General features: G+C 38.8%; 9 protein-coding genes and 3 long non-coding RNA genes across 33 annotated transcripts in view; 5 read left to right on the forward strand and 7 right to left on the reverse strand.

Annotated features, from left to right (window-relative positions):
• Nucleotides 1-2721: 2721 nt before the first annotated feature.
• Nucleotides 2722-36060, forward strand: LOC103479736 (transmembrane protein 200A). 3 transcript variants are annotated; one of them, XM_081598472.1, is made up of 3 exons: nt 2722-2871; nt 25297-25461; nt 33289-36060. In XM_081598472.1, exon 3 carries the CDS (start codon nt 33322-33324, stop codon nt 34846-34848), a length of 1527 nt encoding a protein of 508 aa, XP_081454598.1. In that variant the 5' UTR covers nt 2722-2871; nt 25297-25461; nt 33289-33321; the 3' UTR covers nt 34849-36060. The 3 variants fall into 3 exon arrangements, with proteins under 3 accessions (XP_081454598.1, XP_081454599.1, XP_008432568.2); XM_081598473.1 differs by lacking the exon at nt 25297-25461 and having other exon boundaries at nt 2739-2871; XM_008434346.3 differs by lacking the exons at nt 2722-2871; nt 25297-25461 and adding an exon at nt 26408-26525.
• On the reverse strand, nt 3616-26422 carry LOC108167096 (uncharacterized). The gene is made up of 3 exons (XR_001777492.2): nt 26336-26422; nt 15293-15646; nt 3616-7954 (listed from the first exon to the last, which is right to left on the reverse strand). It is a non-coding gene; the product is annotated as an uncharacterized LOC108167096 (long non-coding RNA).
• A 2933-nt stretch (nt 36061-38993) lies between the features above and the next one.
• epb41l3b (erythrocyte membrane protein band 4.1-like 3b) lies at nt 38994-106420 on the forward strand. 14 transcript variants are annotated; one of them, XM_081598677.1, is made up of 28 exons: nt 38994-39224; nt 63953-64095; nt 66456-66576; nt 66649-66733; nt 67012-67155; nt 71473-71577; nt 71809-71851; nt 71940-72015; nt 72241-72459; nt 73605-73692; nt 76080-76124; nt 76635-76787; nt 77481-77578; nt 78789-78964; nt 79916-80112; nt 80411-81001; nt 84604-84657; nt 86485-86520; nt 88261-88458; nt 90720-90767; nt 91083-91679; nt 92675-92707; nt 93023-93088; nt 95798-95881; nt 97369-97467; nt 97670-97750; nt 100490-100605; nt 105461-106420. In XM_081598677.1, the coding sequence occupies exons 3-27, from the start codon at nt 66500-66502 to the stop codon at nt 100598-100600; spliced, it is 3504 nt and encodes a 1167-aa protein (XP_081454803.1). In that variant the 5' UTR covers nt 38994-39224; nt 63953-64095; nt 66456-66499; the 3' UTR covers nt 100601-100605; nt 105461-106420. The 14 variants fall into 14 exon arrangements, with proteins under 14 accessions (XP_081454803.1, XP_081454801.1, XP_081454813.1 ...); XM_081598687.1 differs by lacking the exons at nt 38994-39224; nt 66456-66576; nt 66649-66733 and adding exons at nt 52617-52760; nt 86836-86901 and having other exon boundaries at nt 63922-64095; XM_081598675.1 differs by lacking the exons at nt 38994-39224; nt 66456-66576; nt 66649-66733 and adding an exon at nt 39249-39394 and having other exon boundaries at nt 63922-64095.
• A 2864-nt stretch (nt 106421-109284) lies between these two features.
• On the forward strand, nt 109285-115358 carry LOC103461054 (zinc finger and BTB domain-containing protein 14-like). Of its 2 annotated transcripts, none has more exons than XM_008403374.3 (2): nt 109285-109501; nt 111376-115358. In XM_008403374.3, the coding sequence occupies exons 1-2, from the start codon at nt 109300-109302 to the stop codon at nt 112572-112574; spliced, it is 1401 nt and encodes a 466-aa protein (XP_008401596.2). In that variant the 5' UTR covers nt 109285-109299; the 3' UTR covers nt 112575-115358. The 2 variants fall into 2 exon arrangements, with proteins under 2 accessions (XP_008401596.2, XP_008401595.1); XM_008403373.3 differs by having other exon boundaries at nt 109311-109422.
• A 39375-nt stretch (nt 115359-154733) lies between these two features.
• Nucleotides 154734-177030, forward strand: LOC103479734 (protein APCDD1). Its single transcript, XM_008434333.3, has 5 exons — nt 154734-155049; nt 163470-163641; nt 164568-165093; nt 174115-174436; nt 175470-177030. Exons 1-5 carry the CDS (start codon nt 155010-155012, stop codon nt 175919-175921), a joined length of 1512 nt encoding a protein of 503 aa, XP_008432555.1. The 5' UTR covers nt 154734-155009; the 3' UTR covers nt 175922-177030.
• Nucleotides 177031-185272: 8242 nt separating this feature from the next.
• LOC145548021 (uncharacterized) lies at nt 185273-187123 on the reverse strand. Its single transcript, XR_014084318.1, has 2 exons — nt 186380-187123; nt 185273-185648 (listed from the first exon to the last, which is right to left on the reverse strand). It is a non-coding gene; the product is annotated as an uncharacterized LOC145548021 (long non-coding RNA).
• A 1508-nt stretch (nt 187124-188631) lies between these two features.
• On the forward strand, nt 188632-191660 carry LOC145548020 (uncharacterized). The gene is made up of 3 exons (XR_014084317.1): nt 188632-189174; nt 189775-189912; nt 190706-191660. It is a non-coding gene; the product is annotated as an uncharacterized LOC145548020 (long non-coding RNA).
• A 3236-nt stretch (nt 191661-194896) lies between these two features.
• vapal (VAMP (vesicle-associated membrane protein)-associated protein A, like) lies at nt 194897-211550 on the reverse strand. Its single transcript, XM_008434329.3, has 6 exons — nt 211301-211550; nt 201050-201202; nt 200392-200495; nt 199535-199612; nt 197982-198149; nt 194897-195865 (listed from the first exon to the last, which is right to left on the reverse strand). The coding sequence occupies exons 1-6, from the start codon at nt 211356-211358 to the stop codon at nt 195701-195703; spliced, it is 726 nt and encodes a 241-aa protein (XP_008432551.1). The 5' UTR covers nt 211359-211550; the 3' UTR covers nt 194897-195700.
• Nucleotides 211551-215150: 3600 nt separating this feature from the next.
• On the reverse strand, nt 215151-227626 carry rab31 (RAB31, member RAS oncogene family). Its single transcript, XM_008434332.3, has 7 exons — nt 227416-227626; nt 225651-225730; nt 221573-221654; nt 219268-219339; nt 218871-218977; nt 218072-218181; nt 215151-216561 (listed from the first exon to the last, which is right to left on the reverse strand). The coding sequence occupies exons 1-7, from the start codon at nt 227449-227451 to the stop codon at nt 216464-216466; spliced, it is 585 nt and encodes a 194-aa protein (XP_008432554.1). The 5' UTR covers nt 227452-227626; the 3' UTR covers nt 215151-216463.
• Nucleotides 227627-228962: 1336 nt separating this feature from the next.
• On the reverse strand, nt 228963-243094 carry ralbp1 (ralA binding protein 1). 3 transcript variants are annotated; one of them, XM_008434327.2, is made up of 10 exons: nt 242994-243094; nt 240786-241104; nt 238096-238533; nt 236496-236845; nt 234702-234863; nt 233806-233937; nt 232850-232960; nt 232636-232757; nt 232442-232562; nt 228963-230838 (listed from the first exon to the last, which is right to left on the reverse strand). In XM_008434327.2, exons 2-10 carry the CDS (start codon nt 241033-241035, stop codon nt 230530-230532), a joined length of 1995 nt encoding a protein of 664 aa, XP_008432549.1. In that variant the 5' UTR covers nt 241036-241104; nt 242994-243094; the 3' UTR covers nt 228963-230529. The 3 variants fall into 3 exon arrangements, with proteins under 3 accessions (XP_008432549.1, XP_081454290.1, XP_008432550.1); XM_081598164.1 differs by having other exon boundaries at nt 240786-241088; nt 242994-243083; XM_008434328.3 differs by lacking the exon at nt 242994-243094 and adding an exon at nt 242894-242982.
• A 4839-nt stretch (nt 243095-247933) lies between these two features.
• Nucleotides 247934-262685, reverse strand: twsg1a (twisted gastrulation BMP signaling modulator 1a). Its single transcript, XM_008434326.3, has 5 exons — nt 262305-262685; nt 259931-260091; nt 252478-252577; nt 250210-250470; nt 247934-248407 (listed from the first exon to the last, which is right to left on the reverse strand). Exons 2-5 carry the CDS (start codon nt 260054-260056, stop codon nt 248226-248228), a joined length of 669 nt encoding a protein of 222 aa, XP_008432548.1. The 5' UTR covers nt 260057-260091; nt 262305-262685; the 3' UTR covers nt 247934-248225.
• An 829-nt stretch (nt 262686-263514) lies between these two features.
• ankrd12 (ankyrin repeat domain 12) overlaps nt 263515-288358 on the reverse strand; it is a 53000-nt gene continuing 28156 nt past the window's right edge. The window contains exons 2-14 of one of the 4 annotated variants that reach the window (XM_008434324.3): nt 283542-283655; nt 280563-280713; nt 277717-277788; nt 274648-274788; nt 273697-273900; nt 273384-273526; nt 272298-272445; nt 268186-271274; nt 266676-267710; nt 265970-266068; nt 265732-265875; nt 265564-265659; nt 263515-264549 (exon numbers count right to left, since the gene is read on the reverse strand). In XM_008434324.3, coding sequence (XP_008432546.2) covers nt 264364-264549; nt 265564-265659; nt 265732-265875; nt 265970-266068; nt 266676-267710; nt 268186-271274; nt 272298-272445; nt 273384-273526; nt 273697-273900; nt 274648-274788; nt 277717-277788; nt 280563-280713; nt 283542-283601 — 5568 coding nt within the window. In that variant the 5' untranslated portion in view covers nt 283602-283655 and the 3' untranslated portion in view covers nt 263515-264363. Of the gene's footprint in view, nt 264550-265563; nt 265876-265969; nt 266069-266675; nt 267711-268185; nt 271275-272297; nt 272446-273383; nt 273527-273696; nt 273901-274647; nt 274789-277716; nt 277789-280562; nt 280714-283541; nt 283656-288358 lie in introns of all 4 variants that reach the window. The other 3 variants (XM_081598534.1, XM_008434325.3, XM_081598535.1) reach the window with 3 other exon arrangements.

The raw sequence follows: 288358 nt of genomic DNA on the forward strand, positions 1-288358 counted from the left end.
GCTGGGCAGAGCCACGGGCAACAGAGATGCATCATGTTTCATTTCCAGAGATTTATTTCTGTGTCTCTGGTGTGGTTTGGGTCTCCATAGCGGATGTTCTCCGAGATTTTATACAAAATTGCACACAGCGGCATTAAACTGTGTTGATTCCCTGGAAAGTGAAGAAATACGATGACTGGACTTTTGTAGTCGCTCACATGTTGTTTGGTTCTTTACACCCAAAAGGCCCAACACCTTTTTAAAAAGGCTATCAAGTAAATGTGAATATTCATCATGATTTTCAGATGTTTGTTGGCCTGTCATTTAAATTGCAACTAGTTTGTGGATGTAAGATTGAGAAAGTAAAATGTACTAGTACACTAGTACAAGTCTAGTACACGGGAGGTACTAGACTTACAAGCCATTGTATGAATTATCATAATTTAAATTACTTTTTCTTAGATTTGAAAATTTTTATTTAAGCTTTTAGTCGTTCGTTATGTTGCTACCTTCATTATTCTATTTTTACCTCGTTTCTGTCTTCCTCTCATTTATAATGGCGGTTGGCAAGCAACGTTTTGGTGTGCATTACCGCCACCTGCTGGAATGGAGTATGAATCGGGGCGCTAAATATGAAATATATTACACAGATTTAGAAATTAAGCCAACAAAGGATGTGTATGTGGCACTATGAAAGTGAGTCATGAAACTAGCAGCCCCCCATTTTGTTTTTGGTGATGATCACTCACAGCCAGAAACTAGCGTTAGAATTTATTAGAGTTAACAATGTTTGGGTTTCGCCATCAGAGGGCGCTCAGCACCATATGCAACAGCGGGTGACGCTCTGGCGGGCTGAGGGAGTGGACCTTACCACAGGGGCCGCGTTTCATTGGCTAATGCCCCTTTTATGTCATAGCGCAGTTACCACGTGCGTAACCATCTCACAAACACAAGCTACAGTAGTAAACATATGCTAAAGTACATTGTGGACTAGCAGACCGGCAGAAAGTTTTTGCGTCAGGACTCAAAAAAGAATGGTTCTCCACTGTCAGTGGGGTATCTGTACAGGCGATGTCAGGTATCCTGATCGTGTTTGTGAAACTAAAATTCACAGATTTCCAAAATCTGAAACGGAATGCCTTGCTTGGATTAATGCTTGTGCACGACCACATTTGCAGCTCAACCGTCATAGGATCAATAAGAACAAAGTGTCTCCTGGTGTAAGTATTATTGCTTTGCTTTCTTTGTGTTTAGTGAATGAAAAAAAGAAAGTCAATAATAAACACATCCATTATGAAAACTTTTTAGCCAAGTACAGTATAATGGCAGTAGCGATACAACTTCTACACCTTGAAGCCTGTCTGTTAGAGTCTTACGTTAGCTGAACATATCAATATGTTGATTTGTTCAACATATTGATCTGTTGAACAGATCAATGTGTACCGTATCTGACATACATTAAAGATTTGATTTAACCTGAAAAGGCTTTTTACTAAACTGTAATCGTGTTAGCCACGCTAGCACCGAGTACCGTGTATAAGTCCTAGGCACATTCAAACCCTAAAAACCATGAATGCCCGACTCACCCAGCCTTGCAGGAACAATAGGCATCAGTGATCTTGTCCACAGCTATATTTATGCTGAGGGTCTGAGGATCTGCTGTTTTTCTCATCGATTGGTAGCATTTAGCTGTGACGCGCACAATGTTGGAGGCATCGCGTGGTTCAAACACCTTGATGTCGTCCAAAAAAGATGACATGAACTTGTTGGTTCCCCTGTCCATTGTTGTGGCTGATATTTTTTGAAAATCCGGCAGAAATGATAAACTAATCGACTCAGAAATACTCTGCTGAGAGTTAGTCGAAATGAAAGACGCCATGTTTACAGAAACTAAGCTCCGCAAGGCTTTGTCTGTGAGACATGCAGCCACGTGGGACTTTCGAGGGGCGTTTCTGGGCGGAGCTTGGTAAGGTCCATTGCCGAGAGGACAGTTTGTTGCTGCGGATGTTGGGAGCAGCAACTGTAACCGCTGTATTTTCTTTTCGCAGGTAAGCTGAGTATTAGAATGTATAGCTCATAACGCCAGTAGCCTCCGATGGGTACGGAATGACAGAACAAAGGTGCTTCAGTATAGCTGCATTACCGAGCTAGATGTAAAGTCGGAGTTAGCACCAGGCTAAAGTAGCGAGGCTAATGGCTCGCGCTTATGTGGGCTCGGTGGGTCGGCTTAATAGGGCCGCAAAATGTGTTATAAACTTATGTATTGTTTGAGTTCAGTGAGTTAATGAAAGTATGTTTGAGTAGTTGTATGGTGATGTCAGTAGGGAGTATGTGTATTTGTTGTAGCACCATATGCAACAGCGGGTGATGCTCTGGCGGGCTGAGGGAGTCCGCCGTTGCCAAGAGGACAGCAATGTTGCAGCGGATGTTGGAAGCAGCTACTGTAACTGCTGTATTTTCTTTTCGCAGTTTAAACTGAATGAATATGCTACACGAGGAGTGACCCGGCCCATCATTTCCTGCGGTGTAACATATATTCTCCAATAATTTTGTCTTCTGAAGAAACTACAACCAAAAAGAAAAGGTTTCAGAACTAGAAAGTTTATATCAAACTCTTACGCTCCAGTTACCTTTTCTCTACTGAATATTTGGAGCAGAATAATAAAACATGTTTCTGTGTTTTTGCTACTGTTTCCCAACTTCCTCCTCCCTCTCAGCTGCTTCTCATCAGTTCATCAACTCACCTGTTTTCCATCTAGTTAATTTTAAGCTGTCACTCTGTTTTTCATGCCTTTCGTTCTACTTTCTCTTATTTTTAAAATCTTTTTTATTGAACTTACAAGCTACAACTTGCGTCACAATCATTATGCCTTGCTGAGGGAAAGTTAAAAGGTAAGAATTTAATTATCTGTATTTATTTTATTCATCTCATCTTATACGTTTAACTTCCTCCACAATAATATAAAAGAGACAAAAAATAATTAAATCTGATTTAAAATTAGCTCAAGTTTACTGCCATGTCCTCGTTTATGTTTCCTGAAATTAAGTTACAATTACAATAGTGTTTGAATAATGTAATTTTTGTAAATTGTGCTACTTAAAGTAGTTGCCATCCAATAACTTTTTATGATGTAGTATTTTTAATATTTAAATGATATAAATAGAGTCCCGACCACTTTTTTAATCACATGACTCACAAAGTAGGAAACACTTTCAGACAGAAAACTTACACAAGAAGTAAGAAGTACAGAAAGTATCACCTTTATATATATTTTTTTCTGTGTTGTAGAACGATTTATTGATGTGGTGAAGCATAACATGTCCACTCTGTTACCTTTATTTATATTGAAAGCTGATACTTTTTGCAGTTTTAAAAAGTATTGGTAGTGAATGCATTAAAAATCTTTCTCAGAGATTCTCAAAGTGGTAGATACATTTTTATTATAGGACTGGAAATGTCAGACTTTATCTGAAAATGAGAAGGTCAGAAAAGTTTTTTTTCTAATTAAATTCTTGCTTACCGCCATTTATTGTTAATTCGTCTGCCATTTATAGTTTATCAGGCAATATTAATGTGTCACTTGTTGTCTAAACTCACTTTTTATGGCTATTTAGAGTAAGGAATGAAGGAACTGCTTCCTTGCAAAAAAAAAGATTTTATTGCATTATTTTTCCACAAGATGGCAGACTGGAGTAAGTCCAATTTTTGTTTTTTGTTTTCTTAAGAGATTCCATGAAGCAAAAATAAATTTGCGTGAGAACTTAAATTACACAAGCACAATAGTTTTATACAAAACCTGCATTTATCTTATCATCCTGCATGCATACAGAAGTCATGGAGTTGATCATTTTCAGTGCCTGTCGACGGATTTAGCATCACAAAGACTGGCTCTATGAAAAATGCATCACACTGTGACGGCTGATGAAAAATTAAGACTCATATTTGTTAATTTCACCTGCTGAAATGCTTGCAAACAAGCCGGTAACGCAGAGTTTGGTGCTATAGTCTCTTTATGACAAACACATGAGTGCAGATTTACAAACGGGTCAAAGATCAACTGAAGCAACTGGGCCACAACAGCCTGTTTCCATCTGCAGGGACCAGATTATTCCCTTCTCCTCACTCATATTTTCACCATTCACTCTGCCTGCCACGCTTTGCAGCTGCTGCTTGGATATTAAAAGATTTCACTTGTTCCTTTTAAACTTTCCATTCTGCAAGCTTTAAGTGGCTGCAACTGAACCGTCTGCAGCTGGAAATGTAAACTATCTCCGACAGGATCTGACTTGAGCCAAATCCTGGACACTTTGAAAACAATGTTCTAGTTTTTACAGTTCCTTGCTAAAGTTTTTTTATAACTTTAGGAGGCAAACTCACACAAGTGCATGGAGGGAGACATGGAGGGAGCTTGATGTCTTAAGTGTGGCAGGGATTTTTATTCAAGTACTTTTGCTCCAAAAACAGAATTTATTCTTGACCTTTACGATCTGTTTGTTCGTTGTTTGACAAACCCTGAGGCCTTCAAAAACAGCTGAATTTACACCGAGTTGGACTCTGACTTCTGAGAGCAGTATAAACTTTATTTTGGCATATCTGAATGCCGTTACCTAGCAACCCCAGCTGAATCCAACCTGTCACCTAGCAACCCAAGCGGAGTTCCAGCGCGTTTGGTCAGCTGTACAATGGCTGCTAGAAAAGACAGATATTTCATTGTTGACTTGCTATTTAGAAACCTCTTGCTGTTTGTGCAGGAGGCTCTTCTTTTGCTTTTCAAAGCTGTACAGTTGTATAATTGCGCATCTTTTTGCATGTGTGAGAGAAAACATTGAGTTGGGGGGAAGGGGCGTGGCCAGCAGCAGCTTATTTGGACTTAAAGTGACACGACGCCCTTAAGCAGCTCATTCTGAAAGGAGATTGAAAGGGGAAGAACTGAACAGACTAAAATCTCATCTAAAAATAATTTTGTGGATAAAAAATGTGATGTTTTGTGTAGCCCACTTATCCTAACGTGGTCAAGGACGCAAAATATGTCACCTTTTTAAATAGTTGTAATCCATAAAAGCTTGTTGTAAAGATCAAAAGAATATATTTTTGCTAATTTCTTGTTCTTGAATATTTTCTTGCCACTAAATCTGAGCCTAGAGGAAGCAACGGACCAATCAGCTGAAAATATAAAACTGCCTTTGATTCATGAATCCTCATGCACAGCAGGGGAGCTGAATCCTCTCTGCTCCTCTGACATTCCTCCTTACGATCCTGACAGCTTGATGTTCTGCCGACTTAGCACTCTGTTTCTGTTGGTGCTGCACTATTCACGGTAGGAAGTTGGGATTTGCAAATGAATGAGAAACAGCACATGCATATTTTAGTAAAACGAGACGGCATATTTTAAAAGTGCAAGTTTAGTGCTGTGCCACTGGTGGATATATTTAGCCTGGTTTTGTGGTTTGAAGGTGTTTTGCATCTTTATTTTTTTGTTCCACAAGGTAAAATTAAATAGTCAGACGTGGAAGAACAGGGGCGGTAAAAAATGCTGGTAAAAATATTTCTAGTCTGCATTTTCTGTATTTAAAGTAACCTTTTTACATTTTTTTATTTTTTTTTTACATATGTTCCAACTATCACCATGTTGTAACAGTATGATATGAGACAACCTGCGTGAAGATCGAGCTCCTTCACCTCCTGCTATTGCTATCTGGACAAAGGCATTCCTGGCCACAAACAGCCAATCAGAGCCAGCAGGCGGGCCTTAACGCTGTCAATTGTCTCATGAACATGCTGCTAAATGTGCAAATGGTGGAGAAATGACCCACTGTTGAAGGAAAACTGTTTATCTTCCATCATGGGTGGCATAAATGCTAACTAGCACTCACAGCAGAAAGCAAAGGGGGGAAAGTGAGCTTGATTGACAGCGCTATGACCCGCCTCCTGGCTCTGATTGGTTGTCTATAATTAGCACTGGAAGAAGGCAGAGGCGTTTTTATTGTTTTGTTTTACATATATTATCTCTCATACTGTCAGAACACAATGACAACAAATATGTTTTAAAAAGAAATTATAAACGTTACATACTGCGGCCTTAACATCTGTTTGTCCTTTGAAACCCCTACAGAGGATGTAGGTTCTGGCTTATAATTTGTCTGCATTCACCTCAGAAAGTACTTACACAAAGTGAGGATCTGAGCTGTCTGCCTCAAGTCAAAAAAAAAAATAAAGCAAACAAAAAAATCACTTTGAGATGTAAATCTGCCCAGAAGTCAAGTCTCCATCAAAGTCAGTCACATTTCTTTCAACTCACAGAAGTGGGGAAGCTGACGACCTTTGCATGATGAAATTGACGCCCCATTGCATTGCATACAAGTCTGTTGCCGTAGCAACCCACTGGAGCTTTTCCCTGCCAGTCAGTCCAGCAAGAGATGAGTGAACCTGCAGCAGGCCCCCCGCCCCCCGTCTGCGAGGGCCTGCACGTCTTCATCTGTTCCCATGGCAGCGTGATGGCGGTCCAGATAGATCCGGCATGGCAGGGAGTCAGTTCCTTTATCTTCCAACACGTCACATCGAGCCGAGCCGAGCCGAGCCGAGCCGAGCCGGCCCGCGATGCTCGCCGCAGCACGGAGAGCCGAGGAAGGTGCGTGTCAGGACTATATCTGAGACGGGCTCATCTGGAGGCTATTAGCTGCTGCAGCGACCTGCTGGATGTCAGGGAGGTTCAGGACTGGACTGTCCAGCTGACTCATTTCAGGATTCAAATGAGTCCATGTGTGGAGCCGGTCCGCACGGTCACTGGCAGGGTGAGCCAGTTCAAATGCTGCCAAGCATCTACAGCTCTGGGGGAAAAATGATCAGTTTCTCTGATTTAACTTTTTATAGGTTTATGTTTGAGTAAAATGAACATCGTTCTTTTTATTCTTTGAACTGCTGACAACATGTCTGATATTCAAAGCAAAAATGTAGTTTTTATTTGCAGAAAATGAGAAATGATCAAAATAAGAAGACGATGCTTTCAGACCTCAAATAATGCAAAGAAAACAACTTAGAAACAACAATACTAACGTTTTAACTCAGGAAGAGTTCAGACATCAGTATTTGGTGGAATAAATGGGAGGTTTACATTTCTTCCAGAACTGTATGTACTCTTTTAGCCAGGTGAAATAATATTGTAAAAAAAATATCTAGTGCAATGTTGAAACTTTCTCTTTACTCTTTACTGCTAAAATCCAAAAATCAGACCGACGCAAACAAAATCGCCAAAATAGTTAGAGCAGTCACTTTAAATGGGGTGAATATTTATGCACTTATTTCATGTTTTAAGCAAAAATTGTCATTTCATAGAAGTTAGTTTTTACTTTGACAATAAAAAGAATACAAAAACATTAATTTTCCATGATTAATTTTCTTAAAGCAATAAAAAGAGTAAATACTTTTTATAGCACACATCAGATTATTATTCTAAAAAAATAAAGATCATTATTCCTTGTCCTTTCATGTTATAATTTAACCAACATGATAAAATGTCAGATTAAGAGGTGTGAATGTTTTTGCAGTAAACAACTTTGTTTATTCTCCAGAAGCAATAATGGACGTCCATTAAACTCTTCTACAGGAGAAAAAGATTATACAAGTCCACTTAATTGATGGTTTATATCAACAATAGAATTTAAAGGAGAAAAACGCTTTTTTTTTTAATCTTCTGCTGTACAAACAGCACTTTGAGGCTTATTCTTGTAAGTAGAGGCAGGGAACGGCTTCAAGGTGCGTTGCATAACAGCTAACCTTGGGAAGGGGAGGTGTTGTGTTTCAAAACGCTCCGTTTTCATCTCCTCGTCCTGCTGAAAGTGCACACCCTGCAGAGCCTCACTGCTTTGATCAGCCTCACCGGCCGACTTTCTTCTTCTCCTGTCCTGAACTTGCAGCTCCCTCAGCGGCCCGTTTTGGATCCGGACTTTACGGCCTGAGGCTCTCGCTGCCCTTTAGCTAAAAGACAATCATGTTATTATTAAGTCTCTTCCAATATATTAATCATTTTCACAATGACGGCTTGATGATCTGATGAAATTTGTCAAAGTGACAGGTGATTTGAATTTCATAAAGTGGATATCATGATGAGCTGAAACCCTCTAGGAACAAAAGGACTCATTAAATGTTTCTAAAAATAACAGGAAGAGCTTTAATTTAATGTCTGCCCTTTAAAATCAGACATACCTACCTGTGGAACCTCCTCTAAATCAAATATCCTAAAAGGTTTTCTAACCACTGATTAAAATACACCAGTCGTCCATCATTTGATTTGACCTTTAAAATATTTCTTTTAGTTTGTCTAAACAAATAAGTGAGACACTTATCCTTGTATTTTGGACAGATAAAACAACTAGTACATGCAAAAATTCTCAGATTTCTTTTAAAGGTTTAGCAGCTTTTTCTTTGGACTTTTTGTCATATTTTGGTACAAACGTTCGACTGATCCTGCTTCATTTGCGCCCTCAAGAGTTCAGGCGTAAACTGTAAAAAGACATTCATTCATTATGCTCTACCATTAAATCAGACTAAACGTTTCCTGTTTGAGGTCATTTAGTATCAAACTTCTTTCAGTTTGTTAGATACCAGAAGGATAAAGACGAGAGTATTTTACTGGAAAGTTTTCATCGTAATTGTGTAGTATCTCTTTAAGACATTCTAGTATCTCTGATGACGTCACATGTATGCGCCTCTTTGTAGAGAGCGTGGGGACACGTGCTACAGTTGGATACCTGGACCGAGACGGACATGTAGCTCTCTAAAGTTTAGTAACGTTGCGGGTTGTCTTGAACTCTGCTTATTTCACGTATGAATGTATAGCAGCCGTCCAACCGGGCTTGTAAGGTTGGTGAAGAGCATTTTATTGAAGGACAACACTGGAACTCTCAGTGCCAGTGTGGTTGTGAGTTACTAACCGTCCAGTCGAGTCTACCGCCTCCTCTCCTCCCTTAAACACAACCCAAACCGTTACCCAAACTTTCTTCAAATTAAAAAAATTAAAACGTTTGAGTTGAGTCGAGTCCAACCTGTTTTTGAAACTCAAACACACGACTTCCTTGTGTGACGACATGGAGAAAATCTAATTAAGCTAATAAATTTAGTCTTGATTTGCGGTTGGTAAGAGTCCTCATCTAGGAAAACAAATCTTGTAGGATTAAAGTTTCAATATCGGCACGATATACGTTTATTCTAACTCTGCCAGCGGAAAAAGACATTTTAACTTAAAATATAGAAAACATGTTTTGCAGATTATTTCATTTGCAACTAGTGCTGCTCCTGTTTCTTGCTGAAAAGTTACTTGTAAGTTTTTTTCCCCTTATTTCAAGTGCGCTAAAATATTTCTACTTGAAACTAGACCAAAAATACTTGATCAGATTTTAGGTTTTTTGCAGAGTGGTAAGCATCAAGCAACTACAATTAATAGAAATGTAACAGATTTTAAGAATCTGTCTAGTTGAAATGATTAGGAGGAACTTTAATTTTGTTTTGAGGTATTTGTGTTGTTGATCTCTTCCAAAGGAAATAACCTTCCTGCCAGCTAAAGCATCAAATGTCCACCCACAGCTGACAACTCGATAACATCGAGCTCAGGAAAGAAAATGTCATAAAAGGGTCATTTATTTTATCCTGAGGGAATGACTCCAAATATCCTTCCATAGCCTCCGTCTGCGTTGAGGCCTGCAGAGCTGAAAAACCGACACATCCCAGGATCGATTGGATGGTTTGTTTCTGCAATCTATTCCTGGTGTTTCAGGTTTGGTGGAGGGTTGGCAAACATTTCCTTTAAGACGGATGTGTGAGGCTCATCTCATGAAACTCGCCTCTGCTCCAGAAAGTTTCACAGCTACATGCGAGTCTCATCTGTAGACTGATCCCACAAGAACAGGGTCTGAAGTTCAGGTCCCAAAATGTCAGCGCCGGGTTTATAATTTGATGTTATTCATATGAGCTGCCAGGTCCGTCAGACATTCGTTACTATTAGCCGTCCAGCTTGAATAAAGCCGCTTTCTGATTGACCGTCCCGCTTCATTTACTGACCCAGGGCCAGTTTCCATTCACACCTCTGTTCAGAACAGCCTTCACATCGGGTGTAATTGGGGACAGATTCTGCATAAATTTACACAGGAAATTAACAGGAAATGAGCAAAGCAGGTAAGCGAAGCTGGTCGACCTCCGAGAAAAACAAAACTAAAACGTGTTTATCGACAAAAACTGGAGCTGCTCCCTCAGCGCTGCGCTGCTGCTGCTGCTGCAAAAATCTGAAAACACAGAAAAATGCCTTCCTTGCACTTCTACAGTTTTGATATGGTCAGTGCAAACACTACAATAATCCAGATCTTTATAAAAGATATAAACTTTACTTCACATTTTGTTATATTACCACTGCTGTGTGTTTGTATTTTTCACCAACACAATGTTGTGACAAGGAAAATTACAAGTGACTGGATCTTTTTACAAATGCAAAACTGAAAAGTGTGGCGTGCATTTATTTTTAGCTTGCCCCAAGCCAGTACTGTGTAGAACAGCGCTCTCCTGTAATTACAGCTTCAAGTCTTTTGGGATAGCTTTGCACATCTAGCCTGATATTTTATGTGGTAAATTGAGACATTATAGGTAATTATAAACTTGTGAAGGAAGTCTGTAAGTGAAACGCATCACAGGACAGACTTCTCTACAGATGTTGCTCAACAAAAATCCTTTCCCTTGATCTTTTATTCTCCAGCTGGATTTATGCTAAGATTAAATTACACACAGGTAGATTTGACTTTGGGTTGATTTATTTTGAGTCTTTATGTAAAAAGCATGACAAATTTTTCTAAAACTTGACAACCATCCACTATCCCGTGTCGCTCTGTCCTGCAAAAATCCCACTAAATACATTCAAAGTTTGTGGTTTTAATGTGACAAAACATGGAAAAGGTCCAGATTGACTGTGTTTGGGCCAATATTCCTGCCTTGTTGCTGTGTTCCTCCCTTTTATTTCTCCTGTTCCTAAGCTGCACATAACCTTGTGAGTCACAGCGTGATCTGCTGCCGGCTCTCATAACATCAAGAGCCGTTCTGGCTGGACGACTCGTCCAACGCCACGAGATTTATCTGCCTTTAAAGAAACAAAAGCAGAAGGTTTGACAGAACTTTACAACGGTTTTGAGTGACTCATCTTTTATTTATAGGTGGAACGCATTTGGTATAAGAGGGGGAAAAAACTCTCAACAGCTCAAGCTTGAACAAATCTATATTTTTTGTAACTTTCTTGCTGAAGCAGCGTTTATGTAGAGATTTCTGAGGGCATTTCAGACTGTTCTTTGGATCCTGGCTGCCTTTTGTTCTCTTCTTTCTCAGGATCATCGTACACTGCTGAGGCAAAGATTTCTGCAAGGCCAATCCATGAATGCCTCTTTATTAAATCTACACTTTTTTAAAGGATGTTTTTGGGCTGAAAAGTGAAGCCTTTTTGGTTTACATTCTACATCAAGATGCTGCTGTTTAAAATCAAACTTTGATGGTATCTTTCTGAATTTGGGATTCTGTAAGTCTATAAAAACAGTAAAAATGCCCATTTCTGCTTTGTGGACAAATTGAGAGACCACTTAGAATGATCAGCTTGTCTGATTTTATTGTTTTATAGGTTTATGTTTGAGTAAAATAAACATTGTTCTTTTATTCTATGAACTGACATGTTTCTGAGTTTCAAAGCAAGAATTTAGTATTTATTTGCAGAAAATCGTAAAACGGATGCAATACTTTTAGAACTAATGCAAAGAAAACAAGTTAATATTAATGTAGAAACAACAATACTAATGTTTTAACTTAGGAAGTCGTACCAGACTAAAAGTGAAATAATGTGAGAATAAAGTCAATATTTTTAAAATAGTCATTCTGTGACTTTGTTCTCACATTATTTCATTTTTAGTCTGGTACGACTTTCTCATAATGTGACTGTTATTGTACAAATTTATTCTTTTTACTATTTTTGTAATTTTATGGCTTAATTTTATTATTTTTATTCATTTTTCCCCCTAATATGACCCTAACACTCCATCATAAATAAGATTTAGATACACGCTGAAGTGTTTTTACATTCTATGGAAGAACAACACTGACAAAATTCTTAAGTTTTTATTTGCCAAAAAAAAAACATTAATTCAAAATCTTATCATAAAATCCTGATTGAAAATGCTAAACAGCTAAATGTCAAATAATAATAAAAAAAAAACATTTTACCATGAGTAAAAATGTGATTGTTGCTGCAAAAACTCTCTGACCATAAAGTCAGACTTTAATCAACAACAATATGCAGCTTGTGATCATTTCTCACAGTGGTCTTATAAAACCGGGTTTTATTATCGGCCTGCAGACAGGATGATGTTCAGTAGATGTGATGTTTGCCATGTTGGAGCCGTTCTTCCATTTTATTTAATTGCTTTGTGCATCTTTGAGAACAAAGCTACCCTCTGACCATTCCCCCCTGATGGTGGATTTCACTCCTTCTCATAAACAGTTTGCTCTGAGTTCAAATTTTAAAGCTAATTTCTTATCAACATTTCCATTTTAACAAAGCTTCAAACCAGAGCAATGTAAATATTGTCCCATTTTCCAATAAATCATCACAAAGCTCTTGGAGTTGCTGTTTATTTTCTGACTTAAACCAAGCAGGAGTTACAGGGAGACGTCAGATAACGACAAACCAGATCACAAACAACCAAATGTGAGCTTTTAGGGATTCACATTCACTACTGTTGTCATGATGAATGGAGGTTCAAAGTATTATTTTCATCAAAACAAAGTTTTTTGATGAAAAAAGAAACCCAGAACACTAAAAAAATTAAATGAAACCAATAAAGAGGAAAGGCATATAAACAATCCCTCAGCATCATGCTACCACCACTTAGCTTTACAGTGTACAGAAAATTAAATGCAAATTTATTTTTATAATTTATTTAAAGTTGAATCATTCTGGTCAAATTGTGGTTCTGAAAATAATTTCAAATTAAAAAGTTAATATGAGATTCCTCCCCATGTCTGACTGCAACTGTATTTGAGTTAAACAAATACTTTATTTCTTTTCTTCACTAACTCTGGAAATTGCTTTTCCTTCCACAGTTTTGTTTTAGTCACCCAAGATGATTACTGAACCCTGGTAGTGGATTTCCCAATATCAAAATAACACTGATTAGACTCAGTCGTGCTCTCTGGCGTTATTTCCGCTCATGATCCATTTCCTTTATTATTCTCTCAATTTATGGCCGAAGCAGATCACTTGAATGTCATCCAAATGCTCCTGCATTAATATATTGTTGCTCATTTTGCTCTGCAGAGGAGAGGGAAATTTACTAACGTGAGCAGACAGTCGGACAGTCTGGATTATCAGATGCCCTTCCAGGAGAAAAGGTCAATTTCCCCAAATACACCTAATGACTCCAAGCCCTGCATAAGCTCAGTTCATTTGGGAAATGGTGATTAAGACATTAGCATATGAAGAGACGAATGACCTCAAAGATCCCTGCGGGATAAAAGGCGTCAAAAGTGGCTGTGGTATCGACCGAGAGATGAAATACTGATTGGAAACACATTTTTAACCTGACTTAAAAACTGAGATAAGTGATTAAGTTGGCCAAATATTGCTGTGTCTGATCCAGGCATTTCCATTCGGTGGGATGAACTGTTGAATTATCTGTGTCATGTAAAAATGACAGCATATTTGACTTTGCAAAGTCAAAATAAAGCAACAGATTCCCTTTATCTGTGCACTCGCATCCATCTTGTGCTTCTGTAGCTGTCAGTTCCTCTGGTGACTCACTGAAGCCTTTCAAAATGATTAAACGGCTTATTCTGGGATAAACAAAACAGTTCGGGGAGTTTTTTGGTCTCCCGTCGCACGATTTAGTCTCTAAAACCACCACTGGCGTTACTGTGGGTAAGCCATATGTGCCGTGCAACACGAGACGGAGACAGAATAAGCTAACTCTAAACCCCAAGTTTAAACTATTCATTTAATAAAACAAACATCACTGTTTGTTTTTAGGATTTAATCTGTGTTACTCTCATTAACTCTTAAATCAACTACAAAACTTTCCGCAATTTAAAACTTCAGCTAAAAAGAACTGTTTTTAAATGATCAAATGCATGTTTTAGTATTTTTTCCAGTCTTTTTATGGAATAATTGCACTGAGCCAGTACAACAGCTCGACCCTGAAGGATTGTCTTCACATATTTGTATCGGCATCATAGAGAAGAAAATTTATCGATTCGGTTCTGGAGAAAAAAAAAAATCTAGTTTGAATTTGTTTTAAAATGTAAAAATAGAAATGAAATCATAGTTATTTAAAAATTGCAACAAATTATGTGGTAAATATTTATCAAAAATTAAAGCTGTCTATTTAACTGCACTGAGCTGTTAGCTGCACTGAGTACAAAAATGGCTCTTTGTGTTGAGTTATCTATCACATAAAATTCAAATTAAATATACTGCTCAAAAAAAATAAAGGGAACACTTCAGTGTTCACTTAAATGTTAAAGTGTTCCCTTTATTTTTTTGAGCAGTGTATAATAACTAGAACCTATTGTGCAAAATTCCCAATTTGAAAGTTTTTGCTTCTAAAAACCATCCAGCCGTTTTTTTTGGCACCAAGTTATTTGTTTATTTTTTACTTTTTTGTCTGAAAAACAAGCCTTCCGGATGTAATGTCACAAATCGGCAAGCACTGCCTCTCACTTTGGAAGCTTAGCCTGTTACCTAGCAACCTCAGCTTGTTACCAAGCTGAGTTCCAGCACTTTTGGTCAGCTGGTTTTACCTCTGTATTTGCTGTACAATAGCTGCTGGGGGGGAGGGAACAAGTGTTTTGTTGTTGACTTATCCAGAAACCACTTGCTGGATTCTTATTGATTGTGCAGGAGGCTCTACTTCTGCTTTTCAACCATGGTTGTATAATTGCGCATCTGTTTGCAGCTATTTTCACGTAAACATTGAATCAGGGGACGTGGCCAGCAGCAGCTTATTTGCATTTAAAGTGACAAGAGGTCCTGAAACAGCTCGTTCTGAACGGAGCAGAATGAAATCTCATTATCTAAGAATTTAGGTTTTTTTGTTGTTGTTGTTGTTCTAAAAATGTAATGAACGTCTTTTGTGTAGCCCATAGCTCTGTCCTAAATTGTTCAAGGAAGCATAATCTTTAAAATGAATCCTCCAGATTAATCTGCTACTCTGCCAAACATCCGCAGGTTTCATTAATCCTGTCAGCTGATCTGAGCCATGATTGCACAACTGAAGGTCACATTTCTTCCACTTGACTTACCTGCTCAGGTAATGTGTGGCTGCTGCCATATCCATAGCAACCCTCACCCCCAACCCGGCTGATCCCTCCTCGGACGAGAGCATTAGCATGCATGAACAAAGTCCGGGGCTCGCCCCTGATTGGCCGTGCCGGCTCCTGGCAGGAGCTCGTGGCTGCAGAAGCCCCAGCTGGCCGCGCGCTGCCCTCCCGTCAAGCTCGCGCCTGCTGTATTCCACATGACTGGCCTTGTCCTCGAGCGCCCAGCTTACACGCTCCTGTGTAGAGACTGTCGGTGCCAGCGCGTCTCACTGCAGCACAGGGACCGATGGCTGCCTTTCTGTGACTGCCGCCGCAGCCAGCAGCCAGCAGCAGAACCTCAAAAAAAAAAAAAAAAAAAGTGATGAACCTGACATGATCTCTGCTTGTTCTCCTCATTGTTTCTTTCATTATTTCCCCTTTAAGCTGCAGAAAGCTACGTTTGGCAACCCGTCACCTGTCACATTTGCCCTCTCGTTTGATTCTCCGCCGCCTCTGTCCCAGCCCTCTGGCCCAGATAAAAAGAAACCTCTTCTAAGGTGTTTGGTGAGGCATTATAAAACAGTTGCCATGGATACCCAGTGTGAACAAGCTCCACATACAAGCAGCAGGATGGGAAATGACAGATGCAATATTTCACATTTCAGAAATTCCTCTTCCTCTCATCTGCACACAGGCTGCTGTGTTCAGATGGAGACCATGAAAACGGGTCAGCTGCGTTTCTGCTGTGGTTTCATTTAGGCAGCTGGGATTCTGGGTTGGGGGGCCATATTTGCTTTCTTGCTCCAAAGAGGTGGGCTGAAGGATGTTTTCCACCTCGTTGGGTTTTTGTTGTTTCCCCCCAGAAGAGATGACCTATATTATCTGGGATGGGAGATCAAAGAAGGCTTTCTCACTGATCCCATGAAGCTTGCATCTTACAAACCCCCCCTCCTGAATTAGTCCTGATTGCACAACAGCTCCTCTGCAAAATGTGGCCACGAGGCTGAAACAGGGCGAAAACAGTTTCCGCTGCAGCTGCTCGTCTTACAAGATTCATGATCCAGCAGTTCAGGAGCGCTGAGGCTTTTGATGTCTAGTGCTGTTGTTAATCTTTCCTTAAGGTCTTGTCCCAACCTGGTCTCTGGAGCGAAGCGAACAAGCCTTTGATGTGAACTTTCACCTTCTTTAGGACCGTAGATTTGGTTAAAGCAAACGCCATTGGTGGCTCTGTCGCAACTAATGGCTAAAAGTAGTTAAATAATTAATAAACAAGCATAAATTTAAATATTAATCAACTGTGTCAAATCTGACTCTGAAGTTATTATGGAAGTGAATGCATCAGATGATGAAATGGCAGCAACCTAACATGGTGAAAACTCAGAACACCTGGTTTGGACTGATGGCTGATTAACAGGTCAATTAAATTTGTTAAGCAGGGAAACGTCTTGATATGCAAACTAAATATTTAATTAGCAAGCTAAATAGCTTGCCAGATAAATATTTGGTTTGGAGCCAATTATTAAGTTTGCTAACTAAATGTTTAGTTTGGCCTTGAATACCAAGTTTGTAAGCTAAGTAAAAATGAAAATAGTTTTATTCTTCTATGACAGGTTAAATAATCTGTAGTACATTTTTAGCGGACAAAGAGAACCCATAAAATAATTTGTTTTATCAACATAACTCATTTATTTATACTCCAGTTTACTGAGTCTATTCCTGTACAGTGCAATCTACTTCCAGGGATGAGATCTGCTGCTTTTCTGTAAATTTACTCGCCTTCCAGATGAACAAAAGCAGATAGAAAACAACTTTGGCACAAAAACAGTTTGCAAACAAGAAGAATTGTTTTAAATTGCGTCTGTTGTCATTTTCTTGCCCTTCAACCAGCAAAGTTATTACAACTGGATTAAGTTCAATTAAAAAATTACTTGCATGTTACTTAAAAATAGCATTACTGAAGTAGAAGTTAAGAGAATAGTGCAATAAGGAAGTTTGCTGTTGTGTTTTCCAAAAATGCTAAGTAACTTGTTGCCTTTGTTGAATTTGCTGATTATTTTTATTTCACATCTTTTATATAATCATTAGTGAGCAAATATACTAAATCAGATTCAAAGCTCATTGCATTTTCACCTGAAATGTTAATCTCTCTTTATTTTAAATAAACACTTAATGGTAGGAAACATGCAGAGATGTAAATAAACCTTCTTTGTCAGTGATGGTGAATGCCCAATTCTGATAAGAGTACGAAACTGAACATTAATAATTTAAGTTGGGCTTAACATCCCTAAAAGATTAAACTCCTGCCTGCTGTTAAATTTGAAACATGCATTATGTAACATTTCAGTTTTAGACTTTTGTGTGGAAAAACATTACAATGTTGCATATTGTGAAATAACTCACAATTCAAGATTATTGAATTTAAAAAACAATGTTTAGACGACTTGTCTCTTACCAAATCGACTTTATGAACTTTAATTTCTGAGTTAAGACCAATACTTGTTGACTTAAATTGCATTTTTAAAGGCAGCAGGTGGACTTTCATTTTCAATTTAAAGCACCTTCAAATGTTTTACAGTGTGCTAACCTGTCCAGGACTTTTATTGAAAGCTTAACCTCCCTCCATCACCTTGCAGTTAAATTTCCACCAGATAAACATGTAATTTTATTTATTTATTTATAACAGACAAAAGTAAAAGCAAGAAAAAGAAAATAAAAGTTAAAACAAACTATCATGGCCAAGTGACATGTAATTTTATATTATCTGGTCGAAAAGGAGCAGGTAGAAGATCTTGTAATGTCTTTCCCTTTTCAAACTCATCAACTTATAATCAATTAAATGTCAAAACAACAGAAAGACACATTATTTCCACCTTACATGACATCATTAAAACACTTTTTATATCATCAGTAGCATTTATGGACTTTGAAACACTCATCTTATTAGAACATATTTCCCAAAAAGCTCCTTTTTAAACAGTTTTTCAAGCTGGTTCTTATTTGTACTTTTTTTGAACTCATCATTCAATCAACTCCATGCATCTACTCCACACACCGATGACTAAAAACCTCTAAGAATCCCTATGTATCTTTCTGTCTCCAAAGTGTTTTCCTACTGTTAAAAATGATTCAGAAGAGGAATAATTAAAAACCTTTTGACTCGTTTTCTTTCCTCTTCTGCCCGGATTCATTGAAGTCGTCATTGTATCAGCTGAGCCATTAAGACAAGACAACACGGTTTTCCACGTCCAAAGCATAACGACATTTATTAGACAAACAACTAATGAAACTGACGGAACTGAATAAAACCAGCAATATTTACCTCACACGACAGACACACACACACACACGACGAAACATTACGAGGAAACATCTCACCGCTATGGATGTTTCTTCAGAGACCGGGAACCTCATGGCGATCTGAAGCTAAGCTCCGTGCTAGCTAGTTTTATAGGTGGGGGCTGTTTTCCTTCGACGCTGTATTGAACTTATGGGAGTGTCCTTAGCGAGTTTCATTTTCCTTAAAATGAAGACAGATGTTTTTTATGACCATGTCTAGAATTGTATCAAGCGGTCAAACACATACACTAGCTGTGTTCTAACTTATAGAGAACTACAAGCTAGGTTATTTTAATTCAACTTAGTTTATAATGTTTCAATAGAAATATCCTAGATAAAAGATTACGCTAATCGAGCTATGGATATAATTTGAAGTGAATTTCCTTATTTGAAACACCATTAATTCTACCTAATTATTGAACATATGTTTAAGTTTTCACAACTAGCTTATTTTACATTTATTTCTTAACACTACCTAAAAGAAAAGTTTTGGATTTTCACCTACTTTACTCATGATTCCCCATTTGTGCTACAAGCCCATGATATGTGAGCCCAAGCTGGCCTCTATTCGTGTTTGTTTCCTCGCTCCCCCATTTATCAGCCATTTATTCTGGAGGGACTGGAACAAGGTCACTACGGGGGGCTGGCTACCTGCTGGGACCAGGTATTTACCCACCACTCTCCTCTCCCACCTCCCTGATCTTTTCTCCTCCATAACTCAACTCCAGACGCTCCTCTGTCTGCTGCAAGCCTTTGCGACGCTCCACAAGTTGTCAGAGACGCATGGCTGCTGAACTTAGCAGCGGATGGACCAGAAAAAGGCCCATATGTCTCCATGGCCTGTATCAGTCGCAGCTTCGTCACGCTTCTCATTAGCCTCCACCAGAACCAGCAGACGGACCCAAAGGCTCGTTCATCAAGAGTGCCGCCTCCCAGCAGAACCCGACCAGGCAGTAACTGTTGCTCTGGAAAGTTTTTACTGTGATTTATGTCGGTTGCGCCTTTGAGACGCAAAAGTGACACTGAAACAGTTTTCAGATTAATTTCAACAGATGTATACTTTTTGATTGTGTTTTTTTTTGTGTAGTTCAGTAAAAAAAGAACTTTAATATTTTAAAGTCAAAGACTAATTTTGTCCCACAACATCCACAAAATGTTTGTTCTCTTATAGAGCTGGACAATATATGTCACTATAGACACATGATCAATAATAATAGATAAATTGAATAGAATTTCCAACAATTTTATTCCCAAAAAAATTATTTTATCTAGATTAACTTATCCCAAAACTTATCTGGGAAAAAGTAGTGGGGAGGATAGAGTGCCAAAACAATTATACTCAAGTAAGAGTAAAAAGGTATTTGGTAAAAAGTATTTTCAAGTAACTGATCAAAACATCAATGATTTAATTTTAAAAAATTTCACAAACAGACCAAATATAAAGTTATGTGGGAATATGGTATTTTAAAGACCAAACATTCAAATAATTCATATAAATAACATGATTGCAAAAAACTCAAAAGAAAAATTTTCCAAATCAGTTTCTTTCAATAAAAAACTAAAGCAATTTTAACAAAAATGTCAGGTGTGTGTCTGTGTCTGGTGAAGTTTTGGTTTGTTTTTCATTCATGAATTAAACGCTGCAGTCTGTAGAAAATCCAGAAATGTTATTAAAGTAATAGAAATACTTCATAATAAAATTACTCAAGCAAAAATTAAGAAGTAGAAATACCCCTAAAAGTATTTTTTCCCCAAAAAATACTCAAGTAGATGTAACTGGCTACTACCCAACTGTGAATGTGGAAAACATCAGTGCTCACTGTAACTCTGTGTCCAGGTGTGTACCTCTCCTGGAGAAAATCCTGATTTCTTTTGTACTTAGAAACACTGCATGATGGCAGCTGGATCCATCAGGCAGTGATTGTGCATCTAAGCAGACAAAAGACAGATCCCCACTCCACTTTCAGCCTAATTGATGAGCCATCATCTCTGCCAGTGACTGAATCTTCATCTGTGACGCAATTGGAAGGGAGCCAGAGCTTTTCAACTGCGGAGCCCTCTGACTCCTGCACCAACTTAAGCAGTAATGATGACAACTTCTCCTGCAGGAAGTTGATCTCTCGCTGAGGCCCTGTCTCAAGTTCCCAATTAGCTCACACGAAGCCCCTGCAGCTTCTGAAAAAGCTTTGGCTGGACTAACATTGTTTCAAGGCGTCTTTTTGCCCACACAACCGAATTAGAGGACAAATTGAATGTCTTCCTCAGTAATAAAGGCGGCCGGGTTCCAGCTGGAGAATCACAGGAACTATTTTTGACACTGGCATGTATGTGAGCCTGACTCTGCTGAGATCTCCCGGATGTGGGAGCGACGATCTGTATTATTTCGATGAGAAAGCCGTTACTGGAGCGAGCGCATTATCCACAGCAGGCCGGACGGCAGAGCGGCGTCTTAAATAACCGTGACAGACATGATGTGATCACCGAGGACTAAATTGAATTACTGAGTCGCTGCTGCCGCCCGAATGGGAGTGTCCCTCCTGAAAGCAAAGATGAGCACTTCCAGAAGGCTGTGGCATAATCAAAGCACAGTTTTTCTTCTCTCTCTTCCCCCTCTTTCTCATATTACACTTTTTAATTCTTCCATTGCAGTGAACCTCCTCTAATTTATCTCTGCGCTCAAAATGAGTTTAATTATCTGGGGACGTCTTGATAAGATGTGATTAAGTACATGAGGGTAAAGTCGTAAGGCAAGTTAGAAGAAACCTTTTTAGTTTCTCCAAGAGTGTGGAATGTAGGGCACCCAAATTATATTCCTCCCAAAACTGTTCAATACCAATAACCTTAATATGCCCTGCCTTGGCATTAAGATTACAAAGTATTACCCAGTTTTTGGCTCAAAGCACCATCAATAAATGTCCTATTTATTTCAGAACATGGAGAACTTCCTCCCAATTCTCTCTTTTTGTCACTTGGATTGTGATTTTAATCTCAGATTTCTACAATGATGTATTAGATAGAAAAAAATTGTAGCCATTTGCCATTGTATGGCATACAATTTGCCATTGTAGATAGAAAAAAAGGGGAGTAAACATCGGTCAACAGTTCAGAAAGTTAGAGATTAATCTCAGAAATTTTCTAAAAAAAGAAAAAGAAAATTTCTGCTCTCCAACAGTTTGTGTGAAAAAACAGAAATTTTGAGGTTGATCTCAGTAGTTTTGTAGAAAAAAAGTCACTTGAGTTGAAAAGTTGAACATTTCAATCTCAAATGTTGTACTTTGTGGAAAAATTTGGAAATTTCTGAGTTTCAAAAGTAAAACATCAGCATTTTTTCTAGTAAATTTCTGAGATCAAGCTCAACATTTCTGTCTTTCTTAGTAAGTTTTCAGCTTTTCAAATTCAGAAATTTTCTAGAAAAAATTTGCTAATTTCTGAGATTAGTCAAATTTTTTTCTAGTAAATTTTCAACTTTTGGACCTCTGAAATCTCAGTTTTTGGCAGATATTTACTCCTGTTTTTTTCTATCCACAACAACCCTAAGGCACCGTTGCATACATCTTTTTGTCTCAGAACTCAAAATCTGTTTCAATTTATGCCAAAGTCCAAATAAATAACCAAACGTTATTTATATTTTTAGCATAGAAGAATAACAGCATGACTATTGAATTTGGTACATAATTACAACAGAAATACTGTGCAGTTAATAAAAATTTGAGTTCGCCAATCCAAAGGAATGTGTAACTGTGCAGGATCATTTTTAAAAAATTACAAAATTTGCATGTATATTTCTGCAATAAAAACAACAGATTACACCTAAAATGATCCACCAGTATCTGAGTATTTTCTCAGGCTCATTATATATCTTCTCACATACTTTATGTAAATAAAATCCACTGCCTTTCTTGCTTTGGATAGCCTAGAAGCACACGTTTCGGTGCATTTGTTTGAAGTAAACGGGGGTTTTAAGTCTTCGTCAGAAGCCCAGATTTGTGAGTGTCTCTGTGTCTTCCTAAACTGCACAAGCTTACTGAAAGCTGACCTTTATTGTTCTGGTTAACATCAGGGATTAAAGACGGCTCTTTAAAACCCCTCTGGATTATTTCCCGTCTCACTGTATGCTTTGAATCCCTGACTGTAGGGCGTGCAGGCTGGAGTTTTTCTCTTCTCCTTCCACTAATTTATGGCGTAAACAAAACACATTTCTGGGTCATAAAATTCTCTGTGAAGTCTCTGGAGCATCGGCTCTGAGCTTTGTTATGCACGCTTCCCCGGCCCAGTGCATGGCTGCTTTTTCTTCAGTTTCACTAAGTGAAACCCATCTGAACTCTGTCATATTTCATTCGGTGAGGCAGGACAGAGCATTCAAACAATTACGTCCATGTAACCTATGTGGGAAAGGTAAAGGAAGAAGAAGAAGCACTAAACATGAGTTGATGAATGGGGTGTGTTTAGATTTGCTCGGTTTCACTGGGTCCAATTTGGAGCCCAGAGCATGGCAATTTAATACCTGCACTGTCTCTATTTTATACATCCTTCGGAGGAAAGCATATGCAAATATTGCCCTCGCTTTGCAATTTATCAAAAATAATACCCAAGATGTTCTGCAGAAGCAGTAGACTGCACCATCTGCACTCTGAAGGATTTTTAGATGCACTTTATGTATTTATAGATTGTGTTCTCCATTCCAAAGCAATCTTTGCGTTATAGGAGGTTTACGGCTTGTTACTTTATTGTAGCTTGTCTTGAAAATATGTCTATTTTCTTTATTCCCTATTTGTTTTAGAAGTAGTACTTTTCTCTTGCTAAATGTGTCCATGTGTTAAAAAATCTTAACATAGACTCTGCAAATGTATTCAGTCCTGTTTTAAACTTGTAGCATTAAAGTTTTTTGCTATTTTAATTCTGCTGAGTTTGTTGAAGGTAAACTTAAAAAAAAAAATCAAGTCAAAGACTTCCAGTTTTCTTGTACTATTGGATACTGGAAACCCTTTCAATCCTCTGAACCAAAGTTTTATTATAGCTGATGATAGTCTAAATTTAAAACTGAATGTTTAATTTTTGTTAAAGTTTGAGAAATGATTGTAGATTTTGCATTCTCATGAAAGAAAAAATGATTTTCTTTTTGTCTTAAGTCATTTTAGCAATTTCGTTTAGTCTGAGCTTTAGTCATTTAAAAGGCTTTGGATGTAGAAATTGTAACACTGAATATATTTACTGACATCAAATAAATCTACCTCATTCAAAAAGATACAAGCCTGTTTTCTGTGATTGAACTAAAGATGTGGAAACTTGTCATTTTTTTATTCTTGATCAATAGAATTTGACTTAAATGCCGTCACAACCCAGATTTAGATCCCGGACGAGCCCCCAATTTATCATGACCCAGCCAATTGGTCATGGCAACACAACCCACTGAGACATATATTTAAAGACAATAAACTACTATTTATTTACTAAATTAAATTAAGAAATCTTTCTTTAATTGCCTCAGAATGTAAGCAGTTTTAAAAATCGAGTCCTGAGATTCTGGAAATGTAGACAGCTCATGATCAAGAGTGAGAATTCCAAAGTCACTAATAACTAGAGAAGTCTCTGTTGGTCCATTTTTTCGCAACAGGTCCAAAGTGAGTGCAGCCATCTGCCAGGATATGTTGGAGAACTTCTGGCTGACAGTCTTCATGGAAATGCTGATTTTATTTACCATCAGGTAAAGATGGAAATCAGGGACGCCAAAGCCAACAACGCTGATGAGATAAACAACATTTTTGAAGCAACTGTGGCTTCCTCAGCAGAGCCAGGTTGATCACCGTCAAGCTTCATCATGTCAATACTCAGTGCCTATACTGTACAGTACATAGAAACTGTGCATCCTTTTTTTTTACCACACTTTTTCCTTCCACTAAACTTTCTATTATATTGCTCAGACAGAGCATTGTGTGAACAACCAGTTTTCTTTTACTTGTGAAGTGATTTTTACTGAAAAGTGCTTTGGTCACCTTATTAGGTGACTTATAAGATTAATCAGTCAGTTTCCTCAGCTATGACCTCTCCTGATTCACTGTCCTTGTAGAAGGTATCTATGAATGTCTGCTAGATTCCTGTCTAGTCAGCAGTCTTTCTGATTGTGTATGCAATAACATTAAATCCAAAATTATTGACACAAAGTAGTGTTGGATTAATACTGGCATGGTAAAATCAATACTTTAGTTTCAGATTCCCTGTTTAAGTCCTTAGACACTTAAAACCTTTGTCCAAATTCTGTAGTTTGAACAAAATAATTCAAAGGAAAAACCACAAAAACATCTAAAAATCAGAGTTTTTATGATACAGCACCAAAAACCAGTATCAGTGATACAAGCCCTTTATTGGATCAATACCACAATATTTAATATTTTGACAGGTCTTATTCTAATTTTCTAAAAGACTAAATAGGTTTGCTATCAGCTGTGATCGTCAAAATTTAATGAGAGAAAAATGTAAATATTTTACTAATTCTTTCCGTTTTTAAAAGATTTTAATTGAAGTAGATGGAATTGTGGAGCAGAAATTATACACTTCCACCCGTCTCCAGTGGTCACATGGTGAATTAGGTCTTTCATTATCCCTGAAGCAGGTAGCATACAGTATGATAACACTTCTCATTTTTCACCTCCTCTAATAATCACCACCAATAGAAACGCGCCTGGCCCGCCCCTGTCGGCTCTATTGTGAATCCGCGTTGAGCTGTGAAAAGCCCCACTCTTCCTCCAGCCTTGGCACCGGAGCGCGGCGCACTACGACCGAACACAGCCGAACCAGGAGCGCGCCATGAAGACACGAGATTATCCACACTGTTTCTGGTAAGAAATGTTATTTCACCGATTTTAACACGTTTTTCTTTTTAAAACCACCATTTCTTCCTCACGCGGGTTTGCATCCAGATTGATCCCCCAGTGCGCCTGTTTAACACAAGAGTCAGGAGTCTTTTGATTGGCTTGACATGAGAGCTTGGTTTAGTTGGAGAATATTCTGGATAAATCAGACTTTTAATTACCAATGGGTTTGATTTCCCTTTACTTTTATTCCAGGGACTAAAATTGGAGCATTTTTTAATTTATTTTATTTTATTTTTTTGCATAGTTGATGGGTGTATTTCTGTTTCTCCGTGCGTCAGATGTGAGGCGCACATAGAAAATTTATTTTTAACAAATTGGAGAACAAAAGCAGGGGGGGGGGGATTCATCACCAGGAGCCGTATTGTGACCACACAGCGCCGAGGTTTGTGAGCGCATGGGTTTCGTCAGGCCGTGACAGAGGTGTACGGATGTTTGTCATTTATCTTCACCTTGCGAGCCCCCCTCCTACCGCCGTCCCCCTCCCCCAGCCAGCCCCGTGTCGGCTCTGGACATTTTCAGGGGGCCACCTCCAGCTTCCACGGCGGCTCGTGTTTTCTTCGCAGGATTTTCTCCCAACAGAAGGGAAACAGATGCGTCGTAATATCAACAGACGGTTACTCATGCAACATTGGGCAAAAAAAATGTAAGAAAGAGTGGGGCGGGGGGGTGGGGGGGGATATGCGCCCCCGCAGATCGGACAGACTGAGCGTTTTTATCTGCCTTCTCCGTCCTGCCAGACGAGCTGTTTGCCCTGGCAGCCAAACCGAACCGAGGAGCCATCAGCAGCTTCCTGTTCAGCACCGCAGACAGAGACATAATCCGACTTGTTCACACCCACCTCTGGTCCACGTTGTTCCGATGCCCTTCTCTCTCCAAGCGGAGACTGGGGTCCGCCCACGCCCCTGTCCGTGTTAGTGCAGCCTCACTTGCTCTCGTCCGGGAGGCATTTGAGTGCTTGTTGGTCGTGAAGCAAAGAGAAGGTCGCTGTAAACCTGCCGATGAGTGCCGGAGCGCTGTTTGCGTAGCAGGTGAGCAGAACTCGGTGTTCCACATCCTGGAGGAAATTACCTCAATCCTTTTTTTTTTTTTTTTTTTGAGAATATTTTAAAGCCTTTGTAGTGTATTTTAAAATTGGAGATGGCTGGGAGGGGGGCGGGGGGTAGCAACTGTAAAACTTTAGGTACAAAAGAGCGTGTCAACTTTTCTGTTCCAAATATGCGCATCGGGAGATCTTAACGTCACGAGTGGATCACTTAAGTGGATCAGTAATCCACATTTTAAAAATGTCGAAATATTTCTTCCCAGTGAGTATTTTTTAGTTATAATAGCTTTATTTCCTGAAAAGAGAGTCATTTCAACTTCTAACTCATTTATTGAAAGTCTATACATTTAGACTTCCAAACAAATTTAAACAAATGTTTTACCCTAAATTAGTCTGACCATTTCGATTCTCATCTCCCTTCAGTTCCCCCGTCTGGACTTTCTCCCATTGAAGTGGATTTCTACATGGTATTTCAAAACAGAAGGAGAAATTGTTAACAATCATGTCAATTTTTCTGCACAGTTTTAGAATAGTTTGCCTGTTTGGCAATGGCAGTGGAGGAAGCAAACAAAGCCCTTCAGTCCTTGTTGGACACACTTTCAAATATTGCATTAACATTAACAGCCATCTCATTGGGCTCTGTGTTGCATGTGGACATGTAGTATGTTGCAAAGTTGTAAATTGAATGGCTCATGGTGCGCTCAGAGTGTTCCTTGACAGTACCGCACATCGGCGATGTCAGACAGGACAAAAAAAATATTTTCTATGAAAAAAAGCAAACCGACTGTATCTGGTTGATGGCCGAAGCTACAAAGAAACAATTTTTTTTAAACCTGTTCAGCTTCATCAATGCTACTGAGTAAAACACAACTACAGATCTAATTTGAAATCAATGCTTAGACCACCTTTAGACCAGAAAGTTTTCCAAAAAAACATTATCGGCTTAAATTCTGGCTATGTGGACAAATATTTTTGACTCGTGTTTACATAAGATCTACGTATAGCTTCTACATTAAAATTAGATTTATTGCTTTCGGGATATTTAGGCTAAAATTGCAGAGAAATTCTGCTGCTGCTGTTGTAAGAGTGAATCATTTATGGTTGGAAATTGTGATTCATGCCAAACATCCAACATTTTTCTTTGGAAACAACCTGAACGTTGTCACTGTGGTTATCTGGAAAGAGTCTTGTTGTGAGTGACCAGCCTGTGCAGCACAAACATTTAGAGGATCATTAGATTAAAGTGGGTGTTGTTTCCATCCACCAGTACAGTTCAGATATGGAAACACTTTGTCTTATTTGCAATATTTTCTCAATTATCGTGATATGTTGCTATAAAAAAAACTAAAACTTTGCCTTTTAAAGAAAGTGATGGTATTACCACAATATCAAATAGTTTTGCTTTTGTGCTTTCTGGCATTTTTGCATAATTTACAGACTTTTTGTTGTCCTCTTGAATTTTTTTCTTGATTGTATGGGATTTACAGATAAACGAATAATGGCATAATATCAGCACCTCGTTTTAGGTTAACATTGAAACTTTAGAATTATTTTCCAGACTCTGGTATCCTCATCCCTGGGGGTCTTTCTGTTTCAGAATAAGCAGTTTGCAGGCTTTCTCACTTTTACTCACAGCATGCAACAAGTACCAAGTTATTTCAGGCTGTTTTCACACCTGATAGTCCAGTAGACTCTATTTGATTGGGAACCAAAATTGCAACATTTGTTACATTTTTAGCTGGTGCTGTTTGCGTTCACACTGTACTGTGTCAAACGAACCAAATTAAAAAACCTGTTCACCTGTAGTGACTTTGCACCACTTTCTTTTGAAGAAAGCAACAAAAAACATCAGAAGAAGACAGTTTTTCTCTTCACAAAATGTAAACAAAAACAGAGCAGCAAAAAAATATAAAAAATTAAAAAGAAATTGTCGCGTCAGATTTTAGAATTTGTAGATTTCTCTTTTGTCTTTGACCAAAGACCACGAGCCATTTCTCCCATTATCGATATATTCTTGTTTGTTTTGGTTGCATTTACCCAGAATGCCCTGTGTGTAGTCCGCTTGCTTCTTTTGGAGCGATCTCTGGTCCGCTTAAGGTTCACATATGCATTCAAACCGTACCAGAGTTCATTTCAACCAGATCGAGACCTAGATTTTTGCATTTTTGGTCTGCATCATAGTTCGATTGAGCATTCACACCTCCCTAAACAAACCAGACTTTCTAGACAAACTAGAGTTCAGTTAAAGTGGACTAAACCGTGCTGGTGTGAATGAACCTAGGAGTGCAAAACAGACAACAGTTGAGCTTTTCTATCAATTTCATTTTATCTTTTGGGTCCATTTGCATCTTCTTTTATCTTTCACTTGACAAATACTATGTTTAAATTACTGCTTTGAGAATGTTATTCTTTCAATAAATTACCTTTTTTCAGTCTGTGTACTAAATTAGTTGACAATTATTTTTATAGATACATCATAATAAATTCAATTAATTGTTTCAGCCCTACTCCAAATGTTTTTGTGTCAGAAAAGACTGTTTTAAATAATAATAAGTTATGTGTCAAACTTTTATTAATTTTATGTTTTCTGACTCTTAACACTTGATGAAAGTTTAGTTTTGAGTTGTTGCCCCTTAAAAATTTGTTTGAACAAAAGCTTTTTGAGAAAACAAATATTGGCACAATTATTTAAATCAAACTTCAACCAGCATGGCCAAAATGGGAATACTGGACTAAACTCAATTAATTATTCTTTAATGATCTCAACGTTTTCTATAAAATTCCCGTCTCCATCAATGCAACACGGCGAGCTTTCTGTCCAGCTTCGTCATTAATCATAAATATGAAAACAAAACCGTAAAATGAATACGTTACATAACTGGGCTGGTGCGTAAACAAGCGAGTAATGGTTTCTATTTTTCTTCGTGATGTACCGATCGTGAAGGGCGCTGTCATCTCGGAGTGCAGCTGTGCCGGTTGATGGATCTGAAAGCAGGAAGGAGAGGGTCAACGGGGGAGATTTGGTGGGAGAGAGGAGAGTCGGGAGTGAGGTGCAGAGAACATGCCTGCTGGCTTCCTGTCTGGACACATTACACTGTCACATCCTGATACCGCACTTCTTATTCCCTCCTGTCAGCCTAGGTGTTTATCATCATGCTTTTTCCTACATCTTTGTATTTTTAGACATACACTGTGGACTCGAATTGCACCTATACGTTTCCAGAGGGTCATTGTGAGGAAGCAGCATATTTTCTACTTGTTGCACAATTTCTGATGCAGGGCAGGATAAAACTGCACATCGCCCTTTACAGGGGGAAAAGAAGCTATTTTTGTCAATTTCACATCTATTTTTTTTTCTTCTGAAGCAAACCGCCGCACATTTTTGTTGTATTTTTTTATCTAGAGTAAGCAATGATGTTCTATTTTTTGCTCCTGAGATTTATTATGATTACAGATGATGAGGTGGTCATGGATAGATGATTAAGTTGATGTTTCCGTATTTCCGCTGCAGTTTTCTGTAGGTGGGACTGAGTCAGCAGCTATTTTTTATTGTTTCCAAATGTAACACACTTGATCTTCTGAGTACTTTACACACCTCCGTTTTAGAATAGTGTAGTTTTTTTATACAGTCAGTCTAAAAATTATCCTAAAGAGTTGGAGTTTTTGACTCCAAAACATCAGTTTTTAGAGGGTTGGAGATGCTAAAATGGTAAAATCTAGTGAATTTAAGTGTTTATTTTCACCAATAAAAGGAAAAAATATGTCTTTACTTACTTGAGGATGAACTATGTTTCAGATCTATCAGCAATCTTACTCAAAATGAGCCAAGAAGTGTTATTAAAATATGAGGTAACAATAATTTCTTTCATGACTAATCAGGAATTTTGTTGTGAGCAAAACTATGCAGTGACTTAATGTTTAATGAAATGGGTTTTGTGTTACCAGTCAACTGTTTTGCATTATTTACCTAATAGAAAAATGGTCAGTTGGGCCAATTTATTATTAATAGGTTGATAATTTTTTTTGCTAGTTATTTAGAACTACTACATAGTCCATCTAGTGTAATGCATGACGGGGCATTTTAATAATTATTGAAGAATTTCATGTTTTTATAATCAGCTCATTTTTAACTTTTCGATACTTCTTTAAAATTTGACTCACTTTAAAGGGTTCCTGTCAAAAACTTGTTCCTTACTTGTCACGCGCTGCATGTTTCTTACTTTGCAGAATAACTCAATAGCAGGGTGATGTGTACTAAGCTGACATGTGACAATGTTCACCATAATGGATGCTGACACTGCAGTGCTGGGATCTTAATCTACACGCCGTCCGTCTATCAAAACTGAATTTGCTACAAGCTTTAAGAACTGTTTGATGTTGAAAAGTAAGATTCCTGTCTACAAAATACAAAAGTAAGGTGATGCTGATTTTTATGTAGTGTTTTCATTATTCTTATTCTTTTTTTGTTAAAAAAAAAAAAAATGAAGCAGCAGCTGCTCTGTTACATAACTGCTAAACAACTGCTAGTAAAACAGAGTCCTTCACTGTTTTATTAATGTTGTGTTTTCAGGGTTTGAATGGGGCTCTGGGTCACTTTGCCCCATTGGCAACATATTCCCTCTTTACATGCTCACACATTGTCGTATTATCTCAACCTGCTTCTATTTCCTACCAGTAAAAGGACAATTTTGCCCCAAATACCTAATTGTTGCTCATTAGTTTACCTCTTGATGCAGAATTTTGATGGATTTCAGTGATTTGCAAAACTATTCATTCTGTTTGTACTTTGCGTTTCTTTGCAACCACAAGCTGAAACGTGTTTCATTAGGCTTTAATCTGGCTGGACCAACATAAAATTATGCATTATTTGTGAAAAGGAAGGAAATCGTACGTAATTTCATTTTACTATAGATTTTTACATATTCCTCTTGTATCACTACTTTGTGTAACTATCTTTTGCTGTAGTTACATCTACAGATCTGGTAAGGCATGTCGACACTGACTTGCAAACCTTGAGACTGAAAGTTTACTAATTTGTTGTTGAAAAAGCTCAAGCTTTGTCTAATTAGAAGAAAAGTATTGTTGTGATCTAAACAAGGCCTTCATACATCTAGTTGTATGTTTAAGGTTGACGTCCTGCTGAAAGGTGAACCTGTTCCTCAGTCTCAAATCTGGTTTTATTCCAGGTCTGTCCTGCATTTAGTTTGTCCCATCAACAAATCAATCCGTTTCTTTATCCCTTCTGAAGAAAAACATCCCAACATCATGATCATCCTAATTAGAAACATTGAAGTTTTAATGGCATCAAATTTTGCGAGACACAACAATAAAAATGCAGAGATTCCACAATTATTTTTCATGTGATCATGCAGCCATGTTTAATACATTCGAATAAATATCCCAATGAATCATTTGTCAAATTAAAAGTACCTTCTGAAGAAGCTGTAAGTGGAAAATCAGGCATCATTTAACCTTTATAATAAAGCTCTTAAAATAAATGGGCTTTTCATTAACATTCTAATTTACTGAATCGGTCTGTACATGGTGTTCTAAGGATTCTTTACTATAACCTATTTCCATTGATTGTGGTTCTGAGCCAGCTTTTTCTTATGAAATATGACAGATAATTTGTGATTGCATTTTAGAGCCAGCGTGGTATTTATGAAAAGAAAATGTCAAATGATGACATGCTGGAGTCGGGGAGTCACAGGGTTCTGTCTCTGTCTATGGGTTTGTCTGGCTCAGACTGGTTCTGTTAGACGTCGATTCCCCCGCGCTCTCACCGCATGCATACAGGAAAATGAAGCATGTTTGCTCTTTTTCTGTTGTAGCCATTAATAGATTTTCTACCTCATCCCCTAGGATGTTAATTAACAAAGCCACATAATTGGATTTCCAGGTTTATTTCCTTTTGTAAGCTTCATTTATAGTAAAATATAATGGTCTGAGTTTGAAACATCTTTATGTTCTGTTTGGTTTGAATTTGTGACTCCGCCAACCTTTTAGATTTCCATAGTTTCAGACAGGAAGTAATTTTGTTTGTGATTGTATATTTTTATGTTTTTGCTATAGCTGCAAGGCAAATTTCCTTACTTGGACTATAAAAAAGTTATACTTATACTCCTTTCTCCTATCAAAATGCAATAAATTACCTGAAATTTTCAGATCCCCCTCCCCAAGTAGCCGTCCTTATGGCTAATATCAAAAACTGGAAAACATGGATGGATGGATGGATGGATGGATGGAGCTCATCTGTCTTCTCCCAGTGCTCCAAGTACAAACTGCAAAAATACACGTCTTGGTCAAAAACAACCAATTAGAGCCAGGAGGAGGGTCTTAGTGCTGCCAATCATGCTCACAACCTTCTCTTGCTCTCTGTTAGGCTACTATGTCTTCCCAACAGTAGAACGTGTCATGAATGCTCAGGCTAGTTAGCATAGCCACCAATGGTGGCAAAGTTTTCTTGGAACCATATGTTAAGCAGCAAGTACATGAGGATGACTGACAGCACTTCCTCATGGCTCTGATTGGTTGTTTCTGACTGGGAGTGGTACATTTATGTTGGTCACAATAGTAGCTTGGGTATTAGATGGAGGATTATCTATCTTGTATTTTACTGTCATGACAAACGGGTCTCTAAATTTTTAGAGGCAAACAACTAAAAATGTTGAAATGTACCTTTTTTGGAGTCTATAAAATGATTTACTCTCTCAGATATTAGCTGACTGTTCTGTTTTGTGTCCTCATAGACTGAGTGACGAGGCTACTGTCCAGTCGCCACCATGATTGCCACCGGTGGGCTGCTGCGTATGAACAGGCGGCAGGATTCCCTCCGCTCCAAAAACCGAGCTGAAAATAAGCGGAAACGGAAATCCAAGAAGAAGAAGAAGAACGATGTGGTGGTGGTGAAAGGAAAGCTCAATCTCTGCTCGCCGGCTGGTTTGGTGGCTGCCGTTGGCGTTGTAATCCTCATGGTTGGGATCTCCATGGCCGTTCTGGGTTACTGGCCCAGTCAGAGTCAGCAGGAGTACCAGGAGCGCCGCAGAAATGGTGCCTTCCACAAGATGAGCTACTCCAGAACCACACCATCTAACTCAACACATGTCAAGCATTCCTCAAGGCAGACCAACGTGTCAAACCAGAGCCATTCCAACAGCAGCAACCCCGACCCCTCTCCTCACTGTGGCATCCTCTGTGACTTCCTGGATAATTACCTTTACTCAGACAACCTGAAAGTCTTCGGACCGCTGGTAATGGGAATCGGTATTTTCCTCTTCATCTGTGCCAATGCTGTCCTCCATGAAAACCGAGACAAGAAAACCAAAATCATTAACCTGAGAGATATCTACTCCACAGTAATTGATCTGCATAACATACGCTCGAAGGAGTACTCGCCTCTGAACGGTTTGGTGAACTACACTCAATCCAGAAGCGCCGAGGGTCCGTCTGCGTCATTCCCGGCGAGTGGGGCACTCACACGCAGCTCCTGGCCTTCCACCGGACTCCAGTTGAAGGGGGAGTTGGACACCAACGAGATGCTTAGACGCTCCTCACTAGCCAGCAGGCCGCGGAGTTTTTCCAGAGATGTGCAGAGCTTTACGGACACCGTCTACAGCATCTACAAAGACTACAGCAATAGTAGCGAGCAGGCCCCGCAGCCTCGGCAGTGGGAGACCACCTCTATCGTCACGTCCTCTGTGAATGCTTTCACGCTACCAGTGATCAAACTCAATAACTGTGAGGTGGAGGAGGCAGAGGGGCGCTCGGAGGAAGAGGTTATTATTGAGGCTGCAGCCGAGAACATTAAGGAGGAAGGACATAGCAGCAGTAGCAACAGTCATTGTGTTGAGATGGATGCAGCGGCGACTGACCCCCCACCTCTTCATCAGAGCCAGGAGGACATGAGCACAGAGACAGGTAATCAACAGGGGGCGCCGCATTCTCGGCCTCATCCACATTGGACCCAGCTGTTTCCTCCGCAGCCTGTTTCCACGGCAACGGGCTCAAATACGTCGCTGAACTCCTTGGCGGATCAGCCGAGGCTCGCCCGGCGCTGCAGCTTGTCTGTGTCTGGGGGACGTCAAAGTGACAGAGTGAGGCGTTTCAGCTGCCCTCGACTGGAGCGCTCAAACAGCAAGGGCTACATCAAACTGACTGACCTCGGGGGCGAGTCCTTCGACGCCTCCGACACGCACACATCTTCTTCGGCAGATCGGGCAGCAGAAATAGATGCAACACCTGCGAGAGAGGAAGGAGCTCAGGGAGGGGACGATTCAGTGACACCCAGCACTTCAGCGACAGAACCCTAGGTGTTTCTTTTTCAGCTTACGAGCCTCCCTAATGTCTCTATGGTGTTGTTGTTTGATTTGTACTTTCTTCTGCAGTCCGTAATGAATATGTGATGGCTACAGAGGAAATGGAAATGAAAAACAAATACTTAACTCCTAAGGACTATTGAAACATAGCCATGAACACTAGAGGGCAACACTCTTTATTAAAGGTGACCTATTATGCTTCCTTGAACAGGTAGGATAGGTCCATGGGCTAAGCTACATTTTTGCACAAAATCCTTCTTAGATAATAAGATTTTAGTCTGCTCAGTTCGGACTATTTTTATCTTCTTTCAGAATGAGCTGTTTTAGGGCTTCTTGTCACTTTAAATCCAAAATAGCCCGTCCCAAGCTCAACTTTACACTTGCGTGTGAAAATGGCTACAAACAGATACATAATTCTACAACCGTCTTTGAACATTATACAAACATCTTTTCTGGATGGTCAGTCGAGAACAAAACACTTGTCTTTTCAAGCACATGCAGATGTAAAACCAGCTGTCCAGGAGTTTCACTTGGGTTGCTAGGTAACGGGGCTGGGCTCTGCTGGGGTTGCTAGGTAACCACGCAGTGTCCGTTGATTCAGGAGCCTTTGGAAACAACAAATTTTTCAGTCAACAAAAAAACATTAACTTATTGCCAAAAAACAGATGAGTGTTTTTTTAGTGCTTGGGCTGTTTTCAGATTTAACTGAGACCCAAATGGAAGTATAAAAACATGCAATATGTGAATTTTGCATAATAGGTCCCCTTTAAAACTAAATCCCCTTCTCAATGTTCAAATTAAACTTTTCTATTTTTTCAATGTAGCAAGAGCAATATTACAGACTTTAAAGGAGTTTTAGTAGAGCTTTGTAAAAAATAATATGAAAGTGCGGGAAAAAAAGTGAAGAAAATTCTATTTGAAGAGTCATTTAGGGCCGACATCGTAGCTTGTAAGATTACCAAATCTGTCTCTGATAACTGCTGTCCAACATGTTGTATTGTAGCATCAACATGTGCCACAGAAAACTGAAATAGTCTAGATTTGTTTCTCTGCATTGTTCTGTGAATTACACGTGAATTGGTGAATTGAACTAATCTCAGGTAGACGTTTGGTTTAGCGTTGAGACCTTCATGACAAGGTCTTCCTTTTGTGCACACTTGTTTACATGAAACATACTTGGTTGAATAAATCTGACTGTAACACCTCTGTTGGGTCCTTGTATGATATTAGAGTGAATATAAGTTCTTTGGTCTACCGTGATTCATTTAAGGTTTAGCATGATTTTATGAAAGTGGGATCGTATGGAATAGATCATATTTCAACCATTTAAATCAGCTAAAAATGTTGCTACTAGTTTGGACAAATGCCAAAAAAATTTATTTTCACCCTGTCACATTTGTTTAAGACAGATCTCTCAGCTAGTGATGCTAACTCATATGCTAGCTGTAGAGAATAAGTATATTTTTGAACCTTTATAGTTTTGTAAAGTACAGCTATTACTTGTTTTGTAGTTCCTTGAACCGATGTTGCTATGCTAACTTATCGTGAGAGAATCACAAAGCTATAAAAAAGTGTCATATCTCATGTGTAGTAAACATAGCAACAAAAGTTAGCATCTTGCTATGCTAACGACACAGGTTTTCATATAACAGCTTGTTTTTGTGGTATTCACGACACATAATGCTACTCCAAATATGCTGGCATGCTAACTGTTCTGTAGGCTACATGCTAAAGTATGCTTTTGCTGAGTCCACTTGGAGTCCCTTTAAATTAGCAAATCTTTGTTTTTACAGATGAGTTACACCTCCTACCATTTATTTACCAAAAACGTACATAAAAACTTATATATATATATATATATAATTATAATATAGGCCTTGTTTTGTGATTGCTGTTACATAACTGGAACTTGTGGTTAATTGGCAACAGGCTTTTTAAAATGTAAACTTTGGAGCTGAATTATCAAGCACAATCCATATACAGTCTTCCTTCATGATGGTACTTTCTGTGTAGAAGAAGTAATAGTTTTTTGTTATCTTTAGCAGAAACAAACAGATCAGCAAACTGTCTGCTGATTCAAATGGTTGGTAACCAAACATAGTAAAAATGTCCTAATATATCAGTTAGCCACTGATGGCACTTAAGAGGAGGTCCTGCTCCGTTAATTGTTCAGCTGAATAATTTAAGTTGTTTACAAAGCATTAAATATTAACAAAAATCAGCATTTTTTTAAATTAAAATATGCAGGTTTTTCTTTTTGGTGTCAAATGTTCATAGTAACATCTTTTTGTTTTTGTGAAATGTATATATTTCTGTTTGGATCTTTTCTTCTTTTTTTTGGTGAGAAGACCAAGAAAAGATACCTAAGAACACTTTACAGCTACTGTAAGACAGTTAGCTGACAACAGCTTATGTCTATAAAAGGAGCATTCCCTCATTCCTGAGGGATTGAATCTTTTTACAAGTTGAGAAAGGGTTCATATGTTTTCTTTTATATCATTTGTGTTTTTTTGGTTTGAGTCAGATCTGTCGACCTCCACTCTGGAGGTTACACACTACTATAAAAACACTCAGAAGGGCAGAAAATCTCATTGGAAGCTGAGGACTTGGCTAAAACTGTTGCTAAATAGCTGCTATCATTGTGTTATAAACAAAGGTAGTGCTGGAGAGGTAAATCAAAGAATGACCTAAGAAGGACATCTGAGAGCCATTGTGATTTGAAGGTAGTGTTCTGAACTGCATCCAGAAATGCAAGCAAAATTGAAACAAGGGAACTAAAACATATTTTATTAGATCAAAAACCCTTTAAGATGGGGGCGTTAAATAAAATGAGCGGACATATTTTTTGGCTTCTAAAAAAAAGTGAAGATTGATCATGGATATGACTAATAAAATATCCCATAGAAACATCTATTAGAGCACAATTTGAGCAAATGATTCCACCATTCAGATTAAGAGTATTAGTTCTGAAATTTAACAAAAGTATCTAAGCTTTCTAAAAGTATCATCACCTTTCTTAAAAAAGATTGGCCTAAGTCATGCTTTGCCAAAAGTGTTTTTTTTTTTTTGTTAGTTTGTTTTGTTTTGGGTTTTTTTTTTGCTTATTTAATTTTTTTGAAAAAAAAGGTGATTTTTTTGTTGTTGCTAAAATCACATTTGCCAACTAAAAAAAGACTTAACCCATTAGTTTAAAAAGGTGATAATATTTTATCACATAACCACAAACTTTATTGTATTTTATTGGGATTTTTATGTGATACACCAACATAAAACCATACATAATTGTGAGAAGGTTAGAAAAATGCTAGATTGTTTCCCAGATTTTCCAACAAATAAATCTATATCGCAGGCAAAGGAGCATTAATCAGAAGAAATCTATAAACATCAATGTTTCCAGATTTTTACAGACGGAGCAAATGAGTGAAAATGGAACTTTTTAATACATGTGCAAGAAGTGCTCTGTAGGAAAACTGAAAAAATTGATAAAAATATTTATTTTATTTTATCTTTCCAGAAATACGATAAAACTGACAGGTTGGTATCCAACCTAGAAATATAAAACACATAGTCTGAAGATATCAAACATTAAATTACCTATAAAAGTAATTGATTTCCTTCTTTTTAAAATATTCTGTGTAAATATTGCATGAAAACATACAAAGAACTGCTAAACTATGATTTCTTATTGGCTTTAATTAAAAAAATTAAAGCCTTGTAAATGAACACATTTACAAGGCACCAGCTTTATGACTTCTTTCCAATTGTTTGGCAAAAATTGAGCTAATATTAAATGACAAAATATCCTTCAAATTAAAAAACGGTTTCTGTAATCAGGTTTAAATTTTACTCATTTTAAATGTACAGTTGAGCAACAATAAATTCTGCTAATCTATGTCTATGAAATAACTGTTACGGTGATGTAAGTAGAACAGAAATTGAGGCTAAGTGAGATAAATATTCACAGGAAACTTTCAAATATTTATCTTTAAGCTTATCTTAGTTTCCAAACTTAAAGTGTGGCTCCATCCTGATGCGGCCCCCTAGTGGTCATGTGCCATTCGGCTCCACATCAAGCACACTGCTGCCGGCCGCCAGCAGGGGGCACTGCGCGGAACATGACGTAAGAGTCCGTTGCTAACGTGGGTGTTTACAAGGTCCGGCGTTTCAAGCGGGAGGGGCGGGGTTAACTCGATCCTGCTTTGTGGGAGGTTTACCAAAACTGTGCGCTTACAGGTGTCCGGTCCTTTGCACCTCGACTCGGTCGAGCCCCACACCGGGATTCCCGTTCCCTCTGGTCGGTGACGCCGCTGTGTGACAGCTGCTTGTTTAGGATCAGGGGGATTTAGCTTCTTGTCCCTCTCAAGACTCAGGTAAAGTGTTGAGTTCCGAGTTTCCGTTTCGCATAAACGGTTAAGACAGCATTGTGGATCATAGTTATTAACATGTGGATTCGTGTTTGTCCTCCCGCTGCAAACCGCCGGGCTTTCCCCACGCACCGTGACGGGACTGCTGTTTTCCTGGTGGCACGGAATGTGAAACGGTGAGAGCAAGTGTTCATTCACAAATGTTTCACGCAAAACGTCACGCAATCCAGACATCAGTTAAAAACACGTTAACGTCTCTTGTCAGTCAACACTGAGCATGTGTGAGGTAACCGTCACTTTTTATTTATAAAAAGTGATCACTTCTTATTTAGCATTTAATGACTCTAGATATTTTTTAGTAGTTAAAACTACACTTGTTTTGGCAGCAGCACATCTGAATCTGAAGAAGATAGTTTAATTGCTAATTAAAAGTATGAAATGTGCTGACTGTGATAAAAAAACCAAGCAAATCCCTGGACTATTAAAGTCCATGACACGTTGCAGTCTCCTTAAAAGTGCTGATTGTCACGTCCATTCGCCTTTATCAGCTGCTTTCTTCTCTAAGGAGGTTTCTTAACTCTCTTCTTTTTATAACTGCTGAGAAAGCACTTAACCTTGGCTTCATTGATACACTCACACACTGTCACCTGATTTAAATAAAAATCTGTGCTGGGCACATGCAGCCAGTTCGGAAATGGGAAGTTGTCACAGCGTGGGTTTCCTTTTTGAAGTTGACTAAGAATAGAAATGTAAATGGATCAGAGAAGGGAAGGTTCTTCATTTTGAAGGCCAGACCTTTTTAGAAAATCAGTCTAACTCGCTTTGGGTGTGCTCGATCGCAGTGTGACCATTTCTTTTCTGTTATTCTTACAAACAAATTCGAATGATTACAAAACGCAGTTTTCAAATAATAATCTCAGTTATTAACCAACAACAACTGTCCCTATGTGAGAAAGTAGGACCTGTCTGGCAACAGGAAGTAGACTTAAAGGCCAATTTCATGCCCCAGTCACACTGGAAAAGTTTAGGAAGCAATTTTAATGGCTTTGGGACCCCAATGACTTTAAATAGTCTGTTTATGTTCAAAAAATGCCCCTTCGGGATGGTATTAAACACTTCTCGAAGAAGAGTGGGTGAAAATTACTTCACTGTTTTGTAGAAAACTCTTTACCAGTTAAGCCTAAGAAGAAGGTCAGTTGATAGTTTTTTTTCTCTCCAAAACTAATAAAATCGTCATTCTAAAACGTATTTAATTTGTCATTTCTATTTAAAATTTGAAACATTAGTGTGACAAAACCAGAAGAAAAGTGGGCAAATTTGTCTTCTAGCACTGTACTCTGGAAAGTATCTTTACTATCCTCTTTCAAAGAGTCTGAAGTTTCAGGCCGATTGTTTGTTTCTCAGTCAAAAACAGTTTCACCAGGTCAACGAGGTTGAATCACGATAGAGAATGTGGAGAATCGAGGAGATAAAACTGGGCCAAAGTCCGTGAGACTTGAAATGTTCCCTGGTTGGCGACAGCATGTGCAGTCTTACCTCTTTGCACAGACCAATGGTAGCTGCTAACGGTTAGCATTTGTAGTCTATCAGGAAATTGGCCATGTAAAGTCAGCTCCTTGTATGCTAGGTTACAGATAGACTTATGCAAAGACTTTACTCTGCCAGCTTCCAAAGTTCAATAAATGTACCAATGAGTCCACATGTGAGCAGGACAGACATTTGTCCTGAGGATTCACATAAATAATAAACGTAATCTCTTCTGCTTGCCTGTGCTCGCTGCATTGATATGAGTTAAAAAAATTCATAGCTGGAGATAACTGTCTGACTTCTTGGCTGTATCATAAACAAGACGCATGTTTGCTCCATCCAGCTAATCAGGAGAATGTCTTGTCCTCAGTTCATGTCTCACTTGATTAGTTTCGAGATGTTTTGTACAACCTTGAACTGCTAACTATAGATTGTGAATTACTGTGCAGAGTTAATGTGCAAAATGTTTCTCATGGAGATTCCCTGTGAGGGAGAGGAATGTTTGCTGGGTTAGATGGTGGAAAGGATGCCATTTCTTTGTTTTTTACAGTTTGCATCAAGGCTTGGCACATATTTAGGTCTAGACTTTGACTGGGCCATTCAAACCCATAAATGTCTAGATCTAAACCATTCTATTGGTCCTCTGGTTGGATATTGTATGTTATTAAAGCATACTATTGTATAATATGGTAAAAATGTCTTGTTTTGGGTGAAATCATCTGACATTTGATATGGTACTTTTTAAAAATAATATTAAGGAATTACTGACTTAAAACAAGCTCCTATATCTTGCTGAAAAGTTTTCTGTAAGTTAGTTTTTGTCTTATTTCAAGAGCACTCAGACGTTTTCAGTAGGAACTAAACCAAAAACACTTGGTAAGATTTTCTGTTTTTGTAGTGCATCAGTCTATATCGATGATTATTGTTTAGGTTTTTGTTTTAAATACCTGAAATTCTGCCAAAGTAGTGACATGACCTTTCCTCTTTTATTCACAATTTCCTCTTGAGCTGTTGTACTTCACTCCATGCCGTTGGTTTTTATTTTTAATCAGCTTTGTGGCAAAACCTTAAACTGCTGCTGCTGTATCAGTTACTCAGCAGGTTGTTGCTAGGTAACCAAAGAGTGAGGGAGTGAGTTGCTAGGTAACCAAAGAAAGAGTAAGTTAGTTGATGCCATCTGAGTTGCTTAGCTGCCTGTGAGGCTGAGCAGCTAAAGCCTTTCCTCTGCCTACATCCCCCAGAATGCTGTGCGGTTCTGGATCAGAGTTCAGTGAAATGACTGAATAAGCTATTATCTACTGACATTGATCATGTGTCTATTGCATTATATATTCTTATTGATTTATTGCCTAGCTCTACATGTCGGTTTTCCTCTACATTTCTACGAAGCACTGTTGCTTTTCTGACTATGTTTTGGTTAATTTAATAAGAGCTAACGTCATAAAATGAGGTTTTAGATTTATCTCTGCCGCGATATAAACAAGCAGATGTAGCAAAGTTAAGACAAAGATGCTTAAACTATTTTTGGACTATGAAACCCCAAAGTTTCAGTTTAATTTTTAGAAAGCAAAGCCAGACTCATCCCTCATTGTTCTAGCAGGAAAACGATTGGATTGACCCTTTTAAAGACGTTTACGATGGAGTATTAGGACCACGCCAATAATATAGAAATAATAAAACTACGAGAATAAAGTCATAAAATTACGAGAATAAAGTTGTACAAGAAGGAAGTTGTAGTATTAGAAGAATAGACATAATATTCTGACTTTATTCTCCTGATATTTTGAATTTATTCTTGTAATATTGACTTTATCCTTGAACAAATTTATTCTTGTATTTTTATTTTTTGATTGCTTTTCTTAAGATGGCCCTAATACTTCATTGTAGATTGGTGCTCTCTGAAAACAAAAAGGTACAAAATGTTGTCTTTTCTGCATATAGACAGAGTTAAACTTCTAGTAATGCTGCTCTGCACATTAAAACAGAAAAGGTGCCATTTTGTAAGGTTATTCCTTGGCAGTGAATATGTCATTCTTGCTTTTTTAACGTGAAAGATGTTGCGGGTGACCATGTTTCTGGTCCTGGTTTTTCCAAGCTGGGCCAATGCAACACAGGAAGGCTGTAATTATGGTTGAGCAGCCGGGAATTCCCAAATTCAGACTGAAAGTGGAATGAAGCATACATCTATAGGACCAGCCAGGTAATAAAAAACATCACAGTTTGATGTTTGTAGGTCTGCTGGAGATCATCTTTTAACTCCTTTAATATTTTGCTAAACCTGCATTTCGATTGGATGTTTTACTTTGGGTAAGACGATTTGCACTTCATGCATGTCCAGTTATTTAATTTTCCATTTATTTATTAAATTATCTTTTAAAAATCTCCTCAGAACTTGGAGCAGAGATGGGGAAGAGAGAGAAAAGTTTCTGCTGTAAACAAAACATTTGTTATCAAGCTCCGCTGCAAAACCAAACTGGACCCAAACTAAGCTGGTATACTGGACGACAGCCGCGCACCTTCCTTCCTTCCTTCCTTCCTTCCTTCCTTCCTTCCTTCCTTCCTTCCTTCCTTCCTTCCTTCCTTCCTTCCTTCCTTCCTTCCTTCCTTCCTTCCTTCCTTCCTTCCTTCCTTCCTTCCTTCCTTCCTTCCTTCCTTCCTTCCTTCCTTCCTTCCTTCCTTCCTTCCTTCCTTCCTTCCTTCCTTCCTTCCTTCCTTCCTTCCTTCCTTCCTTCCTTCCTTCCTTCCTTCCTTCCTTCCTTCCTTCCTTCCTTCCTTCCTTCCTTCCTTCCTAACATTCATTCATTTAATTTCTTCCTTCCTTCCTAACATTCATTCATTTAATTTCTTCCTTCCTTTCCCCTTACCTTTTTACTTCTTTCTTTGTCTTTCCTTCCTGTCTTTATTTTTTCATTCCTTCCTGGTATCCCACATGTTTTATTTCTCTCCTTTCTCGTCTCCTTGCTTCCTCCGATGTTTAAAAAAGGTGTTTCCTTTTTAAAAAAGGAAAAGGAATGTTTCCTTTTTAAAAAAGGAAAAGAAGAGTTTTTAATTTCATTGCGAGAAAGATTCATTCATTTGTTTCTTAATATCTGCCTTGGAAATTGATGTAATTGCGGCACCTTCAGGTTAGTTCCTGATCAATGGACCAGATATTTTCCAGGAAAAGAGGCTCGTATTGCTGCTGCTGCTCGTTAGGGGTGTGACTTACAGGACTGATTCACTAAATGCTGGCTGCAGAAAGCAAAGCATGCCAAATATGATCCAATTAGATTGAATGAAATGCATGTAGATACATACTGACCTTTTTAAATCCTGTTTAAGTATCGTTATGTTGAGAGAAATTCTCCTTTCTGGCATCTGGAATGTCAAAGTCTCGTCTTTAATTCCTTAAATGTGGAATCTTTTCATTTATTTTTGGATAAATAAGGAAAGAAGTGGCTACATGTCTCCTCTGACCTTTAATTCAGTTTCATTCATTTAAAAACAGAGAATGGAAAAGTCTGAGATTTGAGATATATTGTATAAATAGTTGATCCTTCCTTTCCTCCTTCTCCCTCTCTCCTTTCTTGTCTTATTCTTCCCTCCATCCCTCCGCTTCATTTTGTTTCTTGTCTTTCCTTTTACTCTGTTTTTCTTTCCTTTTTCTTGTCAGTCTGTCCTTATTTCCCTCTTTCTGTATTTCTTCTCTTTATATCCTTTGTTTCCTTTTTTCTTCCCTTGCATCCTTTCTTCTCTTCCTCAGGTCCTTTCTTCCATCCTTCATCCTTTCTTTACTTATTTTTTCATCTTTATATTCCAACTCTCTTCTTTCTGTCCTTTCTTCTATTCTTCCTTCCCTCATTTCATTCCTTCTTTTCCTCCCTCCTTTTTTCTGTCATTCATTTCTTTCCTTCCCTCATTTTTCCCTTCCTTCAGTGTCTTCCTTTCCTCTGTCCTTTGTTTCTTTCTTGTTTCCTTCCTTCATTTCTTTCTTCATTCTTTCTGTACTTCTTTTCCTACTTTTCTTTTTTCTTCATTCCTTCCTTTTTTCTCATTCCTTCTTCCCATCTTTTTCCTTCCTTTCTTTTCTTCTTTTTCTTTTTTGCTTCTTTCCCTCTGTCATTTCCTTCTTTCTTCCATCATTTCCTTTCTAACTTTCTTCTTTTCTTCCTGCCTCCTTCCTTCCTTTCTCCTTCTTTTCTTCCATTCTTCATTTTTGCCCTTTCTTCTTTCCTTCATTTCTTTCCTACCTTCTTTCCTTCCTCCATTCCTTTCCTTCTTTCCTTTTGTCTTCCTTTTCTTTCTGTTTTTCCTTCCTTCCTAACATTCATTCATTCAATTTCTTTCTTTCCTTCCTAACATTCATTCATTCAATTTCTTTCCTTCCTAACATTCATTCATTCAATTTCTTTCCTTCCTAACATTCATTCATTCAATTTCTTTCCTTCCTTCCTTCCTTCCTTCCTTCCTTCCTTCCTTCCTTCCTTCCTTCCTTCCTTCCTTCCTTCCTTCCTTCCTTCCTTCCTTCCTTCCTTCCTTCCTTCCTTCCTTCCTTCCTTCCTTCCTTCCTTCCTTCCTTCCTTCCTTCCTTCCTTCCTTCCTTCCTTCCTTTCCCCTTACATTTTTTTTCTTTCTTTGTCTTTCCTTCCTGTCTTTATTTTTTCATTCCTTCCTGGTATCCCACATGTTTTATTTCTCTCCTTTCTCGTCTCCTTGCTTCCTCCGATGTTTAAATACATGTAATATTTATTCTGCTCGCTAAAAGCCAAATGAAGCCGCTCGGTTCTGGTCGTTGTCTCTGGTCATTGTCTCCGGTTCCTGTTGTCTCGGTCGGCCTGAGCAGATAAACGTCTATGACTCAATCTCGCTGAGTGAACTGATAAGCTTGTTGGAAGGATTCTTATCTCCTGCCGTTGTTGGATCACTTGAACGCGGCGCTGAGCCGATTCATCCCAGTAAAGCTGCAGCTGTAAAGCGCCGGTGAGTGAGAGCATCTCGGCGATTACAGGCGAGAGGCGGAGTTTAATTTCCGCTCTTTGATGGGATATTGTGCAGCAATTGTTGAATAATTCAAATTTTCACTCATTTCCTGTTGGTTTGATGAGAATATTTGATCAGTATTTTAGTAGATGTTTTTATCAAATACTTTTTTACTCTTACTTGAGTAATTTTTGCTACTTTTTACCTTTACTTGAGTAAGAATATGTTGAAGTAGTGCTACTCTTATTTGAGATTCAACCCCATTCACACAAACACCAGTAAACATCTTCATATAACTTTTTATATTTTCTGTTTAAATCACATTTTTACGTTGGTTAAACTGAACACAGTAGCATTTATTTATTTGTCTTTTCAACAAAACTGGACGGTAGTAGCTCATAATCTCACATTACCACGCATCTTTTATTTTCATGTTTAGATCGAGATACTTGATTCATATCATAATTTATACAAACTTTGCTAATAAAGAAGGCTTGTTGGGCTGCAACTATTGACTATTTTTGTAATCAATTATTCTATCGATTATTTCGATGATTAATCGGATTTTAAAAATTGGCACTGGAGATTTTTTTTTGTTTAACCACGTTAGCTTTTATTGCACAATATTAAAAAAGATTTAGATTTGCAAATAAGCAAATAATTAAATTACTTTTTATGAATAAGAAAATAAACATTTTATCACCTGGAAAGCAATTAAGTGGTTTTTCTTTTTTATCGGGGTCTGTATACGTCAGTTAATGATTAATTGATTGCTAAATTAGTTGATTATCTCAATAGTCGATTAATCTGATCAATCATGATCAGTTCGATTAATAATTTCTACCCTAAATGCTTGTATTGATCCATTTTATTGTAAATTAGAAAATAATGACCTTTCATCTTCCAAAGGTTACAAGTGCACTGCAGATTTGTGATTGCTCCTGATAAGATATGCCTCCTATCTGTTGAACGTGAGAAGGGAGTGTCTGTAACTAATCTGAGTTCATCTGCAGCTCTGAATGTGACCTTCGCTTTGGGCAAAAGGGAAGAAATGCTAGAAAGACTCGTCTAATGTGAGGTATGATTGGATGACGCCGTTGTCGAGGTTGGGGGTTGATTTGGGAGCTTTGGCCCAGTTAGAGGCACTGAAATAAGGCTCTAATTTCTCCTGCATGTGGGCTGACCCGCAGCCTGTTGGAAGCTGGACGGTGGGGGATAAATGGTCTTTTACTGGGAAGTGAGGCCAGAAGACTTCAGAGTGGCAGCAAAACAAATCAGTCCTAACTATTAGTGTTGAATTGACAGCTGGAAAACAGAACTAACAAATATAAATGCATTGACATTTTTCTTTAAGGCCGCAGCTCTGCGTGCGAGAGCCGTCTAGTATTATTTTGTGTTAGGATTTATTTGAACATACAGTTGGAATAGCACTCACAGAGTCTCCAGGGACGAGCAGGAAATGCTGGCCTGCATATTTCTGTTCCTCAAAATTAGATCATACGGGTTATTTGTTTGACACTGTCAGAAACCCGCTTCCATATAATTCTGTTTTGACCAGGTGCCAGCTGAAGGCTCATGTCCGCTGCTGTGGAAATTAGATTACCCTAATGAGGTTCATAAGGTTACCCATCGTTGCCCATTTCCACAAGTTTACAGAAACTAAAGAGTAAAAATGTCTTTCTCAGCCAAATACCTCGTATATCTAACAAATTAGAATTGATTTATCTGCTGAACATGCTTGTTTAATAAATCTTTAACCAGGGCACCATGTATATTTTCTTGGAAAATACGAGGTTTCAAAACTCTTGGGGTAAGCGTTGCGTGGCACAGATGACTTCTGCCTTTTGTGCGCAGCAGAAAAAAGTGAAGACATAAGCAACCGCATAAGCTAAGGAGAGTCCAGAGATCACATGCTGTCTGTCTCGTGTGGAATTAATCATTCTGCTGACCAAGCTCTGTCCTGCAGGCCGGGACGCGTCATAAACGTCCACGCACACTTATCTCACAGAGAGAGACGCCCAACAGGAAGAAGACACAATCTCAGAGTAGAAATGTAGCCCAGCACCTGGCAAACATTTCTCTTCGGCTATCAGCGATTTGTCCAGTTGTCAGCCTAATTAAAGTTTCATTAGATGATTTATCACCTTGCAAGAATTTACTTTAGCAAGATATTTGGGAGTGAAAGTCGCATTAGCAAAAAAAAAAAAAAGCTGCCTGAAAGCGTACGATTATTATTATTATTATTTTTAACCAAAGAAGAAAGTAAAACATAAAAATTGCAATTATAAACCTTGGCATTTGTTTTAGTTTTAGATTAGCACTAGCAGTCTCTTTGATTTCCTTCTTCTTGCTTCAGCTGAGAAGAAAATCCTTTTCAACTAAATCTGTGATAGTAAAACTCATAGATGTTCATGCAAACAGTTTCAGTCAAATTAAATCAAGATATTTAAATTTAATTTATATTGTGAGATGACTCTGGAGCTAAAGCATATTGACATTTAAATATGCTTTTAGGGTTAAGACATTAACATTAATTAATTACAGGGGGAAAAAATGAAGGCATTTAATTAGAGTGGAACGCTACAAACTGATATGTAATCTGAACTTGTGATTAAATGAGAAAATTTGAGATGTCCAGCTGACAGCTTTTACTTCTGAGGTAGAGAGCAAGCATGGCCGGATATAATTAACATTTAATAAATTAAATTAATTTGTTAGCCATGATAAATTTGCTGCTGTTAGTTATGGCTGAATCACGGTTCACAGAGTCTCGTATGTTAGCAAATAGACACATCATTGGGTTACAGGTGTCTTATGTCACCCTGTTTTTGGCTGAACTTGGTGTAATGTTTTGTTTGTAATGCAGCAACCAGCGTCTGCTTTTATGTTGCTTTTTTATTTTAAGCTCATGTGACAGCGAGTAATGTTCTGCTTCAACATTTTGACCCAACATTATCTTCCCCAAGGCAATTTTTTTCCCCCAGTGTTTCTGGCTCACAAAGTTAAAATAACTTTGATAAACTGAAACATTTCTGACAAAGCAGGTAGATCAATTTTTTTCTCAGTTGAAAGAAAATTCTTTTTTTCTTCTTTTTTTTAAGAAGATTTCTGATTTTGCTTCCTTCAGATGTTGCAAATGTCATGAAATTTAAAGGGAAAGTTCCAGTGAAGTGGGTTTTGTTGCTCAGAGGCTCAAACTATCTTGTGAGTAAATCAAATGTAGGAAGATGAAACTGAGATTGAAGGTGAGGCAAGCGAATTTAATCTGGTTGATTAAATTAGGTTGCTGGTGTACGTTACCTGATAGCTGGCAGACTGTATCATACGCAAGTATTGGCACCCCGTTTTGAACCCATCTTCTGCTAGTTTGCGTAAAGCTTCCTAGTTTTATCTAGTTTATAGCGCAGTGTGGGTTTGCAAGTCAATTTGTATGCTGGATTTTATTTTGGGGCATCATGACAAAGGGGACAGAAAACAAACACATCAAAATAATCCAATTTTTATTAGTGGAATAAATTTTTAATGTCTTGTGTCTCTTTATATTACAGTTTTCCACTATTTTGTGTTGGTTTATAGCATAAAAGTTTGGTATAATATATTTTGTGATAATTGTCTTAAGTCACAAGGTATGAATACTTTTCAAAGCACTTACATACTCCCAGCCTTAAAGTGGCTAATAGGTGTATCACATTGTATTATAGGATGAAAGCTCAGTCAGTTATTACACAGTCTGGCATCATGTCGACAGCCTCCCACAGGTATCTCCTGTCTGAACGAAAGAATATTGCACTTATTGTTGAAGCTACAGCAGCTCCAGACATGAAATTCTGCCTTCATACCTGGTTAAGCAGCTAAACTTGCTCTTAGTACACCTATAACTTCTATGTTTTTTTCCTCTGTGTACAATCTGAAACTTCGTTGTTGTGGTTGAGCTGGCTGCTCCAGCCCTGCTACACATAATAAGAGGCTGCAGAATCGTGGCTTCGCTGCGTTTGTTATTACACTAAGCCTTTCGGCAAAGCAAACCCGGGTCCCTGTCACTGTTCAAGGAATTTGCATCTGTGAAATATCTTAAGCTGTGCTGATCACGGCTGCTGGTGTGTCTGCATAATCTGCAGCGCATGAAAGCAATTAGATGAAGGAGAAGTCAGAAGAGTGAGCGGGCTCCCGCCGCGTGGCGGGAGGCGAGACCCGAAAATCCTCAGAAGAAGCAGCCCACACTCTAATTAAAACTCGCTGCTGTGATTTTACGTCCACACAAACATGGTCATACGAAACAGAGAGCAGCAGATGTTTATTTCCTCCTACAGACATGCTTATGCGCCAACCACCTCACGTTGTGAGATAAATACGGCTAACTACCCTCGGTCCCTTAACAATTGTTGTTTTATTTCATGTTTGCATAACTTTAACTATGTTGGTGCAAACATGTGATCAAGCTGTATACTTGGAGGGTGAATTTTTATGTTTTTGTTTCTTTTCAATTTTGAACATTTGTGTCCCTTTAGCATTCTAGTGCCACTAACGCGTATTTGAATGCTCTGCGATTACAGTTTATGTACTGTAAATCTACCAATACTTTAGTTGTTAAGCTGGTACTTTAAAGGGTTAAAGTTTAAATATATATATATATATATATATATATATATATATATATATTTTGAATACCAATGTGCGGGCAGGTTAAAAAGTAAATCACATTGATGAAAAATGAGAAAAATCCCATTGTTACATATTTTATGTCAAACTTTAAAGGACATTTTTGTATTTCAAAATAAATAAACCCCCTAAAGTTGGATTTAGCATAGAGTATTATATTGTATTTAAGCTGCATTGGTAAATTCTCAGTTTTTAGATTCTTGTAAAAAAAAAAAAAAACATTTTTTAAAAAATGCCACAAGAAAACAAATCAATGCTCAAGATTTTTTGATTCATGTAAATAAATATCTGAACACTATAGGGAACATTTGTGTTTAGCCCCCTTGATCTTTATACTCCTAAATAAAACCCAGTGCAACCAGTTCCCTTCAGTAGCCACCTAATTAGTAAATGGATTTCACCTGTGTGTAATTTAATCTGAGCAAAAAATCCAGCTGTTCTGTGATGGTCTGAGGTTTGGTAGAGAATAGTTGAGAACAAACGGCATCATGAAGAGCAAGAAGCGCAACAGACGGGGCGTGGAAACAACAGCGTCTGTGGTTATAATGTGAAAAAAATGGGAAGAAGGTTCAGGCTTGTGTATTTCTTCTCTGCTACTTCATAATGCTCAACTCCAGTGATATAACTGACTGTAGAAATTACCTGTTACATTCCACACATAAATCAGTCTAACCCAATCACATTTCCCTAAATAGACATGACTGGAGCTGTCTTTGTGCACAGAAGCAGCAGACCCCATGCCATAAATTAGGCTGCTCTGCGTCTCCATAGTTAGCAAGAAAAATTAGTTAAATGTGTGTTTGTTTTGATTATTTCTTTATTGCACCAATGCTCCTCGGCAATAAATTCTTTACCGTTGGGAAACCTGTTTATTTCCCCTTAAATGGGGCCACATTTGTGTTTTGTGGGTTGAGCAGCAGAGCCGAATATGTGGGTTGCGCCCATGAAAAACTTGCCAATTCCTATCTGCCAAAACCAAGCAGCTCATTCTGTTATTGAGTCTTGTTTGGTGCTTTTTTTTTATTGGATTGGACAATTGCAGTGTGAAGAAACAGGGCATGTTGGCAGTTTAGCAGTACATTAATTTAACAAACATGTGCCTTAAGCTGCTGTTATACCTTTGTGCACATTCGCTCTAGGGACGTAGCATTCTCTCCAGACTTATTTTAAACTGCTCATGTCACAGTAGTAGTGTGTCAAATTTGATATTTAACCGAAGAATCTATGAAGGAAGTGCATTTCTGATATAAAGAAGGATAGAAGGGTCAGAGATGTCTTTGAATGTTTACGATTGAAATGTTTTTTGAAAGAGGCGTCTACCAGACCCCGCACTGTCAGGGCGAACATCGTCATCTTGGAGGATGGACTCTGGTTGCTAAGAGTGGACTCGGTTCGATTGGGGACCAAAATGGCAACGTTTATTACACCTTCAGCTGGTGCAGTTCTCTTTCACACTGCAGTGTCAAATGAACCAAACTCTTTCAAATACCTGTTCCCCTCCTCCCCTGTGATAGAGCTGCACCGAGAACTATTCAATGAAACGACACGAAAAGCTCAGAAGAGGACATGAGCTCAACTTCCTCCTTTTCAAAATAAAAAAAAAAGGAGTAGCGTCAGATTTTAGCAGTGGTAGGGTTTCTCGACCACAATCCATTTCTTCTGCTAGCGCTGAAATGGATTATTACAACCTAAGCAACCTAAGACTTTGCTTAGGTTGTATTTACCCAGAATGCTCTGTGTGATAATCTACTTCCTGCTTTTGGAGTGGTCTCTGGTCCACTTGGTATTCACATATGCATCTGAACTGCACCAGAGTTCACTTCAACCAAACGGAGATCGAGGTCTTTAAGGCGACCAGAGTTCGCTTTGTTCAATCGCGCATTCACTCTTCCCCAAGCGAACTGGACTTTCTAGGCAAATGAATAAAGCAGATTAAACAGGACTGGTGTGAATTCGCCCTAACAATGTAGACTGGCCCTTTTTGAAAAATCTAATCTTGATATTTATGCATTGTAATGGCTTCTAATTAGTTCCCCCCCCCCCCCCATGTCATTTCACTGCCTCCCCCAAAAGCTGTTTGTTGCTGGAAGGGGGCATTTGTGAAAGTTTCTCAGCCGGCTCAACCCTCAAAAACACTTTCCCTACACATGTGGCACCATTTAATGGAAACTCGGCTGCCAAAAAAAGGAGAGAGTGTGGGCAAATAGTTGGTGGTGGTGCCAAACATAATGCCCTGGCTGTCCTGATATCCCACAATCCTACTCTGAGCCACACAGAGGAGTGTGATAGGCTGCTGAGGAGGGGAACTGCAGCACAGTCAGCGGCGCTGTCAGGAAACAGAAGCCCACTCTGAATGAATGCAGCTCCCAGGACCAGCTGAACAGGACGCTCCGTCTGGTAACCAACCTCTCTGTTATTATATTACCTGTTTTTTTTTTCTTCTTTCCAAACTCCCTGTTTGGTTTTATGAGACGTTCCCGGTTCGTTGTGTCCTTTTAAAAAAAAAAGTCCTGTTTCTGGTCACGGCCGCCGCCGTCGCGGACGATGACACACGATATAACATGATAATGGAGTGTTTTCACTGTAGTCAGGCGGAAAAAAAGTCGAGTGGTCGCGGCTCTTCTGCTCAGAAAACACGGGCTGCTGATGTCTATACGCCACCGTTTGGCTGTGTGTGCCAAACAGAGAGGTGACACGGTGCTTTTTGGCTGCTCACAGCGCCTAATATTTTTGTTGGAGAAAGTCCGAGGCTGGCTCGGTGAAGTAAGCTAACGTGTTCAAGTTTCGAGACAGACAGCGGGGGCCGGGGGGGCAAAACGCCGCTTTTCCCCGCACCTTTAACCGCGGATTTACGTGTAAATACGGAAGGCAGCTGAGTCGCAACGAGAGGATGTTGGATTTAGACCCAGTTGGGGCGATGAAAGCGGTGTATTACGGCCGGTTAGAGCGACGTACTGGGCTGTTTTTGATCTGCAGTGCGGTAGGCGTGGCTACGGCGGCAGGATGACACGGTCTGGATCCTCTTTTAGCATCCCTCCATCCCTGAAGGCTCGGCAGCAGGCAGCAGCTCCCGGCCTCTGCCTGCACAGTTTAATTAAAATGCACGGTAACATGCTGTTGCAGTAGCGATCTAAGGGGAGAGGAAATGTTGTGGGGCTTGTTTGGAGAGGTTTAATGGTTAGCTCACTCAGGTTGCGCCGTGCAGCTCAGTTCAAAAATACTTCATTAATCTCAAAGGGAAGTTAAATGTTGTTGTAACCCATGTTATCTAAGGCTGTTGTAGACGCAGTTCGCTGTGGGCAGGAGAGATCTCCTGTAGCGGTTTGTGTCACAGCGGCTCTAAAGAAGCCTCTGGCTGAAGAAAAACATTCTGTTGTTAAAAAGATGACGGGACAAGCGTGTAACCACTGCAACAGATTTATAGAAGATCTGCAGCATCTGTTAGAAAGACGGAGATTTAAAAAGATGCATTGTAACAGTCCAGAGGGTCTTGGTTCCTATAAAGAAACGCCCTAATCCGTCTTTTTCAGACACATATTTGTGTGACATATTGCATGTCACACAAATATGTGACATGCAATATAAATTTACTCCCTTTTGTATTTATATTTTTACAGTAATAATAGCTAACATACCTAGTTAATACATTAATTACTAGCAATGGATTAATTAGGTATGTTGGTAAAATTTTGTGAAGGTAAACTTTCTGTTCAAAGAGCAGTTTACTGACACACACAGCTGAAATAATATGTGCTCCTCAATTTGGATTTAAATTTATGAGAAGCTGTGACCAATCCCTTGCATTTTTAGATATTCAACAAATGACCACTGAAAATTTTCCTTTTTAGTGGTCAGAATAGATCAGGTAATTAACTCTTAATATTCAGCCTGAAGGTCACATGGGTCAGTTTAGATTTTAAAGTGACCAACATGACCATGAAAATCAGAGACATTCGATACTCTGCCTTGAAAACAAAAAGAGCTTCAGCTCACATTCTTTTCCATATTTTAGTTAAATCTTGATATTAACCTCTAAAGGTCATCAAATATAAGTCCACTCTTTTCTTTTGCTTGTTTTGTTCTTCTTTTCTGGGTGTCTTGAGTCATTTAAATGGAACTTTCTTTTGTTGACCTTTCTGTCTGTCCACATGAAAATCCTAAAATGCTTTTAAAACTTGAAACTCAAAACCAAACCAAATGAGGCCTGAGGTGCTTCAGGTGCAGGTGACCTCCTGGATGAGTTGTAGAGGAACTCTTGGAGTAACTTTGGTTGGCCAGCCGCTCCGTGTTGGTTCGCTCAAAGCTTTAGAAATTGCTAATCGGTCATCAGTCATCGTTCCAGACTGATGACGTCAGTGAATTGGTTCACATCAGTTCTTTCTTTTAGATTTTGCTTTTTCAGATCTTCTAGACTACTTCATGTTGTCAGACGGGTTCTTTCTTTTTAGGGGATTCTTTCATGCAGCAGGACAGGCCTCAGTGTCACTAGGCAAATTGAACTGAGCCTTCCCAAAGATGTGATTAACTGGTCATTATTTTAAGGGAATGTGGTTTATATTTCCTCACATGGAGATGGGTTGGTTTGCAGAGCTTTTCTCCTTTGCAAATCTTTATGTTAAAACTGCATTTTCTACTTTTTAATGCAAAAAAAAGAAAAGAAAAAGAAATGGTAGAAAGCTGTAAGGATGCAAATACTTTTCACAGCCCACAACGGGATCATATGAAGGATTATTAGGGCTATGCTAAAAACAAATGAAAAACTAAATTACAAGGATAAACGAGAACAAAATCATTTTATGAGAATAGAGTTGTACAAGGATAAAGTTTAAATAATATGTGAATAAAGTCGTAATATGACTTTAGACTAATAATACTATTACTATTCTCGTAATTTAATTACTTTATTCTTGTAATTTTATGACTACTCTCTTAATTGTATTATTTTTTTATTTTCTTAGCGGGGCCCTAATACCCAGATTTCTTGCTATTTTCTGTTTCCCTTATGAGTTGAACTTTCGCTGAAATGCTTTTTATTCTTAATAACAGCTGTCGGTGTTAGCCGTGAGGTCACAGCTGATTTGCGGATTACTCATAGTTAATCTTATGAAATGTGTAAAGCCTTCTGGCGTCTCTCAACTCCTCTGTAAGAAGTTGCTGGCTTCTCATCAATGTTTAAATCCGTACCTCTAATCTTGCGTAGAAACAGACATTAATTTTTTCGTTGTCTAAACATTCGAACAGCTGGACCGAATGGAGTCGACTGCGATCCTCCACATTCCCTCCGACACGCAGTCGGCTTGAATTGGCTCCCTGCTGAACCCCTAAACGCCTCGGTGCAAAATTCAGCAATGCTAAGAATGTAAACGCAGCAATGTGAGCTGACAGGATTTATGGCCTCCTCAGCAAAAACAGCGCTCTGCTTTGAGTCACCTTCATGTGACCAGACTGCCTTCCCTGAAAATGTGCTCTTAGAAGTGCCACTCCAAGTCTGTTTGGGCGCAGCCTCAAATTAACATGTCTGGATTCAGTTAGAGCAAAGATCTGGGGAATAAATACCCACATAAGCTCTTTTTTCAACTTAATTAATTGAGGAGACTGTTAGTTTTTGGTGTTTACGCGCAGCAGCTTTGTCTGGCTGGCCGGATTGAACCTGTTGCCAAGTTTAGCTACTTTTCAGATTCTTGCTTGAAACTTGTAGCACAAACATCATCACCAGTGTTGCTCTTTATTTATGTTGTATTTTTTTTAAGTGAGAATACTTTGCTCTCCTTCCATTGTATTCCTGCAGCTGTGGAGAAAAGCAGCTGCAGTGTTTTATGAGCTGCTTGCAAATGTGCAGCTTTGTCCGTGTAATGTGTTAAAAGGCCGTGAACTGTGTGGGAAAGCAAACAAGATATTCTGTCTGTGCAACTCGCTGCACGGCCTTCATGCGTCTGGATGTATCTGAAATCTCACCAGACTTGCTCTCTTCAGTCTGGTTAGATGGTTGATTTTCCTCTGCAGAGCAGCGGCATCCAGTTTTGAGGGTTCACTGTTGATGGTTTGTTTTTCAGACTGGTTTTTACAGCCCGACAGCAGAAACTGAGCTGAGCAGCAGCCTAATGAAGGTTTGACTGATTTAAAAACCACCATCCATCTGACTCATTCTGCAGCTATTAACTACATGGCTGGATTTATGCAGTCTAGTTGCCAGTGTTCTGCTAATATTGTAAGAAATGCAACATTCTTACAATTTTTTAGACTTTAAAATCTTTTTAAAGTCTAAAAATTAAATGGCTTTTGCTTTGGTGACATTTTTCTTAACTCAGTCTGGGAAGAAATGTGAAAGAAATTCAGATTATGACAATAAAAGTTTTTTTGAACTGATTAAATTCTGAAATTATAGCGGCACAATAGTAGGAAAACATGCAAGTGGGATATTGTTGGAAAAGATTGCGATGATTTCTCGACCGTGATTAACCGGGATTATCGTCTCATCTTTTCTCTCGTCACAGCGTTCGTACTCCACCACAAAGAGTTTCAGCATTTAAGTCACTAAATTCAGCATCAGGTTTGGGAATAAAATGTCTTTTTAAACTATTTTAATGGCATCCACACCATTTGTATTGTGCGGCCAATAAATGAATAAGAAAACAGAAAATGTTTCTTTGTTGTTTTCAACCTCTGCAAAAGTATGTAGGAAAACATTAGTACATTCAGATTCTCTTCTTATCCCATTTTCTAAAGTCTAATCCACCCGTTTATCCTTCTGACCAGCTGCTCATCCCTTCATTCATTCACCTAGACTCTGTTTTCTGGTTCCTTATTTGAAGGAACCAGAAAACTGCTGCTGCAGGAATGACTTCCATAAATTCAAAGTGAACTTTTTTCTGACTGTGTGGAGAAATCCCTGCAGGTTTTTCTGCTGAGTCACTTTTTCCTGTGTTTAGCCGTGATTGAGTAAAGAATTATCTTTGCTGGTTTCATAGAAAGTTCCATTAACTGGGCTGAAAACAGGCCTGAGTTGTTTAAATCAGTGTGTAAAGAGGCAGGACAGAGCCACGGTGATGCCTGGAGGTTATTTAAGGTTACGCTATAAGGTCTTAATGCCACATTTCTTTCTCAGTTTTTTTTCATGGTCGTTCTTACTACTGAATGATGCGACTGCAGTCAGACTTCCATGCACAGAAGTATTGTCACAAAATAATAACAACAACAATAATAACGTTCTCTCACTTTCTACCTGGATGATAAAAGTCTTCAGTTTGGTGGATTGATCTCAACCAACTTGATTTTTTTTTTTTCTTGAAGGATAATTTTGTTTACAGAGACTTAGTATCCATTTTATCCAGGTGTTTTGTTTGTTAATTTTAATATTTCAAATGACTTCCAGTTCCAGTGTAAAACGTTAATTAGAAACTAGAAAATTCCTGCAGAAATTTTAAAGGGGCATGCCAAAGTGTGCCCGTGGGTTTTGACGCAGCGCTATGATGTTAAAAATTAGCATTAATGCTAAAGAAAGCTGCAACGTAGTCAATAACCTTTGGAGAGGCAGAAGCATGTTTAATAAACTGTAGTTGTACCATTCATTATGTTAGAATTGATGCATAAGCTAAAATTAGCCAATATGCTAATGTTAGCTTAAATGCTGGCAGTAGCATGTGGAGCAACACGACCATGTTGTTTTAATTTTACTACTCTATTCAGTATACTAAACATGTCTAATTAATGAGAAAATTAGGTAAAAGCTAACTTTAGGTAAAAGTGCTAGTGCACTAGTCATAGACAGTGAAATGCTAACTTTTGTACAAATGCTAATGAACTGCCTTGCTGAGCATCACCGCTCTTTTCCTACGAATCCTCTTCTGCTCTCTCTGTCAGGTTTGTGATCTGTAGCATCGCAGGCGCTGCGTCTGTGCCGCTGGTTCCTTAAAGGAGCAGCGACGTTATTTTCTGTCCATAGACTTTTAATCAACTATTTATTCTTATTTATGTCAGATTTTAACATGGGGGGACATATGTGTAATGGTTATAGTCTTGAATCAGTAGTATAATGCTGAAAACACAAGCAGTTGTAAATACCAGTAAACCCTACAGTGCAGTCCTGGGGAGCTGCAGTTCCAGACACTGTTCTGTTGCTATGGTAATTAATCCCCTGCAGCTGTGAGAGCCAAAGAGCGGGAAAATCCTCTTCAGACACAGTTTCTATACTTGGGAGACACCAGGCGTCAGTCTGAAGGACCCTGACAAAAAGCATAAGCCCTAGCAAATTTTTGTAAACATTGTACATGAGCAGGCATGTGTATCTATGTTATGACCAACTTTCAGACCAATAGGGCGATATTTATGCCTGTGAGGGGGAGTTAAAAAGGGTTTTTGAGTCAGCCATAAACAGTCCTGTGTGTGTGTTTCATAGAGAAAGATTACTGATTCTGTGAGACACAAAATCTCAAATTTTTTCGTTTTTATTAATTTATGTAATCATTTTAACTCCGATCCCCAATAAAAATAATAGCTCCCTTCTCGGCATCGAGCCGCACGATTTGATACCACTTTTGTGGGTGGGCACGCAGCGGTACGAGCCGCATTAACGGTAATGGAAGAAAAATAAATAAAGAGACATTCTATTAGGTGTAGAACAATAGGTGCCTGCCATGCAATGCATAAAGAGAGCAGTACTGACTTGCTTCGCAAGTCAGTACTGCTCTCCTTATGCATTGCTATGGCATGCCCCTAATTAACGTTTGTTAATCTTTGAGAGGGTGTACTTGCATTATTATGCCATTACCAATATTTTACTTGAAAATGTTCTTAAAACAACAATATTATTGTTTGTCGCAGTAACTTTTGGGACGATTTATATTGACAGGCCTGTTGCTCGTCTAACTTTTTGAAATGTATCTGCAGGTTTGGGACTAAAATCAGTTTTTGATTTATTAAGATTTTGTCATTTGGATCTATTTGGACGTTTTCTACTACTAAATTTTGAAGTTATACAACATTGAAATAAAAATATACAGCTCTATAAAAAATTAAGAGGACATTTAAAACTATCAGTTTCTGTGATTTTACTATTTATAGGTATATGTTTGAGTAAAATTAACTTTGTTCTTTTATTCTATGAACGGCTGATAACGTCTCTGAAATTACAAGCAAAAATGTAGTTTTTATTTGCAGAAAATCAGAAACGGTCAAAATAACAAAAAGATGCAGAGCTTTCAGACCTCAAATAATGCAAAGAAAACAAGTTCATAATTTAGAAACAACAATATTAATGTTTTAAGCCAGGAAGTGTTCAGAAATCAATATTTGGTGGAACAACCAGGAGGTTTTCAATGGAGTTCAGTGCAGTGGACTCTTCATTTTTTACAGAGCTGTATTTATATTTATCAGTAATGCTAACAAATATTGCAAATTAACCTTGTTTCCAATAAGTGTTGCACTTATTTAAGGAAGGGTTTTGTAGCCCTTTGGCTGCTGAACAGTTGTCATATCTGAGCGTCCAGCGCAGCCTCACGGTTTCCCGTTACAGCAGCCGTTTGGTGTGACAGCTGTCCGTCCTGCAGCCATGCAGACGGGGTCTCAACATGGACTTCAGGCCTGCTCAGGACGGGTCCCAGCGTGTCAAAAAACGACAAGTATTCCTCCCCCGGCGGGACCGGCCGGAGGGGGCTTAATTGGCAGAGACCGGTCCAGCTGTGACTTCGTTGCCTAATGGCGGCCAGCACAGATGGCAGCGCCCGCGTTCCTCACATGAACGCATGCGGGTCGACGCGCACGCGACGGGCCGCTTTCCAGCAGTGTGCAGAACAATCGCAAGTGGAGCTTAAAATGGAGGTTTATATGCATGGACGGCACATTTAGTGTCAGTGACCAATTATGTAATGGAGCTTCATTCCGATCAGCCGCTGCCACAGCGTTAGGAAGGACACGAAAGTGACGTCCAGCTAACGGCGTGTCAGTGGCGCCAGTCACTGTGAATTTACTCCTCCTGTTAACGTGGATAATTCTCATCGGAGGAGTATTATCCGCTATCTGCCTTCCTCTGGTCTTGCTTTAATAATCAACTTACAATTAGGCTACACCGACTCAGCAGAAGTCGGTTAATTAATGCCAAAAGTCTCCATGCAAGTTGTCAATGTTGAATTTAAGCTGTGTCAGCAGTGTGTGGGGGAAAAAATCAACTACAATCTTATTGCTTCCAAATGAGTGAATAATGCACCGGATTCATTTAAACCTATTTGGTCCTATATAAACCTCTGGGACACAACAAGCGGTCAACAGAAAAAACTTTAATTTCATCTCCTTAAAGTGTTTACCGCTTTTATTTTGAAGGCCACATCTGTCTCTTCTCTGTTTGCGTTCTTGTAACACCAAAGGGGCTGATGCAGATAACGTTTTAATAGCCTGAACATCTTGGTGTATTTACCCAGAATGCCTTGCGCTGTTACTGTAGACTTGGTCTACTTGGCGTTCACATAATGAGACTGAGGTTTTTATGCGGACGAGAGTTTGTGTTTTTGGTCCACATCAGTGTTCAATTAGACAATCGCGCCTCCCCAAACGAACCAAACTGTCCAGACAAATGGACCAGAGTTCAGTTAAAGCGAACCAAACAGGACTGCTCTAATTCATAAGCTGTTGAAATAGTTGTTCTTCTTTTACAATTAGAGTTTCCTTTCCACAATTATAGCTCTGAGTTATAAGAGCTGTAATTAGAAATTACATCTGATTTCACATTAGATGTGAAATTTTCCTGTGTTCTTGAGAAGCTTCAAAACAGCAAAAATGTTCAGTAAACTTGCATGTTAAATGTTTTCTCAAGCAAGCATTTACTAGATTTACCTTTGTCTGTACTTGATATTAAACAATTGTCTGTAATCGAAGGCATTAAATGCGTTGTGAATGCAGCTTTTCAGGGCACAATGTACGCGGCGGTCCCATGGCGAGGAGCAACACACAGGACTAGTGTTCATGCTGTTGTGTGGCCCTGTGAAGAGCGCCTGTCACCAGTGACTGAACGTATTCTTCCTCAATTTCTATGGTGCTAAGATGTTCCTCTCACCCCTCCCTCCCTCCATAGTTCCTGTTTCTTGCGAGGGTTAATGGATGCAAAGGTCGACTGTGCGGTCGTCCTCTGTCAGCTGGTTTCTACGTGACACGACAAAGCAGAGGCTATGGTTGCTAATTTTGCCCGAGTTCACCTCAGTGCTGCCTTAATTTTTTATTTTTTCATTTTTTTGAAAGTCGGGGTTAAAATGTGGATCTTTTGGCTCAGTGATTCCTTCGCATTGATTTGAGTCAGGCCTGCTGTCTGGATCCGGTAAACTTTATAGGGATTTTATAGCATCGAAAGTTGAAAAGAGTCAGATCAGCATGTTGCGTTCACTGACCCTTGGACATTAAAACTCATAATTCTGGCTCCCCTCGAGACTCGAGATTTATTGCTGCCTTCAGTCAACGTTTAATCGCTTTACTGTAGTCGAGTTCTTTGGCTTCTTGAGTCCAAACAAGCCTTGTTTTAATTAATTCCCGTGGGATTAAAAGAAGCAGCTCGTCAGGGAATATGTCTTTAAAAATAATCCCCCATTACAGAGCATGAAGCGAGTAAGATGAACCAAATTAAGGTGTGGCATAATCAGTTCATGGATTGAAGATGGTCAAAATTGGTAAGACGTAGTTGCTACTCCTGAATCATTTAAAAATAATCCAACCCTTCTGGGTTTTGTTGCACACGTTGACATTTTCGGGGACCACCTTGTTCCAAAGTGTTGTTGACGGCTGGAAGTAAGAGGTCCTCCCACCACGAGGGTAAAAACACGTCCCTATAAATAGAGTTGCGGGAGAAACGGGCCAGCAGCAGAATGACTGGCATGTGTACTACCAACCCCAACATAGACGTGGAGAGTGAAGCAACACACCGGGGTACAGAAACGCACCCCTCCCTCGCCCCAGCAGCTCACTGAGATCTGTCCCGGCTTCTCGAAAACCAGGAGTGAAGGTCTCGCCACATCTGTGCCTGTTGGCGTTTCAAAAAGAAAAACGATGAAAGACGATACTTCAGATTCCTCTAGGTAAACATTCTGCACAGCAAGGGCTCATATCCAGTGTATGTAGCATGTCCTTAAATCTTCTCACACTGGAAATAGTGATGATACACAAAGACTACGTCTACTGTACCCTAATTTTGTAATAATTTCTAAAAATACTGCAAATGCCTTTTGTGTGGAACATCTCTGGCTTTAAAACGATCCAAAAATAGACAATGTTCTGTAAAAGGCTGGAGTTTTATTTTGGGGATTTTCCTAAGAAAAAAGAGAAGAAACTATTTAAAAATATTTGTATTTCCTGATTTTTATTCACTATTTAATTCTCAAAAAGTTATCTGTCCATTCATCCATCCATTTATCTATCCGTCCGTTCATATGTCCTTCTGTCCTCTTTTTCTCTTTATCTCTCTGTCTTCATAAATGATTGAAAGACAAGTCCATATTTTCATTTTATTTAATTTGCTCTGAAGTAATTCATTTGTACTCATGAGTGAATTAGAGGAGAAGTACTTAATTACTGGTCACAAATCTAAATTGGTAAATGTTCCCTTAATGATCTCTGATCTCGGTGATCCGTACGTCTTCACAAAAAGCTTCAAAATATCTGCTTTGATGCAGTTTTGTGCTTAATCCAAATCAAATAAGGTTTGACATCCATAATAAGCTCAAATCGTCATTGTTTCCTAAACAAATTAGTTTTTTTTTTCCATTTGCGATTCATATACTTTCAAATCATTTTAGTTCAGTTTTGTAACATTTTAGATGCTATATAAACTGCTAGTAGACTAATAGATGGGGTAACATACTGGTTACTAGCTTTTAAAAGTTTGACTGAAGACATTTATCTTTTGTTAGCTTAGAACATGCTAGCTAACAACCCAATGCAGCTAAAGGTATTCTATAAATTTCTGTTAGCATGCTAGCTAGCTACTGCTAGATAGGGCGCAATAGCTAACAATATCTGCTTGCTAGGATACCATGGCAGTTGGCTAGGATAGCATGACATTTTGGCTAATTCTATAAAATCAACAAATACTATTGTGTTACTTAATTTGTAGCATGTTAGCTAATGATAGTTGACATAAAAAGAACATGTCTGTATCATGAGCTGTGTTTAACAGCAGATGGTGTTACTAGGTTATTAGCAGTAATAGAAGGCTAATGCCTAAACTTAAGTTAAATGGAATGGGTAAAGTTTGCTATCGGTAGCAACATGCTAGTACTAACATTATTACCAGTATAGATTCAAGATTCCTAATTTAGTTTAAAGCCTATAGCTTCTGTGTTTTGGTCCAATTTAAGCAAGAAAACCTTTGTGCAAACCAAATGGTAGGCATCATCAAAAAGACACTTTAAAAATGTCTGTTTGGTCTTTTTCTCTGCTGTCAGCCAATATTTAGGCATCCCTGCATTTGCATCAGAGGGAAGCTCATCTGCAGAAAGGCCTTTAAAGAGGCACTTTATCATTTCATAAACTGTCGACTGACTCAGGGTTTTCTCCTGTACTCTGCTTTTCCCCTCCACTGCAGTGATTTACCATGACAACTGAATCGGGCGCAGACTCGGAGGCCAAACAGCCGCAGGCGAAGAAGGAGGCAGAGAAGGGGAAAAGTAAAGCAGCGGCGGACCCTGCCTCGCCCCAGAACCAGCCGGAGCAGCTCCCAGCTGCAGTCGGACACAGCACCCCGGCCAGGAAAGAACAGGTCAGCCTCCTCATGTTCCGCACTGGTTCCACTCGGACATGAAAACACACAAAGCGAAGGTTTAACCTGTGAATATATCAATAAACAGCTTTCGTGTTCTAGATAAACCGTGTTAGTCCATTTAAAGAAAGGAAACATTTCACAACATGATTGCTCCAGAATGAATCGGCTCTTTGTGAGGAAAATGGAAATTGCGGTGACGGCATGATTTCAGTGTCCTCCTCTATTGTTACGACCCTCAAATCCGATGGAGCCAGCTCTCCTTTTAACTGCTGCGCCTTTTATTTATTTCTCCAAGAAATAAACGTGTGATTTGGCTACAACTTGCAACATTTCGATATTTCTTATTTGTGAACTGGATTCCAACAGGTTGACACAGCGACTCCCTGACTGTGGGAGCAGTGACTAAACGGGGCCACTGAAGTTGCACTTTGGCAGTCAAAGCTCAACTTCTTTCAGGAGATGATGGTTTTAGACCGAATAATTGTTCTTAAAATGACTAAGTACACCTGAATAAGTAAAACCATGTAAGTTTTACTTTATTTTTAAGGACGGTTCATGACTTTTCATCTTCTTCACATTAAAATCCCCTTCTCCCACAAAAATCCACTGGCCAGGCTGGATTTTAGTTTCAGAAAATTATCTTTTGTTAGGAAAAATAATTTCTAATCGCTGACTCTTGACAATATAATATTTAAAAAGTGTTATTCTGTGGATTCCCTGCAGGATCTTGAAATGTACTTTAAAAAGTTGAAAAAAAGGTGCTTAAACATATTACTCTGGACATTATACTCTGGACACATTAGATATTACCATTGTAAACTGTCAAATACTGCAACACATTAAGCTTTTACACATCACTATTTTGTAAATCGCATTGTTTAGGTGTTAAAAAAAACTATTGAGTATGACTTGATGTTGATGATGATGATGATGGTTATATCCTCCTTTTTTTCTTTTTTATTTCGTAATGAGTCGTGCCACAAACTATGGCTAAATACAGAAAAGTTTGCAGAAGAAAAATTGTGTTTTCATTGCTGGGGATAAACTAAAAACATTTTATGGACATCGAAAATGGAAATTAATGAGCCTAAAAAGTCAAATGGCTGTAAATCTTAGAGTAAATGTAAAATATTACAGTTTATTTGTTATTGTGCAGGTAAAAGAGAAATAATTGTCAATAATATATTTTTTAATTGGGGGGGAATAAAATTTGACCCCTGAGTAATTTTAACTTTGGGATTTTGATCATTGGTGCAAAACGTTTGGACACCACTGATGTAAATGTTCTAGTCTGACTAGTATTTGTCGTTCAATCATGATCTGATTTGTTGCCCTTCGACGAGCCTGATTAGAAAACGCCGTATGTCTGAGTCGGTTTAACAGGTTTTTTCTCCATTAATATTCACAACAGACAAAACTGAACCAGTTTTATTTCCTCTTCCTGATAACGTCCTCCTCCTCGTCCTCCTCTTTAATCTGCGCTCTGAATGTTCAGGGCTGCACTAAGCAGCCACTGATGGATGATGAACTGCTGTTGTTGCTGTAGTGTAGTCTGTCAGAAACGAGCCAGAGGAAAGTCCCAGCGCCACGGCGCGACGCCGTCTGTCATCCCTGTGAAATGCGCTCCAGCCGAGGGCACGTATGCCCCAGGAAGTGGCTCCAGCAACAGCTTTCTGCTGCGATTTCATTCGTCTGCAGCACCTCTGCTCATCAGAGATTACTCAACAGCATCTGTAAAACAGTCTTAGTTTTTTATAAGCCTTTTGCAATAAACTATCAATTAATTCATCGCAAGATGAAAAAATTGAAATGTGTTTCATCATTTCAATTCTAATCATTTTTAAAGGGCAGTTTTGTTTACAGACACTTCATAATCCATTTTATTTATGGTTTCAGTTTTGGTTATTTTGAATATTTAAAATAAAGCCCATTTTCTGTATCAAGTGTTTATTGCAGCAGCTTCTGGGATAATTTATTGTCCAGCAAAATTTGTTATTGTGACGAGCCTAACTGTTTATGTGAAACTTTCACATTTTTGTTGTGTCCAAGTAATATCCTGCTGTGTTTGGGCTCTGCCTGGACAGGCTGTCCACATGAGTTTCAGTGAAAACTCGGAGCAGGCTGATTGATATAACCTGAGATGTGAGAAAAGAAATGAATACTCCTCTCTAAAGCTTGTTTTTCAGGATAAATTCAGGTTTGGCCAAGTGGAAAAGTGTATTTTCTCTTTAAAAAACGGTGGTACACCTCAAGCTACTCTCTGTGGGACCTCATTAAATTTCCGGCATGGTCCCAGTTATTATTTATAGCTTCAGGAATGTGACACACATTGTTTTTGTTTTATTCTTTCCTCAAAGATAACTTGAAGTGACAATCCAGGCGAGGACATTCACGCAATAAAATGGCAACAGAAGAGTTTTTATCTGGTCTTTCAAAGCGTTTTCATCTGAGTGCAACAATTCCTCGCCGTTTTAAGATGTGAGAGGAAATTGTAATTTAGTACTAGATTAGATATGTGGCAACAATTTAAAGGAATTATTTGCTTTTTAGAGTTAGAAACCGCCGGCAGACCATCTGCTGTTACTGCGACATGAAAGAGAGACGGAAAAAGGACACAAAACTCCAAACTTGGAAGGTATTGGGAGCAAATGATGCTTCAGTGGCTATTTTCTAGGAAACAGAAAATAGCCACTGCACACAAGCACACAAGCACACAAGCACAAGCTTGTGTGCTAAGCACACAAGCTTGTGCTTGGAGTACATTTTACAGAAAAGATGAGAATTAGTTTTCTGCTTTTGACATCAATAGCACACAGAAGCATTGGATCAGGAATACTACTAATGGGAAAGAAAAACAGAGTCCACAGTCGTAATACTTGTGGATTAATAAAAGTTTTGCACTTGTTCTATCAGGAGCAGCAGGAGGAGGACCAGGAATCCCACAGGTCATCCACAAGTCGTCTCTCCAGGTCTCCCCTGAGGGGCGTGAAGAAGGTGAAGATGATGCAGTGCAAGATCGCTCTGCTGGACGGCTCCGACTACTCCGTCAACGTGGAGGTCAGTCTTTGCAGGCGGCGGAGGTGAAATGTTTTTAGTAATGTGGTTTACGGCCGTTGTAAAAGATTAAAGAGGGGTTTTGTTTTCATTAACCTTCCGGCGGTTCTAAGAAATTGGATAATTTCTCACAAGTTTTTTACGCTGTGCGCAGTCCAGCGGGCTTGAACTGACCTCTCTTGTGCTTTTATAATTTTTATTTATTAATTTTTTCTTGAGTGTGGTTTCGGGAATTGACGGTCTGACGGTACAACGCTATGACTTTGTTCTACCCAAACATGAAATTTCATTAGATTTAGCAGGACAGGTTTTGCAGCCAAATGCATAAAGGACACTGATTATTCTATCTGATTTTATAGATTTGCACATTTACATTTGTCTTGTCTGGGAAAAAGCTCCTCATGGGACACCTCAGCACATCAGAGCTGCTGTAAAAAAGACAGAAATGATAAACTTCTGTCTTTTTGTCTTAAATAAGAAGCTTTAAATGAGACAAACTGACCTCTACAGTTGTATTGATTCAACTTAAGCCTGAAATAAAAAAAGCTTTATCCTTTTAAATGTATGAATTTGAGCTTCACAACATACCCACCTCTTTCTGCCTGTAAAGTTAATCTTGAGACCTTTGTGTGGCATTTCACTAATGCTGCATCCCTTTGAGCTTTTCTCCACGTTTGGAGACAGAAAACCTTAGAAGATTTCTCGGATGTGTCCAGGCTGAACAGGAGCTCAGACCTTCCTCTGAAAACCTTTTTATTAAGCAGATTCCTCCTCAGCAGGGGGTCGGATGCCGAGGTTAGCCGACTGTTCCTGTTGCGGCGCTGAGAAACTTTGTTGTGATGTCCCACCACAGTAAAATAGTTGGAAGGATTGCTTATTTATCTTTGCACCTTTGAGACAGATCCTGCATTTTAATTTGTTGTAGGAATTTCCTGTGGTTTAATTTTCAGTTTACAGGTAGAATACATTTTTATCATTTTGCCTTTCATCCATACAAAAACTCTGTTTTATGCCCCTAAAAACCAAACCAATGAAAGTGAAGATTTGATAAAACTCAATATTTTGTGTGTACATGGGGAAAATGGAGATTTGGGGTTCCGCACATTACAATCTGTGCCAATTTATCTACATCACATGTGTCAAACTCGAGGCCCGTGGGCCAAATCCGGGCCGCCATATCGTTCTGTGTGGCCCTCTAGATGCTAGACTAAACACTAAATCTGATAAATATTATGTTCAATCAAATCAATGCAGTTTTTATCTGTTTACTGCCAAATTATATCAATCAGTCCCTACAGTTTCTTGAGAATTTTTATTTCTTACTTGTACCAAAAAGTTGCCTCAGCTTTAACTGATGTCAGATTATTGTCCATGATCTATGCAGGAAGTAATAAAAGTTGCATTTTTGCAAATATTTCCAGGTTAGTACAACAAACACTTGGATTTTTATAGCAAAGAATCACAAAATTCTGGAGGAACTGAAAAGATGTTCAATAATATCGTTTAATTTTAAGAATTTATTGATATTTTGTGAACAGGTTTTGTTAAGTTCTGGCACCACCGGCCCTTTAAGAGCATTCATGATCTTGATCTTGATGAGTTTGTTGCCCCTGATCCACAGAGTTGCTTTAACATGATTCCTGATTGACATTGTTTTGTGTTTTAATAACTTTATATTCTAATACACCATTTAAAAGCAGTCCAACCCGTATGTCTGTCCACACAAACAAACCTCCCTGCGCCATGTTTAAGTCCTAGCAGGAAGTTGTTTGTTTTGAAGCAATTTGATTGGCTGACATAGATTTTAGATTTGTGCTACACTGCCCCCTATGGGACTGGCATGTTTAAAACAACAGGGGTGGATTTGAATGAATTCATGTGGATGAAAACCTTTCTGAAACCAATACTGTGTGTACGATGTATTCTTTTTTAAATGATGTGGGCCTGACAGGAGAAGACATGAAGCTAGAATACTAAACATGCATTACATTTTTTATTGTGGTTTTTCTTCTCTCTCTTTTTCTTGTTTTTTTGAATTGTGAAGATGTTATTGTGTGTAGTCATCTTCATTGAATTATCGTCCCAGTTCAGCTTAAACCCAGCAGAGATGAGACAGGACCAGTCCAGCTGAGGTCGGAAAACTAATTACCAGAGAGGCTTCCTCCTTCCAGCCTCCATCCCCCATCTTAGACTGGTCCGGGACGTCAAGTCTTGACACTTTTATCCCCCTGACCTTGTAGTTTTCCAGCTCAGCTCAGCTGGCCCCTGTGGGAAGCAGCCCAGGCTAATCGTTTCCTATCATTCTCTGCGACACGAAGCTGCTGAAGCTCCCACAGCTGCACTTCTCACTCTGTTAGGTTGTGATAGAGGGAAAATGAAATTCCCGGCATCTCCCAGATGATGATATTAAATTTGTGAAGGTCTTCTTACCTTCAGAATTTTCTTTCTGTGCTTACTGGATAGTATGTGGCTGTACAGGATGAAAGTATCCTCACAATTCTCTTTATTTTTGGCCACTATTAGTCAAGCGTCTTAAATTTATGATGTGGTGCAGCTGAGAAATGTAAAACTTTATTTGCTGACTTTCTGTTTGTGCAACGACTTGTGCAGAAAGTGGCCTTCAGATGAAATGGGTTATGAAAATGGTATTTTGTTTTCCAAATAAGTGTCTGACTGTGCAGTCTCACTTCTCCTACAAGATCACTGTGAGTCTGTTCCCGTTTACGTTCTATGTTTAGACACAGTTGATCAAGATCAATGTTCCTCATCTGATTTGAGGTCAGTTTACCTTCCAGCTTCTTTTGTTTTCCCCTGGCGCAGATATCCAGACAGTTCACCTCTTGCTTACTCTGGTTACTGGGTCCTTATCTTTTCCATAGCTGCTTGACTGATCCAAGAGGTTTTGTACATCGCAGCATTTTTTGTTTGCGTGTCTGTAAAGCCAGCTTCAAGTGCCGCGTTTGAGAGGTTGGGCAGAAGTCGTCTGACTGTTGACTTCCTTAGAGACGACTGGGTAGGATTGTCTTCCTGCAATGAGTAGATTTGAAATTCTGTTCATAACCCTGATAAGTTTTCTCTTTTGACATTTTATTCTGTCTGTATGTGATTTTTCCCAGTCATGTGGAAAGCACGTGTTCGCCATGTTCTCTTTATTGTTATATTCTCTTTATTTATATATCTCTATATTATAAATATAATTTGTTCTTAACCTACACAAAGGTGAGGCTAAAGGAAGCTAACGTATACAGCTCCCACTTACAATGATCAGTTTCTCTGATTTTACTTTTTTATAGGTATTTGCTTGAGTAAAATGAACTTTTTTCTTTTATTCTATGAACTTCTGACAACATATATTCAAAGTAAAAATTTTGCATTTATTTGCAGAAAACGAGAAATGGTCAAAAAACAATGTGCTTTCAAATAATGCAAAGAAAAGTTTGTATTGATTTAGAAACAACAATCAGGAAGAGTTCAGAAATTAGTATTTGGTGGAAAAACCAGGAGGTTTTCAATAGGGTTCAGTGAAGTGGGCTATTATTTGTGGGTGCTTCTGCATGTATAAAGACAAAATATTTTCCCAAAATTTAAGTGTAGATGTTTTGATCACATAAATGAGACGTCACTCGTAAAAGCACTGTTTAAAAAGAAAAGTAAACGGCAATCAAACACATTAAAGGGGAACCGTTATACAGAATTCACTTTTTCCTTGTTTTCATGCTTTTATTTGTGTCTCAGCTTCTTCTAAAAACAACCCAACCACTTAAAAAAACACGTAGCATTTTTGGCTAAAATTTACTGGTTTTTGGTGTCTGGAAAATGAGCAGTTTCAAAAACTTCCTGATTGTTGTGTCACACTGAGCCGTCACCTAGCAACCCAAGCAACCCCAGCTGGTTTTACTGCTGTAAGCGCAGTACAATGGCTGCTGGAAAAGACAAGCGTTTTGTTGTTGAAACTACTTTCTGAATCCTTGTGCAGGAGGCTCTACTTTTGCTTTTAATGTGCGAGTGTAAACGTTGAGTTGGTGGGCGTGGCCAGTAGCAGCGTATCTGGATTTAAAGTGACAGGATGCCCTAAAACATCTCAGAATAGGCATAACTGAGCAAACTAAAATCTCATCAAGGATGATTTTGTGCCAAAATGTAGTGAACATGTTTTGTATCGCTCATAGGCCTGTCCTAACCCGTTCAAGGAACCACAATAGGTCACCTTTAAATAAGTTGCATTGCCCTCAAACTCTGGATGAAACTGTATTTTTTTATTTCAAGGATATATATGAATTGAGACAAGTTTAAAACAAGTTTTGGGTTTTCTTCTCACAGAAACGAGCCAAAGGCCAAGTGCTCTTTGATAAGGTGTGTGAACACCTGAACCTGCTGGAGAAGGACTACTTTGGCATCACATACAGAGACATAGAGAGTCAGAAGGTAATCTGAAAACAATTAACTTGTGATTCCCTCCCACCCTTATGAAACTATAAAGTTGTTCACAAGCAATAACATATTAATTCAAGCTGAAGTACAGTAACTCTTCCTAGATTAGATTTTGAAAGTAAGTCAGTGAGACACACTGGTTAAGATCTCCTACTTTTAAGAAGTACATCTCTATGTAATTTGTGTAGAAACTGGTTGTGACTTTTTCCTTCTGTGGTTTTGCAGAATTGGTTGGACCCTTCCAAAGAGCTTAAGAAGCAGATCCGGAGTACGTCCAAATCCCAGTGACTAACCCGTTGTACCACTAACCTGCTAAATCCTAACTGTGGTTATTTCTCACTCTTTCTGCGTCGCAGACGGACCCTGGAACTTTTCTTTTAACGTCAAGTTTTACCCGCCGGACCCGTCGCAACTGAGAGAGGACTTAACAAGGTGAGTCAGCTGCTGATTTACAAAGGTCATGTATCATGTTTTCTAATTACTACTGATTTCTAGGACTAATTATTCTGCTGTTAGGAAGAGAATTTAAGTGACTGCCACAGTCCATGGTGAAGTTAATTAAAAGTAATTAATATTCTTCTGGAGCTTGAGCTAAACCGAGTACGACATGAGAATACCACTGTGGTTTGAAACCTGCTTGTCTGTATTTCCTCACAGGTACTACCTGTGTTTGCAGCTGAGGGATGATGTTGTTTCGGGTCGCCTGCCTTGTTCCTTTGCCACCCACACACTTCTGGGCTCCTACACGGTGCAGTCTGAACTCGGAGACTACGACCTGGACGAGCTGGGCAGCGACTACATCAGCGAAATCCGCTTTGCGCCCAACCAGACTAAAGAGCTGGAGGAGAAGGTCATGGAGCTCCACAAGACCTACAAGTTGGTGTCTGACTCTTTAGCCGTGGTTTTGTTATGCTTTATTAATGAAAGCATTTATTGATTAAGTCAGTAATCAAACTTTTCGCCATTTGGGCCAATATTGCCAAGTGGAGAGCACTCGATGGCCATGTTTTGTTTTTTAAATTAAAGACTTATTTCTTAAGACATTTGTTGTTTTCATCTCTTCAATAATATACTGCATAGATGCTATTATACAGCAAAGTAGTTTAATTTGGAATCTGTAAATCATTGTTGATCCAAATTGTACACATTTCTTGCACAGTTGCTGTTTTAAATGTCATAAAAACATATTCCCAGGTTTTTTGTTTTTTTTTTGTTTTGTTTTTTCATTTTTTGTAACAAACATGTAGCGTTTGATGGTTTTAGCAAAGCGTAATCAATGAAAATGGGAACATTAACACAGGAAAATGCTTTGTCTTGAATCTAAGTTATTAAATGCTTAAGAAGATTTTATTTGTCTGTAAAACTTTCAAATTAATCCCAAATTCGCTCCATTCTTGAATTATGGACGAGGGACCAAATAAAATTATCCAGAAGGCCACAAACGGCCCCCGGGCCACACTTTGGACATCACTGGTCTAAATACAAAAAAAAGTACACTTAATACATTGAATGATCCACATAGGACAGGATTTATAATCCAGTTTCCCGAGATTTATTTATGAAGCATGAAGCTTTTATACATTAGATAATACAAAATACATTTTAGAAAGGATAGAGTATTTAGCAATGATCTTTGTGTTTTTTTTCTTGCTCTCTTGAGCAAGAAAAAAACACACAACTCATTATAATGAGTTATGTGTAATACTTACTCTCTTAGAAAGAGCTTAGAAAGGACTGGAATAATAATAATCATCATCATCATCATCTTACATGTGCATCGTCTTAAAACAATTTATTTATAAGAAAGTTAAACTTGTAAATAGAATAGTAACAGTAATTCAAATGTTTGTCAGTTTTAGGAGGTGAAGCTTTCCATAAGAAAAAAAACTAATTTGCTGCACAAATGCAGCATATAATAGAGTCTCTGATTGGATTTTAAATGTAGATGCACTGATTGTTTTTCTGTTTTGATTCACGAAGATATTTCGGTAGCTAGTATTTGTCTTGTGTTTTTGCTGCAGGGGGATGACACCAGCTGAAGCCGAAATCCACTTCCTGGAAAATGCCAAAAAGCTGTCGATGTACGGGGTCGACCTCCATCATGCTAAGGTAACGAGCCGACAGAGTGGTAACCTCTGATTTATTATTCCTTCTGTTACTTTATCACTCAACACGAAAACAAATGCAACGGCCAACTGGTGAATTAATAATGAAATACACATTGAACTCAAAAAGCACCTGCTCTGGTATTTTAATTTTAAAACACATAAAAAGTAGCTGTTATAAAAAGTTATTGTCATCCAGATAAATACTTTTCTGGGTTTTGTTTGTGTGGGAAAAGAATCAGCAGCTGCAATCTTAATTTTCAAAAGAAATTTGTACTTTATTTGTTGTTTTGTTTGTTTCTAATGGCAGGTTGCTATTGCTTATCCAGAACTAGCATTTCATGTGGGTAATTTATTTCTAAAATTTGAGACTTTAAAAAAATTTACAAACTATATTAGTTTACCTGTCAGGACTCCGGAGATCAAGCAGCTTAATTGAAAGGAACTTATTTTTCTTGAATATGAATAAATAGCGTGATAAATCAAATATTGATCCAAATATTGATTCTGTTAATATTGATTCCAGCTGCCCCTTCTTTGTCCACTCTGGTCATTACATGACTCGCTCTCTCACCACCTGCTGATCACATGGTCATCAACATAACATGTTTTATTAGCATGTTCTTCCTCATGGGTCACAACCATTTGCCTGTTTTTTTCCAGCCATTTTTAGAGAATTGGTCACATATCGGCACCGCTCACACTTTTTGTGTTGCTCTTGTTCTGGCGCTATAAGTGAAGACGCTATCATGGCAGGCTGGAAAATTACATTTTTATCTTTTTATATACATTATTTAAGTATTTATTATGTCTCTGTTGGTTTGTTTGTGGGGGATTATTGAGTTTTTCTCTAAATTTGATTCATTGCAGTCTTATCTGTCCATCCTTCTCTACATTCATCTGACTCAACGCAGCTACAGAGAAACTCTAGACGTGCTCCTGCTGACAATGTATTTATGCACAGCTTTTTGGTGCAGTAGAAAGAAAACACAAGCATGTTTTCTTTTTCTTTATTTTGTTTGTTTTAGTATGATTTTAGAATTGGGCTTAAAATCCTAATAATCTCCTGACGAAAACATCTAGAAAAAGTTTCTTTCCCCCTTCATAAACTTTATTTTAAGATCATAAAATGTAATGACTAGTGATTCAGCTGCTCTTTGTGTAGCTTTTCCCTGAATCCAAAGTTGTCTGGGAAAACTGCAGCAGCAAATACAGTCTCTTCAGCAACATTTTTAAACGACAAAAAACCCCACTAAAGTTAGTGTGGAAAACTTCTGCTTACTTTAAAAAAAAAAACAAAAAACATAGACTATATTCCAGTTACACAAGATGTACACATATAACTAGGGAGTTTTTTATTTTATTTTATTGTTTGTTTGAGTGACTTAAAATCCCAGTAAACCAACAGCTGATATCAGTAGACAATAACTTTCACAATAACAAATTTTACTGGGTGATGAAGCGTCCAGAGAACGTATTGCAATAAATGATAATGTTGTTTTGAGACTATTTTAAAGTAATAATGGCTTAATAATGCAAGTTTGCCCTAACAGTGATCATTGAACTTTAATTTTGTTAGGAACACTTAATACTGAATCCAGAAGATATTTTATATATCTTAAATAAAATATGATGAGCAAAAACGATAAATCAGAAATAAAAACCGCCTGCAACTCATGAAACCAGAAATAAAATATATTTTGATGTCTCTGTAAACAAATTTTTTTTATGATAAATAAAAAATGATTAAACATCAGAATGGAAATGGTCGAACTTATTTCAATTTGTCATGCTTAGTGAGATGTAAAGAGTTGAGGTTCGTCAGGAAATCCGATACAAATCGTTCCTAAATGTGAGACGTCCCAAAAATGTTTTACCGGTTTCTTCCCACACATTTTTCACCCATAACGTTACTTGTGATGCCTCACCGCATACCCGCTTGATAAACATCATGGCTGCCACGGTAACCCCTTGGTTTGACATCGTCTAACGTTGCTTCTGCACCAGTCGACTCACACCGTTCGCCTCACTGCCGTCTCTGTGGGTTTGCCTGAGCAGATCTGGAGCCCAGCTTGACTTTTTTTTTATTTTATTTTTTTATTCTTTTACTGTTTGTCTTCCACCAGCATCAAAAGCAGCTTCAGAACAACAGGCAGGAAAGAGAGAGAGCATAAAACGGATTATCAAAAAGAGCTTTGAAAGTCAGAATGGGCCTGTGAGTGAGCGATGCGGGATGAGATGACAGAGATGAGGAAGTGGCTTTGATCGAACTGAATAGACGTCGGGGATCAGCGCCGCCTCTGTTAGTTACAGTTTTGATACACAAGAAAATATGTACATATCAGAAGAGCTTCCTCTTTTGTCTTCTCTCCTCTCTCACGAAATGCAAAGTTGGTAGGGAATCTCTATGAGAGCTTGGCTCCAGCTGAGGGAGAGGTAAGAGGCCGCTTTCCATGTGCTTACACTACCTGAGTGAGTGTGTTTTCCACTTGTGCATGGCTCCTCACAACACAACCCACTTATCACTCGAGATTGGTTGCTCCCACTTCGGATCCCTCGTTGGATTCAGCCAGCCATTTCACGCTTGTACAGTGAAGAGCATCATCTTTATTTTTTTCCTAAAATCCTTCACTGCTGCCGGTCGGCGCCCCTCCAGCCGCCATTTAGTGTCGCCGCCGCGTGCATAGAGGAGATTAGAGAACCTCACGCCTGACTCCGCTCCATGCCTGCCTGCTCAACCCCCCTGTCATCACCACAAACCTTTTTTTTTTACATTTCCACTTTGTCCTGCTGTGACGCCTGAACACTTCCTGTACATACCAAAGAGTTTATGAAAGTTTATTTGCTGTGGGTTACAGAGGGGAGTGATGCAGTTGGGTGGATTTTCCTCCAGCCTCCTGAAACAGACGTGTGCTCATGTCTTTTCTCAACGTGTCGTTGTCGCAGGACTCTGAGGGCGTAGAGATCATGCTGGGAGTTTGTGCGAGCGGCCTCCTCATCTACAGAGACCGGCTGCGGATCAACAGGTTCGCATGGCCCAAAATCCTCAAGATCTCCTACAAGAGGAACAACTTTTACATCAAAATCCGACCCGGCGAGGTAAAAGCCGTAACAGACTACTAAAGTCATCCATGATTCCTCAGGAAATTTAAACCCAGAGGTTCTTAAAATGTGAAAATTTGGGTGAAACGGAAACTACTCTGTCAAACATTCTAGAAATCACATTATAGAAATGTTAATGTTTCATAATTTATCACAGTTTGCCTCTTTAATCATTAAGTGTTGAATTGGGACGTTGAATTTGAAGGTAGGGCTTTGTTGACATGGTTAAAGAGAAAGTTAAACTACCATAGTGCTGCAACTACCAATCATTTTAATAATGAAATATTCTGACGATTAGTCAATTAATCGAATAAAAAAATCGTGGCATTCTGCAGGTTTTTCATTTAACAATTTAACCACTTTTTGTACAAAAAGGGGTGAAACATCATTTGAGTCGTGGGTCAAGTATGTTTGCAGAAAAACTAGACTTTTTTTTATCTTAAATGCAAACAGTGTATATATTTTGTTCAGTTTGGGCATAATTACAGCTCTGCAAATGTTCTTTTTGCAAATGGCATTCTTTGCAGTCTGTACACCAACGATTAATTGATTACTAAATTTGTTAACAATGAATTCAATGATCTATTAATCACGATTAATCAGTTCATGTAATATGATTAGGGAATATTCTTCAAGGTTTTAATGAAGATGAAAACAAGAAGTTTGTATTTTTTGTGGTCTCTGTTGCAGTTTGAGCAGTTTGAAAGTACGATTGGTTTCAAGCTCCCAAACCATCGCGCTGCCAAAAGGCTATGGAAGGTCTGCGTGGAGCACCACACCTTCTTCAGGTAGCAGTTTACTTCTGGTTAAAAACTATTTGCAAAACCTGCCTTATCTGTAGCGTCTTGGTAAAAATGTCTTTACCACTTGAACGCTGTCGCATTGCAACAGAAAACTCCTGCTTTTCTATTGAGATTTTATGAAATAGATCAACACAAAAACTCCAGTTTGTTCATGTGAACGATAAATTTTCTTCCCGTTCCAGGGTTATTGGTGGAGTACCGCAGGGCTCTGTGCTTGGATCAGTTTAATTACTATATGTTTTCACTGTTATGCTGATGATACTCAGATATATCTACATATAAATCCTGATGAATCCAAAGTTTTAGGTAGATTACATGCAGGTGTGGAAAACATTAACACCTGGATGACATTAAACTTGATTTGCATTAAATTGGCCTTCGATAATAAAGTAGAAAACCTTTTTTGTTATTTTTGACCAGAATATGTCATTTTAGTCCCATAATAAACACATTTCTAGGATTTCCTTTTTCCATTCTTGGAATATTGTTAAGATTAGAAATATCCTGTACAGGAGTCATACTGAAGAACTAGTTCATGCATTTGCTACTCCAAGACTAGACTTCTATATTTCTTTGCTATCTTGTGAAAAGTTTCTATTTAAGGAAACCCTGATAATTTGATACCCCTAAATGAAGAACAAACATACATGATTCGTACGCAGAGCAGCTCCATTTATGCTGAGAAAAAATCTGGCCTTTTGAAAGCATTTACTTGCAGTGGATGTTTTATTTAGGGGTATCAGAGTACAGTAGATTTAATCCAGAGGTGCAGCACAGATTTTTATGCACATATTGTTGTGGTATGTTACATAAAATCCCAATAAAATACGCTGAACTTTGAAAAATGATACATTTCGAGGCACGTTGAGTTTTAAATATGAATAAAGTAAAATGACATTAATTCTCTCTGTGCAGTATTAAATTTGAGGGAGCCAAGCCTGCTTTGCACTTTCCTGCTTGTGTCACTGTACTGGATTTCCTTCCTGTGAAGCAGAGACTCTGCTGAGCCTCGTCGTAGTTCATGATGTAAAGTTGCTGCTTCAAGCTAAAATGCGTTCTCTCGAGTCATTTGGCGTAGCGAAGTCAGCCTGGGGGCTCCCTGGAGACGCATTTAAATGAGCGCTTTTACTGCCGTGGCTCAAATCGGTGTTTTATTTCTGGTCTGACTAATGCGCTTGTTTGTAACTTGTCACAGGCTCGTGTCTCCTGAGGCGCCGCCGAAGAAGTTCCTCAGCCTCGGCTCCAAGTTTCGCTACAGCGGCAGAACCCAGGCCCAGACACGGAGAGCCAGCGCGCAGATCGCCAGGCCGGCACCGCTGTTTGAGCGCTCCTCCAGCAAACGCTACAACATGTCCCGCAGCTTAGACGGAGGTCAGATTGTCCTGCCTGCAAACTCTGCATTCAGGCTCGGTCTGAGTTTGTTACTGCGTCTGTGCAGCGTGGCATGGAGGTGAACGACCCTCTGCTGAGGTCTGAAGGAAGAAGCCTTCCTCAACTTCCTCTTGAGCAAAGGTGTTCAAAGTGAGGCTCGGGGGCCATTTGGGGCCGCTGGACTAATTTTGTGCGGCCCTCCTGCCCCCGGCCACAAAAGTAACACAAATTAGGACAAAACTACAACTACTGACATGTTTCACCCAAATCTGCTTTTAATGCAGTATTAAAAGGCAGCAAATGTTTTTAAAATGAAGACTGACCTAGATCCTGTTTAGATGAAGTATTTTTTCAGTTTTCTTCAATCCAGATGAAAATAATAAGAAAATTGGATGCCTTTCATTTAACAAAGAAAAACTATTTGAAGTTTTGGATCTACAATCTCATTCCTACAAAAAAAAATTCTGATTACCTTATTTGTTGAATTAAATATTGTTAAGCAAGTAAAAAAAAACAACAACTCAATTTTTGGTGTTTCAATTTTTAAAATGCATTTTTGGCCCACATGATGAAAAGTACATTGATTTTTAATGCTGTAACTTTAAAAATTACTTAGATATTCTGATTTTAGAGTTTACATAGATAAATTTAACTGAACTCATCAGCACTAAAAAATCACTTTGTTACATTTGTTCAATGTAGAAAACTTAGTTTTTTTAAAAAAGAACTTCTACAATAAATATGTCTTAATGACATTCTAATTTATGAAAAGAAACCAGGATGTTTTAGATCACTAATATCTTTCATGTTTATGTTCGTGTACAAAACTTCTTTCTTTTTCTTTTTTTTTTTTTTGTTGCTAAAAGTAAACGTGAGTCTTTGTTTCTTTAAAACTGTCGTAGTCCCAGATAATCCCAGATTAAAGGCAGTCTCCTCCGTCTTTCTCCTCAGCTCCCATCACGGAGAACCATGAGACTCCCTTGAAGGGCAGCGCCGCAGACGGGGCGCCCAAAGTCATCGCCAAGGAGGACATCATCACCACGGTAACGACAGAGAAGAAGGCGGAGGAGGAGAATGCGGAGCAGGAGGATGCGCAGGAAGTTGCCGCGGAGACCGCCTCCACGACGCCGCTCAGACACGACACGAAGGTAAAGATTTGTCCAAAGGCTCTCACCGAGACGTGTACTCAGACTTCCTGTTTTTTCTTGCTTCCTGTTTATTTGTTTCTTTATTACTTTGTTGAAGGCTGATGTAAAACTCCCAGTTGCTTTCAGCCTAACCCTCTGCAGTAGTCAGGCTTCTCATCCTTTGTCCGCTTTACTAATTCGCTTTTCTTTTCTTGTCCTTCCTTTGACCCTCACATTTTACTCGTGTGTGCTCATGCGTGTCCCCCTCACCGCCTCCTTCCCCCCTTCGCTTCTCTCCATCCACACATACATTATCCAGCTCCCCCTCCCTGCGTACGCCAGCGACCCGCTGCGCTCCGAACTCTCCCTCCCATCATCCCCCATCTCCTCGACCAAAGTGCGGCGGCGGCGCAGGGAGAGCGGCCGTAAGCGGGCGTCGTCAGTCAGCCCGGCCAAGAGCGGCGGCGGCTGCCGGCGGCGGCAGGCCCACGCCGACCGCAAGGCCGCCCTGCTGGAGGAGCAGGCGCTGCTGCTGTCTGCCCGCAAGCAGCGCCTGGAGCGGGGTGGGCGGCGGGGCGCCGGCGGCACGCTCTTCTCCTTCTCCCTGCACCTGCCCGACCTGTCCTCCGTCCTGGACGAGGACGGCTACATCACCTTCCCCGATCTGTCCGAGATGCGCTTCGTCCCGGAGTGCGCGCAGAACTTCCTCCCCATCAAGTCGCCGTCCCTCATCCCCTGCTTCCTCTTCATTTTCTTCTTCCTGCTCACCACTTCCTTCTCAGTCCCCTACGCCCTCACCCTGTCCTTCCCGCTGGCGCTCTGCCTCTGCTACCTGGAGCCCAAGGCAGCCTCCCTGACCGCCTCCATAGCCCAGGGCTACCATGACCATGACAGTTCAGAGGAAGAGGAGGTGTGTGTTCCAGCTGACCCCAGAGTGACCTTTTCACACCTGATTCTGCCCCGTAATCGTTCAGATCCGACCTGGACATCGTGTGTGTCCCAGTGTCTGTCAGTCTCCTACTTTCAGAGCCTCATCTCTGCTGTCTCATCCTGTTGAAACCATCACACATCACTCACGCCAACAGAGATGAACCTGCAAGTCTCGCCATCTCATTTCTGATTGGCTGCCTCACCGTGACGAGAGGGTTAGACACAAACACGGGATTGTTTTACCGGCGTCAAATTTAGTTTGTCACGATCGTGAGCTGTGTTTCCATCAGACCATAACAATGTGTAAATTGGAGTTATGAAAATAAATGTATGCCAATTTAAAAGAAATTCACAGTTTTCGATAAAAAGGTTTGGCGTTAGGATGAGGATGAGTCACTGTTGCAAATTTTTTAAAATGGCAGCTTTGATTCTTACAAGAGAGTCGCCCTTGTGACTCTATCAGTGACATCATCCATTAGCTAGTTAGTAGCTGTTTCCATTGACCATAAAATTGCTCAAATTGGATTTACTGAAGTAAATTAGCTTAATGCAAAGACCACCTTTTCATAAAACGCTTTTGAGCTAGGATGAGGCGGTTTTTCTGCCATGTGGAAATTTATGGTTTTCGCAAACCTCCACAGAAACGTTTTTATTCGCATCACGCCAATTTGTACACAGCGTTGAACAATGTGTGCAGCCGGCTCCACTAGAGCTCCCACAGTATCGCACAGTCCATAAAACGTGCCATTCAAATGTTTTGAAGTCATAACTCTTCTACAATTTCCCCAAAACGACGCTCCCAAGTAGTCGGGGTTTGTGGCTCCAGTGCCTGAATAAGACACTGATGTCTCCTCTGATGGATGATGAGCGACTGAATTATTTATGTATCTCATGCAAGTGTTTACGTCCATGATTTTAGCGACTTACTGTGTGCAGTATCTTGCTTCCGTGTCATTTTAATAGAAACACCGTGATTGCAAAATAGTTTTTTCAACATCAGAATATAAAAAACTTTGCGCACATTTGTGATGGAAACGCAGCTACTGAAGAGACGGTTTTCAGTTGAGGAGAGTTGGATTTTTAGAAGCGACCTTTCGTTATTTAGAGATGAATCTTCCTATAACTTGGTTTCTTTGTGCCTAACCCATCTCAATTTTAACGCATCTTCTCCCAATTTCTGACTAATCCTGTTCAGCGAGAGCTCAGAAAACGGCAACATCATGTAAAAACATTCAAACACCCTGAATGTTTTCACATTTCTGCTTCTTCATGTTGCAGCCGGAAATTATTAAGTATTTTATTGGGAATTTCTGTGACCAACGCAAAGTTGTAGAAAAATTTAATTCCTTTTTTAAATAAGAAAATAAACATTTATTTCCTAAAATGTAGTAAAATTTATTTTTTTTAGTGAATGCTTGGTCATTTGTAGGTAAAAAATACTTTTAACATCAACCAAAGCTCAGCTCTTTCTGCTTGAAGGAGCAGAAATAGCTGTGTAGCACTGATTATTGTTTTGATTATCTGACCAATAATAGAATAACATATGTTTCTTAATAGAAGATTTTTATTATTATTGTACAGAATTTGAACCAGGTGAAACTAAAAATGCCACTTAAAGAGTTCTGGATAGAACATATCTACAAAAAAAGAAGATTTTTTATCTTAAAAGCAAAATGTACATATATATATATATATATATATATATATATATATATATATATATATATATATATTGCAGTTTTAGTTTAATTACTGATCTGAATGCGTTATTCTGTCAGAAAATTTTAATTTTGTTGCATATATACTCCATTTATTAACTATACTAGTTGATGGTTACTTTAATTATCGATCCTTCAAATATCTAGAACGTAGATTGGAGTCTGTTCATGTATTTGAATGAAAGAGTCAAAGTTCAGACCTATATCTAACCAATGTTCACAGATGCTCTCTATGCAGTCTGCCTGAGTTCAAGCTGTTTGGCAAGTAAAAATGCACGCCACACTTTTCAGATATTATCGTAAAACATTTGAAAAATTATACCTTCCGCTTCACAATTTTGCAAACTTCGTGTTGGTCTACATGTATAGCTTTGTAAAACACCACATTTAACCGTCACTTAACATCATTTCTCCGCTCGGTCTCCCTGCATCTCTTTCCAACTCAACCGAAGCTGCACACTTTTAAAATCCATCACTTTCATCACGTTTCTGTTGATTATCGCTGTTAGGATGTGTTATTTCACATCCAGCAGCTCGCTTTGAAACACTTAATGAAGTGATGCAGGGAGACGAGGATCGCCAGCTGCCTCCACATCACCGCCATGTTGACATGCATGGAGAGGAGGGGGAGGGCCTGAAAGTCGGGCGACTGCACAGCCACGAAATCTGCTCATCAAATCTGATGACGAGCTTCCTTCTGATACCGTGACTTACTGCAAATTATCCACAGGTGTACGCAGTGCTGATGAAAATTTTGCAGGCAGTCATCAATGGCAGTGAAACCTAAAATAACTTGGTCTTGATTTATTTATTTTTTTTCCAGAGTGGAAAGGTGATGCAACAAATAATTATAACCGTTTTTAAACCCAAAATTAGGTAAATCGGCCCACAGGGTCACGTCTGCACATGAGTGGTTAAAAATGGTCGCCCCACTGATGGGGCGTCGCGAGATTTTCAGACAAAATAAAATTGGTATCAGTAAAAACTAAAATCGGCAGGTCAGCCGTATTTAAAAGCCAAACTAGTTCAATCAGTGACATTCATTAGGGCACGACTCCTTCACTTTTAAAAAATTCAAAATGCATTCAGTTGTGTGCCAGAAGAGTCTCACTCCCCATGAATATGTGTTTTTATTCTCAATGCATTTCAAGCTGCGACATCAAAACAGCCACTTTTACATGTCGTTTTGCCCGACATGCAGGCGGCAGCGTTGTTTATTCCAGGCTCCATATACGAACGACTGATCGTGGATATTTAGCTTTCTTATCAAGATTCAATAGATTTTTTTATGCAAGCTAAGAACAAAAGTGTTTATCAGTTCTTTTCATAATAGGGTTTTGAAACAGAAATCAAAAGACACCATTTTTTTCCTTTCACATAAAACTTCAGCTGTTATATTCAACAACAGCCCAACTCTGTCATCCTGAAAGTTTCATTTAATTCTTTAACCATTGAAATTGTTTGCTGGGTCACCAGTCCACCCTGTAAAAACAACAGTTCAAAATGCTTCTTTATAAATTTAGAGATGGGTGCATGTAAACTTCTAATCTGTAGTTCAAGGTTGCAACCTCTTCAGCACAAATTGAGCGACAGTCCACTTTCCGATCAGCTTCCTCTGAGTCTGTTCTGCTTGCTTTGTTTCTCTTTTTTTGTTGTTTTGTTTTTCTTTTTGTTGTTGTTTTTGGTCAGTTTCAGACTTTAGCTGTGGTCCTTGTCTGACATCAGTGACATCATCTGACAGCCTCTCATGTGTGGCAGCAACAAATCTGTGTTGATTATAAATGTAGTTTTTTTTTACAAGTTGGGTCCTTCTTCTTTTTCTCGTTTGCATCTCGGAATGTTTTGCTTTGGTCTGCAATCGCAGACCGACAGCGAACGTACGGACTTTGCCTGTGATGGAGAGATGACCGCCACAGAGGTTTGTATGTCAAAAAGAGAGTTAAAAAAAAAAAGCAAAATAAGGTCACTCTCAAATGGTTGGTCTGCACGTCTTAGTTCTTGTTTTTGCTTTTAATATTACTGTTTTTGCACTTCCTTATTTTTAAGTATCTTCCTTTTTTGTAAGTTCTTTTAGTTTCATTTCACTGATCTGTGGGCCTTTCCTTTATGATGCAATTCCTTTTAAAGTGCATTATACCATGAACTATAATTAGTTTTACGATAAAATCAAACTTTTCTTCTAAATCATCAGTTTTTGCCAACTAAAATGTGAAATGCATTTAGCAGAAAACCATTTATAGCAGCCGGGATGATTTCTGTTGCTTTGTTTGGATTTTTGTTTATTTCAACGCAACAAATTGTTACGTGGCTCAATAGGGGTTCAAGTTGTAGCATGTTTTACTCGTTACACGGTTTTTCCACTCACTGTGAGATGTTATTTAAAGATAATAAAAGTTTTCACAGTGTCCCCTTTAGCTAATGGAAATTTGAGGGAAAGATTGTTTAAGCTTGTTGAAAGTAATTTACTTTAATTCTCCTGCTTTGTTTTGTTTGCACTAAATCCAGCCAAATTACAAGTTACAGCCTCATTCTGTAATAAAATGGCACAAGTAAAAAAATAATAAAAAATTACTATCTAAAAAAAATGCTTTGTTTTTGGTTTAAAAGAAAAAGCAAAGATGCATACAACAAATTAAATTATCACATTTATTTTCTTTTAAAATTTTAAGTTGTAGAAATTAGAAGTAAGTAAATAAATAGGCAGATGCACCTTTTTTCTAACAGTCTGAAGTCAAATCGGACCAAAACGTTTTAGGTCAGTTAGAGTCGGAGGCGCCTTATGGATATTATCGGAGCCGCATCCCCAACAGGCATAAACCGCACAAATATGATACAGGAACACATATGGCACAGAAACAGCAGATCTGACCCACATGACCCTCAGTTTTGAGAAAATACACTAAATAATAAAGACAGAAATGCAAAACTTGCCCATGTGATCCACAGGAGGATGAGGATGGAGATTTCCAGGTTCAGGCGATGTGTCTGAGACTTGGAGGAGGTGGTGAACGATTTGACTGGATGTAACGGTTTAAATCTCCCAGCCTGGTGTGACGCTGGGGAAGAGCGCGGCAGGCGTCACGGTCAGTCAGTGGAGAAGTGATGGGGTGTCCTGGCAGCGCTTCAATTCCTAAACAGAAAAAATATACAAAACTTGTAAAAGCGCTGGCGGACCGTGCACAAGATAAAAAGTTCATGCGGGATCCAAAACTGCATTTTTAGCTAGCTTCATTGCTTATTCATGTTTAGCTTACAGAAGGAGCTCCAAACGGACCAAAAACCTTCAGGTTTGGGACAAACAGGTTTCCATTTTTGGCTACTGGTTAGAATCGGCGAAATTATTTCTATTTGCTAATTGTCACAATATTGACAGAAAAAATACATCAGGAGGAACTGGTGCACTTTTATGATAGTGATAGAAATAATTTTGGTAAATTTGTGATTAACTTCAGGCAGTGAGGAAGTGTCTTTTTATTCAGTGTATGTAAACTTCTGGTTTTACCCGCACCTGACTTTATGCAGCTCGGTTTCGTGTCCGTTTTAAAAGTGAAACGTGGCTGAAGGCGGAGCTTTAAGACCTTAACAGCCAGACGTGTGTTTGTTGTGTTTCATGTCTGAAAAACAGATTCTTTATTCCCTTTAATTCTTTATTTTCTGTCTATTTTCTGATTTAACGATCCACCTCGCCCCTCGGCTTTCTGCCTCCTCTCACCTTCTCTCTTCTCTCCGTTTTCCTTGCCGTCAGTCGGAAGCCGATGAAGACTCCGAGATGCGGACTCAGGTACACCGGGGTCGCTGTGGGACCCCGCTGGGTGACTGGAACCAAAATCAGCTTTCACTCATTGGTTTTCCTTCCTTTCTGCTTTGGTTTTCCTCAAACAGCCAACTAATTGTCCATTTCGTCTGGGTTATCATTCAGCCACACCCAAGAGTCGGATTTTATCCTCTTTAAGTTGTTTATTTTTGGCATGATTGTTTTACCCACATTACATTTTAGTTACTCCCATGCAGCAGAAGCCAAAGCTCCCATTTTTTCCAAATAAGAGTTGAGCTGCAGCGCCTAACATCTCCTTTGCTCTTTCTCTGTCTTTTGCAGTATAGTTTCATAAGACGAGCAAAAGGGGAAAATGTTTTTATCAGGCACAGTAATCTGATGCTAGAGGTTGGTAAGAAACGGAGCGCATCTGAAATATGCATGCAGGTGCTTTTAAGGAATTAAAAATACTTCTGATGAGCGGACAAATCAGAGCGTTGCATACGGTTTTCTTGACTGCAGTTTGAAGTAGCTGCTGCTGTGTTCTTTCAGACTCTTTTAAAACAAATAATAAAACTAAACTGGAGTAGGTTTGTTTTGAGATGTGGGAGTGTTGTGCTTAAATGCAAAGCATGAAACCTTTTTTTCCAACTTTTTTTCTCTGAGTTGGTTTTAAATGCTTCTAAGCATTTAAGTTTATATTTTTGTGTTTAAAGGCTGTGCAGAGCCTTTAAAATCACTTCCCTCATAGTAACAATGTGTGTGTGTGTGTGTGTGTATTTGTGGTGCAAGTCTGCAGAAATCAGGGTTCCTACACGGTCTGGGAAAAACCCAGAATTTAACTTTTAATAAGATGAGGGAGAATAAATGTATATTTTCACTTTCTTCAAAAGCTCATCATCCGTCTGTCGATCATCCATTCATGTGTCTACTCATCCATCCATCGCTTCATCATCCCTTTATCCATCCATTCACTAGATGGTTGTTCATCCATTCATTCCTGTATGCATTCATTCATTCATCCATTTGCATATCAACACTGCAAAAACAAAATTTTACCCAAGTATTTTTGGTCTAGTTTCTACTGCAAATATCTTGGTTCACTTTTAAAAAAATACAAACTAACTTGAAATAAGTTAGTTTTTTGCATGCAAAGTAACTGTTAAGCAATATATAGGAGTTTGTTTCAAGTAAATATTAATTTCATATTGTTTTGTTTTTAAAAGTGCTAGTTCCACTGACAGATTATTTAACATTTTCCCATTTTATAAGTTATAAAATCTACCAGCTGAAGAAGTACTTTTATCAATTTAAGGAATTATTGACTTAAACTCTTATGTTTTTTTCTGAAAAGTTACATGCAAGATAGTTTTGTCTTATTTCATGTGTACCAAGATATTTGTAGTAGAAACTAGACAAAAATACTTGGTAAGATTTAGTGTTTTTGCAGTGTATCCTTCCATCCGTCATCCATCCATCTGCTTGTTAATGCGGCGGTCTTTCTGTCTGTCCATCTGTCTGTCCCCCAGTTCTTCCACTCTGTCTCACTGTAGAAATTTCTGCCAAAATCTCATATTGAGCTTTCGTGTTTCGTACTACGTTCTTAAAACATTGTAGCGTTTTGACATGAACGTGTGTAGGAACCCAGAGGAAAGCGGATTTTTCTGCTTCGTACCTCGTTTGGAGATACGAGCTGCTGTTGCGTATATAAAGCTTGACTCGTCCCCTCCCTTCCTTCCTCCCTGTGCTGCGGTTCGTTGGCCGCAGGACTCCGAGCCTCCGCCCGAGGTGGTCAAGCACCAGACCAACATCAGCGAGCTGAAGCGCTCCTTCCTGGAGACCGGTAGCAATGGCGGCGGCAGCGCTCCAGGTCTGACGGAGTGGGAGAAGAGGCTGTCGTCGTCGCCTCTGCGCTCGCCCAGATCGGACGAAGCCCCGATGATTGAGCCGCTGGAGCTGCAGGACGTAAGCTGCAGCCGTGGCGACGGCATGTCTGTGTGGGGCGCGGCGTCAGCGAACAACGTCTTTAGTGAAATAAAGCAGCAGGAATCTTCGCTGAGTATATTTTAGGGTGGCGGCCTCAGATTTATGGGAGTGTAAATCTATCTGGCATCAGAATCCGTCTGTTTTCCGAGAGTTTTTATTCACTGTAAAAACACAAAATCTAGTGCAAACATTTTTAATACACTTGAAATAAGACAAACTAACTTACAAATAACTTTTCAGCAGCTTGTTTTAACCAAATAATTCCCTAATGTCTATGAAAGAAATGCTAGTCTTTGTCAGTAGAGCAAAAAGTTTTAACTTATAACATGAGTAAATGTCTTGTTCCATTGGCAGGTTATTCAACTTAAAACTAGCCCTTTTTATTAATACTATAGCTCAGTTTGTGTAGATCTTTCTTTGAAATGCAGTTATTTGCATCAAGTCCTGCTAATGATAATAATTTAATGCTAATATTTTAAAATCTGAAGTGTTTCTATTAAGTATTATCCATAAAGCTGATAACACGCTTATTTTAATTTTTCTATTTTTTTGTACTGCAGTTCTCATAAAATTCTGACTTTATTCTCGTAATTTGAACAAAAGCCTCGTCTTGGCCCCAATAATTGTAAAATCAACCTGAATTCAAAGTCAAAATAAAGTTGTAAAACAAGATGGCCGCCTTGACCGTGCTGACGTCACTCTGAACGACGGGAACCCGATGACAGTTTGTGGGGGGGCGGGTTCCAGATTTTCCACAAATTAAATCTTCAAAAGCTCGACTCATTGCCCAGCCCCAAAGCTAAATCTTTAACACAAAGTTTAACACACATTTGAGTGTTTTTGGATTCTGGTGTCTCTTTGTAGGGATGTAGCTGCCGGTTCGACCAGCCGTCCGTCTGTTTGACTTTAGGGCCGATCTAGACTCAAATTATCAGCTGGTCTGTCGGGTTTTGCTTCGAAGTATTAGTTTCTGAACAATGGGACGTGCAGCCCATATGGGCGGAGCGCGGCATTATTGATTATGCTTCTGTTGACCGTTTGACAAAAGAGCTCCGAATTTCTTTCATTGCTTTGTTTGGATGGTATTTTTTCCACCTTTCAGAGGCTTTCTGTAGAAACTGATGGTTTGCCCCAGAAATCTCGACTTGGACTCAGTAAAGGCCGCAAACGGCAGAGGAGAAACTGACGGTTTGGGGTTAAATGATGGTTTTTCACAGATTTCTCTGTGGAGTTGCTGGTATTTTCAGATTTACAACATTTTGGACACATTTAGACTTTCTTTTACAATAAAGTGCTTTTAAGTTCTTGCGCATATTTATTTAGACGCATCTTATTTGCTTTATTTAAAAACCATCCAGTTGGTAGCTGTGTTAAAAGTGAGAGAAACGCAGTTCAACTTTCAACAGTTTTCATCACAGTTTGTTGTTTTAAACCTTTCGGTTATGGCCCAGATGGTAGATCTGGGCAAGTTTGGGCAAATATCTGTCACTTCAGTATTAATGAAGATAAAAACGCATCAGCCTCCTCTGACTGGATGTTCTCGTTTTTCTCATTTTGAACAGACTGACAGATTTAGACGTCTGTCCTCTGTTATCTATACTTCAGGAAAACAAAAGTCAAGAATTTCTAATGAAGTTTCTGGAATAACGAGATTAAAAAATATTTTTTCACATGAGATATTTTTCCAACACTGAATAAAAATTCTCACATCACAGGTTTTATATATTTTAAGGTTTCTTAAATGTTTTAACATTGTGTGGTGTTTTTTTTGTTTTGTTTTTTTTACAGTGTTCCTTAACGATATAATTCACTTTGCACTTTGTGTTTTCAGTTAAATTACTGATTTTGTCACATTATCTCATCAGCAATTGGTTGGCATATGAATTTGTCAACTGTTAAAGTCTCTAATCTAATATCGGCAATAAGTTTCACATTTTGACTAAAATCGACTGAAAAAAGAGAATAGAGCTCCAACTTAAAAAAAAAAAAGAGTTAATTTGTTACATAAAATCGAATTAAGTTTGCCAATCTTAATTTATTTACCTTTGTCTAACATGACAAATTGATTAACCTAATATATTTACTTGGGTAAACTTAATTAGATTACTTGTAACAAAAGCTGGATAATCTTTCTTCCTTAAGTGCAGATCTAATAGCGCCTCTGGTGGAGATTTAAACCCCGAATGTTTCCCATTTGATTTGAATGTTGTCAAACTTTTTGTATTTCTGTTTCCTTTCAGGCGAAAGATGAGCAGACGCAGCAGGAGGCGGGACCTATAGACACTGTGGTGAGCTGCTTCTTGTTTCTGGGCGTTTTGGACGTTTCTTCGTGTTGCTGTGTCTTTCCAGCTCCACAAGTATGTAGATCCTGCTGAATGATTTTAATCAGTGAATTAATCTGATGTGAAAGTAAATCTGAACTCCCAACCGTTCTGATCAGATGAAGTTAATTATATTTTTATTATTTGAAAGGTAAATTGTATCCGGATACTTGTGGAGCTCTTGTTTGTGTTTGTGCGTCCGCCTGGTTCTCGTTGTGTGACGCCTTCTCTCCTTTTAACCTGAGCCGTTCCTTTTTTCCAACGAGTGGAGTTTCTCCCCAGGCGGCGGCGGGATTTCTGGTGAAATACGTGGCGGATAGCGTCGTGACAGACGGGGCCACCTCCTCGGGGCCCCACGGCATTAGCCTGTCCACCACCATGGACGACGACGTCTTCGTGGACGGGACCCTGAGGGAGGAGGCGGGGGGCAAAACCCCAGACTCCCAAGAGGAAGAGGCATCGGACAAGTCAGCGACGAAGGTCAGCCCTGGAGCTGTGAGACAGGAAGTGTCGCAGGCCATCAGCGACAAGAAAGGCACGCTCATCATCTTTAAGCAGGCGGAGAACAAAGAAGATGAAGAAATGAGCGAAAAAGAAGGACTGGCGGAAACCGACGGCAACGAGGAGCAGAAACGCCAAGCTTCGCGAAAAGCTGAGATTAAAAATGGCGACGTGAGTCAGACTAGAGGCGTTGACTCGCCGAAGAAAGCGATGGCGTCATGGATTTCTGAGGAGAAGGTGGAGAGTTCAGAGGTCGTCGGCGTATTTGCGAAGGAAGTGGAAGAGCTGAAGACTTTGGATGAGCTGCAGCAGAAAGCCGAAGGAATCCAGCCGAAGTCGAGTCCGACTCACGTTACGGTTTCTGCGTCCTTAGCTGTGGTACTGTATGAAAACCCAAAGCAAACCGCCCTCCATGCCCCGCCCACCCACATCCCCCCCATCGACGCATCGGTTTAACAGAACAACCCAGCATGGCTAATAATCCTCAGGAGGCTAACCGCCACTTTCTGTTGCTCGTTTTTTAACCTAGAGTCTTTTTTTAAGGTTTGTTTTGCATTTTATTGAGCAGCTTTCCATGCTTGAGCAGCTCTCTCCCATCGATGAGGAACCTGCCAGGAGCACTGACCGACTTTTGTTTGTTTTTGTTTTTTTTTTTTTTTTCAGCTAAATCATTCCTTCTTCTCATTTCCCTTAAAGGTTGCCTTCCTAGTAGCGGTGCACCGATTGCGGTTTACTGGCCAATTTACCTTTAAAAATCCCGACCTGCTGACTCGAATTTTGGCCAGTAATTTCTTTTTTTATCAGAATATATATGTATATACATATAGTCACAAAGTCGCTAACTTAGCAACACTGAAGTGACTGTTGTTAACTGCAGACATGACGTGCATGTTTGCATGCTTGCAGGCATGTCATCTTCTGCTCTCACCGGGATCACAAGCGGACAGCGGCTGATTTTTAGAGCTTTGCTGCAGTAGATAAGATCAGCTTCACATGTACATGTCGGCCGATCTCCCAAAATATGTTTCAGCTGGCCGATAAATTGGTGCACCTCTACTTCATAGCTCCAGTTGTAGTTTTTCCCACCACACCCTCCAAAATCCCCTCCTCTCCCCTGAAGGACAGGTCATTAATCTATTGTATGGATCTACCTGAAAAATCAGTGAAATGTTTCCAGTGGATTCTGAATCCAGATTTTGTGCTTCATATTGGTTTTCCATATGTATGGAAGCACATATTTCCATACAATCAGCTGCCTTCATATCTTTATTTTCCCTCCTGTTCTGACCTGTTGCTGTTCTCTGTGATGTTTTGCTGTCCTTTCTTTACCTTTCCTCTCTGTCTTTTGTGTTCACTCGTCGCTGTTTCACCAGTCTGCGCCTGGATGGGTTTCTCCCTCTCACAAGGTGAACGCCGGCTCTCTGGATCATGACAGTGCCTTGCAAAACTACGAGAAGTTATGTGTAACACACGGTGGTGGCAGCATCCTGCTGTGGGAATACGATCACACTTTTAAAAATCAAACGTTCAGGATTTCTTTCACCTCTCTGCTTCATAAGCATCTCGACTTTTGCAAGGCCTGCATCTTCATTGTGTCCTTGAAGATGAACTAATTCAACGTTTTCTTCTCTTCTCTTCTTATCAGGAGTGATGAGAATCAAGACTGTGATGTTTGAAGTTGTGATGCAAAGCGTAACCAATGGTGCGTCTGTCGTTCGCAGGCATCAGCTGACCAGGAGAAGGCGGTAGTCGTTACTGAAAACGAAGCCGAGTCCCCAAAACCAAAGGTCAGTTTTGAGCGCTGCAGCCTTCGGCTTAGTTTGCGGTGTTAAAACAGTCAGAAATTATTGATCATAAATGTTTGTTTTTATGTTTTCACCAAACTGCACCACTCCTGCTTCTGCATGAGGACTCCTGGATTCTTGCAAATATAACTTTCAAACTCAACCATGCATGCAGCTTCAGTAGTTTAAGGAGCAGTGGAAGAGAAACCAGTCATAAAATATTAAAAGCTTTTGTTTTTACCAAGAAACTAAGACTTATTCTTAGTCTACACCTATTTCATTTTAGAACTCCTCAAAAATCTGAATGGTAACGAGTTTTAAAGGAATTTCAGCTGCTCCAACACGCCATGTTTACTCCGCTACAAGCAGAGGAGAAAGTGTTCTAGTCTGGATTAGCCTGCAGTGTTCTGCAGATGGGGTTATTTCATTGCGAAACCGATTTTACAGACTTGAAACTGGACTGTGCAATTATTAGATTTGAACAATCCAAGCCTGGAAATATTTCCAACACCGATGCTTCTGTTTGAGTTTGAATACTGTGAGATGGGAAGAGCAGGAATGTTTGACTTTTTGAGTATTTTTAGAAGGTTTTAGAAGAAGCACCTTTTAAAAGAGACAAATTTATTACCAAACGTTGAATTTTCCCTGCCAGTAGCTTGTTTCAGGGATTAAAATGAAAGAGCCCAAATCGCCGTATTCATTTTGGGAAAGTGTGTAAATACCAAAACATTGAATTCTGTTGTTGGGTGAAACTTACAGATTATTGTAAAACGTTAAAGGTGAGGAACCGTCACAGAAAAGGAATCGCTTCACATTCCAAGCCAAAATAAACCCCCGACTTGAGTCTAATTTGATTTTATTAATTTCTTAAGGTTTTTTTTTTTTGTAATTTATGAAGCTCTTAATTTTAAATTAATAGTTGTTTCTGAGGTTTAAGATGTCAAACCTTCACCAAAGTTTTGCTTTTGTTGTTGTTGCCCTGAAGTTTTAGAGAGGTGATTTGAGGGAAGATGGTGTTGAACATTTCATCCTGTATCAGTTTATTTCCAATACTTTTTTTGTTGTTTACAACAGAAGGACAAAATTAACCCCCTGCTGTCTGCGTCTGACTAAATTTATTCCTCATTTTAAATATGTTTCGTAATGTAATCACTGAAAGGAAAAGCCCAGTCGGACGTCTTGTCTTTCTTTTACTACAGATGAAGTTAAGAGTTTGTATTATTTATCTAAATGTCATTACAGTTGCACATTTGCACAAAGTTTAGAGTGACTTTACCTAAGTTTTAGAGGAGATGCTCTGTGTTTCCCTTCTGCAAACATCAATTAAAATGCAGATGATAGCAAACAAACTGGAGATTAAAAGTTCAGGGTTAAATAACGAAAACACGACTTTGTGGTAAAAAGAGTTTTAGGGGGGGAAAAACAGTTGTATATTTAATTACTGAACCACACAGGATGCAAAATCAAAGAATATTCCGTAAATCCTGCCAGGCGTTTTGTGTTACTCCACTAGGAAGAGGATCCAGTGAGTGAAGCAACTTTCCGACTGTCATCCTCTCCAGTTGACCCAGTCTGACCAGTTACCACTAATCGACTCATGGCATCTGCCCGTTGTGCATCTGCTCAGATCAGAGGGCCTGTAATGTGACTGTGGTGCAGGAAGTTAATGGAAACCTTGTGATTTTGGCTCGTCTGCAGCCTCGTCTTCACTGGATTAGGGAGAAATGCATGACTGCCTGCTTGTTTGGAGATTTCATTTGCTCGGTCTCCGTCTTCGGCTTACATGTGGAGCTTATTTATCCTAATTTGATGTCATGTGCGTTAGAGGGGAGGCTGCTTTAAAACGAATGGAGATGATGGAGTGAACACTTGTTTATTTCCTTTAGGATGTGTGATGTGTGTGTGATTTTTTTTTCTCACAGAAAGGGCAAAAAAAAGTGTCAAATATTTTTTAAAATGTTGCATCTATCATCCAACTGTCTCTCCTTTACTTCCTTTCTTTTCTCCTTTTTACTTCCTTTTTTAAATTTCTCTTTCCCTTTTTTTTACTTCCTTCCTGCTTTGTTTCCTTCATTACTTAGTTGCTTGTTTTGTTTTCTTCTGTCTTTTCTTACTTGGAAAGACGGAAGTAATTTTTACTTTTCTCCTTCTGACTTGCTACGTTTCTGACTTCATTCCTTTCCTGCTCACTTGCTCGTTTCCTTTTCTCAAGTGGTTTCCTTCCTTCCTCTAGTTCTTCCCTTCATTACTTGTTTCTTTCCTTACATCAGTTGTTTTCTTCTTTCTTTCAGTTCTTTTCTTCATTATTTGTTTCCTTTGTTCCTTTTGTTCCTTTTATTACTTATTTTCTGTAGTTTTTTCCTTCATTATGTGTTTCTGTGTTTCCTTTAGTTTGCTTTACTGGTTTCCTTTACTTCTTTACTTCCTTTTACCACTTGTTTCTTTCAGTATTTACTTGTTTCTTCTTTCCTTCTTTCTCTTCTCTGGATTTTGCAGGTTTTGTACTTACAGCCTGACCTCAATAAAAATGTCTCATAATTTGTGAATATTAGAGTTTATACTTTAAAATTTTACCTAAATGGTCGGAGAACTATGGGAATTTGAGTCTGGAAAACTGTTCAGTTTGGACACTAGGATGTGTAGGAACGCTGGATCCCAGATGATTTTTAGATGCTATTTTTTTATTTTCTATGTTTCTTTTTTATGCTTCAGGCTCCTGACGGAGTGGATGTCGCTGCCAAAGACGTGCCTGTGGTCCACACAGAGACAAAAACCATCACCTACGAGTCCGCCGAGGTAAATCTAAACGCTGCTGATCTGTCCTGGAGAGAAAATGTTCGACTGATTGACCAGAAAAAAGGGAACCAAACACACGAGCTGCCTGTTTTCGCTGCAGCGTTCAGTCATGGTTCTTTGGATGAGTCCTTTAAGCTTCTGGGATGATCGAGTCTGTTAGATAGATTCAGTCGTTTATGGTCCGTCTGGCCGTTTCCAGTCAGAGCGCCATACTTTCCACAGCTGGGCTCTTTACGATCAATAGCAGCGATCTTAAAGCTACAGGATGTTTCCACTGGGCCCTTGGTGACATCATGTCCGCCTCATCGCTCTGGCCCAACTGGAGCGCCGCGTGCGTCGGTCAGGCTGATGAAGAGGCGCGGCCGCCTCTGCAGCCTTTTATGTGACATTCAGTCGATGCTAAGCTGGTTTATCAGGAGAACCTGAACACTGAATTCAGTTTATTAGTCTGTAATTTCTTTGGCTTTGTTTAATTTCCAATGTGAGACGTTAACAGGTTTGGAAAGTGCTTGATGTTCAAACAGCACAGTTTTGTTACAAAGTTTAATCTAATGTTTGATTAAAAGCTTAAATTAGGAAAACATTATTTAAACCAGATATTTTAATACACCTAATAAAAAGACACACTCATTTTGTTTCCCACAGTTTGAAATTAAATCAGAGTAAACTTTTCTTGTTTTAGGCCAGTTAGAATCATTAAATTATTTCTATTTCTTAAATTCCAGAAATTGAGATAATGTTTTTTAGGGATTTTTATTTTTGTAACTTTCTTTGTATTTTGTGTTTAAGCAATTAATTGGTGCTAAAAGGTCAGTTACCCTAACAAACAAATCCAAATAAATTACTTATTGATCTGCGTAATTGAAATAAAAGTCGGTGTATATTTTATACGTTAGACAGTGTTGTTTAAATTGTTTTTTTGTTTTTTTTAAATTAGTGTTTTGTTCTCGGACCAGTCAGGTATTTAGGGGATATTTCATAGCATAAAAGTTGTTATATATTAATTTAACTAGAATATTATCACAAGACTATGAATAACAATAATTAATGATATCACATAATGGTGAATTGTATATTTTATATATTTTTAAGTTAGTTTCAATTCTTTTAGTTCACTTTTTTTATCTCACAGTCTGGAGTTAAATCAGACTAAACTTATTTTGTTTTAGGTAAATTTGAAGGACCAAAAAATATTTCTATTTTCTAAATGCTACGAAAACGTAGCAAGAACATTTTTAAATTTTTTGTAACTTTCTTTGTATTTTGTGTTATAAGCATCTAATTTGAGCAGGAAGGTGATTTACCTCAACGTGATTTGTTTGGATTGTTTCAGTGTAATGAATATTTATTATTCCTAACGGTTCACAGACTTAATGATCTTATGTTTTATACTTTAAACAGTTATTATAATTGGGGAATTTTTTTTCTTAAATTAGTCTGAGTTTTTATTTTTTTGGATTTTTTTTTTTTTTTTTTTTGTCCAACAGGTTGACACGAATGGAGACGCAGACCCCGGGGTGCTGCTGAGCGCTCAGACCATCACCTCGGAAACCACCAGCACCACCACAACCACACACATCACAAAGGTCAGAGGGCATCTCTTTACCTCCGCCTGCCAAACCCAAAATCAAATCGTTTCTCCAGAACATTTGTTTAAAGTTTCTGCAGCCAGTTGAGATTTCTCCTGGGAACTCTGGTCTCTTTTTATGGATGTTTTTGAGCTAAAACTTACCTTCTGTGTTTATTAAAGCTGTTTTGATGCAGTTTTTCTTGTTTTCTGTTGGTCAGACGGTGAAAGGAGGAATCTCAGAGACTCGAATTGAGAAGCGGATCGTCATCACCGGAGATGCAGACATTGACCACGACGAGGTCTGTCTCTTTTCTTCCGTATTACCTCTGGAAAGTTAATAAATGTCAGAAATTAAATTCAAAGAGTGAAACTTTTTTGTTGTGTACACTCAGAGATTTGTTTCAGGTGTTTATTTCAGTGGTTTTTTTCCAGGATTATGGCTCACGGCTGCAGGACATGGAGGATAAATTCAGATTAGAAATGTATTTTCCTATTGGAAGGTTAAATCTTCTTTATAAGGAAGCCATCTTGTTAGGAATCATGGTGTGACACTTATATAGTCAGTAGTTAACATGTTGGTAATCACACTGATATTTTGATGATTCGGTAAAATCTAACTACTCTGACATATGAACAAAAGGTTTTTTTGCGTAATTTGAAGTTCCAACTTTCTGTTTTAACTTGGAGGTTTGAGGAGAAAAAACAAGGTTTCTATTCAGTCTGGGGTTTAATTTCACTAGTTTCCAGGTCTGAATAGCTACAAGACAACAAAAAAATAATTATTATTATTATGGAAAAATATATTTTCCCAGATTTTATTTCCTTTCCAAATGTCAAAGGTTGCCTCCTTCCTCATCTCATTTCCTTTGTTTTTCCTTATAGTTTTTATCCAGTCTTTCTTTCTTTCTTTTTCTGTCCTTCATTTGTTTTTGTTTTTTTTCTTACTCCCTGTTTTCCTTCATTTATCCTTCCTTCCTCCTGCCGTCATTCTTTCCTTTTTTTGTGCCCTTACACTTTCTTCCCTTGCCTTTCCTTCCTTCTGTCTCATCTTTGTGTCCTACCTCCTTATGTCTGTTTTTTGCACTCTTCCTTTCTTCTTCCTTTATCTTTGTTCCCTTTTTCCCTTCCTTGTCTTCCTTTCCTTCTGTCCTTCCATCCTTGTTCTTCGCTCTTCTGTTTTTTTACTGTTCTCCATCCATCTGGGTCAATTTTCCATTTCCTTCCTTGTGTCCTTCCCTTGTGTTCATCCTATTATTTTATATCCTTCCTTCCTCCCTAATGTCCTCTTTTTCTACCTTTCTTCCTTCCTTGTGTCTAGGCCTGTCGCGATAAACGATAAATCAATTAATCGCACAATGAATTAAACCTATCGACCTCATTTTAATTCTCGTCTTTATCGACTCTTCCTGCCTTTTTTTCTTTCTATTGATGAGACTGAATAAAAAAGGCTCAGCTCTGGTGCTCTCCACTGACCCTCCCTTCTTCATTTCCTTAGTGTAATGTCCAGCGCACAGGACACGAGTTGTTGGTCCATTTTCAAAACCTGAGAGACACATTAGCCGACAGAAATCCTGGGTATAACGGTGCGGTCGGGTTCGTTGTGCTGTGTGATGTCCAGCCACATGGGCACAAAATAATGGCTACAAGTCCAGTTAACTCATTTTAAAACCAGGCATTAATCAATGCTTTACTAGAATCTACCTGTGATGCATGTGACTAGAGTCAGCATAAAGTCCTGACTCAATGAAAATCATTATAACATATTTATGTCATGTTAACGAGGAACAGCTGAAAAGTTACGGGGTTCATCAACTGCGGTAGCAATTTGGCTCCAACTCCTCTCCTTGTCATTTCTATATTCTTTGCACTAAATGTTGAATAAACATTAATGATACCACTTATCATCACCAATGTCCGCTGGACTTTGTGTTGCGCCATATTCCCCTCCGTAATTTGCCCTCAGAAAGCACGGAGGAGAATCCGCGCTTTCCGATTGGCTACCTGTCACATTCGACAGGCTGCGTTAAACTCCCAGATGGGGAAAACCCAGATTTAGATCGGAGCGGCCACGACGATCTACCGTAACATACCACACACTGCAGGATGATCGGTTACGAAATCACCAGCGAGAATCTTAGATTCTCTTACGGGAAAAAAAATCGTGTAGTGTGAACAAGTGCATCAGGTAGTGGGATGTGCCCATCTTCTCTATTTAAATCTAGTGATTACTGAAGGGCAATATAGTATACAGACTTCATAATCTGAACTCTTTTGGTTGAATGCAGTATTTATTTCCACTTTCGCTTTATGTTTAGTTTTTATTCAAGTATGGTTTTTGTTAATGGAGACTGAGAATCCATTTTATTTTTGTTTTTGGTTGTTTTTTTTATTTAGTTTATCAGTTCCAGTGTTATGTGTTCTTTTGAAAATAAAGTGTATCTATCTATGGCAGGAAATCACATGCATTATTATGTCATTTCCATTAAATTTGTGTCAAAAGGTCTTGAAACAATATTATCATTTATCACAATAATTTTTTGGACAATTAATCACTCAGAAAAAATTGTTATCGTGACAGGCCTAGTTGTGTCTCTCTTTCTTAAAAAATGTGAAGAAACTAATTCACCCTAAAAGAAACACAGTTGGAAGCATCACAGATGTTTATAAATCCACCTGGGCTTAATCTTGTTTCTGCTGCCATAACAAGATTTCTTTGGTAAAAATCATTTTTTAAATTGATTTTGTGTAAAATTCACTAGTTAATTAACTGAGTTTTGTTTTTAATCAGTGTAATCCATAATCATCAGAATGAATAGAAATCAATACTTTTTTTGATGTAATTTTTGAATCAATTAACTTTTTGATTCAGCTTTGATATCAAGTTTAGCTTTTCAAGCTGTGACATGATGTGAACGTGTGACTGCGTTCTGGATTAATGGCAGATCTGACTGTAAGGTGACTGACAATGCAACCGCTCTTCCCCGTTCTCTGTCTCCCCCTGGTGCTCCTCTGCTGCCACTGCACCCTCCCGTACTCAGGCTCTGGCTCAGGCCATAAAGGAAGCCAAAGAGCAGCACCCTGACATGTCAGTGACCAAAGTAGTGGTGCATAAAGAGACAGAGATCACGCCAGAGGAGGGGGAGGACTGACCCAGGTAAGACCGACCCGGACCCGGTCCCGTTCCCCAGCCTGCCGGGTTTTCATGTGGTTTGGATCGGCCTGCTTCTGTCGCGCTCGCAGCTTGTTGCATCGCCTTGTTGGGCTGCTGGTGTTTGTTCTCACTCAGGCTGGATCACACAGCCTCTGCTTGCATTAACAAGGCTTTAAAGGGGATCTTTCATGCAAAATTCATATTTTGCATGTTTTTTGTATTTCCATTTGGGTTTCTGCTGCTTCTAAAAACAGCCCAAGCACTTAAAAAATAAACATACAGCTGGTTCTGTTTTTTTTTTATTTATTTATTTTTTTATGTAGAAATGTATTTAATAGAAAATACATGGTGTGGGACATTACATTAATGAAAGGAAGAAAAAAACAATATATTACAGAACAAACAAAGAAAAAAATAGTGTCTGGAAAATGAGCAGTTTCAAAAAACCTCCCAAATGTAACATCACAAATCAGTGGAACTCAGCCCGTTACCTAGCAACCAACCTGAACCCAGCCCGTTACCTAGCAACCCAAACTGAGCTCCATCACCTTTGGTCAGCTGGTTTTACTTCTGTAAAATGGCTGCTGGATAGGACAAGTGTTTTATTGTTGACTTACCATCCAGAAACCACTCGCTCTAATTCTTGTTGGTTGTGCAGGAGGCTCCACTTCTGCTTTTCAAAGATATATGATTGCATAATAGCGCATCTATCTGCAACCATTTTTATGCGCGAGTGTAAACATTGAGTTGGGGGGTGTGGCCAGCAGAAGCTTGTTTGGGTTTAAAGGGACAGGAGGCCCTAAAACAGCTCATCCTGAACTGATCAGACTAAAATCAAATTTTCTAAGAATTATTTTGTCCAAAGCATTTAATGAACATGTTTTGTCCAGCCCAAGAGAGCATAATAGGTTAATCTCATGTGGATTTAGGTCCAACACTTCCCCCAACACTCCCCCCTGGTAGACAAAAAACAAACCTATTTTATTCACGACTCTCAAAACAAGATAATTTGGGCAATTAAAAATAATCATTCGTCCATCTCACAGAAGAGATTAAACCATTTGTGTTCCTGTTGTTGTCTGTACAAGTAGAGATTAAATACCGGCTCAACCGGCCGCTGATCCTCAGAGATCCTCGGCTCTGAACTGCAAACACACCGTCACGCTCTGAAACCTAACGCCTGTTTACGCGGACGAGGCGTGGTCTGAAGAAAGCCTGAAGAAAATCTGACTGGAGACGCCTCACCCACAACCCTGAGCGGTTCATTTCCTCCTGCAGGAAACGCCACCAGATCAGAACATCACGGTAGAGATTCACCTCAAATCCCAATCTTAAACGGCAACATTTACATTTCCCTCCTCAACTTTACAGTTTTTTTTTAAAGTTTGCACCGTATTTAAACCAACTCACACATGTTGAATATCAGTGTTTTTACAGTGAATGTATTAATAAAATGAATTAATATGACGGGGAATATTGATGAAGTTTTGTTAAGCACCAGTTTAAGTCGTAGGATCCAGTAATGTCAGAATATTTTTCACCATTTCTGTTCAGAGAAACAAAACGATCAGAAATCCTCAGGATTTCACATCACTAAGACTTTTAGTGGAAGAGAAGCGGAGTCATTAATGTTCCTGTGTTTTTATTAAATCTGTTAGTTATTAGAGGTGATTTTAATTTGGTTTCATAATGTAAACGCTGTGAAATAATCATCTATGGCTGACTGGGGTGAATTCTTTATCCTCGACTCTGAGCGAGGAAACATGAAGTTTGAATGAAATATAAAGAATCAGATTATTATTTTATTGCTGAAAATCGCAGCGTTTGATTTTGTCGACTTCCCTGTTCTACGTAAATATTTTTCATTTTTTTGCTTTTAAACCATAAACTTCTGTTAATCCGAATAAAGCTGATTTTAAGCATTTCTCTTCCGTTTCTTCTTGCCTTATTCTTTCATTATTTCATTCATTTCTTTTTCTACTGTCGTTTCTTCTGGATTTCTATCTTTTCTTATGTCCAACATACCTTTCTTCTGTTCTTTTTTCTTTTTCTTTTATCCTCCCTTCCCTTTTTTCTACTTCTCTTTATGTTCTAGCTTTATTTTCTCATTATGTTCTTTCTTCTTTTCCTGTTCTACTTTCTTTATTTACTCGCTTTCTTCTTTTTTCTTGCTTTCCTTCTGTCTTGACCTTTTGTTTTTTGTACTTTTTCCTTCTGTCCTTTTTTCCTTTCTCTTTCTGTCCCTTTTCTTTTTTCTTTCAATTTTTGTTTTTCTTTCTCTCATTTTCTGTTTCCTTTCTGCCTCTTTCTCATTTACTTTCCTCCTTTCTTTTTTCCTTTTTTCTTTCTTTGTTCTTTTTTTTCCTATCCTTCTTTCTTTATCTCTTTCTTTCTGGGATTTCTTTTCATTTTGTCTCTGTCTTTTTTGTTGTCTTTCCTTCTTTCTTTTCTATTTTTCTTTTACTAATTTCTATCCTTACTTTCTAATCTTTTCTTCCATTTTTTTCTTCTTTATGTCCTTCAGTTCTTCCCATTGTATAACTGTAAATAGTTCAGAGTTCACTTCAGCTTTTATAATTAAAAACTGACTGAAATCTGAAAAGTTGATTCTGGAAAAGTCTTTTCATGAACGATCGGAGACGTAAACAGCCAAATAAACATTATTATTTGGGCTAATCAGCAAAATAAATCTGATTTTAGTGAACCGATGAAAGAACTTTTTGGATTTCAGATTCAAAGTTGAAGTGTGAAGATACTGAGTTTAACCTCCAGCTGGAAAAGTGAAGCTGTGTTTTTGACTCTGTAGAAAATAGGTCATCTCTCCTCGTTTCTGTGTGTCTGCAAACTTCCCAAACGTGTTTGAACTCGCCCGCCGCCGGCAGCTTGAGGGCTGCGGCAGGCATGACTGCGCCTGAAGAAACTTGTCTTTTCACTCCGTCTTCTCTGAGCGTTTTCCTGCTCCGCGCCGCGCAGCACAGCGCCGTCCTGCTCCGCGCCGCGCCGCGCAGCACAGCGCCGTCCTGGTCCGCGCCGCGCAGCACAGCGCCGTCCTGCTCCGCGCCGCGCCGCGCAGCACAGCGCCGTCCTGGTCCGCGCCGCGCAGCGCAGCGCCGCTCTGAAGCTCGTTTCGTTAGCTGCTGATCGGATCCCGAGGCTCAGGCATGCATGAGGACGCTTTGCATGACTCACCAGATGGGAACGCTTGGCTTTGTTTCTGCAGCCTTCATGTCAGTGTGTGTGTGTGTGTGTGTGTGTGTGTGTGTGTGTGTGTGTGTGTGTGTGTGTGTGTGTGTGTGTGTGTGTGTGTGTGTGTGTGTGTGTGTGTGTGTGTGTGTGTGCGTGCGCGCGCGCGTGCGTGCGTGCAGTTTGTTTAATGAGTGTTTCAATAGCAACACTGAACTGAATGTTTTCTCTGTTCTTTTGGGGACATTCTCGTCAAACAAACGGTATTTGGAAATAGTAGCAATATGTGAAGTTGTTTCTTTATTTAGTTTATTTTTGGGTTGTAAACATTTATAGCAATGGTGTCCAAACTGAGGCCCGGGGGCTGTTTGTGGCCCTTCGGTTGATTTTCAGGGTCCGTACTGGTGACTGAAGTCCTGAAAATACTTGCATTTAAATGAGGTGTTTTCAGGTTTTCAAGGTTTGGAAAGTTCTTGATTTCTGAACAGAGTCCTTGAAAGAGCTTGACATTAAAGCTGCACAGTTTTATAATAAATGTTTGATTAAAAACCTGAATGTGGAAAATGTTGCACATTTTTTTCTTCCTGTCTGAAGTTAAATGAGGCTAAACCTTAACTTGTTTCAGGTCAGAAAAACCTCAATTATTTGTTAAAAACCAGAAAACTTTGTTTTGTTAGTAACTTTCTTTCTATATTGTGTTTCAGGATTTAATTTGAGCAGGAAGGTCATTTACTTTAACACGATTTATTTGGATTGTTTCTAGAAATTAATATTTATTTAATCCTAATGGCTCAGTGACTCATTGATCTTGGTAATTAAAATAAAAGTTGTTTTATATATGATCTATTAAAGATATTGAAATGGGTAAAATTTTAGTTTACTTTCTCTCTGCTGTAGAACGTAGAATACTGTCACTAAAATCTAATAAGAGTAATAAATGAAATATAATACTGAATTGAAAACGTATTTTATTGTTTAGTCAATAATTTCTCTATCTAAACAAAAGTAGATATTTTCTCCTATCTTATGGTTTTAGTTTCTACATTCATTCTCATTCGTTCTTGTTCTCTTGAAAGACGTAAAACCAGCTTCTGCTGCGTAAAGCCTGATGCACTGCAGAGCAGCTAGAATTAAAAAAAAAAGTTTATTTTGGCGTTTCCATCAACCTCCATGCATCTTTGTTTGTTTTCGTCTCTACTTCTGTTGATGTGGGTGAAACTGGCAGCCCTTCATCTGACTCACTCTGCAAAAACACAAAAACATACCAACTATTCTAGTTTGGTCTAGTTTCTAGTGAAAATATCTGAGTACACATTAAACAAGACAAAACTAACTTACAAGTAACTTTTCAGGGAGATATATGAGCTTGTTTTAGGTCAATTTCTTAATAAAAAAATTCTAGCTCAAGTTTAAGATTATTTTCCCATGTTATAAGTGAAATAATCTGCCACTGGAAAAGGAACTTCTTATCAGTATTAAGGAATCATCAAGCTCATATTTCCTACTAAAAAGTTAGTTTTGTCTCATTTCAAGTTTCTTAGACATTAGCAGTAGAATCTGGACCAGAAATATTCTGTGATTTCTTGTGTTTTTGCATCGCTGAGGCCTAAAAAGCCTCAGAGGTAATGAAACGCGCAGCAGCTTCTCACTTCCGCTTCTCGCTCTGCTCTTCCAGGAATAACCGAGCTCTTCTTCCAGCGATCACCTCCCACCGTCCGGACCGTCTGAAGGCTCCTCCTCTACGGACGCTGCAGCTCGCCGCTCCACTCGCAAACATCACCTGCAAAACCAACAAACTCACTCTGCATGAGAAGGACGCCAAGCTGCATCACCAACCAAACGGCCTCGTCTGATTCGTTTTAGTTTTTCTTTTAATGGTCCTGAATCCGAAGTAAACCTTCTGCTTCCACTGCCTTATTACAACTTTGATGCATTTTTATGATTGCTGAGGATAATTACTGTAGCAGCATTTTATTTATAAGATAAAGCCATCACTCCAGGAAGTTGTAATTGCTGTAGGCTGTACATGTTAGAGAGCAAACACTATTTAACCTCAATGTAGAAGAAAACAAAGCATCGCTTCACTCCCACACAATGATTTTCCACCTGGTGCCACTGTACATATCAGAGCCTCTCCAGTAAAGCCGGCTTACGATGATCTTTTTAAGGTTGATTTGTGTCATTTGAATTCGTTTCACTTTTATTGTCTTTTATTTCTCTCTCTGGTTTTTCCTCCCACTCGATCGAGCTCCACTTTCAGCGAGGAAAACGAAAAACAAAGTGACTTTTTGACATGCCTGTGCAGGCTGGGAATGTTTTTTTTTGTTTTGTTTTTGTTTGTTTTTTCCAGGGCGGGGTCGATCGGCCGCAGCACAAGCTCCGCGTCGGCCGGTTGGCGTGGCGACGGCGCGGCCGCGGGGCAAAGGGCTCAGACGGCCGAGCTCCGCCCAAAAGAGACGCAAAGTCCAGAAAGAGAAATCGGTTATCCTCCCCTGACATCCACAGCCTCTATCTGCTCCTCCGTTTCACCTGGAGCCGCGTTTTTCCACAGCGTAGGGGAGGAAAACGGAGACTGACGCATTTGTTGTTAATTTGCAGTTTACTCCCAAAATAATAAAGTGACCACAGTACAGCAGCTGGTGTTTCTGATTGCTCTGTCGCTCTGATTTCAGTCCAAGAAATGGCTCGAATCTTGCAGAATAACATGGAACTGGGGAAATTTGGGATATTGATTTTGCTCCGATAGGCTTATCTAGAGAAACTACTCATTACCTTAGATCAACATTATCAGAACAAGAAACCATAGAAACCCCTTCTTGTTTATAAATCACAAACTACTTATTCTTCAACATGGGGTTACACCTTTTTGTTTTTTTCTTCTTTTGCTTTTTGTTTTGTTGTATTTCCTTCTAATTTATGTAAAACACTTTGAATTGCCTTGTTGTTGAAAATGTGGTAAAGAAATAAAATGTCCTTATCTCCTATCAGTTAATCTGTCAAGTTTATTTGTGTGGCACATTTCAGCAGCAAGGCGGTTCAAGGTGCGTTACGTAAGAGAAAACATAAAGTTACAAACTAAACACGTTACAGTCAACAACTGAACAGACACATAATGTGTATTATGGCCGATTACCAATATTTACCAATATTATATATGTTTCACAACAGTTTTGACACTGACAAAACCCAACCAGAAACGGATAAAACAAGTATATGTTGTTCATATCCGTTTTATCGGACCGATACCGATAAGTTACAAAATGGCTAATATCGGTCAATACCGATGTTGATGCCGATATATTGTGCATTCCTACATAGAACTATGAAATTTGTTAGTTTATGTTCAAGTAACTGAAAGAGTTGCAAAGCCTTAAAGGGGTGGTATTATGTAAAATCTACTTTTTTTTTTAGCTTCACATCGTTTTATACAGTTATACCCTCATCAAAGTGATGCTTAATATTTTTCCATGCATGTTTTAAAATCCTTTAGTGTCCACGGCAACCATTCACATGTGCAAAACACCTCGACCTAGACCTGCCTCCTTAGAGTTGCAGTTTCTGAGCTTCCGCCTCACAGAGCAGCTCCTTCAGACTAGCCAGCAATAATTAGCAAACACCTGGTAGAACTGCACTTCTGCTGAGCTCATTATTATGACTACTTCTCAGTGAAAAGCTGGCAAAAACATTGTTAAAGGGTTAATAGAGGAGCCATGTGGTGATGACTTCCTGAAGGCAGAGTCTCAGAAACAGCAGGAGTTCTTAAAGAGACACAGACCCAATTTCAAGGCTTTAAATTACAAGGTCATTTTTTAAGTCATTTTTGATATATATACATATATATAGCATTTTTTAACAGTTGAAGTTCATATACTTACTTTATTGTGCTTTAAAATTTGACTGGAAAATACGTAATGCTGCCCCTTTAAGATGCAGCAGATCAAATATCACATAAAATGACTTCAGTCTTTCAGAATAACGTTGAACTCGAATTATTAGTTTACGCTCAAGTAACTGATAACGTTATAAAGCCTTAAACATAAACTACTGTTTTAGTTGAACCAGTATATATGGCAGCAGAATTGCAGCGCTTTTATTATCGTAACTACGTAATGACGTCAACACCTTACTGAGCTGTCCTGTGCGAGCCAAAGAGTAGTGAAATGATGAGAGGCGTCACACCTGGAGAAATTGGTTCAAAGTACGTTTAAAATACACTTTTTATCATTTATTTATTCATTTATCTATTTTAAGGAGCACCTGTTGCATTGACATCTAAAATGTTTTATACGGATTTGGTTATCAAACAGAAGATTATATGAAGCAGTTCGTTATGGAGTCATCATTTATGCTCCCTGTGTTTTTTTTTTTCATATCCCCCTTTAAGGTGAATGTGGTGATGGTTTGTTTTTGTGGATTTTAGTTGTTAAACTAAGCCAAAAACGTTTTTTTTTTGTTTAGTTTTGTTTTAAAACTTTCTTTAAACACAATATCAATGAAAACAATCACCCATGTCCCATTGTCTAGGCTCAACCCAGCAATGCAAGTATTTAATATAATAGAAATATCTCTGAAATGTCTCAGGGTGTGGAAATTCAGAAATAAAAGATATCTTTTAGAAAGGTCAGCATTTTTATAAAGCGATAATTTATTTTTAGTCTGAACTAATGAGCTAATTAAACAGCTCATCAGTTCGCAGTAGGTCCACATTATAAATGTGTGGCAGCCTGAACACACCAGCTCCATGTTGAAGCATGGTGGTGGCGTCATCATGGTGTGGAACAGGGCCAATCACCTTCCAGAAGGACAACAACCACGAATAGTTTAAAGTGGACCATATTCATCTGTTTAAATGTCCTAGTCAAAGTACACAGATGAGATAAATATGATCAAGAATTCATGGCAAGACTTGTAAATAGATGTTTGTGGACACTTTCCATCCCGTCTGACAGCTTTAGGTATTTTCTAGATGTTTAAAAGCTGGTAGATGCATACCACTTTTTTTAGTTTTCAGGCAACAGAAGTTTATTTGTGTATCACTTTTCGGCTTGGAAACAAAACATGAAACATTTCATCTGGTATAATAAAGGAAAACCACAAAAACTTGCAATACAGACAACATAATTGTGTTTCAGTTTTTAAAAAAGCTCCAAACAAGGACTGGGTTTGTAAATTAGCCTGTGACTTGAAAACTTGCGTACACAACAACAGTCGCTTATTTTTAACATGTAATATTGTTAACGTGCGGTCATTGATTAAATAAAATGTAATTGTTTTGTTTCATTCTTTTGAACCACCACTGCTTCCACTTCACAACTGGGTTTATTTTTGTTGGATTATCGCATAAATAATAAAATGTCCCATGCCTGTAACTTGGTAAAAATGAAAGAAATTCAAGCGGTATGAACAGTTTTGCAGGCGCTATATTTTTTCCAAATCAGAGTGACTCATCTGTGCACATATAGACGATCTCATGGGTGCAGTATCCTCTCCGGGGCGTTAGGTGGCAGTAGAACGATGCCCCGTTTCCTGCGGAGCCGCACAGTCACAACAAGAGGAGGAAGAGGAAAAACGACAACTCTGGATCTGGATCGTCGTCGACTGCCTTGCGTGACAACACAGGGATCGTTCAGACTTTTGGTATTGGCGCTTTTTATTCTCCTCTCTCTGTCGTGTCGGAGCGCCGCGGATCGGCCGCACCGCCGCCCGGTTTGTAGCGGTACGTGCCCCGCGGTGTCGCCGCTGTCGGAGCGCTGCCTGTCGGGCTGCAGAAACACTAACCGAGGCTGGTTGGCTGGCTGGCCAAGATGGCTGGGCGCAGTGAAATGTGAAATATTCTCGCTCAGGTTGATCCTCTCCTGCACGCAGCGTTGCTTGTCACGCAAACACTGGCGCGGAAATGCGCTGGTGGCCCGCGGAACAGCTCGTGTGTTTGTTTCTGTTTCTGTTTGTGTTTTTATTTTTATTTTGGATTAGCTTAACCACGGCTCAGCTCGCTGGTGGGGCCTGCCTGTCGTAATTGCTCCTGTTCAGAGGCTTTTTGCATGATTGATTTAGCCACTTATTTTTCTTCTCCGCGTCTTATTTGTAAATAAAAGCACTTTTAGTCGCATGTTGCATCAAATGTTGCTTCTCAGTTTGTTTGTATTACAATTAGAGGCATGGAGTAGAGCTCCACCCCTCTGCTGTTGCATGCAGCCCGATCTGGTGTGGAAATTAAAGCACGTCTTTAGTTTCTAATCACATCGTACCACCTTTTCCGCACCTAAACACCCATAAAAAGGTTTGCAATGTTCATATATTATATTAAAAGTATCATTTTCTGCAGATTTTAAGCGGGTTTCTTCACCAAACAGCATAAAAACTTCAACCTAAGTAGAATACAGGAAATGACGTAGGTAAAGGAAAACTCGGGATCACATCAGCTGAGTTAAACACATTAATTGTCAGTGATTTATCTGTTTTGTGTTAAAGATGCACCGGTTTAATTTCCGATTTTCTAAAGCCTAATGTCTCAACTAAATTTCAACTTAAAGTCGTAAAAACTAAGACCTTTACCCATGTGTTGTCTATAAACAAATAAAACAGCAACTGCAGATTATTTTTTGATCAATTAAAAGATAAAGATTGGAGAGTTTTTTTAATTGCTTTATTTCCTGCTGGATTTGAGATTACAACCTCCATCAAGGAACTTGTTGAACATTTTTTAAGCTTCTTTGTGTTTTTTACTTTGTAATCTTTCATCTCAAATGAATACTTTGATGCAGTTTTGTAAGATAATGTGTTTCATGAACTATACATTCACTCTTTGCATACCAATATGTTTTTTCTGTTGGATGGGAGGTTTTCTCACCGTTTATTATGTACTGGATTTATATTTTAACAGCTGAGATGCTAAAGCTAACATATGGTGGTCAGAACATTGTGATAGTTATGAACAAAAATGGAATATTTATTACAACATCACAGTGTCTCTCTACCCGGCTTTCTCTCGATACGGTGAAACAGATTTAAAGAGGAGTGACAAAAGCAAAGGAGGTGGATTAGCAGTGCATTTAATTTACTTTTGTGTCTGCTGCTCAGAAATTGAGCTGTTGGCATGACATGACAAATGTTATTACATTTTAGGTAACTGTTTCAAAAAGTTTGTATATTTGCATCTTTAATGTATTTTCAAAAATAGGCTTAAGTGCAGAAAAATCTGCAGAATGTGCCCATATTTTCACCCAATTAATCAGTTAATTATCAGTATAACTGATTACTAAGATTATCATTATCGGACAATAAGATTCTGTCATTAACGGAGCAGTATTTTGTAAAATCAACTTTTTTGCCTTTCCATCATGTTATAATGTTATTTCCTCATCAAAACATACCTGGACTGTTGCCTTGATTTTTCCTTTAATTATAATTTAAAGTTTATTGATATTTGAGAATGTGTTCTTGCCACTATTGTGCCACTGAAAATCCTCTAAAGACAACAATATTATTGTTTATCGTAATAATTACTGGGACTGTTTATCACCCAGCAACATTAGTTATTTAACACCGCCCCTTTAAGGCGTTTCTAACCTGCGTCTCTGTCGCCTGCAGGTTGCTCCAGCTTGACCTGCACCATGTCTGATTTGCTGAGATACATCGACTACGACCACAAAGCCACCTTCCTGAAGATGCTGAACCAGCAGCGCATGGAGGGCGAGCACTGCGACGTGGTGGTGGTGGTGGAGAACATCGAGTTCCGGGCGCACCGCTGCGTCCTCGCCGCCTGCAGCAACTACTTCAAGAAGCTCTTCAAGAAGCAGAGCGACGAGGACAACTCCATCGTGGAGCTCGACTTCATCCGCTCCGACATCTTCGAGGAAGTGCTCAACTACATGTATACGGCGCGGCTGGCGGTGCGGAAGAAGGACATCAACATGATGATGTCGTCCGGACAGATCCTCGGCATCAACTTCCTGGACAACCTTTGCACCCAGAAGCGGGAGCTGACCAACATGAAGACCCGCGAGAACCAGGCGCCGGACGACCACGGCATGCGGGCGCAGGACGCCATCTTGAAGGAGCTCGCCATGGAGGAGGTGAGGAAAAACAGCTTCTACGACCAGGGGATGGACGCCATCGGCCCCGGCGGCTCCCACGTCTCGCAGCCGCACAGCTACAACACGGGGCTGGGGAAGGACCCGCACGCCCACGGCTGGGGGTCGTCGACCTCCGCCGCCGACATGAAGCTGGAGTACCTGCTGTACGGCCACCGCGACCACAACTCCTGCCAGAGCGCCGGCGCCAAGCCGCTCGACCACAACGCCAAGAAGGAGCGGCTGCTGACCGCCAACCGCCCGTACGGCTGCGAGCACTGCCCCAAAGCCTTCACCACCGCCGCGCACCTCAAGGAGCACCTGAAGATCCACTCGGGCTTCAAGCCGCACCGCTGCGTCGTCTGCGGCAAGGCCTTCATCCGGGGGCCCGACCTGAAGAGGCACGAGCGCGTGCACAGCAACGAGCGGCCCTTCGCCTGCCAGATGTGCGAAAAGGCCTTCAAGCACAAGTCCCACCTGAAGGACCACGAGCGGCAGCACCGGGGCGAGCGGCCCTTCAACTGCGGCTCGTGCGACAAGGCGTTCATCAAGGCGTCGGACCTGAAGCGCCACTGGAACACGATGCACAGCGCCAACCCACGCAGACAGATGTCGCTGTCGCCCGCCGCCTCCCAGCACGGCCCGGCGGAGGCCGCCGACCAGAGAGACTGGAAACTGGAGACCGGGCCACACTCGCACAACTCTGGGGACTGCTGAGCGATGCGACACACACACACACACATACACACACACACATAGACATACAGGGGCGTCTCAATAAATAGGAATATAATCAATAAGGTAATTTTATTTCAGTCATTTAATCCAAAACGTACGACGGAGGATGAGGGCCATGCTAAGAAAATAAAGAAAATTACGAGAATAAAGTCAATAATATTATGAATTTATTCTCATAATATTTACATTATTCTAAAAATAGTATTACTTTATTCTCGTATTATTTCGACTTTATTCTCATTATTTTATTTTTTAAACCTTTTTCTCAATATGGCCTTTATACTCCATCATAATCTCATGTTTAAGAAAAACCCAATTCATTTCACAGAATATTTTCAAATGTTCATTTCTGTTATTTTAGAGCACAGGTGCCAAACTCGAGGCACGTGGGCCAAATCCGGCCCACTAAAGCTATTTTTGTGGCCCTCTAAACTCAAGACTCGTGAGTTTAGAGGGCCACATAATTAGAATTATAAGATAAATATTACTTTATCAGTCAAATGGAATCACTTAATATTTGAGAAATATGTGTTAAATTTTATTTAATCTTAAAAAGCACAACTCAAAAGCAGAGAAAGATGTAATATTTTAAGTTTGTCAGTATGTAGTTTTATTACATACTGTTTTACATACATACGGTTTTATCATAACCAGCATTCATGATCTCAATTTGACCCCAAAATGTTTTTTTCTTTTGACATCCTTGATTTGGAGGATTTTATCCAAAACATGTTTTAATTGCACAAAACTGTGTTTTAATAGGATTTAACAGAAAAAAGTTCCACACCACAAATAGTAAAAACTACAGAACTGAATCTGATGTATTAAAAAAAGAAAAGTATTACACTGTGGATAAATGATTATTTTAGTTATTAAGTTCTTCTTTTGATCAATAATAATTAAAAATTCTTACAATTGGATGAAAAAATCTGATTCTGCACTTAAGCCTTTTTTATGCAGTATTAAAAAATTTGAACAATTGAATAAAATTTTTTAATGATTACAATTTGCTTAAAATGCAAATGTTCTATTTTTCTACAGTTTAGCTTAATTAATTGTATGACTGTCAGCAAATTACCTTTTCTCTTTGTCCGCATATTCCAGTTCATGATTAATCGATTACCATGTTAGTTGACGATTATTTGATGAATCGATTAATGACGATTAGCCCGATTAATCGCTTCAGCCCTACAGTACACACACAGTAACATTTCTGTTAAGTTTAAGGATTAAAATGAACACAAAACTATTTTTATAAGATTTTTAGCAGAATGTTGTTTTATGTAGCTGCTAACTTTAGAGTTATCTATCAGTCAGTCACACCCTCAAAACCGCAAAAATAAAGCTGAATGTGCCATGTCCAAGCATATTGATGGAAAGTTAAGTGTAAGGATAAACTTTAGTGGAAAAAGTTAACAGTACTCCATAGATTCTTAGTATCAGGATCACTTTGGTAATTGAATAAGCTTTTGATGTCTTTGGAAGTGAGGGCAGAAAAATAAAATCAGCATTTCCATGAAGTTTGTTAGCAAAAGGAAGTATTCATTGCTCTACATTTTTTTCAGGCAGACATCTACTCTGACAATGCACTTGATGAAACACAGAGGACCAACATAAGTAGATGCACATTGCACCTCAAATCATCACTGACTGTGGAAACTTTACACTGGACCTCATTTAACCTCTCTTCTATGACCTCGATTTGCAAATACGACACAAATTTTGCTTTTATCTGAAAAGAGGAACTTTGGGCCTGATTCAGAAACAGCCAAATATGTAACATGCATCAGGCGTTGCCCGTTTCCTGCATTTTTACATTGTCTACTATCACACTTTTTCCTTCCACTAAACTTTCATAGCATTTCTGTGTTAAAAATCTTACGTAACTTTTATGAGAATTTCAGGTTGTAGCCAATCAAATTGTTTGAAAAATGTTTGCTTCACTTTTTTTTTTTTGAATTGCTGACTTAAGTTACCTTTTTGATTATATTGTAATTAATTGAGATGCCAGTGGACTGACCTGCTAACATGCACACTTTAATCCCACTTACACACATCGACACAAGCACGAGGACAGTGATGGGAGTGCAGAACAGGAGAGCAGAGCATGTTCATAAAGACTGTGAGGCTGTATTATTATTATTATTATTCTGATTATTATTATAATTCTACAGAGTTATGTCCTTCCAACCTGTAAAGTCATGTAAATGTTTAGTTCACTATACTATACGTATATTTTTCACAAAGCATCGTCGCTATCTAGACCTGAGGGGTTCTCATAACGTTATTTTTTTTCTTTTCTTTTTAATAAAATAAACATTTAAATGTTCGTTTAACCTTTTATGGATTTTATGGAGATAATAACAGAGTCCAAGAAGGAAAGAAAGAGGGAATGGGGGGAGAAAATAATTTTCTGCATAACATTTGTTGCATTGAGTATATTCATGTGGATGTTTTTAAATGGATGTGTTTAGTTGTATTGATTGATATTACACTGTAAAAGTAAGACGCAGACGAAACCAAAGTCTTGGACTCCTGACGGATCGTCCTCAGAGACTGTCCTGTCCAAGCAGAACCGGCCAACTAGATTTACTGTTATACAGTATGACTGTCATCCGGGGCTATCCACAGATAATGATCGGTGTCTGTATATACTGTAGCTTAGTTTGTTGCACAACTAGAGTTCACAATATTGAAATCATGCACATATAACATTGTCCTACTCCTACACTTTGACAATAAACACCATTTGCTGTGTTTTAATGTTGTTGTCTTTTTGTGGAAGCAATATAACTTTTACAAAGGTTTCTTTAACGTACGGCTGGGCTAACGTTTGACCGTGACGTATACAATGCGCCAGTTCGACGGTTCGAGGTTTTTCGGAAATTGTCTGCGCTGTAAACAACCTTTCTCCACTGCGAAGAGATAAGTGCCGAGCTCAATAAAATGGCTGTTAATGTTAATTCATTATTTCGAAGCGCGGCCAACACGAATTGAACGGCTTCGTTCACATCCTTGGCTGCCGTTGCTAAACTACTGGCAGACTACAATTCTAAAACGGCGCAGAAAATCGACGTCATCGCTCACGTCTTGTCCTTTTGTTCGCTGATTGGCTTGGTAGAAATTCTAAAACCCACGCGTAAACGGGGTGCATTTACTTCTTAACCACCACCCATAGTCATGATGTCTATGACCACCCCCCCACCCTCTGATTGCGTTTTGATGGTGCTACGTCACCTGCCGCTCTACATGCTAGCGATAGCCCTAATGCCAACGTTAGCCTTGCACCTTATGTGTACATTTTATTTTTTATTTTTGTTTATCACACTGAATGGATTAAGTCAATGTAAATCAACATTGTGGTGATAGCACACGTGCTACTGACAGCATTTAAGCTAGTCTTAGCATTTTGGCTACTGCTAGTGTCAACATGCTATTCACTCTACATGGTGGGGATAGCCCTCATGCTAACATTAGCTTTGAACCTAAAATCGGCATTTTAGAAATTTTTTCCATTTATTAGCTATGTTTATCATACTGAATGGAGTAAGTCTATGTAAATCAACATACTGGTGATAGCCCACATGCTATAAGTGTCCAAAGCAGAGGTGGGGACTCGAGTCGTTAAAATCACGACTTGAGACTTGAAAAAATGCTCAAAAACTCGGACTTTGACTTTCATGCCATTGACTTGGGACTTGACTCGACTTGAAGCTGTTTACTTGAAAATACTTGATATTTTTTACTCAAAGTCTTAAAATTTAAAACACATTGTTTATGAAGTGGCGTCATTAATTAATTTCACTCAGACCGTCCCTCTGTTTCTCCTCTCTCCTTATGTATGTATGTGTGCGTAGCTGCAGCTCAACCAATCAAATTAACAGGATTTGGACATTTAAAAAAACGCGGCGACGCTGCAGAGCTCAGGGAACGAAAGACGAAATAACCGCTCGAATATGCTTCCGCGAGTAATTTCTTTTGGCTACGTAGGTTATGAACTTAATAATAAAAAAAACGAACTGCAGCTTCTAAAACATGCAAGAAGAGAATATCGGATGGAGATGCCACGACGTCCAACTTTGTCCGGCATTTGAAGCTTCACAAAGATGGTAGGTGGCGCTTTTCTTTTGCTGTAAGATAGTTGACTTTAGCTAACTTCGTGTTAGCATGTGTACTCCGGGTTAAATTGGTGATGATTTACCATAAATCCGGTCCTTCAAATGCCTCCGCAAATAATGTGCACCGTGTTATTAGCTCAGGAAGCCGGTGGATAGTGAGCGGGGCTCCGGAACAGAAAGCAGATTCTGGACCTGAACTCAGGGAACAGAGTCTCTGTCCCATCATGATGATGAGCCGGTCTAGTATCATCTAAGGACGGTTGGTGTATTTGAAGACATCTACGTTGGGAAATTATATTGACAATATATTGTTTACTGCAGTCAGTGCATTAAGTCAACTGTTTTTGACTTAATGCACTGACTGACTGTCACATGTCGCACAGAACCCATTTCCAAGTAGCTTTGCTGGAAAACAAATTAAAAAAAAAAAATCCCGTTTTTTTTGGGTCATCTTTCAAAAATTTCTGTAAAAATAAAAATTGTACAATCTCACTGACCCTGAATATAACACTAAGTGGGATAGTTAACTGAGTAAGACATAAAATAATGATCTCATTATTTTGTGTTTAGTGATTCTGACCAGCTTGATTCACACAACATGTTTTTATCAATATTGAGATGTGAACTTGGCTGTAGATTTAACCCACTTGGCCTGACAGATATTTATTTTACCATCACATCCAAATTCAAAACATCTCCACTTTATTTGCAATGATTTTGATTTTTTCATGTGGTTTATTTGTTAAAACAGACCAAATACAGTGACTGCCCCAAATAAATGTTGTGTTTAGAATATCTGGCCCATGTTTACGGAGGACTGAAACTAACATACTTAGAAATAAAAGCAGAAAAATAAATGCACCAGACCTTCCTGAGTTTACTTGTGATAACGTCATATATACTTATTTCATTTTTTGAAAACTTTTTTTATTTAATATCAAGTTTAACAGAATAAAGAGGTCCAATTTAAAAATGTTTTTTATACTTTGTGTTCAGCTGCACATGTTCTATCATTTGAGATAAATACAGATTTTAAAAAGAACAAATGGTCCATTATTTGAATTTTATGTATAATTGCAAATTATATTAAAAAATAATAATAAAAACGACTCAATGACTTGAAATTAAAGGTTCCTGACTTGAGACTTGACTCGACTTGAGGACAGAAACTTGAGACTTACTTGAGACTTGCAACACAGTGACTTGGTCACACCTCTGGCCCAAAGTTGGTCCTTGAGGGCCGGCGTCCTGCATGTTTTAGTCCGGTCCCGGGTTAACACACCTGGATCAAATGATGTCTCATTAGAAGTCCTATGAAGAATATTGACATGCTGAGAAGGTTGTTAGTACCACCAGGGAGAGAACTAAACACCAGCCCTTCAGGACCGACTTTGGGCACCACAGATTTAAGGCACCCTTAGGATTTGGGGTAATTTTACGTTATACACTAATGTTGGCATACTGAATGTCAACATGCTAGCGATAACCCTCGTCCTACTGGTAGTATCAACATGCTAGTGACTCAATATGACTTGACTACTAAACTAAGGAGCTTAAAATGACTTAACTATACAGATGTTGTCAATAAATGCAGTGCAAACAGTAAATGCAAAACGACATACAACAATAATTAGCTAATGTTTGTTTTGAACATTTATGTTATATATATATAAGACTATGTATATTGCTTTTTCTAAGTACATTTAATTCAGTTTCCTGTACATTTTTTACCCAAAATATACTATTTATTCACAATAAAAAAAATCTCAAGTGATCACTAGGCTTGTCACAATAACAAATTTTGAATTCTAACTCCAAGTCTTTTTAAAGACATAATAAATAAATAAACAAGACAACAAAGGAAATTAATTATGAAGTCTCTGTAAACAAATTTGTCCTTCAAAAAAAGGGCTAGTTGAGACCAAAGCACCAAACTGAAGAGTTTTATCTTCCAGTTTTTGATGAGAGAGAAACAATAAATCATACAAATGGAAATTATTGAGCTTGTTTTAATTTATCATGTGATTATTTGATTTATTGCTTCTTGCGACAGGCCTATTTACAACTTGAGTGGAGTCGGTCTGTGATGCATTTACTTGACTGAGCATGACTGGAAAGGAAACAACTTGTTTATGTAGACATATTGAATAAATGAACATATGCATTTTGACTCAGCCTTTGGTTTGTTGTAAAGGCTCAGTCACTCAGCCAGCTCAGGTCACATTCTGCACCTTCAGCGAAACGGTTTTTATTTTGAGAATAATAAAGCCTGGAGGAAAAAAATCAGCAGAAATCTCAGCACTCGTCCTATACTCTGTATGCAACACTAGATGGTGCCCTGTTCCTAGTGATTGACCCGTTCCTGTCCATCTTTGACCTGCTGGCGTCCACCGTCCATCGCTCTGGGAACCAGAAATGACACTGGTTTGATGAAAAACCTGCAGTATTTATTAAAGGAAGCTGAGTTCATAGTGAAAAACACAGACTGAGTGAAATGTATGCGCTGTCACACCTCAGTGCTTTCCACGCATTTTACATGCGCTTGGAGGGATGTCGGTGGAGAGTCAGGGCGCTGTAGATTTGAGAATAAAATGGCCTTTGTCTTGGTTGTTCGTCCTCACAGCCCAGTGGGAGAACATCCTGCTGCGTGCCAACAGGAGCAGAGCTTGAACACATGGGATTTGAAGCAGCTTTGTGGAAAAATGACATCAGTGTCTAATGGAAAAGACAAGCCTGACCTCGCTGTCAGTGGATCCCTGAGATCTGTTTTCTGCATTTCCTGACCTTGTTCTTGTTTCTGTGTGTGTGTTTGCACATGCTACGTATAGAGAACCAAAAAGACCAACAAAGTGTGGGTCTTTTCCTCCTTTTTTCAGTTGTACTGAGCTCAGAGGTGCGAGTTGAGATGTGGTTACGGTTAGAGTTAGGAATATGTTGGTAGTGGGTACAGTTAGTGTTTGAGTTGGGCATAAATGCAGTTACTAAAATGAATGGAAGTTAATGCAACACCGTCAGATCAATAAAACTTCCCAGGTATTTTTGTCTGGTGCAAATATTTAGGACATTTTATTTGAAATAAGACAACAATACATTAAGTAACTTTTCAGCCAGGTAATTAAGCTTGTTTTGAGTCAATAACTATTAAATGTAGATTTGTTTAAAAAAAAAAAAAACAGTATTGGCTCCACTGGCAGGTTGTTTTACGTAAAACAGGGAACATGTCTTGTCAAAAGTGGGAAAAAATCTGCAAGTGACATTAATCAATTAATCAATCAAGATGGTCTTGATTGATTAATAGAACCAGAAGACCTCAGAGGTTCTGGAAGGTTGCTATGACAACAGCAGGTCTTTAATGTATTGTGGTGCTAAACCGTTCAGTGATTTATAAACTAGCAACAGCATTTTAAAGTCTGTTCTCTCAGCTATGGGAGCCAGCGAAGGACTTTAGAACTGGAGTGATGAGCTTCCTGGTTCCTGGTAGATTTGGCTCTGGGTTCAACTATAGAAATGGATGAAAAATATCACAAAGTTCTTGAGAACATAGAAATATGTAATCTGTATGTGAGAGTGAGAAAGAAAGAGTGGGTGCATTAAAACCCATAACAGGCAGGATATGGGTTTGCATCACTGTCAGGCTGCGGCTGTGCATGCGTGTGTGTGTGTGTGTGTGTGGGGGTGTGTGTGCGTGTGCCATTGTGTCGTGACTGAATGTGTCTGTATTTGAAGAAGCTTAAAACACAATGTTTGCACCCAGGGAGGCGGACTGGACGGGTGTGTATGTGCAATGTGCACAAAAGGTGGAGAAGTGTGTGTGTGTGTGTGTGTGTGTGCTCCACAGAGTGTTTGTCTATGTTTGCATGCATCTGTGCAAATGCTGATATCTTTGTGTGAATGACAGGCAGAGACAGAGCGTGCATTAATGCAGGTTGCCCTGTGACAGACTTTATTTGTTTTACGTATGCATGAGCGAGCATGCATGCTTGTGCATGCACATGAACACATTGTCAGTATTTATTGAGCTGTGTTTGAGAAAGTTTTGCTCTGTTTACATGAATTCATGTATAAACAACTGTGCAAAAGTTTTAAACCGCTCCTGTATTTTCCTGTCTCTTGGCCTCCATGCAGACTGACTGTTAAAATGTTTTCTTAAATTTTAGATTCTAACATTGGCAGCATACAATGCTTTGCATAAGTATTAATATCCCTTGTACTTTTACACATTTCTGGACCATTTTTATTATTAAACCACATCAAAAACCCATTGAGATCAAAACCTCTTTCACAATGTTGACCTGGCCAAGAAAGGCAGCGATGCACATCATGAGACACACATCGGTTTGACAAGACAAACAGAAATAACAAAAATAGACAGTAGAAGTACATAAATGTGAACAATTTTACAATATTATGCAGTAGATGTGATATATAATTTTTAAAAAACCAGGCGATTTAAGATTTGAAACTCCGTTGACGGGACTTTCATTGTCGTTTTTTTAAAACTTTCAGTGAAACGAGTTGACAGTTCTGGCCATGTAACCACAAACTGCAATGTATTTTAGAAGGATTTTTCTGTGGTTGTTTTGTGGTCCTCCATTCATATATGAATGAAAAAATGCATAGTCTTAAAAAAATGGCAGTAAATTTCTGAAAAGTGTGGTGTACTTTTGTATTCAGTCCATTCATTGATCAACTTTTCACATTGCACATATAAAACCCACATTTTTTTCATGTCACTTTTTGTCAAAATGGCTCAAGCTCAGTCAGAATGTGTGACTGTCTAAATGTTGTTGGATTTAGGTCTTGACTTTGACTAGGCCATTAAAAAAAGGGGCTAGTTGAGACTGATGCCCCATGCTGAAGACTTTTGTCGTCCAGTTTTTGGTAGAAAGAGAATGACTGAAAAAAACCAATCATGCAAATGGAAATTATCTCGCTAGTTTGTAACGCCATTAATTCATTTATAGCTTATTGCAACAAGCCTAATGACTCGAGACTTTTGCGCAGCACAGCATGAGAGTGTTATGCGGTACATATTAGTATTGAGTGGGTTGTGACCTCAGAGTCACGTCTGCACGGGTTTATGTGCGTATGAAGCCTCTCTTCAGCTGCAGTGTGAGTGTTTATGTGCAGAGTGAACACCCGGTTTCCATTACGCCAGGCCGGCCGGGTTCCATCAGCCAGACCACAAGCCTCCTGTCTCCACTCAGGCTCCACCCAGCGCCGCCACAGGCTTCCCAGAAAAGAACAGCATCTAATTAGAAAGAAAAAAAAAAAAACTTTAATTGCGCTCATCTCTGTCTCACTCTGAGAGAATAAAACGACTGTATACAAACAAGATGATATGATGGATGAGTGTGAAAGGAGAAGGCTCATGTTTTTTTCTTTATATATATATATATATGTGTGTGTTTTCTTTTTCCTCAAGCTAGCATGATGGCTTTTAATCAGAGTTGCTGACATTCATGAGGCATAATGTCGTTCTCTCCGCCTGAGCACCATCTGGAAATTCTTCTCCTTTTTTAAGAGACTTCATGATCTGTCTTCTGCTTTTATGATTTTAAAAAGCGATAAATCATCTTCCGAATGTGCATCTCTACTTACTGTCCTCTACTGACGCGCTGCTGGCCTGTTAAATGATTTGTGGAGCAAAGCAGAGGTGGGTAGAGTGCAAAAAAAGATTGTAATCAAGTAAGAGTAGCACGACTTCATCATATTTTTACTCAAGTAAAAGAAAATGCAGCTGTCCAAGAAATTACTCAAGTAACAGAAAAAGTATTTGGTAAAAAGGGAACTCAATTATTTCATATTTAAAAATAATGTCAAGTAGAAAATGTGGTATTTTAAAGGTCAAAATTTAAATAATTCATACAAGTAGTTAAAAAATGTACTCAAGAGTAGCACTACTGCAACATATTTTTACTCAAGTAAAAGCAAAAAGTACCCATCCAAGAAATTACTCAAGTAAGAGTAAAAAAGTATACTCAAGTATACTTAAACTAAACATTAAATTAAATCAATCATTTAATTTAATAATCAGATGGACCAGAATATAAAATTAAGTGGTCCTTTAATGTTTGTTTTTCATTCAACAGGTAAAAAATCCAGAAATTAGATTCACGTAAGAGTAGAAATACTTCATAATAAAATTAAGTAAAAGTAAAAAAACATACTACTAAAAATATTCTTGGCTAAGAACCCACTGTGACTAACTTCATTCCCAAAATGCTACTAAAGTAAATGTAACTAGCAGAGATGGTTACATTTACTCCGGTAACTTTTTGTAAAAAATGTACTTGGAGTACTTTTACTACGCTATACTTTTTACTTTAACTAGAGCAAAGTTTCTACCAACAGTGAGTATTTCACTGAATGAAGGACAAGCTTGTTTTTAACAAAAGAAAAACAAATAAACAGACCCACTTGTTACTTTTATTTGAGTAATTTTTATTATGAAGTTTTCTTTACTATACATTTTCTGGATTCTGACTTCATTTTATGAAGAACAAACTTGTTTTAACCAAAAACTCACCGGACACAGAGACACAGCAGCAGTGTTTAAAGTTTCATCACTTTTTTTATTGAAAGAAACTGATTTTGAAAAAAAAAAATCTTTATTTTTGTTACTTATATGAATTATTGTCCTCTTGGTCTTTAATATACCAACATTTCCACTTAACTTTATATTTTGGTCCATCTGATTATGTAATTTTTAAATATTAAATGATTTATAATTTGATCAGTTACTCAGTACTTCAGTAGACTTTTTACCAAATTACTTAACTGAGTAATTCCTTGGATGGCCACATTTTACTTTTTACTTGAGTAAAGGTTTAAGAACAGTGACTGGTAACACTTTATTTGAAGTCTTAAGACTGACATGACAGTGTCATATATCACCTGATATGAACACAAAGTGTCATTCGGTAAATAATTACACTTTTAATGGACTTTTAATTAAACTTTTAGTGCACCTTTTCATTAAAAGTGTCATTATCTACCACTTCATGACAACAGTCATAAACATTTAGGAAGACTCCTTCATGTTCATGACAGGTGTTATGTCATGTTTATGACATTGTCGTGCCAATCTTATTCACAATCCTTCAACTAACGTGCTACCGTGCTATAATCATTTTTGGTTTCTCTGCCCGCCTCCACAGCAGAGGCCGTCGTAAGCTCGCTAACTCTGGGTCCCCGGTTCGTCTTCAGAGGGAGTGTCTCTCAGGAATGTCCCGGTGTTTTCACTCGTCACCCTGAACACATGAGCTGCTTTCTGACCTCTTTCCTCCAGCTTTATTAGCTGTGACCCGCGTTCGCCCGCAGACAGGCTCCGTCTTTGTTGGCCGCCATTGCGCTGACCCGCCGAGTCACGTGGCTGGACTCGGGTTATCGAGTCATCTCGATCTGCCTGCAGGAGCCATTGTTTGGGCCCGGACCAGATGTTCCGGCTGCTAGATTAGCATCGCGTCACTCCTCAGCGGGCAGTCCGGGCCTCGCTGCCTGCTCTGCCTCTTATCTTCCACCTGCACCGTTTCCTTCTGGTTCCAGAAACCTGAAGATGCTTTATTCAGCCCTGCAGGGAGTTTTATTCTGCAGCCAAACACAATTAAAGCAGAATGTCTGAATGGAAATAAGTTAAAATATTGCTTATGTTTTTTATCGTTTTCCTCTTGCACAATTTCCTTTTCTATTATTCTCATTTCCATGTCTGTTCTTTTCTTTCCTTTTATTTTATCTTTCATCTTTTCTTCTTTTTTCTGTTTTCAGCTTTACTCTTCTTGTTCTTTTCCCACCCTGTTTTCTTATAGTATTCCACTTTTCTGTTATTTTTCAACCCTTTTCTATGATTGTAATTTAATAAGCTTTAGTTTCTGTGGAACTGGATATGAAAGTTGAATTTATTATTATTATTATATGTTTGTTTTGTTCTTTTGTTTATTTTTTTTTCTCTGACATTCTACATGTTTGAAGTAAATAGATTTAATTTCAGTTTTTTTTATCCTATTTGTTTTTCCTTTCTATTCCCTTCCTTTTTACTCTCATCCTTTCCTTGAGTCCTATTCCTTTTCCAACTCTTCCTTATTTTATTATTTCTGTTCTTTTGCATTCCTTTTGCTCCCTTTCACTTTTCTTACTTTCAGATTATTCCTGCTCCTTTTTTTCCCTGCAGTTTACCATCTATTTTTATGTTCTTTATCTTCTGCATTGCCTTTCTTTTCTTTATCTCTTTCATTTTTCTTCTCCAGCTCCTCCTCCATCTCTTATAGATTTCTCTTCACTCCTTCCACCTCACTGCATTCTTCTTCCAACTCTTTTTTCTTGTCCATCTAATCCCTTCCTGTCTTCTGTCTTTTCTTATCCGTCTTTATTGGATCTTTTTTTATCTCCCACATTGTCACTTTGCTTCATCCTCATTTTACTCATTCAGGATTTTATCTTTTCATCTTAAACTTCCTTTTCTCCTCTTTAGTAGCACAGAAAAATATTTTACCTGCAGCTCCTGCAGGTCTCACTCTGATGAAGGTTAATATTTAAAATTGTTTATATATCTTTTATCATGTTTATCTTTACTCTTTTAATGATTCATGCAGTACCTTTCAAAAGTATTCATGCTGGTTGATAAACAAATTTTGGTGTGGGAACCAAAACTGGCTGTAACCCAGTTTAGAGCCCATGTGAAGCATGGTGGTGGCAGCATCATGCTATGGGAATGCTGCAAAGTTAAAAGTGAAATTGTAGCTTCCCCTGCAAAAGCATAACAGTATGATGGCGTATAGGAAATAAAAGGAAGAGTAAATTTTTGCTAAAAAAGAACATTTCAGATTAAACTCCTAAAATTTTTTTGAAAAAACAAGTACATTTCTGAGCTTTAAAAGTAAAAAAAAAAAAAAAAGCTAAATATAATTCAGAAAGTTTGAGATTAGATTTAGAAATTTTCTAGAAAAAAATAATAAATTTCTGAGTTCCGAAAGATCAAAATTTGCTACAAAAAATTTAGAAATTTTAAGATTATTTTCTTCAAAAAATAAGTTTTATTTTTGAAAATTTAATTTGGAAAAATGTTTATTTTTGCCTGATTTTATTTCGTAATTATATGAAATAATTTAGGTTTTATCATTTAAAAAAAAAGAATTTCCACATAACTTTATATTTTGATCCGTATGATGATGTAATTTTTAAATATTAAATGACCAGTAGCCTTTTTACCAAATACTTTTTTACTCTCAAGAAATTTCTTGAACGGCTACTTTTTACTTGAGTAAAAATATTTTTGAAGTAGTGCTACTCTTACTTCAGTACAATTTTTGGGTAATTTTACTATGAAGTGTCACTTCTCTGGTGCCGTTTGTCGAAAAATTGTGCTGTTTAAAGCAATTGGAGAATTCAGCTGCAGTAGCCACGTTCAACCTAAGGAGGGCAGCACTGAGACTGAAAAGCATAAATAACTGTTGATTAAGACTAGAAATATGAGTTGACTTAGGAGTTTTGCACAGTACCGTAGTTCTGCCCGGTCTGTCCTTTCGCAGACCTCGACCACCTGGACCATAAAGCTGTCAGGAGTCATGGAAAACGCGTCCTCTTCCTCCAACTCCTCATCTCTCTGTTTACATTTAAAGCTCCTCAGATGTTGGTTTCGTTGCCCAACACCTTTGCACACATTTACCACGGGTTAGTATTTGTGTCTCTGGCCCAAGGTATCTGTGATTGGTGGACAGAGAGCCTTATCAGGCCCCAGGAAGCTTTTAATCATCAAGGTTTCTCCAAGCTAGCATAGGTGTGTGTACACTGCAGGGAAAAGCATGCGCTAAGTGAGTGGGTGTATAGATTTAGAGGTGTGTTTTAATTACCAAGCTCGGGTCCAAAATCTGTTTCTGGGCTGCAATCAGATAAAAGTCAAGCTAATGAGGTCTCTCTTCATCATTAGCATTAATGTGCTTACCTTTAGGTTAGCTGTGCAAACGTATAAATCACTGCGAGTACAAAACGGTGGAAGCCATTTGTAACACTCTTGTCTTTGTTCAACTCCTTGGGTGGAGGCGATCCAAATCAGAAACATGCAGAAACATTCATTCTTATGGCAGCAGGTTGATTTTTAAACACCAAAACTGTGTGACCTCCATCTGACGCCATTTTTTAAATCAGAGCACATCTTAACCTACTTTTTAGGAAAAGTTGCTAAAAACAACTTTTCATATCTGGAAACTGAAATTTTTGTCTGTTCATCTTTGCAAAATAGCTCAAGCTCAGTCAGATTTGACGGAGATCGTCTCTAACAGACGGCGTCCCCCACAGCATAACACTGCCACTGCCATGTTTAATCAATCCCTCCTGAAAGTTGCAACTTTGCAATCACAATTATTACTTCAAATTCACTCATTATTCACAAATTTTGCATGGAATTGCAATTTCCACCAGTCATTGCAAATCTGATCAGTCACCTTAATGATTTTTGTATTTCCTTTCCTGATCAATCACTGCAACTCAACTCAGCTGTGATCAATCCGTCTTTTGGAAATGTGAGTAATTTTCAAACTCAAATTACTTTATTGATCCTAAAGGGAAATTAAAAGTTGTTGTAACTCATGTTAATTCCTATTGAAACTAACTTTCTAATTTATCTTCCTTTTTCATGTCTCTTGAAAATCGAACCTGAAAGGTAAGAGCATGTGTGACGCTAACGGTAACATTTGCATTTTCTTTCTTTTTTGCAAAAAACATTTTTTTACAAATTTTGTATGATTTGCTTAAACTTTGTCAATGTGGAATTCTTCTTTTGGACTTTGGCAGCTCCTCAGGACAAGATGTTATAACTGGAGTTGTTTTTTAGTTGTTTTTCCAGCAGCCACTGACCAGTTGTGCTTGAGTTCTATTTGTGTTGCTAGGTAACAGGCTGGGCTTTGCTGGAGTTGCTAGGTAACGGCACAGTGCCTTTGGAATGTGACTTAACTACCTGCAGCTTTTTGAAACAGACACCAAAAACATTAACTTATTGCTGAAAAAACGTCTGGGTGTCTTTTTTAAAACACTTGGGCTGTTTTTAGAAGCAGTTGAGACCCAAGTGAAAGTACAAAAACGTGCCAAGTGTTTCATTTAGCCTGAACTGATTTGGGTTACCCATTGGAGGTAACCTCAGCGCAACATTGAGGTCAGGACAACAAATTAAAAACAGCCTCTTAAACTGAAATCTCAGACCCTTCACATGAGTTCCTCCTCCCATGTGACTTGATCAACAGCTTCCACCAGTGAGCTCCTTTCTCTTGGCCACCAAGTGGTAATAATTTCAGGAGTCTCCCAGTTTGTGTTTGGAGCTTGTTGCCTAAGCCCCCCTGCAGGTCAGAAGTTTCTGAGCTTTGAGAAACAGATGCACACGATTAACTCGGACCACTTCAGATTGGTCGCTCTTTGAAGTCCAAGTTCCTTTTCTGTGACATTTTCTTTTGGAGCCCGGTGACTGTAACCAGAGACAGAAGGGGGGAGGCGAGCTGCTGGGGAAGAAGTAGGAGGGTGTGGGTCCTATTGGGTGGTCTGACTCTGAAAGGAAGAATGCTGAAAGTTTGTCTGTGTAGCTCATACAAATTGCTCTGTTGCGCCGTATCTGATTTGGTTCTCAAACACAAAATCACAGCACCTGCAAACACATTTGTTGAGCCTACAAAGTATCAGTAAACCCCAAAAAATAACACTCAATAGAGAAACTATTAGCTTTTGCTTTTTGGTTGTTTGTTTGTTTTTTGTTTTTTTTTGTCACCCTGTCATCCTCTGGAGAACCAGCTTCCAGAAGTTTTCAGTCAATTCAGTCAATCAGAGGTTCCCAAACTTTTCCATATGTGGGAAAAGATATGGAACAGGGGCATTAGCTTTTGGGGAAGGATTTCTTCAACAAACCCACAGCCAATGCTACAAAATACCAACCTTTAGTCTCTATTCAGTAATTATTACATTGGTTTAGCATAAATCCTGCCTCATATTTTCTGATTTTAGCTGTCCGTGCTTTGCTAGCTTAAAAACAGCTAGTTGAATCAGAAATATGAGCATTACAAATAACAGTTCAAAAAGTAATTTTACTCTACAATGATTGAAAACAGATTAAATCTTATGATTTAAAAAATATTAAAATAGTGGTGGGGAAAAAAAGTATTAGTTTAATTTTTTAATTTTTGCTTTTTTCCTATCTTCAGGCAGCCATAGCGCCCCCTGGTGGCCACTACTTTGAAGAACTCTGCGCTCGATAACCTTCATGAGGTAAATTCAAACAAAAAATGTTTTATGAAACTTTCCCGGTAAAAAAACAAACAAAAAAAGGATATTTATTGTTACAAAAACGGAAAACAAGAAATTCAGAATATCATGAGTGCATATTTGTACAGAGTTTCTAACTTTCTAGTCTTTCTACAGGGGTGGGCAAAGGGGGCAACTGCCCTCCCTACAGTAGACCCTTGACCCATCCCACATGCCCCTCAAATTTTGTCGTTAAAAATCATACTTCAAAATATTTTTACTTAACAGCAAAAAGTAGCTGTTCATAAAATGATTTTAATAAAAAAATTGAAATGATAACAGCTGATTTCATATTTAGAAATTATGTCATTAGACTGACAAAATTGAAGTCAAACAATTAAAGGGGGGGAAATCTGGAAAATTTCACTTTAAAAGAGACATATATTTGCAGAATTTCTCCTTTTTTGTAGGTATTTTATTTTACTTTATTTTTCAAGGCGAGCCATGAGAGAAGCGTTGGTGAGGGTTTAGATATTGTCCTGCATTTCTCCTCCCATCTGTTTCCAACATGCTGGTGAGCTGAGACGAACCGACCCGGCCAAGAAATGTCACTGACGTGTTTGAAAATTCATTGCCTCGCATCTCATCAGTAATGAAGTGTTTGAAACGACTAGAAGCGAGCGTGGAAAAGCAGAGGAACAGACGAGATCCAGAGGATTCGTGACAAATCCTCTGAGTTTCTAATGGCTCAAAAAGTCACACACCACTTTTGTCTGGTCACTAATAAAGTTAAAAGCCTCCAAAACGTTTGTTTTTGTAAAGTGACATCTGGTGCCTCCTCATTTAGGAGGTGCCAATGACAAAATCACATCTGGGCATGCTCAGATTGTGAAAAACACAGACTTCTTTAAGTCACTTATGCTTCGATTTTATATTAAAATGTGTTGTTTTTTTTTTTTTTAAACATCCAATAAACTCTGTACCTTGAGGTTTTACATCAGGGGTGTCAAACTCACTTTCATTTTGGGTCATATGAAAAATCTTTATGTTTTTAAAGGGCCAGTTGTGCCAGAATGTATTGATAAAACCCATTGAAACAAACAGCTATTTATTAATATTTCAAAAGTATTTCTTATAATAAATAACATTGATCAGTCTCTCCATGATTTTGTGATTGTTTCAGTGTTTTTTTCCAATCAAAATTAGATTTTGTGGTGCTAATTTAGAAATGTTTAAAAGGAATTTTTACATTATTGTTGCTAATTTATGATGTTAAAAGTAACTTTTTTTACTTGCCATATTGATCACGGACTACAACTTGACATCAATTAAAACTGAGGCAACACTGACTAAAACCCAAGGGTTTTGATCAATTTTGAGAAAAATTTGCAGTCAAATCAGAAAAAATGTGGGAATCTGTTGATTTTGTGTGAATTTTGCGGATTTGTGAAAAACTGGAGGAAGTTATTTATGTAATTTGGAGCCCAGAGGGCCACATAATAAGCCACAGCGGGCCAGATTTGGCCCCCGGACCTTGAGTTTGACACATCTATTCTAAATGTTTGCAAACCATTTTTGAAAGGAAGCATTTAATCTAATCTGCAAAAGGCTGGAGCATAACTCCCTCAGGGTGATTAGAGCAGGAAAGCAGTTTCTACTCTGGCAGACTCAGAGATTGTGAGCTAATTACCCTACAAATCTGTGGGGATTAATTGAAAACAACATATCGCACCAGCTTAAAGCTACTTTTTTCCATGTCTGGGTTTCATTTTCATTCTTGTTTTTTATGCAATATTCTCCAAGTAGCCACAGTTTCTAATTTTCCACTTGTTCCACTTTACTATCTACTTTATATTCTTAATCAGTCCACCTGTTTCAACTCTTCAAGCAGTCCTCCCAGTTATACTTTAAGGCTTTTTCTTTGTGTCTTGTTGTGTTGTCCTTTTTGGTTCCCAAATATTCAAGTTTCTTTTTTTTTGTTAAACCTACTTTTCTTACCTAGTGTCTCATCAACATTGTAATATTTTGCCATCTTTGACTGCAGTTTAATGCCTATTGATCATCTACAAAGCATATTTTACCATTTTACTCAATTTTAAAGCTTCAAATAAATTTCCTGTTTGTCTAAACATGGGTAAAGCTAATCCAACTTGTACGAAAACAGTAAAACCCTCAAAGAATCCATTAAATTATTACTTGCACATACAGATCACATCAGGGGTCGTGTTTATGTCCTCAATAAGCACAAGAACTCAAATCATCTACACTCACTATAATATAAACCACAATATACCCCACAGCAACTCATAAAAAAGTGGATTATCTTTCCACTTCCCTCAGCTCTTGATGTTATGCAAACAAGATGGAGAAATAAATCTGGTGACCGAGACGTCACGGCATCGACTTCTTTAAACAAGAAGAGCGAGATCTGCCGGGCTTTATGTCCTAATATGCTGCAGCTGATCCACTCGGCTTTCACAGCCTCATTCCATCTTTCACTCATAAGATTATAACAGATTTTTAATAAGACACAGATTCCATTCCTCTGTGGACTGTAAATGCCTGTGGGCATCCAAATCTTATTGTTCGCCCTCATCTTGAAACAATCTGATGATGACAAAAAGCCTGTGACACGCACACACAGACACAATGTTCTCATCAAGAACTGGGTTTAAGGAGAGGCTGGGTGATGGTTTACACATTGCGCTCAAGCTCCAAGAAAACGAAGTTAGAGTTTTGGAAACTTTGAAGGAGATGATTAAAACGACTTCTCATAAAGTTTTGTTTTGAATTATTGTTGAACCTGCTTTGTCGTGACGCTGATCTAGTTCCAGGAACATACTGTGATGGTCTAGAGTTCAACCATGAGGGATTTCTTAAATACATTTTTTTTGTCTGTTCTTTTTATTAAAATTTGCACGTTTCCATCGTGTAAACTGACATTCCTGTGGTTGTATTAGGAGAACAAACATCCGTGATGACTCAGAACCCATTTAGAAGGTACAAAATACTCTTAACTCACACTGCTGAATCTGGCTGCAAGGTGGTTGGGGTTAGAACAGGGGTGGGCAACTCCAGGCCTGGAGGGCCGGTCTCCTGCAACTTTTAGATGCACCTCTACTTCAACACACCTGAGTCAAATAATGAAGTTGTTAGCAGGACTCTGGAGAACCTGACTGCACTTAGGAGGTGATTCAGCTGTTGGATTCAAGTGTGTTGGACCAGGGTGACGTCTAAGAGTTGCAGGACACCTGCTTTCAAGGACCAGGATTGCCCACCCCTAGGTTAGAAGGTCTTGAGTTCAGTAGCTGAGGTGTTTCTGCAACAGGGAGATTGAGTGTTGGTTTGTCTCCAGATATAAACAAAAATGTGCGTGAAGGCCATTCTTCAAAGTAGGAAAGACAAGTGAGCGTGTCATTGCAGTAAGGCAGAAAGGCGTTTCTTAACTGTAGTTGTCCTTATCACACCAAACGCGTTTTGGTTTATATTCAAAGTCTTTGTCGGCCAAGTCTGTTGACGTCATGTCAGATTCATCAAAGTAGCTCTAGCTGTTGTTTTCCTTTGCCGGACTGTTTGTTGGACACATTTGATGTGTAAAACGCTCCAAACGCTTCAACTCACGCTACGCTAGATGCTCCAAACGCATCGCAATGGGCCCTCAACGAGCCTCCATGTAGACTTTGATTGTAAAACATCCCACCTGATGCATGAAATGTGCTTGGTGTGAACGCACCATTGAGGGAAAGGCTACCAGAAAAGACGCAATGCATGGCGGAGTGGTTAAAGCGGGCTCCCCGCACGTAGAGGTTGTATAAATGGTTTTAAAAAAAAACAATCTGACCCAACTTTGCAACTTTTCTGCTCCACTGCTGAAGAATAAATGAAGGATAATGCTCTGCTTAGTTCTTCTGCATAATAGACTTGGTATAAGCGGGTTCTTTGTCAAAAGACAGGGTCTTTCGAAGACCACTGTGATGTCGCTGCAACTAGTTGATGTTGATTCGATTCTTATCATGTCGTAGTCGACTGTTAAAAATATGAAGTTGTCCATGTGTGCAGTGTTGTTTTTGGAAACCACAGCAACAAATATCCTTTCCTGTCCAACTCCTCACCAGGTGGCTGGTTAAATGCTCCTGGAACCATTGTGACTCGCTTTTTGGTAACAAACACTTTGGTTCGGTGTGGGGAAACACCCCTATTGCTCACTGTTCGGCATGGTGGAGGATCTGTGATGGCATGGGTCTGCTTCCATGGTAACATTTGACCATGAGTTAATGAACTCTTACCATTCACTCACCTTACTATGTTACTTCTGCCCTGTGTATTGGAAACCTTTGCCTTTCACAACCACCAGAATGTCCCACAGTGGATTATGGGTAGCCAGTGACATCAGAGGACTTTAGTTAATTTAAGTTTACTGAAATAAAATTTGCCTTTTTAAATTCAGGTGTCCTAATGAAATTATCTCCACCTACTGGCCTGACAGCGGTACTTTATTTTCTTCCATCTTGTTTCTATTTTTTCCTCCCCCCAAAAAAGTACCTAAATTAATCCACTGTGATGGAAGTCCCATTATTAATGAGGAAAAAATAGTGAAAGATATATTGGGGCTAAACTGAATATTTATTTTTATTATTATTATTATTTGATTTAGTCCAACTGATGGGAAGAACGTTTATCTCTCCTAACAAGACGCAGATATGCTGATTCCAGCCAGTAGGTGGCAATAACAGGACAAATAGTTCTTCTGTATGTAATTATTTATTCTTTGTTGCTATATTAAAGTATTTTTTACATCCTACGCTCATGGAAAAGTTTGCTAAACTTAGATGAACTGATAAAAACAGATTTATTATTGTTATGGTATCTGCTGAGCATGCAAAGCAAAATAGTTTTTTGTTGCTTTCTGTTCATAGATAAGTAGAACTGTTGTTTTTTTAACATGACTGGACTTTTATAGCATAATTATCCCTTTTCTCTTCTTTGAGGCATGTGACAGCTAATGAATTGCTGGGATTATAACGAAGACTTCGGAAATGCAGGAAAACCGTGTTTAAATATGTCTGGTGGGTCACGGACGGCTCAACACTTCCTCACATCGCACAAACACCTGTGGGTAAATAGACTTTTATGCTACATTCATGACCATGTACATAGCACAAATACATGGCATGCAAATTAAAATGTTTAGTTCTCTGTAGTGTCAAATTTCCCTTCAATGCAAACAATCATGTATACACATGTGCTGTGACTTATGGGAGAGTCAGACACTGCTGAGTGGCTTCATTGTTGATGACAAGGGCCCCGTGAAGGAAGAAAAGGCTTCCTGTCTGTGATCTTGTTGTTGTGGAGACAGAAGGGCCCCCAGTAAAACAGATCATCCCGAACGCTTTGATCTTTAAGAGGAAAACCAAAAAAAGATCCTTAAACTGCCTCAGTTCGTCCACATGAAACAAACCACTGGCATAGTTTTGATGTTTTTTCTGTCGACAGCTTTCATCTGACTCGAAGCCTGGAAAAGAAATCTCTTCTTTAAAAACTTTTAAAACCAGGAATTTGGGTGTTTAAAAAGAAACTCTTTGTCTGAGGCTGGAAATATTGAATTGTTCTGGGGAGACAAAGAGCTGCTCTTTATTCAGACATGTTGTTAAAGAGCTAAAAGAATATCCATAAAGGCAGTGCATTGAAGTTTTGACTGTGTACTTTATATTTTATGTCAAGACCCTTCTTTTAAAGTTTAGTAGACCCATTAAACATAATACTTTACATGTACTTGCACTGAAAACATCTACATAGCAGAAAGGGACAAGGAGGGTTTTGGTCTGACCTTGTTGGTCCTTTGTTATAAAACTGTATTTTTACTCTTGCAACCGTTTCCATTCATTTCAAAGCCAAAAATATGATAGAAATTAAATATGCATCTGCAAAAACAACTAAGCTCTTATTTTATGAAACTCATTTGTGGATTGGCTGAAGCTGTTCTGATGGTTGCATACATTTCAAACATTCACGCACACAAGAGAATTAGATCATAAAAACATTTCAGATGCCAAAATAATAATGAAAGAAAGTGAACTAACCCTTTACTACACCTCTAAAATGGAAGCAGCTTATAGAAGTTTATTTGCACAGTACATGTCAGCAACAAAGCAATTCAAAGTGCTTTACATAATAAAAACAAAGAACATATCACATTGGGTTGACGTAATAATGGAAAATAATGAAAAGGGACAGGAGTTTATCCATCCCAATCAGTGGGTTGTGGGATAGTCAACAACAAATCACTTGTCTTTCTCAGCAGCCGTTGTACAGTGCATACACCAATAAAACCAGCTGACCAAACGTGCTGGAGCTCAGCTGGGGTTTCTAGGCAACATACTGTTGTTTGCTAAGGTGGTGTTTTTAAGCAGTAGCGACCCAAATGGAAGTACAAAAGCATCCAAAGTACCGCCTGCCTCTGTCGTCGCGTCGTTGGGCCTGACTCTCTTCAACCACTTTGCCATTGCATGGCAGCCTCAGTGTGCAGCTGTGGCTACTATCCAGTAGCTGCCACCACCAGTAGGTGAGTGTGTGCATGACTGAAGAGTGTGAAGAGTTTTGGGGTCCTCTGGATTAGATAAAGTCCTATACAAGTACGATCCATTTACCATTTAATGAAAAGTTAAATTGATGTGTGATTTTAATTTAATGTTATGGAAGCTTTAGCGAAAGTTCAAGCTGGAAGACTCCACCCCCTCCGTTCGCCCATCGACGTCATGCTCATCTCCGACCTCAGCACTGGACCTCACCCGGCGCGTTCAATCAACAATCAGGCTCTGCATAAAAGGATCCACACCCAAGCCGTCAGCTGATTCCCAGCTGCGTTCAACCCACCACCTCCCCTTCTCCACCCACATCCTTCAGCTCCAGGATGGCACCCTTTCCCGACCACCACCACCAGTGTCGGGCCCCTGGGGAGAGCATCCCTAATCAGTTATCGGGATGTTCATCGAGTTCACATCAAATCTCAGCTCAAATTAGCTGCCGGGGTCCGAGCGCCAAAGAACTGCTATTCATTCCTGTCATTAAATCTTTTAATTGTTCCCTTTTGTCCGTCTGAGTCTCTCCAGATTGATCTATTTATAGAAACACGGCGATTGCAAAATTGTGTGGTGTTTTTTTTTTTTTTTTTTTTTTTTTTTCAACATTAGCGGAATGTAGACAAAGATTTGCTCACATTTGTAATGGAAACCAGTGATTTTTAACTCTCTACACTTCAAAGCTACTAAGTTCACACAAATATATGTTACATTGGTTTCCTTAACCTTTCTGGGGTTTATAATCAGCCACTACCTCTTCTTAAATGATTTGTATGAGGACATATGAACCAACAACACTCCTGGACTGTCTTAGTGATGCCTCTTACGACGTTTAATGCTCCAACTACAGATCAAAGTGTAATTTGATAGCATCTTATTACCTTTTGCATTAGTTGTTCAAACCTGTCTGAACAAAGTGCAATCTGTTCCTTTAGATCTCAGCTGTCTAAAAGCTGCAGGAGTTGGCATGAACACATGTTTGTGTTTAGGTACCACTGATTGACAGAGGATGTTGCTCCAAGGTCGTGTTTCCAGAGGTAGCAACTCTCTACATTTGATCTAAAGACAGTTTTGAGGGTCCAACCCTGAAGTCAGGAAGGGTTGTTTTGATCAGGGCTGATGTTTTTCATGAGCAGACATGTTTGTGCAGGGATTTCTAAGCACACATACTCAAAGAAGACTGTGGTTAAATCTGGCAAACACAGTTCTATTGACATAATCTCATAAAAATGATGTTTCACTAATATAATAGAAACTGACAATAAACTTCCAGAGGTTTTAGACTTCTTGGAACATCCCCTAAAGCGTAGAAAAGAGATGAGCGTGGGAGCCAGACTATCTGTATGAGGGAGGCGGTCGGAGCATGAAGATTGATGGATTCTTTAAGCATTTCTATTGATGTGTGCTGCAGTTTTCCATGTGGACGGACAGATTTGTGGTTCTTGTGTGTGAAACAGAATTTGTCCCAGATTTTCTCTCTTCTTCTTCCTCCCTCTTTGCTCTCTTCTCTCTGTTGGCTGTATTAAAAAAAAAAAAGCTTTGATGTGGCATTCTCAGTGTTGTGACCACAAGCCCAAAAGGAACCAGATGCTCTTTGGACTGGCTTGTGGTAGATTGGCAAATACATAAATTTAAAAAAAGAGGAAGAAAGAGAAGATGGGCTGTGTTGGTGGGGGCTGACTTACTGTAAATTAAGCCACACTAAAGCAGGACTTAGTTGCATTATCGTCACCAAAAGTCAGAAGAGACTAATGGAGACATGAGCTGGAAATGCTCTTTGTGTAACTGCTTGTTTTTGGCACAAAAAATAACATCATCGGCATAGATGGGCGCTTTATTTTAAAACCAGAGCTGGAAAGATCAACATTTGAGGCCAGAAACATGAAGATGAAGAAACTTTGTAGTGGTAAAACAAAGCTACTTAGGAAGCCAACTTGAAGATTATTTTTACATTTCTAGACATGCACAGTTGTGATGAACCGAGCAGTGAAAGGACAGCGGATCACAGGTTAAAGTCCATAAAAGGTTTTTTATTTAACCTCTAAAAAACAAACTTGGGTGAATCGGATGATGTAATGCTAGAAATAATTTAGCTTTATCTCTGTCCTGTTATTAAAGTTAAAGATTTGTTAAAAATTAAACAGGTAAGGATGAGTCTATGTTCAATACAAAACATGTTCATTACATTTTTTTTTTTGCACAAAATCATTCTTAGATAATGATATTTTAGGCTGCCTATTTTGAGCTCCTTTCAGATTGAGCTGTTTTAAATCCAAATAAGCTGCTGCTGCTGGCCACGCCCCCAACTCAACATTTACACTGCCACATTAAAATGGCTGCAAATAAATGCACAATTATAGAACCGTGCATCTGTGAAAAACAGAAGTGGAGCCTCCTGCACAACTAACAAGAATGCATCAAGTGATTTCTGGATAGTCAACAACAAATCACTTCTTTCCTAGCAGACATTGTACAGCACATACAGCGGTAAAACCAGCTGACCAAACATGCTGGAGCTCTACTCAGGTTGCTAGATAACAGACTGTTCTTCACTGGCGTTGCTAGGTGAAGTGTAGCATTTGCCGATTTGTACCAAAAGATGTCAGGGGGGTGTTTGTAAGCAGTAGTGAATGTACATTTTGCACAATAGAGCCCCTTTAGGATTGTTTTATTGTACAAATGCACCTCAAAACCCAAAACTGATTGCTGTTGCAACTTTAGTTTTTACATTGTGAAACTGGTATTTTGATAAATTTGTTTAGTATGCCCTAAAGTCAATCTAAATGGAACCTTTCTTTGTTTATGTGTGAGGGAAAACTGTAGCTTGATGCTTCTGTTTTATTTTTCTTCATAGCGTTCAACACATTCTTCGAAGAAGTGTTTTGAATTATCATTGACAGCTGAGGAGGCTACACTCATTCTCAGTTACTAAAATGAATTTTAAAAATACAAACTTTGCAGTAGGAGATGTTGGTGTTTCCTCTAAAGGACTGTGAAGTCTTCTGAACATGTGATGACGCAGCTGTTTCTCTATGTTCATCGGTCCTACGCTTGAGAACCGTTCCGTCTGACCGCCGGGCCACCAACAACCACACCAGCATCAGCAGCAGCGCCGAACACAAGCCGAATCAAATCCATCCTTCTCCCAAAAAGCCCTGCACTGCACTGTATGAAACCTCACAGCAGTTATGATTTATGACCGTCATGTGACACAGCAGATTGGCAGAAAGCCCACGCTGCTCCTTCTCCAGCCTTGGCCACAAAAACACGAAACCGTACATTAAGAATTTCCCCTGAGCGACTGGTGAGCAGAGACAAATTAGATGCACTTCCATCTAGATGCTACAGGCCCAAATAGCCACTCTTTTTGCACGTCTCCTCTTGTTTTCGTTTGCATTCTCCTACAGAGGTGCACATGATATGAAGTGTTTATCTTTACACATCAGATAACTGTTTATACAGAAAACCAGTCCAAAGCCGAGTAGCAGAAAGGCTGGGCAGTAGATTCAGAATGGTGAGTATTGCAATGTTTTGATTGGACAACAATCAAACCCAGCGTAGAATAAACAAAGAAGAAACACTGACTGATTGTGTTTATTAAAAATGAAGACAGATCAGGCCTTTTTTTTTTTGTTTTAACGAGCTGCAGGATCAGAACCTGTTTTACCGTCGAGTCCGTAAACACAGAGGAGTTCGTCTTGCTGACATTAGTGCAGAGGCGTACTGACATCTTGGATATAAACAATGACCTGTTTGGACCAGAACCACATGAAACACATTAAAATCTCTCTGAAAGCTGAGAGAACATTTTGGCACCAAAAACACAAACAGACTCCTAATTTTGGATTTTCCCCTTTAACAATCCAGTGCCATATTTGTGGACGCTGTCAGTAGGAAGGCAGAAACGTCTGTGTCCCACATTGTGAAATGTGCTGAAGAAGTTAAACGTGGGTCAAGTTTTTAATTATAGATCTTCTTTGCTTTCTTTACTTTGTATAGGGTTGTGTTTTCTGTTAATTTTCTTCTTTATTAAAGTGAAGCTAACCTCCAAACCCACTTTTTTTTTTGCTTACAATCTGTTTAATTAGGGCTCTGCCTTTATGTTTCTGTGTTACTTTTGACATTTTTATGTAAACTTGTTTAGTTATAGAATATTTTGCCTAAACTCATCTATTATTTAGGTCTATTGTTGCCTAAGTTGTTGAAATTTTCTTTTGGTTTTAGCAATGTAGCTCGCTACAACTTCGTCACATCCTCATATTCGGGTATGAAAATATTTGTTGCTAGTTGCTTTTTTGAAAAAGTTGCTATAGCATCTGGAAAAATTGTCGGATATGTGCCATTGATAAAATTACTTAATTAAGCACAATGCTCTCTGGACACATCACTCCCCTCTGGATGCTGAATGCTTGAAACTGGAAGTTGGACTAATGACTTACCTTCTCAGTTAAGTTTCTGAGTATTTGGTTTCTCCGAGTGTCTCTGTGTTGCCCTGTGACAGACTGGTGACCTGTCCAGGGTGACCCCGCCTCTCGCCCAGAACTTTAGCTGGAGATAAGCACCATCACCCCTCCCAACCCCATTAAGGGACAAGGGTGTAAAGAAAATGGATGGATGGATGGATTTTTTTCTCAGAAAGACTTAAAATTCAGTTCCGAGACAATTAGTTGATCTTTTAATATCCATCTTCTTTGCAACTTCGACTGTCATTTGGCTTGAGGAAGGCTGCAGCCTAAAGAGGTCGCCAATTTATCACAGGTCAAGAGACGCACAGGACAAATAACTAAGCACACAAACTCATGCCTAAGAGCAGTTTAGAGTGGCCAATTAACCCAAACTCAATGCAGAAAGAAACGGGCAAGGATCTGAACTAAGAACCATTTTTTGCAAGTTACCAGTGCTAACTACTGCACCACTCAGTGGCCAATCTTTTAATATGAAAAATTTAAAGGTGACGTTATAACAAAAACTCACAAACCTTGTCCATATATAGTCGAACACTGTGAATCCCACACCACTGACCTTCATAAACACACATTATTCAGAACGGGAGTGTGTTGAAGCTGACATATTTTAAAGTCTGGACTTGATGTTCCACAAAAGCTTCTTCATTTCCTCATGATTAGACCTCAGCAAGACATATTTTACAAGCCACTGCAAGATGAGAAACAGTGATGATTTGCAGTAAAATAGGAACCATCTCATTTTCCCAAATGGTTGCATATAAATCAAAAACATTTGCAAGAAATTGCACTGTCAAAACTAGAGATTCAGGCATATTGTTTAGATCAAATTTGATCTCTTTGAAGCCCTGACATAAATAAAATGATCAGGGCGTGTGATTAAAATAAGCTCAAGTCACTTAATAAATCCACTAAAACCAATGTTAGAGACTGAGAGTTTGAGTGATGGACGCCTTCTTACCTCCCACCATCATAATCGCGCCTCTCTTTCTTGTCAGAAACATCCCAAGTGCCTCTTTTCTTCTTCCTTTAGTTAGCAGAATATCCTTGAGGGACGTAAAGCATTTATCAGCCATGCAGCTGCTTGTACCACCCAGGAGAAAATCCTTTGAACAAAAATAAGATGATAAATTGTATTTGACTTATTCATAATCCTCTAACTCTTGTTAAGTGCATGATATAAAGAATCTGTATCCAGCTGCTCTTAGAAATGAATTCTCAGTGTCTTTCTATAAATCATAGATATATATTTTTCAGATGAGTTGAAATTTAGTCCAATATTAAATTACTTTTAAAGTACTTGAAGTCTTTAAGAAAGAATTTGCAGTTCTGGCATTAGCTGCATTTACACTACATTCCCCTAATGTCGAAAAAAAACCAACTTGCAATTGTGGTGTTTCCATTAAATAAGAAACCCAATTAAAATCACACATAAATGAGCTTGTTCATATGGTAAGTCATTAAAAACATGCTTCTGCCTCTTTTTTTTAATTGGTATGTTTCCATCATGTGAATTCATTTTTGTATTTTCAATTTTATGGTAAACGAAAATGCAACTTGTGGTTTTTGTTTTGTCTTATCATCACTTTTTTGTCTTTTTCTTTACTTTTGAACCACCTGATCACCTCGAGCTGAAAATTCAGTGCTTTAACTATTAAATAGCTGATTTTTTTCAGGAACCAGATCCGATTCTCCTGCCCTGGCAGCTTCTTCAAACACTCAGCATGCCGAGTTGAAGGAATCTTCATTGTTGTAGACTGAGTGTCTGTACAGCTTAGCTTGAGATAAAGTTAAATTATCAGATCATTGCTACAACAGTTAAGCAGCACTTGAGGAAATTATTTTCTGTTAAATATTTTTATTATTATTTTGTAGAAATCAATTTTCACTTCAACATCAATTTTACATTATCATAATAATTAAGGGTTTTTTATTGTAAATTTTGGTCAGAAAAGCCTAATTTTGTTGATTATGTTTGATTTGTTAAAGCAATAAAAAGAGTAAAACATCCAGACACATTGTAGACACTATATGTGAAACATATGGAAATGTGTTGCCAGAATAAAAATGTACTTAGAGCTTTTTATCTTCCTACGGCATTGAAAGGCAGGAAACATGGCTGATAGTGTATTGGATGTTTCTAAACATATTCTTTTTAAATTTAAATAAAGGCCAAAGTGTCTGTGTCCTCAGTCATGAGCCACTGGAAACAGTTCACACTTTATAACATTTCTTAACCACATCTAGGTTTTGCAAAGTGTTTTATATGTTTTCTCTCTTTTTTTTTTTTTTTTTTTCAATGAGTCTCGCCAGTGAGCTCATTAAAGCTGACATATTTTCATTTCTATTTGTATTCAGGCAGTGAGAAAAACCAAGTCCCACCAGCAGTCATTTAGTCTGTACAAATGCACAGCAGGCTCATTTTAAACGGACCGTCACTGTTTTATTTCAGTGTCAAGATCCAGACATGAGCAGATACCTGAGAAACTTTATGCTCACAAACGACACTTACAGGCATCTTTACGGTAAAGAGAAATTCATCTTCCTGATCTATTTAGTTTTAACGAATCTCCTCCATTTTGCCTGTGTGAAGGGACCAGTTTCTGGAGAAAGATTCTTCCATCCATTAAACAAATTCTCTTTTTGCCTAGGCAATGATCCCTTTTTCTTTTGTAACATTAACCTGTGGTTCCAGCACTGCAAAAACACAAACTCTTATCAAGTATTTTTGTCTAGTTTCTAATGCAAATATCTTGGTATATTTGAGACAAGACAAAACTAACTTAGAAGTAACGTTTCGGCAAGATATAGGAGCTTGTTTTAAGTTTAAAAAAAATTGGTATGGCTGGAAAAGTACAAGTTCCCCTAGCAGATTATTTTACTTGTATCATGAGAACAATATATTGTTATGAGTGAAGTAATATGCCAGTGGAACTATTACTTTTTCGTCAATAATAAGGAATTATTGACTTTAAAAAAAAGCTCTAATATTTTGCTTAGAAGATACATGTAAGTTAGTTTTATCTTATTTCAAGTGAATTAAGATATTTGAACCAGAAGTAAAACAAAAAATACTTGGTCAAGATTTTACGTTTTTGCAGTGCATAGATAGATTTTTTTTTTTTTACATGTTCTCCACTTGCATGTTTTGACTGATTGCTCCAAAATAATGCATTGCGTGTATTTTTGGTTGGACACGTAGTATAAATCACAGGCTGTTTCCTGTGAGAGCTGCAGAGTCAGCCTGTATGTTCACCACGCAGCTGGCATCATAGACAGGGGCCCGTCAGATGAGGTCAGAGGCCCTCGAGCGGCCCGGAGCCCACACGAACCACAAAAATCCTCACTCCACCGTGGGACTGCGACGGCTTCGCTCGCTTTTGGGTCATTTTTAAGCGAAAAAACTATGGTGCTGTATCATTCTTTTTATTGCATTTACAGTATTTGGTCTTATTTTTAGTTGGAGCCATCAGTTCTCCTTTGCTTTCACTTTGTTCTTCTGATTTGAGCCACAGGGAGCAGCCGGTTCTCATCCACAACTGGAAAACGGCCTCAGCAGTCCTGAAAACCGCCCAGGGTAAACGATCCATCAGAGGAAACATGACAGCTAATGGGTTCTGTGAGCGATTCGGGTTTGTTGTTAGGTTCCTGTTGCAAAGCCGGGTGTTTTTTTTGTCAGCGAAGCATCACATCTCACTTCGTTTTCTGTCAGTCAGAGCTTCAGGAAATAATCATTCATATCCAAACTGCTTATGTTGCTGCATTATACACACTAATTAGCAATAGTATGTACACTGATCTACTTTTATCAGATTTCTCAGATTATAATCACAAATTTCAGTGTATTTTAAAAAGATTTTGTGTGCTATACCAAAACAACATTGTTCCAAAAGGGGTCCTGTTATGTAAAATTCACTTTTTGCATGTTTTTATACTTCCATTTGGTTCTCTACTGCTTTTAAAAACAACCAACTCTGTTTTTCAGTAATAAGATAATGGTTTTTTTGGTGTCTGGAAAAATAGCCGTTTCAAAAACCTCCTGAGTATTAAGTCACAATCAATGCATACGCATCGTTACCTAGCAACCTCAGCACAGCTACACCCATCTCCTAGCAACCCAAGTGAAGTTCCAGGAAGTTTGATTGGCTGGTTTTACAGCTGTAAGCGCTGTACAATGGCTGCTGGGAAAGAGAAGAGCTCTGTTGATTCCAAAGTGTAAAAAATATAGATTTTCTTAAAAAAGTAAAATCTGAAAAGTGGCAGGAATTTGTGTTTATTCCAGCTGAATTAGTGCAATGCATACAAGTCTTTTGGACTCTACCAGTTTTGTCTATCTTGCCCTGGAGCCACATGTGGCTCTTATCATTTCTTGGTATGTCTGCAGTTGTACCAAGCTCTACATTCTCACATGGATCGAACAGCCTTCTTTGATATTTTAAAAATACTGGATTTTTAAAATAAATGTAACTCTAATTTAAACTTCACAACTTGATCCCTGACCTGTTTGTTTCCTGATCTGCATGGTGCCGTTTGTCCTCTGAAGTCTTTACACAACAGTTGGATTTACACTGAGACAAAATTAGATGCTAAGTAGATGACTACACAAGTCACAATAATAAATTTCACTGGATATAAATGATAACATTGTTGTTTTGAGATCATTTCCAAGTAACATAATGGCACAATAGTGCAAGTTCACGCTATCAAAGATGAATAAACCTTAGTTTTGTATACAATACTTTGTACTGGAAATGAGAAATATGTTTCTCATTTAAATATCTAAAATGTTAAATATCTAAAATAAAACACAAAAACGATAAATAAAACAGAAATAAAAACATGATTATGGAGTCTGTAAACAAAATAGCTCTTCAAATAATATTAATATTACCAAGCTTATTTTTATTTATTATGCAGTTAATTCATTAGTTGTAGTATTAAAGGGAGATGATACAAATGTATGCCAAACTTTCCTGTACTACATTGTGTTGGTTTATTTTATAGTAAAAAAAACACTATAAAATATGCTGAAGTTTGTGGTTTTCTTGTGACAAAACATAAAAAAATGAAGAGTAGATGTTTTTCTGGACAGTAGATTTCGTCATTTTCATGGACTGGCTGTTTTTTATTTCCATTTGAAGGAACACCGACACCTTCATCCTAAGGGACAGTTTATCCTTGACCCAGGGAGCTTTTTCTTCTTTCACAGGAGCTCCACACAATAGGATCTCTTATTGCACATTTTCTGAGCCAGACCTCCCTCCTCTGTCTTCTCTCTCCGTTTCTCGGCTCCCAGCCTGGATTGATTTAACTGTATAATATGTCTTGCAGGCAGCAGATGCTGGCTGTGTTGAAACTGAACTTGGAGCCAGCCGAGTTCTGGAGAATGTTCTCATGTTTGATTCAGTGATTTTATTGTAATTTTAAAAAAAGAATCACCACAGGTTTTCTGATGCGTTTAAGACAAATGAATAACACAGTTTGAAGGACTCCTTCAGGAAGCAGAAACTCATGAGAAGCAGATATTAGCAACATAATCTCCATGTATTTTGCTTCTAAAGAGTCAGATGTTACAGCAGATCTCTTAAAGTTGTCTTCATCAACAGTTATTTTGGGTTTTTGAATATTTCTTTTGATGCTTTTTGTACTCAACCATGACTACTTGATATGCAGTGTGTGCATGAAACAATGTTGAAACACAATGAAACCATAGAAACTTAACTGCATCATACTGTGCTGTTGGATGATGTCTCCAGATGGAAACAGAAGGGGGCCGAGATATCATCCTGTGTCTGTATATTTTCTGACCTACATGTGATCCTGAAGGTATCCTCTTCATGTTTCTCAGTGTTTCGCTCTTTCACTGCAACCTCTTCTCCTGCCGACCCATTTCTGACGCTCTTAGGTGGCTATGGTTTGGTTCCCCTTGCTTGTTTTTAACTAATCTGGTGGATTCAAGTTGATTTATTTGCCCGTATACTGATTTTAAATCTCCTTCAACAGCAGTGCTAAAAAAAAAAAATCGATTCACATAAAAATCGGGATTTTTGTTTCTACGGTTATGAATTTATTTAAAATGTCCCCGAAATCGATTTTGAAAAATAAAACAAAGCTGTCTGGTTCCGTTTTGTAACTACGGGATGTTCTGACGTCACCACGCAGCCGTTACTGGAACGTGCGCATGCGCGAAAAGCATCAAAACAAAGAGGAAGCTTTAAAAAAATGGCGATTCCACTAGACAAAGGGAAATGTATTTAGTGTTGTTTTTTTTTAATACTGGGGTCAATAGTAGAGTTTGACTAAAGATACCAAAATCCAAGAAATGGCAGTAGTGCAGCATTAATGGATGCGAGTTACAATCTAATAAAGAAGAAGTTCAACCGGCCTGTCGTCTTTGAAAGCAAACATTTGGACTTTTGGATTAATTGTGGTTTTAACCAGGGGTGAAAGTAAGGGGGTACGGCAGGGTACTGCGCACCCCTAGAAGATTTAGTGGGGGGGTACGCTCTAGCAATACCTGCAAGAGAGGGGAGCGGCTGTCTGCTGTAAAGAATCAATGGGTTCACTGTGCAGCTGTGAGTGCGCTAACTAATCAGCCGTGACTGATTAGTTTTTCAAGAACTATCTAAAACATACAGTGGCCGACAGGTGCAAACCCGCAGCAACAGAGAAAAGATGCAAACAAAAAAGGAGACGCAAACAAAAAGCTAATGCAGCATACAAAGAGACGCAAACAAGAAAGACTACAACCACAAATAAAATGCAGCAAACAAAAAACGATATGCAAACAAGAAGTGCTGAAAATGGAAGTGCTCCAGACCACTAGGGGAAGTCTAACAAAAAACAGCTGTGTCCGAATTTAGGCTCTGCTGTATTATACTTACAATTACACAAAATGATTTTTTACCATGTTTTTAGGCGAGAATGTAGATGTATAGATCTGAAATATCTGCTCGGTTCATTAATAAATCATCTAATTCCAATATTGCTCCGACGTTTTCGGAGATGTCTGCTCCCGCTGCATTAACAGCCAGCTTCCCTAGAAAAACACCCGCTAGTTTTCCCCTATGAGTGGAGGTGGAACACAGATATTAAGTCAGGTAGTAGTAACATCTTTTGGTTCACTAAAGTATCTAATTTATTCCTGAGCAAATGGATTTGACTGATTAAAGTTGAGCCTTCAAACATAGTTTTATTTAACTGTAATGTCTTACTACCTGAGATCTGGAGAGCATTTGAAAATACATAAAACATTTTAGAATCAGACAGATTTCTTTTTTTTTTTTTTTTACTATGGAACAACCTTTATTACAAAAGGTGAAGAATAATACAGAAATAGAGTAAAAAAACAACTTTGAGTCCGTTTTTTTCCTTCGCCGCTCTGTGCTTCATGTTGTCACGGTTGCTAAGCAACATAACGCCGAGATGGAGGCTAGGCAGCTAGCCGGAGGCTACAGCTTCTCTCTTCTGGTCGTCCATATTCGTGGCTTTCGAAGGACCCGTCTTCCGTAGATTGGGCCGTTTCTTACATAGACATAATAAAAGGACAGACGCCTAATGGACCGCTCTCGTCTTATCAATACATATTTATATAACTATATAAACATAAATAAATAATGATGATACATGTTTATGCACACACACACACACACACATATATATATATATATATACACACACACACACACACACTGCTCAAAAAAATAAAGGGAACACTTAAACAACACAATATAACTCCAAGTAAAATCAAACTGTTCACTTAGGAAGCAACACTGATTGACCCGACGAGGGTCCCCGTTGTCAATCAGTGTTGCTTCCTAGTGGACAGTTTGATTTCACAGAAGTTTGATTTACTTGGAGTTATATTGTGTTGTTTAAGTGTTCCCTTTATTTTTTTTAGCAGTATATATATATATATCCACGTTGTTTAAATTTTTTTTCCTAAATGTTCCTTTAATAAATGTGGTTGTCTTATTTTCTGTTTAGAATTAGAAATACAAATCTTTCAATGGATGAACATGTTGTTGAACGTGGGGGAAGCCGGAGAGAACCCACACCTACACAGGGAGACATTTCCCACCATGCAGTCCTGTCTTTTTAATATTAAAATGTCCAATTAGCAACAACAGCAGTCCTGATTTTCCATCCATTGAAAATCTTACAATGGATGCACTTGAGTTCTAATGTTGAACGTGGGGGAAGCCGGAGCACCCGGAGAGAACCCACACCTACACAGGGAGACATTTCCCACCATGCAGTCCTGTCTTTTAATATTAAAATGTCCAATTAGCAATAACAGCAGCTCTTTTTCCAATTCCCGCCAATCACCCAAAACACACGTGGCCCCACCCCCCTTTTAAATCTAATTTACTGGAGACATAAATAGATGTCTGCACTGTTAGTACTTAACGTCTATCTTTGAAATGGCGCAGAGATGTTGGCGTTAAAACCTTTTTAATTCTCCTCCACAGTGAGATCCTCTTCTTGGGGCTTTCTTCTTGTTCAGACGTATTCTTCTGTTCAGCTGACTCTTCAGCTGCTAGAGGTTCTGATTCCTGGGGTGTCATTTGGATCTCATCTTCCTTTGATGTAACCTTCATCTGTGGAGGGAGTGTCCTTGGTTCTCCCATCAGGCCGCTTTCCCCTTCTGCGATAGCTACTGGAACCTCACCTGTGACGTCTTCTGGAACGGTGCAAAGTTTGGTCTCTATTCGTTCAGAAACTATCTCGATGATCTCTGGTATTGTTTCTGAATCAGGTAATGATGTCTCATTATTTTTCTCATCCTGCTGGTCCTCACTTTTGCTCTATTTCAGGGATTTCATGTTCAGTTACAAGCTCTGGTTTAACAATCATTGTTTCATTTTTACAAATCTCTATCATGATGGTGGCTGTCTGATTTCTGACTATTTCTGGGATTGAAACTTCCTCTTTAATTTTTTCTACACAAAAATTCTCATTTTTGTCTGCTTCCCAGTCAGAAAGAGCTTCCAGAGCTGCCTTTCTCTTGTTCTTGTTCTTATTTTTCTTTGATTATTTTTTTCTTCAATTCATGATCCCCATTTTGGTGGCTTTCGGAGATCATTGGCTCCTCTGATATTTTCTGGGGGATTGAAATCATTGCTTCAGTGATATGAATGTTAGTTTTGACTGCGGCCGTCTCATCCTCAACTGTTTCTGGTGCAGAAGCTTTAATTGCTGCCTTTCTATTGATGCTCCATTTAGCTTTCCTCGATGGCTTTTTCTTGTCTTGTTAGTCCCCATCTGGTTGGTTTTCAGAAACAGCTTCTTCCTCACTGATCTGCTGTACTGTAGCAATCTCTGTTTCTTTTGGATGACTCTCATCTTTGGTGACTGTCTGAACCCCAACTGTTTCCGGTGGTACTGAAACTTCTTGTTCTTCACAGTTTGGTTCAGAATCCTTTTCTTTTCCAACGGTTTCCAATTCAATTGTCTGATGGACTGGTTTCCAACACATCGATCTCCGTCTGAGTTGAAATTGTTCGACTGACTGGTTTCAAGGTTTCCAGCACATCGATGTCCGTTTGCGTCGAAATCGTTCGAGGGTCTGTTTTTAACTGACGGCTGGTTTCCTCTTTGTCCATCTCCGTTTGTACCGCAGCAGATCGATAATGGACGGTTTTCTGCTGTGTGCGGTCTTCTGAATCCGTCTGAACTTTAACAGAAACCTTTGAGTTCTTGCTTTGGTTTCCTCACATCATCGTATCTTTCTGGTGTCTAAGTTTAGCACTTTGTTGACGATTTATACCAAACATGTCGTCCAGCTGCCTCATTAAATATTCCTGTACTTTGATGTATTCCATTTCAGTCTCCTTAAATTTTTTCAAGACATGTGCACTTTGCTTCACTTTTGTTTTCAGAAGACTGGGGCAAATTCTGATTTTTTCTTAGAACACTCTCCTTGAATATTTTCTTCTGTCTGACTATCAGGAACCTCGGTTAAATTCTCAGCAATAAAACTTACATCTATCCGAGGTTCTGAGTTGGGGAGCACTTTCCAAAATGTCCTCTTTCCGCTGCTGGGCAAAGCAGAATAAGGATTTTGTTTTTCTGGCAGAGGACCGTTATCGATGTCACTATCAGTAAAAAACGTAAGATCTACACAAGCGTCTGGCTCGGGAAAAGATTTCCACAGCAGTGGCTTCTTTTGGATGCGCTTAGTTTTTGTTGTTCGTTTCTCCCCTTTTTGATCTGTTTTTTCAGAACCAGACTTAGAGGACTTCTCTACCATATCAATTGTTTCCTGCAGACCGGAGATCGATGGTTTTTCGGAAACTTCTTCCATTCCAGTACCTTCACCTGAATTGCTTTGTGCTTTGGCGATTGATTCATTTTCATTTTCGTCCTGCTGTCCGATATTTTCAGCAGACTTCTTTGTCTGCTGCTCCAACCAGACTGCAAACGATACCTTCTTCTTCTTGCGCTTGGGTTTCTCGGGGATCTGTAATTCCCTTTCGATGTCGTCGAATGAAGCCTCTTGGATTCTTGGCTGGTCGGACTGCATTGTGACCTTTGTTTGTTTCAGGTTCAAATAAATCACTTGTCTAAAACTCGGTAAAGATTTCTCGTTAAGTTTGATGTAAATCTCCAATAGAAATGTACACCAAACAAAGTTGAAAATCTAACTGTGAACTGCTAAGTAAATTCTCCAGAGAAACGTATCAACAAGCTGCTAACAGGTTGTGATGAAAGTAGATCGCTGTGAGGAGCTTATATAATCGCTGGTGACAGTGGCGCAAAAAGTGGGTATGCAGGGTATGCAACGCATAGGGGCGCAGCACCAGAGGGGGCGCCAAAACCCCGTCTGGAGGGGGCGGCGCGCCGATGATTGTTTTCCCATACACTTCGGCGCGTGTAACGCTCCTTCACCTCGCGCACATAACGAGGTAAATGTAGCGAGTTTTACCCTTCACGTATCGTCGCCTCGGGGGGGGGGGGTTGAGAGGAGAGCGTCGCTCCTTCACCCTGACGATCCTTCCCTCGGGAGGTTGGGTGGTGGGGGGCGCCGATCTATGTTTTCGCATCCACCTGAATAATGTGTAGTTGCGCCACTGGCTGGTGATGTCAGAATTGTGCCTTTGAAGTTATATTGTGATGATAATAATAATAATACATTTTATTTGTAGGCGCCTTTCTGGACACCCAAGGTCACCTTGACATAAAAACAAGCAAATTATAAAATACATACCGATAATAAAACACAAACAAGATTTATAGTACAAAGATAATTAAAGGCTATATGCTAGTTCAGACAAATGGGTTTTGAGTTTGGACTTAAAATATCGCAAAGACTCGATTTTACGGAGATCAGGTGGGAGTGAGTTCCAGAGTTTGGGAGCAGAGCGGCTGAATGCTCTGTTATTCTGTTGCTCGGCCAATTCTCTGTTATTCCTGTCAATTTGATACAGTAGGGGCTTCCACACTTCCCATATCTGTGCCCTCTGTCACTTTTATCAGTAGATAAAACTGTTTAATCCGTTAACATGTGGTAACCTGTTTTTCCGAGCCGCCTTTAAACGCAACATGAGCGCTACGACACTCGCGCTGGGTTTACACCTGCTGCTGCTGTGCAGAGCTACGCTGGTGTGTTAGAATCATGGCAGCAAAACGCAAAGAACTTTTCACAGTTTTTCCGCCAAACTAACCGACTGTTGAGTAAAGCTGTTGGATGCAGGTAAAGTTAGCTAAAAGATGACTAGCTAATATCAATACATCACCTTAAGTTTGTTAACAAGTAGCTTATAGGCCAAGTTGTTGTCTATGTTCAGCTACATAGATTCATTTTGTCTACCAAACGGCTAAAAACATCTGGATGAAGATTGCAACGCCATTGTCCGAACTCTATGACTGTTTCAGTGATTACATCTAATCCTGGATTAATATTTAAAACTTGATATATGCCAAAAAGGCTAATGTTTCACTTTTTAGTGGCACACACCACTAAAAAGTGTGGCGTGTGCGTTTATATTCAGTCTCAAAAGAGAACCATCTTCACTACAGTTGCACGATATTTGAGGTATTATTCTAGGTTTGTACGTCCAATGACTGAAATTTTCATTTTGAAAGGAGTTTTCTTAATATTTACAAGAGGTGAAAAATATTCCTTCATCGTTTCAGGATGAGCTGTTTTAGGGCTTTAAACCTAAATAAGCTGCTGCAGGCCACACCTCCCAACTCAATGTTTACATTCACATGTGAAAATGACTACAAACAGATGTGCTATTATACAACCGTACATCTTTGAATAGCAAATGTGGGGCCTCCTGCACAATCAACAAGAATGGTAAGTCAACAACAAAACAACTCATCTTTTCCAGCAGCCATTGCACAGCACATGCAGCAGTAAAACTCAGCGGACCAAAAGTGCACTGATTTTAGATCTGTTACCTAGCACCTGTTGACGGGTGCTAGGTAACAGACCAGCGCCCGTCAACTGTGACTTAACAATCTGGGGTTTTTTGAAACGGCTCCTTTGCCAGACACCAGAAAACATTAACTTACTGCCAAACAATGTCTGGATGTGTTTTCTTTAAGTGCTCGGTCTGTTTGTAGAAGTAGCTGAGACCCAAATGTAAGTACAAAAACAGGCAAAAAGTGAATTTTGCAAAATGGGTCCCCCTTTAACATCTCATAACTCTGGGACTTTTATGCTCGACGTGCGCCATTCCCTCCTCATTCCGCCTTTTACGGCACCCTGCAGACATGATGCGAGGGTCTATAGCAAGACTCGAAGAAAACAGAAAACAGCAAAGTCATCCAGTTCTTCAGAACGCCGGCTTAATAAGAAACAGAGAGACAGCAGCTTTGAAATGTCCCCGCACACATTCGTCTGCGTGGCATGTTTGGCGACACTAATGAAGACGGCTTAATGCGAAAAACATGTTGAAGAGAAATCCATCAATCAGAGGCAAACTCATAATCAGCACAACTGAGTTTCTGTGACACTGTTTGACCCGAATGCAGCAGGTTTTCGGGTGGCTTACCGTCCCTTTGAGCGACTTTGACTATCAAAGCCGCCTCATTTCCACCTCATGTAGATCTCATTCCTGCTGCAGCACAAAGAGGGTGCAGCGATGCTTTGATTAGCCACAGACGACAACAGAGGGGTCAGCACAGCAGAACAAGCCTCCAGCCTCTCCTCAATGCAGAGCTTCTTATTAATACCCCTCGTGGGCTTCCTTCTAAATCCAGCGTTTGTCCGGATCTTGCTCAACGGCTTTTCCGGTGAATGAGAAAAGAAGGACTTTGTAGGCTTGGAATCAGTCTCCCAGAGCGAGGATCCAGGATTAGAGCAAAAGAGCAAACACCGTGGAGCGTAGCAAGGACCAAGGAAGGCGGCAGCGAGGGGTTTAAGACTCCAAACAATGGAAATTAATTAGAAGTCCCTCAGAGGAGCTTTGCTCTTCTGATTAAGGAGGAGGAGGATTAGAGGTTAAGCACATGAAATACTGTTTTTGAATTGGTGGGGCCTTCGTCTCCCGGACTTCAGTGTCTGAGTGAAAACATGCACTTAGACCTCACACTGCAAGCAATATCCCAGCGCCGTATCACACAAAATGTGTTTGGATCAGAAACGGGAGATAAAATCAACTTCTTTACACAGTTGTGCCTTAAATCAGGGGTGCCCAAAGTGTGGCCCGTGGGCCACTTGTGGCCCCTGAAGTGCTTTTCTGCGGCAGCTAAATGTAATTCAAGAGTGTTGCAAATTTGCCTGTTTTTTAAACATGAGAGTCATACACAAAAGAAATAAAGTGGAAGAAGTATTCGAAGTATTCTACGTGGCCATGAGAAGAAAATAAAAATAATAAAAATATGAGAGAAAAGTAATAAAATCATGACAATAAAGTCAAGATAATACAAGAATAAAGTTGTAGTTATAAGACGATAAAGCCATTACATTACGACTTGATTCTAACACTCCTCCGGGGCGCAGGACGCATAAAGGACCCGACTTTATTCTCATTATTACTGTTTTATTCTGTTATTTTGACTTTATTTTTGCAATATGATTTTATTCTTGAAAAACTGACCTCATTTTTATTTATTACAACTTTATTCTTGTAATTTTACTTTGTTTTTTCTTAGTATAGCCTAGTATTCCTCTTTTCTAACTAAGCTTTTTGTCTTTCAGTTTAATGTTATCATATACGACCACAAACATCCAGCGATTTTACTCAGATCAATCGTGGGTCTAAGTAAAGATTAACACAGCAAGAATTTTCAAATAAAGACATGCATGCAGTATTTTTTGCCAACCATCGACAAATAATGTTTTAATTCAATAAAAATGTCCTCAGAATTTTTATTAAGCCAATTTTATTTATTACTTGTTTTAAATGTTTGTTTTATTGTTTTATACATGTTTTGCTTCTGTGTGCTTTTCTATCAGCATTTTTATAACAATAGTTAGTTGTTTTTTTTAAATGCCACAATATATTAAGCCAAGCAACTAATTAATTAATATGCATACATCAATTAAAATTTTATTGTGTATTTCAGTCCGAATTTAATTAATCGAATTCTGGCACATTTGGACTTCCATAGTATTGTCACAAGTCGATAGCGCTGCACTTTAAACAGCAAATATTGTGCTTTTTTTTTTCTGTGCCGCCACAGAAACATATATACCATTTCCCCGTCACAGTCTGGACCTCAAATGGGCCACTAAAGTACAACTTCCACGCCCCTCGAGTTTCTCCTCAGGCGGGGCGATGACTCCGGTTTTTAAACACTCCTCCGCATGAAGGACGCAAACATCCACCGAGCTGCCTCATTTAAAACGCTGCAGCGCTGAAAAGCGTTTGGACTCGCCTTTGGTTTCTATGCGCTTATTTTCCTGCGAACTTGGATGGTTTTTATTTCTTGCCCAACCGGAGGTTTGCTTTCTGCCATGATGCTCGGATTTCCCAGGAGAATTTGCTCCAAACTCTGGATTATACCGGGATTTCTGCGGGAATAACTAAAGAAGAAACGGAGCAAACCTGTCTAGTGAGAAGCTGCTTTCAGGCTGCAGTAATGGAGCTTACCCCTGCGGTGTTTCTTGTTGCTTTCTTGGGTAAGAAACTTTATTTTTTATTTCGATTTATCTTGACTTTCTGCAACAAAGAGGCTTGAATTTCCCCTTTTATCCACCTGTAATCACTGGAGGTTAATATGTGCAGAAACTTAGAAATCATTCAAAAAGTGAAGCTTGTATGTTGTAATAGTTCATTGCATGCATAACAGAGATGTAATTAAAAGAGTTAAGTTTTACTAAAATGCTACATGAGACGCATAAAAAAATATTTTGAAACAAAAGTGTTACTGTGGCTAACAGTGATAATGAAGATTGCTGGGCTGGTTCTCCGGTAGACCACCACAAGCAGCCTAAGCCACAAAAAGTAATTACTAAAGACTGTTTAGAGAGCTGTATCCAAGAATGTTACTGGGAAATTTAGTGGAAGGAAAAAATGTGTTGGCAAAATGTGCACAAACAGAAACTACCTTACAGAAACAGTGACTAATTTTTAGCCATTATTGTTCAAACTTCATTGGGACTTAAGTTTTGATGCCCTGAAATGCTGGTTGATTCATGTTTACATAATAAATGAAGCTGAAAATCAATCAGTCCTACTTCATCTCCACCCTGTTTAACGTCCCTTGGCTGTCAAGCATCTGTTTCAGATATTATTTGGGCAAATAATCCAAATCTCAGTGATCCAATGTACAATATTGTTGTTTTATTTTGTATTATAGACCATCTCTCTCTCTCTCTGTGTGTGTGTGTGTATATATATATATATATAATGTTGTCAAGAGGAAGATGAGACTCCAAATCCAACAGTGCAAAGCCCCATGAGATTTTCTGAAATATGTGTTTAAAATAATATTGTGCAATTCAAAACTCTCTATTCCAGTAATCTTGCTATCAAAATTACAGCAGCTGCTATAGTTTCAGAGGAAAAAAAGGATAGAACATAAAATAATTTGGATACTTTTGCCACTTGAAATAATTTTTATTTTGCATTATACAGTATATAAGCCTTTTAGAAATATCACCAATAAGGCTACGGACATTTGTAAACCATAGATCCACATTACCTGTGCAAAGATTGATAAAACAGGTAAAGTAAAGCTAATTTACAGAAGTTTTAGTTTTAAAAAATCCCAAATACTTGGCATTTTGCCATTGGCACCATCTACAAACTGTGGATTTCCTGTGTTTTTACTTACTAAACTTATATTTACATGTCTAAAATTGCTTTTAAAAAACCTCAAATCATAATTGAACAGTAAGAAATTATTTGACTCCTATTCAAGTGTAGTTTTTGGAAATTTGGTGTAAATTTCCACCAAATTTTTGGTGTAAAAAAAGTGACTTAAGTCACTTTTTTGTGGGGGAAAAATAAGAAAGCCCCTCAAATCCATACTTTTTTTTTGGCACTTCTGGAACTCCCTACAATGCCTTTTTGATGAAGGTTCATGGTCACTGGCGTCTGTCCCGCAGCCCCAAATGCTTCCTGCTCAACTGCTCAACTCAAACGCTTTTTATCAGCTTCTAGCCAAGAGTCTGGCGTTTCCACGGCTCCGCGGTCTCCATGGTTACCAAATATGTTTGTTTCACTGAGTACAGCGCAGTAATTTACGTAAAACAAGCCCCCTGACTCAGCATTTAGTGCAGTACATTGGCATTTTTTTCCACCGAGCTGACATATTTGTACTCAAAATCTCTTTTATTAGTAATATGTAAGATTAAAATCTTCTAAGAAACTTAATTAACCACAAAAAAATGGTTGGAATGTGTCAGTTTGTGTGTGATTTAACCATTGAATTGAGCTGCAGCAGTAAACCAGCGATTGTTGCACCTGTTTATCAGCAGGTTTGAATAATGACGCCTCCTCAGTGAGTTATGTGGGAAGGTCAGAGGGCATCACCGATCCTCCCTCGGGCTGTTCTGCAGATGAAAGCTCTGTGGGTTAAGAGCCACTTTAAACATCCGTTCCTGATAAAAACCCGTGTCTGAGCGTCGCTGGATTATGGGCCCGCTGTTGACCCGCTCCATCTGCTGCAGATGACAGTACAAAGCAGCGTTTTGGCAGCAAACTTAAAGAACTGCTGGAGATAAAAAGGACGCCTCGGCGTTCCACTTATTCTTAAGTGCGTTTAAGTGTCTTAAAGTCTCAATTAAGTGGTGTGTTATTGCAGGTTTTCACAGCGGCAACAAAAATGCTCTGTCAGTGTGGATTACAGTGTGCTGGAAATTTATTGGAGGAGAAAAACCTCAGAGCTCACATGCAGAGTGTTTATAAAAACAGAAATGGAAGATTAACAGACTGTGAAATCATATTTTCATGAACCTTTAAATAGGGCTGGATAATATGACTTAAGAATAATGGATCCAGTTCCCAATTTTAATCCATTTTCTTGCTGTTTTTTTCCAAAATCGAAATGACAGAAAATATTTTAAAAAGTGGCTTGTCTTTCAATCATCCCTTCTGCGAGTTGTTTGATGTAGGATTAGGGCCAGGGAATGGTAATTTTTGTTTAATTATAAGAATATAGTCATAATAGCAGAATAAAGATGCAATTTTACCAAGAGAATGTATTAAAATTACAAGAAAAAAGCTGTTTAATAGAAAAAGACACAAATAATAAATTTTTGCTATTTTTTGTTAAGGAGTTTTCTTAAAATTTCATTAATTCTACTAATATTTGGACTTTATTGTCATATAACTTTATTCTTGTCACATTTTGACTTTATTTTTATTTTAAAAAATTTTTTAAAAACCATTTGCCTGACGCTTATATTTCGTCCTATTCTTGATCTAAATTCAAATTCCAAATAAATAAATAAATAGCTGTAAAACATGTTTGTGAAAACAAGATGGCCGCCCTGGGCGTTCAGAGTGATGACATCACTCTGAAAGATGGAAACACATTAGTGTCGCAAAATTCCACAAGAATGAAATCTTCAAAAAGTAAAACTATCCAACCAAGAAATATAAAAAATATTGCTGTAATTTATCCTTTATGTTGTGTGATGAAAACGGCAAACGTTTGATCTTTTATTACTTTAGTTGTTTTAAAGTAGTTAAAAAAAATAAATAAAAATCTGATGCCGCATATTTGATAGGAACATCGAGAGACTGAAATCAGTCATTTGAGCCCAAATTAATCTTTTTAGACAATGTTATTTTAGTCCACACTAACTGAATTTGAGACTAAATGGGGTTTAACCTCAGATTTCATAAAAGCAGAGAAGTTTCAGCTGACGTGGTTTTCTGAGACCAAACACCAGAGAAGCATCTGTGTCAGTGCAAACACGTGTTAAAGGAGGGTTTTATCCCAGCATGAGCCTCGTATTGACATTAATGTGGTAAAATGAGATTTCTAGCTTTTATGTCTTCTGTTGTTAAAGTTACATTTTTTTTGTTGTTTATTTTAATTCAGAACAGAAACTTTAATATTCCAGCTGCTTTGGCGTAAACGGTAAACTCATTCATGCTTATGATTTGCATCAAAATAATGAAAACCAGACAAACATCTGCATGTTTTGTTCTGTAGTAAGTACAAATACATATTTAAATTTTAATTGACATTTGCATATAAATTCACAGATTATATTGTGGCACTTTTCAGGTAATTATTGCTATAAAAGTGTTGATTAAAAAACACTAGGAAGCAAAAAATGTCTAAAAACATAAACAAAAAAAACACTCAAAGTAAAATATGGTAAAAAAATAAAAATAAAACTGACTTCATAAAAATTCAGAGTACATTTTTTTATTTAAATAAAATGGCATGTTACCTTCTGGTGACCCGGGAACCTTTTTTTTTAATTTATTTAGATGTTAAAAATTATAACAACACAAAACTTTTTTTGCTGCACAAATGTAGCGCAGTTGATTTTCTCTGTGTTCTGTTTGATTTTGTAAACGTGGACTTGCTGGTTGACCTTTGTTGACCTTTGGAAACATTTACTAATATTTTTTAAATGATATTATTTTAGTCTGGTCAGTTTTAAGGCCTCCTTTCAGAATGAGACGTTTTAGGGCGTCCTGTCACTTTAAATCTGAATAAGCTGCTGTAGGCCACGCCCACAAATCAATGTGAAAATGGCTGCAAACAGATGCACAATTATACAACCGTACATCTTTGAAAATCAAAAGTGGAGCCTCCTGCACAACCAACAAGAATACAGCAAGTGGTTTCTGAATGGGAAGTCAACAACAAAACAGACCAGTTGACCAAGTGTACTGGAGCTCAGCTTGGGTTGCTAGGTAACGGGCTGGAGTTGCTAGGTAACATTGTGACTCAATAATTGGGAACGGCTCGTTTTCCAGACACCAGAAACATGAACTTATTGCCAAGAAACGGCTGTTTTTTTTAAGTGCTTGAGCTGTTTTTAGAAGCAGTTGAGACCCAAATGGAAAATACAAAAACATGAAAAATGTGAATTTTACATATCAGGTCCCCTTCAAAGAAAGTCAGTTGAACTCCAGTAGAGTATAAATATTGCCAATAAATTAAATATTTTAAAGTTGGTTTTACTTTCTCTCTGCTCTCAGATAAAACAAACCTTTGTGTGGCTCCCACTCGGGCTCTTTGGATTTTCTTTTTTGCTGCTGTCAGAGCTCCCAGTGCTCTTACCTCACCAGTGGGATCAGGCCAACTGGAAATGTTCGCTGTGGTTTAGGGCTCTGGGAGTTTTGTGGTCACTTTGATTCGAGGTTCAGTGCAGCAGCTTGGGAAAGCAGCAGAGAACCGTCTCAGTTGTTATGATTATTGCCTTAATGAAGGGAGAGGTTAAAAAAGATGGCGCTCCGCTCTCCGGTGCAGCCGTCACCTGAGGAAGACGCATGAGACTTCAAACATATCGGCTCCTTATAATCATTTCCTCATTTATCTCCCAGTCGGTCTGGTTCCCATTTGGGAGCTGGTTCACATTTGGCTTTAGCGTAAAAAGATTTGTTACTCTGATTTAAAACTAGTTCACATCTCATTATGATGCTGAGATTTTTAGTGGGTTTGGACGGTGCTGCTAACTTTAGATCGCAGCTCAAGGAGATAAATTAGGCAAAATATCTCACTTATTTGCCAGGAAATAAGATTAGACGCTTCAGATGACAGGGAAGTAAAAATTAGGGAATTTTCTTAAAGGTATGTCAAAAACTTACTAATACTTATCTACCAACACTGAATGTAGTATGTAGACTATTTACTTTGGATCAACATTATTAGCTTTTTCTTCTTTTGCTCTTTCGTTTGGTTTGTATTTCCTTTTATTTCCTGCAAAGCACTTTGTATTGCCTGTTTGCTGAAAATCCATCAATCCATTTTCTTTACACCCTTGTCCCTTAATGGGGTCCAGCAATGGGGAGGGTTGCTGGTTCCTCTCCAGCTAACGTTCCGGGCGAGGGGCAGGGTCACCCTGGACAGGTCGCCAGTCTGTTGCAGGGCAACACAGAGACAAACAGGACAAACAACCAGGCACACACACACACCTAGGGGCAATTTGGAGAGACCAATTAACCTGACAGTCATGTTTTTGGACTGTGGGAGGAAACCGGAGTACCCGGAGAAAACCCACGCATGCACAGGGAGAACATGCAAACTCCATGCAGAAAGACCAGGGCCAGGAATCGAACCCAGAACCTTCTTGCTGCAAGGCAACAGCTCTACCAACTGCGCCACTGTGCAGCCCCTGTTTGCTGAAAATGTCCTATATAAATAAAATTACCTTTACCTTTAAGGCTGAAATGATTTGATGTGATGAATCGATTACTATAATAATTGTCAACTAATTTAGTAATTGATTAATCATTAGAGTATGCAGCCTAAAAAAAAATCGATTTGGCAGAATAACAACAAAGTCAGAGCGGTAATTAAATAAAAACTGTACAGAAAATGTATTAATTTTGCATTTAAAATAAAAAAACAACCTTTATCTTAAGTTGTGCTCCACCTGAACCTCCTCAACCAACATAGCTTCAGCTTCATTAGAATAAAAAATGCTATTAAGAACCTTTTCAATTCAATTATTAATCAGATAATCTCAAAAATAGTCAATAATTATCCATACACTGTATTTATAAGTCAGGCAGAAATAGCTAAGCTTTTGTTGATGTTATTAGTGGAGTTTAGCATTTCCTACAAATGATGAAACACTGAATTACTAATGTATTAATGCATATTTTATGTAAAAAATATTAATAATTAAGTGGTTAAATGGAAAATCTGCGGAACGTGGCATTTTTAAAAACAGATTAATCATCAGAGCAATCAACAGAATAATCAACTTAAATGTTTTAATAAAAACTACTAAAATGATTGTAAATGATTATTGATATTTGCTGATTTCAGTCACGTTTATTTTTATAGCATTTTGAGCAACAAGGCAGTTCAAAGAGCTTTACATCATAAAAACAGAAGAAGATGAAGTCATAAAATCCGTATACAGTCAATAATCGAGAAATATTATTTTGACGATGCCATGTTTGCATCTGATTGGCTCTGGTGCCAGAAGCTCCCAGTTTGACTTTCATACTGTGTTTTAATTTGCCCACTTTAACATTTTATATTTTCTCTCAGTTTATCAGATTTCAGTCAGCTTTATTATCATGATGAAGACAATTCAGTTACTTTATTTGTCCCTAAAGGAAATTAAATCATAACTGGAGATAAACAGTCTTTGTGGAAGTGGACTAGCGCAGGGCATTATGGGTTAATACAACCAAAACAAACTCTAGCGCTACAGGAAGAAATGGCTCTTTGACCAAAGTCAAGAAAGAAATCTGACACGAGTTCATGTTTGTTTACATTTTGTGAAAAAGGAAAGGAAGAAAGTTGTCTTCTTCAGAGGTTTTCCTGTCATTTCCTTCAATGGTTCTCGGTGCAGCGCCCCCAGAGGCGAGGAGGGGAACAGGCTTTCCAAAGGGTTTGGTTCATTTGACTCAGTGCAGTGTGAAAGAGAACCACAGTAGCTGAAAATGTCACAAATGTTGCAACTTTGGTCCCGAATTGAACCAAATTTACCGGATTATCAGGTGTGAAAACACTTAGTTTAGATCAACATTGTCATTATTTGTGTTTTCTGAAATGGTTTGCAGGCGTGAGCAACACACAGTGCAGCTTCTTAAAACCATATTGTGTTTTGGTTTTTAAATTTTTCAGGCCAATTTGGTGTCAAACAGCTGGAGGCAGCTTTGGCTTTCTCTGGGCTTTTGGCTTCTTTTAATGAAATGGGTTTTTTTTCCGTTCTTGTCTCATTAGTCTCAAATTAAAAACACAGAGCCGCTTGCGGTGGCATTCCAGGGCATTGGATGATACTTCCAGGCGAGTCAGGCCTGACAGAAAGAGTTTAGAGCCAAGTCTTCATATTTCAAGGTAGATTTTTATGATATGGGGCATTACATGGAATAAAACCTCAGAGGAATGTGAGCCTCAGGGCCGGTCTTTGTCTGTGGGCTTTGAAATGCTTTCATTTCCGACATTTTATCCCGACAGGCTCATTCCAGCGCTGAGGTTATTGTTTTCCGTTTGGTTGGACGGAAAGCGGGCCAACAGAACTCAGACATGAAGTGTCCCACCTTTAAACTGTTTATTCATCATGATCACATTTTCCATTTAGAAGAGGCGTCATTGATGTGTCTGCTTGGTTTAAGATGATTAAATTAAGAATTCAAAAGAAGTTCAAAGCAGCTCAGTCAATTAAAACCACGAGTAAAGCTTTAAACCATGGCTTTCATTTTTTGATCTCGCTCTAATTTACCTTTTATGAGTTAATTTAGTAGAGTATAAAACCCCAGAGTTCCTTTGAGCACTGGACGATAAGTCAATTTTATTGATTAATTGAGTTTTCTGTGTTTGAAGATTTAATTTTTGGAAAATCAGGGTTTTATTTCATCACTTTACTCTTGGTGCTTCCATAGTTCATTGTGATGTCAGCATGCCAAGTGCGGCCATCTTGTTTGACAATCATGGTTTACTATTTATTTGGATGTTGTGTATTAAAGCTAATTTACATTTTTTTTATTTATTACCATAATAAAGTAGTAAGTTTATGAGAACCTCACAAAAAATTTAAATAACATGGATCATGTTCTGAAGTTATACTTTGGTTTAAGTTTTACAGCTAATACTTACCACTTAACAGAAATAGTTAATCTTTTAGCACATCAACAATAATTATCAGTAGCAGGACAATCATCCTGCTAGATTTTCAAAAAGATTTTTTGAAAATCTTCAAAAAATCTTTTTGAAGATTTTTTTCTCATTAAATTTTAAGTTATTTTTTCTACTAACGTTGTACTTTTTCCTGCTTACATGACTATATTCTCATAATTAAACAAAAATTATTGCAGCGTTCCCCTAAATGCTTAGTTGTACAGCTCACAGAAGGGATGATTGAAACTCAGAAATTAAATTTTTAAGCCATTTCTTTCAGCTCTACCCCAGGATTATCCTGTAAATGTAATTGTGTTGTTTTTCCCTCAGTTTGGGCTGAAGGCTCCTCTCTGCCTCACTCCAGTCATCGCTCTCTGAAGAAAACCTTCGGTCCTTCGTCCAGAGACTCGCTGTGCAACCACATGCTGAAGCATCTCCACAACGGAGCCCGAATCACCGTGCAGATGCCTCCCAACGTGGAGGGCCACTGGGTGTCCACCAGGTCAGCTGCTTTTCCTGCCACCTACTTTACACAAAGGCCTGGACTAGGCCTGCAAGTAATGATTATTTTATCAAATCGATTCATTAGATTTTTAAAAAATGGCACATTCTACAAATTTTTATTTAACCACTTGAGTTTTTGTATAAGAAATATGTTAAAAGATTCAAATAGACAAGTAATTTAGTTCCTTTTAAAATAAGAAAATAAACACTTTATTGCCTAAAATGCAGCAACATGGCATTTTAGACTATATTAATGCCTAAAATGCTTTATTTTAGCCAATAAAATTCTAAATTACAGCTATCTTCCAAATTAGCATTTAGCTAGCTCCAAATGCTAGTTTTTGGAAGGGTTAGCTAGCTTCCAAACTGAAGCTAGTTTTAGCTTCAACCAGACAAAGCTAAAACTATGCAACTTGAGGAGTTTTGGGTAAAATGTATTTACAGACAAATAAGGTCTTTTTATCTTTAATACAAAGTGTATATCTTTATACAGTTAATCAATTACTAATTTAGTTGATGATTATTTCAATAATTGATTAATTATGGTTAATCATTAATCGCTTCAGCCTGAAAACATTTAATTAAACATTTATTCATTTAATGGTGCATTTAATTAGTTATTTAAATAAATGTATCCATCTAATTTTGACCCTTTTGACCCTCCGTACTTACCTTCTTAGCTCTGATCAACGCATTAAAATATCACAAAGTTTTAATTTTAAGAAATTTTAGTCTGTATACTCCAGCTAGCGATTAATCGATTAACGTTCGTAATTATTTCAATAATCAATTAATCACTATTAAACCGATTAATCGTTTCATCCCTAGTTTTAATTCATGCCCTCGGTAAAAATGTGGAATGTAATGTAACTTTGAACATGAACCTTCATGAGTGTCATGTGACTTCCTGTGTGCTTGTTGCAGCTGTGAGGTGAGACCTGGCCCGGAGTTTCTGACCCGATCCTACAGGTTTTACCCCAACAACACCTTCCAGGCCCACCAGTTCTACTACGAAGACAACCACTGCACCAAACCCACCTACACGCTGGTCATCAGCGGCCGCCTGCGCCTGCGCCAGGCCTCCTGGATAGTCCGGGGCGGCACAGAGGCAGAGTACCAACTCCACCAGGTCCAGACCGTGCCTCACACCACCGCTAAGGCCAAAGAGCTGAGCGAGCGGCTCGGCCGCAGCTGCAGGGGGGCAACCAGGGGCCCCTGGGAGCACGGCATGATGTACGAGTTGTGGAACGAAGAGGGAGGCTTCGACTGCTCCAAAGAGCTGAACTTCACCATGCACGAGTTGCAGCTGCTGCGGGTGGAGAAGCAGTACCTCCACCACAACCTGGATCACCTGGTGGAGGAGCTGTTTCTGGGGGACATCCACACCGAGCCGTCGCAGAGGCTCTACTACAAACCGTCCAGCTACCAGATCCCCCTGCAGAACGCCAAGGTTGGTTCTTTTAAAAAAAACAACAAAAAAAGGGTGTCCTGTGTTGTTTTGGGTCTTAATTTGGATATTTTTAAAACAAATTTGATTATATCCTGTTAACTGAGGACGAATTTACCTGCATTTCTATAACCAGTATCCATGTTGACCATTAAAACTGGGGTATGTAACCTTTATAAAGGTATTTGTTAAAACTGTCATTGTGCCATGACAGAATAATATGAGTAATCTGTGGAAAGATTGACCTCTTCTATCTCTTAGCGCCGTCAATCATGCTCACGTACGACAATCATGTAAATCATTCTCATGCTGTTTAATGTGCTGAGGGCACTGAAACAACTAACTGTTCCAGGAAAATGTTTTTGCTACGTCATTAGTAGATAAACAATGACGCTATTTATTCATAACTGAAGTAACTGTCCTGAATGTTACTTCAAGCTAATTAGCATTCAGGCTAGTTAGCTAAAGCTAACTAGGTGAATGATAACTAGTTTTCAACCCATGTTGGTTTGTATTGAACCAAGTTGGGTTTAAAACTAGTTAGCATTGAACCTAGTTAGCTTAAATACAAACCAGTTTTGAAGCTAACTAGTATTGAAGCTATGAAGCTAACTTGAATTTAGTCTTCACAAAAAGACTAAAATCGTGGATGGTTATTGTTTATCATTGGTTGATAACCAAAAATATTGTTTATTTGTAGATAAATAATGACACTGTTTATCCATAAACTAGCATTGAAGCGAGCATTCAAGTTAGCTTAAATGCTAGCCAGGATTCACGCTAACTTGAATTTAGTCTTCGCTAAAAGTTAGCATGGATGATCAAGTTAACTGGCTGGAACATTCAAGACAGATTGGGAGAAGCTGTAGCCTAGCAAAGGGAAGGGGGAGGTTGTGAGGTGCATCTGCACAAGCATGATTGACAGCGCTAACATCCACTCTGATTGGTTGTTTCTAGTTAACAATGGGAGAAGGCAGGTGAGTTAAATCTCATCACAAATTTAATGTCATACTCAACTATCATGACAACTTTAACAAATAAGTAAAAAACATTTCATATTAGTTACATACTGTATCTTTAAGGATTAAAATTAAAGTGTTCATGAACTTATTTGTTGAATACATTCAATATGTAGTTCAAATAAAATGAGGAAGGCTCTTCCTGGTGTCATTAAACGTCAGAAGAATCTCACTTTTCACCACCAACTTTTCCTCCTTTATACAAACGAATTGCAGTCACTCTCCTCAGAGGTGAGCGCGTGGTGACTGTTGTGTCTGTCTCTGCTGTGCTCCTCCTCTTGTGCCTGTTCTCCGTCTCGTTCAGCAGAGTAGCAACTTGTGTGTGAAACGCAGCAAAAAAAAAAAGAACAGCTGTATCATCACTATTTTTTAAGCACATTTTTGAAGTACCACATTAAAAACTACTTCAAGTGAGCGTAAAATCTTTTCTGCAAAATTAGGAAAGTTATTTCCAATTTCACCATTTCCATCCAGTAAATGTAACTAAATAAATGTAATTAGTTCCTCCCCACCTCTGCCTTCTCGTCAGTGTACATTAATATAAACTAAGCAGAAACTGTGTTGATTTCATCTCAAATCCAAGACCTCTGCTGTGCTGACAGGATGTAATTTCTCTGTTGACGTTGCTGAACAGGAGTTTCCCTGCTGGCTACAAACTCCTGAGTGATGTTTTCACTGTCACAGTCCGCTAAGATTACAATGAAATCCTGCTGGAGTCGGCTATCTAAATAAATACCCCTTTCCACTGGGATAATGGGCTTCGGTGTTGCAGATCAGAGCGTAAACAGAGCGTGGAAGGATCACACGGTCTCCCCTGTTGAGCCGAAAAGACCACAGCCGTACTGACACTCCTTTGACCTGAAGAGGCACAGTGTGAAGCCAGGGAATTTCTCTGGGACCAATTAAAACACGCCACATTCGTAGAATCTGGAGTTGCGTTAAATACTCCAGAAAACTGGGTCTGGTTTCAGGCACGTTTCAGGCTCGAGACAAAGAGTGTTTCCAAACCTGAACCTGGTTTAGACTCGGTTCAGTCATGAACACCCAGAGGAAGTTAATTTGCCTTGAAGTGAAAGGAGCAGTAATATGTAAAATGTTAAATTTCCTCCGCAGGGTGGCTGGGCTCTCCCTTAGAGATAGGGTGAGAAGCTCGGTCATCCGAAAGGGACTCAGAGTAGAGCCGCTGCTCCTCCACGTCGAGAAGGGCCAGTTGAGGTGGCTCGGGCATCTGATCAGGATGCCTCCTGGACGCCTCCCTGGTGAGGTGTTCCGGGCACGTCCCACCGGGAGGAGGCCTCGGGGAAGACCCAGGACACGCTGGAGGGACTATGTCTCTCGGCTGGCCTGGGAACGCCTTGGGATTCCCCCGGAGGAGCCGGAAGAAGTGGCTGGGGAGAGGGAAGTCTGGGCCTCCCTTCTGAAGCTGCTGCCCCCGTGACCCGACCTCAGATAAACGGAAGAAGATGGATGGATGGATGGATGGATGGAATCTTTTTAATACTTTAAAAATTTTCTCTTTTCTCTGTTGATAGCAAAAACTGGATGATGAAAGTCTTTAATGTTTTGGTCTTAACTAGCCCTTTTTTTGAAGGACAGTTTTGGTTACAGAGACTTTATGATTACTTTTATTTGTTGTTTCTGTTGCTCTATTCATTTTGAATATTTAAAATGTCTTCCAGTTCCAGAGTTAAAGTTTATTAATCTTTGAGGATGTGCTCTTGCGTTATTATTCCATTACCATTATGTTTATTGAAAATGGTCTCAAACAACAATATTATCATTTATTGCAATAACTTCTTTGAAAATTGAAACATTGTTATTGTGACAGGCCCAGTGACTTAACTATAAAATAACACTATGTGTCTTGAAAACACATAATACTGCCTCTTAAAAAAAAGAGTGATGAATGGAGTTAGATTTCTCTCAACACAAACGACGTTAAGCTAACATTTTAATTCGTCAACAAACCTATCTGGAATATGTTATCCAGTTCTTTTTTTAAAGTCAAAAAGCATAAACTAATCTATGTTTTCTTAAAATCCTAATAATCTTTATTTGTTTAAATAAAGTATTGCTTAATCATGGGAACAAACAGTAAATTTGTTTCTAATTGTCTTGTTTCTTTGTGATTGAAAAGGCTCTGCTGCTCGGCTCACCCACCTCTTGAAGCTGCAACATTTTTCATTTTTTACTCGGGGGGTTTTAGTGACTATCCGATCCATTAATTTTAAGCTGCTGTACCCAGAACTGGTCCCAGCCCAGAACCCTTACTGGTGCCAGCATGTTCATTTGTGGTTACTGGGTGGAACTTGATGCAAGAGAGAAATTTGTTTCTTTCATTTTCTCTCACCCGGTTGCAGCGCTACATCACCGAGGGAGACGATCGACTGCTCTGTAAGCACCTATTCTGGGTCGCAGCCACTGGTTTTGTTTTGTCGCTTATGTTCAGAAATTTCAGTGGAAATTATTTATATTTTAAAAAATACTGTTTCTAAGGATCTGCGGGTCTTTATTTAAATGGAATTAGGGTTATAAATGTCCTTTATTTCTGCACTAAAAACGTGACTAAAAACAATAAATAAAACAGAAATTAAAACCACACTCAACCAAAATCATAAATTAAATGTTTTACAAAGTCTCTGACAAAATTGCAGTTCAAACAACATTAATCATCAGAATGGGAATTATTGAGCAGATTTATTGTGACAGGCTCGTTTATGATTAATTCACTTTGAAAATTCCAGAAATAAAATCAGTTTTAGTGTTTTTTATCTTCTTGAATTTTGGGGTGTAAACGGGACATTTTTAAATTGTTTACAGAAGTGGAAATTTTAAAATTATATTCTTGTTAAATTAAGATCTTACAGAAACAATTAGCTACCAACAATATAGTTAATACCGCCTCAGTTTCATCACCTCAAGGTCACAGTTTTCAAACAAATTGGAAGTTTAAAAAAGTAATTAAACAAATAAATGAAAAAACATTGTTTTAGTGTTTTGGTCAAACCACTAATTGTACTAATTGTACCACTGTGGAATGTTTTGTTTTATGCATACATGATATTAAGATATTAAGTTAACTATTTTAACTACCTACATTCCTAATGTTGGTCATTATGTGTTTTCTTCTTGATGGATGTATTTGATTTTTTCTTTAAAGAAAGGCCGACTAGTTTCCTTAAACTTTTGTTTTTTTAGTGTACATGATGAAAAAAACCCACAAACATTCAAGTATTTTATATGGGAAAGAAAAATCCCAATTAGTAGCTTTACTTTTCAATAAAGATGCAACAAAACACAAACGTTTGACCAGTAGAAGCACACAGTTATTGTTGGCAATAGCGCCACCTACTGTTCCATGTGGAAAACAGACTCAGGCAAACAAACAAGACGATGTCGTTGGTCTTGGCAGCAACAGCTGAACGTAGTAGCGCTGGAGGTACTTTCTGTTGGAAATGAAAACAAAGTCCAGAGTTATATTGGCACCAATAATTCAGTCAATGACTCTGTCCAAGAAAGAGGGACAAATAAACTCCGAATAATCGGGTTCACTCTGTCCAAGAAAGAGGGACAAATAAACTCCGAATAATCGGGTTCACTTCTCTTTCCTATGAGATTTAAACCATTTTAAATGAAATTTGGCCGTTAGCTGTCGTCGTGCTCCTTCAACCTGATGCTGGCAGTAAACCAGTGGTGGTGTTTACTGATTTTCTTAGGTAACTTTTTAAAAAATACTGCTCTAGAAAAACATTCCCATTTGTAATATGTTTCTTTAGGACACCTGTGACATAAAAGAAATGTGATTATTTCACTAACGGACCACCTAACTAGAAATTGCCCCGGGAATAACAAAGAAAGGCTGAATATATTAAGACCAATATCTGCATTCCTGTGGCATGTTATGCATCTTTAATGTTTACACCGGTATCTCCAGCTTTTCTTTTTAAGCCATTATTACATTTAAACGGAATCGTTTGGTAAGCTAGCTAGCTGTAGCGTCGCACTTTGATCTGACGTCACGGCAAATAAACGGTCGTTTACATGCAATACCTCGCGGACCACTAGATGGGGCCCGAGGACCACCAGTATGAGAAATACTGGCGTAAGTACGCTGACATGATCACTAAAAGATTAACTGAAAAAATACGTTAATCTCAAATTATAAACACGAGTGTGAGTGCCCACCCCTAGCATCAGAGCTAGGGGTGGGCGATATGGACTATTGTGCTAACAATAAACGTGACAATACTTCTTTTTAGGTAACTTTCTTTAAAATACTGCTTTAGAAAAATATTCCCATTTGTAATATTGTTTATTTAGGACACCAGTCACGTAAAGAAGTGTGATTTATTTCACTAAAATGCATTTGCTTTTAATGATATAAATTTTGAATTATTGGTATTTATCAATTCACCTTGATTGAACAAACGGGGGGAAAATAGTAAAAAATAACAATCGCAACAATATGAACAGCTGTGTATATTTTCAAGCATCATTAATTTGTATTTATTGTGAAAATTATAAATCTAAATCTTATCATGACCAGAAGTTTATCACGACAAACGCCCACCTCAAACCAGAACTTTATAAGGAAATAATTTCCTCTTTCAACGTTATGCTAACAAAAAAACGTTAATTCCTTTTTACATTTTGCATAGTTTTATTGGTCTGTCATTTTCCCATCATGCCTTCTGCTCGGGTTTCGTCCAGATGTTCTCAGTGGAAGAATAAACTTGGAACCAACGAAGAAGAATCCTCACAAAAGCTAAAGAAAACAAACCGGCTCATTTGAGACCGTGTTACTGTGCCTGTAACATTTTTATTTGCAATCTGGAAAACAAAACTTGTCCAAGTTCCTCCCAGCTGGATTTAACACTTCACTGAATTATTTTATTTAGTAGTAAAAAATATTCCCTCCAAGTCTTGAGGGAAATGCAACCACAAACAGTTCAGTTTTTATTCTTTATCATCTGCCGACAGGATTACAATTCAACCAGAACAAATATTTGTTTTGTTCTTTGATTTCCTGTAGTTCTGCATCAAGTCTTGCTCACATGTGATGGTGGTACAGCTACTTAAAAAAACACAAATATCCAGAAGGTTTTAATCCCAGTCATCTCATTAACCTCTCACTCCGAGGTGTTTATGGAGCTGCACTGGGAATATCTCATCCGCAGATTTCTCTCCTCCCTTTTCCTTCTTTTCATTTGTTCTTCCTGAAGCCCCGTTGCAGACAGGTTGTCTGGGAAAACAGCGACCGAGTTTAGGAGGTTGGGTATTAAACCTTACCCACCCTGCAATGACGGAGTCAAACCAGCCTCATGGGAGTTCGGTCTTTGGAAGAGATTTTCTTGAGTAGCGCTTGAAAGCTTCCAGTTGTTCTGCAGTTGGAAAGCCGCAGCTGTCCGGTCTGTGCAGCAGACGTGATTTTATCCCAACAGTATGTTCATGTCGATGATGTTGCACCACGGCGACCTTCGGTTTCACTCGTGGTGTTGAGGCTTCGCCGTTTTATCCAGACATCTGGACAGGATGCGATCACTCTGAGGCGAAGCCGGATCTTTATCCGAGTTTTCTTCTTTCAACTCTGGCACGCCGATGATGGATTTATTTATCCCAAGATGCAAGTTTTTTACCATCATGTTGCAGTTTTTTTTTTTTCTGTTATGCTCCCCACTTTTCTGTCGTCACGTCCTATGATGCCAGTAGGGCGATATTTGAGAAAACAAATACATTTCCGCCCAAAAACTCAGACATTTTATATAGAAAATAAGTACATTTCTGAACTCCACAAGTCAAACGTTTGCTAGAAAAATCTCAGAAATTTTGAGATTAATCTCACAAATAAAGAAGTAAACTAAACAAGTACATTTCTGAACTCCAAAAATCAAAAACTTGCTAGAAAAATTTCCCAAATTTTGAGAATAATCTCAGAATAAAAAAAAAACCACACAAAAAACAAAGAAATTTCTATACTCCAAAAGTCAGAAAATTTCTAGAAAAAGGTAGGAAATTTTGAGATTAATCAAAAAAAATTACTAGAAAAAAAACAAGAAAATTTCTGAGCTTGAATTCAGAAACTTGCACTAGAAAAATCTTACAATTTCATGTAAAGTCATGTAAAATTTCTAGAAAAACAAAAACATTTCAGAACTCTAAAAGTAAAAAAAATTGCTTGAAAATCCTCAGAAATTTTGAGAATAATCTTAGACATTTTCTAGAAAAGTCTAGCAAATTTCCGAGATTGAAAAATTGAAAATGTTTTTTTTTTTTAATCTGAAACTTTTAGATTAATCCAAAAAAAAAAAAAAAGACCAGAAGAAAATAAATTTCAGAGTTTGAACAGGTGAAAATTTGCTTAAAAAGAAATCGGAAATGTTGATATTAATCTCAGAGATTTGCTAATGAATAAATGAATACATTTCTGAGTTTGAAAAGTTGACAATTTGTTTGAAAAAGAAAAACGCAGAAATTTTTATATTAATCTCAAAAAATGAGTTTTGTGTGAATTTCTACAATCGCAGAATTGCTAAAAACTGGAGGACTGCTTGTAATTTGGTAAACAGTAAAACCTGCTTTGATTTGATTGATAAATTAATATGTAAACCACATAATTGTTATCCTGAAGGTGTTACTTACTGGAGTGGAGAGAGCGACGCTGGCTGTTGGTTAGCTTTAGATTTGATTTGAAGGTTTTATTATTTGTTTTAAGGCATTGGCACCTTCCTGCTGCTGATCTTTTAAATCTGCACATCTAGATCTCAGAGGTCTGTTGAGTAAATGCTCTTATCTGTCTCAAGGTCCAGATTAAAGCGCAGATGAGATCAGGAACGAATTGCACCTTTACATCTGGACTTTCACAACAGGAGACACTTTTAAAACACATTTCTGTTCCTTGCCTGGATCTTGATCTCATCCAGATGAGAAACAAGCTGGACATAGAAGAAACATCTCAAGCATGTCGGAGTCAAAAGTGAAGAGTGTGACAAATTTTTCCCGGACCGAAGCCAGAGACCGCTAGGAGGCTAGAAGAAGCAAATCCCTGGAGTTATTTCAGCCAGGGGTGTTTTAGGAAATTGATTGATTTATAAAAACACCACAAATACAAAAATAAAGCTGACAAATGTGCTGTCTTCGATGAACTAATATGAGAAAAGTAAGAAGAGGACAAAAAGAAAAACTCGGCCAACTTCTCACGCTCTGTTCAAGGTTGGGGTGTAAAAATGTGTTTTTCAGTTAAATTCAAATAGGGTAAAACAAATACATGTTGGTGTTTTACATGCAAGTAAATCAATTTATGTTCCAGAGATAGCTAATGATGATAATAATAATAATAATAATAATAAAAGAATGTTTTAATATTTCAATCCAAATTTTTTTATGTTTCCTTGAAAGTCTAGTTCGTTTGGGGAGGTGTGAATGCGTAATCGGATCACAAAGTGAACTCTGGTCCGCCTAAAACCAACGTCTCGGTTTGGTTAGAAACCGATCCATAAACAGGAAGCAGACTAAAGCACATGGCATTCTGGGTAAATACAACCAAAACAAACGTGTAAGTTTACACTAGCGCTGAAAATGGCTGTGGTCTTTTATTAAAATAACCACTAAAATCTGACGTTACTCCATTTTTGTTTACATTTTGTAAAGAAAGAAGTTATGCTCAATGTCTTCTTCAGGGGTTTTTATGTTGTTTCCTTCAGGAGTTATTGGTGCAGCGCCCCCACAGGCGAGGAGGGGAACAGCTTTCTTAATTAGTTTGGTTTGTTTGACACAGTGAGAAAGAGAACCGCACCAATTGAAAATGAACCAAATCTACTAGACTTGGTTCCTGTCTACCAGAACAACATTTTTAAATAGTTTATGTATGTATTTGTTTAATTATTAAAGTTTAAAAAGTAAAAGTTAGGAATTTTTCATTTGTCAGTACCATAACTCGCCTCCTTGTTGGATCACAATAACTATCTTCCATCTGGACTAACTGAGCCCATCATGCCTTTGTTTCCAGAACCACGACCACGGCTGCATCGTCTGTCGGATCATCTACCGCTCGGACGAGTTCCACCCACCCATCCTGCCGCCGCGGGCCGACCTCACCGTGGGCCTCTACGGCCAGTGGGTCAGCCAGCGCTGCGAAGTGCGGCCCGAGGTCCTCTTCCTCACCCGCCACTTCGTCTTCCACGACAGCAACCACACCTGGGAGGGCCACTACTACCACTACTCCGACCCCACCTGCAAACACCCCACCTTCACCATCTACGCCCAGGGCCGCTACAGCCGAGGCCTGGCCTCCACCCGCGTCATGGGAGGCACCGACTTCGTCTTCAAAGGTTTTCAAACTTCTCTTCTTACTTTAGTTTGTAATTAAGAGAAGGAAAGCGTTCGACTGGTTGGTGTCGTATTTCCCAACCAAAATCTTACACAAAACGCAGCTGGAGTAAAGATGCTCCCATGTGATGCATCTTTACGTTTAGAAGATCCAAAATGTTGGGATTCGTAGAGAGTATGATGTCTGGAAATTAGGTTTCAAGTTTGGGAAGTCAACATAAACCACAATGGATAAAAATTAGCTGTAGATGAAGCTACAGCTAAAAAAAATACTTCCAACATCAACATGAAAACCATTTCTGCTGACATCAGCACAGTGTAGGTAAATATGTTGTTTTTGGATTAACTGATTAATAATTGGATAGGAAATAATTGCTTCAAAACTTCATATTTATTTCTAATGACGTGTAAATGTTTAAGTGGTTAAAAAATCTACAGAAGGTGCCAATTTTTACGTCCGATTAATTGTCAGAAAAAAATCACAATTAAAATTACTGCCCTAAGAATGTGGTTTATGCACCAAATGGCCGTTGTCTCTCTACTCCTGTTAATAATTAACCGATTGCTAAATTAGCTAACAGTTGTTTCAATTACTGATTAATCACAATTAATTGTTCCAGACCTAATTATTTATATTGTTAAAGTTAGTTGTTATTTTTGTTTTCGTCTGACTATTTTGTTCTTACAGAAAAAGGCTGTTTTTGAGTTTGTAAAAACTGGCAGCTTTATTATTAGATTATTTCAGCAAAGGATTCATCACAATTAATCACAATTCACCTGATTAATCATCTCAGGTCTATTTATGTATATTGCAGAAAAGTTAATTTGAAGTTAGTTTTGTCTTAATCTAGTTTACTAAACGATTTGCACTATAAACTAGATTAGATTTAGTTTTTTCAGTATTGTTGCCTGGTACAACGTTCAGGCAACAATAATCACAGACAAATAAATAAAGGTTGCATTTTTCCAAATACTTCAGTTTTAGCCTTGATAAACTCTGCAGAGAGCTGATTCCTCCCTGTCTCCGTCCTCTAGTGAACCACATGAGAGTGACGCCCATGGATCTGGCCACCACCTCCCTCCTCAACGTCTTCAACGGCGACGAGTGCGGCGTTCAGGGCTCGTGGCAGGTCGGGGTGGAGCAGGACGTCACCGTCACCAACGGCTGCGTGGCGCTCGGCATCCGGCTCCCCCACACGGAGTACGAGCTCTTCCGCATGGAGCAGGACGCCCACGGCCGCTACCTGCTCTACAACGGCCAGCGCCCCAGCGACGGCACCAGCCCGGACCGCCCCGAGAAGAGAGCCAGCTCCTACCAGATGCCCCTGGTCCAGTGCTCGTCCAGCAGCCAGCGGTCTGACCGCAGCCGGGGGGACGATGACAGCGAGCAGACTCAGCACCGCCACAACGGCGGCTCGGGGCGGCACGCCGGCCGCAGCGGATGCGTTGCCGTGCTGCTGGTCACTGCTCTGCTGCGACTTTGTTAAGAGTCGGCAGTAACGGCATTTTCTTTCTACACAAACAGTGGGACTTAACAGAGAAAAATTCATGTACTTTGCGGGGACGTGCTATGCAAAATTCACATTTTTGCAGGTTTTTGTACTTCCATTTGGGTCTAAACTGCTTCTAAAAACAACCCAAAACAGCTTAAAAAAAACTCAACCAGACACTTTTTTGAGAATAAGTTTATGCTTTTTGGTGTCTGGAAAATGAGCCGTTTCAAAAACCTACTGAATGTAATGTCACAAATCACAGACATGTTACCCAGCAACCCCAGGGGAGTTCCGCTCGTTACCTAGCAACCTCAGCGGAGTTCCGCCCGTTACCTAGCAACCCCAGTGGAGTTCCAACCCGTCTGATCAGCTGGTTTTACCACTGGGAAGTGGCTGCTGGACAAGACAAGTGTTTTGTTGTTGACTTACCGTCCAGAAACCACTTCCTGCATTCTTTTTGGTTGTGCAGGAGGCTCTACTAATGCTTTTCAAAGATCTAATGTTGTATAATTGCGCATAAGTTTGTAGCCACTTTGACGTGTGACTGTAAACATTGAGTTGGGGGCGTGGCCAGCAGCAGCTTATTTGGATTTAAAGTGGCAAGAGGCCCTAACAATAGAATGATTTTGTGCAGAAAAATGTAATTAACATGTTTTGAATAGGCCACAGACTTTTTCTAACCTGTTCATTGAAGCATAATAAATGTTCTGTTTGGATCCAGAGGGTGAGAACTGAACTCCTCTCCAACTACCAAAGACTTGACACTGCTGCTCCGCAGGAACTGCACTTTAGAGTGAATCCACTGTGGATACACAACTAGATAAAAAGTCTCTTTATTCCTACAGAACTGAGATTATGTTTGTTTTCTGCATTGTTTTAAGTCCAGCACCCGTCACATTGTGGGTTTTTAAAAACTAACCAGTGGTGGTCACGCTTCCGCTAAGCTGCTAACACCAGAGATCATTTTTGCCAACTCTTTAAACTTCCACAAAATTTATTTTTCATCTTGGCTTTCACTAAGTGAATTTTTCCAGCTAAATTCTTTGATTTACTTGGCTGTTTTATAAACTTTAAGTTGAATAAAGTTTAGAATTTATGTTGAATTTTAGTTTCTTTTACTGTTGGGAATTTTTCAAGTAGTTTAACGTTTACTCTTATTTTGAAAGGGGTGAAAGCTACTTATGCAGCAGTACCGTTTCCTCTCCTTTTTTTCCTCAGCAACTTTATTTTAAATAAGAAAAACAACATAATGCAACAAAATATAAACAAAATACGTCAGATAAATTTACGTTTAAATTAAATTGGTGCTGAAGGGTTGCAGTCTTTCAAGAGCAGATATTCTTTTAATTGAAGTTAGCGCTTTAGCGTTAGCTTCAGCTTGTAAAATCCGGCTTCTATTTAAAGCGGGACTCACAAACACACACAAGGGGGTTACTTCACAGGCATCAGGTAAAATATGTTACACCAGTTAAATTGTCAACAAAATTAAATAGTCAACCACTCAGAATGAAATTTTGTTTGATTTTTAGCCACCATGATTTATTGTGAAAAACCACAAACTAAGAACATAATCTTTATCTTGATGAGTGAATCAGTAACCAAAAAATTACTCAAAACAAGTTTAGGATAGATTTAATTCACTCCGTTCATGTCAGTAAAGAAACCCAAATAGATAAATGCAAAACTCAATATTGTCCGCAAAAGAGTTCCATATCCTGGCAGCTTTTCGCCCTTTTACTCCAAAGTCCCAATCCAAAACGAAAAATCCAACACGTCGAAAAAACCCTCCCCAAAAAATTAGAAAAAGGAGTGGTACCACCCAAAATCCCCCAAAAAGAAACGTAAAGTCCAGATCTCACCGGGAATGTCTTTCTTTTCCTCCCCGGGGCGATCTCTCGATCCGCCGGCGTCCTCTAGCCAATTGGCGTCCTCTCGCACCTGGCGGCGTTTCTTGGGTGCGAGCTCCAATCCAGCTCCTAAAGCGCTCGATCCGCGGCGCTTGGGCGAACCTTGATTGCTGTTTTATCTCATTTCTTCGATTTGTAACTTATTCTAACCATTCAGGCAATTCAAGTCTCCCGCTGCACGGACCTGACGGTGAGCGTCTTCCTCTCTGATTGCGCCGCCCCGCGCCGACGCACACGCCCCTTTTTATACATTAATGTCAGCCACACCTAAACCCAATATGACCTGCCCAAAAATCAGCTTTAGAAATGGAAATACGGAATATTTTTTCAACGAAATAACAACAACTGTTATACAACCCATATAATACATTTACCTTTCAATGTATTTTATCCAGGAAAAACAAACAAACAGTGGTTATGTTACAATCTCCCCACCCCCAGTCGGAGGCAAGGGAGGCTGAACCCCAAAATAAGGCTTTAAGTTAACCACATTAACTGTGTCTGTTTCTTGCTGCTGGTCTTTCCACTGGAGCTGATAATTTACTGGGCCTAACTGTTTCCTCACTGTAGCTGGTCCTGACCACTTTGGCGCTAGCTTTGCGGAAAAATTATCTATTGCTTTGGAAAGGGGGTGAGACCTGACCCAGACCAAATCTCCCGGCCGGAAGTGTGCACCCCTCCTCCGGGCATTATAGTATTTGGCTTGTCGGGTTTGACTTATCCCAATTTTCCTTTTGACTTCTTCCTTCATCTCCTTGTGTCGCTCCAACAATTTGTATACGGTTTGCTGAGGTGATGGTGGTTTGGCTATCATCCTTTCCAAAGGCCCTTGAAGTTGACGTCCCAACATTAGCTCTGCAGGGGCTTTCCCTGTGGTTTCATGTTGAGCACTGTTGATGGCGAAACGGAATTCCCAGATATGTTGGTCCCATAAATTGTGCTGTTGTCCAACATATGAAGCTATCATTGTTTTGATAGTTCTGTTAGCCCGTTCAGTCAAGTTAGATTGTGGATGATAGCTGGTGGTAAAATGATGTTTTACCCCCCACGCCGAGCAAAAACTGAACATCTCTTGACTGGTAAACTGGGGTCCCCGATCTGACACCAGGCTTTGAGGAACTCCAAAGCGAGTGAAGATCTCCTCGCGGAGGATAGTGATGAGTTTCTGTGTTTTGCTGTCTCTTAAAGGAAACATTTCCACCCACTTTGTATAGTAATCGATCACAACAAAAAGGAAGACATTTCCTTTTTTACTGCGTGGAAAAGGGCCCATCAAGTCGACCCCAAGTTTTGCCCAGGGTTCAGTCAGAGGTGTGGGTTGCAGAAAACCTGCTGGAGCTTGATTGTCCGGTTTGTACTTCTGACAAACTGCACAAGTCTTTACATGAGTCCACACATCCTTACGGACTGACAGCCACCATGCAACCTCCAACAGCCGGAGAAGTGTCTTTAGCCTGCCCAGATGTCCACTCAACGGACGATCATGGAAGTACTGGAGAAACTGAGGAACCAAAGACTTGGGAACCACCAGCTGATATTTCATGCCATCTTTTAGAGGAGTTTTCCTATACCAGAGATCGTGAACTTTGCAGAAGAGGCTCCTGCCAGGTCTCTGGTATCTCGGGTCCTGGACCATATCCATGAAGTCTGAGTCTTTTTCCTGAGCTTCCTTGATTTCTGCTAATGATAGGGGTAAGCCCAAAATGGCTTTAGCAGAATTCAGGGCTACATGTGCGGGTCCCGCCGAGTCAGCAGGCATCGCTCGTGATAGAGCGTCTGGCACCACATTGTGCATTCCTTTTCTATATCGTACTTCAAAATTGAAGTCTTGCAACCTCAACACCCAGCGTGTTAATCTAGAACTGGTTCTAGGGCAATTGAATGCCCAGGTTAAGGCAGCATGGTCCGTGAAAACGGTGAACTTTGTACCCTCTACAAAATGTCTCCACTTTTCCACGGCCCAAACAACCGCCAAACATTCCTTCTCAGAGGTGGAGTAGTTGTGCTCTGCTCCTTTCAGTGATCTTGAAGCAAAAGCAATGACTTTTTCTCCATCAGGGGTTGGTTGGACCAGAACAGCTCCCAGACCAACATCGCTGGCGTCTGTATGAATTTCGAATGGTAACTCGAAATCTGGCTGCCCCAGTATAGGTGATCCCACCAAAGCTTTCTTCAGTGTCATGAAAGCACGTTGGCAGCCCACTGTCCACTCCCAACGTACATCTTTTCTGAGCAGCTGATACAGAGGCGCAGCTATGTCTGCGAAGTGTGAGATGAACTTGTGGTACCATCCAACCATCCCGAGGAATCTCTGAAGAGTCTTATGGTTAGATGGAATTGGATAAACCGTAATGGCGTGGGTTTTTTCTGAATCCACCTGAACACCTTCTGCTGACACAATGTGTCCAAGAAACTTGAGTTCTTGCTGGAAAAAGTTGCATTTTTTAAGATTGAGGGACAAATTGGCACGGTGTAGCTTTGCGAATACTGTGTCCAGGTCCTTCATGTGTTGCTCAGGGGTGGCGGAGAAGACAATCACATCATCGATGTACACACAGCAGATCTTTCCACGCAGCTCTCCTAAAACCTTCTCCATTAAACGTTGAAAGGATGCTCCTGCATTTTTCAATCCAAATGGCATGCACTTAAATTGATAGAGTCCAAATGGGGTAATAACAGCAGTTTTAGCTTTGCTGTCCTCTGCCACTGCCATCTGCCAATAGCCAGACTTTAAATCCAAGGTGCTGAAAATGTTTGCTCCAGTCATTGACTCCAACAACTCATGGATGATGGGCATGGGATAGGCATCCTGAAGAGTTTTGGTGTTCAAAGCTCTGTAGTCCACACAAAATCGAAAAGATTTGTCTGGTTTGGGAACAAGGACAACAGGGGAGCCCCAGGAAGACTGTGATGGCTCTATTATATCATCCTTGAGCATTCCATCAATCTGTTCTTTTATTATCTGCCGCTTGAAAGGGGACACCCGGTAAGCTCTGCAGCGAATGGGTATTTCATCGGTGGTCATTATTCTGTGTTCTTCCACAGATGTTCTACCTAATGTATCTGAGCATACAGAAGGCCAGGCCTTCAAAAGCTTCTGGACTTCAGGTGGTTGCTTTGTCATCCAAGGATATGACTCTGTGGTTGATGCCTTGTGGTTCTCTATGGGCAGAGCTAGGATCAGGTGAATTGGAGAAGAACTAGCAGGCACCGATGATGCGGTCACAGCTGAAGATGAAAAAGGGTAAAAAGTATAACCTTTTGGCCCTTTTACCCCATATGTGCGGTCGCCTAGGTTGATAATGGCAGAAGTTTTGGTCAGAAAATCGAGACCTAAGATGATGGGAAAGGTGAGGTTATTATCCTCCACCACAAAGGTCTCTAAAGACCACAACATCCCATGCCACCCATAAAGGATTGTTGCCTTCCCTAAGGCACTATATATTTTGCCATTGGCAAGTGCAAACCTTTGGTCGTCGGCTGGCTTCAAAATCTCCCCTTCTCGAGCGATTATTTTCCACTGACTATTTCTCATCAAGGAATAGGTGCAGGCTGTGTCCAGTACAGCATTATACATCCTGTCGCGCACCTCTAAGGGAACATGAAGCAGGGAGGTTGCAGGGCCATGCTGAACAACACATACAAAGTCGTCTGATCTTCTAGGATTTCTGGCGTCCCTGATTGGGCCTTTCCCTTTGGCCTTGTGCTGATCCACTTTCCCCCAGTAGATTTTGACACCAGCACAATCTTTCTCAACCTGGGATCCCACCTTTATTAATTGATCCATGGTTGTGACTGTGCCACGCAGGCAGCCTGCTATTTTCGGATTGCAGTTGTTCAGAATCCTCCTCACCAGCTCTGCCTCACTGATGTCCGGCTTCCACCTTAGACACAGTGCTTGATACTCAAAGGCAAAGTCTCTAAGACATTGCTTTGGCAGCTGGACCATGTCTCTTAACTTCTCTTCTACTTCTGACAAATAGTCGGGAGGTAGAAAAGCAGCACAAAAGGCATCCTTAAAATCTAGCCAGTTGTGTATCTTGTTTTTAGCCACACTCCACCAACTCCGAGCCGAGCCTTTTAAGACAGCAGTTAAGGCTCCCAATAATTCAGGATCCGCCAGGGGTCTTACTGTTAGATACGTCTCACACTGATCAATGAAGTTTAAAACATCAGAAACTTCTCCTGAACCTTCAAATGTGGGAAACTCCAGGTGCACGGGGGGCTTGGAATAAATCACAGGTGTTCGGCTTGATGAAGTCAAGTGGGGGGTTGATGCCGGGAAATCGGCCATCCCACTGTTTACTGATGGCATAACTGGAACCAGCCCTGGAGTGGTGTAGGCAGTAGTTTGATCCGTCCTTGGGGGGTGTGAAGGTCCAAGGCTTCCTTGTGGTAGACCTTGTACAGGTAAGGCTAAAGGAGGAGATGAAGTTTCAGGTAAAGTAGGCCTCATGGTGGAAAAGAGATGCTCAGAAGGCACGGGGAGACTTGGTCTGATACCATCAAGAGCATGAATAGCTGTAGAGAGTCTAGCGCGCTTTAGCTTCTCTATTTCAGCCCTCCACTTCTCATCTCGCCGCAGCAAACAGTCTACAACCTTAGCTTCAAATTCCTTAAAGGCTCTGTTCATGCATTGCTCCATGGCCTCGACATTCCTATCTATATATGTCCTGATGTTTTGCTCCCTATTCAAAGCACTATCTACAGAGGCCTGGAAATCTTCTTCCAATGATGTAATCCTACCCCCCATGTTAGTTAAGTCCCCCCTAATCTCTCTAATGTCTAACATAGGAAGATATTCTTCCTCCTCTTCCTCTCTTTCTTCAACTTCATTATCGGATACATAAAGGGAGCTAATCAGAGAAGTTATTTCACCTACAGGATTTCTCCTTGTAACCCAGGCTTCTCCTCCTCTGTTGTCAATTGCCTCTTCCTGATCTACAAGAAGACCTGCTCCACTTTCTTCCTCATCCTGATCAGTATCTTTTTCCTCAGCATGTTCTGATTGGTTTGTTATGTCATCCATCTTAAAAAAACACCCAATCACAAATTCAAATCTACAACAATATTCTCTTTAACTGTGTCAACATATATAGCACAAAACCTAAAATTATAATATCCCGGACCCCATACGGGCCACCATTTTGTAAAATCCGGCTTCTATTTAAAGCGGGACTCACAAACACACACAAGGGGGTTACTTCACAGGCATCAGGTAAAATATGTTACACCAGTTAAATTGTCAACAAAATTAAATAGTCAACCACTCAGAATGAAATTTTGTTTGATTTTTAGCCACCATGATTTATTGTGAAAAACCACAAACTAAGAACATAATCTTTATCTTGATGAGTGAATCAGTAACCAAAAAATTACTCAAAACAAGTTTAGGATAGATTTAATTCACTCCGTTCATGTCAGTAAAGAAACCCAAATAGATAAATGCAAAACTCAATATTGTCCGCAAAAGAGTTCCATATCCTGGCAGCTTTTCGCCCTTTTACTCCAAAGTCCCAATCCAAAACGAAAAATCCAACACGTCGAAAAAACCCTCCCCAAAAAATTAGAAAAAGGAGTGGTACCACCCAAAATCCCCCAAAAAGAAACGTAAAGTCCAGATCTCACCGGGAATGTCTTTCTTTTCCTCCCCGGGGCGATCTCTCGATCCGCCGGCGTCCTCTAGCCAATTGGCGTCCTCTCGCACCTGGCGGCGTTTCTTGGGTGCGAGCTCCAATCCAGCTCCTAAAGCGCTCGATCCGCGGCGCTTGGGCGAACCTTGATTGCTGTTTTATCTCATTTCTTCGATTTGTAACTTATTCTAACCATTCAGGCAATTCAAGTCTCCCGCTGCACGGACCTGACGGTGAGCGTCTTCCTCTCTGATTGCGCCGCCCCGCGCCGACGCACACGCCCCTTTTTATACATTAATGTCAGCCACACCTAAACCCAATATGACCTGCCCAAAAATCAGCTTTAGAAATGGAAATACGGAATATTTTTTCAACGAAATAACAACAACTGTTATACAACCCATATAATACATTTACCTTTCAATGTATTTTATCCAGGAAAAACAAACAAACAGTGGTTATGTTACAAGCTAAATACATTAGCAAAGCTACCACCACTAGATTTAACACTCAAGATGTTCTAACAACCAGGATGATACCTGCAGCCGCTCTCCGTTTCAGCTTAGAGGTTTGGTTCAGATTCGCAAGATGCTTTTTCTACCAGTGTTTCCTTCCACTAAACTTTCAATTCAAAGCAACAAACCTCTGTGCCAAATCAGTAACAACTTCTCTCACAAATACATCTATTTTTTTACTCAAATGTCAAAGAATAAATTAATGTATTTAACTTGATTAATGACAACTTTTTGTTTGAATAGCTTTTTTTTAAAGTCCTTATTAAATAAAACAGCGTTCTTTCACGTTGCTTATAGTCGCTACATTTTGTGTTTTTATCAGCAGGAAACTAGTTATCGAAATATTTCACACTGTGCAATAAACCTACCAACCTTGAAATTAACTTTTTGAGAACATTTGCTGAAATAAATGAAATTTTTAACACAACAAAGTCATCTGGATTCACCTGAAAGACGTTTTATTCGCAGACAGCTTGAAACCGGAGATTTTATAAACTCATGAAACGCTGCAAACTTGACATTCTTCTCATCTATTAAAGCGTTTACTTACACAGTAATCAGTCCTGAGTTGTCCAAGTCTTTGCTTCCTCCCGAACATGTCGCTGTTTAACATGTTTGGTCACAACAGCCTGATCACGAGACCCGCCATGTTTGTGCCAATAAAAATACATACGTCTAATTGAACATTTAACGTTTCCTTCCAAGATGATTACATTTAGGCAATCATAATATGAAGATATCATTAATTCTTTCATAAAACGGAACCAGAGATTAATGTTTTATGTTATTTGAGCACAAAGTTATTCAATTCGTTTATTCAAATGGCAGAAAATGACGTCAAGATTGTCCAGGATATGTTCTGCCAAGTGAAACGTCTGAACTTCTTGTCGGTAAGCAGGAATATTGGATTACAGTATTAATGATTTTGTTATCATTTAGAAACTATAAAAACTAGTTTTGGTCACAAGGTTAGACATTTTTAACATCGTTTTATGTGGTTCTTTGTTGTTTACCGGAAAGGGGGAAAATCACCAAAAAAAACTCAAAAAAAAAGTCTGAAATCTTAATTTCAGAAATTTTATAGAGAAAACAAAGTTTCAAGAGTTACAAATTTGCTTGAAAAGCCTGTAAATTTTTCCACATTTCCAAGTTTCAGAAGACGAACATTTTAAACTTTTGGATCTCTGAAATTTCCAAGATTTCGTTTTCTCAGATTTTTTAGATTAATCTCAAGAGGGCCGTGCAAAAGGGCACATCTAACCGTATTTTAGGACAGAATAACAAAGCCACTCAGATTTCAGAGTTTAATAAACAATGATAAATTACAAAAATGTGACATATACAATCAAAGCTAACGAACATCTCCATACAGAGCATAACACTATGCCTATGTTAGATATTTTATTAGTAATTTCTTTCTGCAGGTCTATTTTGTTATAGGAAAGTATAGCAATATTCAAACCTGCAATTTAGCAAGATATGTAAATCATAGCTGGACCACCAGACATATTTTGTCTTTACAGAATTACACTATTAAAATATAAACAAGGGCACAATGCAACCTTTTAGTTGACTGTAATCTATAAAAAGAGCTGCCTGTTTGCTGCAGTGGAGATGAAGATGGTCCATTCAGGAAAGCAGAGCTGCATCAAACTTTAATGTGGAACTGCAGAAAAATGAAAAAAAAAAAAAAACAAAAAACGCAAAAATTGAATTGTTAATGCATGTCACCATGAGAAAAGCCTACTGAGTTTTCACAACACAACAAAAGATTTGTGATGTGTGCAAATAAATGTTTATGTTTGGTAATTAAAAAAAAATCTTTTAAACAAAACTTTTTTTAAAAAAGGAATCATTACAATTCCAAAAGTTTTGATTACAATTTTATTTTACTTAACTGAGGTTAGTTTTTTTTACTCCATTGAATAATTGGGAAACAAATTTAACTTCATACTCTGTGAACCAGACCCTAAACTTAAAGTCTGGGTTCAATTTTTTCCCCTTTATTAATGTCACTTTTATTACATTCATTACATCTGTCATGGTAATTCAGGGTGAGCTATTTTTAATTCTGAATTAATAAAATTTGTTGGACTTTTATTTTAGTTTTATTCTCCTTCAAGATACATTTACCTAACGCCAGAATAAATGCAATGTACATTATGCAGCAAAGGAAGTTAGAAGATCGGACATATATCCATTATGGAAATGATAGGTTTTGGACGGGCGATGTGCCCTTATTGCATAAGCGATACTGAAGAATGACTGATACCATTAAAGATACAGGGAAGAAGCTTTTTAGTTATCTAGCTTTGCTAGCAAGTAGCACAACAACAGCAGCCTAATATCTGTATGATATAAACACTGAATCGATAGATAAGAACAGTTTCTCCTCACCTGGCTGTCTCCTCCCGCTCAGTAGTTCTTCAGAGAAAGGCAGACGCAGAGGCCTGTCAGTGTCTGTTGTGTTTCATTACCTCTCTGCTTAAACGGCGACTCCGAGCTGAAGCAGAAACGATACTTCAACGTTTTCAGTCATCTGACAAGCAGCAAGTTACTCCACTTCCTGCCAGCATGCCTAGGTGGGCTCCATGTGGGGGAAAGGAGGGCTGATATATGGGTCCCATATGGGTTTATCCGCGGGTTCCACGATGGCCCCACATGGGTTTGCCCATGTAGGGCCTCAGCCTATGTGGGCCTTACATTTGCCCTAAATGGACAAACCCATGTGGGCCCACCACCATGTAGGGCCCATGTGGGTTGTGGCCCTACATGGACAAACCCATATGGGACCCATCTGGTCTGCCCTCCTTTTCCCCACATGGGGCCCACCTGGGCATGCTGGCAGGGAATTTATTCACCAAAAACGTTTTTTTTAATTCACCAAAAACTGTTCTGTAATCTGGAACGTTTGCTACGTTGAGCTCCAGTTAGCCGCCTCATTGCACTGCGCGAGAGGCAACTGCGTCATGCGTCACGGGCAAAAGGTCAAAGGTAACGAGGTGACCGGCTTATTATGTTGTACAAAAAAGAAACAAAAAAGCAAAGAATTTTAGCACATGTTTTTATGTGTCAGAAGAGGGCTTAGGAGATGATAATACCCCCCCACCCCCCAAAAAAAGACCAAAGGGGCACTTGGGGGCAAGGAGCTAAAGGGGCAGGTGCTCAAGCACCCCCAGCTACCCCCTCTGCACGTGCCTGAATCTCAATTTTTTTTTTTTGCACATTTTTGACTTTCAAAACTCTGAAACATCACGTTTCACGCTTTGATCTGTGTTTTTACTAAATTTCTGAAATCTCAAAATTTCAACTCGCAAATTTTCAACTATTGAAATAGAAATGTTATTTTTTAAAACATTTGGAAATTTCTGAGGTTTTTTTTCCAAGCCAATTTTAAACTTTGAAGCTCAGAAATGTCCAAAATGTGACGTTACAAAAAACGGAAACCTTTTAAAAAACTCTATTAACCATCTTCATTCATTGAACAAACCTTTCATAAGAAAATCCCTTAAGCTTTCAAGTTTAGTTACTAAAATAAACAAAATAAACTTCAGAAAGTGTTGGTAAGCAGTTCTATTTGACTGTGATTTATGAGCGTGGAAACGCTGCCAGCATTTTCTACGCCGTTCATTTTGGACCCAAACAGAGTTTAATATTCAGTTCTGCTGCCAAGAGGAAAAGGTCAACATTTCATTTCCCACGATCCCATCTCCGTGGAATCACCTCAACTTCACGCTTTGATAAAACGATTCAACGTTTGAGTTTGTGTGGGAAACGGGAACGTCGTGAAGAGCTAATTTCAGCTCGTTATCTGGCTGATTTTACCATAACAGACTCCGTCACGCAGAACATCATAATGAGCTGGAAACATGGACCTGCCTCGGTTAACAGATCTGATAGGAAATGTCAGCAGAACCCGAGCTTTGGTTCTGGATTGTTGGGTCACTTTAGTTTGAACATCTTCCCACAGCAGATTAAACTAAACCTTTCGGTTTGTGCTTGAATAATGTTTGAACTTAACTTTTCGATCGGTTTTTGTAAAAGATAAAAAATACATATAGCAATAATTTGGCTTGTTTATCCTTTCAGAAAGAAAAAACATTGGGTGTTCATTTTTCAGTCATATTTTCACCATATTATTAATATATTTATAAATGTCAATGTTCTTATATCCAAACATTTTCCACAACCAAATATACTGCTCAAAAAAATAAAGGGAACACTTAAGCAACACAATATAACTCCAAGTAAATCAAACTTCTGTGAAATCAAACTGTCCACTTAGGAAGCAACACTGATTGACCCGACGAGGGTCCCCGTTGTCAATCAGTGTTGCTTCCTAAGTGGACCATTTGATTTCACAGAAGTTTGATTTACTTGGAGTTATATTGTGTTAAGTGTTCCCTTTATTTTTTTTTAGCAGTGTATTTGGGTATCAGCTAAATTTAACTAGGAGCCAAGCATTTTGTTATGAGCTAAACATTTAGCTAGCAACATAAATAGGTAGCAAGTCAAATATTTAGCTTTCTTGCTGAATATTTAGCTAGCAACATACATATTTAGTTAGCAAGCTAAATATTTAGGTCTGGTTTGAAAATTGAATTCTACTTTTGGAAAATAAAGATTTAATTTGGAACTAAATAGTTAAAATAAATATTTATTTGGGAACAAAATGCTTAGTTTAGAAACAAAATATTTAATATTTTGTAAGTTATAAATGTAGAAATAATACATTGAAAATGTGGCTTTGAAAAATGAACACTTGCCTAAATAAGCCAAATTATTAATTTGTTGCTGTGCAACTTTACACCCTACGGTGGCCCTGAGGTGCAAAGCACTGCAACTTTAACGAAGCACAATTACAAATACAAAAACACTTCAACATTACGGAAAACACAACGACATTAATTAAAACACAACACATTAAGGAAAACACAACACATTAAGAAAACGGAAAAGGTAGGTCCCAGTGGGAGACATATGAATTCGCTGATTGGACTACAGCTCGTTTTACTTTTGAACCGGAAGTTATTCTGGCGTGCTCAGTTTGAGTGAGAAGCAAAGCGGGAATACGGTCGTCATTTATTGCCCAAACTGTGGGAAAAAGCTGATTGAGCCGTCACCAAACTTTTGCAGCAGTTGTGGCAAGAGGCTTCAAGAAATGTATATGGAAGATACTCCACAATGTTCAAGTAAGTTAAGCATAAAGAAGTATTTATCTGTCATATGGATGTAGTAACTTGCTTATGCTAGCGGAACTCCAGACCGCGTCCACTGTCACTTAGTTGTTCATTGTAAATGCAATTAAAAGTAAGAAAAAAAAAACTAGATGTAGTTTAGCAGCATTGTATTATATTATTAGTAAGGTCCGTTACAGCCTTATGCACTTTTTCTAGGGTAATTTGTGTCCTTCTGGTTCTTTTGCACTGTGATCAAGCCTGCCGCCTTTTCGAAGCGAACCCGCACTCAGTTTAGACATGTGCTAACTTTACTTCAGTTTGTTATACATATTGTCTGTTTGCAGTGGCGCAACTACACATTATTCAGGTGGATGCGAAAACATATACCCCCCTCTCCCCCCTCCGAGGTAAGGAACGTCAGGGTGAAGGAGCTAAGGTGCGCTGAAGTGTAAGGGAAAACATCATCGGCGCGCCGCCCCCTCCAGACGGGGTTTTGGCGCCCCCTCTGGTGCTGCGCCCCTATGCGTTGCATACCCTGCATACCCACTTTTTGCGCCTCTGTCTGTTTGCATGGCTGTGATGTGCGACATATTTTCTTTAATTTACTAATAGCACAACAGACTGTCCCATCCTGCTCTGCACCAGTCCTCAGCACCTTCCTTGAATACAGAAAAAAAAAACCATGAGGAGCGACAAAAGTATTCTCTTGGAAGAAAGGGGTTAAAGCAAAAGGAAAAAGTGAAAGTTCGGGTAGGTCCTTTATGGCTCAGTCCAAAAACAAGCAGCTTTTAACTAATAGACTTGCTTAAACAAACTACAACGGTAAACAGTGAGCTATTTATGGTTATAAATATTTTCAAACAATTGTAAAGCTTGATGCTCAAAAATGAATATCGATGACATACTTTCAGTTGTTCATACCTGCCACTGACTTTATGACACTGTAATTTACTATGAAAAAGTAATTGGGTATAAAAAAATGTGATCAAATTAGAGATATGAAATTACTTGATCAGATATCAAATTTAACCAGCTTTTTTCTTTGTTTTTGTGTTTTATCTTTAGTTGGTAATAGATCTTTGCGTGCCCTTCTGAAAAATTGTATGAACTACTGGAATATATTGTGCAATACTTGTTAAATTCTGAGTTTCACCACTTGTATCATCCATTCAGAATTTTAGGTACAATAGCCATTGTCTTCTTTGTACTCATAAATAAAAAAAAATTATTTCGAATCATTGTTTACCATTACAATATGCATGGCATATGAATATTTTTTTCAATGTGATTTATAAAAATTGAATGTTGCATGACACAATATCAATTTGTTGCTGTGAAAACTTTTTTCTAGTTTAAATTTGATATTGTGTTACTTTTATTTTTGAATTTTGGAGCACTGTGCAAGATTATTTACTTTGTATATGTAGTTTCTTTTTCCCCTGTACATATTGAACTACAATGTTGTTCACGTTTACACAGAACTTAGAATAAATCATATCTATGCCACGTATAAAGTACATTGCTTATGTTTCTGTCCTAACAGATTCAAAGATGGACTGGGAAGTTTAGGATTTTTTGCTGCACTGCAGAAGCATCCCAGTGTCCTTTCCCCAATCCTGTGTTTCTCTGCCAAGGCCCTGACTGCTTCAGACTTGGAGACGATGTTTAAACCAGTTCTCAGCCCAGTAGGAAGCAATAGGCGGCAAAAGGAGGGCAAAACAATCGTTTTCTGGGCAGATTATTTGCTTGACTGCGAAGGTTAGTAAGGACGGATTGTGTTTTATTCTAAAATTGGGGCTTTTTGTTTGTTTAATTGAGAGCACATCAAAAATAAAATCCATTGTGCAATGGATTATCTATTGACTACATTGTTTATCATCTTTCAGAGAAAAAACTGCTGTGTCTCTGGAGGAAGTCCTCATGTTCTCTACAGGTCTCGCAGCGATTCCACCAGCAGGCATGATGCCATCCCCACATCTAGAATTTCTGATGGATTCACCTTTTCCTCTCACAAACACACTCAAACTGCCGCTTTTGGATTCTTACACTGCTTTTAGGGCCAACATGGACTTTGGGATACAGAACGCTCCGGGATTTGGATGCTACTGAAACAAAGATTTCTTCCAGTCTTGTTGAATATAAAACATTAATTAAAAATACATAATTTGATATGATGTTTTCACATAATTTAAAACATAGCAATGTTTTGCTACCTAGACAGACATAAATGTTAAATGTGTTACAAAAACCTAGTTTGTTTTGAAAAACCTTTTTCCTGTTTTTTTTTTCTCGCAGCTGTAAGAAAACCAATAGGCTACTCATAACTTTGTTAGAATTGTATTAAGAATGTAATGTGCACATTTTATCTTCATAGTTCACACTGAATGCACAATTTGGTGTATAAAAAAGTTTGATGCACTTGTTGCTGTTCTGAGTAACAATGAGGTTTCATTTTAGCAAAATGAACAGGAGACAAAATATTAAACGATTTGATTCTCGTTTGTGTCTACAGCCTCGCTATGTCCTTGAGCAAGAAATACACTTCCATAGCTGACTCCCAGTCTTCTGACTCCCAGTCATGTTGTTGCATGGCTTGCTGTAGGTATTCCTCAATGTCTTTATCACCACGCAACTCTGTCACCTGACTTGCTTCTGGGAAAACATCCAGATCGCTGTCTTCAACAGGAAATCCACAATCTCTTGAACCATATCTGCAAAGTCAGAATATAATATAACAGATATTTTCTACAAGTAATTCAAATTGTCTTTTTGTTTTTTAGTGGCTATATGACCCAGTATAAGTGAGCACTATCAGTGACAGATTATACAGTGTATCACAAGAGTAAACTCACATTTCTGCAGATCTTTATATCTTTTTGTGGGACAACACTGACAAAATGACACTTTTGACACAATGAAAAATAGTCTGCAGCTTATAAAACTGAAAAAAGACAAGCAGTCCTCAACTTGGACATTATGGGATGTAGTCTCTTAGGGTTTTACTCACATTTATAAAAATAAATGTTTGAAACAAATTCAATATGGCATGTAAACTGTCAAAACGACAGCGATGTGACTCAACTCCATAGTTACTTTCTCTGGAGTTGTCATGACAACAATAAACAAACCACAAGCTTAGCACTAGCTTTCACCTCATCGCTAATTTATTAGCAGTAAAAGTACGTTACATCTATTACACCATAACAAATTTTGAGTACTCTACCCACCTCTGTGTAATTCTAAAATTAATAACACAGATATGTAATATAGAACTTACTGCCGAACTAGCAACATTTGTTTAACATATAGCTTACGTGTATGTTACTAAAGTCAACAGAACCTTGTTTTTCACAGTTTGGACGTACTTTACAAATCCGTTTCAACTCAGACTGCATGCTTCCATGGATTTCAGGTCGTGATTAGCTTTCGCTGTACTTCACATCTGAAAAACAGACATGCACCCACCTTCCTCTTCTGAAAAAAGACCACCATGACTCGATGCGTTGATTCCCTGTGGATGATCCGTAACTGTGGCTTGATGACCCAGCATAATAATCCGTATGCGCATGGCGGAGGGTACACTGTATTGCTGCCACAGTCCCGTTCTCTGTGCCGAGGTCTGTTCGCAGTCTCATTGGTATCACTCCAAGATTCTTGACACAGTTTATATAATGCTGGGCAATGACAGAAGGATTGTTGTTCGTTGCCCCACAAACAAGCCACATCATTCTTCTCGAAAAACCATCAATGCATCCTGAGATGGCCAAGCCGAATGGCTTCAGTTTGTCGTAGCCATCTACGTGCCATGTGTAATTGGGCCCCATAGAGTGATAAGTGCGTCTTGTAAATCTCCTGCGAGTCCTCAGAGCGATGCCTTGGGGATTCAGCTGCTTCAGCAGTCTCATTCCAAGATCACGTTCAACTCGCAGGTTGTGTTTTTGTTTCAGAACTTGCCACATGGTCCGATAGCCAAATAATTGCCCTGGTCCTCTCAGCTCGGTCATAATGGCACGCCTCACTTCAGGAAGTGGAGAGTAGTTGCCTCTTCTATGCAACCCTTCTTCTTTCAAATGAGACTTTAGTGACCGCATACTAAGTGACACATCGTGGTTGGTCCGTAGCATGTCTAGTATCACCTCATATGTGTGTCCTGACTCAACATATTCGCGAATAGTAGTGTTAAGGTGTGGATCACCAAGCACATTCATGTTTTTAAAAAACACGTAAAGCCAGAATAACTTCCGGTTCAAAAGTAAACCGAGCTGTAGTCCAATCAGCGAATTCTTAGGTCTCCCACTGGGACCTACCTTTTCCGTTTCCTTAATGTGTTGTGTTGTCCTTAATGTGTTGTGTTTTCCTTAATTTGTTGTGTTTTCCTTAATGTCGTTGTGTTTTTCGTAATGTTGAAGTGTTTTTGCATTTGTAATTGTGCTTCGTTAAAGTTGCAGTGCTTTGCACCTCAGGGCCACCGTAGTTCCTGTATCAGAACATTTCCCGGGTCCGCAAAGCAGATTCTTCTTTCTCTCCGTCTCAGGATCCCGTTCCAGTGGATCCCCAAGGGAAACGTTCACTTGGAAAATGTCTTGCACTAAAAACTTAATATGTAATTTTATGTTTTTAATCTAGCGCTGAAACTAACAAACATTTTAGTAAATAGATTATTTTATCAGTAAGAGGCAGATTTTTCACTTAACCACTTTAGCCTACTTTTAAATCTGACTTAATTGCTGTTAATTACTGACCAATCTTTTAATCATTAATTGGATTATTCAGACGATTACTTAACTGATTTGACACAATAGCGCTAGACAATAATATATACATAGACATGAAATCAATGTCAGTAGTTAATACGTTAATAAAATGTTCATTTCGTTTAACTCCAAATCAGAACTGCACAGCATTCTGGGAAATGTATGGTTTGACCCACTCAAACCCTCACACTTTAGCCAATCAATGTTGGTGGAATCAATGCCTCTCTCACTCTTTGGTTACCTAGCAACTCACTCATTCTTTGGTGACCTAGCAACGACTTGCTGAGTAACTGCAGTTAGCCCTGTTGCGCCGGATTTTCGAGCGTCTGCCTAAATAAATCTTCCTTATTTTAATTGTAAGTAGTTCTTTAAATGTCCTGTGAGATGATATACTTACCCAAGTATCCATAACAACCGGAACTTTCAATATCCAGCAAGTTATTTTCGCAACATACCGTCTATTAAACGAGTGTCCCCCGATTAATTACGCTCTCTGCAGCTGCAGCTGCGAAGTTTCCGTATTAACCCGATACTTGCTGGAAAGTGCAACGTCTGCCCTTTTAGAAACCGTTGGAATTTTTCAGATAGCGCTACGTGTGGCGAAATTACGATACTGCAAGTTTAGAGGTGTCGGCGCCGACACGTCCAGTTTCATAACCGCTTAGAAATAAAACTGAAAACTGTGACAAGAAATGTCACGTCAATATCGGCAGTTTTTCCAGATACTTAAAACAAAACCGTTTCCGCCGTCGTTCCCACAGCAATTTCAGAGACTTTAGAAGTTTTTTTTTTCTTGTAAATAAGTTTAACTGATCTCAAAATTTCCAAATGTTTTGGTGTAAATGTGCAATGGAACCAATATTGCATCATTTAAGACAAGTTAAAGAATGTTAATTTTAAATATGTGTTGATATCTACTTAAACTATAAACGACAGGAAAGTTTCTGGAAGTGAAAAAGGCAAAAGATGGCTATGAAAACCACATTTTTTTCAATTTTATTTGGTCAATGATTAATACCATGGGAGATAATTTTAAAAATGGAAACCTCATTTCAGTCAATACTTGCCTCAGAAGGAATAAATGTGAATAATGTTTATTAATAATAATAATAATATAATAATAATAGTTCTGAATTGTGAGGAAAAGGACAGGACAAATGCACATAACGAGGCACCGATTTCCCCAGATGGATCTGAACATTCCAACAACAACAAAAAATAAAAAGTAGAAATTACAAACAAATTTACTTCAGAGGCAGTCCAGCAACGTTTGAATGGCGGTTCTGTCCGTGTTTTTGTTTGGAAGGATTTAAAATAACATTTACAAGACGCCTAGCATTTCTTTCAACTCCTATTAAAAGCACACAGAGAAAGAGAGAGAAAAAAGAAAGAGAAAGTAAGAAAGGAACAAAAACTGGGACTTCTTCTTCCCAATGGTTCCCCGTTTTTCCGTGATCCATCTTTTCATTGTCCCACCAAATTACCTGCAAACCCAATAATCAAAAACTGAAAAAAAACAAGAAAGGGATTAATTTTGTTGTTGTGTTTTTTTAGTGAACTCTCTGGGCTCAATAAGTGTGTGACATTGTAAAAAGGCGACGCCTTTGGATGAAGCTGTACAGATGCGTTCACTGTAGGCCACACAACCGATGATATGGCAAAGTCAACAGAAAGACTTCTTCCTCTTCCAGGCCTCGTCGTCGTCGTTTTTTTATTTTTTTTTGTTTTCTTTTTTCTTTTTGGAGCCGGAGCGAAGGGATATGGCCGGCGAACACGATGCCAGTCTACAAGATGAACTTCCCGAAGAAAAATCCAATGAAGATGGCTGCTATGACGACGAGGAGGGAGGGCAGGAAGGCGGCGCTGGTTTCTCGGCCGACGATGTTGGTTGAGTTTGATGTCATGTGGTCTGGGCGCTGCTGCATCTTTCTCATCCTCACTCCCTCGTCCTGCAAGAAGCAACCAAACCTCAACCATCAATACGTTAGCGACCGCGATCTGATGCGTCGTAATGCTGCAAAGAGACCGAAGGCGTCCAACGCTTCAAGTTGACACTTGATATTTTGCTGGTGACGCACGTTGGAAAGAGCCATTGTTTTCTATTGCCTGTCTCTTTGTACAATGGCGGATGAAATTGAGAGAGCGGCACCAAGAGCTTCTGTAATCAGAGGCTCCTCAGATGTTTTTGCTTAACATTTTGGGTTCAATGCTTATTGAATAAACAACAGTAACGGCTGATAGCGGCTCGAAGTGCATTGGAGCCTCTTGCCTTTTCCCCCCGCCTCTCCTGGGTTGATCTGAACAATGGAAGATGCATTTGAGAGAGCGGCACCAAAAGCTTCTGCAATCATAACAGAGGCTCCTCAGATGTTTTTGCTTAACATTTTGTGTTCAATGTTTATTGAACAAATAACAGCTTGACGCACGTTGGAGCCTCTTGCCTTTTTTTCCTCTCCCAGTTACTTTCAACAATGGCGGATGAAATATTGAGAGTGTCTTGGTTTTATTTACTGAAATAAACAAAATGTCGCCATCTTTGAATCTACCAGATAACTCAGAGGCGACGAGGGTCGCCATCAGCACTGTTTTCATCTCACCCTATCCGTATGACGACCTGCTGACCCGCATCAGTGCCTGCATCTCCTGACAACAACTACAGGCCACTACGTCACATAAGGAGTCTCTCTGATTGGTCAACATGTGTCAAACACTTGAAACACTTCAGCGCGTCCACATAGACTTTGAAAGTAAACCAGACATTCAAATCGCCATCGGTCTGAATGCAGCATTAGAGCACCAGCAACCAACTAAACGTCAAAACACGTTAATTAGCTTATGCTACAATCTGTTGCAGCATCTAATTACGTTTAAGCTGAACATTGTCCCTTTATTAATAGTTTACTAATACTATTAGATAGGGTTATAGTGATACAATAATCTCACGATGCACAATATTCTGCTCACGATACAATATATGTTGCGATATTCAGCAAACGATACAATTCAATACACTTTTGCGATTTTCTGAAAGATTTTAGGGGGACAGTGTGATTTTGGTGACATTTTGTGATTGTTAGAGTTGGATTGAATTAATTTAACTGAAAACTGATTAAAAGCACCAACTACACCACACCTGGCTCTGGTTGGACACAGACTTAAAGTCGACAGCCGGACAAAATTAATCAAAGAAGTGGTGAGAAAACATGTTTCTTTTAGTTGAAACAGTACAAACTGCAGCTTACATGCATTTGTAAAGTAAATAAAGTGCACCAAGTACCCTGCTCTGAATAGTTTGATACCTTTTTAACCTTCACTTATCATCTGAAGGAATCACTCTAAGCCTGATGACCTAATCACTCTCCCGGCGAAGCAAGCAGTGAGTGAGCAAGGTGACAGTTGGATATTATGATACTTGCGGATGAATATCAATTTTTTTTCTAGGAAAGAAAATATCGATATACATCACAAAATCGATATTACTACACAGTCCTACTATTACATCCTTAAAGCTGCAGGGCTTATTTGCCAAAACTGACCAGGTTGTGACAGAATATCATGAGAGAAATTCTGAAAAAATCTGAGCTCCTCTGCCTTCTCCCAGAACTAACTAGAAACAACCAATCAGAGCCAGGAGGCGGGTCTTAGTGCCGTCAATCAACATCATGTACCGGCTGTTGAATGTGCTAATAGAGAAGAAACGACTTGCAGTCATGATGCAGGTCTTCTATCTATCCAGATTGGCATTAAAAGTCTTAAATGTGGGTTGGTGAAACCTGCAGAAACTCTGAAATTTAAAACCTGATGATGCAATCAGGATTCCCGCTGTTTATTGGAGAAAAACTTTCCCAGATTGAAGCCTCCATCCTCCGCCAGTTTTTAAAGCATACAGACTTCATCTCCAGCAGCCGGTTCTGTAGGTTCTCAGCATAACGGACACACCCAGTGACCAACTGGTGCGTGAACTTCTGTTATTCTGCTTCTCAATCAGCTGTGACTTTATCTTTGTCTTGGCATGTGGCTAACCTTCATAAACAGGTTTTCTAAAGTCTTTTCAACATGTCTGACCTTCAGTTGCCTGTTTTCCTCGCTGAGCTTGTTGATCTCCGACTGCAGCCTCTTGCACTTCTCCACCAGCTTCTTCGAGTCTGTGTCATCTCCCGCGGCGGCCGCGGCCGTCGGCTCGGACTTCAGGGAGTTCATCACCGGGGCCGCTCGCGTCACTTCCACGTCGTTCTGCCCCACAGAGAGGAGGAAAAGCATGACTGAGGACAAATCCAGCATGGCCAGACTTGACCCGTTAGATCCTACCGATACGCCACAGAAAGGCGGCTTTGTCAGAGTTTCTCTTTTTTGATAAAAAAAAAAAAAAAAGTAACGTTTGATGTGGTTTTGTTTGTTGAACGGCCAAGATGACAACATGGGAAAAGAAAGAAAACGGATCTACTGTGGAGTGGCGCTTAAACAATCCAACTATTTATTGTAATTAACACTGGAATCTGATTTCTGATGCAACTCGACACATATATACTAAAATGGCTGAAACAAGCAGAGGTGGCTAAGTACATGAAAACTTTACTGAAGTAAGAGTAGCACTACTTCATAATAAAAGTATTCAAGTAAAAGTAGAAAGTGGCCTTCCAAGAATTTAAAAAAGTATTTGGTAAAAAATTTACTCAAGTACTGAGTAACTGATCAAATTATCAATCATTTAATATCTAAAAATTACATATTCAGACCAACCAAAATGTAAAGTTAAGTGGAAATTTTGGTATTTTAAAGACCAAAATGACAATAATTCATTTAGGTAAAAAATTTTTTAAATCAGACAAAATATTAGAAATCCAATAAAAAAATGCAAATAAACAAATTCTATTTTTAGATTAGAAAATAAATATTTTATTGCCTAAAATGCAACAACATAACATTCTTTTAGTGAATCTGACTAAAGGAAGTCAAAACTGCGTCACGTTTGGCCAAAATATATTTAAAGAATAAAGAGTTTTTATCTTAAATCCTAAATTTAAATATATTTGTACATTCTAGTCTTAATTATTGCTCAGAATTTGCTTTTTTAAAACTTTTTTAATCGGTATAGTCCAGTTAACAATCAATTACTAAATTAGTTGACAATTACTGCAATCATTGATTAATCACGATTAATCTGCTTAATCGTTAAAGCAACTCGCAAAAATATTCACATCTCTTGAACTTTCTCACATTCGGTGATATTACAATATTAGTTTAGTTTATTAGGATTTATTTCAAAAGTATCACACATTTGATTCGACTTTGATCCAGTTGCCTGCAACTTTTACAATCACAGTCAAATTAAAACTGGTTTCAAATGTTAAATGACTCAAGAATATAAAAACATTCAGACTACTCACATTTTTACATGCATCTAATATTTTATCATTTTAAAAGAAAAAAATAAAAAGCAAAACCATGAGTACATTCTCTCTCTGTGTGAAAAACGTCTAGTAAAACACGTCCAGTGGTTTTTATTCATGTTAAACTTTAAGATATAAAAGTGAATGGGTGTGCGACATTAGACACACATTTATGTGTTTCTGTTGGTCAGAATGAAAACAAATATTCTCAATCAAGAAGTTTCTCACCACTTCGTTTTCAGAGGGCAACTCGAAGACGCATCTCAGCTTGGAATCCATGAGATCTTCGGGTTTTGCATCTTTCCACTGACGGATCAGAAACACGTCATTCGTTAATTCAAACTGCATCCAGACGGATTTATGTTTCCCTCCATCCATCCACACACAAACAAACAAACGTAAATGTAATCTCAAACCTTGAAACCCAATAAAAACTCACAAAATGCATATTTCTACTTACTAAACTGATGAAGCGTTGCCCTTACTCTCTTAAATATGTAAACAGTAACAGCTTGTATTTAAAAAGAAACAAAAGCTTGTTTAGTTGTGTTGCTATGGGCCTGCTGCCCCCTGGTGGACAAATGCGGGACACATCTAAAGCAAACTGATCAAATATAGATTTTACTCAAAAAACTAATAAAAAAATACATTTTACTTTTAATATTTATTTGTTTTTAAATCAATCTAGAGAGTTGAACAATATAAGAAAAAAATATCTGAATGCGATTCCCCCACATAAACAATTGTTCTTAATTTATTGCTGAATATAAATGTACAAATGTATAGATTCAACTTGTATTTAACTTATTTCATGCAATTTGTTCAACATTACTTACATAAACCAGATAAAAAAAACATTATAAAAACAGTGAGACATAACAATAGTACTAATATAAAGAGAAATAATGAGCCAGAATATGGAAATTTAAATCATAAGATGTATAAAATAGCTTCTGTTTCAGCCAGAAAAATATCCATCTGTTTATTATTTAACAAATAATGTTAATAATAATCAGAATTATATTTGATATTTCAGCACACACTGGAAACATTTAACTGAAAATGAAAAACGAATAAATACTTACCACGGTGTCATTGTCAGCAGCATTTGATGGGACGAAAATCGTCTGAACCATAAATTTGTGTTTACTTTTTTCATTGGGGTCATAGTCAAAGGGTTGCAGCATAACTGTGAAGAAAAGAGTAAATAGATAAAATAAAAGAATATTAAATATATTTTGAGTAAAACAAAAACACAGAGCAAATGTTTCAAACAATCGGAGAAGGGTTAGGAATTGATCTGTTCAGTAATTTCCCTGTGTTTTGAGTTTTCCTCCCTTTCAATTAGGTTGTTCCTTTATTGCAATCTTTCATGCTTGCTCAGGATGAAATAAAAATAAACAATGAAATAACTAAATTTCAGTGTTTAAGGAAAGATTGCAATAAATGATATAACGTCATCAACTGGGCTTCCTTGGATAACTTTTGGGCTTAAATGCTAAATTAAACTGAACTATATTAAGGTTTTAATTGAATCTATTCAATATACACCATATGGATGGACAGGAATGCACATTTGTTTTTGAATTTATCCAAAAAAAAAAAAAAAAAAAAGGGATAATTTGTAACCTGTAGTATTCTGGTAAACAAAGTGTCATCAAGGTCCGGTACGACTGGACTGAACAAGAAGTTTTTGGAAGGAAAACACACAACAAACTTTTAAAATATATTTTAGTTTCTCACCAGAGATGTTGACAGTTGCACCTGGGTCGATGACGCCGCTGTTTGGCCGTACGCAGTACCTGCGAGGCGCCGTCGTCTTCACTTTGAAACATACTCGTCTATCCGATGGGTTCTTCAGTTTGAGGTTAGCGGTGACTACATCTGTGAACGGACCTGATACACACAGAACCACACACACACAGTTGTTAGTTCTGTATTCAATGCAACACACATCAGACAAAAACAATCTGCTCATGCGTTAAATTGGAAAACATGTGAAATGTTCCACCAAGTCAACTGAAGGCAAATCATTCACTTTATATCAGATTGTAACTGAAACAACAAAAGGCCTGCTGTGTTTGGTTTCCAAGGTTCAAAAGAGACTTTAAAAAGATTAACAGAAAAGTAGAAAAAAGCAACTCAATTAGACAGACGCAATTAAAAGGCCTTATTGAATAGCCGGCTTCTTAACTTGAAGCTAGACTGCATTAGAGTCTCGCATTAGAGTTGATTAAATGAATAAAAAGAAAGAACTAGAAAGTTTGAAACCAGATAAATAGAAGAAATTGTTTAGTGTTGGTGATATTAAACGAGGCTCAAATCCCAAAAACATGATGACTAAACACCCAAGTTTTTTAAAAAGTTATAACCACAAACTAATAGATTTATTGGACAACAAATCAATAACACAGACACACACACATATACATATATATATATATTTCGGTGTCCTATCACAAGACAGATAATCTCTGGAAAAATATTCGATCTCCTCTACCTCCTTTGTTCTGCAGATTTACTCTGCTCGGTCAGAACCAACCAATCAGAACCAGCATTAATCATCTAGCCAAGCTATCAGGAAGGATTGTTTATTTTGATGCAGCCTGCGTTTGACTTTGAGTGAATGTTTCCTTTTTTACTTGGCATTTTTTAATATAGGCAGCTTTATTTGACTCGTGTATAATTTATGGTACCGAGACTATTAAATATTATTTTACCAATTGCAGGTTTTTCAGTTGTCCCTTTGACTGAATAGCTGCTGTATTGTGCCTGCAAGTATTTTGCATGTTTTATATCTGAATTAGGTGAATTTATTGCCAGATCATTTTTTAATTTTGTCAGATCACATAGTACCAATTTTACCTAAAGCAAAAATTAACAGTCAATCCAGGTGATCGGCAAAGATCAGAGATAGGCTTATATATATGTGTGTGTGTGTGTATTAGGCCTGTCGCAATAAACGATAAATCAATTAATCGCACGATAAATTAAACCTATCGACCTCATTTTAATTATCGGCTTTATCGTCTCTTCGTGCCTTTTTTTCTTCTTTTTTTTTTGTCTTTGACAATGAATAAAAAAGGCTCAGCTCCGGTGCTCTCCACTGACCCTCCCTTCTTCATTTCCTTAGTGTAATGTCCAGCGCACACGACACGAGTTGTTGGTCCATTTTCAAAACCTGAGAGACACATTAGCCGACAGAAATCCTGGGTATAACGGTGCGGTCGGGTTCGTCGTGCCGTGTCCAACAATGGGCACAAAATAATGGCTACAAGTCCAGTTAACTCATTTTAAAACCAGGCATTAATCAATGCTTTACTAGAATCTACCTGTGATGCATATGTGACTAGAGTCAGCATAAAGTCCTGACTCAATGAAAATCATTATAACATATTTATGTCACGTTAAAGAAGAACAGCTGAAAAGTTACAGAGTTTATCAACTGCGGTAGCAATTTGGCTCCAACTCCTCTCCTTGTCATTTCTATATTCTTTGCACGAAACGTTGAATAAACATTAATGTTGTTTCCACATATCATCTCCGATGTCCGCTGGACTTCGGGTTGCGCTGTGTCAGCTGTTTGGGATTCCCCTCCATAATTTCCCCTCAGAAAGCACGGAGGAGAATCCGCGCTTTCCGATTGGCTACCTGTCACATTCAGTGTTAAACTCCCAGTCGGGGAAAACCCCTGATTTAGATCGGAGCGGCCACGACGATCTACCGTAACATACCACACACTGCAGGATGATCGGTTACGAAATCACCAGCGAGAATCTTAGATCGGCCAACGATCTAAGATTATCTTACGGGCAAAAAACCGTGCATCTGAACTATTGCATCAGGTAGTGGGATGTGCCCATCTTCTCTATTTAAATCTAGTGATTACTGAAGGACAATATAGTATACAGACTTCATAATCTGAACTCTTTTGGTTGAATGCAGTATTTTTTTCCACTTTGGCTTTATGTTTAGTTTTTATTCAAGTATGTTTTTTGTTAATGGAGACTGAGAACTGATTTAGTTCATTAGTTCCAGTGTTATGTGTTCTTTTGAAAATAAAGTGCATCTATGGCAGGAAATCACATGCATTTTTACATCATTTCCATTAAATCAGTATCAAAAGGTCTTGAAACAATATTACTGTTTATCGCAATAATTTTTTAGACAATTGCTCAGCAAAATTTGTTATCGTGACAGGCATACACACATGATTAATATCAGTAGATTCAGCATTCTGGGACATGTAGGCAGAGGAAACACTTTGGCAGGTCAATATCTCTCAGCCAACATCGGTGGAATATATATATACATCTTCTAATCAAGTAGGTTGAGCACAGATTGATAAACAGCGACGACTTCCTGCAGATGAGATTCAACAAACCACCTGAATCAATTACTGCCAGCCCCCTCCCAGACAGATAATTTCATATAGACGTCCCATGATGATATTGGAAACGGGAGTCCTTCCTTCGCCCCATCGAGTCTTTTATCAGTTGATCAGTCGTTGTGTAACAGATCTTCATCTTGTGACAGCACTGGCTTCAAATTAGAGCCTTAACCAGGGTCAGCACAAGCTGCTTTCATCATCAATGCCATGTCAAAAACACCAGTGGTCGCCAAGTCAGAGGTACAACAAACTCAATCTGGGCTAATTAGTTTGGGACGCTGCACAGAAAGCACGTCTTATGACAGCATGGCAACTGGGTCGGGGAAAAGCTTTTGATTTTACATCCTGAAATATTTTCAAACCGTAAACCCCTATTTGTTTGAAATGGGGGTTTACGTAGAGGGAAAAGGTTTGGATATAGCAAAGCAGGGATAAACACTAAATAAAAGCCATCTATAGGCGAATTGTGCAAGGTTAGCTTATTCCAAAAATATCCTCAGTGGTTACAGCCTTTACCGTAATTTATCATTTACATCTCAGCCCGATTTTCAGCGCCAACAAAGGGAACTGAGCCTTCAGGAACAAGATTAATCTGGGATATTTAAAGTCATGAGCGTTCGTCAGTATGTGAGAATCCATGCTGTTCTCGTCTCACACCTGCTAATATTTTGGGTGCAGAGAACAGGATGTTGCTCTAAAATAACTTTAGTTAAAAGAATCAATGACTTCTAAAACAGCTTTATTTAATTTTCCAGAAGTCTTACATTTCCATCTTAAGACAATCTGGAGCTAGGAGCTACAGTAAATAGGCATTCTGAGCGACCCAATTTCAGTCTTTTCTCACAAAACAAAATAAATTTGATCCAATCAGATATGCATTTGCTTCTTTTCAAAGCATCTGAATGTCCCATTTTATCAACGTTTACGTCACTAATGTGAGACGTGCGTCATAATTCTGCGCCAGAAAAATCTTTACGTAAACAAAAGCTGAAAATTAAACTTATAAAGAAGTCTGTATCACTGAAAGGCTCCACATCACAATCCAGTAAAATGTTTATTCCATAATCTCAGAAACGATTCATTCAGTCTCAATCAAATTTTACTGCCAACTCACAATTGTTAGTAATCGATTATTCTGACAATTAATTGGCAGCTTCTGCTGATTTTTCATTAATTTTCTCAAGCCTTTATTAGAAATATAATAAAATATGCAAATAAAACAATTCAATTATCTTTTTAAATAACACATTTTGTTGCCTAAAATGCAATAACATAGAATGAACACTGTATCGGCTTATCAATAGTGTAGCGCTGATCTGGTGATTATTTTTTTGATTCGCCGATTAATCAGATAGCAAAAGATGCGTGATGTGATTTGCTTTTTGTTTTTTTTTACAGAACTGGAACCAAATGAGGAGCTCTGGGTTGAACATATTTACAGATTAAGGTTTTATCTTTGTTTGTTCTTTTAACAAACGGCCTTTTTGAGTCTCTATACTCCAGTTAACAATTCACTGATCACTAAATTAGTTGTTTATCTCCATTAACTAGGCTTTTTTGTTACAAAATTAATAATTTTAGCTCTAGTACCAAGATAAATGTCAATTTTGGATTAAAATAACTCGCCATGTTAAAAGCTTTTATTCACTTAATCCATATTAAGTGGAGTACTATAAATAAAACCTTAAAAATATCAAAGTAATGCTATTTAAAGAAACAAAAGATGACAAAGCCATAACCAAACACTTTTTGTTGCTAAGCAAACTCCACTGTTACACATAAAGGAGTGAATGAAGCCAAGAGAGATAAGCAGCGTTGCATGACTGCTGCCTGACTCCACCTAGCAAAAGGCTGTTACACTCCTGACTGGGGAATTGTTTCAAAGGCAGGTGCAGCATAAAAAACATTCCTTTAAACTTGAAAAACCTCAAAACAGACGGGTTGTTCAGTTCGTCCTTCTAGAGCTTTATTACGTGGAGCTGCAGTGAAGGAAGTCTTAATAAATAAGAGTAACTTCCTTAAAGTCAATCTATCTCATCTTGTTGTGAAGTCATAAATTCAGTCTTAGTGATTGTTGGTGAACGCTCCTTGTTTCAACAGGTGAAACATTTTAATGGAAAACTACTGATATCATTAATCGCTTTCAGCTGACGGGTAACTGAACTTTAACTTTTGGACTGAGGAGAGTCGTTAATTTTATTACGATCATATGGGAAAGGGCAAGATATTGGTCCAAATTAAGAAAAACAAACAAAAACAAAGAACGTGTTTCATGACCAAAGAACGATAGAGATAATCATCTTCAAGGAAGACATAAAAAAATAAAAAAAAACCCGACTTGAAGAGCGTTTCCCAATCCAGGAAACTTTTCCAGGAACCAGGACGGGTTTTCCGCATATCTTTTAAAACCTCGTTTCCACGGCGTTTGCCAGTGTAAAACCAGATTATCCAGGTGAAAACAGATCAACCGGGTGAAAAAGATACTGGGAACTTTGTGGAAGACGTTTCTGATTGTTCAAATATTTCCAGTATTATGTATATTACACTGCCATATTGCTGGGATTATTTTTACCATTTTTCTCAATTGTAAATGTGTATCAAATAATCATTCAATTAAAAAATCTGATTGTGTGCATCTCTATAATTTTTGTTTAAATATTTGATTCTATGACAATATTTAAATTTCCCACAGTCTTTGAAAGTAGCGTGATGTCAATGTGCAGGCGGTTCTGAAATTCTGCTAAGCTAGCGCTACAAGTCTGAACTAGTCATCTGTGTGGAAGTAAAGACTTTAGGTGACAGATGGGAGCTGAATCATATAGGATTTAAATCTGTTTCCATGGTAACGGCTTTCCTCAACAGGTGTCTGTATCTCTAGAAGTCATCAACAAAACACTTGTCCTTTCCAGCAGCGTTTATACACTATGGTAAAACCAGCTGACCAAATGTGCTGGAGCACCGCTTGGGTTGCTAGGTGACGGGCAGAACTCTGCTGGGGTTGCTAGGTAACGCCACATAGCCTGTTGATTCTAACTTATCAGGAGGTTTTCAAAACGGCTCACTTTCCAGACACCAAAAAAACATTAGCTTATTGCCAGAAAACGGCTGGATGTTTTGTTTTTTGTTCTTAGGCGCTTGAGGTGTTTTTAGAAGAAATGTACAACTCAAAGAGAAATTAAAAAAAATAAAAAAAGTCAATTTTGAATAATACAATCCTCTTTAAAATCAGTCACTAAACCATTGGATGCAAGTTTGTACAAAGATCCATTAAGTAGAATTAAGACTAAAAGAAAAGTCGCTGCGTTTTATACACTGCAAGCATAAAATAAACCAGCTCAGAAAGATTCCGCCTCTTCCTCAAACCACTGCCAGCTCCATCTTTTCCCATCTCTCTGCAAGTTTGCTGGGCTTAGGGTCCCCCAGGCACGTCCTACTCTAAAAATACCAGCCAAGGAGAGGAGGGCTGCCCTGGTTGCTTTGCTGGAGGAATCCCAAGAGAGGCTCCAAAAACAGTCCAGGTCTCACATACACACAGACCAATTTAGCTCGGCCTCTGCAACAGCAGAAGAAGAAGACGACGACGACATGGATAGTTTATAACGCTACTCCTCAACGTCCGACAAGAATCATTTCATTTTCATCCGTGATACCCAAATAAAAAAAAAAAAGGAACTCTAAATGATGTAATTGTTTCATTTTCAATTTACTGTTTGAATTAGATTACGGCAGCTAAATTATTTAATTAGAGTTGGTTCATAGTCGGGTTACACAATGCCAGAAGGGACGTTTATTTGCAAAGATCCTCTAAATCCTCCACAACATTTGACTCACACACAGTGAGGATGCGCCAATGCACCATAGAAGAAGATTATTACTACTTATTCTCTGGAAGAACATGCAGATTACATTTCTCCCACTCATTAATCCATTAAGAGCAACTTTAAAGACCCAAACTTCTGCTTTTTAGCCCTACTTCCTTACATGCAAGATAGTGTGGCAGAATGGCATTTTAAAAAATTCTACGTCATACCAATGCAATTTAGGCCTTCATCCATTTAAATTTACAGTGAAAGGTTGATCTGATTAGGAAAATAAAACCCTGTGTCTGATAAATTATCAGAATAAGTTGAATTAAAGCTGGATTTCTCAAACAGGGTGAAATATGGGGGTCCTTTATGAGATTATGCTCTATGTCTCCGTCAGCTAGATAATTCTCAATATAAGGTTCAGCTGAGTCACAAACCTTCGTTTATGGTATTAGGATTCAACTCTTTGTTGCTTTCTGAAAGCCAAACAGACCCAGACTGATGGCGTTTAAAACCCAAAGCCACAGAAACACTTATGAACACTTGGGAAAAGGAAAGCTTCATAGCTTCAAGAGGAGCAGCTAAATTCAGTTGTCAGACAACAAAATATTTAAAAAACCAAAACACTTTTTCAACATTAGTCATGAAAAACCCACAGAAAGTAATAAATCCTTTAGATTAACAAGGAAGTCTAGTTGCTATTCAGTTGGAACAACAAGTGTGACTAAATTAGCGCTGGAAAAACTTTCATCTCCTTTTAATTTTTTATTTAGCAACATTTTGGGTAACCAGATAATCAAACTGCAACAGACAAAACAAGATGTTTTACAGTTAGGGCTGAAACGATTAGTCGTGATTAATTGATTATTGAAATAATTGTCAATTAATTTAGGAATCAATTAACCGTTAACAGGAGTACAAAGACTCAAAAAAAGAGCCCATTTGATTAAACAACAACATATTCAGAGCCGTAATTAAGCCAAAACTGTACATTTTGTATGCAAGATTTACAATTTTTTTTATTTTTAAACAAAAGGTGAAAACAACCATGATTACAAAGAGACCTGTCATAAGGTTTGATAAATTGTCCCAGTAATTATTGTGATTGCTATAATATTGTAGTTTCCAAACAGTTTAAGTAAAATATTCACTATAGCATAGTAAAGCAAGTTTCCTCTCTTCAAGACCAATAAACTGTAAATAATGAAATTTTAAATATCCAAAATAAAAACAAAAGCTGAAATTAAAACCACACACAACCCAAAATATACATAAAATGAACTATGACAAAATTGCCCTTCAAAAAATAATTGAAATCATCACCTTCATTTTGATTTGTCGGCCGATTAACTGATTAATTGCTTATTCAATCAATCAAATCTTATTTGTATAGCACATTTCAGCAACACGGCAGTTCAAAGTGCAAAAATAACCAAGTTCATTAAAAAAAAAAAAAAAAGTGAATACTTTGAAGACTGTAAACTCAGTGTACTGACACGTCCTAATTAGCCAATAACTCCAAAGCGAATGTTCCCTGAGCCTCTAAATGGGGACATTCATGGGAAAGACGGCTGACTGGACAAACGTCCAGAAGAAAACATTGAGTGGAAGGAAAACGTTTGGCAGGAAAAGATGCAAGAAACTGCAGCAACCACCCATCGTCTTCTACAAGCATTTTGTTTGTCTAACTGTCAAAAATAAAACAACAAAGTCTAACTTATATGAAGCACAAGCCATGTCTTTACAGAATATTTGGTCAATTGAGTTTTTCAGGCAAACTTTAGAGTGTTTGACTATATTAGGTTTAAAGCTAAACCCAATTCTGAGTGGTTGAAAGGTCAAAAAAGCAACAATTTGGTACTGGACAAATTATATTTTCACAAATGGGGCAACAGTATCACCTGTGTTTTACATAACATCTCCTCAGTTTGACAAATGTTTATTTCTAGACTGCATTAAAAGACATCACTGGTGACAAAAACAAAAATGATCCTTTTTTTAAAGAATCTTCCTTTGTATAAAAAAAACAAACAAAAACAATTCCAGGTATAAATAGCCTAACAATAATGATTTTTTTTTAAAACAATTTGATCTAACTTGGTCTAAATGCCACAAAATGTCTGCCTTATAGTTTTTTCCCCTAGTAAAGAACAAATCAATCGACCAGTGATGAAAACCAGACATCTAATTATTGATCGGAAAACTGGATTGAAGTCATTAAAATAAACTCGCACAAATAAGTTTGGGGTGTTACAAAGCTTCAAAAGTCAAACAGAACTGCCAGATCTCTCTTGCAACTTTTTGAAAAGACCCCATAAAAACCAGCAGGGAGCGTGAGACACAGTATACTTTAAGTTCATTTAAAAATAAAATGAAAGGCTTCACATATCCCAAACTGACTTATAAACACCTGCACTTCTTGACGAAGCCAAGATCCTAAAGTTTTTCCAACAAGATGGTGCATTTCTTCTATAAATTTGAGGTGCAGTACGTAATCTCTTCTGCCATCATTTGTTGTCATGATGACAACAAATGAAACCACATCTTAAATAAGCTAACCAATCTGATAAAAAGGTTGGCTCTGAAACCAAAGAAGGGTTCTTCAAAATAATAATAATCATGTAAATTACGGACAACTGAAACCGCTTTACAACAACGTCTCTTCAGTCAGAGGCTTCTTCATACTTGCTGTAATACAGACTGCTATAGGAATTCCTTCCTGCCAACAACAACTCTTTGAAGAACATTGACTAACATTATTTATAACAATATTTAATTTCCCTCTGGGATTTAATAAACGGTAGTTTATTTGAATTTTAAGCAGTAGCTGATTCAAGAAACCACATAAAGTATTAAAAAACAGAATAAGAGTTTCACAAATCCCCCAAAAATATTTTTATGAATACTTGTTCGGACCAAAATGACCCAGTTAAGGTTTGATCAGTGTAGACATTTTACATCGTGAGATGAAATCTATTAAAATATGTCCCTAAAACAGTGAAATATGCCTTTACTCTAGTGCTAACTTAAGCGTATAGTAATGCTAGCAGGCTAAGCTAACTATGGCTAGCTGACACATCACTGAACCTTATCACAGTCAGGAAAGCAATCACTGGCAACCCAATTGGTGGATGGTTTTAGAACCCATTGAGTGGTAACATCTCCGTTAAACACATTTACAATGAGCTGTTATAAGCTCCTAAAGGTTTAGGAGAAACGGTCTAATATTAGCCCAGCGCCACTAAAACCGTATAATGTTGCAGTCAGCCAAGTTTGTCATTCAACTGTCAGCCTCTTTATCCAGCTGAACAGGGAGATATTTCTCCGTTTATTGTCTTAGTCTAAATGCCATGTGTTGCTAATAAAGTTTATGTTGATCCTCGTCACCTCCTGTTGGATAATTTTAATGCCAACATTGGGTGATACCTGCATAGTAACAGAAACTGAATGTACACCAGCAAACGTACAACGCAATGTCTTCATTTTAACTCCGTTTTTTAAACTCTAACATCCGATACATAGTAGTTCCTTCAAATCGTTATTAGTTTGTTGATGGTTTATTTCCAGCGATGTGGTGATCAGTGGAGGCCCGTTTAAGTGCACGCTACGCCGGATAGCCACGTCACTAGAGACCGAGGCTGTGGAGGCCCGTCGTTTTTTCCTTAGCTAACTTAAAATGGCGGTGAATGCTTGCTAGCCTACTAGGCAGCGTAAAACAAATCATTCCATGTTCTAATAAAAAAAACAACAACGCACACACAAGACACTTTCCATGTCAAGACATATTGACTATCCTACCTTTAAATCTGAGGTCGGAGGGAGGGTCGAGGAGTAGGACCTGGTCCAACTTGGACATTTTAGCTGAGGGGGGATGCACTTAGTTGTCGGTATCGTGGAGTGACAAGTGGAAATCCTGGATGCCCTGCCACGGAGTGAGTCAAGCGCTGGCGGAGTTTTAGCGGCGGAGCGGAGCAGCATGTGGGTAGAAATACTTGAAGGCGCTGGAAGCTCAGCCCTGCGCGGCGTCCTCGTGGCTCGGCAACTGATGAGATTACGCTACATTAAACTCGTTATACACTAAAATACTTAGAACATCTGATAAAATATCTCAAATATCCCGATGTGACTCTCATAAGATTAAATGCGCCTAACTTGGCCTGTTTGTGGTTTGCATTGCTTGTGAGGAAAGGAAAGTCCTGGCATCGATTTTGGAAAAATAAGTTGCAAAGCATGCAATAGTAATTAGTATCCATTGGTGTAGGCGTTATTTTTTTATTTTCTATTTTGTTTTAAGTCATGACCTCTGACAACAAAATCAGATTTTATTGGAACACATTACCATTGCATCTCATTCTCGTATCATTTAATAAATGCTTGAAATATATTAAATTACACTGTTTAATATATTAAAACAGTGACTGTTTACTTGTAAAGTAAACAGTCTTATTGAATAACTAAAAATATGAAAACTTAATTTATTTCAGTAGTTACATACAGGCTTTGGTTTTTGAGCATTTATGTCTTAACTATATTGATTTTCTAATTACAACAAATAAAAACATAAAACATTAAATTAAATTGATTTAATTAACCAATTTTCTTGAACAAGCAAATCAAGAATATTATGGAAAAGCCTGACTATCCTCTTCATGAGACTATTTTACAAGTAAAAAGTGCTATTAAATACATCAAATTATGAAAAAATGAATTAGTTTCAGTAACTCAATTCCACAAAATAAATTACATAGATGACATACACAAATACTATCTATTTCTATTAACTATTTCTAATTACAGCTAATAATGACATGGCATTAAATTGATTTAATCAGTCAAATGTTTTGATTTATTAAATCAAAAATGTAATAAATCAAATTAAATGTTGATTTAATAAATCAAATTTTAAAAATTAGAACAAAATTTAAATAAACATTTATTCTAATTAATTATTTATTCTAATTTTTTATTCTAAAAAAATTTAATAAAATTATGACTTTTAAATTAAAATCTACTTTAAAAAATGTAACACTGAGTGATTATCTTTTCCAACTGGTCTGGTTTCCCTCTGTTGTCATAGTAACCAGGACTCGTACTCTAAAATACACCTTGTTGCACCAATATCTGCTTTTAATTTCTGCATTAAAACTTGGCTAAACACAGCAAATGTTTTCAAATGAGGTCTGACCTACATCCTGTTTTTATTTCTGAGAAAAGATGAAAATATTTTTACTTAATTTTTCAACCAATCCCAAATTAATAAGCAAAAATGTCTGCCTTTCATTAAAAAAATATGCAGAAAGCATTCATACAAAAGAATTTGTTTAGCTAAAATAGTTCATGCTTAGTTTATTTTTGGCAAGGTAAAAAAAAGAAATCACATTTTTGGCAATTTTAGGTTTTTAAAATTACATTTTGTTTTTGAGTAATTCTGGGTTTTGAACTGCCTTGTTGACACATATTCAGCCGTTTACTGCGCATGATTGAGATCAAATTTTCTAAGTGACTTCATTACATGTCGATTTATAAGCAAAGACAAACTAAACATCGTTATCAACATGTATAGGTGATGATAGCACTTTGATGTAAAGCACTTTGAAATGCCTTGCTGCTGAAATGTGCTATACAAATAAAATTTGATTGATTGAAATTTGATTGATAGAAGTCTAATTTTCCCTACTGTGGTGCATCATGAATAGAAAATGGGACAGGATCACTTACCATGTACAGGTGTCCTCATGTCACTCATCCTGACATTAGGGAAATGGGACTTCTGCCAATGCACAATATAGCCAATATAGTCCCTATAAAACTCAATTAAATGCTGATAAATGTGTCTAATGAGCTGCAGTGGGATGAAGCTACATTAAATAAAGGTTCATGAATCAATCAGTCTCCGTCTATCCTGACAGATCTCTATCACATTTAAAAGAATCAGATTTATATACATTTATCAGTCATTTAGGATTTAATTTATGATAAGACAACCTTGTTTTATTTAAACGGAGTGGCACTTAAGAGGTAGAGTGCGCCGTTATAAAAGCCTTTAGCCAGTAATGCAGCTTTCTTCTATCAAAATTCAGACTCATCTCAGATAAGCTACACAAAAAAAATATTTGTTTCAAATAATTTTCTGAAAAGTAATTCCTCCCCAAAAGGCATTTTAGCCCATTCCTCTCAACATCCATCCATCCATCCATTTTCTTCCGCTTATCCGGGGTCGGGTCGCCAGGGAGGCGTCCAGGAGGCATCCTGACCAGATGCCCGAGCCTCAACTGGCTCCTCTCGACATGGAGGAGCAGCGGCTCTACTCTGAGTCCCTCCCGGATGACCGAGCTTCTCACCCTATCTCTAAGGGAGAGCCCAGCCACCCTGCGGAGGAAACCCATTTCGGCCGCTTGTATCCGTGAACTCGTTCTTTCGGTCATGACCCAAAGCTCATGACCATAGATGAGGGTGGGAACGTAGATCGACCCGTAAATCGAGAGCTTCGCTTTTTGACTCAGCTCTCTCTTCACCACGACGGACCGGTACAGCGCTCTCTGCGTGTCCTCTCAACATAACTGTCTTAATTCAAACACAAGTTATAGTTTTCAAACATGACCGGCTCGTTTTTGACTAGATCGGTAGATGGATTGATATCTTAAGGTGAAACTTTGTTAGATTTGAAAAATTTTAGCCCGCAATTCCACTTGATTCTCATCTCTCTTCACTCCTCTGTTTGGGCTTTCTCCCATTGACTTGGATTTCTCCAGTAGAATTTCAAACAGGCCAATCAGTGAACAGAACAAGTTGTGAACGATGATGTAGATTTAGAATCGTAGTCTGCAGTTTTAGCAATAGCAGCAGAAGAATTGAATAAAGTTGTACAATCTGTTAGCTAAATATTGACTAAACATTAGCAGCCATCTTGTTCAGGTTGACATTTCTGACTTTGCAGTGGAAGATGGTAGTGTACAGAGCAGGCAATTTTAAGTAAGCTACATTGAGTTGAATTGGCACATTATGTATGTCACTGGGAAATGTTAGCATGACGGCGTATTAGGAGAGAAAAGATGGGGGAACAAAAGCTGTAAATTTACACCAAAACAATTCTCTGAAATTTTCTTTGAAAAAAAATTTCATACCAAAGAAAATTTCTGAGTATGAAAAGCTGAAAATATGTGAGGAAAATGTCACATTTTGAGATCAATCTCAGAGAGTTTCCAAAGTCAAACTTTTTGACTTTGGAAACTCAAAAAATTTAAATTTTGAAATTCAAAGATTTTCATGTTTTTCCCCCATGTTCATGTGAACAATTTGTATAAATTCTATCTGCAATCCAGTGGGGATAAATTGGATTGCGATCGAGGTCTTTAACAACACAGGTATGCTTGGTGAAGTTGTAGTGAATGGAAAAACAGCAGAACATCTAATTGCGTACGTACAGGCCGTCCAGCTCAGTCAATTTTGTCCAACACCACAGCAGCAATTTCTTACGTAATCTGCCACATAATTCTAATCTACTTTACCGATGCACGATCCTAAACAAATGTCAGGGGATAGACGTTCAAATTACCTCCTTAAGGTTTGAAGTTCAAACTCGAGTTACGTCAAGACGTCTGAACTAAATTGCAAATGCAAAAAAACGTTGAAAACTAAACAAAGAAAGTGTATGAATAATACTTTATTGCAATGTTTTAATACACAAAATTAGACCTGTTGTACTGGGAAAACAGGGATGCATGACTTATACATACTGGATGAGATTAACTATAAAGAGTGCGCACTTTCAAAGTGCAGTTAGACTGTACTAACAATCATTGTCTTAGTGGTAGTCACTTATCTAGATAAAAAAAAAAAAAAAACAAAGGCACTTTTGTGACATTTCATCTAATACTGAAGGTCATAATCAAACTAAACATAGAAAAAAAAACAGTTTTAACATTCAAATCTCAATCTTTCATTTTAAAGTCACAACTTGCAGTGCAGGGAAAGGCTGTAGTCACAACTCTGACGTTTTACTTTAAATGATATTCACTGCGTAACTCTGTTTTTAGGTTCCTAGAAAAGTTGGATTCAACATTCAGATAAACACACGTAGGAATCCATGAGTGTTGATCTGAATCAAATATACAAAAAAGATATTAATATTGCATCAAATGGTAGTAAAAAATAATCCAGTTCATTCATTGACACAGTGGTGAACAGTAAAAATGAAATTTTTAGGTGTTTTATCAAATGCTGTGATTTTTAAAAAGTGGTGAAAACCAAAACAGTAATGTTTACCCCTTCACCCCCCCCAAAAAAACAACATTGTGTTTTCCTGCAAATCAAAAAAATCTCGCTCAAAATATCATTTAAACAACAACTAGATGTTTTCTAGTAAATGACCTGCAGTTTTTTTTAAGTATAATTAACACAAATGGTAAAAACAAAGCTGTCAGCTATTTACAGTCGATCTCTGTAGTGAACACATAAATGTTTCAACATGTACCAAACATCTTCTCCAAACTCATGATGAAGTTCATTCTGCAGAATCATAGTAAAACCTTTATAGAGGAATGTAAAGGTATGTGAGCGACTCAAAGAAATGCTCAGCTGAAGTTTGTACAAAACAAAAACAAAACAAAAAATATCTATGAATACATGAAGAAGAATACAGCTGGTCTAAGAGCCACAGTAAAATGCATGAACAACAAAATCCAGCATGTAAACAGCAAATGAGTCTGGATAATCTGGGATTATAACATGAGATTTAATTTTGTCAAACTACCACTAGAGGGAGACAAACCAAAAGACTTCTTGTGATCAGAGGAAATCAAATTCAGTTACATAAATTGGTGTTTTGACCTAATTAACGCTGTTTTGTACTTTTTGGTGACCTTGGTTTACCTTCTGTGTTGTCCCCCAGCAGGCAGGACGTCATGTGCGTTTGGATTTTGTTTAGGGCCCCGTGTTTGGCACCCAAATGATCTCCTCTGACTAGCAGCACCTCCTGGTGGTGGGATTGGGCGGCCGGGTGAGTTTAAAGGAATCGTTGCTCTCCACTTCAGCGTTTTGCAGGGGTGGGATCTGTTTACCTAACGAGGCACAAACAACAGTTACTGACACATGAAGGGGTTTCATCAAGAAGCTTTCACTGCAGAGCCAAAGGTTTCTGGCACAAGTTCAGCTCCTTCCATGGTGCTTGGAGAGGGACAGAGATCTGGTGATGGGAAGACTCCAGCAGCAGCACTTGAATTACTGAGGAACCAACTTTATCAACAGACTACTTTAAACATTTAACTGCTGGACGTCGAACATAAAAAGTAAGAAAACGGCAATTTCCACGCAATATATATATCAAAAAATTGTTTAGTGACATTCTGGGTTGTAATTTGAGAGCAGGAGGAATAAAAAAAAAAAGAAAAAAAAAGTGTTTTTGAATATCAGTGTGGGATAGATCTATGGAATAGATTAAATGATAAGCTCAAACAGTGCAAATATCAATTAGCTGATTGGAAAACACGTTGCATAGTGTGGGCGTCTCAAAGGCCAAAAAATGCTATTGTTGAAATTAATAATTTGTAAATAATTGTACATTCATTGATGAGAATTGTTTAAGTGTGGGAATACTTTCAGAAGCAGCTGAAAGTGCACAGGATTTGCAAAAAAACATCTAATATTTGAACAAACTGGCACCATGCATGATGAATATTATACAAATAATTACAGTTAATACCAAACACCTTCATTTATCATAACTATTACTAGCAGTAATAAGAAGTAAGTAACTTAACTGGATTCTTGTCTGTTTTTTCTTCTTTTTTTTCCTATTTCTATGTTTTTAGGTTACTAGAAATGCCAGCATTGTAACCAAAAGTCTGCTTATGCTCTGCTGACCTCCATTTAATAATGGAGAGTTGCTAATAAATAAATAATACACTACATCTACAAAAAATGTACTACTAATAATAATAGTGATAACAAATAATATTGATGCTGATAAACGTATTTCTGCAGTTTTCTTCAGTCTTAACGAGTTACTTTAAGCCTGTCAAAACTTTCAGCTCATTTTAAGCAAATAATAAAAAAAAACAGGAATAATATTGATAATCATATTTTTACACCCACAACATTCATGATTTTCATATCAGCAAATGCCTTGGTTTGACACCCCACCCAGAACCTCAGAAATTGTATTATTAAATTAAATAATTTGGCAAATATAGCCACAAAATGACAACATTTGGAGAGGAACTATTTCAGGTTTTGTAAAAATGTGTTTACTCTAATCTGAGATAAATCTGTCTTTTATTCATCCATGCTGCAAATTATGTGGGCGAGGCCAGAAAACAATGAATAAACTGGGATGTGGAATGTAAATGGGGATTGTCTCCAGGCACTGGTTTCATCATCATCAGTTTGTTGTTTACATGGACAGGCCAGTATAAGAACCGTCAAAAGACAGGAAAAGAACTAAAAGAGAAATACATTTTATTTCACTGTAACTTTGTCAATAAATCTCATGAAATGTTGCTTTGAAGAACGTAAAAGCAAAGGAGCTGCAGATAGAATCAGCAGGCGGAAGAAAACGTCATGAAAACCTACTGATTTTCTGAAAGAGCTCCTCAACGTTCACCGCATTTCTGGCGCTGGTCTCAATAAAAATAGCTGCAATTGATTCAGCAAACTCTTTTGCTTCCTTCATAGGAACTTCCCTGTGAAACAGAAGAACAGCGAGAAAGTGGAAAAAGATGGAAAATAGTACAGTTGTTGTAAGCAATTCTCCTTTCTTCTATTTATAACTGGACAAATGCTGAAAAAACTGCATGGAGTAAGAAAAATTACAGCAATTAGGACGCTCGTTTCTTTTTCCAGTGGTAAAAATGCGTGAGATGAAAAGTTAATTAATTATTACATTGATTGAACCAGGAATCCTCCCCTACTAAAACCAAAATGAAGAATATTGGGGCATTAACCTCGAGTTAATTTGGATTATAAAACCAAGCAAGTCCACACCTAATGGATAAAAAAACTAAACAAACACACAAACTGAAGATTTGCAGTCACCTAGACAAAGTCTGGATATAAACCTAACTGAGACACATTAAACAGGCCATTCACACTTGAAAAACCTTATTGTGTCTGAATAACAGGGGAACGAATTCCTCAACAGCGAAGTAAAACCCTCAGCTGTTGCCACCAATAATGGCTCAACCAGCTATTAGGTTTAGAGAGCAATTACTTTTCCACACAGGGCCAGGTTGCCCTTTTTTCTCCTTTAATAAATAAAAACGGTTTATTGTACTTTGTACTCAGGTTTTCTTAGATACTGAAATTCTGGTGTAGATCCAAAAGAAAACTAAAAACATCCTATTTCATGGCACGAGAGAGGAAATAACCTCACCTGATGTCTCCTAAATCACTCTTGTTTCCTGCTATGGCTACAACAATGTCCTCCGGGCCGTGCTCCTTCAGCTCCTTCACCCACTTCTTCAGTGTCTGGAAAGAGTCCTGGAAAGCAGGAATGCACTGTGGTCAGCTCTGGAACACGCCCAGCGTTTATTACCTTGTGTCACACTCAGAGGTTTGCTGTTTTCACACTAGTTTCCAAGGGCCAACGAGGAAAGTATGACATTTGTAGGTCATGGAGGCACAGCATCCCAGAGCAATGGAAAAGTAATACAGTTTTATAAGCGGATCTTATTGTCAGAACCATTTTTTTCCATTTAAATCCATTCAAAACAGATATTTGCTTTTTGTTTTTATATATTAAGGGTTGAGGATCAGTTTGTTGCACTCACCAGTTTAGTTATGTCGTAAACAATGACAGCAGCAGCTGATCCCCTGTAGTACATAGGAGCTAATGAATGGAACTGGAAAAGAACAAGTTTTTAGTAGTTAGAATAGGCAAACAAATACTGATCTTCCACATTTAAAATTAACTAAAAATTAGGCAAATTTTAGAAAAAGGTTGAAATGTAGTTGAAGGAAAACCAGTTGAAAATCTAAATGATAAAATAAAACATTCCTGTTCAGAGTGACACTCCCCAGCTCCTCCTTGGGGATCATGAGGGCGTTTCCAGGCCAGGAGGGATGAGCCGCCCCGTCACTGACTTCTGGGTCTGCTCCAGGCCCGGAGAACCTCCAGTAGGATTACTGATGAGTGAAGCTTTAAATCTAACGAATGTGCACCGTGTGGTGGATGTTTTGCTTTTTGAAAAAGGTGATTTTGAGGCTTTTTCCCCACCAAGGTGCAGATAGAGTTGGTGGGCATTGTGTTTGAAGAATGTGTGAATATAAATGAGTGTTTAATGTCCCGTTTACATGTAATGAAATGTGCAACATCAGTAAAACTGTCCTCACTGTCGTCAGCATAAACTTGCATCATACTTTCCGTTTGGTAAAATAAGCATGACAAAAAGGGATCTCCTCAGTCTCCTTCTCTACAGCTAAAAACCCCCAAAACAATTCAACAATTTGTCTTTTTTATGCTCCTTTTATTCAGCAACATATCTGCTGACAATTATACAAAACAAAAGTCTTGTTCCGTTTTAGATCACAGACAGTCCTGTGTAATGCAACAACCCCAGTGACATGACGTCTCCAGATATTGTGTTTACACACATCCAGGAAATATATGAACTAGTTTTTCCATGCAGTAAGCAAGTTTGGCAAGTCCTAGGAAACTCCACCCACTCATACCCAGCCACACATGCACTGCCACCCCGCTTCAATCAAATAAATCACAGCGATGTCACTCAGTCACTCGCATTCTCTCAGTTGGCTTTATTACGTAGCATAAAACCATAAATATGGCAGATATAATAACATAAGTGTGGAGGCCTCTGTTTTGGCAGAGGCCAAAAATATTGGTTTGTGGTTATTGTTTATCATTGTAGGTTCTGATCAACTGTGGCAGTCAGCCCGACTGGCAGCACCTGGCCAGTAATCCCAGGGTCTTAAAGCTGACTGAAGTTTGCAATAAAGTGGAACAAGTTTCAGCTGGCATTCTGAGACAACTAAACACATGTCATGACGTTAATGTAATTAATTTATTTTAGTAAATAAATTGTAAATTATTGTCCTTCAATGTACGTCTCAATGAGTTGCTTTGTTACAGCCAATGAGTCAAGTCATGACAAATTGGGGGCTTGTCCGGGATCAAAACCCAGAACCTCCTCGGTCATGACAGCGGTCCATTTCTACGGCTCAAGAATGATATAAATGAACAAGTTTTCACATCTTTAGGTCAATCACCAAAAAATATGCATATTTTTTGCCACAGTGCAAAATAAAACTGTGCTATATCAAATGCCCAAATGTTCAGACATAATTCAGATTAGGATTTCTGAAATGTTGTAATCAACGGATTTAAAAAAAAAAAAAGAAAAATTGCCTGTAATTCTCCAGAACCTCCAGATGTCAAAGGAAAATATAAAGGTGGATGCAGTCAGAATAAAATACATCACTCACAAGGGATCACTCCTCTCTATTTTTATAAGCTTTTGTCCCAAAAAATAAGAAAACCAATCTCCTGACTAAAGAACTCCACACCAAACAGATGCAAAAATGGCTGGCTATGATGAAACAGGAGGTAGAAGAACACCGTCCTTATTTTCAGTGTGGTGAAAATAAGGCTTGCCAAGTTTCGACATAACAACACGCTTACGGAAAGCTGTTTTGTATTGTACATCCAGCATCAGCAGACACTAAAACACAAAGACTATTTTGTCCATTTGTCAAAGAAAGTTTACAATTTTGGATTATTTCTTTGGCCATGATTTAGTTGAAACTACAAGACATTTAATAAAAATACTTTTACAAGTAGACAAATCCTGTTTCCACTTCAGTACAGACTCGCTAACAAGAGTTGTTTATTCTTCTCTCCCTTTTACTTTCAGTTTAAAATAAGTGAAAAGAAACTTAATATTGTCTTTTCGTCAAAAGACAAAGTGTCTCCTAACCTTTGAACACAATTAATCACCCTAAAAATAACACAAAGTGATGATTTGGCTGTCTTGTCCAAAGATGTAATGGAAAACAACCTCATGCATGAGTCATGGAGTCCAGAGTCTAAACTTAAAGAATTACTGACTAGCTGCTCACCCGTTCTTGTCCAGCTGTGTCCCAAATCAGAAATTTATGTAGTTCGTTCCCACATGGTACAGTCTTGGTCAGGAAAGATGCCCTGTGGACAAGAAGGTGAATTTCTCAACAACGGTTCTCCAGTCATTCTTATCTGTTCAAATCAGCAACAAGAATTTATAATGAGGTTTGATGGTGAATCCAGGTGACCTTAGAGGCAATAAAACACAGATTGAAATTAATTCCTCTGTTATTTGTAATTTTACAAACAAATTTAGCTAAGAAAAACAAATTATTTAAAACTTTTACACTTTTTGTTGCGTTAAAAACATATTTGAATGTGTTTCAAATATGAAACACATTCAAATATGTGTTTATAATTTATTTTTTTAAATCAACAGTGCAGTGTTGTGTTCAAGACCACCTAACCCGAGACCAAGACAAGACCAAGAGCAGAGTGTATCGAGACCGAGACAAGACCAAGACTTTTAGGGTCCGAGACCAAGTCGAGACCGAGTCAAGACCAAGACCAGCGTCCCGCGCTACATGACACAATAAAATGTAAAATATCATCAAAATTACTTCTCAAATTGATCTGAAAGATCCACGTTCCCATAAGAACACATATATATTAAATACGGAATAAATTTAACCAATATTAAATTTAACAAACTCTTTGTTCTGCATTGCTTCCATCTCTGTGCAAAGCAGAACAAAGAGTTTTGTCTGCGGTGGTCTTGTGCCATCCCTAAAAAGATAACGCCCTGGGTGTTTACCCATGTTGCTCATGTCAGAAACCACCACTGTCTGCACCATTAAACATAGCAATTGAGGCAAAGCCCTGACGCTCAACTATGAACACTGACCAAGGAGCAACAAGCAAGAAGTAGATACTTGTATGCCAGTAGTTCCCAAACTTTTTGTCCTGCGCCCCCCCAGTAGTTTCAAAACTACAAATAGCTGTGTGGTTGAACGATGTGTTTTTGGGGGGTAGGGGGTCGTCATATTTGGTTTCATCAAACCAAAGTTTTTCCTGCAGGGCTTTGGGATTCTCTTTTCTTTTTTTCCATTTCTCTTGAAACCTTGATCTCCTTACTCCTTAATAATGCTGGCTAAATTGATCAAGAACCTATTAATGTTTTTAAACAAAGATACAATATAAATGCAGTTTTTTAGCAGTTTTTTATGTTTTCATAGAATATTTGCGTTAATTTCCACAACAGAGTAGAACTGAAAGTACAAATGTTTTTAGATCAATGTTTCTTTATTATTAGGTTGGAAACTTTGTGCTTCTTTCACGTCATTTCCCTTACATCAGTGGTTCCCAAACATTTTCTAGCTAGTCATCTTTTAGCTAACTTTACCTGCATCAAGAGGCTTTACTAAACAGTCTGTTAGTTTGGGGGAAAAACTGTGAAAAGTTCTTTGCGTTTTGCTGGTTTGCTTCCATGATTCTAACACACCTGTGCAGCAGTAGCAGGTCTCCTTCGCTGCCGCACAGGTGTAAACCCAGCGCCGTAGCGCTCATGTTGCGTTTAAAGGCGGCACAGAAAAACAGATTACCACATGTTAACGGATTAAACAGTTTTAACTGCTGATAAAAGTGACAGAGGACACAGATATGGTTAGTGTGGAAACCCCTACTGTATCAAATTGACAGAGAAATAACAGAGACTTGGCCGTTCTAAAGTGAAAACCCAGCGCATACAGGGTTCATGTTTTTTTTATTTATTATTTGTTTCTCTTTTTCATCCAAACGGCTTCACGTTTTTGCATCCACTGAAAACAAAGATATTAACAAATAAACTGGACAGTATGCTGCATGTTCAGTGATATTTTCACAGTTGCGGTCTCGACCGGTCTTGAAATAAAATGCTGAGTCCTCAGCGCCCGAGACCGAGACAAGACCGAGACCAAATGCGGTCAAGTCCGAGACGAGACCGAGACCATCAAAAAATGGTCTCGAGACCGGTCTCGAGTGCTACAACACTGCAACAGCGCACTCAATACTCAAAATGTGAAAGCATGTTTTCAGGCATTTTAATACCAGTCTTAAGTGTATGTCTACAAGCCTTCTTCACCCTAGCACCATTTTTCTCTGTAGGTCAGCCAGACTAGAAATCCATTTTAGGTCAATCAGATAAAGGTCAGGCTTCTGTGCGGGTTATTCCAGAACATCTAGTTATTCTCTTGTTGGGAGAGATTTCTGGGAACTCCAGTGCTGCCAAAATATGCCAGAGTATAATTTCTACAAATATACTCTGCCACAATACAAACCTTGAGGTCTCGCTGATTAAAACTAAATTTCTGCTTTGATTCAAGTGTCAACTGGGAAATAAGCTTCTCAGTGATGATAAGTGTAAATCTGATGCACCTAAGCTCAGCTCTGAGCGACACAGCAAAGGGGGTGAATAATGTCAAAAACGTGACTACTTTGTGATGTACATGCTATTTTGTAGGGATGCCTGGATATGACAATTTGTGCCAAGATTAATTTCCAATAGTAATACTGTTAAAATTCTTAATAACTGATATGTACCAATACCACATACTACATTTGGTATTGTTGTAGGTTTACTACCCTTTCGACAATGAAAACCACTTCCAGGTTTCAATAAAACACCCCCACAATCTTCTGTTGCATCACTGTCACCTGACCAAATAAATCACACATGACCAACACTTTCCAAACACAAATGGAAATGAACACTGGTTGTGTATACCGGCCCAGTTTTACTTGTCCAAAACCAATCTGTTTAAAAATTACTTAATTTGGCCAATACCAGTGTTAATGCAGATATGTACTTTATTGTATAGATTGTTTTTAAAGGATATATTTTCTCAGATTGGTTTTAGAATAAGTTTTTAATCTATGGCTATGTTCATACCGCAGCCCAAATTAATCAATTCAGATATTTTGTCAAATCGGATTTTTTTTTGGTGTGGAAGTTCACACCTCCAAATAAATGCGACCTGTATGTGTTCTTCAGTGTGAACTGCAAACAATCTGAAAGTGCCCCGCATGCGCAGTAAAGGGCGCAATAACATCAGCGTTCTCAGTGTTTTGCCAACCGCCATAAAGAAGTAGTACTCAGTGTTAGCGGAAGCAAACATGGATGCTAACGGTTGAGCATAGCTTACAATTATGAAGTTGTTAACAACTTAATCCTCATTATAGTCCACCATGGTTGTTTTTCTTCCCGCTTGCCAATATCAGAATAGTGACAATTGTCGAGTATCAATAACGTTTAGGTCAGATGAATGCGACCTGGCCGTTAGGTCACATTTGAATCGGATATCCAAGTGGCCTGGGTCGCATTGGAAAGGAATCCGACCTGGGTTGTTCAGACTGTCATTAAAATATCAGATACAGAACGCAGCCAAACAAATGTGGAACAATTAACAATTAGAAAGTGAATATTTTCTAGTGTCACTAAAAAAATAAATGGCAGATAAATGAGATAAATTTAATCTCATTTTACAAATGAGATAAAATGTTATTTCATCTCATTTTATGAGAGATAAAATGACAGACACCCTTTTAGTTTTTACATAATGTGTCCCTCTTCTTATCCAGATTTCCTTCATCAAACCCATATAGAGAGTTAACATGGAGCCACTATAAACCCTGCAGATAATCTCACAGAATTGGGCTAATTTCCAGCCCATGTTTTACAAAGTACCTCATATGTAAATAGTCAGTCTGCAAAACTGCTCAGCTTACAGTAGGATTGTCACATACCATACCAATTTTATTTATAAAGCACTTTAAAACAACCACAGCTGATACAAAGGGGTGTACATTAAAACACAACAATAAAAAAAATAAAAACTCTTACAGTTTAATAACAAACAAACATACAATTTAAAACTACAAGCCAATATCAAAATCAGAAATCGGTCCGATATCAGCCAAAAAAACAAGTATCGGAATATATCGGCCTGCATTTAAAAACTCCAATATAAGCATGTTGATAGAAGTCCCAGCATTTTTGAATTAGCCTCGATTTGAGCATCAATCTGCTAAACGTCGCCACAAAACAAGACTGATAGACTTGTTTGCAGCAGTGGCAAAGCCTCATGTGATTCATATACTCACCCTATGGTGGGGCTTATGTTGTGATCAAAATGATCTTGAACAAATCTGCAAACAATGCTGGATTTACCCACTCCTGTGTCCTGGAAGCAGAGAGGGTCACATGTCAGTCACAGCAAACAGAAGCACACAAAATAGGGTCACTTTGAACCAAACTGATTGAGCAACTGGATAGTCAGGAGCTCAGCTGATCTGTCCTTTAGTATCAATACTGACCTTAGGTTTACAGCAAAAAATTTTGTCATTTGTTTTTGTTTACACAAGTAAGCAGAAATTATATGCTGTGCTGTGAAAAATGTTTGTGCTTCGTGATCTGAAACATTTCAGTTTTAAATGTACAATTTCATTTAATTAAGAATAGTTGGTCCATTTAGGTCCCATTTAGATGTGGACTTTGACTCCAAAACTTGTATTTTGCTCGTTAGTTTTGAGCCATTCAGAAGTGGATTTGTTGGTGTGTTTTTAAACTAAAGGCCTAAGAAGGACATGTGACTGTGGAATAATGTCTCTGCTGCCCAGACACTGAGCTGTTAGCCTGACAGTCATGAAACGATCACACTCCTGCAGCCTTCAGACAGAGGTTTCTGAAGATTCACCGCAAGACTGACTTCTACTGGAGATCCTTAACTGCCCACAGCATCACCACCCACAATCAGGCTTGTTGCAATAAGCAGTAAATCAATTAATCGCATATTAAATACAAGCTCAATAATTTCCATTTGCGTAATTTAACATTTCTCTCTTTTCTCTCCGTATTTGTATCAAAGACTGGATGACAAAAGTCTTCAATCTGGTGATTTGGTCTAAACTATCCCTTTTTTGAAGGACAATTTTGTTTACAGAGACTTCATAATTTGTTTTACTGGTCGTTTATGTTGTTTTGTTCATTTACTTCGGACTTTTAAAATGTCTTCCAATGTTAAATATGCTTTAAAATCAAAAGTTTATTGATATTTGAGAATGTTCCTGCATTCCTTTTACTTTAAAATTATTCCAACATATCATTGTACCAATAGATACAAGAAAGATACAACTGTGACATCAAACTATTTTTATGAGCAATGGATACAGTTCAAATTGCAGGAAGTTTGTGAAAAGTTAAAGAGGATTAAATGGCTCTCTCAAATGAAATAGTGGAGCCAAGAGTACAATTATAGCACTCTAATGACAGGTTTTCGCGAACAAAGTGAACAGTTTTGATTAGCATGTCAGTAGCCTGTAGCTTTGTACACAGAACTTTCCAACCTTTTTAAAGTCTAAAACTTTCCACTTTCGCCTTAATTTCAATGATAAAGTCAAATTTGTTTTATATAATTGTTAATCTTTGATATTTTGTTTAAAGATAGGTTAAGGCTTGCCCCCCCCTCTTTATTATTTCAGTTTTTGCAGACGCAGCAGGAAACCTAACGGCTTACGTGTAGCCGCTGGTCAGTGGATGACGTCACGGGCGACAAACTGTCAAAACCGTTAAAAAGCCGTTAAGAGAAAACCGAGTAAAACCCCGGTTATTTTTTGTTTAGATAGTGCAATAAAACAAGCCAGAACAGGACTGCGGTGCAAGTTGAGTGGATAAAACTGTTGGATTTTTTTTTTCTTTTTACATCAACAAGTTTTTTTTAGGTTAAACAAAGAAAAGAGCCAAAGTCTCAGCTGGAGGAATGTAGAGCCGAAGCCTTTGCGTTGCTTTTTAACGTCAAAATGTCTACCGTTATTTCCAGTCAATGATGGAATTTTCCCCCCTAAGAAGAGAAAAACATCTGCCACTTACCCCTAAAAGGCAAACTTTGAGCTCCCTTATAGCCATGGCGGGTTCTTCAAAGTGTTTAAATCATCATTTGTCGGTGTTCTATCGTTGTTTTTGTCTCGTCATGTTTGTCACAGCTATTTTTTCTCCCCTTTTCTTGGATAAAAGAGAAACCCAGCCCCTGACACAGACAGCCTGACCATCAACCCCAAAAGCTGGCAGTCTGTGTCGACTTCCGATCGAGATTTTCAAAATAAAACATTTTTCAAAACATTTTCAGTAACATCTTTTTCATCTTAAAAAGTTAGAATGGCGTAAATAGGTACACATTTCACAAAATAATTCTTAGGTTTAATAATGATGGCTTACAAGTGTTAGCACTGCAAAATTCAGAGAAAGAAAAGTAGAATATTGCCAAAATAACTGCACAAGAAAGCAGATCAGCTGTGTTGGTGTCCGATTAAATCATTAATGTATCTGTGATATCACATCAACATTAGCAGAACTGTTAACTGTTTTGTTGTGTTTTTCTTTTTCTAAATAGCATCTAAGATACTTACAGATTAATCCTAACATGGACAAGCCTGCACTAAACAGAGACTTAGTCAACAACCTTAAGTTTTTCCTTAGGGTTGTGTTTCCCGAAAACCACAGAAGAAAATAAATGTTCCTCAAACTGCAGCTGGCTTCCATGTTTTTAAACTCACATAAGATTGGACGCTTTATTGTATCGCAGATTATATTGTAGAAGAGTTGTATTTGTATCCAAATAATGTACCAAAAAAAAAAGTTTTCTTGCTCAGGAGGAATTTTTGCCCACTTTACTTTGCAGAATTGTTTCACTTCAGCCACATTTCAATTTGAATTAAGTCAAAACTTTGCATAGCCCATTCCAAAACATTTGTTTTTGAGATTTTAGTACTTAGATTTGAGGTCATGAGACGATGGATGGACATTGTTGCTATGATGTTTTTCAGATATTTAGCATCAATTTTATGCAATATGTAGAAAGAATCATCAGGATGTTTTTAGTACCAGTTACTGCTTTAACATGTTCTATGTTTCCACTATTTGTGGATAAAGACGCTCTCTGTGCGTCTTTACTCTTTGGTACTCTGGAGTCCCAAAGTCTTAGAAATTGACTTTGCAGAGTCATCTTTAATTTCTTTATGTTAGTGGAAAATGTATTGGTTTCAACCTACTTAATGATGTCAGAAAGGTGCGGTACAAATAGTGTACAGGTAAAACTAGACAAATGTATGGAAGAGGATTATGAAAACTGAAATAAGAAGAATTCTGACTTTTTATTTATCTCAAAATTCTTAACTTCTTTTCTCAGAATTTTGAGATTAGAGTCAGAATTTAAGCTTGTGATTTTCTCGCTGAATTTTTTTTTTGTCACAATTGACAAAAATCCTTTTAAAGAACCAGTTTTATCGCTTTAGGATCGCTCTCCAACACCCTTATATTAAAAAGGAACACTTAATTAGACTGGGACCTAAAAAGTGGAAAATTCTGACACTTTCAGAGTAAAACCCCCAAACTTTCAGGCTGTGAGCAACAAGCAGAGATTCAGATCAACACTTTATTCTTCACAGCATTAGTCTGCCAGCAACAGTCTGGTACAAAAGCTCCAAACAATGTGAAAATAGCCCCAGGAGAAGCTCTTGTGTAGGTTTCTGTCACAGGATTAATACAGTTATATCCAGCCTGAGACAAAAGCATGGGCAGCCACACTATAATCATCTCTACAAATCAGTAATGATATAAAAATCAACATATGAGAACATAAGAGCTCAAAATACATTGCTATAATTTACAATAAAGACCACGCCTTCGCTTTAAGTTGCATCTGAATGATGACAGTCCCTTCCAGGAGTCAAGGATCTGTGATGAAATGATGGAACACAAATATAATATAATAATAATAATAAAAATAAACTGCACACAAATAACCTACAACACCCTTCAGTGGTTTCTTCACACATCCCACATAAAACATACCCACAGATGTGCTACATCAACATTAGACCTAAAACCTCCATGTTTCCGGTGAGTGCACTTGTTTACATTTTGCTGTGATGGAATTGAGGTTTTTCTGCTTCAGTTTTCATTTCAAAAAACAGCAATAGAGCTCTATATGTCACTAAAAAGCTGTAAATTAAATCAGGGCATTTATTGAGCATGACACACTGCAAAAACGTAATGCAAGTATTTTTGTCTTGCTTCTAGTACAAACATGTTTAAACACTTTAAATAAGACAAAAGTAACTTATGAGTAACTTTTCAGCAAGATATATGAGCTTGTTTTAGGTAATAAATCCTTAATATTGACTGTAAAGTACTAGTTTCACCAGTTGAATATTTCACTCATAAAACATTTTTCCCATTTTATAAGTGAAATAATCCGCCAGTGGAACTAGAACCGGGTTGCTAGGTGATGAGCTGAGCTTGGCTGGGGTTGCTAGGTAACAGCACAGTGCCTGTTTATTATGAAATACATGGAATAATCTACCAATAGAAGTCAATAATCAAGTAATTATTGACCTAAAACAAGCTCCTATATCTTGCTGAACAGCTAATTGTTAGTTAATTTTGTCATATTTCAAGGTTACGAAGATATTTACACTAGAAACAAGACAAAATACTTGGTAAGATTTGTGTTTTTGCAGTGTATGTATATTGTTAGAATGATACTGAAGTTTAAAATATACAGAGAGACCGATCAGAAGTCGTCCAGCGCTCGTATTCGTGGTTCTCTGGCGACTTGAGTTATGGCACAGTGGTCGGTGATGTCAAATTTGAGGGACTTGCAACAATCTTACATTTTGTGATAATTTCTCGATTTAATTATTAGTGAAAAATAAACTCTAATCTCTCTCACATCCATCATCGTCACCCTCTAATCCTCCTTTAAACAGGCTTGGCACAGCAGATTTGAATGAAATGGTCCCTGGGAGTTTCCACAGAGGTAGCGGATCATCTGCGACGGCTGCTACTCTGTTTCTAGGTTTTTTGTTTTGCAGTGAAGGGAAACAAAGTCAGGATGCCGCAGAGGATACAGGTGTTCAGTTTCCTGTTTTTGGTAACCAATGCTGCAGGTGAACTGACCATCTGCGGAGACGACTGTCGCTCGTCTCACATGTTGGTGTCTCGTCTGTCTTTGCTCGGTGACGGCTTTGAAGGATCCTTCAGTGGCTTCCCGTTGGTTGGGGCGGGTGCGTCTCCAGTGGCGGCCACGGTGGAGATGGAGCGTTTGGTTTGTTCCTCGCTGCGGGCCTCCGGGCTCGGCTGAGTGGGAGGAGCTTGTTCGGCCGGCGGCGGGACGGTTATCTCCTGCTGCTGCTGCTGCTGCTTGTGGCTCTGCAGCAGGCGGAGCTGGACGCGGAGCTCCAGGATGGCTTCCTGCTCCTCGTGGATGGCCTGGTTCAGATGGGTGTTTTTGTTCTGGAGGGAAACAATGTCCATACTTCAGTGGCTGCAACTAACGACTATTTTAGTAATTGATTATTCTGACAATTAATTGATTATTCTCACAATCAAGCAATTATTCTGTTGATTAAAAGATTATTTTGACAATTAATCAACTGCTCTGATGATTAATTTATCCTCATAACGATTGTTCTGTTGATTAATCGATTATTCTGATGATTTATCAATTATTCTGACAATTATTCACACAATCAATTGCTTATTCTGACTATTAATCGATTATTCTGTTAATTGTTGTGATGATCTTTTGTTCTGACAATAGATCGTTCTGTCGATTAATATATTATCCTCACGATTAATCGATTATTCTGTTGATTAGTCGAGTATTCTGATGATTAATCAATTATTCTGACAATTATTCACACAATCAATTGCTTATTCTGACTATTAATCGATTATTCTGTTAATTGTTGTGATGATCTTTTGTTCTGACAATAGATCGTTCTGTCGATTAATATATTATTCTCACGATTAATCGATTATCCTGTTGATTAGTCGAGTATTCTGATGATTAATCAACTATTCTCGCAATCAATTATTTTCACAATTAATTGCTTGTTCTGAGTATTAATCAATTATTCTGTTGATTGATTGGTGTGACAAATATCCTTTTCTTCTGTTGATTAATATATTATCCTCACAATTAGTCAATTTTTTTTATTTAAACTCTTAAGCCTTTTGTATACAATATTTAAAATACATCAAAAACTGCAAATAAACAATTTTATTCCTTGCTTCAATGAAAAAATAAACATCTCATTTCCATAAATGCAACAATAATTTTAGCAGACTTAGAAATATTTCCTTTGTTTCTTTAATCAAGTCCTACTGGTTGATCAGGCACCATATATTGTTTTATTGTTTTACGCTCTTAAATACAAGTTTGTTCATTATTATAGGGTAGGTTTTTATTAGTACTGTCATTAATGCTTTTTTCTTTTTCTCATGGGTAATTTCTGCACGTTTGCATTTTTGTACAACATCCAGAAACAGCATTTCTTTAGTGAACGCTTAATCATTTGTAGCAAACGATGCAGCTGTAGATAAAAAATATTTCTAACATCAATATGTGAGAGGCTCGGCTCTTTCTGCTTAATATAGTGTAGGGCTGATCTGCTGACTAGTTTGTGGATTAACTGATTAATAATGGGATGCAAAAGGGGATTAACAGGAGATTTTTTACTTAATATGAACCAGGTAAAGCTAAGTTAAGCCACTGGATGGTTTATTTGAATCTTAAACGCAAATATGTAACATATTTGTACAGTTTTGGTTTAATTACTGCTGTCAGAGTGTTTTTCTTTTAGCAAATGGCCTTTTTTCAGGCTGTGAACTCCAGTCAATGATTACTAAAGTAGTAGTTGATTGTAGTAATTTAATAACTTCTTGGAGGCTTAAATACAGTGAAGCACAAATGCATGTTAGATTTTTGTTTCAAAATAAAAAAGTTTAAAGGGTAGGAGTACTTTTGCAAGCTCTTAGTTTTATCAAGCATTTCTTTTAACTTTACACTCTTGGTGCCCAAACAGGCCTTTAAACCATCCTGAACATTTCTCACCTCTAGTTCCTCGTTTTGTTTCTGCAGGTCTTCCAGTATCATCTGCAGCTCTTCCTCATCTTCACTCTCACTTTCGCTGTCTGAGGAATACTCCTCCGTCTCGCTGCGACCCTGCTGCCGACTGATGAGGAAACATGCCGCTGTTACCACGTTATAATCACACAAATTAAAACGATTCTCTGCTCTTCTGCTACCTCTGGATGTCTGCGATTTCCGCCCTCAGCCTCTCGATTTCTTCCTTCTCGGTGGCGATTTGCCTCCGCAGCACTTGTTCGAGCGCGATCAGCTCCTCCTGTTCGGTCAGGATCTCATTCTCCTGATCACCCAAAAGAAGTTGTGCAGAATTTTAATGCTGAATTTACTGGCATGCTGGTGATTTAGTCACATGAAAGTGTATGAATGAGTCACCTGTGCCAAAAGCAGGTTGATGACTTCCTCTTCGTTCTCAGTCATTTCCTCTTTGGACACGTCCTCCTTTGAGAGACTGGCGATTTCTTGTGCTATCTTACTCTCACACTCCTGAAACAACACGAATGAAAAAGAATAGAACAGAAATAAGCTTTATTCCAAAGGAAAATCAGATGTAGATTCAAAGAAAACAAAATCTTACAAGTATTTTGGGTCTAGTCACTAGTTCAAATATGTTATCACAAAACAAACTTACAAGCAACTCTTCAGCATCGTTTTAGGTCAATAATTCATGAAAATTGAATAAGATTTTTTAACTTTTAACATGGGGAGAATGTCTTGTTATAAGTGAAATAATCTGGAACTAGCACAATTTCCTCAATATTGAGAAATTACTGACTTAAAGCAAACTAATACGTCTTACTGAAAAATTACTCGTAAACTAGAACACTTAAAATAAGACAAAGCGAAGATATTTGCACTAGAAACCAGACAAAAAATGTTTGATAAGATTTTGTGTTTTTGCGGTGTTGTCCCAGCAATTACTGTAATAAACTATAATATTGTTATTTTGAGACCATTTTCAAATGACAAGCTGCAGAAAAGCAACATTTTATCAAGTATTTTCAACCTAACTTCTAACGCAAATGTACAATTGAAATAAGACAAAGTAAAAATAAATCTGAGCTCATTTTAGATAAATAATTCCTGAATATTGATAAACTTATAGTTCCACTGGCAGATTATTTTATTTGTAACATGGGGAAAATGTTTTGTTATAAGCATAACGATGGAGCTGCAGTTATTGATTAATACAATTTAATTCCATAATTTTAATAATCGATAAATCTGAATTTATGCAGGATTCAGCAACAGCTAAATGTCTGCTGTGATTTTTTTGCCTCCTGAGTTTTCCTTCATCTATAATTGATCATTCCGGACGACGGGATCGTTACCTGCCGCTTGGCCTCCCTCAGCTTGCGTTTGAGAGCTGTCAGGATTCTCTGGACCTCCCAGAGCCGCTCCTCCTTGGACAGGTCCTTCACGCCCGCCTGCAGGTCTCTGTGCAGGCAGTTCAGCAGGAACTCCTGGACACACACATCTTCACTGGTTCACACTGAGCCAAAACAACGAGCCTGACAAGCATGCAGGCGTCAAACACAACAACAAACGGCTGTAACAACACCAAGACCGGGTTCCTGCAGTGTTTCCAAACTTATTCAGACTCAAACATACTTGTTCGGTAGTTTTTATGCGCTAGTTTTAGAACAACGGTGGAAGAAATAAAATCTGAGGTTCACTCTGTTGTAAACATGCTTGTGCTCACAAGTTAATATTGTGAAAAAATAAAAAAAATAACCTTTTTTCTCGTCTTTCATTGTAAATGTTTTTTAAAAATTTGGAAACATAGAAAGAAATAAAAATAAATATCCCTAAAATTTTAAAATTATTATCTAAACACAGGTTAGGAATTTAATTTCAGGTTAATTTTAATTAATTTAAAACGTAAAAACATGTAAATACAACTGCATTTATTAATGTTATTAGAATTTTCTCCTGTAGAAAACTTAAGATCAGGGAGGAAAAAAAATATAAATCAAATTTTTACAATTCCGATTCTTTTTTTTTTTTTTTTATGGTTAAAAAAACAACTTATGTTTTAATCAGAGGTAGGCAGAATACACGAGTACCACTCTAACATATTTTACTCAAGTGAAAGCATGGTAAAATCTACTCCGAAAGGAATTTTTTTCTAAAAAGTTACTACTTTAACAGTTCTTTTGCAATAATGCTCCCTTCTTTACACATTGAGCCGATGAAAACGAGAAAAAGATGGTGGACTGAAACCAACCTGCCGCCGAATCTCCTCCTTGATGTTGTCCTGGGTCTCAGGCAGAGCGGGCATGGTCGCCATGTTGGACCAGCGGAGCGGCCGCACCACCGGCTTCAGGACAACGTCCCCAAACAGCTCCTTCACGTGGGTGAAGAAGATGTAGAGAACACGGTTCCCGATCTGAAAGGAAGGAGAAGGAAACGTTTCCATCTGCCAGCTGGAAGGTTTCTGGAGCAGCTTCTCTGAAAATTCCTGAATATTTATTTGTCCTCATTACACTGATCCTGGATCAGACGTGTTTATTTAAACAGACGGGTGGAACGGATGGAAAGAAGGGAAGAAAGAGAGAGCGAGAGAGAGGGAGAGAGAGCGATGGATGGATGGATGGATGGATGGATGGATGGATGGATGGATGGATGGATGGACGGACGGACGGACGGACGGATGGACGGACGGACGGACGGACTAATTAATGGATGGATGGCTGAACCAATGGATGGATGAACCAATGGATGGATGAACCAATGGATGGCTGAACCGATGGGTGGATGAACCGATGGATGGATGAACCGATGGATGGATGAACCGATGGATGGCTGAACCGATGGATGGATGAACCGATGGATGGCTGAACCGATGGATGGATGAACCGATGGATGACTGAACCAATGGATGGATGGATGAACCAATGGATGGCTGAACCAATGGATGCATGAACCAATGGATGGATGGACGGATGTTTTAGATTAACAGCAGATATATCTAGACTCAGATATTTTCCGTCCTGCGGTCCGGTCTGCCTGCTGACCTGAATGGCCGGATTGATGTTCTGGATGTTCATCTTTGTGTCCGTTGCAGAGTGAAATGTTTCCACCTGCCAGCTGATAGGTTTCTGGAGCAGCTTCTCTAAAAATTTCTGAATATTTATTTGTCCTCATTACACTAATCCTGGACTCCTGCATGTTTATTTAAACAGACATGTTTCTGGCTCAGAATAAGTGGAACAGCCATAGAGATGGCTCCAGTGGGGATAAATTAGCTGCACTGAACTGGGCCAGCGGGTCAGACATAAACTCATGAGAGAACCAATAAAAACTCACTAAACTTGTTGCTAGGGGAACATTGAGGGTTACTACTAACTTTTTACGTCATAATTTCACGTTTTCCAGATTCAAAATCAGAGAGTTTTAAGGTATTTTATGAGTCTAACTTTGAAGATGTTTTGGCATTAGTTGTCTCCATTGAGAGTTACCAGGCAGGAAGTGGGCAGAGAGATGAAGGGGATAACGGGAGTGACACGAAATAAAGTCAGAAATCAAACCAGAATGGCTGCGTCGAGGACCGAAGCTTCAGGAAACAGGGTGACCGCTCTAACCGCTACATGACACAACGCCCAGATTTAAAATAATTAACCACATTTATATGATGGACATACTTTATATGGAAACTACAACAAGCACAGGGTTTATAGATGAACGAACTGATAAATGATAAAGAAACAATAGATTGATGAATTTTTGATGGAAAAAATTATGGTTAGATGGATTACATGGATGTATGATAAATTGATGGATGGATTGGTGGACGGATAGATGGACAGATGTTCCGACCAGTGGATGGGTGAATCAAAGGATGGATCAACCACTAGACAGATGGATGATCCAATGGATGAATGGATGACCCAATGGAGGGACGAACTAATGGATGGATGGATGAAGCAATGGATGGATGGATGGACAGTTGTTTTACATTAACAGCAGATATATCTAGACCCAGATATTTTGCCTCCTGCGGTCTGGTCTGCCTGCTGACCTGAATGGTCGGGTTGAGGACGATGGAGATGTTCTGGATGTTCATCTTGGTGTCCGTTTCCCTGGCGATGACGTGGTCCATGTGCGTGACGAGCCAGGAGAGCAGCAGGCGGCTCTCCGTCGGCACCTCGGCCAGCAGCTTGTGGAACTCCGCCAGCTTGTCGGCCTCCGCCGGCCGGCCGCAGGCGTCCTCGAAGCGCTGGGTCAGGTCCCGGACCAGCAGGTTCTCCGGCAGCTCCCGGAGGTACTGCTTCAGCAGGCTGGCCACCGTGTGCGGGTCGTACTCCTCCAGGCAGGGACACTCCTCCCGGTCGTAAGCCGCTTTCAGCTCATCCACTTTGGACTTCATACCTGCCAAGAAGAAATAAAGAAAGGCTTTTTTCTGACAACCAGGGTTCTTCAAGTTTCAACAACTCAAATGTAGGACTTCTTTCTGAAAGGATTTTAAGACTTAAGACTAATATGGTCTGGAAAGAGAAGTGAGCCAATGCCTAAGAAAAACATTAATCTACATTTAACCATGATGGATATAAGGAAAGTTAGCTAACCTTATTCTTATGTGAATAATTTCTTGGAGGGCAAATTTTGACTTTTACTACACTAAAAATATGTTGAAGTAGTGCTAGCTACTCTTACTTGAGTATAGCAAGCTGGCGAGTTAGCTAGAAGGGTGAAGCTAGTTAGCAAGGATAGCTATCAGGGTAGTTAGCAAACCCTTGCTAACTAGTTAGCAAGCGTAGTTAGCGACTCTATTTAGCTAGTAGTTAGCTAAGTAGGGAAGCTAACTAGCTAGCAAGGAAGCTAGCTAACTAGCAAGAATATATCTAGCTAGCTAGCTTTTTGCTAGCTAGTTAGCTTCAGATGTGTGTAGAGTACCCAAATAAGTACTCAAGTAAAAGTAGCACCACTTTTGTATATTTTTAACTGTAGTAAAAGTCAAAATTAGCTGTAATTACTCAAGTAAGAGTAAATAAGTATTTGGAAAAAGGTCACTCAAGTACTGAGAAACGGATCAAACAAATTACATCATCAAACTGAGCAAAACATAAAGTTATGCGGCAATTTTGGTATTTTAAAGATCAAAATTAAGATAATTCATATGAATAACTTATACAGAAAATAACAAAATTAGAAAGAAAAAATTTTCCAAATCAATTTATTTCAATATAAAACTTTTTTGGGAATTTTTGGTTAAAACATGTTTGTTCTTCATACAGTGGGTAGAGAATCCAGAAATGTTACTCAAGGAAGAATAGTGATACTTCATAAAAAAAATAAAGTACGGTGTAGTAAAAACACTCCTAAAAGTAAATTATTCCCAAAAATTACTCAAATAAATGTGAGTGAGTAAATGTAAATAGTTACTAACCAACTCTGCTGTTATTGCAACTAAACTTTAAGTCCATATCAACCACATCTAAAAAGAAAAGTGAGTTTTGTCCTCATTTATTCTTAAATTGTAGTCAAGTCAAGATTCCAGGGACCAGAAATGGACCCCGGACCCTACTTTGAACAACTTGGGTCAACATAATTGAATGAAATTGTGTTTTTTAGATAAACTGTGAACTGGTGCTGCATGATAAACAGATTAAATTGGATACCTGAGACCCTGTAGATGCCCTCACACTTCATGCCGTAGTTCTCGATGTAGTCCACGCATTCCCTGAAGACGGCCGGCAGCTGGATGCCGTCGTACAGAGCCGTCCTCTTCACAGCCTCGGCCAGCGGCGCTCCAAAGATGGGTCTGACGGTAGGGGTCTCCACCGGGACCGGCTCAGCCTCTGAGGCTGGCTTCTTCTTCTTCTTCTTCTCCTTCCACTGTTTGACCACGTCGGCGGCCGTCAGGTCCTTGGACTTCTTCTCCTTGGCCTTGTCCTCCTTGGGGCCCTTCTCCTTCTCCTTCACCTTGAAGTCCTTCTCCTTCTTCTTAGAGAAGCTGGGCTTCTTGAACACGTGGATACCCTTGGAGCGCTTCATCTTGGACGGGCTCTCGGCTTCGTCCGCCGAGCTGTCCTCCTGGAAGGCGGCGTATCCCTCAGCTGCAACACGAGGAAGAAACGGGGTTAAATCTGAGAGGAGGAAAAAAAATAATCAAACGCTCCTACAGCAGAACGACGACGGCAGCGAAACAGGAAGAGGGTGAAGAGAGAGAACAGGGAAAAGAGGTCAGCTGCTGATTTAGCTCAGCTCCCTCAGCACCTCTCCTCTCTACAAACACGTCGTTTAGGTAGATTTCCAGCCAGTCGACTCTTCCACACCTTCACTGGGAATCATCCACTCCCTCCTTTCTCTCACTGGGTCACTGCACTGCAAAAACACAAAATCTCACCAACTCTAGTTTCTACTACAAATATCTTATTACACTTGAAATAAGACAAAACTGACTTAGAAATATATTTTCAGCAAGATGTGAGAATTTGTTTTAGATAAATAATTACTTAACATTGATCAGAGTTGGCTAGTAACTAGTTACATTTACTCAATTAGACTTAATTGGGAAAAATTGACTTTTAGGAGTGTTTTTACTGTGCCATACTTTTTACTTTTACTTGAGTAATTTTATTATAAAGTATCTCTTCTTTTACCTGAGTAAAATTTCTGAATTCTCTACATATTGAGTGAGAAACAAAAACGTTTTAACCAAAAATCCACCAGACTCAGACACACACCTGCAGTTTTTGTTAAAGTTTCACAAGTTTTATATTGAAAGAAACTGATTTGGAAATTTTTTATTTTGTTATTTATATGAATTAATGTCATTTTCATCCTTAAAATACCACAATTTCCACTTAACTTTACTTTTTGGTTCATCTGATTATGGAACATTTAATTATTATCTGATTGATAATTTGATCAGTTACTCAGTACTTGAGTAGACTTTTTACAAAATACTTTTTTACTCTTACTTGAGTAATTTCTTGGACGACTACTTGTGTAAAAATATGTTGAAGTAGTGCTACTCCAACTTGAGTACAACTTTTGGGTACTCTACTCCTCTCATATTGATAATACTACTAGTTGTACTGGCAGATTACTTCACTTATAGGAAAAATTTCTTTTTTTTTTAGAAAAATAAGTATTTTTAAATAAATATTATGGAATTATTAGCTTAAAACAAGCTCCTATGTCTTACTGAAAAGTTACTTGTAAGTTAGTTTTGTCTTACTTCAAGTGTGCTGAGATGTTTGCAGTAGAAACTAGACCAAAAATACTTTTGGCATTTAAATGTTGTGTTTTTGCAGTGTGTGGTTGGAGCTGCTTCCAGATGTGGAAAAATGATGACACAAAGTGGACAAACAGCCCACGCTATGGGGGAGAACAGGATGGGAAAGTGGAAACATCTCTTATCTGTTTCCATAAATGCACTGTCCTGCCGTATCAGCAATGTTCAGTTCTGTGCAAAAGTCTTTAACCAGCTCTAATTACTTTAGAGGTGACCTACTATGTCTCCGTGAACACGTTAAGAAAGGGTCTTCTGGCCACATAAAACATGTTTTTTACATATTTTGCACAAAATCATTCATAGATAATAAGACTTTATTCTGCTCAGTTCTGCCTATCAGCTCTCCGAGGTCCTCCTGTCACTTTAAATCCAAATAAGTTGCTGTTGGTCATGAAACCAACTCAATGTTTGCATTTGGACATAAATAGGGCTGCAAACAGATGCACATTTATTATGCATTTAATCTAAAACATTTAACACATTAATGCTACATAATGCAGATTCATCGCTTTACCTATTTTGACCTAAAAGAGTCTCTCCTGTGTAGGGTTACCAAGTTCACAGCAGCGCGGCCTTATACTGTGGTCAGCGATGCAGAGTCGCAAACATAAGTAAAAAGAAGAGCGAGGAGAGTTAGGCTGCTGTACTCAGCCGTGAATTTTGCTTTAAAGGTGCAAATATGTGTTTTCCAGGCACATAGTGCTATTTAATAGCATAATCAAGTAACTATGTTACCTTTGTTGGATATAAAAGTGGTATATTCATAATTTAACCCCTTGTAATTGGACCTCTGTCATTTTAAAAACTTCTTCTTTTTCTGAAACTTCCTTCTTTCAGGAAGTCATCACAACAGCGCTCCTCTACAGAGTAAACTAGTAGACACTACATTTTGTCGTTACACATCAAAATGTTGGTCAGTGTTTCATCATCGTTCACAGCGACTCTGAACAGGTGGGTTTTTAGTCTAGATTTACAGGAACTCGGTGTTTTATGACATTTTCATGATTGTTCCTGAGATGTGCTATACAAATAAAATCAACACTCTCAGAAAGTGAAGCCACTTCTTACTCCTTTTCTCCTTCTTCTTGAACTTGTTCTTCTTCTTGCTGTGCTCCTTGTCGTCGTCTGAGACGTACGGGTCCGGCGGCTCGTGGTGATGTCCATCGTGAGGCGGCGACGGCTCGCCGGTGCGGTACAGGCCCGGGAACTTGGTGGGGCTGATCTCCTCGGAGCTCGGGGTGCGGGCCACGCCTCCTGGGTGATCGGCCCGGCGCTGCTCGGCAGGGCTGCTGCTGGGCGGCAGGAAGCACTCGGTCATGTCTGGTCTGGTTGTATCGCTCCACTGACTGACACGTCACGCCTCCATCACACCTGCACAGGTGGAGACCTGGGTGGAAACAGGAACAAGAGGAGTCGACACTTTTCCTACAGTAGATTTTAATGTGACCTGATTGACAAGAAGTAACTCTAAAGTGATCAGTGTAATACAGAAGCAAATTATTAGGGCTTTTAGTCCAATTAGTAGTTATTGATCTATTATCAAAATAATCGTTCACTACTTTAGTAATCGAGTAATCATTAAATAAATATCAATTGCTGAAAGAACATATTCAGAGCAGTAATTAAGTCAAAACTGTTTCAGATTTTTAATTCAAAATAAAAAATATATATTTATGTAAAGTTCTTCTAATGTTAAAGCTTAATTAGTTAAATGAAAAATCTGCAGAATTTGCCCATTTTTATCAAATTAGTCAATTGTCAAATAATTAACAGATTTTTAAATTCATTAAATAAATGTTGGCTGTAGCACATTTTTTTACTTAAATTTATTCTTTGTTTTTTTGTGTGTTTCAATGTATTTATAATATTGCATTTAAAAACCTTGAGTTGTTGAATGAAAAAGCTGCAGAATGGGCCAATTTTTTATCCGATTAATTGTAAGAATAATCAATTACTTCAATAATTGTTACTGGCAGAAGTATAAATTGTATTTTTTTTTTCTCCGACTGACCTTTTAATTCAAGAAACAGCTGCAGGTCTTGATATGATACAAATTATTGCTGAATTAGAATAAAATACAGTTCAAACAGATATTTTATGCTTATCTTTCATATCTATTTGACAAAAGACAGAAATTGTGTCTGTGTGACAAACAAAGATCCAATTAATCTATACAATTTTGTAATAATATTCTAACTTACCTAATTGGTCTAAATACATAAATACAATTTAGAAATATGCCACCTATTAAGTGAAAATCTAAATAGCAACTTAATTTTACTCAGTTTCTTGTGACAAGTATTTAAGTAGTAAAATATTCAACCCCATATCAGCTTAGATATTTTAAAACAAAACATGATTGACACACATTTTCTAACGCATCTCTTAATCTCAGGTGTGGAAACAAAAGCAGAACCGGCTAACCTCAACCTGAGAAAACAGAAATATTATGCAAGTGATTTGCAAACTCCAAACTTAAAGCAAAGTCAGCCCAAATAAACAACAACCTCTTGATTGCAGCTGTGGTCTCCACCCAGCAGATGGGGCTTCTGCCATTCAAAAACAACAACATACAGTCATTTATTCATGTGACCCCACCATTCATGCATCTGATGCCTGCAGACAGCTTGAAAAGCAGGGCAGTGACTTGATTTATTACTGCAGCAACGAAAACAAAAAGGAACCTGAGATGCTGTAAAGTGTATTAGGAAGCAGATGAAATGACCCTAAAAGGAGATGTGGCTTCAAGGACTAACGCAGCTGTTATCTGTAAAGTAAAAACATGGCGCAATACAACAATACAGAAATGACCAGTTATACAAACCACTGTGTAAATATAACACTGGCTTAAACTGTAGAAAACGACTAATCAGCGTCAGCAGCGTCAACTTTAATCTCCCCCTTGTTTGCTTTGGTAGATCGACATCACAATTTACAATTCATTTCTGTCCTATTTGAACAAACTAACTCCACACAGCCAGTCCTGTTTAATTATACTGCTATTATAATACCACGATTTGTTGTCAATGCGTATTTTGAAGCGTATTTTCCTTCAAACAGCCATAAAGTGGAGCTCTGGTCTGAATGGAGAAGGGGCCCATCTGCTAACGTTACTTCAGCTAGCTGGAAACATGTCGGTTACGACAAAACCAGCTGATATATTCATAAATACTTACTGGTTACCCTAATAAATTCCCAGGCAGATGCAAAAACTTATTTTCAGACAGTCGTTCTCTAATTTTTACAGGGTAAGATTTAAAAGAATATAAACTTTACCAAGTCTTGGTCGGGCAATCCCACAGTGGAGCTTCCGGTTGTGTGTATATACCAAATAAACTCTACAGCGCATGCGTGAATGCACAAGTGCGTCATGGGAAATGAAGTTAAAATTGATATTTAGGTAAAGCAGACCAGACAAGTAAAAGAAATCAAATATCTAATATCCAGATGTAGGTAGTAACTACTCAGTTTACTCAGTTGCATTTATTTAAGTAGCCTTTTTGGGGGGAAAACATTAGAAGTAGTTATATTACACCATACTTTTTTATTATAGTGAAGTGTACTTTCAATAGAACAAAATATCTCACTTCTCCACCCACGTGAGTAACTTTACTGAATGAAAAACAAACATGTTTTAAACAAAAATTAAAATTAAACTTATTTGAACACAAGCTTTGTTGTTATTTTATTTTCTGTCTGCTGAGCCTTTTGTCATTTTGAGGTCAAGAAAATACAATAAGCTAAATATTTTGACATTGGAAGCACTTCTCCCTGTTCTAACTTAAATAGATCCGGTATATAACCTGCTGAACTGTTAATTAATTAGTTTTGAGGAAAGATACAGCGGCGATGGACAGTCATAACTGTGAAATCGTGAATTTGTAGAGAACACTTTTTTACAAGCTAAGAAGATTAGCGTTCATACTTAATAAGTGTGATTAGAAAGACATTAAATATCGCATTATGGAGAAGCTACGTCTAATCATTGGTAACCATGGAGACAGTGCCGCTCCATGGTTACCAAAAAAAAACATGGCAAAAAACTGGCTAGCATTTAGTCTTTTGTAGGTTTTTAATGTTTCCCCGGTGTAAGGAGAAATGCTTTTTACTACATGGTGATATAAACCATGCGGTGTGAATTCAGGTCGGTAATTTGATCTATAGATCAAGAGGGAGGAGGTATGGGTCGGTTTCTAAGCTAGCTACATCCAATTTTTGTAAATACCGCCGTTTATGAGCCTAAACAGGTGTGTTATGTTCACTGACAAATTAGTTTGACTCGAACAAGTAGAAACCATAAATAAACTGGGGAAAAAAACAATTTGGGAAAACAATTTTAATCTCTCTGCTCAAAACTCCCGTTCCTGACGTCCATCATGGCGCCTAATGATTAAGTGACGTAGTTGCAAAGGGTCCATACAAAGACACATAGTGTTATAAATTAAATGCCTGATTCCGACTAAATATTTTTGAAACACAGTCAAAACATTCTTGAACATTTGTTATTCCTGTTGCGTTTAGAGGCACGTTTCCATATTTTTTAATTAATAAGGAGTTGGGTCAGGGAAGTTTATGCTAAGCATCATCTGTTCATGTCAGATGCTGGCTCTTAAACTGTGTGATGGATAAGTCAGATGGCTCCTCTCCTTTTTATCTCTCAGTGCTGATTCATCAAACCGCAGGATGTTTGTCCCCTCCGTTCGCCTCAGTCCACGTTTAATGAGCTGCAGATCCAGAGGAGGAAGCAACATTACGATCGTTTGGTCTTGGAATGGCTGAGCTTCAGCTTAAGATCTACAGCAAGTCTTAAATTTGTCAGGTTTTTGCGAGGTTAACAAAATTACACCATAAAACTTAAACTTTTTCCATCTAAATAAAACAGAAACAACCCAATCTGCTCAGAAGACGAAGAATGTAAAGTTTAAAAGGGTGTCATTACTTTGTTGCAGTGCAGACTGTTAGTAAAACCTATTCGATTCAGTTCCAGCATTTCCTTCCTGCTGGATTTATTTCTAGATTGAGGTTTCATCATTTAGAAACTTTAATTTTCCTCTTATGAGTCTGTTCTTCTGTTGAATTGGATCAATGTTTGGCTTGGTGCTTCAGCAAATTTATGCACAAATTAAATGAAAAAGATATTGTTCTTCATGTCCCTGATCCAAAAGTGTCACACTGCTGAAATACAAAATCGGTATTTTGTGTTTAATATCGTGTAAATAAATTTATACTTAATATTGATATAATATATATATATATATATATATATATATATATATATATATATATATATATATATATATATATATATATATATATATATTAAAAGTTCTTGTTCCACTGGAGGATTATTTCACATATAACAAGATATTCTCTCCATGTTAAAAGTAAAATAATCTGCCAGAGCAGCTAATACTTTTTATTCAATATTAAGAAATTATTGACTAAAAACAAGCTCCTATATTTTGTGAAGTTACTTTTGAATGATTTTTGTCTTATTTCAAGTGCACTAAGATATTTTCACTAGAAACTAGACAAAGATACTTTGATTTTGTGCTTTTGAAGTGTTGTCTCAGTGGTTACTGCATTAAACAATAATAATGTTCTTGTTTTCAGACCATTTTCCAAATCTTATAAAGTATTTTTGATCTAGTTTTTAGTGCAAATATCTTAGAGGAGTTTGTTTTAAATTAATAACTTTCACTAGCAGATTAGTTCACTTATAACAAGTTAGCTTTCCTATGTTTTGCAGTGAAACTTATATTGACTTAAAACAAGCTCCTATATCTTACTGAAATCCTGTAAAATAGTTGATATGATCAAAAATAGTTGGTAAGATTTTGTGTTTTTGCAGCTCAAAGATGCTCTTTTTTGAATTTTTATTCTAAAATTAATTGTGGTTATTTTTAAACCCACCTTTATATTTATCCCCTGTGATTATTTAACCCAATAATGCAGCGTCATGCCATACCAGGACACCCAAAAAAGAAACATTACAGGCTTGGTGTTTGGACTCCTTCAGGTTTTACTGCCAGGTCTTAGCAGTGCAGTGATAAATATTCTCTGTGTTTCAGCCAAATTAGGTTTGGAGAATGTTTAGACTGTGGTATCATTTTGATCTCGGCTTCACTTCTGATTTCTTTCAGGTGGTGGAACTGTCAAACAGAGCCCTGAGCAGCGGCGCAAACTAAATTTGAGGAAACCATTTGCTATTCTGAGTCACGTGTATTTTCCCAAGGCTCTGTGGTTGGGATATAGAGCTGGTGGTCATCGGGACATATGAAACAAATTAGTCCTCTGATGATCTTTTGTTGGCTCCGTCTGCACCCCAAACCACAGCTGCAGTGGCGAAACGAGGTCAGGGCTCGATATAATAATAATTAAAAAGAAAAGGACAGACAAGGTTCCATTGTATGCCTGCAAGATGAGTCTGTGCACGTTGCTGTGGCATGCCAATTGGGAACATAATCAGTGATAGGGCGTCCCGCTGCTTTTTCAAAGTGCACTGGCACAACAAAGAGCATTTGTGTGCGGTGGCGAGAGATTGGCATCAGGGAATGTTTTCCTCTTGGCTTGCATGAGATGGTCATTGAGAGCTGAACACCTGTGGACCAGAATGAAAGAATAACAACCTTGTTTCCCCAGGAAATGATGCGTTTCCTGACTTGTGAAACACTGAGCTAAGATTAGAGAGGCCGAAAAGGCAACTGGGAAAAACATTTACCCGTTAACTTCTGTGACACACCTTTTCCATATAAATACAACAAGCACGAGCAGATATTTTAAAATAATTTTTTTAAAGAAGTAGTCTCTGACATTGACTGAAACGTGTTGTTTTAGACCACTGAATTTATTTGTTTCTTGGATTAAAAACAAAAAACTTTAAAGGTTCAGTATGTATGTCATATAAAATATTATACCATAATAAGGGTACCATATAATGATATATTTTTTATTGGTAAAACCGATACTTCAAGTATAACTTCACAAGTTGCTCAACATTCCTCATTTAAATTTTTTATTATTATAGGCGTTCCCATAAACTTACTTTATTCTTGTATTATTACAACTTTATTCTCATTTTTCTTTCACTTTATTTTCATAACACTATAACTGTATCATCATAATGTTATGACTTTATTCTATTAATAAAAATAAATCTTAGTATTAGGGCCAGACTATCATATTAGGCAGAATATAATCTCAACAAATGGATTCCAAAGAATTTCACAAAAAGAGCAGAATGGTACCAAGAATAAAGCCTTGTGGAATGCCACATGTAAAGAGTGAGAAAAGCTAATTCACCTGTTTTCTAAGCCTGTTAGAAAAAAAAAATCAACAGTTTTTTGGGTTTAAATTTCGTCATTTAAACAATCCAACATATATAGATAGAAAAATTATAAACAGGGAGATTAAATCTCAAAGGATTCCTAGAATGAAGCCTTGTGGAACTCCAAATGACCAACATTCATTTATTGGTTGCAGAAACTCCTACTGAAAAATTGGGCTTAAAACTGAATATGATTGATGGTTTGTAAAGAGATTAAACATAAGATTCTGACTCTTACTGTAACTACTACAGAAGAACCAAAACAGCAGGATTTCATGAGTCCAAAATCAAACTATTAACAGTAACTACAGAACTATAATGTCTTTTAAAGCTGCAATGTGCAACTCTTATTTAAAAAATATGTTTGTTTTTTTAACATGTCTGTTAAATTGTTACTATGTTGTGACAGTTTATGAGACAGATACACTCCCTGAGCTGCTGTTGCCATCTGAAGGAATTTATCACTCTGACCAAAAACAACCAATCACAACCAGGGGGAGGGCCTTAGTGCTGTCAATCAATGTCATGTACTTGTAAATATGCTAATGGAAGAGAAACATCTTAGTGTTACAGAAAAACCATTTATCCAACATTATTGTTGGCCATGCCAACTAGCCTTAGCATTCAGTGGCGCCACATGAAGTGGGTTGACAGCGATAAGCCCCGCCTCCTGGCTCTGATTGGTTGTTTCTAGTTACCATTGGGAGAAAGCAGAGAAGCTCCTTTTTTATCTGTCTCATAACATTCTGTCACAGGATAATAACAGCTTCAACAAATATGTAGAAAATGTTTTTATAAAAGTTACATACTGCAGTTTTAAAAGCAGTGAAAAATGGGCAAACAAGGTTTAATTCTGTTAAATTGAGACTAGCCTTTGAAACACAAAAACTTAAGTTACCAAATCTTTTCTTTATTTGGTACAAGACTGGGATTTTGCTGACAGTAATTGCAAAAATACATTATTCATATACACCTCTAGTAAAAAACACACTATGGAAAACATATCTAAAAATATACAGTAACAGCAGAATAAAAAACAATTTGCAGGAGGAGGAGAGAGAAGAGGGGGCAGGGGTTTATTTTACATGGTTACTGAGGAATGCTAACATATAACAGTGATGGGTTTCTCTTCCCTCAGTCTTTTGGTGCCAACATGTGCCCAGAGATCGGATCGGTTCGGGTCAGAAGAGACAGTTCAAGCACTTGACGGCCTTGCTGCCGTAGTCCAGGCACTCCGGGCCAATGCACTGGCAGCAGGCGTTGTGAAACCAGCGGTACTTTGATCCGCCCATTGACTCACAGTACTGCTTGCACTGACGAATGGAGACGCAGTCGTCAAAGTAAACCACCGTGCACATTTTCTCTGGAAGGAAAGGAAGCAGGTTGAGTCACGGATTCAGCAAAACATGGTTCACAAGAACACATAATTACCTTTAGCCCTCAGTGTTTCTACTTTTACTTAATGGCTTTGCTGTAATTAAGTGAGGCCATGTGTTTTGGGTCGGTGTAATGAGTTAACTGCTGAGCTTTGTGGAAATGCTGCAACTTTATAGCAATGGTTTAAGAGTGAAACGCCAACAAATAGCAGCAAACTAAAACAAAAACATGAAAAAAAAAACAAAGCTCTGCATTATCACAGCTGATCTAACAGAGTTTCTATAAAAACACTGAAAAACTTGGAGTGGTGTTGTGAAAATACACAGAGGTATTTTAATATATAATCCTTTATTTATACAGGAAAATCTCTTAAGACTCAATACAAGCTACTTAACATTTATCATATCATATGATGACCTAAAAACTTAAAATGGCCGACCTGCTTTTCCTCTAAGTTTGAAAATAATTGTAGAAAACCAAAAACTCTGGATTGTTTGTTGACTGTCTCTAACATTTTTTTGTCAATGATAAATTCGTCACTGGCTGGCTGTCACAAAGCATTCTTTCGTACGTTTTGATTGGTCTGGGTGAGTGGTGTCCAAACTTTGATTTAAACTACTGGTGTGCCAAAAAATTTATTAAACTAAAAATGCAAAAATTTGTTTATTGTAAGTATTATTATCACTTTTACCTGCTCAACAATAAACCAATTTAATCCATATATCATTAAAGATTCAAAACATAAAAAGGGCTTCAGACCATTGCCTTATAAAAGAAAAATAGACAATTTCCAATTGTTTCCTATTTTGTTGGCCAAATTTTTACCATTGTTGACTGGTGGTCAGGGGCCGAATCAAAACATTTAAAGGGCCACAAATGGCTCCAAGGCCCACTTTGGGCACCCTTGGTGTTAAGCATTAAGGATGCTATGTGGCTTGTTCAAACGCGAGGTAAGCTAATTTATTAATATTTCAGAATATTTTCAGTTTTTGCTTAATTTTATGATAATTCCTAGTAATTTCTTCAACAATTCTTTCTGAATGTATCACAAAATAATAAATAAATCACATTAATGATATGATAACAGAGGTGTCCAAACTTTCTGTCATTGGGTCAAAAATTGTCAGTTTAAAATTTCTTGCAGGCTAAAAAAAATATAATTTTCAACAAAAATTGTCAGTTTAAAATTTCTTGCAGGCTAAAAAAAAATATAATTTTCAAAAATTAATATCACCAAAAATGTCTCATTTTAACATATATACAGTAATAGTATTTAATAACAATGATAGACTTTATTTATGAAGTTTTTCATACCTTCATTTCTATTTTATTTTGTAGGAATGGAACTGCAGATACAAAACTTAAAATGCTTTTTTTCCACGTTTTGCTTGTTAAACAAAATTCATCCAGTTTGCTTATTAATTTGGTCTCAATTGAAGAAAACTGAAAAAATATTTTGTTCTCAGAAATAAAATCAGGATCTAGGTCAGTCTTAATATGAAAACACTTGATGCATTTAGCCAGGTTTTAATAAACACAGCAATTAAAAGCAATGAGGTGATGTGGTCTTAGTTACCATGACAACAGAAAGAAACTAGAAAGCTTAGAAAAGATTATCACTTTGTGTTGAATATGTCATTTTTTTTAGTAGATTTTGATGTAAAAGCAGTACTTTTGTCCTAATTTATTTATGATTTGAGGTTGAGGGGCTGCAAAAAAATCAGTCCAGGAGTCAAATGGCCCTCGCCCCCTACTTTGGAAAACGAGGTGAGAAGGAACATGCTTTACCGTGAGGATCGATGCCGGTGTGGATGCTGTTCCCGGGCACCGACACGTTCTGCGGCTGGCTGTTGAGCGACTCCAGGAAGGAAACCAGGTTCTCGTGGTGCGTGAACTCCTCCGCCACGGGGAAGGACACCACCATCATGTTGATGGGCGCGTCGCCCTCCGTCAGGGCGCGGAAAAGCGAGGGGATGGGGCGGTGCAGCTCCTCCACCGTGCTCTTGGAGGTGGCAGGAGAGTCGCTGTAGTTCTTGGGGTTACACATCCCTGACAAAGAGAGACGCGTCAGAGGAAACATTTCTGCCTCCACAAGCTGTTCTTGTACTTCCATTTGGGTCTCAACTGCTTCCAAGAAAAGTTACATTCCACAGGAATTACACAGTTACCTAGCAACCCCAGTAGAGCTCCGCCCGTTACCTAGCAACTCCAGTGGTACTGGTCAGCTAGTTTTTACTACTATATGCACTGTACAGCGGCTCTGAAAAAGACAAGAGTTTTGTTTTTGACTTACCATCCAGAAACCACTTGCTGCATTCTCACAGGACGTATGGCTGTATAATTGCTAGTGCTAAAATATTTAACCAGATTAATCCCTCACTAGCCTAACTTTGTAAGCTCCGTAAACCCCTGGCCTATCCTAACCAACCCTGGTCAGGGCAGCATTACGGTCCCCTTTAAACTCAACGGGGTTGGTTTTGGAAAACCACAGCACTGTCAAAAAAAACAGTCTCATCTCAATTAAGGTCTGTTTAACAGTTCGTTTAATTTCAACACAGAAGCAAGTCCCCGCATCCCCAGATACGATCTCCCAACCCTGTGCAACAAGTCCAAGTGAATTACAGCTAATGGGTAAATCATTTAATGGGGGACGGAGTTTGACAGAGGATTTGGATCAGAAACCGACGCTAAAAGCAGAGCCAGAGCAGCTGTTTTAGATAAAACACACTCATGGCTGCTCCACTCCCTCCCTGCATTTTTTTAAATCCAAGCTCCTCCAACCAGCCTCCTAAATCTTCCCCCCCCTGCTCCTCTAAACACTCACACTTCAAAGCAGTCGCCGTTTGGCACAGATAACTTGCTGCAAGTGGAAAACGGACAGTGAAAAAGGGAAGAAAACATAAAGGAAGACAATGTATTCGCTCAGAGCGACAACATCTCCTCGGTGGGCTGTAAAAGCCCCGTCCAGGAGGAAAAACAGCGCTCCAACATCTGCACCGCAGCAGCTGCTGCAGCAGCAGAGCGCGGCACTCAGATCCTTGTTCTTCTTTTCCACATGAAAGCGTTTTAATAAAGCCTCCATGTCAGCAAGCGGAGCAATATCTGTCAGTCAGAGCGGATCTGAGAGATCTGTGATCTCCAGAGTCAGAGGAGAAACAAATTCTTCTTCTCCTTCTTAAATCATGTCTGTGTCTGCAATCCGATCTTTGAATTTTTTTGTGCAAAGTAAGTTAAAGACATCTACAGACATGCCATTAGAAGTGAGTAGAAAACCCAAAAGTCGTACTAAAGTAAAAGTAGCACTTTTACTCAAATAATTAAGTAAAAAGTGGTCCTTCAAGACATTGCTAAAAAAGTAGGCCTATTTGGTAAAACATTTAGTCAGGGACTGAGTTACTGATCAAATACCAAATATTTAAAAATTACAAAATCAGATGAACCAAAATATAAAATTAAGTGCAAATTTTGGTATTTGAAGGACGGTGGATGGATTTGTCAAAATTTGTGTATTTATTATTTGAATGTATTTTGTTTTGTCCAGAAGTTGTTTCTCCAGACATTTATTGGTGTGTTCAGTTCTGTATGCTGCTATTGGCAGTTGGTGGTTACCATAGCAACCAGTAACCGACAGCTCCTCCCCCTTTTTCTGTTGCTGTTGGTAACTGTAGTAGCATGTATTAGGATCAGCGCCGTGTTTTCTTTATAAATATTATATTTTAACATATTTTTTAGACACATTTAATCATATACAGTGTTTCATGAGTAATTTTGCTATGTTTCTGATATGTTTTTAATTGTTTTCATCATTAATGTTGTGCGGTATAGCTACGTTTAATTTTACAACCGTTAGCCGCTGCTAACTGCTCATTGGGAGCCATTGTGTTGTAGTTTGTTTAGGCTTATTTATTGTATTTTATTGAAAGCGTAGGGGCAGAAGCGGATGGAGTGACGTTAACCACCAATCTGATTTCCTCTTTTGTTAGAATAAATTGAGTGAACCTGTCTGTCATGAATCAACCAAGGCGAACAGCGAATACGCGCATCGGCTGCACCTACCAACGCAGTCGCAGCATTCCTCCCACAGGTTCCCCAGACACAGCATGCAGTCTTTGCAGCAGGAGCAGTTTCCATCGGAGGGACGGCACTGGCACAGCTCCTGTAGGGAATGCATGGAGACACGCATGAGAAAAAGAAAACACACACACAACATGCTTAGGAACAACATGAAGACCTCAAGATGCATTTCTGCTTCAAAGCAACGAAACTTAATAATGTACGACGCAGAATTAGGAAAAAAATTGAAAAATACATAACATTACGAAATTAAAATCGTAATATCACTAGAATAAAGTCATAATATTACGATAATAAAGTCGTAATATTAAGATAAAGTCATAAATTTACATGAATAAAGTCATAATATTACTAGAATAAAGTCGGAATATTACGATAGTAAAGTTGGAATATTACGAGAATAAAGTTATCATATTGGCAGAATAAAATCGTAGTAAACACATAAGCATCATATTATTACCAGTAGCATCCAGCAAGATGTGTTAATAGATTATTTCTAAAACAAATACCAAAGTATAACTTCACTCAACATTTTTCATTCCTCTGCAGTTTAGACCACATTTTCTCATAATATCACAACTTCATTCTGGTCATTTTTGTTATTCTCATGAAATAATAAATTTTTCTTAACCTGACCCCAACACTCTGTCCTAAGAATGTCTGAGGAGAGATTTAGAAATAGAAATAAGTAAACGTAATGTGAAAAATGTCAGCTTTAAAATGTTTTTTGGTATTTCCAGACTCTGAGGTGCAGAGAGAGGAGGCAGCGTGTGGCCCAGCTCTTCAAACAGGAAGCCTGTCATTAAACCAGTAACAGGAAGGACAACCACTGGTTTACTTCCAGTACAGTAACTATTACTGGACTAAAAAAACCAGTGAGTTCACTGGGAAAGGATAACATCGTATTAAATCGAGAAATTTTACCTGAAGTGCACAAAGTTAGCGCGTGTGCTTAGCTACATATTATAAGCCTACAAAATTCAACAGCGTAATGTTCTCTTGTGTTAATTATAATTATAGTAATATTATGAATTTATTCTGGTAATCTTAATTTATTTTTTATATTATTACAACTTTATTCTCGGAGTATGACTATTTCTATATTATTTTGACTTTATTCTCATATTATGGTTTTTTTCTTGTAATATAATAACCATTCTCATAAAGATTTAAAAACCTGCTCGAAATTAATAAATAAAATCAATGTTATGGCTTTATTCTTGTAATACAATCACTTTATTCTTAAGAAATGTATAAATGTTACCTTAAATGCACAAAGTAAGAATATATGCTTCACAACATATTAGGCGACAAAATTCAAGTGCATTATGTTCTCAAATTTTCCAGTTTTGTTTTATTTCTGTCACTTCCTGGAGTATTTTTACTCGTTGGTTGTGATTGGGTCTTTTTTATCGAAGGAACATTCTGATTGGATGAAAACAATCTGTCATTCGCTGGAGGTGTCGTTCATTTACATACGCATTAATTTAAAAACATACAAAAACACATGAAGCTTCACACGTTTTTGATATGTTTGGTGTTCCATACATGAGGAGCAGCAATGTTAGGGCAGAGAGTGTGACAGAGGCTAATTTAGCCATCGAATGTGAGATATAAACGCTCAACACCAGAAATTATTGTTCGTTTACATAAATATATGTGCTCAGATTCATTTCACTGTAGACTCTGATTGGTGGTAAATAATGCCACAGAAATTAAGTTTTTAAGAAAAACTGCATTAGAATGCTCATAAAAGCAACAGTAATCTGGATGAGATGTCTGTTATCTATCTGAGAATGTGAGACGCAGATGATGGTAAATCAGGAAAACATGAGCAGAAACAGCTTTTCCACAACCAGCAGGTCCCGACACGTTCGCCTTCATGTTTGCTCAAGTCTGTCTTCTCTAAGGCGGCGCAGGAGAAAATGAGGCTCAGAGCAACGCATTCAGGACTCTTTTCAGGATTAAGCATCGTTTATTATGATATTAATCTGACTGCAGCGGAAAGTGAAGAAACAAACATGTTTTCTATGTTACATAAAAGTGTCTCTTCTAAGAGGAATATGTATTCCTGGTTCATTAACAACATACTCATGCATGTAGACGCCTTTCAGCGTACAGTTTATTAAATATATGGATTTTTTCCCTTCATGTGCCGTAGGGATGTCAGCAATTTACTCTGCTGACTTTATTCTTTATTCTATACTTTATTGTCATACAACTTTATTCTCGTAGGCTAATGTCTTTATTCTCATATTATTACAACTTTGTTGTATTATTACAGCCTTATTCATATATTGGAACAACTATGTTATGTGAATGGCTTTATTCTTGTATTATTCCGACTTCATTCTTATAATCTGACTTTATTCTAAAAATATAACAATTTTATTGCCATATTTATTGACTTTATTCTCATATTATAATTTTATTCTCTGAATGTCTTGATTCCCGTAATGTGACTTTATTCTAATCTTATTACAACTTTATTTTCATGTTATGATTTTGTTCCCATATTATTACAACTTTATTTTCAAAATATTTCAAATTTATTCTCGTAATATGACTTCATTTTAGTGTTATTACAACTTTATTTTCATGTTATTACAACTTTATTCTCGTCATTTAATGGCCTTATTTTTGTATTACTACGACTTTGTTCTCATATTCTGATTTTATTCTATTATTACAAATGCATTCTCATAATATAATAACTTTGCTATGTTTTATTCAGCTTTATTCTCTGAATAACTTCATTGTTTTATTGTTTCGACTTTATTATCGTAATACGACTTTATCCTACTATTATTACAACTTTATTTTCATATTATTACAACTTTATTCTGGTAACATTATGACTTTTTTCTTGTAAATAAGTTTAATAAATTCAAAAATCGTAGTCTGGCTCTAATACTGAGTTGTACTTCGTGTAAAAAAAAAAAAAAAAAATCACACAGAGAAGTTTTCCGTTTAAAGTGACGAAGCCTGAAAAAGATGGCGGTGTGAACACGTTAGTGACCGTTTAGCTCTGCAGCTGCGGTCCTTCATGAGGCAACAGCTCCTGAGTTTAGCTCCGTTTTACCTCATTAGTCACATCGCATTAACGTACTATAACCTCCTGTTAAACCCAGAAACTCAACAGAGGTGCAGATGGAGACATTTTCATGACTCATACAGCCACAAAAGCCACTTTGAAACGTCCATTTAAACTTTCAGGCTAAGTCACATACATGTTAAACACAACAGAAACATATATTAAATCTTAAATTAAAGGTAGGTGATGAATTGGACTAAACAAGCGGCCTGTTTTTTTAGGCTGATGAGAAATCAAAAGTTTCCAGTTCGAGACGCAGCGCTTCTAGAAACTTCTACAGGAATCAGAGAACAAACACGTCATTTCACTTCGGAGTGGTTCGACTTTGAAGGAGACAAAAGTAAAACCTTGTTGGTGGGATTAAACAGCTCCTTTTTTCCTCCCTCCCGACTCGGAGCAGGGAGCACATTCCTCCACGTCAAGGTCACGACAATAATGGGGGAGGAATTGGACGAGAGGGGGGCAAGAAAACACCTGGAGAACAGAGCGGAGCAGAAAGTTCCCCCCTAACTTTCTTCCTGCCTTTCTCCCTCGTTTTGTTTTGCTCTCCTTTCCTTTCCGTGTTTTTTCTCAGCACAGCTTCCCTCTCATCCTTTCAGGAACCGTCTCCTCCGTGTAAACACCCTCGGCGATGATAAAAGACTCAGAAATGACTCAGCAGCGAGGGATTGCAAAAAACCACACACAGCTCGCATAATCACCGGCTCTCTGCTCCTAAACCTCCGATCAAGACCCGATCCCTCCGCTAATTATACCTCTTGAAGGTGGCGTTGTAAAAAATAAAACTACACAGCACGCAAAGCCACGTTTTATTAACCAGAAATACTCCCTATTCTCTTAGAAAAACGAGACATGGAGGCGCTGCTAACATAGGCTAGCTTAGCGCTTTAGCTATCAGGATAAAGTTAGCAACAAGCAACTAAGCTAGCAAATAAAATAAATAAAAACAAACCTAAGGTGTATATTTATAGAAAAAGTGTTTTTTTATTTTGAAAAGAGTCAAGTGAAAACTAAGTTCGCCCCCTTCTGCTTCCATTGGCGTTAAGAGGAAAATACTAGCTAAGTGCTACTAATCAAATACACCTATAAAAAAATTTGTTTGGTCAGTTTGAAGCATGAAAAGATGTGTTAAAATCATTCCTAAATTTGGATCTGGGAATAACGCCACACCAAAAAATAAAAACAAAAACATTTAAAGATCTGAACCCTTTGCTAATTATTAAAGGTGGCATAAGATATAAAACTACATAGCACACAAAGCCACGTTTTATTAATCAGAAATACTCCTTATTTTCTAAAAAATAAGACATGGAAGCATTGCAAATGCATTCAAGCTTAGCGCTTTAGCTGTTTATCACACTAACATTAGCAAGAAGCAACTCTGCTACAAAGCTAAGCCTAAATAAAAGAAACAAAAACAATGCTAAGCTTTTCATTTATAGAAAAAAAATGTGCTCCCAAGAGGAGAGTACTTGCTAATAAAATAAATCAGAAAAAAAGGAGTTTTGTCAGTTTGAAGCATTAGAAGGTAAAAGCATTTCTAAATTTGGATTTGGGAATCATGTCACACCAAAAGAACCAAAAGCAACATTTAAAGTTCTGATCAAGACCTGATCCATTCACTAATTATACTTAAGGTGGCATTGTAAAAAAATAAAATAAAACTACACAGCGCACAAAAACACATTTCATTAATCAGAAATATTCCTTATTTTTCTAAAAAAATGAGAAATGGATGCACTGCTAACACATCAGGCTAGTTTTGGCAAGAAGCAACTTCTCTAGCAAATAAAGGAAATAAAGACATAACAAAGGCGTTTATTTTAATTTTAAAAATTGTTCTCGATTTTAAATAGAGCCATATGAAAAACTGTTTCATCTGTTTGCAACCATTTTCATGTGCACATTTGTTTACACTGGACTATCCAGTGTAAACAAATTTAAAGTGACAAGACGCCCTAATAAGTAACTTAAAATAGTCAGAAGTATCCAGACTAAAATTTGATTATCTGAGAATGACTGTGCAAAACTTTTTTACCTATCCTAACCTGCACAAGGAAGGTCACCTTTTGGGGGTTAAATCTTTTTTTCTCACACCATATTTCTGAAACCTTCACTATGTACCATAGCCATAGCAGCCATGTTGGATTTTAAACCAGAGAAAGTTGGGCGACTTTTCTAACTTAAAACGTAGAAATATTGACTCATCGGTCGTCCTAAGTGCCATCCTGAGTTGAATTCATTTTTAAATTTGCAGGTTGTAACTTTAGGTTGAACATGTTGGATGATAACCACTTGAAAAATGAGCGAACAAGCTAGTCGGCACAAGCGGCGGTTGTTACCATCCAACAGCAATTTCCATGCCGAGACAGATGAGGTTATCTTAAAAAGCTCTTATTTGGCTTCTCTTGCTCTCAAGTGGAAACCCAGCCATCAGTCAAAGCGCAGCCGCTGCAGAGAGCGGCGCGTTGGAAAGTGAACATGCGTCTTCCTTAACGACTGTCAGAGGGCGAAATGCTTTGAAACCTGCTGCCCCACCCCACAACCCTGCTCAAGTTCCTAAAAGTACAACACACACACACGCACACACCTCCTGCTGACCTCCTCCGACCTCCCACCCTCGGGGGTTTTAGAGAATCCAGACAAATGAGTGGAGGTGGCAGCAGAGCGTGAAAAGCGAACTCCAGACAGCAGATCCAACTAATCACAAGCAACACGGACCATCCAGAGCCTCTGCAGGCGGAGACGTTTCTCCTTCACACACAGGCCGTCACTCTTGTCTCTGACAGCTCGCAAGTTAGTGTCAGCGAGGTCGCAAGAGCTGCAGAGCTCGTTACGATCATTGGAAAGAAGTCAACTGGAAGAGAAGAAGAGAGGAAGACTGCCGATGTGATGAAGAAATGGACCAGAGATGAACTCTTAGGCTGTTTTCGCATCTGATTGTGCGGTAGGTTTGGTTCAAAAACTGCAACATTTGTAACCAAACTTGTAAAAACATGTTCCCCTCCTCGCCTGTAGGGGCACTGCATCAAGAGCCACTGAAGAAAATTAAACGAAAACCTCAGAAGAAGACAGGAGCACAACTCCCTGCTTCACAAAATGCAAACGAAAATGGAGAAGCGTCAGATTTTTGTGGAAGTTGGATTTCTCTTTTGTCTTATGTAAAAGACAACAAGCCATTTCTCTCGCTGGCGCTAGGCTAGCCTGTTTGTCTTAGTTGTATTTACCCAGAATGCCCTGTGCTGCAGTCCACTTCCTGTTTTTGGAGCAGTCTCCGGTCTGCTGGACGTTCAAACTAAGACCGATGTTTTTAGGCGAACCAAAATTCGCTTTTTTGGTCCTCATCACAGTTTGATTGCGCATCACATCTCCCAAAACAAACCGGACCTTCTGAACAAACGGCCCAGAGTTTTATGGGTGCATTCACACCAGCCGTGTTCTGTTCGGTTTATTCTAATTCTAGTTTGTTTGTGTAGAAAGTCCGGTTCGTTTGGGGAGGTGTGAATGCACAATCAAACTGTGATGCGGACCCAAAAAAAGAACTCTAGTCGCCTAAAAGCCTCTTTCTTGGTTTGGTTGAAGTGAACTTTTATGCGGTTTAAATGCATATGTGGACGCAAGTGGACCTGAGACCACTCCAAAAGAAGGAAGTGGACAACAGTGTAAGGCATTCTGGGTAAATACAAGCAGAACAAATGCGATGCCAAAGCTAGCAGGAGAAATGGCTCAGGGTCGCTAAAATCTGACGTTACTCCATTTTGTTTGCATTTCCTGAAGAAGGAAGCTGCCTTCAGAGCCTTCTTTAGAGGTTTTCTTTTCCTTCAGTGGTTCCGGTTGCATAAATTAGTTGCAGATTATTTCAGTCATCAATTAATTACTATTAATCTGATTAATCATTTCACCCTATTACTAAATTAGTTGACATTTCAATAATTGATTAATCGTGATTAATCGTTACAGCCTTGTATAAAACTTTCCTCTGGCATCAGACAGGAGGATGTTAGAAAAGGGAAATTTTCCATGATTCAGAGGAACAAGCAGGACTTTTATTTAAAAAGCAGTTCAGGTGGAGTTCAGACATCTAAACATTTCTGCTCCAACCCGACTTCCCTCCATCTTATCCGAGGAAGTGATCTGCATTCCTCACTGCAGACGGCAGCTGAAGCTTCTTCTTGGCTCTCCCACACCGTTCACGTCGAGAGAATCAAAAATCCTGGCTGCGTTTTGCTGCTTTTATCTGCTCAGAAGATCGGCGCCGATTGCATCATCCGACCGAGATCCCAACCCCACAATCATCCCTCCGTTTCCCTCGCAATCTGTGGCCAGGATTTAAGGCCTCACCTGAATGAGGCACTTGCTGACGTCGCTGGCGCAGAGGGCTTTGTTGCAGCCGGAGGTCAGCGAGAGTCCGGCCAGGAGGAAGAGCAGCGCTGCCGTGGCGGGGAGGATCAGCTGAGCGGACCTCATCCTGACGGTCTCACCAGCGCGCGACGGGAAAACACCTTGAAGCACAAAGAGCATCAACAACAACGTTTTTATTCAGGTTTTGATTCCAAAGCAGCCAAAATAAGAAAAAAGTTTTAAGAACTTTCGTAAAGTTTGAAGAAATCAAATTTAAAACTGTCACAATTAATCGATTACTGAATTAGTAATCAATTAATTGTTAATTGGAGTATTTGGGCTCAAAAAAGGCAATTTGGTGGGAAACAAAAAGATTAACTGAGATTAATCATCTATTTAAAATTCTCAACTAATTTAACAATCAAATAACTGTTAACTGGAGTGTGAAGACTCAACAAAAGGCCATTTTGTGGAAATAAACAGGACGTTTTACATATGGCTGAAACGATTAATCGTGAATAATCAATTATTAATATAATCGTCAACTAATTTAGTAATCACAATCAACTATTAATTGGACTATACAGACTTCAAAAATTGGCCACCTGCTAAAGGAACAACCCATTCAGAGCAGAAAACTGTAAAAAAAAATAAACAAGTTTCACATTTAAGATAACAACAAATCTGATTTATCTGTAAATCTGTTTTACCCAAAACACCTTAAGAGGTACTTTTAACTCCTGTTAAGCATATTTTCCTATCCAGTTATCAATCAATTTATCACATTATTGAAAGTATTTTTTTTGTTGACATGTTATTGCATTTTAGGCAAAAAAATGTTAGTTAATGTGAGTTAATAATGAATTCTTACTTACAATAACGGCCTGATTAATCGATTAATCGTTAGAATAACTGAATTATAAAAACCTTCAGCTGCAGCTCCAATTCTTTACATTTTATTAGCCAAAGTTACTAAAAGTTGTTGTAGGAGGTCAAAGAGGTCGCAGATCCCTGATTTGGGTTTTATGCAGCAATGCACTGATTACAGTTTTCTGATCGATTACCGATTTTTAAAAAGCCTGATGTTGGCCGATACTGATTTGTTTTGTTTGAAATTTTGCTAAACATAACAACAAAGTTGTTGAGTTTTAGACCTTTGCAGAGAAAGGTAAGATTGTTTTCACAGATTTCCAAGATTAATTAAGATTTATTGCTGCAACCTCAGTTTTGTGGCAAAGAGGCTTTAAGTTGGGCATCAGGAATCCTGGCTGCAGTGGCAGAAACAATAAAACATGACGAATGTTCTCTGCCAAATATTTAACCTTTTAGGCAAAATCAATCAATCAAGGCGGCTCAAAGTGCTTTCAATCATAAAAACCGATAAATAAAAAGTAATAGAAACATCACAGTCACCAGAAAGAAAAAAAAAACATTAGATTTTATCGAGTGACATCATCAAAATCATAGATACGCATCAAATATTTTGGTCAAAGTTCCAGTGATTGTTGTACAAAATCAACTCAGAGTGCACTGTGAAGCACGGCGGCGGCAGCATCATGCTGTGGGGATGCTTCCATTAGCAATCGTTTGAACAATATATCTGGAACACCAAAGGTTTACGTCAAAGCGTCTTCACGAGTTAGAATGGTCTAGTCAAAGCTCGACAGAGAATCTGGCTGAGCTTAAAGTTGATAACTGCTGCGCTGAAATCAAAACATGCCACTTTTTAAAATAAGATTTTACATTTACTTTCCAATTACTCACTACTTTCTGTTGATCTGTTACAGAAACCCAGTTAAATGGATCAAAGTTGGCGGATGTGAACAGAAACATTTTATTCCAGCTGCTTCTGAAACGTTCAGTTTGTTTCAGGTCGAAACTCTTTTTCTCTCTGCGTCGCTAACCGGACTTTAAATGTGAAAAGGTGGAGCAGCGGGAGCTGATTGTCCTGTAAATTTGTAGGAAATCGCCGCTAAACTCTGATTTCTGCAGATGGAGAGAGAAGAAAAGGCCCGCAGTCTCATCTCATTCAAAGCCAGCGCTGCTTTTTCTTTTTTTTTTTTCTTTTTAAGGAATAACAATATGCGCAACACATCTGGCAACATCAGCTGCCTGCATCCATTTTCTGACTCTCTGTGTGTGTGTGTGTGTTGCACTTTCACACACACACACCACTCTGTTTTTTTTATATACATCGTCTCCACTTCACATGACGAGGAGAAAACATGTGAGGGACATTAGCTCCCTCATTCCTGAGCTCCTTTCTGCTTTTTCTTCTCCTCCTCTCCCTCTTTTTCTCTCCCTCTCTCTCTTTTTTTAAGTTTCACTCGCACGCAAGCGCAGCAGCACCGATTAAAAAGGTGTTTAAACTCACCTGAACGCAGTCGATAAGCTTCCAGGTTGGGTTTTTGTAAGAGGCGGAGGTGGTTTTCTCTTTGAACTCCTCCGGGATGGTGATCCGCCGCCGCTCCGGTGTCCACTGTGTCCAGAGGGCGTCAGTCTCTCCGCAGCACAAAGCGGCAGGCAGTCAGGCGCCTTAAAGGCACACGCTCCATTTTCAAAGCGAAGTCTCAACGGAGAGAAAACACCGGCGCCCGAAGTCAAACAGATCCCAAATCAGCGCACCGAGACTCGGATTCAGAGCAGAGCGGATCAAGAAGAAGAAGAAGAAGAAAAAAAACGTGCGTAAAAGCCCTGCGTAAAACCAACACGTGAGCGGGCTGGCTCAGGTTGCGTGATGGAGCTTCTTCTCCTCCCAGTTTGCGGGTCCTTTGTCTCCTCTCCTATCCGCGGCGCGTTGGGTGCGCCTCGCCAGGTGAGGAAGCCGATCGGGCGCCCCGCTGGGCGGCTCGTTCATAAGGCGATGCGCCGCTGCAGCTCCACAGGTGTTCAGCTGCAGCTTTAACCTGATGGCACGACGTGACAAGAATAACACACAAAACACCTTCTAAAGTAAAGTTTTTTATTGTCTAAATCGACACATGGTGTAGATTTAGACAATAAAATAAAATAACTTTTGGAAAAAAAATATTTATGATCAGAGTAACCAAAAATTGTAGTCAAGTAACAGCAGCCACTACTTTAACATATTTGCTCGAGTAAAAGTAGAACGTTGTCCAACATGTAAACAAAAAAAGTATTTGGTAAAAAGCTACTCAACTGCGTAACTGATCAAATGATCAATCATTTAATATTTAAAACTTACATCAGACGGACCAAAATATAAAGTCAAGTGGAAATTTAGGTATTTTTAGGATGAAAATGACAATAACTCATAAAAAAACAAACAAAAAACTAAATCAGGCTAAAGAAAAAAACCTGTATACGTTATATATCTTCAAAATTATATAGATATAGCTTTGTGTATTTATAGATCAATTTATCTAAATATATATGTCTATATTTATATTTGTGTATATATGTAGATGTATACACACATCTATCTCTGGCCTCCATCAGGAATTTGCATTGCTGTCTGCAGTGCCCCCTCCTGGCAGATCAGAGTGCTGCATACACACAATAATAATATTTAATAATCTTTACGCAGGTGAATCAACTTTAAAAAACTCATCCAACACAAGATATAATTTCACAACAAATAAAATTTATTCAATTATATATTACAAATATGTACAAGTCATGTAACAAGTAAATATTAAAATAGACATTTTTTTAGAACTATCGTTCAAAAGGCATTATGCTGAAAAAATAGGATTTGTTGTGATCTCACGTCGAAACTGTAAAAGTGTTTTTTTTTTCTTTCTCTTTTTATTCTTGGAAGCCACAACAGACTTCGATGTGCGCGAGACACAATATGGACGACACAGGAGGACGCTCTGAGGCCGCCAGAAGAAAGAGACACGATGTTGGGGTGGAAAAGAAGAAATAAAAACAAAAAGACTCAAGAGAAAGAGCTGGAACACTTCAGTTAAAACCTCACGAATTTAAAGTCCACGGTACTTTAAGATAAAGAACATCGCAACGCATGCACAGCATTAAAACCGCCAAAGTCGAGGAAACACCAGCTGTGGCGTAAAGCTCCAGATGTGGAAGGAAGGAGGAAACGTAGGAAAAGAAAGAAAAGAACAACAACAACGAACGACGAGAACATCACAGACGAAGACCGGATAAAAAAAAAAAACAAAACGACTTTGGTCCATTAAAACATCAGACGGAACGAGTTTACAATCAAAATATCTATTTTACTTTTTGTTTTTTTTACAGTTTAAAACAATAATTACATGACTATGTACAAATGCACATTTTCTTTTTTTTATGTATAAAATAAGTTAAAAAAATTAAGAGCACAGTCTGTACACAACGTATGAACACTTTGAAAACATTTGAAATCTTCACGGCCCGGTTCTGGTAAAAAAAAACAAAACAAAAACCCGGCTGTAAGTGCTGCTCCACGGCGTCGCGGTGGCGACGCCTCATATGGGGGTCAGGTCGAAGTCGTCGTTGACCTCCACCAGCGGGATGTAGAACTCGGGGATTTCGAAGATGCTGGTGGACTTGTAGGTGGCCGGGTCCAGTTCCTGCAGCTTCAGCTGCCACTCGAGGCGCTGGACGGCGTTGAGCGCCGCCGCCTCGTGCTGCTGCCGCATCAGCAGGCAGGTCTGGGGGGACAGGACCAAACGGGTCAGAACCAAACATCAGGACCAAACGGGTCAGAACCAAACATCAGGACCAAACGGGTCAGAACCAAACACCAAACGGGTCAGAACCAAACGGGCCAGGACCAAACATCAGGACCAAACGGGTCAGAACCAAACATCAGGACCAAACGGGTCAGAACCAAACGGGCCAGAACCAAACGGGTCAGGACCAAACGGGCCAGAACCAAACGGGTCAGGACCAAACATTAGGACTAAATGGGTCTGAACCAGGACAGGACCAAACAGGTCAGGACCAAACGGGTCAGAACCAAACATCAGGACCAAACGGGTCAGGACCAAACGGGCCAGAACCAAACGGGTCAGGACCAAACATCAGGACCAAACGGGTCAGAACCAAACGGGCCAGAACCAAACATTAGGACTAAATGGGTCTGAACCAGGACAGGACCAAACAGGTCAGGACCAAACGGGTCAGGACCAGGTTAGAACCAAACATCAGGACGAACCAAACATCAGGACCAAACGGGCCAGAACCAAACGGGTCAGGACTGGGTCTGAGAAACAAACCTGGTTTGGTTTCTTCCTTAAGCTCAAACTTTGACCCTAAACTGATCGCTAAGGGCAACAAACTGCTGCAAGCTGCTGTAAACTGTTGTAAAATGCTGTAAAGTGCTCCTCCTCTATTAAATAGAAAACTTAATAAAATAGAAACTTTGGGATTCAAAGTGAAAATCAATCAGGACTATTGATATGTGATTATTTGTAATTTATTGAGAATTAATAGAAAAAAATGTAAAATATCTGAAAGAAGAGAAAGGAGGAAGGAAATATATCGACTTCCTTCAGTCTGACCTTTGACCTTGTGGTTTTAATCAATTATTCGGTGAATATCGTGAAACCTCCAGCCCCTTATTGATCCCTGATCAATAAAAACCTTCATCAATCACCCTCTTCCTCTGAAAAACATCCAAGAAAAAAAACCAGATCCATGAGCTTTTATTTTGAAAGTCTAACCTTGAGCTTGTCGAACTTGTCGTCGACGTCCTGCAGCCAGGACATGAACTGCCGGGCGTTGAACCGATCCCTCACCGATGTTTTCCCGTCGTCGCTCTGGCAACGAAAACCCGACAGGTTCAAACCCAGAGCAGCAGGACAGAGGTCAGAGGTCAGAGCGAGGCTCACCTGGATGTCCTGAGGCATGTTGTACACCTCGGCGTCCAGCAGGACGGTGCAGGCGCTGAACGGCAGCGTCTGGTTGGCTAGTGTTCTGGCGGCCCGGTAGTGGACCCGCAGCACTTCCTGCTCGTTGGAGACGATCAGCTTCTCCTGAAACGAGAGGGGCCAAAGGTCAGCTGGAGGTCAGCTGGGGGTCATCAGGTCAACCTGGGTTACATTAATAAAGATGAAATAAAAAACGTACGCGCTCGATGCTGTGCTGCAGCCGCAGCTTCATACGGACGACTTCCTGCTGCTTGAACATTTCCTTCAGCGGCTCAGGAAGCGAAGGGGGCGGAGTTATCTGGAAAATACGATTATTAATTATTGATTTATATTATTATTATTTAAACATGTTTAGAGAGAAAACCGATCAATTATTCGGTTTAATGTGAAGGAGAAACGAGAGGCACAGAGAAGAGGAAGGAAAAAGCTGCATGATTATAAAATGAAAACAACATGATGCTGCCACCACCGTGCTTCAGAGTCAGACAAATAAAACACAGATCGACTCCAAGTAGTGGCTCTGGATTTTATCAAGAGATATCAGAGCACAGAGGGATTAAAATGCACACCGCACTTTTCAGATTTTGATAAAGAAGCAAAGGAGGAAGGAAAGAAGACAGAAGAAAGGGACGAAAGAAAAAACAAAGAAAGGAAAGAAGAAAGACAGAAAGGGAGGGAGGGAGGGAGGGAGGGAGGGAGGGAGGGAGGGAGGGAAGGAAGGAAGGAAGGGAGGGAGGGAGGGAGGGAGGGAGGAAGGGAGGGAGGAGGAAGGAAGGAAGGAAGGAAGGAAGGAAGGAAGGAAGGAAGGAAGGAAGGAAGGAAGGAAGGAAGGAAGGAAGGAAGGAAGGAAGGAAGGAAGGAAGGAAGGAAGACTCAGCGGTTCTGTGTGATCCGTTCGGACTCACGGTGGGGATGCAGAGCTTGCTGAGCGGGTTCCCGTCCAGCAGGTACGACCCGTTGAACGTCACGTACTCGTCGTAGTACTGCGGCGGCTGCGGCGTCACGTTGCACAGCACCTTGCGCTTCTCCTCGATCTTCCTGCGGATGTGCAGGAACTCGTAGTACGGGTTGGCCCGCTCCGTCTGGTACGGCTCGATCTCCTCCAACTTCACCGCGTCCACGATAGCCGCCAGCGACTGCTGGCACCTCTCTCTCTCCTGCTGGGCGGCCGAGCTCAGCGGCGACGCCGCCGGCCTCGGCATCTTCCTCTTGCGTGGGTGCGGGACGTGGACGTCGGCGTCTTCGTCCGCCGTCCGGACTTTCAGCTTCGCTCCGGAGGAGTCAGAGTCTCGGTCGGCGGAGTCTCGGTCGGCGGACTGTGGCGAGCAGCTGCCCGAGGCGCTGCCGCTGTCCGTCTGCGGCGCCGACTGGACCGACCTCGGGCTTTGCTCTTCAGCCGCCGACATCTCTGCCTTTTCGTCCGCCGGTGTGGCGTCCATCGGCTCAGGCGGCGTCTCCATGTTGGTGTCGGCCGTGCTTCCGTCCAGGGGAGAGCTCTCTGCTGCGGCGCTGCTCTCTGAGCCCTGATGAGCGTCGCTCGGCTCCTCTCTGGGGTCAGGGGTCACGGAGGACGCTGCCTCCTCCATCTGGACATCAGGACAAGCGCCGGCGTCATCAGTGGAAGGCTGGGATTTGTCTGCATCGTCTGCGGACGCCTCGTCGTCGTCTTCTTCTTCTTCTTCTTCTGCTGGAGCAGAACTGGGAATGTGCAAACTGGGTTCTGGTGGAGGACTGCGCGGCACGTCCGGCAGCGTTGCGTTGTCGGAACCGGCGGCCATGTTCTCCTGAGGAGGGTTCTCCGGTTGGAGGTCGGACGCCTGCTGGGTCTCGGTGCTGGAAGACGGCGGCGTCTCTCTCTGATGGAAGGTCGCTGCGTCCGCGAGCGCCGGCGGCTCGCCGGGCGTCAGCGGCTGATCCGATTCTCCGCCAACACTTTCCCCCTGTCGCACAAACCACTCAGAATTAGCATTTCCAGCTATTGTTCAAATTTCATGTCTATTTTAACACATTTTAACTCAGAAACATGGCAGGTACCAACAGACGCAGCAGGTTTTATTAACTCACTCTGGACATTTAAAATGTCTTCCAGTTCCAGGGTTGAATGTTCATTAAAATATTAGTTTATTTATCTTTATTTATCTGTTATTATGCCACTGCCATATTATGACATGAAAATGGTCTCAAAACAACAATATCATTAATCGCAATAATTTCTGTGACAATTTGTTGTCCAGAAAATTCAACAATATTTTATAGATTAAATGTTGTTGTAACTCGTATTAATTCAAATTCTTCAGAGTTTTTGTAGAGGGAATAGATCTCCTGTAGCAGTCTGTATTACAGTGAGTTTGAAGAAGGCTCTGACTGAAGACACTGCTCAAGTCTCATGAACAGGAGAGTTTTCATATTTCCTACCTGTGACGTTTCCGTTGGACTGGTGACGTCTTTCGCTGCGGCAGGATCCGGGGAAGGAGGATTTTTCTGCTCCGCCTGAGAGGCGTCGCCTTGTGGAAGTGTCTGGTTTCTATTTGGAAGATCTTGCGTTGCCGACTGTCCCGCCGTGCTTCCCTCCTTTTCTCCGAGTGTCTCCGCCGGCGGGTTTGGGTTCTGATGTCTGCTGAGGTTCTCTTCAGGTTCTGAGCTCTCCTTCGCCTTCGGTTCCTCCAATGCGGTAATGCCACACTTGGACGGACGCTCGGCGCCGTCTCCCTCGGCAGTCGGACCGGGTTCTTCCTCCAGGACGCTCTGGAGGTGCTGGGGTTCGTGCTTCCCCGACTGAGGCGCGTCTGGAAGACTGCTGCAGTCTCTGTCGTGGACGGATGGCGACCTGGCGGCTTGGATGACGAGGGAAGACTGGAGGAACGCCTGCTGGGAGTCGGAGGTCTCCAGGTTCATGTCTGAGTCGTACTCCGTGTGTCTGGGAGTCAACGTCGTGGCCTGGAACGACTCCTCGGAGCTCGCCACGGACACCAGAGACACGGAGCGGGACATAAGGCCGCCGCGGTCGCTCTCGGGTTGCGGCGACCTGCTCAGGCAGTTTTCCACCACGGATATGACCTTGGCGCTGAGGGACGGAGCACTCTTCCCATCCAGAGACAGCGTCCGGTTGCCGCTGGCGTCTTTCTTCTCTCTGCCGTGGACGTCGGACGTCTCCGAGCTTTTGGAGCGCGTCAGCTCCTTGTTCAGGCAGATCTCTGGCTTCCTGTCTTTGGGCTTGGACTTCCCTGGATCGCACAGGGGCCGCTGCTTGAGCCTCTCCCGCTCCTTCTGCTTGAGCTTTTCCAGATGTTTCCGATGCCACAGCTCGATCTCCTGGTCCTTCATGCTCAGCATTCGCTCGAAGCTGGTCTGCATCAGGTCGTCGTTCACTAGCCGCTTCTCCTTTGGCTTGGTGTCCCGAGTGGCCGTCGGGGTTTTCGGTTTGCTCTTTTCTGTGTCTCCCTCGCAGGACTTGGCTTTGCCGAGGCGGGCCTGCTGGGAGCGCTCTTTGTGTCGCTCTTTGTCCTTGTATCTGTCGTAGTCTCGCTCCCGGTCTCGCCGGTCCCGATCCTTCTCGGGCGTCTTCGCCGCCGCCTCGTCTTTTGACTTTGCGGATGAGACCTTGCTGCTCTCAGACAGATAGCTCCTCTTGTCTTCCAGAAGCAGCTTCAGGTTGGAGCTGGACGACACGCCGCCGTCTTTCATCTTGTCCTTCTTTTTCCGGTCGCAGTCCTTCTCTTTCAAGCGGTGATCTGCGGTCTTCTCCGGAGGTTTCCCTCGTCGGTCGCTGTTTGCTCGGTCTCTTTCTTTGTGATCTCCGCTTCCGTACTCCCTGTCGGACCGTTTCTCCTGCTTATCTTTACTCTTCCTGCCGTCTTCGTGCTTCTTGGCGGTGGATAAAGACTTTAACTTCTCGTTGTCTCTGTAGCTTTTATCTCCAGGTGAGAGCGAAGAGGCGGCTCCGGATCTGTCCTTTTCCTTCCAGCGCTCCACTGAATTGTCTGAGTGCTCCAGTTTAATCTTCTTCTCCTTGTCCAGATGCGTCTTCTCTGTTTTGTCTGAATCCTTTTCTTTTCCTGGAAGCCTCTTGTCAGGTTTGTCTCGCGCCGTTTTTTCGGACGGCTCCAGCTGGTCCTGCTCAGACGCGACGGGTTTCTCCTCAGCTTCCTCTTTCACGCCGCTGTTCTGCAGCGACTCCTCCGGACTCCGGCCCGATCCGTGACTCTCCTCCTTTGTCCGCTCCTCTTTCCGCTCCTTCTTCACCTTGTCTTTCTCCCGCTCCTCTCTCTGCCTCTTCTCCTTGCCGCCGGAGTGCTTCTCCTTCGAGTTCCTCTCATCCTTCACCGGAGAGGAGTCCGCCGCCGTCTTCTGGAGTGAGCCGGCGTCCTCGCTGTCCTTTTTCCCCGCCGGCGGCTCATCCACCTCGTCGCTTTTGAAGAAGTTCTCCTTCCAGAACTCCCTGTCGAACTCCAAGTTCCGGTGGCCGTCCTTCCTGGCCTCCTTCTGTCTGTGGCGGCTGCGCTCTGCTTCGTACTCCCGCCTGTGTTTGTCCTTCTCCTTGTGTTTCAGCTTGTGCTTCTTCACCACCTTCCCATCCAGGTCCGTCTTCCGCAGCACCGCTGCCTCGCCGCAGTCCACGCTGTTCCCTGTGACGGCGTCCTTGCAGGGGCTGACGCGGCCGTCGTCTGCGTCCACGCTGGGCTCCTTCTGATGATGCTTGCTCTTCTCCCTGTGCTTGCAGCCCTTGGCGCTGGAGCTTTCGCTGCAGAAGTCCGCCTCAGAGTAGTGGTTGTAGGAGCCGTCGCTAATGGACACCTTGGTGTTTTCCTGTTTCAGCGGACACTGCTTGTCCGTCAGGCTGTGGTTCTGCTTCGGAGACTTGATGGAGGACAAATGGAAGAGGTGGACGGACGAGTCGTCTTTAGGACTGAAGGACATCTTGAAGGAGTCCTCCTCCCGCCCCTTCTCATTGCTCTCAGACACCGGTGCAAGAGAGAGAACCAAAGTCTTGCTGTTCTCCTTCCCGTCTTCTTCGTTCTCCTTGTTTTTGTTCTGGCTTTTGCTCTTCTTCTTCACCTTCCCCTTGTCCTTTTGCTCGGCGCCGTCCTTTTTCAACCTGGCATCCGTTTTGTGGCTCTCGGAGCTCTGCGAGCAGGTCGGGGAGTTCCTCTTGTCCGACAGGCTCTCCATCTCGTCGCTGGACGTGTCGGAGCTGCAGTGGACGCGGGAGCTTTTCTGCTTCTTGGACTTTGAGTCGGCCTTGTTGCTCTGCTTTCCCGCCACGTGGTTCCTGTCTTTGTCCTCCTTCTCGCGCTGCCGCAGCTCCCTCCGGGGGATGTGCCTATCGTTCAGCGCCTTGCTCAGATCCTCCTCCTCTTCCTCGTCTTTAAACTCGTACTCGTCCATGCCAGGCACGGACGACGATGCTTTGGTGGCCGGTTTGCCGTCCGACTCCTTTTCGGTGTCGGAGTCCTCCATGTTGTCGTCCACGCTGGACGGGTTGACGGACGGCGGGTCTTCGGATTCTGCAGGGAGCAAAAGACGCGTTAAACTGGAATAATGTTGGAAAAATTAAAAACTCAAAATAAAAGTCATATTTTCAAACAAGTCTGTTATTTTAATGATTTCTGCTTTCAGTTAATGAAGCATTAAGAAGGATTTTTTTATGCAGGTGTACAGTTTTGTGTTTACCCAGACCATGAAGAGCATCCTGTTAATTTTTTACATTTTTTCATGTGAGATCTGGTATGAAGGGTTTGGGCTTGGAGCATCGCTGCATCATTTGAAAGATGAAAAATAATTTAAAGAAAAAGAAATGCTGCTGACTGGATGGCTGTCCAGTCATGAAAATCCTTCACAAGAAACTGAGTAAGCTACAAAACATAATCGCCCCAACGGCTCCAAACATATCAATGGAAAGTTCAGTGGAAGGAAAACATTCAGTAGAATTATAAATCAAATTCTACACAAGAATTTAGGGGACATGAACGAGATGTGGACTGCAGCTGCAGTTGATTGTGTATGCCAAAACAAAACCTTTATTTATTAAAAATAACTTTTATATTAATCTTGTAATTTTCTGAGAAACTAAATGTTGGTTTTTCATTAGCTGTGACCCATAAAAACTTAAATTTACACAAATAAAGACAGCTATAAATCAGTTTTTGATGCACTGGCTCTATAGGAGTTTGACCTTTTGAAGTGAATTTTTGAAATTTGTCGAGTTTGTGGCAGAAAGTTTTTAATTTAGTTAACTTAAAGTTGAGTAATCTTATTGCTTGACTACCGATTTCCTTAAAAGCCTCATGTCAAGAGGGAAGACGGTCTTCTCTCAGATTGCTGAGTAGGTAAAGTCATTTAATTTTATCTATCTAGCACAATTTCAGCAACAGTTTAAAGTGTTTTATATGAATTAGAAGGAAATGCAAACAAAACAATACAACTAAGAGAAACACAAAAAGGTAAGGGTAACAACCACCACAGAAAAAGAGACAAAAGTAGGAGAATAAAAGATGAAAATAATAAAACGTGTCAGGTGACGGCCTCACCTGAGGAGCTGTCGTCCTGGTCGGACAGCGGCGCCTCGCCTTTCAGGAGCAGCTCCAGCTCCTGGGAGTCGGCCACGTCCACCGGACGCTCGCCGCGCTTGTTGGCCTGGAAAGCGTTTCCGCCGTGACGGAGGAGGAGTTTCACAATCTGCAGGTTTACGGAAAAACAAAAACAAAACTTAAAGAGTAAATTATACTGAGGATTTCTTATGGAAAAAAGAAGAACAAAAGTCATGGTACTAGAGGGATTTGATGCTCAAATGTTTACATATTTTCAATTCAAGTATATTTAATATATGAGGTTCATCAATAACAGAACATTTTTTACTCAATCTGCAAGATGAAGGACGCTACGTCTGACAAGTTAATGAAGCTAATTAGCTTCACAACTATTTCTGTCAATGAATCCAAGGGAATGTTTATTTTCTGTATAAAAAACTGTCTAATAATAAAAATAAATATAATTATAAATAATATGCAACATAATAATAATAATAATAATAAATATCAGACTAGACCACAAGTGAACAAAGTTCCAAGTTATTTCTAATGTTGGGTTTGATGCTTTTTAGCGACACTAGGCAACAAAAAAATTAAAATAAGTAAATTAAAACTAGTATTAGGAAGCAATATGTATAATCAGAGAAATTGCAAATTCTGTGCATGTATTTTAATTGTACAACTTTGACTAAAAATATTTTTTCAAATTACAAAAAATATACAAATTATGATGAATAGACATTTTGTGGCATTTAGCCACAAAATATTATGAAAAAGACAATGGTTGTTCAGAATGGTCATTTCAAAATCTTGTTTGAGAAATAAAACAACATATTGAGATTGAAATATGTATTTCATTCCTTTTAATGCCTAGTAGTGCTATTTCGCATCATACTGAAACTTACACTAATGGTAGCTACAATGTTGGAACTGATCAAAAATTCCAGTAATACTGATCTTTGTACAGGTAGATATAAATTCAGAAATCTTTTGTCTTGATGTTTAAAGGTTTTAATCTCATCATTTCAATCTGAAATCTGGTCTTCAACCCTTCAGTTGTGGACAAACGTCCTGATTGGCTCTTACGTCTTTGTGGCCGCTGCTGGAGGCGTCGTGAAGCGGCGTGTCGTCGTCCAGACCCTGCGTGTTCACCTCTGCTCCTGCTGCTATCAGGACCTTCGCCACGTCGTAGTAACCCAGATTACAGGCTTCGTGGAGCGGAGTCCAACCTGGGGGGAGCGGGAGGAAACATCGGACCAATCAGAAGCTGCAAATCGTTCAGCAGAAACGGTACCAGCACCGGGAGGCGTCTCGACTGCGTCCTCTTTGCTCTCAGAGACGCTGCCTCTCGTCATCAGCAGCCATTTAGAAGTAATGAAGCCGCTAAACCATTTTATACCTGCGAAGTCTTTGACGTTGACGTCGGCTCCCAGGCTGATGAGCTCCTTGACCTGCTTGGCGTCTCCGCGGATCGCCGCCATGTGGAGCGGCGTCTCCCCGCGCTCGTTCCTCTTGTTGACTTTGTCCTTCTGGCGAGACGAGGCGCCGCTGGGGACCTTCTTCTGCACAGGCGTCGTCTGCGATGGATGGCTGGGCGTCGAGTCTGCACACAGGAAAGAGGTGATCAGGTTTACTAGAGGCTGATAAACAGCACATTGATCACTTAAAACAAAAAACAAAAACAACAAAACAATAGTCCACATCGCCAAGGACTCACAGCTCTGATGGAGTTTATTCGGTGTAAAATGAGACGTTTCTGTGTTAATTTATCAGAATGTTTTGGATAATTACTGAAAGACGCAGCAAAAGTTTTTACATTTATTTTGTTCATGTTAGCAGATCAGACATCTCAGCTCCGATTTCTTCTTGTTTTTGAACTTTTATTTTTATTTTTCTGGTTGAGGCGTTGAATTTCGGATAATTACTCCCTCTGGTTTTGGATGCTTTGCAGCTGGAAGGAATTGGGTCTTTTTTTTTCTTTACTTTTGGAAAGTTATACAAAAAAAGAAAAGAAAGAAAAATCTGGTGCATGAGAAGAGAGGAGGGAAGGAAGGAGAGAAAAGGGAAGAGAAGGACGGACAATCAGACACCTGGGAATACGGACAGATAAACGTCTGAACGGACGTTTTGGTGGATTTCTCTCCCAATTGTGAATAAAATCTGGAATCGTTTATTTTCCTGAATCTACTCCAGAAACTCGTCTCAGGAACCCGTGACTCAGTCTAACCGGATCGTCCTGACTCCTTCTCGGAACCAGTAAAGATCCGACGAACAAATGATTCACAGGCGGTTCAGACGAGTGAATCACGTCTTCTGAAGTGAACGGGGGTGAAAGGTCAGCGCCACAGACCTGGACTGTTGGCCGTCATCTGCATGAGGAGAGCCATCTGCTTGCGCTCCGACAGCGGATAGCCGAACAACAGGTTGGAGGACTTGGACCTTCTGCTGCCGGCTTCCTTCTTCACCTTCTTCTTCTCTGGTCCGTCTTTATCTGGAACAGAATCAAACAAATACTTTTTAAAAAAAGACAAAAGCAAATCTTCATTTTCACCCCGATCAGTGAGAGGGTGAACCGTTTTTCCTCCTCCTCTCTTGTATCTGTTGAGTTCGCTGAGAAACAGATGACAAGCAAGAGGTTCGGAAAAAACAAGACGGAAAAAATCAAACGGCATTCTCCGAGGTCAGTCAAGCGTCGACGGTGTCCCCCCGCCCGCCCCGTCTCCGATCGGTCGACTGGTGCTAAACACAGACATGCTGAGCTGTAATTGGGGCAGATGCAAGGCGAAAACACACACGTGCATGTGTGTGGTGCGTGTGTGTGGTGTGTGGAGCAGCAGCAGCAGCAGCAGGTTTTGACTCGAAGAAAATAAAAAGTGAAGTTGGACCAATCCTCCCTCTCACAACTTCAAATTTTGTGCTGCAAAAATTCTTGTTTACGCTGCTGTCATTTTCAAGATATGAATAAATGTTTCCAGAGGTCAAAGGTCAAGCAGCCTGTTCACATTAACAAAATCAAATGAGTTTGTGCAGCAACAATGTTCACTTGTGATGTTATACTTTAAAAAAAAAGATAAAATGTTCCAGCTGTCACCAGAGATCAACCTGCACGTAATTTCAAAAACATTGATATAAATTAATTTAACTTTGCAGCACATTTGATTGATTCATTAATTTTTTTGTAATACTAAACATATTTATATTAGACAACCTAACCCCAAAAGTAAACCAACATAAATAATAAAAATAAAAAAACAAATAAAGGCCCGTCATAATAATCAATAAATCAATCGTACGATAAATTAAAACAAGCTCAATAATTTCCATTTGATTTATCTTTTTTTTTCTCTACCAAAATTGTGATGACTAAAGTCTCAACTCTCTTTTTTTATATAATTTTGTTTACAGAAACGTCGTAATTCATTTTATTTGTTGTTTTGTTTATTTAGTTCGGTCATTTAAAATGTCTTCCACTTTCAGTGTTAAATGTTTATTAGAATTTAAAGTTTATTGATCTTTGATTGTGTTTGTGCATCACTAATGAGCCGTTCCCTTCATATTATTGGAAAATGGTTTCAAAACAACGATATTATTGTGTATCGCAATAACTTTATCGCCCAGTACAATTTGTTATTGTGACAGATCTACATGCATACAGTCAGAGTTGGGTAGTAACTAGTTACATTTACTTTAACAACTTTTTTGAAAGAATGTACTTTTACTAAGCTGTACTTTTTACTTAAGTAAAAATATGTTTCAGTAGTGCTACTCCTACTTAAGTACAATTTTTGGTACTCTACCAAACTCTGCATATTGCGGGGGAACAAAATAAAAAACTCAACATCATTTTCTACATTTCCTTCATAATGTCTAAATTTATTTTCTTTCCTTTAACAATATAAGTGATTTGTTCCAGTACAATGCATGATGCCTTTATGGAGTGAGATTACTGTCAATAAAAATGTATGTGTGAGAGTCTAAATTTGTAAATTCAAGTCAACAAACTAAAGATTTGATGAAAAATCATGAGATTTTATCTGTGAGAATACAAGTTTATAAGTTACAAAGTTACAACTTTGGAACAATATAAGTACAAATCACAATTTTACGAGGGATTTAAAATCAGTTTCTGGTTGTAGACGGCGGCGTTGGAACTTTCCTCCAATCAACATCTCAAAATACCAGCCGTTTCCAGACAGCGGTCTCTGTAAGCAGAGCTGAGAAAACTTCACACTCACAGCACCGTACCCGACTCAGGGATGAAAAACAACAGAAGGTGCTGCCGGTACCATGGCAACCCCAGACCACAATGCACTGCGAGCCCGGCTACCGTAGCTAGAGCAAGGCCTTCGATTTTGAAAATTTGTACTTGTAAACTTGTGATTTGTAGTTGTATTGTTGCAGAGTTGCAACTTTGTAACTTGTAAAATTTATTCTCACAGATTAAAATCTCTGATTTCACATGTATTTATCTGTGGAAAAACAGAACAAATACAAACCTTACATCTATTCTCATTTACTGGAGGGATGCAGTTTTCTGGCCGATCTTTAAAAAGCCTGACCTGCCGATTCCAACTTTGGCAGAAACCTTTTTTTCCCCTGATATGTCGCTAAATATAGCTCATCTATTAACTATTGCTAACTGCAAATGTGCAGAAATGACCTGGTGCGCCAATCGGTCAGTCAAACGTCTAAAAGTAAAAGGACAGTGGCTGATTTTTAGACCTTTGCTGAGGTCGATAAGATCGGCTTCACATGTAATTATCGGCCAATCACTGATCACCAAAATTAAGGAAATTGGTGGCGATAAATAGGTGCAGCCCTAGCTTTTGACTTCAATTTATGAATTTAGACACCTACTAGGGGTGCACTGATTTATTGGTGCACCAACAGTTTGTGCAACAATATCCGTTGTATCTGATGATTTATTGGTCAGCCAATTTATCGGTGCACCAGTGTGTGAAGTGTGAAGCCGATCTTATCCACTGATCTCATCAACCTCAGCAAAGATCTAAAAATCAGCCACTGTCCTCTTCTGCTCTCTGAGAGAAGTTTGACTGCCCACCAGGTCATGTCTGCTCATTTCCACTGCTGCCAGTTCAGCAACTTTCTTAGCAACATTTCAGACAAAAAATGGTATAAGTCAAAATCAGCAACTGGTGCACCTCAAGTTTGGTACATTTTTGTCGACAGTAATCATACTCCATACTCGTTCACCCACATATGATTTGAGGGTAAATTTGCTTGATTTTGTAAATGTGCTTGACCTCTGAAAACATTTATTAATATCTGTAAAATCCTGGCAGCACAAACCAAAGCGTTTGCTGCACACATCTGAAGAAGGTGGTGGTGAGGTGGCAACTTCTCCAGGTACTCGAAGAGGACAGCAACAGGGAGGGGAGGGGCGGGCTGCAGCAGTTACCTGCGTATATCCTGCAGGGGGGCACTAATCTCTCTCCCCAGGTCTCACTCGACTGGCCTGGGTCTGAGTCATCTACAGTGCAAAGCAGAGAGGGAGGGAGAGAGCAACAGGGTGGGGAGGGGGGTTTGGGAAAGCACTGCATTAACGCTCATGCTCTCACACCCTCCTCGTTGCACATGTAGTCAGACACAGACAGGCGCAGCGGCACGCTCCGCGCTGCAGATTATGAGTCATGGCAACACAGGAGGCAGGAGAGGCGATCCAATCAGGCGGCTGTTTGCTTCCTCCCTTCAGCCGCTCCGCTAACCGCCGCCCTCAGAGCCAGTTTACCTTTCAGGCCTCTGCAGCACATAAATCACATCTAAACTGGAGGTTTTCGTTCAGCAGGAGGACCACACATTGCCGCGCTGCGCTCCACAGAGCAGAGCTTAAGGTGCGTGTAAACATGCGCTTTGCTTTGTTGTAGCAGCTGAGCTACACGCACCAACTTATTCATCAGGTCCAGGGTGTGTTTACTTTTCCCACGGGGAAATTCAAGCACTTTTCAAGCCATTTTCAAGGTTAAGTTTTCAAACTTTTCCAGCACAGATAAAAAATGCAAATTAACTAAAAAAATAAAATAAAATAAAATAAAGTTTCAGTTCATCACTGTCAGGGCCGGAGAAAGCCTTTACGGGGCCCTAAGCAGGTTTTCATTTGGGGCCCCCGCCTCCTATACCAACACCAGATTCTTCATCATTCCTAGGCTGCTGTCTGTGTTAGGGCTGGACGTTATAATCAGTCAATATTATTGATTAATGTTTTGTTTTAAATATCTGGCAGTCAAACTGGCAGTGTGAGCTTTCCTCTTTTCCAGTTTTCACTCCACAACGTTTTTATTTTTTAAGCAGGTATGAGACACGATGGCAAAACCTGAAACTGCTGCTGCACATGTTACTCAACAGGCTGTTGCTAGGTAACCTAAGAATGAGTGAGTTGCTAGGTAACCAAAGAGTGAATGAACCTTGCTTAGCTAGCCGTGAGAGGCTGAGCTGCTAACGTCTTTTCTCTGCCTAATTTCCCAGAATGCTGTGCAGTTCTGACATTCAGTGAATATTCTATCAGATGTATTATCTGTTGATATTGATCACGAGTCTCTAGTGATATACATTATTGATTTATTGTCCAGCCCTGCTATTTGCAAAATACCTGCCATCATTAGCATAATTTGTAATTAGCTTGCATCATACCAGTGTTGTTATGGCTATTGATTTTAACCTTACAGGAGTAGAAATAATTTAAAAGCAACATAAACTGATAAACACTAAATTTACAGTAAACTAGTTTAACTTTTTGTATTTCCCCAACAGTGGCATTAGCCATCAACAAGAACAGATTAACCCATTATTTAACTAAAAAAACTGTTTGTCCATGTGTAAAAGCATTCAGTTTGTATTATTCAATATTATTTTAAATATATATATTATCATGTTAGCTTCGTGCTCTTGGGTTCCCCTGGTGGTGTGGAGGCCCTAAACACCTTGGGTTAGCTTTCACATTCTACAACGGGAACAAGATAAACTAAAATATAATGTTATGTTTTGAAATGTCTCTCTCATACACCTCGACAAAACAGTAATTTAACCAGAAAAAAGTTTAACACCGCTGTTTAACGTAAGACAAAGAAGAAGAAAAAAGCCATACCAGCCTTTACTTCAGATCAATAAGTCACTGAGCTGCCAAGAATAATAAATATTCATTTCACTGAAACAATCCAAACAAATATTCTTGAGGTAAAAGAAAATTCAATAAAAATCTCTAAAAAATGTTCACTATAGGTTTTCTGGGATTTAGAAAATACAGATAATTTAGGTAATTTTATCTGACTTATAACAAGAAACGTTTAATTGATTTAACTTGAGAAATCGAGGGAAAAAAACATGTTTATCTTCTTATTAGATGTATGAAAATATTAGTTATAAATACTGATATCAACTCCCATCACAGCGAGTCTCTAATGTCTCTGGACGAATTTTGGCCCACTCTTCTTTGCAGAATTGCTCCAATAAAGCAATTAGGAGGATTTCCACTATGAAAACTGGTTTAAGTTCCTGCCAAACCATCCCAGTCACATTTAAGTAGAGTTTTACTAGACCACTATAAAACATTCATTTTGTTTTTCCACCCATCTAAATGTTTATCGCCGTCCTAAAAATCCAGGTACATTTGAACTTCAGGTCCTGAAGAATCAGAACCAAAACATCAACTAACCGTATTCAGAACCTGGTCTGGTGTTTTACTTCGTGTCGTCACAGTTCAAAACAAGTGACTTCTTGCTCTGACGGGTAAAAATGACTCAAAAATTTAGTTAGAAGATCGTTTTTTCTCTTGATATTAATCAGGTATGGAATGTTTTTTTTAATCTTACTGAAGCAGATCATGATTTAAAAAGGCTTTTTGTGTTAAGTCTGATTATCTTAGACTGATATTTTACATTTACAGGTGTGATGTAAAGCACTTTGAAATGCTTTGTTGCTAAAATTTGATTGATTAAAGTGAGAAGAAAAAAAGCAGTAAATACTTTTATAGAATATTTTTGCTATCAAATCAAGATTTTAATTTAGTTCACCAATCATCACTTCTTTGCCATCTTTGACTAACACTAAAATACATAATTGTGCATGATGACATCAGATTAGAGCTGCACATATCAGTGCAACTTTACAGTCAGAACAATCTCAGAAATTCATCAGCAGAGGTTTTGACCTCGTTTGGATGTTTAAAACCCACCGGATCCACCAGGTGGCAGCGTGGGGACATGGCAGCGAGCCAGCTGAATGGCAGTGTGAGGCAGTGACAGGGCTTACCGGTGTCAGAGTCCCGCTCCTCCGTCCGGGGCGGACTTGTAGTGAAGGAAAGCTTGCGCTTCATGGAAGACTTGGCTTTCCCCTCCTTTCCCAGCAGTTCACTCCGGTCCAACTTCGGAGTTTTGGTGAAAGGCGACAGCTTGTCTTTGCTCTGCCGGAGCGGAGAGCATCGTTAGAGAACTTCAAGGGTTGGAAAGTCGGAATATCAAACAATTATTTACTGAAATAAACAAACTGCATGCAGACGCAGCTTCAGGAGCAAAAAAACAAGCAGAAATATGACCTAAATCCAACAGGAGGCATGAGAATAACATCCTAACAACGATACGTCTGCGCAGAGTTTTTATATGTGAATTCATCTCTATTATACCTTCTCATTTCTAAATATTTTATTTTACTATTTTGTCATTTTTAACATATTTTCCTTATTTTGTCACCTTTTGTGTTTTATAACAATACAAATAAATACATAATAATAATAATAATAATAATAATAATAGTTATTTGGGATTCTACAAATCAATAATCAAATTTCCTGAGTTCTCAGTTAACCGTTTTGAAATCAAGACTTTAAGACTCTTTCAAAAAGACGCCTGTAATGAAGGACAGAAACAAATTTCATCCATCCTGTCTAGAAATACAGATATTTTTCCAGTGTCGTCGTCTGGCCATTTCTTGAATTTTGAATTTAATTTTATGCTTTCTCAGACTTTTAAGGGTTGTGCTTTTGAACAAATGAGAGATAAATAATCAAATTAACTGACAAAGCGGCTTTTTAAATAGTCATGCTTGATACAAAATTGAGTTAAATCTCCTGCTTGATGGTTAATGAGTTTATTTCAAAAGCAAAAACCTAAAACACTCTGGTTACTTGCATTTCTTTCTTGTGAGAATATTTAGATTAATTCATCCCATCCGCTACATCTGAAAACCACCGCGATTGCGGTTTTCTGGCCGATCGCTGATCTGGCCAATACCTCTTTTTATTTAGCTTTTTAATCTGAAAAACCGCTGCATATAGCGACAACGATGTGACAAAGCAAAAGAGGACAGTGGCTGATTTTCAGACCTCTGCAGAGGCAGATAAGATTTGTGGATAAGATCGGTTTCACATGCAAGTTTTGGCCGATCGATTTACTGTTGATCCTCCAGTTCAACAGATAAATAGTTCCACCAATCACCCATCAACGCAACGTCTGCATGAAATATATAAATTTGATATAGTTGGGAGCAAACATGCATGTAAAACCAGCAGCATTAGTTTTAGCCCTTTCAGCTCCATTACTTTTATGGAAGCACTTTGGTGCAGTAAAATACATTTCTGGCAGTAAGAAAATGTCTGCAGTGTGGCGCGTCTTTGATCTCGGAGAAGAAATGTGCCAGCTGTGCAAAGCTGGAGCGTCTGGCGATGTTGAGAGCAGAAGAGAGCTTACACGTGAAGGGCTTCTGCTTTAAAAATAAGGGCAGAAACAATCTCTCCTTTATCTGGGAGAATAACTAAAAAGTGTGTTAGGATAGGAAGACGGAGAACAGCTTGCAGATGTGCCGCTCTAAACAGGGAAGCATGTCGGAGAATTACTTGTTTTAGTAGAAACTGTCCAACCAAAACATCAAAACAAGCAGTTTTATTAACCAAGCTGCAGATTGATTTAACCAACCAGCTATTTTTAGTCACGCTGTTGGTCTGAGTTTTTCAAACACAAAGTTCGTATGGAACAGAGTGAGAACACTGAAACTAGGATCTGCTCCCTGTTGGGCAGCCAGATGTTATTTTTTATGGGACGTTCGTTCACAAAATGTGGTTTTAAATTAGAGAAACGTTCATGCAGATGTTTAGCATGTTGTCACAACACAACAACAAACTTCCATGCATTGTACTTGGATTTGGAAACAGCAGACAGGTGTCCAAATACAGTGAATATTGATTAGAAACAGTTAATCGTGATTTATCTGCTTACTCTGCAACTAATTTAGCAATCGATTAATCATTAACTGGAGTACACAGACTCTAAAAAAAAGAGCAATTTTCTGAAAGAACGACACACAGAGTAGAAATAAAGCCATAATTGTACCAAAAAACACATAAACATTGCATTTAAGATTAAAAAAACCTTTGATTGTAATTATTTTCTACCAAAAACTTCTTAAGTCGTATAGTTTTAGATTCACCTGGTTCAGATTTTGTTAGAAAATCTCCCATTACTTAATTTTCACTATCCAAAAACAAAAAATGTTTAACTCAAGCAGAAAGTTGCTATTAATTTGACATGTTTAATATTTTGTCATTAGTAATATTTAATTTTTATTTTTCCATTTTATACAATTTAGCAACAGATGCATATTCATATGTAATTTAGACTACTTTTATTTTCTTTTTAATAAAGAAGTTGAATTATTTGTTTATTTGCATCTTTTAATGTATTTCTAATATTGCATAAACAAAGTTTGAAGGAAATATCTGCAGAATTTATTAATTGTTAGCATAATCGATACCTAAAGTTAATTGTTAGCTGCAGCTAAGCCTGTCATAATAAACAATTAATTAATCACATAGTAAATTAAATTAGCTCAATAATTTCCATTCTGATTATTAATATTCTTATTTACAGACGTCGTAGTTTATTTTTATTTATGGCTTCAGTTGTTTGTGGTGTTTATTCTCTTTCTGCGTGTCGTTTCCGTTCGTTTTTATTTTGGATATTTAAAACGTCGTCCAGTTCCAGCGTGTTCTGTACAAAATTAAAGTTTGCACTATTATACCATCCTCAGTTGAAAATGGCATCAAAACAACAATATTATTGTTTATCGCAATAATTTCAAGGACAATTTATTGTCCAGAAAAATTTGTTATTGTGTCACACCTGTACTTTACGATTACAGACCAATCTGTTAGGGTCTATTATAAGCTGGCTAAAATGAAGTAAATTTAACTATATTTTATAGTACTAAAGAGGAAACTGTAGGGCTGTGTTTACATACCTTCTTCCCCGCCTGCTTATCCACCATGGCTCCATCTCGGTCGCCCCCAGGTTTGGCCATGGTGCGGCTCCTGACTAGCTTAGACGCCTACAGCTCAGCCGGCTCATCATGCACCTGTGGAGCGAACACACAACACCAATGAGAGGGACTTCAACCCCACTACCACTTCCTGCAAAAACAACCCTCTATGTTGCGTCAGACACAAGGAAGAGACCCGACAATCGCACACAAAGCTACAATCAAACATTGTTTTCTTTGCGTGGTTCACAAGGTTCGCTTTCAGTGACGGTCTGCCGCCGACTGAACGAGGGAGGAGAGAAATGATACTTTCACATGTTGCTGTGTTTCTTTTTTCAGAGCAGATCAGAAGTCAGGGATTTTTATTGAACTTTCCATTGTACCAGAAGAGGCTGCATGAATCACGGCTTCAGGGACTGTTGAGCCTCTGAGAGGAAAACGTCCCACACACACACACACACACGTTATCACTACTTGTGCTGGTCGATGCGACCGAGCCTCGCTCTGATGTGGTTGATGACAACAACAGAAGAGTAGCCGAGTTGTCGCAGTGCTGCGTGGGCTAACTCCAGCTGAACCTGGGCTAACGCAGCTAGCAGGACAGCTGAGCTAGCTCGTCACATGAGGATCGCCCTCCTCAGTCATAAGACCCTGAATGAACTTTCCCTTCTTCCTTTTTTACACTCACACAGTTTCATTAAGCAGAAGTAGTCTCCCGCCCTGCACAATGAAAAGTCCCACAATGAGCTTATTCTAAATTAGGAAACTGAAGCGCCACTGATTAGCTGCTACCAAAAGGACTGGGAGAGCCCCATTACTCAATATGAACGCAAATCACTTTTTACAACATTTTACGGATGACAATTTATTTTTTGAAGCAGCATTACGGTATGCTTTTTTAAATTTATTTATTTTAATCTAGTATTAACAACAAAACATAAAAAGGCCATAAACCACTTCATTAAATACCACAGAACAAATCAGCTATAAAATCTATTTTTATGTGACTGAAATTATGAATATTTGACTTGGAAACAGCATCATCCAACATTGCAAAATACCAGTTTATTTTTAACTGATGGTAAAATCTGTCATCCAAAAACCAAAGGAAAAATTTTTAGTTCATGGTAATATTTTACAATACTTAAAGGCAACATGAACTGTGTTTGAATCAGGTTGATGAGTTTTTCTTCTTCTGGCTAATAGGTGACAGAAAAAGGATTTCTGACGATGCTAAGTAGGTTAAATTTTCACGTTAATGTCAAGCTGCATCTCCTACTAAATCAGAGGTTCCCAAACTGTGGGGCACGTCCCCTAGTGGGGTACCGTGCCATTGCAGGGGGGGGCGCAGGAAGCCACCAAGAATGCTGTATGCGCTGGGATTTTACCTTAGAACGGCCAACTCTCTGTTATTCCTGTCAATTTGATACAGTAGGGGCTTCCACACTTCCCATATCTGTGTCCTCTGTCACTTTTATCAGCAATTAAAACTGTTTAATTCGTTGTTAACATGTCGTAACCTGTTTTTCTGAGCCACCTTTAAACACAACATGAGCGCTACGACACTCGCGCTGGGTTTACACCTGTGCGGCAGCGAAGGAGACCTGCTGCTGCTGTGCAGAGCTACGCTGGTGTGTTAGAATCATGGCAGCAAACCAGCAAAACGCAAAGAACTTTTCATAGTTTTCCCCCCAAACTAACCGACTGAGTTGAGTAAAGCTGTTGGATGCAGGTAATGATAGATGACTAGCTAGCTAATATCAATACAGCACCTTAAGCTTAACAAGTAGCTTGTAGGCTACCGATGTTGTCTATGTCCAGACGTACATTCATTTTGTCCCCCCAAAAAAGTCTCCTCCCCCCCGTTCGTTTCTTAGAGACAGGGAATCTCTAAGAATCCTATGGAAATCATTCAATCATTCATCCAGCGGCCTGTCGTGTTTTTGAGATAAAAAAATTTTAAATGTTAAAAATTGAAAGGAAATTTTTAAATATCACTTGATAATTATGTATAATTTAAAGATTGTAAGATTAATACCTGGACCCCAACTATAAAGTCTTTAAAAATGCAAACGCTTTAAAAAGACTTAAATAAATAAGCAATGCTAAGCCTGGTGGCCCGCCAGGCTTATAATACACTGGGGGAAACCCTGCTTAGAATCAAATTACATTAAAGATCTGCTGTTGTTGCATCAACCTTCCAGACCTCTCAGGTCTTCTGGTTCTGCTCTGCATCCCCAGAACCTAAAGCAAACATGGAGAAGCAGCAGCATTCAGTTTTATGCACCACAAATCTGGAGTAAACTTCCTGAAAACTGCTGAAACCCTGAGTTCCTCTAATTCAAGGCTAAACCTACCTACTTAAGAGTCATGAAGTGTTGCTGTGTTTTACAGCCTGTCATTGTTTTTCCTTAATTTGCCGGTGAAAAGCAATCCTTTTTTTGCTCGTTTGTTGTTTTATATTCTTTCTAATCATGTAAAGTACTATGAATTGCCCTGTTGCTGAAAATGTAGCACACAAATCAAACTGAATCAGGCTGGTTCTGCAAAGCACTGAGCTGAATGCAAAATGCATTCAACAGTGATTGTATTTTTATTTGTAAACCTTTTCTAAAGCTATATATCAGTTTCCTTGCCTTTCACAATTTTGCACCAAACTGTGTTTGTCTGCCAATTGGTTATTTATATTACTTTGGTAAAATAATCATTCTGTAAAAACCTGCAAACAATAAATCCTGAAAGACACCAGGTGATGGGCTCCGTTTGCCAATAGAAATGTGAATAATCACTCGTATTATCTTATTATTATAAATCTTATTATTATTAATAATCAGAATGGAAATTATTTAGCTAATTTAATTTACTATGTGATTAATTATCCGTCACAGAAAGCTTAAAATCATTTTAAAACTAAACTCTACATATACAGAACCATCTTAATGTAAACAAAAAATAAAATTAAACCAGCATGACAAACAAAAGCTTAAATGGAAGATACACGAGCATGAACGTCACACTCACACTGGGAATAAAAGCAAAAACATTGCAGGTTTAGTCTGCCAAGGCTTTTATAGCAGAACCGTGAACAAACAGCCACTCTGTGGCACATAAAACGGAGGAGAAAAGGCTGCCGACGCTGGAAGTGCATTTTACGGTGAAGTCTGGGTTCATCCTGATTTTTCTGGATATTAAGCACATATTTTGTCTTTGTAGTGCAAAATTACTGGGTGGATAGACAAAACACCACCGTGTGGAATTGTTTTCTTCCCAGACAGAATGCGTTTACCATATATTTAATTTCCTTTCAACGATTACAAATCGACTTCTGGAATTTTTCTCACTTGCCGTTTCTGATTAATGACAAAACAAAAGCATAGCAAACATTACATTAATAGAAATATGTCAGATGTAGTTAATCAGAGTAAAACAAAAACACTTTCAATGTTTTGCATGTATTCAGATATACAAATGGGGCTCTGCAGGATATTTGAAACATTACGAGTACCAACACGCTAAAACAACATTATAGTCAATATATTATTTAAAAGGCTGTAAGAAGAGCTTGACATGCAGTTTGAATTCATTTCATGTGCATAAACTGGGGCTGAAACGATTAATCGTATGAATCATGATTTAATCGGTTGTTGAAATAATCGTTAGTAATCTTTAACTGAAATATACAGACTCAAAGAAAGGTCATTTGCTGCAAGAACACACTCAAAGCAGTAATTAAGTCAAACAATACAAGAAAATACATACTAGAGGTGTGCCGATCGATCGGCCACTGATCATAATTGGCCGATTTCCGTAAAAAAGTGTATGATCTGTGATTGCCGATCACGGTCTCTTGTTGATCACGGTCTCACACAAACCAATCACCTGCATCTCATTTCGCAACCTGCCTGTGCAGTTGGTCTCCTCTTGCGCAAACGCCAACAAATCCTAAGCGATGTGGAACTATAACACACTGAGTGAAGTTTGCGAGTTGCGACGGAAAATTGAAGCACGAGGGGTGAAGCAGGTCAAAATGCATCAACACGACGAATCTAATACGACATAAAAACAATGGCATACTTGACGGAGTTTGGCTACATCGAGGCTCACTGCAGTAAAAAAGACATACAGAGAATCAGATAGCAGGTAAAGCAGCGCACAGCTACAAACACTCACCCGGATTAGCATGACGGTCAGAAAGCTAAACAAATAACGCGCAAAATTATTTACGTCTTCAAGCTGCGATGTAAGACGCTGGTTCTGCTCTCGCTGTTGAACCGTCAACAGCGGTTCGCCATAGCTCCGTCTATTTCACAGACAGAGCGCCGCTTCTGCTCCACCTGATAGTGACTCTCACACCGAACCTCTGCTTAAAGCTGCAGCATCCAACTTAAAAAAATACATTTTACATACGTATTAAAACTTTTGCTGTCCTAACATGAGACAAATGTAATCTCTGAAAAAATAATCGATGTTCTGCACAATTACTCCGCTCAGTCAGAAACAACCAATCAGAACTAGCAGAAATCAGCTAGCCGCCATGCTAACAGGAAGTTTTCATTTAATAACTCAGGTGGCTTAAGGTAGCTCTTTATTGTAGTGGATCCTGTATTTGCCTTTGAATGTTAAGTTTTATACTTGAATTTCTTCGGCAATGTTGAGAAGTTTTATTTAGGCTCCTTGCATTATTTAGCCTCTTCAGAGCCTTCGTATGTTTTCAGTCTGTTAAAGATAGTATTACCGATAGCAGTACAATTTGCACAATGCCTGTTTTGTAATAAAAAAAATAAAAATCATGTGATCGG

This window comes from Poecilia reticulata, chromosome 17 (assembly GCF_904066995.2).
Source record: "Poecilia reticulata chromosome 17, P_reticulata-male-v2, whole genome shotgun sequence".
In the NCBI taxonomy this organism is placed as follows: domain Eukaryota; kingdom Metazoa; phylum Chordata; class Actinopteri; order Cyprinodontiformes; family Poeciliidae; genus Poecilia; species Poecilia reticulata.

What these genes read in the sequence shown, in the direction of transcription:
- LOC103479736 (XM_081598472.1), top strand. Translation starts at nt 33,322, where the DNA reads ATGATTGCCACCGGTGGGCTGCTGCGTATGAACAGGCGGCAGGATTCC.
- epb41l3b (XM_081598687.1), top strand. Translation starts at nt 63,931, where the DNA reads ATGACAACTGAATCGGGCGCAGACTCGGAGGCCAAACAGCCGCAGGCG. An exon ending in GAGACATAGAGAGTCAGAAG is followed by an intron (nt 71,578 to 71,808) that starts GTAATCTGAAAA and finishes GTGGTTTTGCAG; the next exon opens with AATTGGTTGGACCCTTCCAA. An exon ending in GAGAGATGACCGCCACAGAG is followed by an intron (nt 84,658 to 86,484) that starts GTTTGTATGTCA and finishes CCTTGCCGTCAG; the next exon opens with TCGGAAGCCGATGAAGACTC.
- LOC103461054 (XM_008403374.3), top strand. Translation starts at nt 109,300, where the DNA reads ATGCCCCGTTTCCTGCGGAGCCGCACAGTCACAACAAGAGGAGGAAGA. An exon ending in CCGCCGCCCGGTTTGTAGCG is followed by an intron (nt 109,502 to 111,375) that starts GTACGTGCCCCG and finishes TGTCGCCTGCAG; the next exon opens with GTTGCTCCAGCTTGACCTGC.
- LOC103479734 (XM_008434333.3), top strand. Translation starts at nt 155,010, where the DNA reads ATGGAGCTTACCCCTGCGGTGTTTCTTGTTGCTTTCTTGG. An exon ending in GTTTCTTGTTGCTTTCTTGG is followed by an intron (nt 155,050 to 163,469) that starts GTAAGAAACTTT and finishes TTTTTCCCTCAG; the next exon opens with TTTGGGCTGAAGGCTCCTCT. An exon ending in TCCCCCTGCAGAACGCCAAG is followed by an intron (nt 165,094 to 174,114) that starts GTTGGTTCTTTT and finishes CTTTGTTTCCAG; the next exon opens with AACCACGACCACGGCTGCAT.
- vapal (XM_008434329.3), bottom strand. Translation starts at nt 211,358, where the DNA reads ATGTCCAAGTTGGACCAGGTCCTACTCCTCGACCCTCCCTCCGACCTC. An exon ending in CTGCTGACAATGACACCGTG is followed by an intron (nt 199,613 to 200,391) that starts GTAAGTATTTAT and finishes CTGATCCGTCAG; the next exon opens with TGGAAAGATGCAAAACCCGA. An exon ending in TGCCCTCTGAAAACGAAGTG is followed by an intron (nt 198,150 to 199,534) that starts GTGAGAAACTTC and finishes TCTGTGGGGCAG; the next exon opens with AACGACGTGGAAGTGACGCG.
- rab31 (XM_008434332.3), bottom strand. Translation starts at nt 227,451, where the DNA reads ATGGCTATAAGGGAGCTCAAAGTTTGCCTTTTAGGG. An exon ending in TCAAAGTTTGCCTTTTAGGG is followed by an intron (nt 225,731 to 227,415) that starts GTAAGTGGCAGA and finishes CTCTGCTTCCAG; the next exon opens with GACACAGGAGTGGGTAAATC. An exon ending in ACACAGCTGGACAAGAACGG is followed by an intron (nt 219,340 to 221,572) that starts GTGAGCAGCTAG and finishes GTTCTTTTCCAG; the next exon opens with TTCCATTCATTAGCTCCTAT.
- ralbp1 (XM_008434327.2), bottom strand. Translation starts at nt 241,035, where the DNA reads ATGACCGAGTGCTTCCTGCCGCCCAGCAGCAGCCCTGCCGAGCAGCGC. An exon ending in CAAGAAGAAGGAGAAAAGGA is followed by an intron (nt 238,534 to 240,785) that starts GTAAGAAGTGGC and finishes CTCGTGTTGCAG; the next exon opens with CTGAGGGATACGCCGCCTTC. An exon ending in TGAGGGAGGCCAAGCGGCAG is followed by an intron (nt 232,961 to 233,805) that starts GTAACGATCCCG and finishes GTGTTGTTTCAG; the next exon opens with GAGTGTGAGAGTAAGATAGC.
- twsg1a (XM_008434326.3), bottom strand. Translation starts at nt 260,056, where the DNA reads ATGAGGTCCGCTCAGCTGATCCTCCCCGCCACGGCAGCGCTGCTCTTC. An exon ending in TCAGCAAGTGCCTCATTCAG is followed by an intron (nt 252,578 to 259,930) that starts GTGAGGCCTTAA and finishes CATTCCCTACAG; the next exon opens with GAGCTGTGCCAGTGCCGTCC. An exon ending in GGAATGCTGCGACTGCGTTG is followed by an intron (nt 250,471 to 252,477) that starts GTAGGTGCAGCC and finishes TCTCTTTGTCAG; the next exon opens with GGATGTGTAACCCCAAGAAC.